This window comes from Salarias fasciatus, chromosome 8 (assembly GCF_902148845.1).
Source record: "Salarias fasciatus chromosome 8, fSalaFa1.1, whole genome shotgun sequence".
Taxonomy (NCBI): Eukaryota; Metazoa; Chordata; class Actinopteri; order Blenniiformes; family Blenniidae; genus Salarias; species Salarias fasciatus.
In genome coordinates this window covers 7,549,378-7,756,093 of record NC_043752.1, presented here as the reverse complement: position 1 = coordinate 7,756,093, position 206,716 = coordinate 7,549,378, and the positions used below count along the sequence as shown (strand labels likewise).

General features: G+C 42.5%; 4 protein-coding genes across 6 annotated transcripts; 3 read left to right on the top strand and 1 right to left on the bottom strand.

The window, feature by feature from the left end:
- Positions 1 to 18,995: 18,995 nt before the first annotated feature.
- On the bottom strand, positions 18,996 to 20,015 carry LOC115393738 (somatostatin receptor type 5). Its single transcript, XM_030098847.1, has one exon. The coding sequence runs from the start codon at positions 20,013 to 20,015 to the stop codon at positions 18,996 to 18,998; it is 1,020 nt and encodes a 339-aa protein (XP_029954707.1).
- A 9,601-nt stretch (positions 20,016 to 29,616) lies between these two features.
- On the top strand, positions 29,617 to 167,141 carry LOC115392876 (zinc transporter ZIP11). Of its 3 annotated transcripts, none has more exons than XM_030097534.1 (10): positions 29,617 to 29,656; positions 30,689 to 30,806; positions 30,976 to 31,014; positions 51,991 to 52,149; positions 95,427 to 95,547; positions 125,186 to 125,353; positions 131,315 to 131,384; positions 165,808 to 165,906; positions 165,979 to 166,137; positions 166,229 to 167,140. In XM_030097534.1, the coding sequence occupies exons 2-10, from the start codon at positions 30,699 to 30,701 to the stop codon at positions 166,305 to 166,307; spliced, it is 1,002 nt and encodes a 333-aa protein (XP_029953394.1). In that variant the 5' UTR covers positions 29,617 to 29,656; positions 30,689 to 30,698; the 3' UTR covers positions 166,308 to 167,140. The 3 variants fall into 3 exon arrangements, with proteins under 3 accessions (XP_029953394.1, XP_029953392.1, XP_029953393.1); XM_030097532.1 differs by having other exon boundaries at positions 95,427 to 95,568; XM_030097533.1 differs by lacking the exon at positions 29,617 to 29,656 and adding an exon at positions 29,821 to 29,889 and having other exon boundaries at positions 95,427 to 95,568; positions 166,229 to 167,141.
- Positions 167,142 to 173,403: 6,262 nt separating this feature from the next.
- LOC115393737 (zinc transporter ZIP11-like) lies at positions 173,404 to 174,733 on the top strand. Its single transcript, XM_030098846.1, has 4 exons — positions 173,404 to 173,489; positions 173,999 to 174,097; positions 174,173 to 174,331; positions 174,423 to 174,733. Exons 1-4 carry the CDS (start codon positions 173,404 to 173,406, stop codon positions 174,499 to 174,501), a joined length of 423 nt encoding a protein of 140 aa, XP_029954706.1. The 3' UTR covers positions 174,502 to 174,733.
- A 4,635-nt stretch (positions 174,734 to 179,368) lies between these two features.
- Positions 179,369 to 180,639, top strand: LOC115393736 (zinc transporter ZIP11-like). Its single transcript, XM_030098845.1, has 5 exons — positions 179,369 to 179,419; positions 179,538 to 179,596; positions 180,113 to 180,211; positions 180,284 to 180,442; positions 180,534 to 180,639. Exons 1-5 carry the CDS (start codon positions 179,369 to 179,371, stop codon positions 180,610 to 180,612), a joined length of 447 nt encoding a protein of 148 aa, XP_029954705.1. The 3' UTR covers positions 180,613 to 180,639.
- Positions 180,640 to 206,716: the final 26,077 nt, after the last annotated feature.

The following is a 206,716-nucleotide window of genomic DNA, read 5'->3' as shown; positions in this document are numbered from 1 at the left end:
CCACTCCCCTTAGCTCTCTGGATATAAATATATTTATTTATGTTGATTTTAGCAAGGTGGCAATAAGTGGCTTTGGAAAACAGTCAGTCTCTCCAAATTCATCTTTTTCTTTTCCCTCACAGCAATTATTTGGAGTGCTATCCAGGCGTTGCATGTGCAGATGACGGCCGCTGGAGCCCAGCAGTGATGGCACTCGGATCTGGAGGACTGAGCCGATCCTGCAGCCGCTCGTCGGCCTTTATACAAAGAGGAGGTTTTCAGGCCGGTTGCAGATGGCGGGCATCTTCCCCCTGACCTCTCTCAGCCGAGAGCTGCATGAGAAAACGTTCAGCCGCTTCTCTTAACATAGCAACAGAGAAGTGCAGCTATTATTGCTGCCAGCTGTTGAGATATCAAAGATTAATAGGCCTGCTTCTGGCCAAAATATTGGGAGGTTTCGAAGCTCCTCAGAGGAGGAAGCACAATGCAAGGAGTTGAGGTTATTTTTGTGCCTTTGGTTTAAGCAGAGATCCCCGTCAAGTCAGAGGGTTGTTGGTTCAGGTGCGTGTTTGCTGTGCTCCGAGGTCAGTGAGTTACCTCCATGAGTTCATCTTTCTGTGTCAACAAGCAGGAATTCTACACCAGAAAACACCGGCGGGGCTGAAGTAGTTAAAAACAAAAACAAAAAACAATTGGCTTTTTAATTAGAATTTTCTGTGTTTATTCTTCCCAGCATTAACACTAATCTGTTTCCCAGAGTTTGATAATAAGACTAGAGGAGGAAGTGGTTATTTTAAAGGCTCCGTCTTTTCTAGGGTTCTGAGAATGGGTTGGTTCTTCAGCATTCTGAATTTTGCTGTAATGTGCAGCCTTTCGGTCAGGGTCGCTGGGAATCATGGGTGTAGCACCTTAATTTAATTTAACTTTCTCATACAACTCATACAACTTGGCAAATCGTGAATGATTGCCATCAGCCAAAACATTAAGACCAACACTGTTCAGGTTCCCCTTTTGCTCCAGATTCCAGGAATTCTTGTCTAACATTGTTCAAATCATCATCCCGTGTCTTGACCTGCCTTCTTTCCACGGTGAAGGTCCGGGTGCAGATCGCACACATGCACCAGGCAGCTGACGTCAGTGACGATGTGGCTCATCGGGTCATGCCACCGTCTGTCAACAAGGTTCACCAACACTCCGCAAATTCCTGTAACAGTTGTTTAATTTGCTTCAGATCACACTTTTGAAGCAAGTTCAACTTTTTGGTGTGTGTGGGATCATCAATACAGCCTTCATTAAAAAAAAAAAAAAAAAAAAAAAACTTAATCAATTCTGCTTCTCAGTTCCAACACCCACAGACTGTCCTGCTCACAGAAAACACTCGACTGGCTTCAAAACTAAATGTTGCTACTGTGCATGAGCACCACGGCCGGAGTAAATGGTTTTTCTGCACACTTGCGATTAAATGGACAAAAAGAAACAATGGCCTCGTCTGAAAGGAATATTTCCCGCTTCACTTAAAAAAAGCTAAGTTTATTTACACAAACCTGCCTGCAGCAAGGGCTATTATGAACATGCCATGCCTGTAGGTGGCGGTGTAACGAGAAGCATGAATGGTACAAATTACTGCCTGTTCCTTTAGCAACGACGCAGCAAGGGTCCTTTATTTGGATTGATATGAGCGAGTATGGAACAGGATTCATGTCAAAGAGCAGGCACGTATCGACACTGTTCTTACGCTGAATCCCATTTCACCCCTTAACCCTCCCCCTTGGCCCTACCCCTTGTTTTGCACGTTCACGTGGAGGGGTAGGGGTGTCCCAATTTTGTTGTAGGGGTAGAGCCAAGAAGGAGGGCTATTCACCCCTCCAAAAGGAGATTCTCGAGAGGCACACTCCAAATGGAGGGGTATGATCCAGTGGCGGCCGATGGCGAGGGGCGCTTGTTCTGTCAGCCTACACCGCGACTGGCGGGCGGGGTTAGTTCACTTCCGCACTGGCGGGAGCGCTCGTTTCCACACCCACGCATTCCAGGCGCATTCCAAACACAACAGATGGACGATTATTTTCAATAAACTGGTTTCTTCAACGCTGCCCGCCTGGAATGCGCTGGTGGGAAACGAGCGCTCCTGCCAATACGGAAGTGAACTAACCCTGCCCGCAAGTCACGGTGTAGGCGGACAAAACAAGCGCCCCTTGCGACCGGCCACCACTGGATGACAGATTTCCCAGAAAGCCTGTCAAGATCGGCAAGATGGCGGCGTCCGCAACGAAAGAAGTTCATAAATGTATTTTGGCAATTAATAAAGTTTTAAAATGTAAGAAAAACATTCTTCTTTGGCAAACAATTGTCGCATCGGCCTACGTCATCGGCAGCGGCGACGACTGATGACTTACGTGATTCTCGAAGGGGTGTCCCAATTCAGAGGGGTTTACTTTCGGCCCTACCTCTTAGCACTCCGTTTCAAAGGGGTAGGGGTAAGGGGGGGGGGGCTAGAAAGAGAAATGGATTGGGCCTTGAACACACACACACACACACACACACACACACACACACACACACACACGCACACACACGCACACACACAAATCTACACTCGAAATCTCCAGAGTTTTTAGATATAATAATTTTTCGTCTCTTCAAAGTTTGCTTATGTGTAAATATTGAAATATCTCCATTTTTGCTCCGTGTAAACAGGACCTCAGTCTCATGGCTTTTACATTTGGGATATCGGCTTCAGCAATGCTGACATGGTCTTTCGCATTGATAATGTCGCTTTGCATTCATTTTGTCAGCTTCTGCACTCGTGTCGTGACTTTTGCATTCGTGATATTTCTTTTCCGTTATTTTCGTCGCTCTTATATTGAGCATTTTTCATGTAATATTGCTGTGGGTGTTCGACTATTATGTGATCTTGATTATTCTGGGCTTTCGGTGCTGGAAAAAACACGCCAAAGTCAAGGTTAAGCCCAGTTTGAGGTCCACTGGTGATGATCGTTTCCCATCCTTTCTTGCTGTCGTCCTTGAATATGCAGATCAGAGAATCCACCTGTCCTCCACCACACAGCGACAAACAAAGCCCACTGAACGCTCACTCAGTCTCAGTTCTGCTCTGTCAAATCCCATCCAACGGATCCAAGATGGACTCTGACAAAGCGACGCCAGCTGCTGCTGTTTCTGCTGCCGCTGTGTTGTTTTGGCTGTTTCTACATGTTGTCAGTGGAACGAGCGAAGCAGCTGGAGAAACGTGTCACACTGGGCTCTGCCTCAAACAGGCCGGCAGTTCCTGGTGTATTTCCATCCCTGCTAAGCACACAAACGCATTTCCAATTCGCCGCCGCCGCAAACCGACGACCCTTGACTCCGTGCTTATTCCGAGATAAAATTAGCATTCCCCGTCTGCGGCTCGTGGCCTCGCCTCCCGGTGCCACAGCACTTGACATCACACACGCTTAATGCGGCGCCACCGGTGCCGAGGCGCCGCGCCCCCGTCGGATCATCCGCCATGGATGCAAACGATAACATAGCAGGTCACGGAGGTTGACGAGCTTCAAATGTTCTCCTGGCTGAGGAAGGTTTTTCAGTTTTCTGCTGTCTCAGGGACACAGATTTTCAAGGGTGTTGCTGCTGCGAATTCTTTCTGGACTGTTTTTTCTTTTCCATAAATATTTAAATGACAGTAACCTTTCAGTTCAGGCTGGATTGGTGTTACAGGAGGTCAGGACAGGCCGAGCTCATCGACCCTAAGGACTCTGACCTTATGTTTTGTCTTTTTTTTTGGGGGGGGGGGGCTTTCCAGTTGTTGTAGTTTGAGTCTGTTTGATGTAAATAAGCATTTTCTGTTGGTTGCTTTGCATGTCTTGGTAATATATTAGGTCTGTTTCGCGTTTCTTTTGAGCCGAGGTGTTTGTCTTGTTGCCAAGCATCTGCATGTTGTATATTCTCATCTCTCTCTAATTGTGTTCTATTTATATTTTCCTGTCTAAAAGTATAGTTGGAATACATTTCTCTGTTCTTATTTTGCTGTGATTATTTGCTTTTCTGACTTTCTTGTAGCGACTTTGTGTCTTTTACGAGACCTCTTGCATTTTTGCCTCTTGCAGTAGTTTGTTTGGAAACTCTTGTAGAGTCTTCTGGATCTCTTTGGAGATGACTCACGTCTCTTTACAGTGCGTAGGCAGATGCATTGAATTTGATTTGTGTCAATTTGTCCACATTTGGATTAGCTTGGAGCTTGTCTTGTGTCTTCCTGGTCACTTCAACACTTCAGTATTTATTAATTATTTTCTATGTAGTTATTTGAACTTTTTTTTAATGTATTATTCCAATATTTAGTGTTTTCATGTCATTAAGTTTTTTTAGTCCTTTCACACTTTTTTTTTAGAATCTCTGGTTTATTTTTTAATGATTTCATTATTCATTTATTGCTGTTTTTCAACACTTGCAGTCTGGGGTCAGTTAGATAGATTTTCTTCTTTATTTTTGTTTTAGTGTAGAAAAACAATGAATCACCAAAGGAAAAAATGAAGGTGAAACTATATTACTTTTCAGACCTGAATTAAACAATAACAGAAATGAAAGGACAGTTTGAAATAACAGGACCAGCTCAGATCAATCATAGTTTAATCATAATTTCAATCACATTGCTGATGCAGAACATACATGACATATTCAGAGTACATTTCCACAACACCATCGCCCCTCAGGCACAGCGGCAACAACACGAATCAACACGTCTTTTAATAAAACATCCAAGCGAATATGTGAGGAAAATACAACAAATAGTCACAGCATGATTTCTGCATTTGATTCATATGTGCAGACACAAACTGAATAATAAGTCCCTCTTCTGTCATGTAAATAAATAAATGAATGGAACAACACGGGAGGAGCATTGACCATGTTTCTCACACACATTTCTTCAGATAAATTGAAAGGTTTTTTTTTTTTTTCCTCATAAAGAAACAGAAATATTGTGACGTGTTTGATTTTTCTCCAATTCTGCAGTGTTCTGCACACAATCATCAGGAGCTGGTACATTTCAATCTACATTTAACTCCCGTGATTGGATTTTTATTCCTCGTGGTGTAGGCGTGCATAAATAGCAAGATTGAAGATTAGAAAGGGTTCATACAGTTTGCAGATGATTTCGTGGAGCATCTGGTACATTATATAAGCATCGTTGAGATAATTGTAATGATGGGAGAAGATAAATATGGGGGAATTAACTTCAGGCCACGTTTAGACACATTTGTGTGTGACTTTCTATTTAGGAGGTAAGTTAGCGAAAATTGCATGAATCCATGTTGCAGGACTGATTATGAGGACTTACGTGGCATAAAGAGAAATTCCCTCATCTTAAAGCACAGTGCGGTATTTGCTACAGTAATGAAGTATTTTTGGATTTTTGAGGGAGGTTCGTAGTTTAGCTAATCAGTCCACAAATACTTTGAAGAAATTTACTGGAAGATTAGTTTGTCCTAAATGGATTCAATTCAGGAAGAAAGAATCCAGGTAATGTTTATCGGCGCCGCACTGAGGTTGCATTTTCTCATCAGCTCTCCAATGGTGAGGAAATGATCATTGAACATCTCAACTGGATTTCCTGGTGACATTGTTGTGTTGTTAATGTTGCCTGTAGCCCATCTGCCTTAATAATATCTAAAAAGAAAAAAGAAAAAAAAAAATGCTTAAAATACTGTAAGAAAAAAAAGCAGTCGTTGGCATTCAACCAAGAGCTACTACTATTTGGCAGGAGACTCTGCTTGATAAGCACTCAGGGGGCTAAATGGAGTTCAAGCTCCAGAAGGGGGGGAGCTCGATCATCCTCCCTGACGTTGTGCTCCAAGAGTATCTCTACTATATGTTGTGTTCAGAGCAGCAACGGGGTGAGAAAGCTCTTCGCGCTCTCTAAATTCACTCTGCATGCTGCAGAAGCTCTGGAAGCAGTTTCATCAACTACAAGTGCAATCAAGCAGAAAGCTCCAGTGATGTTCCCAACGCCGCCGTCTCCGTCCTGATGACAGCGGCGGAGGCGTGGTTGGAGAAGGAGGTGGGCACTTTTGCATATTTATAGATCTCCATGTAATGAATGACAAGTGAAAGGTTAATCCACTTACAGCTTTTACAGGCGTTTTTTCCCCCTTCATTTAAAATATGTCATTTTAACGGCGTCACAATTTCTGCTCCAATATGTTAAAAGTTAAGTGAGTCTGTCGTCACCGTTTTGTAAAGTTCAAAAGTTGATCAAGGTTTTTGTGTCACAATTAAATGCCCGAGGTCAAGATTCAAACTTATGGTCAGTACCAGCTCCTTCATGAGCTTTCAGCACCTCTTATGTTAATGTTAAACCGTGCGGTCACATATGAATGTTATCACGACCGGATTTTATGTTTTACCAGATTGATTTTCCATCAGTTTGCAAATCAGGAGCGAGCACGCAGCTTAATTTTATGTCTTTAGCTACAGGCAATGAAAATATTATGACACAAGTCATTGGAACACACGAGCCTAATTTTAATGTGGATTTTTGTCATTTTATGGTCGTTAAACAGCCTGACTTCACGCTTCGCAAAATCCTTCCATCCATCCCATAAAACTGCAAAATCCCAGGAAGATATGGACGAGTATGTCTGGTGGACTGGAGCGGAGCCCGGCTGACGGTACCAGGAAAACCCCGCACAGAAAGGATCGATATCTCAAGCAATAATGTAATAACAGCTAATAATGTAAAAATGAGCCAACAATGTATTAAAATAGTTAAAGAGTCTGGTTGAAGTTGGAGGGCAGAGTTCAGAACATCACAGTCTTCCTACGCACTGCATCCTTGATGCAGATTGTGCTTCACGTGCACAAAGGAGGAATTCCTGCCCTGCTTGGGCTCATTTATACTCGTTAATAGCCGTTGGAGTTTTCTTATATAATCAGAATAATCCAAACTACAATGGATTATATGAAGCCCATCATTAGAGTAAAAAAGGTTGGGTATATTCTCAGCCCCACCACACCTCCCCATCATGGCTTTATCAATTTAGTTCTTCGGGAATGACAGTCAACATGTGGTGAATCCTCCCTTGTATTCACTTCAGCGCCCCCAAAATCCTTTTGGATCAAGTAAAAGAAGATTCAATTTTCCCCTAAGCCGCCCCTCGTGATTCATGTGAGTTGGTAACAACACAAACCTATTTCAGCAACATTTTGCATGAAAACGACAGAAAAATCCATTAAGACTTATAAATATGGAAAATGAGAAAAAAAAAACGGAGCAGCAATGTTCTAATGACAAACATGAAAGCACAGAGCGCGAAATTAGTTTGTTTGTTTGAATGCTTCGGTTTATCCATCAACTTTTAGACGTTAAATACTGCAAGAACCTGAGGATTTGTAAATATTAATATTTCCAGATTTAGCACTGTCATTATCAAGTCGGGTTTTAAGTGTGTGTGAAGGCGGTGAAGTGTAAAAAACATCCATCAAAAACAAGCCCAGTTCCGAGCTAATCTTCCATGTCAGGCATGAAAATCCAGGTATTACATGAAAAAAGCTGTTTTTTTGGTGTGTGTGTGTGTGTGTGCGTGTGTGTGAAAATAATCTGATAGAAGAGCAGACAGAGTGCTGCAGCTCACGTAATATCCACTTAGCCGAGCTCAGAAGTGAGTCATCAGCATTAATAAGGCTCTTCAGTCCGCTCTCATTTGCAAGCCTTGAACCGCAAGGTGTCGAAACATGCATGCTAAATTCAGTAACGTTGGAGAAAACGCAAAAAAATGGTTTTTCAAGAAAAATGAAAAACCAAAAAAACGCGCATGAAACCCCTAAACTCTGTCACAGAAAAAGGCAGCCATGTTTATCCAAACGTCTGTGGACATGGCTGACCTCAAAATGCTGAGAAATCATTGACGATGTGTTGACTGATCAATACCTGACCACGAGGGACGGGAGTTTTGAATTTTGTCCCATGTTGCAATGAAACCAACAGCTGCCAAAGAAGCAGCCAGAAGTATCAGGAGCCTGTCGGTCTATTATATTCCTACGGTTTTAACAGGTCACAGATGTCTCCCATGCCCTCTCAAGCGCCCGGTAAATATTTAGGTTTTGAGGCCAGTTCGCGGCTGATGTAATTCTCATCATCTGCCCAAGTTGGTGAACGTGTCAATAAACCGTCAGGTTCAGAACGAATGTAGGTTGTTCCGTGCTCAAAGTTCACGTCTGTCGCCTTCCCTGCTCGTACGCTTTCAATTTACAACCACTGAGGCTGATCCAGAAGCAAATACGACCCAAAAGCAGTTCAAATCTCTGGGTTACGTTTAGGTTTCAGTCAAAAACTGTGAGACGGTTTGGAGATGATGAATTGACAGAGGGAGGAAAAACAGATGGTGGTCGATGACGGAAGATGGATTAAATCACTAATGAAGATGAATAGATGAAGAGGCACATGATGGGGGGAAAATGAAGTGTGGGGAGGGGACGGGGGTGGAAGGTGAATGGATGAAGTGGGACATGAATAAAGGAGGGATGATGATGATGAATTCATTAAACCAGAGGCGTTTCCAGGAGGGACGTCTGCATTTTGCTTTCATCTCCTCAGGCAGGCTGATATGTAAAACAGACCTTGATATGCTTCCACAGCGTACGTCTGTCTCCATCAGAGCAATCGTCTGATCCGATGAAGCCGGCGTCACGGCCCATGTTTACTTTCTTGCGTTGTTGTGAGATTCCGTCTCTGGTTTCAGACTCCTTGACTTCCCCTCCTCGTGTCTGATTGATGTCCCCTGCTCTGATGTCTTTCACCTCTCCCTGAGGTTTGAGGTATTGTACCTGAACGCCCGAGACAAGAAACTCACTGAGGATTTGGTAAAGACCCAAAATACAATTTCAAAGTGCTCACACTGTTTCCAATTAGACCCAGGAGACGCCGGTGGAATTACCAACACCGTCTCTCATGCAGTTACAGTTGGTTTTAGCAGTGACTCCATTATGTTATTTGGCACAGAGTGTTGAAACAAGACTCAAAATATGTGTGTTAGTTTGGCGGTATGAAGTTTTTCCATAGACTTTTTCCACGGAGCTGTTTGCACAAGTTCTCTGTACTTCGTGTCTACTGAACGGTAAAGCTTTGTTTATTTGCAGTTATTTATTGAAGCTTCTGTACTGCGTCTTTCCACTGCAGCTGTGCGCTTTATGGTCTCTGACTGTCATACTGAGGATTCTCCAGATCGATTGTTGGAAGACAATTACAAGAACGTAGTTCCTCGTAAAGCTGAGAGGCCAAAAAGTACTTTGTGATGTGTGACTGTTTGATTTTTTTTAAAATTATAATTCATCTTTAAACCGTCTAAGAAATGTCTATCTTTGTTTATGTTTTCAATATGCTCAGGCATTTCGTGTGTGTGTGTGTGTGTGTTTTGACAGAGAAATTAATCTTCCCCCATGAGGGGAAACAATAAAAGACTTCAGAACGGCTTGGGTACAAAAACATTACTGACTTAAATTGTGTGTATCTTGCTGATGTTTTGCGTCACTTCGTGGAACATTGTGGCCGTTATTCATATCTTCATGTTCTCAGGGTTTTTCTTTTCTTTTTTTTTTAACCATCTCTTTTTGATCTCTTAGCACCTCATTTTGTGCAATTTGAGGAAAAAGAAATGCAGACCAGAGGAAGTAATCCTGTATTCTGTATTGAAGCTTCATGTTTTGAGTGAGTAAACAGCAAACCTGCAATTTTCCACATCGTATGTGGCGGATGAGGTTATCAGAAAAACAACGATTAGAGCTTTTATTCATTGTTTTACATTTTGTGGTGGTTTCATATATTAACTCTCAGTAAATCTCAAAACAGAAGCGTCCAGCTACTGTGGGAAAAGATCGAAATGCGTCAAAATTGTGTACTTTAAAATGTATTCTTTTTCAGATAAATTAGAAAGTCAGGATTTAGCTCAAGATTACTGCCCATCTAGAGCCTCAGCATCTGGGTCCATGGCACACAGATGTCAGTGTATTGCCTCTACACAGTACAACACAGAAAATATTTCACAGTAAAGTCTGCAAATGAAAGTCACGGGGAGCCAGTTCAAGAAACGCCTCAACATAACGGCAGCAGCGCTGCTGCTGAAGGCAGAACAGCAAATACTTTCCCATCAGTCAATCACACAGAGTACGTCATGTGATCTTGAACGGATGACTGATATGATGTTCGGGGAGACGAACACAGCAGATCAATAATTATTAATGCACGTCTTTTAGGCGCGATGCTCTGTGGATCTCATTAGTAGATCCGTCTCAAATGTCATGTTTTATCATACAATATCAGATTTTGTACATGCAAACATACATTACTAGATCAGGCCCAGAGCTTCCACAGTATTTCCTCGCAGGACTAGTAGATGATTTGTCAGTATATGAATGTTTAACGAAACTGTCAGTAGCATGCTGTATCTGGAAAAAAAATCTCTAATTTCTAATATAAATACAACTATAAGGCCACAGTTGTGACATTGAACCTCTTCTGTCTGTCAGTCAGCGGTAGCCCTGACATTTTCTCAGCTCTGCTTTACAGTGATCGATTGATGGGAGGAATCAGCAGAACCTGAGCGACAGAGGATAAGTCCCGGGAAACAACCTGGTTTTCTCACCTCTGCACTTCACGGATCCTGGCCAGGTGTTTCATTATTGGGAGGGTTTTTCACGAAATCCTCTAATAAATCAGACTTTGTGTCTATTTCTACTCATGTGGACTGTCTCTCTGTGCTTTTTGTGTCATTTCTGAAGATTTTCTCTGGCTATCATTCTTTTTGTGTCCCATACGTCATTGTTGTACACGTTTCTGTGCCTTTGAGATGTAATCTCAAGTCACATCCATGTTATTCCATGTATTATTTGGATATCTTTACAGACATTTTGTTTTTATCTCATTACAAATGACTTCATTTTGCACCCTTCTTATTTGTATCATCTTTATTTTTCGTTAAATGCTACATTTGATATTTCATCGATCATTTCAGTGTTTTTATATTTGACACAGAATTCCCACTATTTGAATTCATTGCTGTCTTGTTGAGTCTAATATATTTGACGGACGTTTTGTTGATTGGATCAGAAATCATTGTGTGATCATGTGGAGTTTGATTTTCAGCCTGGCAGCAGGCGTTGAATGAGCTTTCAGGAACGCCCGCTGGTCGGCTAAAGAAACTATTCAAAACTTTATTTATCGCACAGCCCCGCTTTAATTACCGGAAAATACTTCATGGCTTGAATGTTCTCGAAGGTTATTGTGCTTCAGAATCCTCCACCACCACTGAAAAACTTTTCTAATTAATCAAATAAAATTAAGCAGCTGTTTGATCCTGATCTACATAAATAATGTTGTATCACAACTTAGAAATAGAAATATTCTCTTTTATGTTCAATTATCTACATTAATTTAAGTGCATCCTTGGCTCGGGTGTGTTTTCAAGCATAAATACGGAGCAAAATTGATCAAGGAGGAGGATGGAAGAGTAAAACACGCTGTGAGCCAGTTGAGATGATATGTTCTGTCATCTGTGCTAAGCATGCATAAACTTTGCGGGTATTCAAGATTATAGGAGGCCATCTATTTAATTTCCTTCTACAACATCCCACTGGATGCAAAGCGTTGGGTCCCCGGTGTGTGTTATTAGGAGAGAGATGCGCTGGTGCTGTCTCCATCAGAATAGAGTACATGATGCTGAGTGCCCAGACGTGAGACAGCCATCCCCTGCATCACTTTTATTTCCAGAAACATGCTCTGATAGAAACGATGCCCGGGCAATTATCACAAATTAGACCCTGTCAGCCTCGGCTCACAGTCGGATGGGACAGTGTCAGAGGGAGCGGGAGCTGTTACACTGTGAGCGCTGTGGAGGATTTTCAGATCACCCACTCTGGTATCTTAAATTTACCTCATTCTATCGTTACGTCTTCGATCTGTTTAAACGTTTCCATCTATACATATATACATCTATACATACAAAAAAGTCCAGATCCAGGTCCAGATGAAGACCGAGTGTTTCTCTTTTGTTGCCACTGTTCGCACAGAACATGGAGTCTTGCGCGATTCCAATGAAGAAGACGTATCTGGGAAATGCAGAGCAGAGGAAGCGTACGGACGATCTCCCACATGTCTCGCTATATTTATCATATCGTCTGGACACACTCATACCTTATCACTGTGAGAGTCGGGCCGTCATCGATTCCCCTGCACCTAAAAACAGCTCATTGATAAACCTCGTGTGCTCTTTGCATGATCCCAGGACAGTTTCCGATGGGAGCTTGGCTGCTGTTGTGTCCCTTCTGACATATGAACATACATGCATTTATCAGTTTGGGATGAAGGGGAAAAATCTTTCTTCCCAGATTATTCCAAAAAAAAAAGAAGAAAAAGAAAAAAAAAAGAAAAAAACTGCAACATCTCCAAAGACAATGGGAAGACACACTGAGCCCGTCTCGTCTTTATGAAGTCCAGGGTTTCACAGACACCACAAAAGGAATAAAATTAAATAGAAACATGGATTTACCTTCCTCGGAGCACTGATTTATTCTTTGTGATGAATATTTCTATGCAACCAGCAGCAGCTTTTGTCTGGATTCACTTCTGCATTCATTAAGCGGTTGCTGCGCCTCGTTCTGCACTACTCATTTCGCAACTTGGTCGAGAATGGAGTTTTTTTTTTTTTTTAAAAAGGAAAACCACGGTCCACGTTCATGTCACAGACTTTATTGGATTTTGTCAGAGTAATCCATGTATAGGATTTTCAAAAAAATTATTCCTCTCAGGTTTTGCATCATTGGCTTCCCGAAAAGAACAGAAAATTTCAAAGATACAATAAAGAATAAAGCAACATGAAACAAGAAGGAAGGATTGCTTTGAGATGGTGATCAGTCTCTTAAGTGGCTCCTTACTCATTAAAGGCCATTGTTAGTCGATGGAAAATTTAAATCGAGGCACAGAAATAGCTGTGAACATGAGTATGTTAGATTTTCTATTCATTAACAACTCAAAAGACTAAATGGAGCAAATGCGCATTCATGTTGATCCATCCATTATAGTAATCAAATGCATTGGAGTTTTACAAGTTTTATAAAGAAAAGACAAGAAAATGATCGATCAGATTGAGGTACGACATGGAAAATGTATTAAAATTAAGTCTGTTGAGAGTTATTCTTAAATATTTAATGCAATATTTAATTTTGTCTGCAATTCCTGGACATCATCATCCCACCACAAGGTCTTTTTCAAAATGGATATTTGATGAAACAAAACAAAACATGGATATTTCCATCCCTCACATGAAGTCGTTGCCATATTTGTGTCAGATTTGACCATTTTTTTATGAGGAAAGAAAAGAAAAACAGCATGAAACGATGCGAAAAAGCCTTTTTTGTTTTTCAACTACTGTAGCCTCAGCTAAATGAGTTTTGATCCATTATATCAATTAGTCCGCAGATCATAATATAATGTCAGATGATTCATGTTGTACATGTTCCCTAAAAATTCTAAAAACACTGAAATTAGACAATGCATTTAAAAAAATAAAGCATCTTGTGCGCTGTGGTGGGGAAACAGCAGAGCAAAGCTTCAGCGATGGCAATGTGTCGATGTCCAGGCTGAAATAATAACTCTGTTTCCTGGTGCTTTGAGCAAAGAAAGCCTCATGCGGGGAGGACCCTTTTCCCGGGGCACAGAGGAGCAAAAACATCAGGGAACCGCTTCATGTCGGCAGATGAGGTTTTTTTTTTTTTTCCATTTGTTGTGCTGTAAAAACATTTCAATGTAGCTTCATTTAGTTTCTGTCAAACCAATCCTAATTCCTGAGTCAGGAATGTTTGAATTTAAATGGGTAAAGAAGGATTTGGTGTTTTTATGATGGTTCCTATCACCTGGAGGGAAAAAGTTCCCACAATTATTCCTGTTACCTCAGTTGCTTCTGTGGTTCTTGTCACCTGGGAAAGTTTCCTGTAATACTTTCCAGCCTATCTAATAAAGTATAAACACTATAAAGAAAGTTTTTGTACATTTTATATGAAGTTAACCACGGTTTCAGTTTTTTTTTTATTAAGGACTGTATAGTTTTACAAAAAGAAACAAACATACAAAACAGTGATAGATCAGTTTTGCTTTAGCCACAAATGGCACAGAGCTAAAATTGCTTTTGCTTTTCTTGAAAATGTTGAAATTCTTCAGGTGGTTTCGACTATTGCTTGAAAACAAACTTTGGTAACACTTTACTTGAAGCCCCTCTTTATAACACATTATAAGTAGTTATAAACACTAATACATGATCACAATGCTTTATAACTCACTATACAGCAGTATACAGCATAGGATTAAGGTTAGGGTTAGGGTTAGGGTTAGGGTTAGGGTTAGGGTTTGGTCCTGGCATTGTGATCATCTATGAATGTTTATAACTACAGCTACACATGTTATAATGGCATTATAATGCTTTATGAATGTACTTATAATGTGTTATGCAGGGGGGCTTCAAGTAAAGTGTTACCCAAACTTTTTATTTCTTGCACATAAATCAATTTGAAATTGAGGAATTGACCACAAATCTGATTTAAAAAACAACTATTAAGCAACTTTTTCATTAAAGCTGACAGCATATGCAGTTTTGAAATCAACTTTTAATAAATATTGAATACTTTTCATCTGTCATGCTCTTGGTATGCATGAATTTAGGGTTTAAGCAACTGCACAACATCATGTCTACACACTCAGTCACCCCTTATTGCATGATGAACTGGTGAATAATCCACCAGCTCATTTCAGCATAATCAGGACCTCATTCAAGATTCTTCTGTTGTGATTCACAGTGAGAGAAAATCTCAAAACACAGTGTTTTTCCACCATTTCAGCACATTCAAAAATAGAGCATGACTGAGCTATGGTCATCTCCATCTGGAGATGTTTGGGTAATTTAGAAATTCCAAGTGGAAGAACATCAGATTGGATGATATTTCAACTTTCCAAACTTTCCAAGGACACTGTTAAGTGCAAACAAATTCAATTTTGACCTGTTAGCTGTTCATCCCTGTGTTAAATCTGCATTCCTGGTTTGAGTGTCATGCTTTTGGCCGGTTGTCTCTGCTGTTGTGTAAGCACGACGGATCGTGGAAGGAAGGACGTAAAAACTTGAACCCATCTTTGAGAAATGAAGTGAAGAACCGATAAGAATGTCGGAAGAAGAGAAAGACATTGAGGCATTTTGAAGGGATAAAGAGACGCCTTGATCCCATGTGGGATATGCAAATTGAATCACCGACCTTTATTGATCTGTTCCTCTAATCATGTAACACACACACACACGGAGACACACACACACGCACACACATTCTCTCAGGGGTCCCATCAATATTCTTTATTGAGAAACCTCTTTGGTGGTTTGCATCTGGTGTTAATTAAAAGTAGAAGGTGAAGGCTGGATCAGTCAGAGTGGAGGCAGCCAATGAAAATAACTGCTGTCTGTCTGGCGCTTTAATTGGGCACCATGCACACGCACGCACGCACCGACACACACACACACACACACACACACACACACACACACACACACACACACACACACACACACATTTCAGGCCAATTAATTAGCGTGACCTTTGATTGTGGGATAGCATTGCATTGTAAAGCTTGCATGTAGCATTCAGAGCGTTCAGCTGGGAAGCGGTGGATTCGCACAAACAGGTCACTACTTCACACTTCCAGCGTTTGAAGCTACACTCATAAACGGAAGAATCAAAGATGCCATGAATGTACAAAATAGAGCTTTGATCATAAACAAGTCAGACCCTGATTCGGTGGACCAGTGGCGCTCCGGACTGACCCCCAAATCCATCAGAGGGAATGAAGAAAACAAGGCGTGGTCACTGAAAACGCTGTTAGGAAAACCAGTTAGATTTTTTTAAGTATGAAGATGCTTCAAGCTCTTACTTATCTCTTAAAAACTAACCATGCAAAGTTATTACCAATTGCAAAATGCAACACCTTTCAGCTTAAACTAGTACAATGTGGTCATTAGGATGAGACAGCAGGATTCTTAAAGCTTTTTAAAGACATCTAATGAGAATTTCTGTCTAATTAATGATTAATTTTACTTAAAATATTTCAAATGTGATGTTTTGTGGGCCAGTTTTACACCTAATAGCATATCTATTTCCATTTATGCACGTCTATCTGTTTTCTTAAAAGAATGACTATAAAGTTGCCAATATAAAAAAGCGGGCTTTGAAATTCTCTTGATGTTTCTGTTCAATTGCTTATTTTCTAATTTTATTTCCTCCTTGGAGTTTGATGAGGAGAACGACAGTACACTGATGTTTTCTCAACGTGAGTCTGAATCCCAGCAGCTGGCTTCCAAGATCAGATGGAAACCAGCCCAGCAGCACCTCCCGAAATCTCTGTTTAGCATTTTATGCCTTTTTTGTTTAATCATTTTGGAATATTATGAAGACTAACTGCTGTTTCACAGGTGCATGAAAACTCATGGGAACAGTTTATTTTCTTCCTGGAGTTTCTGCACAGATTAAATACACCAGATGCAGCACATTTGTTAGTAAGATTTAGAGCTGCTGACAGATTTTTTTTTCATAGTTTAGGCACTTCCAGTGATAATTTTTACAGATCCATAAAATGTGGCATTTTCATCAGCGAAGCTTGTTGAGTTTTCTGTAAATCCAGCTTGTCTACACAACCCAGACCCCTCCAGAAGAGGCGATCTACATGAAATCTGCATTATTCATGACCACTTAGTCTGATTGGCTGGATGAGTGCCAATGAGGATATTACCTAATATAAAATAAAAAAATAATTCACACCCAGTGTTTATGTAATGGCAGAACTCTAAATCTAATGACAGGGTGAATAACAGTGACTAAGCTTTCAAGAATAGTTGATGTGAAAATTATCATTTTTGAGTTTTCGTTTCAGTAAAGTTGCACATTTAAACAGCAACATAAGGGCAGCTCAACAAGTTATATCAACATTATGATGTGGTTAATATTTAAATTGATATATTTGAGATGAAGATATGTAAGAGTGAATTGCAGAAGACATACAGCAAAGACTATCAGACAATATTTATTCCAAAACAAGCAAATGCATGAAAATTTCATTGTATTAATAATAAAAACCCTTAATGATAAAGTAGAGTGCAACAGGACCAGACTTTATTCATGTTTGAAATGTTTTCACTGGTAACTGAAAAACTGCAAAAAAAAAAAAAAAAAACATGACAAAGATGCAGAAAATACACATTAATACTGCTGAATTACAAAGTTCACAATGAGAAACTTAAAAAGGAAAGCAAATTTGACACCATAGCAGAAGTCGGTATCTACATTAGCATGAAAAATGTGGTGTTGCACTTTGTAAGTCATAGATAAAAACAAATAGGACAGAGAAAAAAAATACATACCAACATAATCTCACTCCTGTGCTTATTTGAGAAAGTGTCACTTTATGCAGATGATGTGAGACTTACTGTCATGTGAAGGAGGAGGACGTGTCAGTTCAGAGGTGGAACTTTCCCATCTGATAACTCCCAAAAATCCCAGCAGCATGGAAACACCTTCAGAAACTTAGATTGTCACAGACAGGTTTTATTTAAACATATTTACATCAGCCTTTATTGAACATTGATGTTATTTGCTTTTTTCCCAATTTTTGAAAAAGGCCCAAATTTACATTTTTCCATAAAAAAAAAAAAAAAAAATCATATATTTGCTATAAAAAATGCAACACAATAGGCTAACAGTGTCTGGTAACTAAACAGAATGACCCTTTTTCATCCCCTGATGATTTAGAGTGTTACTGATTGTATGTATCACAATATCATACATACGGATGTATAAATCTTACAAGGTTGTTTTAAACTGAACATAAGTTGAATTAGTTGATATATTAATAAATGTAGTATAGCAGAAATGTAAATTAGCATTCAGCAACAAAGTTGAAGTGACTGCAATCTGTTATTTTTCAACTCTTAGGATCAAGTTATATCATAGAAGTTTTGTTCACCAGGGGAGAAGAAGCTTTGTATCAAAGCTCCATTAATTTATGAGGGTGAGGAGCCTGTTTTGAACCAAATCCCCGGAATCTGCACTTTCATGTGGAGCCGGTGGATTCTGTGATTGTTTCAGGAAAGCCTGTCTAATCAGGCAGGGTGTCATCAGAATACAAAGTCTTCAATATAAAGTTGCTCTGGGGAACTGAAATACGCTGAAAAATGCGAGTGCATGCGCAAGGCCACCCAAGCACAAACACGCTCCTCTGAAATTTCTAGCCGTGGAAATGCTGCTCACAAAGTGTGTGTTGAGGGCATGAGACCTGTGTTATTGTGTTTTCTCCCCACCCATCTGCACTTCATCCCTCTAGTGTGGGTTTATCAGCTTTGCTGAAAAGCAGTCTAACAGGAGACGTCACCTCCGAGGCCGGAGTTCTAAGAAGCAGAAATTATACAACAGATCTGAGTCACAGGGCAGAAAGTGCGCCACCGTCGAGCATTGGTATTCCAGTACATGATAATCATGCAAATTAGACAGAATCATGCAGTTTGATGAGCATGCTTCCTTCTCTTTGGCTTTTCTTTTTTTCTGTGAGAGAAACTTTTCAGAGAAAGATATGCTTCAACACAGTCAACCATTTCATCTCCACGGGGAGGACAGGGCAAACCTTTGAGGCAGGCAGAGAGACTCACAGTCAATACCCAAACATGGATGTGTCAGTTCAACCGGAGAGTGCTGCAGAGCCCAGTCTCTACTGGCACTTGATCAAACGTCTGCTTTCCAGACAACAGTGAACAGAAGTCAGACGATACAATGAGAAACTTCAAAAGCATACTGTCATCTGTGGAGGAAAATATCGAACATTCCATACATCCCAAGTCCTCATTTATCACAGCTCTACAAAGGAGTGAATAAAGCTATAAAAGCATAATGCAGTGCCGTGACAAGAGTTGCCTTTGTGAAATAGTGACCTCCTGTAAAATTGTGACCTTGTTTTTCTAAGGTAGAACTGTGACATCCCGCACGGCTCTGTCATTAAGGTCGTACCATTCAGTGTTGCACTGCAAGCTGGGAGACGTCTTGGCGACGGGGCAGAGCAGGGTTCGGAAGTGCCTCCTGAAGGTGTCTGAGAGGCAGGCGTACAGGATGGGGTTGGCGCAGCTCCATGAGTACGACAGCAGCACCACAAACTCAAAAGCCCTGGTGAAGGTCAGGACCAGGCCGTTCTGGTACAGGGAGCAGAAGTTGAAGGTGTAAAATGGCAGCCAGCATATTCCAAACACAACCACGACTGCCACCACCATTTTGGTGACCTGCCGCTCCAATCGGTGGTTCTCTTGGTTCTGGGCCGAGGCCCGGAGACGCTGGGAGCGTAGGGTGAGGAGCAGCGCCACGTAGGAGGCCATCATGACCATGAACGGCAGAGCGAATCCCATGACGAAGGTGTAAGAGAGGACGCCAAGCCACCAGTCATCTGAAATGAGATCTGGGATGCACAAGCCGTGGTCGGCTGAGAAGTGAAGCGCCATGGGGAGAATGGTGAGGAGGGAGAACAGCCACAGGAAGGCCGACACGATCTTGGCGCAGCGTGGCGTTCTCCAACGGGCAAACCGGAGTGGCTCCACCAGCGCAATGACGCGATCTATGCTCATCACCGTCAGGCAAAACACACTGGTGAACTGGTTGATGCCGTCCAACACCATGACGACTTTGCACGCCATGTCGCCAAACATCCATTGGTTCTGGAAGTTCTGGCTCGCTATGAACGGGAGGCCGACCATGAAGAGGCCGTCAGCCAGTGCCAAGTTGAAAATGTACACCGTGGTGGAGGACGACATTTTGTCCAGTTTCAAAATAGCAATAATGACGAGGGAGTTCCCCGCGAGCCCCACGATGCAGACCACCAGGTAGAGGATGGCCATGGTGATGCTGAAACCATCCATACTGTCCTCAAAGTAAAAATGTTCATCCAGGTAGGTGTGATTATAGTCTGTCTCGATCAAAAATGAGCCATCCATTTTGCCTCCACTGATGGATTCACACAAGATGTCAGGAATACACTGGCAGCCCAGGGAGGAAAAAAGGTTGGTTAAATTCCTTCAGCGAGCAGTGACCTCTTGACTCCCCTATTTTTGTGGTCAAAAAAAGTCAAAGGAAGACAAGTAAACAAGTCAAGTCAAGTCAAGAACCTGAAAATCAAACAGGGCTTTCCGGTTCGAGAACTTCAGCAGCCCGTCAAGCATCCAGTCGATCCATTTTATCTTCTGACAGCAAGAGCTGTAAAAGTTTATTCCTCAGTTGTGATGGTGCCGGTGTAGCCTCTCAGAAAGCCATGTGTGCGCTCATAAACACACACAAACGCATGCACACACACAGACACCCATGCCAGTGTACAGCAAGAGTCAGACAGCCGTTCGGGAGCTTGCCTGACCACTCTTTCTCCCTGGGAGCCCTTTTATATCGCTTCCCCCTTCAGTGTGTGAGGAGTGTGTCTACTGCTGTGTGTTTGTGTGTGTGTGTGTGTGTGTCTGTGTGTGTGTGAATGGACCACACACCCCTTCCACCCATCCCATCCCATTCCTCCCTCCTCGAGTTCATCAGTCTCCAAAGATTGTGATAAACTCCAGCTTGGTTCACGCCCCCTCCCGAGCAGAGCACTCCCACCCCCATCGGTTCCTTGGCTGCAATGGTGTTTCCAAGGTAAACCCTGGCCCCATCTGCTACAATACTTTTGTTTTTATAACTTTTTCTCTCTCCAGTCTATCTTCTCTGCCCTTCATTTCTGTTTACCTCACCCCCACCAGCACCACCACTTCTTCCATCATCCATTTTGCTGTCGCCGGTCTTCCCTCTGTGTGCTGCTCACCGTGCTCCTTTTCACAGTTCAGCGGGGTGTCACACAACCAAACGTAAACACACACACACACACACACACACACACACTGCTAATAACACAATTTCATCGGTCAGACAGGGCCACCCACCTTCACTACCCGAGACAGGAAAGAGAAGCCCAACTGTCTGTTTTCTCAGCACTTTTGTTTTGTGACATTTGACATAGGATGCCCACCCCTGTAACTCCTTCCATCCCCTCGCGGCTCTTGTTTTTCTTTCATACATAGATGGAGTAGAGAAAAGTGGAGGGAGGGGGAGATGGTGTGGATGAGCGATGACCTCCGTCCTGGTGCGGCTCCGACACGCATAGTTGAAATACTCTGGGAACATCCCCCAGAAGAAGAAGAAGAAAAACGGACTCCAGCAGAATGTCAGCGAGACCTTGTTGAATCCCGACTTTATAACAATCTGTTTTTGTTTCTTCTGAAAGACGCTTTTCACCTTCTTCAATCAACAATATTCCTCAGAGACTCCTTGAGGCATGCCTTCCCTCCAGCTTCTTAGCTGGTTTCATTGAGCTTCCAGGCAAAAAAAAAAAAAAAAAAGAAAGAAAAAGTCTTTGTAGTCTACACTCCTCATTAGGTTGTAGCCTAACGTTTCTCCGGGGAGTTTCCACTTCATGTGACGGAGCCCGCCTCGACACCCCAAACCCCAAACCAGCATTACTATCGCTTGAAACACTTTGCTTCCAGGTATTAAATCTCAAGTTGTTTGACAGCTTTATATTTCACAGTCAGTATTTCACTGCAGTGTTGAGACAGACAGACACGAGAGCGTCCGCATCCACGTGCTGCCGAGAGCAAGAGAAGAGCCCGTTAGGGAATCCAACGGATGTCAACTCACATAATAGCAAACCCAAGGCTAGGGATTGTAGCAAAATTTCCAAGAATTTCACTATTTTTCCCGATTTTTATGTAACACATCATGGTTTTTCGATGATTCTGTCTAATTGTTTGAAGAAAAAACTTATCCTCGTCCCTTGCTGTAGTGATCAAATAAGTTCAAGATGATCATGATAACACACAGCCTGAAAATCCCACTTTTCCTGTGTACTAACAAGTAAATTCCTACTGAGACAAGTCCTGTTATCCTCATACTGAAACAATTATTGAATCCCCCCTCCATACGACAGCAGCTTTTCATTGCCCCTTTGAGCGTCCAGCCGAACAGCTATAAAACTCTCTTCAACCAGGTTGGACAAAAATAACCGAAACCTGAAGACCCTGACAGGTACGGCGGGCCGTCTTAACTTTTTATAGCCACACAGATATCCATAATTCAATTCCTCAGAGTCAAGAAAAGAACTTTAGAAATATCCAAAACACCATTCCAACTCAATTTCTAGGAAAAATCTTGCCGTTGTGAATAGCCACAGCCATATGAACTCATAATGCGGGTGTTTGACCCTTCCTGGAGCTCACTACAAGGGTCAAAAGGTGATTTCAAGCTGCTGGAGTAAATCCAACAAGACAATATTCAGGTAGGACGGTGTGAAATGTGACTAAACCTACAATACTAACCGGTGATAACATCACTAACATGCTGACCCTTCGATTTTTCTCACCTTGGATAGATGGAGTCGCTGTTGCAAACAGAAAATGGTCAGCTATATGTCCTCATACCATAAAATTCTTTGTGATTTTTCTAGGCAATTCTTTCCCCTATGAGTAATTTTTTTTTTAATGTAAAATTGAAGCAGCAGAAAAATGTTGCATAGTGACAGCAGCTGCTGGTGTGTCTCAAAAAGACCCCCAACAAAACATTGATGCTATCTGCAGCTCTAATGCAATCATATGATTCCAGTAAGAAAAAGTGAATCACATAACACTTCTGGGGCTTTGACCAAACTGTTTCATAAGACGGCATTTCTCGGTCATAAATGTCACATAAGGAACGACACGCGGCACCAAATAGTTTCAGCTCACTTGGAATCAGGAGTGAGGCCCACATGATAAAGCTGCACATGGTGTTTTTTATCTTCTTGGGGCTATTTTCGTCTTCCTTTTGTTTCCCAGCAACACCGGCAATAAACCCGGTCACTTGTGAGTAATATAAAGTTCTGTGATTGCAACACAGAAATGTGAAAAATGTAAAGGAATGTTTGTCTCGCTTGCACTCATCTGTGTTTGATTGGAGCTGGCATTATGTAATCCGACTACATCAGGGGTTACATTTTTGTCCGAAGTGCTATTGTCAGTGCTGTCAGTGGTTTTCATGTCATTCACACCATGTAAAGCTGCCCACATGATGACGCCTTGATGGGCCTTTCCAGTAGATGTGTTCTGAAGTCATATTAGCATAAAGCGGCAGGGATTGGACATATTAGAAATAAACACCCGTTTGAAGTTGCTTACTCTGAATTATGAAGGAACTGGGATTTCTTTCTGAGCAGCCACTTGGCGCAGATGGTCAATCTGGTAAGAACAGAAATCCATTTAAGACCTGCCAGAAAGATTTAAAAAAACCAACAGTTTCTCCACGCATGCTACATTTTGAGGATGTAGAAGGATTCTACCATTTAGGAGACTTATGGAGTTGCATGAGAGAATTCAGACAGTGAGAGATGTGTGGGGGAATAAAACAAATTTCAGCTCATCCACCTGAAGGAGGATTGTGGATTTTACAGACTGCTTTTGCTGTCAATCCACCAGACCTTCCTTTAAAGCAACCAAACACCTTCAATCAAAAATATCTATTTGTCTTGTAAAGAATTGTATAGTGGTGCAGTGTTTAGTGCTCTTTCCTCACAGCAAAAATATTCCCAGTTCAAGTTCCTGTGTCTGAATGAAGTTAACATGTTCTCTGGGCCTGTACACGGGTATTTCATCCCACAGTCCTCATGACTGCGAACCTCCCTGGTTCATCACCTTTCCGTGCAATTTGCCATCAGACCCTCTCATGTAGGATTTTTTTTCCCGCCATCCGGTGAATCACAGACTTTTCTAACTCGGACGCGGCGATAGGCTTGATTGCATTACGTGAACTTCCACTGAATCAGAGCACTCAAGTACGTCAATGTGCAAAAAGAACAATGTCACCCTGGACGTCATCTGACGTTCACCACCGGTGTGATCAGGAGAGATGCAAATGAAGTCAACCAAGCAGAAAGGGTTCTGTTCTTATCACAGTCATGTAGATGGATAAAAGCTGAGCTTAGAGAAAGATGAAGAATGCAGCATTTAATCTGCAAACCGCCATAACTCACGCCCTGCAGTCGCATTATGCAGCACAGTGAGATGACAGTCGTGACCTTTTTGGTAGTGATATAATGGTTGTCTGCAAAATGTCTTCACTGCATAACAATAACACTTTTATTTTTAGTGGAGAAGAAATACGGCTCATGGAATTTACTGAGCTTGGGCGGCCCCCCCCCCCCTCAAAAAACATTTTCCACTGTTAATCACATTCACTAATTCATAGACACCCAAGAACTGGGGATGGCTGGGAGCAACTTGAGGTTCAGTGTTTTTTTTTTTTTACTTCAGGAAACTTCAACATGTGGGCAGTGTGGACAGTTGGGGAATCAAACCTGCAACTTTTCAAAGCTGATTATTGATCTTTCATTGAGTTCTTTAGTTGGTACAGAAGACGGCTGAATGGGTGGATTTATGGATCGGTCTGCTGATCAAAAATAAACTAAAAATAAACTGCTGAAACTGAGGTATTTGGCAAAAAAGCCCCAATCATGCTGAAAAGAGGAACAGGTGTGATCAATCACATCCACACTCACAGCGCTCATGTCAGCTATACAAGGTGCCTGCTCACTATCGGGAGCAACCTTGATTCAGTGTTTTGCCAAAGAACGCGTCGACACATGGTTAGGTTGGAGCTGGGGATCTTACCGCCAATTTCCAGACTGAGAGACAACCTGCTCTACCGGCCGAGCCAAAGACGGACCATCTGTATAATGTTCTTTCACAAAATTGAGAAAAGTCCCCACACGCTCAAAAAAGTTGATCGGCCAATTCCAATGCACCGATGGATGTTATTAAATCTTTTAACTCTTCGCCATGTTTCAACACATCATTCGTTACCTTTAGGTTGTTAATTTGACCTTATATTTAACACAACAGTATCTCACAGCTCATAATGCTGTATTCTATGATGTTAAAATAGTACCTGTCTGCACTGTAGTCTATTATTGTTGAAGATGACACAAACAACACCTCAAAAAAGTAATCTGTGCAATCAATCCCACTGAGGATAAATCCATTCTATGAGGTGACATTTTTTCTTTCCTTTGTTTTTTTAAACTTTACACTTTGACTGCTTCGTTAGATTCAGGCCCTGTTTACACAACAACATATTCAAGTGAAAATTAAAAACTTTCACTTGATTCGGGTTTTTGTTTAGGTGACTGTGGTCCGCAGAGCCACTGAAAATGCAACTTTTTGGTGGAACTTTTCAAAAATGCCCCGTTTGTGCAATTTCCATGTGAAGTGATATCGTTTTTGAAACATGGCTGAGTAGACATGAAACTCTTCTGAAGCAAAAACCTGAAAAGGTTGCATGTTCATTTGACAAGCAGTTGCATAGACTAAGGTCAGAGTAGCTTGGAGCTGTGTTCTGGAACTAATTATGAAATGTACTGAAAAGGTCGAAGGATTTTGGGAAAAATTCTGATCTGCATTGATTTTTACACAAACTTTCACACAGTTGAACCAGCCTTACGGGTATCAGCAGATTTTAAAGATACTTTTTTCTTTCTTTTTAATTGAATATTTAGTTATGTTGCATTCTTGAGATTTTTCTCTCAAGTCGCAGCAGTTCCTGTAAAGTTGTGACCGGGAGTTATAAGTGTGAAACTTTTTGTTTCAATCAAAGTGAAAGGAAGTCTTACCAGAAACACGAGTGGTCATATTTCTGTGGAAACACAACTCTTTGCTTTAATCCCCCCCACATGGATTTTTACTGAAAAAAAGCACATCCTCCTCTGAATTCCCGGACCTGACTGGAACGTGGGCATGCAACATGTAAAATATTCAACTGATCACTAAACTATGATGTCACTGTTGGATTGTGTTCATTCAGGAGATTCCAGATTATGAGAAACAGGAAATTCTGCATTGGGAAAAAAGACTCCAAAAAAGGTGCCCGATAAGTCAACAGGTCAAAGGTGAATATCCTCAGGAATTCCCACTAAGAGATGAATGACAAGAGCAATCCTGGAATCTTCCTCTGCTGGGGAGACATGAAAAAAGAAAAAAATCCCCAGGCAGCATCTCCCAATGTGTTTCTTGTCAAAGCGTGGCAAAAAGCCCACACATGGACACACATGTGCACCCAAATGTGTTGGAATCATCCAGATCCAAGACTGGAGTGAACACACGTTGCAAAAAACAAAGAAATATGTCTATTACAACAAAAGGTTATGTTTCAAAAGCGACCTCAATAAATCATTACAGTTCAACAGCTGCATTAACAAAAGAGATAAATGCACAAAAGGTTGCACTCAGCAAATTTGTGAAATGAGAGCATAATAAACTGCAAATAGCAACAACACTTAAAGATTCCTTTGACCTTCATGCAAAATAAATGAATAAATGAATAAGGAACAGTTGCTCTTCCTGAAAAATATGTTTTTTGTTTCTCTCAGACTACAGTCTCATCCAGCAGGCCCGAATGGACGCTCAGACTGCCTAATTTTAGGCCACAGTTTGATACCACGGTCCTATAGCTCAGTTCGAGGAGTTTTCTGTTACCACTGTGCCACAACAACAACAACAACAACAACAACAACAACAACAACAACAACAACAACAACAACAACAACAACAACAACAACAACAACAACAACAACAACAACAACAACAACAACAACAACAACAACAACAACAACAACAACAACAACAACAACAACAACAAGAATCAGTCAGGTAACTGTTGCGATCGGCACTATTTCCCTCTTTTTTTCTGTTCTGAGCAGTGATGGAAGTAACATACTTAAAATTAATCAAAATCAAAATTAAAAACTAATTACTTTTCCCAGCGTTACAATGGGGCTCGGTTCGTTTTTCCTCCTCCGGACTCCAGCTGAGCCGACGGAGCTCAAATATGTGTATTGGTGCAGAGGTACAGTGATAGAAAGCCCGGATCATTCAAAGGTAGCTTTTAAATTTAAGTACATACATGTATTGGTGTAGTTTGTTTTGAAATGTGGATATGTCCTGAAGAACTTTACTCTCAACATGCTAACATCAACATTTTGAGGCTGTTTGGCCTCATTCTAGTAGAACCTCAGCAGACTGATCGTCCCTGCGGGACTTGTTGCTTTTGATTAAAAACAAATGTGAGTTTTATGGAAAGATGTGAATAAGGATGAATTTTATATTTTTATATTTGAACTGTAATGAGGAAGAGAATGCATCAAAGATGCTTTAATTCATTAAAGAAACACAATTAATTGTAAGATAGGTTTAAATGTGCACACTTTAGTGCAGACTTTTTTATATTTAGAGATGCCTGCCCCTTGGTTCACAGCTCACTGGACATTTAACACTGAACATAAAAAACAGAGCTAAACATACTCAAACTATCATTTTATCCCCAACAGAACTGCAGCTGTGAGGACTGGAAGTCCTACAGGTCCAGATTTGTAGGCTACAAGGTAACATCTGCATTTTTAAAAGTGCCCTAAAACATTGTCCTGCCGTTCTGAAGTGCTAATGAAGACAAGACATGACATCTGTCCTCCTTGTCCTCCTCCCAGCTTGTCTCTGTGGACATGGCAGACAGACACACTGCTGAGCCTCTTCTGGGACATCGTGGAGCAGAGCTTCGTTTTCCGACACCGCAGAGAACTGAGGCTTCTCTCTGCCTCTCTAGAGGACACTGGACCACCAACAAGAGCTGGACCAGGGTCTGACCAGGGCCTCCACTGGGGCCCCCAACAAGAACCAGGGTCTCCTGATTATTTCTGTTGATCTCTGCTCCTGGACAAATAAAATAATGGAAAACACTCCTGAGACTGATGGTTCTCTGTGTCTAACACACCTTGGATGTTCACTAATGTTTGTTCTTGTGTCGATGGTACAGTTAGTATTTTGATATATATTTCTTTAATGGGTCCAGAGCATCTTTACCAGGACAGAGACGTGTCAGTATGTGTAGATTTGGTACATTAGCTTGATCAGCCTAAAGTTATTTGAGGGCGTCTGATGGAGATTCTGTGGATTAACAGACTGTCTCCTGTGATGTCGGTTGCTTTTCTTTTTGACATGTTGATTTGTGATTAGGTCTTTCCTCAGATTTTATTACTGAGAGAAGGAAACAGAATGACTGGCCGTACGCAGGTTGTACAGGAGGTAAACGCAGCACAGCAGAATCAAACCTTCCATGAAACACCAGAGAGCAGAAGAGGAAGAGGTCACGTCACAGTTTTGCTCCAATAATTAAAGCTAATAATAACGATAATAAATGTTTCCAGCCTCCCAACAACAAAGGTAAAACAATAAGGCTTCATGTTGTTCTTCCTCTGCTGATTCACCAGGTTTTTGTGGCAAAGTTGACAAAGAGTCATCAAACTGATCATTGTGGTGTTTCTGTTGTGAGCTGCCTGTGTTTTTGTAATTTTTCCATTTACTCCTTGAGTTATTTCGTGTTAAAATGTTCGATTTGAGTGGAAGTGGATGGTGAGGCTTGAAGTCAAGATTCTTCCAGTTATAGATATTATATGTTCTGGTAACAGCATGTGTTCTAATGTAACTCCAGCTATCCTCTCCAGTGATCCGAGGTTTATTCTTTTATTCTGGAAATGCTTTAACCTTAGACTTAGAGGCTTAGACTTCCTTTTATTGTCATTTCACATTACACAACAGTGCACTGAGGAATGAAATTTCGTCGCATTTGGCTTCCTCAGTTTCAACAATAAATAGATAAAGATAAAGAATGCTTTTAGTATCAAAAAATAAATAGTATCAAAAATAGATATGAAGACAGGGCTATGCATATGATATCAATTAACACTGTCAGTTAAGAAGATCTGTCTAATTAATATATATACATATATATATATATATATATATATGAAGCTAGATGTGCGCGCGCACACACGCACACTCACACACGCACACACACAGCTCCAAAGTCACTTTTTGCCAGTAGTTGTCCCCCCAACTTTTCAAAACAAACTGACGCCCTTGGGTTGGTGTGTTGTCTCATATTATCACACAGCAGCAATTGAATGAGTTAGATTAACATAGTGTTTCCTGTATTTAATTTATTCTGTCAAGTGTCCATTTATTTCATTAATCATATTTTCAGTTTCAAAATAAATAATTCAAGTTCCATTAAGATGGTATCCGAATTCTTTGAAATTTTTAAACCTCCTTTTTTTTTTAAATAATCCAATAGCTACTTTAACAAATAGTTAGCTACTTTTAAAATAATTTAACTCAGTTATTAACTTAGTTATGCTTTTGAAGAAGTTACTAATAACTATAGCAAATACATTCGATCAACTTTGTTTTTGAAGCAAAACATCTCAAATTGTTCCACACAGTAACCTTTCATCTGCCTCATCTTATTAGTTATACATCATATCTTGTTCATTCATCCATCCAATCTCAAAAATAAGAGGAATAGAAGTGTCGCGTTCTCGAGCACACACACGCGCGCACGCACACACACACGCGCGCGCAGGCTTCACCCCCCTAATCTGAATTCGGACCGTCCAATCAGTTTTAAGAAGGGGCGGGGCTTAATGTGTCATCAACACATGACCAGGAAGCCGGAAGTAAATACAGAGAAGTCGTGGTGGGAAGAAGTGAGTAGACCTCGAAATAACGTTTGAAAACTCGCCTTTGCGCCCCGTCTGATTGAAATGCAGCCGCGCCGAATGAATGTGTGTGTTTTGAAGATGTCACGGGTGGACTCTGAGGGAAACATTACATTGATGCTCACAGTAAAAGGCGAGAAAGAGCTTAAAGTTAGCTGGCTGTGCATGTAATCTGGCTGCAGGAGCAGGGGCGAAAGGCACCGTTTCTGTGGTTTATTAAGGTAAAAACAGTTTTGACTGTCGCTGCATGGAAATGATCATGCTCTGCTGTTTTTTTTTTTGTGCGATGTGGTATGTTGAGGCGTTTTTGCACGTTTAAAGTATTTTACCCTCAAATGAATGGTTGACATGGCTTATACATTAATTTGATTGATTGTGTCTGTCCCAATTTCTTTGCAAATCCAGACATGGAGGAACGGACTCTCTTTTTTATGGTGTACTTTCTGTGTGTGTGTATGTTTTATGTGAAAAGTGCTATACAAATGAAGTGTGATTGGTTGATTTGGTAAACATTATTTGACAATTGTTGCTTTGCCTGTGTAACACATGGAGTCAGCTTAATTGTTCATGGAGTCCTGGTGTTTTAGTGACCCTTGCTCACATTTCAGTGAAGACATCCGGGATATAAAGATTCACTGCAAACAGAGAGTCAGGACTTGTTTGCTCTGCTTTGGCCCTGAAATAAACACAGCGGGTGTGTGCTAGGCTTGTAATGTGAGGGCTTGGAGGCCAGCCTGTTGATTGAAGAGGAGTGGGCCTGAGTGCATTTACCCCTGCTTTTCAAACTTGTTTATATTTGCTCTCTCATTGTCTTGTGTCGTCTTCGGGTGGAAAAATCAATGTTGACATTCTTTTGAAATCATATATAGCAAGTTGCACATGTTTATTGTACATTTTGAAGCCCTGGTTAAAAGAAGTAGAATAATGTGTCATGAATCTGTGTGGGTTTCCACTGATTTTCATTTATGCACCAATAATGCAAATGGTAACCGTGCCACCATGTGTATGTCTGGCGTGCAGCTCTGCCACCATGCTGGAAGGCTACAGCCCCGTCACCCAGGCGCTGCTCGGGACTCTCTTCACCTGGGGCCTGACGGCCGCCGGAGCCGCCCTGGTGTTCGTCTTCTCCAGCCGACAGGTGCACCTCTCATTACCCTCCACTAAATTAGTTCAGTCCAAGTTGGAGCCCGTCCATCCACCCCTCTTTAACACTCATTTGCTGGACGTTGCTACATGTGGCGATGAGGACAGGTCATGTTTAGCTTCAGCGTCTTTCATGATGTCTCCTTCTCTCTGCTCTTTTTCAGAAACGCATCCTGGATGGCAGTTTGGGCTTTGCTGCTGGGGTGAGCGAAACATCTTTGACTCCAGATGTTTACACATAATCTGCAGGGACGAACATGCTGCAGTGTGAGGATTCTCATTTGCTGTATTGCTGAGCTAAAAATTGAGAACACACCAAATTATTCCTGTTTGATTTTGGCAATTTTGTCCTTTTTGTTTACTGCAGACGAATGTTTAACAGGTGTAGGAAACCGCTGACTAATCTCGGGCTCCGTTTGCTCTACAAAGTTTTCAAGCGGAGATGGAAGTCTTTAGTTGTGTTTTGGATTTCTTTTTATCCGACCATGACGCTCTGAGCCACTTTCAGACATCGTTTTCAAAACGGCAAAACCCTTCTGATACAAAAATGTAAAACCGTCGCTTTTTCCAAGTCAAACATTGTCTCGTAAACTAGGGCCCTGTTTTATGAATGCGAGTAATATTAATTAGTCACTATCAGTGACTGCCTGCACCATCTGCCAAAACAGAAGTGAAATATCACCGTGACAAAGTTGTTTATTGACGATAAGATTGCTAATGAGCTTCTTAATAAAGGATTTCGTCCGACAAGGGAGAGATAGTTCTGGACTTTATCAATGCATGAATCCACAAAAGAGAAGTCCTCCGCATACAGGACAGTTTAGTTTTGTCTTTTTGTTTTTAATTTTCTCATAAAATATATGTTTGTCAGCATTGTAACGTGATAGGATAGGATGTAGAAAACCAGCCAACACAATCAGTCCCAGTTCGACTTTTTTAATGACTGATTGTTTTTGTTAAACTGTGGATTTAATTGGGGTCCCTCCAGGTGATTTGGAGCTGGATGGTAATTTCTCAGGATCAGATCAGTGGTTTGATAAGGCTAATGCGAAGCGATGGGGGCACGCTTGCTTAAGGGGTGGGGGTGGTGGTGGTGGGTTGGGGGGGGGGGGGGGGGGGGGGGGCTTGAAAATCAACGTTATCACATCTCTCACCTCCATTTTCTCAAAATGTGCCCATTCTACATCCCCGTCCGAGTTCCGGAGAGGAGTTTCTGTCAAATATTTGCATGACTTGTATCGAATTCAGTGTGTAGATTAGAAATTAGAGAACTAAGTAGATCGAATAAAGCAATCTTTACACCGATCATGCAGAAACGGGAGCGCTGATATTTTTGCTGTCAATATTGCATAAAACTCATTCTTTAGCCACACGACTAAAATAAACCCACCTGAGGACGTTGAGTGGCTCTCGATTGTTTCTCAAAGCTTCACCAGAATAGCTTTATGACTGCAGCCGTCCATAGAAAAGCGGCAGATATCGTGGGAGGTAATTGTACACGGCATTAAGTAATGGGAGCTATTAAGTCGTGGATAATGGTCAGCGGGAGCAGGAATGTCTTTTTGTCCTACTTGAAACAGATTTTCATGCTGATTCGTCCCTGCGATTTGCTTTTTGTAGCAACTCATAAAGTGGTTACCAATGGACCTGACAAACCATCTGCCTCAGTCACTCAGGGATTTTTAAAAAGAACCGTGAAGAGTTTTTACATTAGTATGCTCGTCCTTGCTCAAAACCTCCAGGCTGGAGAGGTAATGGTGTCATTATGCTCTTTTAATGGTGAGAATCTGAGTACAGGGGTCAAAATATCATACTTTTTTCTTATTTTAAGGAAAATGCTATAATTCTAATTTTAAAACCTTCTTTAAAGCTAAAGAGAATCCCATTGCTTATGTTTTTAATCGACACCAGCCAACTTACTGAATCCCTTTTTTTGTAGGATTAGTGGTTAAAACTTTTATATGATTGTGTTGTGCAATGCCAATAAAGATTATATCTTATCTTATATCTGGGAAACTTCCAACATCAGATGTCCAACAGTATTCTGATTTGAGCAACTCAAACCCGCTGTTGGAACACGTTCAGTTCACAATCTTCCACTGCACATGCGCTGAAACCCAAGTTGCCTCTGATGGATTGAGAGCCTTGTTGAGCCGGTGAATGAACTGATGAAGGAAACTGACAATGGGAAGCTCTGATAACCAGTGAAAGAACTCTATAAAACATTCACCATTTATATTTCATAGAAGTGAGACAGGACACTTCAAGAAAACAGAATTTATACATAAACGCAAAAGCATGACAAAGTTTCACATGAAAACTTGTTTTTGTTTCAGAAAAGTTTGGCATTAGCATGGCAGTATTTTGAAAGTGAAGTTCATCATCAGCTCCTGTTGTGTATTGGAGAGAATAAGATGCTCTCAGATCCCCATCATAGAAATTTGTCAAGTTTAAATGTTTTCTGTGGGTTTGTGTTTTCCTGCAGAGATGGTTCAGTTTGTAGGACTACGGCTCTACAGATCCTTGTCTGGGCTTCATCCTTGGCTCCTGAATGTATTATCTGAGGTGTTAAAAAGCCTTAATTCTCATCCACAGCCAAACAAAAGGCTTGGTGTTTTCACATCTTAGCCGCCCTGTTTTCTTCTAACAACTTAACACCTTTAACAAGGACTGGAAGACACTGTACATAATAGATGTTTGCTTTTTGTATTTGAGACTGAATTAGAGCCTGCGTTCGCAACTCGGAGGGAAACATTTGAACAACAAAGCCTTGCTTTCATAACCCGCCTCTGGCCCCGGATCTGTGTGTTGATGCACATTATGGCTCTGATTAGAGATGTTGACTTTCTGCGGCCTTGATGAGCTTTTTCAACCTGAGGGTTCCTGTTCCTGCGTGATTATCCCCAACTACAGGAACCATTTCCTTTTTTCACAGAGGTGTGAATGTAAAGATGTCGCATCTCGGCTGATTGGAGGCAAATACGTGCACAGAGAATAATACAAACAATGGCGAGGATACGGGCATTCGCATTGGAGAAGTTTTACAATTTAGCTTTTATTTGATTGCAGGGAGGCCGTATGATGGCTTCCTTTTGGATGAACTCATATGATTTTGACATCCACAGAGCAGACAAAGCCTCGTGTTCTCCTTCACTCTGAACGCCGTTGCATTTCAAAAAGACACCAGATGAATTCATCGCTCCAATGCTGACAAAGGTGCAAATCTCTCTTGTTGACTCATGAGAGAAAACGGTGTCTCCTGTCCCACACATGCAGATTTAATAAGGCCGACTGTCACAGCTCTGAACAGAGACATGGCTGCTGAAAGGCTGGTTTTTTTTTTTTTGTTGAACTGTTGCGATTTCGCCGTCTCAGCCTGAAACGCACAATACAGGACCGCCTCACTTTCACGTCCGTGGGTGGGTGTTTGAAGACCTGCACGTGTCTCGTGAATCAGACGCCATCCTGCTCTGTCCCCTCTCCTCATCTCACAGGCCCTCACTCCGGCGCCTGCCAGTACACAGAAACAGATTTCAGTACAGATGGAAAGGCACAAAATATCTTTGTCACTGCAGAGCATCGCGTCACGTTGTGTCAGAGCGCAGCGTGTCTCAGCACTGGTCGGTGAATAATCGGGTTATTGTTCCTCCTTTACCCTGCCGACCAGCACCGCCTCTCCCCGTGTGCAGTTGTCGTAAAGGTGACGCTCATTCACACCTCGACTCACCTTCACCTTCATGTACCAGCATCTTAGAAAACCTGTTTTCCTCCGTTTTCAAATAATTCCCCCTTGAGTTGCCTTTTCAGTGGCTTCGAACACTGTTGTCATGTAAACGGGCTTCCAAAACACAATAAAAGTTTTCCAGGTGGTGCCTAAGTTGAGCACACTACTGCTACTGAATGTAACAGATTTAATTTATTTCCTTCAGGAAGAGTTTTTCAAATTCCATGATGCTAAATTTCTCCCAGAGAGCCACATTGTTCCATTGTTCTATAATTTATGAGTACTGGAGCTACTGATTTCACGTAAAGACCAAATGCCTGTAAATGAAGCAGAATCAAAATGCATGCTGCAGTTTCCAATATGGGTGATGGTTAATTGACTTTCCTCCTTGAAGCACCATTTTTACAATTTATCTGGTGCTGCACAGTCGAATGACGGGGCCTGCCCGTTTCCTGTGTTCTGTTTTCTTAGAAAGTCCTATCCCTTTTGAATAGTTGCACATTTCTTCAGGCTGATACTGCGTCTACAGTACACACACAGGGCGGTGTGTAACCACTACGCAGTCCCTTCACCCCTGGAAGTTCTGCCTCGAGGTTGTGTATCACCGCCGCAGCTCGCGGAGGCTGTGTGGAGGTGGTTCACAGCGACGCATTGCCTCGGCGGTCCGTCTGCGTGTGGAGTTTAAATTAGGCTTTGGGGACACATGCGTTCATGGGATGAGCAAAGGAGCTGCGTGAGCGTGGGTGTGATGACTTTCCCATGGAAATATGGATTAAGAGTGCGGAACGTGCCGCCCCACAGCAATATACTCCATCCCCCAGCATGATAACTATTGCACCCGCAGAGGGTTTCTCAAAGACGAACATGAGCATTTTGTTTGTGTAGAGATTGCAGTGACCTTTCATTAGTATTAACCTAAATCCCACTGAGCAGCTTCGGTGTGTGTGTGTGCGCAAGATTTACCAACACAACCATGTTGGCTGACGTGCTGATTGCAGAATGTGACCAGGCATGAAGAGAAGGATCCAAGTTCTTGTGGCTGATTGTGGTTCTTCCATGAGGATCCTCTTCATTGAAATGAATTGTTTAGTTTTTTTGATTTAGTCTTTGAATCCACTAAGAAGAACCAAACGACACTATAAACGGTTATTGAATTTTTTTTTTTTTTTTCAAATAATCTGCTCTAAATTCATATTCTGTGAATATAAACAGGCTTTCCAGTAGTGAAGCGTTTTTCCTAAAACGTTAAAACTTAATAGTTATTTTGCTATTTCAAGTTGTGATGCTGTATTAACAGAATGTGGAGAAGGGTCTCTATGACTCCCCTGATAATCTAATTGTACATCAAAAACCATTTGTTTCTCTGCTTTTGGCTGTGATTTGCAGCATCCATGAGTTACATATGCATTCTAACTCACTGAAAATGCTGAGTTTTTTTTTTTTTTTTTTTTTTTTTGTGATAATGTGATGCTGTCTCTTCTGTGAATTGAAAACTGCACATAACCTCTGGAGAAAACGCATCTCAGTGGCAATTAAACTCAATTCTGCATCACGTAAAGTAGCTGAGACATTTAGAGGTCATAACAATGTGTTAATAGCAACTATATCTGGAATAAACCCTTTCTCTGAGAAGTGATTTAAAACAATTAATGGTTTTCTTGTCGGTATCGAGAATAGTCAAAGATGTGGTCTGGGCATGTATGAGGGCACGATCACTGTGAATTAATCCTATGGTGGCTAATTACTTCTGCTCATGTGACTCACAATGCTGGAAATAAGTTGGCCTGTCTGCTCATGAAACATGAATGTTTTGGTTAGATGCACAGAAGTACTCGAAGCACTACAGGATGGATCTTAGCTTGTCAGAAATAACTCTAATACTGAGCAGAAACCCCAAGCCGTTGGGTCAAATCCATTATTTTTTCGTGCAGCACGTAGTTTCTGTGAGCATGCAGTGTAAAGTGAAAATGGAAACGGCTGGGAAAGCGAGAACTTAATGGGATGAGAAATGGAACTGGCATTGTACCTGACCTAAAAAACAGCAAACCAACCTGCGTTACGGGTGATTAACAAACAACGAAGAAGCAGAATTGAGAGCGTCTGTTGGTGATCGACCTGTCTGACTTGATTGGCCAGTTGTTACTTCACTTCGACAGTTGACTTCTACTACAAAGCTGAGAAAGAAATAGAGATGAGAAATGTTTCTCATCCATTTTAATCTCAACGTACGCATTTTAAAGCAGCCGACAACATGCTCGATTCAGCTGGTAGCTTTGAAACTAAAAACACAAGACTGCTCAAGTCATTCATGTGTTGTAAGATGAGTGGTGTAAGACTTGTTATACAATAATAGTTCTATTTCTATATTCTTCACAGAATGTCTTTTACTTTGTATTACAAAAAGTGACATTGAAACCACTCGTCCTCTACCTTTGTGTTCCCCCTAGTGACAAAAACATATCAATCTAACTCCTAAAAAAAAAACCCCAGAGAGCTTTGTCGGCCAGGAGCTAGGCAATAACTGCACAATGCAGCTTGGTTTCCTCATAAAAGAGATACACTACGCTTTAGTCTGGTCTGTAGATGTATTTGGGGGGGAAAAAAAAGGTGATAGAACTTTTCTTTTGCCTCCAACCATGAGTACTAGCAGTGCGTGTTGTTTTCTACCAGCCCACCCATTTGGATGCCTCTGGGATTTTCTTTTATAGCTTTAATCCACATGCCAAAACGGAGGGGATAGTATTTGTCGCGCCAGTAAACAGTATTTCATGCAAGCGCAGCGTGCTAGCCTTCTCGGAGAGTATCACATTTCACAGAAATCAGCTTCTGAAAGGCTCCACGGGGATGTTGCACGCTCGGCACAATGGAGGTCTCGACATTCGGCCACGTGCAGGTTCCCTGTGCTACTGTGCTTCTGCAAGATTTATGTTGTATGTGTATGAGCACTGACATCCCGAGCAGCACACGTTACCTATCGGGCATGCTCGACGAAAGCGCCACGTGTTTCTGTTTGTTTGGAAAGAGCGGAATTCAAGGAAGCCGTTGCATTCAGTTTTAAGATCATAAATACACAGACTTGAATGGATGTCTCTCATTTACTCTCTAGTACATGTTGAAATTGTTCAAGTCGTCCTTGTGCTGTCTCATCGGAATACATGCACTGAAATGTTCAAATTCACTATCGTCAGTGTTATGATGCTTTCTGTGGTGGCGAGGCAGTGATCGAATGTGATTTTAAGGAAAAGAAAGCAAGAAGCAATGAGAAAAGGTGCCCTCATGTGTATGATTGGCAATAAGTAAACCCCTATTTAACATCTAAACAGACGTCAAGATTATTTGTTAATATGCAGATTTGTGTGGAGTTAGAGGATGTCCAGAAAAAAGACTTTTGACATTGAGTCCAAGAAATTTAGACGAGATGGAGAAAAAAATAGAACATTTTCTTTGTCCAGCTTTGCTTGGCCAAAATATTTTAAAGGTCTAATACACGATTTTCTCGAAAAGACGAAGCCCCACGTCTGTTACTCACTTTTTGAACAACGCGCATGCGCCAGACCATCCGCCCGGCTCTCCTGCTTCTCCCAGGAAACGCGGAAGTGTACGAGCGCGATCTCCTCTTCTCCGGCGTGCACGGCTCTGTTTACAGTTTCTGCGATCCGCCTCGCTCATAAATAAAGCTTTTTTTCCGAAACAGTTACAGTTTCATTATGTCAGACTCGCCATCGGTAAGTACTGGCTCAGAAGCTCACCGGCTGCATAAACACTCTGAATGCGCATGCGCAAAAGGGAGAAGCTGATTTGGCGCAAGCACGTAGAACCGCCTTACGAAAGCAGCTCGTCAGAATGATTGACAAACAGACCCACCAATTATTTAGGTGATCCACCCGGAAATCAAAATCGTGTATCATACCTTTAAGCATTTTTAGATTGAAATACTAATCATAAACCTGAGGAAACAGTCCTCTGGACCACATCGTTTTCTGCATTTTCTTCCATTTCCTTGTAACTGATGTCGTTTTCAAAACATTGCCTTGTAAATGCAAAACTTTTCTGATACAAAAATGCAAATACGACCCAAAAACTGTCGGCAGATACGTTACTCAGTTGGCCCCAGTATCAGTTAGCAGTTCATTGAGTTTTTATTTGATTAATTATGGAAGAAAAGTTAGTTTTCTGAATTGTTTTTGTTTAGACAAACAGCTCAGCATCAGTTCACCAAGCAGGAACTAAAGCGCATTATTCTCGCATGATTCAGCTGTGTGTTTGTGTGTCCTCGCACAGCTGAGTTCAAATCAAACTAATTAAATCAGCAGATTTTCCGTCACTGTAAGAGCCAGCAGAACAAGACTGAGGAAAAGAATGTAAACATCGCGGATGTCATCACAATAGCGTATTTTCAGTCAGTTTTCATGGACGTTAGTTTATCCTTGACTGATAGAAAGCTGGAGGCGCTTCGCCTCTTATAGCAGACTTAAAAAGCCCCGTGGTCCTGCAGCTGCTGGAAAATGGGCTGAATGTCACTGATCAAATTAGCATTCAGAGATTGAAATGCTTTGCGTTCATTTATATTCCCTCCAGCAAGAACTGTGAGAGCCGCAATATAGTTACCAGGGACTGCTGTCTTGACTGCTCCGTTAAACGTCTTTTCCTTTTCCCATGACCTTTACGCAGTGATCTTGGCACACCTTTACAGCCTCTGGATTGAATTTGATCTCTGGAGGTTATCACCATTGAACCCAAGTACAAAGGGAAAAAAAACAGCTAACAAGCTGAAGGTGGGCTTCAGGGCTACACTGTCACATCAGGTTAACATTTAGAGCGTCGCTTTTACTTCTGCAGAGTAAGGAAGACACATATTAGATGTTGTAGCCACTCTGGAAGCACGACGGTAGGGATGCTCTTTCTGTTAGATGGTTAAGATGCACATGTCAGTAATATCTTTGACATGTCTTGTCTGTGCTGTTTGGGAAGGTCGTGTTGTCAAACCCACAGTTATATTGAACATCTGCCAGATACTGACCAGTTTACAGAAGAAGACGATTCTACACCCATAAAATCTTAATGGTTCCTTTCATCATAGTCATAAAGGGTTTTAATAAACTTTGCATGAACTGATAAGACATTTATTTTTCATGTCCAGTTATTGTTGCCGTGTTGTTTGATGTTACTGTTTTGCTTTCATAACCTGTTCATGCACGAGGAGGCCACAGAACAACACGATGTCCTTTGTAGAAGCTATTATGTGGTAACACCATTGAGAGCTGTGCGTCCATACTGGATGCGGCCTGTGGAGAGTCACCTCAAATATAATTGAGCTGCGAGTGCCTCTGTTCATCCTTTATAGATTGAGATCATATGAAAACTCATTAGTGAGCATCACAATGAAAACATCAAACAAGAATGGTCTGAACTCGATGATCCAGGAACATTGTGACTGTAGTGATCGTAGCTACAAAAAAAAAACCCAACATATTTATCAAAACATCCAGCAGCCACAACATTACATGCACATGGCTCATGGGATCATTTCGTGAACTGCCTCTTCTTGGTGTTATCAATCCTAATTCAGCAAATTTACCAGCAAATACAATTGCAATGGTATGCAATGTTTTACAATTTCTTGTAAAACAACCACACCTGCATGGCTGCAGGGAGCGTGATAATGTACATATTCAAGCTCATTTTAGCTGTCCTGCTGTGCATGTATGAAATGTGTCTCAGCATATGATCCAGATGACTGTAGTACAAGTAGAAGTACTGGCAAATTAAAAAAATTAAAAAAATGCGTGCAGCATCGTTATTGTCAGTCTATTTGCATATGCAGAAAAACTATCAACTCCATCAGCCGTACTGTGTGTTTTGTATAAGAATGCTGCGTTTAGAAAACGGCATTATCGTCTTCGTCTCGTAAATAAACAGCCAAAATGCAATGGAAGATTGTAGTTTTTCAAGAGTAATACTCAAAAAGGCTGTGGAGTTTAAACCAGTTGGTATCAAGGCGACCACAGTATGGGAAATCTCTGATTCTATCAGCAGCACCGCAAACTGATGATATACAGCAAAGTGGACTCATCAATAATGAAAAATAATTAATACATACATTTTTACAATCTTCTGTTTTACTGTTTTAGTCCAATGAGAATTTTCACATGATAACTCTTCAGTGTTTCTGCTGTGTCCAGGTAAACGCACATCGTTTTCAAAGCAAATGAGAAGCTTTACTAAAATGGAAACTCAGGAACAATGCCTTTTCACTTGAAATGAGCAAACAGCGACTCCATTTGTGTTTTTCGGCTTTCCTGGATTGGCGCCTTCAGTGCTCATCTGCTTCAGGATTTGTGTGTTTAAGTATAATTTTAAGTCTCTTTTCCTGGAAACCTTGGCTGTTTGTTGTTGGCTTTTGTGAGCTTCTTTGTCTTGCTGCAGAAAGTCAATGTCAAGCTTTCTCTGGACTCAGGCATTGCAGTTGGGAGAGTGAATGCCTGCATGTTTTCCACTTCAGCTATAAACGGCCAGCAGGCGTTAGTCAACCTGAACTCAAAGCCACAAAGGTAATTGCCACCTCCACGGAGCTCCAGTGTCAAACAGTGAGAAATGTTGTCGGTTTCTCTCACACTGTACGTCATGTTTGTCCCAATAGCTGCTCGTGGTCTCTCTGTTGCTGCTTTTATTTAATTTTGAGGTTCTTTTGGGAGCGATGATGCATGGCTGTTTCTGCCTCACTGAGTTGATTGGTAATGTGAAAAATGTTATTTGAAGTATAAAAAGTCTCCCTGAGCTCAGGTCACTCTGACTGCGTTGCTTTTTAGTGACTACTCTCCCTTTTAATTCCCATTCATTATTTTTAGGTACGCTGTGCTCCTGTTGGCATCCAGTAATTACATTTTTTTTTCACTATCATTGTTCTATGTTGAGAAAATTATTCGTAGTGAACCATATATTTACTCACACCTCAAGAGAACATTTTTTTTTTTTTTTTCCCCTGACATTAAGACCATCAAAAGCGAGTTCAGTCAGTCACAGTGCAGTTTATTAGCAGGTTAAAAAAAACTGAACGAAAGCGTTCAGTTTTCTCTTGGTAACGTCTAAATGGACCCTGAATCCCTGTGCCTGCAAATGTATGGAAATTGAATTTTCCTGACATGCCAATAGATACTGATTGGATGCACATGAGTGTACATTAGCATACACAGAGCCGTACCGTTTCACCTAAATCTGAAAATACAATAAAAATAAGAGCCTGTGATCATTGCTCCTGTCAAATCGATGAAAAATGCGTGCCTTATAAGGGGAATATTATTCCCACTTGCAATCAGGATAATGAGATGTTTTGCACAGTTTTTCATTCAGTGAGTTATTTATGAATACAAATGCAAATGAGCTGCATAAACAGGTGACAAATGCAGCTTAATGGCAGCCGTCACATTGCTTATGTTGAAGTATTTTGCGAGCGATAAAACGGGATTTCTAGAGAAGATGGACTCAATGCGGCGATCAGTCAAAACATTTAAACCACTGACCGCTTGCAGGGGCTTCTGTCAAAGGGAGATAATGATTAGGCAGCAAAAGGACACCGAAAAAATGCAAGAAGTGTGAAGATTCGAGGGGTTGCGGGGGAGTGATGTTGGGATGTCTGCTGTTTGTCTGGGTCAGAGCACATTCAAAACAATCGGGGATGGCGGTAGAAGTCTGCATGTTTGCCAGAGGGTCATGACTCCAAGTCCATATTCTCCTGGGCGTGTGTGTGATTTCGTTACAAAAACAATCAGCGGCACCAACCTGGCCAGCTTCGTTTCCCGATGTCCGTGGTTCCTTTCAGCCAGATAACAGCAGCACTCTTCAGTTAAAGCACGAGGGACATGTGGAGAGCTGAATGTCCCGTCTTGGCCTTCTGTGGATTTCAGTATAATTGAGGCAACGTAACGTGCTTCAAACGTCTCAGTACTCGTTTTAACACAATACCTTCAGATATGACACTGAAGGGTTAGAGCGGTTTCGTTTATGTGTGGCACAGATGTTAGTTATATTTTTTTAAGACTAATAGAGAGAATTCAATGACAAGCAGACAAAAGATATCAGCTAAATAAGCAAGTCAGTGGTGGAACAACTTACCAATAGCATTGCTGTTGGAGTCGGACATGCACTGAATATGTTAGAATATCTTTAGCAGGATTTTGTAACTTTCTGTTGTTTTTACTTGACACTGATGAGCTCCTTTCTACATCAGGATGCAGGCTGATTTTACAGAAAACTCCCTTCTATTTTTTCTCATATTTCACATGTCTGAGCACAGCCACATCCAAGTACATCCTGTGATCCCTCCTTGTATCCCTGCGTGGCATCAAAGTAATAACAACTGAGAGAGACAGGAGGAAGGGTGGAGGAAGGTCGCATGTCTTGCAGATGCTCCTGTGAGAAGTGAACTGAATGGATGCTCAGCTTGAGAGATCTGTACGAAGAGCATTTATGTCTGTCTGCAGACCCGTCAAAAGCCTGCTTACCATTATATAAAGCTTTACATAAGCTCATGTACGTATGGAGTCCCTGTCTGAATGAGGAAGAAACTTTTTGTCTGGATCAATGCAGAGCTGATTGTGTGTTGAAGGCACTGGACTGGAACTGATTGTATGGACGTGGACGTTCGCCGATGGCCTTGAAACAATGCCTCGCTTCTGCCAGACGATGGAGAGACGATAATTGATTTTCATATATACCTGCATGGTTTTTGTCATACATCATTTAAAACATGAAGAGAAAACAATAATCAAAGGTATTCTACAATTTCTTAAAAAGGTCACATCTAATTGGGCTATGGTGGTGATATTCCAAACCATTTCTCTTTTATTAATCTTATGACTTTGATCTTATCAGTAGATCACTATAGATAAAAACCAACTCTCTGCTGATTGGGGTCATTATGTGTATTATATTTATTAGAACAAAGTTGAGAACTCGTAGTTTCTGAGATCATGAAGAAAGAATGTTAAAGACCCCCCCCCCCCCCCCAGGTGGAAGGTACAAATGATAATACATCGGAGTATCCCAGGTAATATGGAATCTCTAAGCTGTCCAGCTCTGTGGATAGAAAGGTAAAGTCATGGATCCATACAAAGATGAGCGATCTAAACCACAAAGCTTAAACCAGCCGTCAATCACAAAGAATGTTGCTCATTTTTTGACTGTAGTACGTTCATTTTGAAGGCATGATCTCCAAGTGATGCGCTTGGGGATTAAATACAGGCGAAGGAGTCCTATAATGAACGGCTAAGAAGTGAGAACAACCCTTTTCCAAAGACAGGAAGCTCTCAGATGATTGTGTGGAACAAAGAATATTACTCAATGAGTTGGAAGGCTACCGTGGTGAATTGGTTGACCTTTGGTTCCGGTGGAAGTGCTGCTGAGTGGATTTCTGATGTTCCTTGTCTCTCGAAGGCAGTTCCAACTTCATTCTTCTCAATCAGTGTTCTCATCTATTATCACATAAGTGTCTTCCAGATTGCTGTGAAATTCAGTCCTGCTATTTTGGTTACCCGATTTATGAGTCATCTTTAAGTACCATTTTCTAGTGACATTTCACATTCAGTTTGCCTCCCTGCCTTAGAAAAGTATTGAAAAAGTTGCTGGTTGCATGTCAATTTTCCGTGTAATTGCTCTGAATCAAATAGCCGCATGTACTCATATTGATTCTGTGGAAGCGAACATGTAATCAGCAGAATTGATCCTCACTTTTAAAAACGTTGGGTAAACTGTTTATTTCCAAGTGCTGTGAAATTTACCCACGCTATTTATTTTTCAGACACCCAATTCACACTGCAGCTTCCACCTCCAAGTACACATGCTAAAGTAGGCTGACTAAACTAAGTGCCATTTATATTCCATGACTGGTTATTACAAATAAACGATGGCTGTTGGACCCCTGCGGAGAAATAAGAGACTGAAGCCTATTGATATTAATGTCTACATTAAATGCTGATGGAGTAGCAATACGGGAAAGCTGAAATGAGACATCATGACAAATGGAGGGTGAGATAGAGACGTGGGAACTCAAGGATGAGGATCGATTAGGGTTGAAAGGGGAAGATGAAGTGGATGGGGCCGAGCGTTATGAGCTCGTGGATGGACAGGTACAGGATGGATGTCAGTAACGACATCAAGGAGTAGGATGAATCGATTGAATATGGGTTCTCGCGGGAGACAACACGGACCATTAGGACCGAAAGATAATGCTGGAAACGCAAGGCGCGGTGAGCGGAGAATCGAAGCGGAACACCCTTAAGGGTGAAATTATTTTAATCTGTTTCTTAAAAGCTGCTGGGATACAGACGGTAAAATTGCATGGGTAGCGGTGTTGAAATGCCTCACGTGCCAAGTGCTTTAAGTGCCGGTTCCTTTCATGAAGTCCTCTGTGCAGCGGTGGTGGTCAAGTTGTTTTATACCCAGCTTTGTCGCATCAATCACGCCATCTCTATTCGCCGCAGGCTATGATTAGATGAGACACTAAGCACTGCTAGTGGGGGGGGGGGAAAAATAAATGCAGCTGTTCAGAAATTGGAAGAACTCAAGCATTGAAGAGGCAGCAAATTGCCGGTAGCTCTGGTTTTATTTCTGCTTTTCCACAGCAGAGGGACAGAACACATCAGCACCGTCCTCAAGCTCTCCTTTCATCTCCACTCGTGGGAAAGCCACTATTTAATTCATCAGACTGCCTCTTTTGATTTATTCTATGTCAGGGCGTCTATATTTGATGAAGATTAATTTGAACCAAGTCAGTAGTCTGTGCATCGTGATGCTAAAAAATTAATTTAGCGTTTAGGAGGATTTTAGTGATTGTTTTAAAGTTTTGAAAAGATCTGACGTCTATTGGGTTTTTGGTGTCGACAAAAAATCCAAAATGAACGTTTCCTTTTGGAGAGGCCTCCTGACATTTTATAGTTTGAGTAACGAATTCGTATCAATGGACAATTAATGAACAGGCTTTGCAGTAATGACAGCAGCCTTTGTTTGGACGTGATGCCAGTAAATAAAGGGAAGAAACATGAAGTTACTCCTCAAAAGACATTTTTATCATAATCATAGAAGTTTCAACATTCACAATCAAGCCTTTTTTTTCTTTTGTGATCAAACCTAAATTAAATATATGTGAGAGCAGTGTCAGTTCTGACAGTTTGAAATGGACGCATTATATAGGTTGCTTGAATTGATTGGAACAATGCACGTTGGAAAAAGCTATCGGCGCAATGAAAGCTGCATATGGCTCATGGGAAGATTGCGATTGATGTTTGCTCCTCATGTAGAAGTACCGACTCAGCGGGGTGACCGCTGATTGCAGAGCTAATTATTCTGCTCCAGTATGATTGCTGTAAGTGTTGTAAGGCCAACGCACTGAGATCCCAGCATTGATTCGCTCTGAGCTTTGCTTTGATTCTACCCTGTGAAGTCTGGATTCCCATTTATCCTATAATTATTTGAATAACAGGAGAAAAAAAAACACTATGGCCAGATGTGAGGCTGTAGATTAAATCCTGGGTAGGGATTTGGAAATGCTTTGAGTGTTAAACCTTTTCAAGCACAGTTTTAACATTTACAAAAAGTCTCTCCTGAATCCATCTGTAATATTTTCCACTTTTACTCTGAATCTCCTGATCTCATAAGCATCAATCATAAACCGGAGCGAGAACATTTATCCTGATCTCTGTGGGCAACCATTGTGGATCAGAAATATGAAATCTCTTATTCATGACCGGAACAAAGCAGCACCGTTTCCGTAGATTCCCTAACTGTGCAATAACTTTTAGAGTTATTGCAGCAGCGAATCCGATCAAGCATACTCGATTGAAATCGCTAAACTATTCGGGATACGTACATACTTATGTGTAGTTCTCCTATTCTTCAGTGTCAGGTTCGGTCGCCATTTTTACTTACACATGTGCAGAAGAACAATTTTTTGTGGTGTACATGTGTAATAGCAGTAAAGTTGTATTTTCCACAGAGTCGATGGGGGGGTTTCAAAATGTTCCACCTCGGGAGCCGTTTTGAGCGGCTCTGAACACCGTTGCTGGGAAACAGACCCCCAAAAGCACGTGGAAAGTTTTCATTTTCACTTGAATATGTTTTTTTTTTTTGTGTAAAATGGGCCTCAATGTGGTGCGATTAGGACAGTGAGATCTACCTCCTTTTTTCAGTTGAACGTTAAACTAAAAGACGCCATCTGCCTTCATCAGAGAAGATTATGCAGTTCAACCGTTAGGTGTTAGTGGGGCAATAAAGCATCTGGCGTTTCTTGCAAAGACAGAGCAGCTTCTGCTCAGCCTTATTGCATAACAAAATGTATTTATTTAAAAAAAAAAAAAACTGTACAAGAACTGCACACACATCAGTATGCTGTACATCATTCCTGTTAATAGCATAGAGAACATATTTTGCTTCATGTAATTGTTTTTGAGTAGTTTTACAGCCACAATCAGATAATACGCTGTTTTTTTTCTTCTTTTTTTTTTTGGTGATGGGAAAAGAAATAACATGGCAAACTCTCAACTAATGCTAATTTTTTTAATGAGTTGTTTTGCGAATGATTTGAGTATTTTCTTTTTCCATGTCTCGGTAAAAGGAAATCTGTTTTTTTTGAGAGCACCAATCATTTATATGAAAGCACAAATGATCATCTCCAGTCATCTTAATTATCGCCATCATCTGTATGGTGCTTGATTTTATCTTCATTCGCCTCTTCCGGTAATCAGAAGTACTTGAGTGCGGAGTGAAATTACTCAACAGCTTAAAATCTTTCAGTTTGTTATCCAATTAGTGTCTGCATCACATTTGTAGTTGAAATATGAGGAGTTGTTCTTTTCCGTTCTGAGTGTTTATCACTATTTATATACCTGTATGGTTAAAAAAAAACAAAAACAAAAAAAACAAAACTGAAATTTGCATAATTTTGGTTCCATTCAGAGATATCCAACAGCAGATCTGTGCAGTTTTCAACTCTAGTGTTTTGTAAGACAAATCAAGCTTGTATTCTTTTGAATCAAGCTTTCTGCTTCTACCCATATCAATCTGTTCCCTCAGCAAGAACACGCCGACCACGTCGCATTCGTATTATTTGAATGTTTTTACCTGGAAGCGACAAAGGTAAATGTAACCATTTATTCAGTGATATTCAGTTTGGGATCACTGGGTTCATGGAAAACAATGTGGCATGATTTTGGAACACAGAAAATACCATTTGTCCGTTCAGACTGTGAGAGCCTCTGAGCTTTGACAATCCAACACCGATCCGTCTGGAATAAACAGTTTTTTTTTATTCAGAGGAAAACCAAATGAACTGTAATCAACTTCGCCATTGCAACACAAAGCAGACAGCCCGACTCTAGCGATTTCTCTGCTGAAGGCTGAAACGAAATAAACTTTCGTTACCTTTGAACCGTGGCGCTGCCGGTTCAAATTTCACAACTCGCTCAGCTGATAATATGTCAGAAAGCTGGGATTGTGTTGCGCCCCTCTCAGAGCAAACAGACCAATGGGCACGTGGCGACTCTCCGGTTGCCGAAAACAGCGGCTACCGATGCTCAGGCGGCGTGTGAGCGTGCTCCCAGGTTTGAACCTGCTCCGGTCTGTTTGCTCGACCGCAACTGATGCAACCAGCCTCTGTTTTAGGCGGACTCGTGCTTTCAGGGTGAATCACCTCAGGATTTTGAGTACGTTGGACACACACACACACACGGGCGCATACAGAAACACACAGTTCCAGTATCCAAACACTGACGTTCTCATATAAACAAGCGGACCTTCAAAATGTGAAAGTTCTGAAAGACAAAACTTTGTTGAATAGAAAACCAAACAGTTTTATTATGTAAGAGCAGAAAAGATGCTGACGCCAAGCCAGTTTTGGGATTTTGTTTCTCTGTAGAAGGTTGGTATATATTCCACTGTGTTCATCTGAGGCCCCGTTTCAAATTTTTTAAGTCGGAAACGGAAAACTTTCAATGTGTTTTTGTTGTCTGTTTCCACGACAACCCTGCTCTTATTTACTGAAAAAAAAACCTCTTAGAAAGCAGCTGCCAAGGAAGAACTTGGTGTTTCTCACCAAAAATATCCATTTTGATCCCAACCGTTCACCTCCCTTCGTTGACTTTACTCTGCTGACCCGGAAGTGAATCTTTAGAAAATGCCTGAACTCTTTAACAGGCGCTGCAAGTGTGGCTATGAGTTATTTAATATTTCTCTTTCCAGCCAATGTAATTACAGCCGTTTCGTTTTCTCTGGGAAGTTCTGTGCATCACTGAGCTCCTGCTGCTGGCTGTGGATTACACAGACATTATTATTGATTTACCTCTTGGCAAGAACACAGCACAACACAAATGAGCTTCCCCAAAATGTTACACATAATTTAAAAAAAAAAAAAGAAGTAATCTATTCCTTAAGTTTTTTTGTGTTGTTCAGATAACTTTAGTTCAGTAGAGCTTCAGGTTGAAGACATCATTGCTTTGTATTTCTGGTTTGATTGGTCTCGTCTTTAACCGGGCCACTAATGCCAACACATGGGTTCATATAAGCCCCACAAAAGAGTGGAATAGTTTTGAAACTCCTGGGAGAGATCGACGCGCACACACTGGCAGCACGCAAACTCTGAAGTCTGATCAACCGTGAGAGCAGCCTGTCAAGCTGCCAAGTGCACTCAGTGATTTTTGCTAATTAACACGCAGACGGCTCTCCGACTTGACTGAACACAAGAACACAATGTTCTGCAGATTGCAGAGGTGCCACCTTGATTGAGAGACAATGGAGAATAAATATGAAGGGGGGGACAGCACGGAAAATCCATATTCTTTTTCTGCGATGATGTGCTGCAGTGGGATTGAAAGTAAAGTGAAACTGCACGACTGTCACTTCTGTTATCATCAGCCAGTGCTCTCGTTGAGCTCTGCATTGTGCTTTGAAGAATGTTGCCTGATTTTTTATTTTTTTTTGGCATAAATTCAGTGTGTGATGAGTGTTCTAACAGAAAAACCTCGCTGATGAGTTCTTAATGAACGACTGGATGCTTCCAATGTCATTATCCATAAAACATTCAAACGTCATTAAAAAAGAGTGAGAGAAATTACAAAGTTATTAAATTCCACCAGTTATCAGAAAATAACTATATGTTATACAAAATGAAATTAATTTTTTATGCTTTTTTACTGCAGAATGCAGAAGATGCTGCAGAAGATAACTGTTTCATTCAATGTCGAAATGTGATGAATTGTTCTTCCTATTGTTCTTCCTGTTGCCTGCAACTTAAATTATTTTTCTCACACTATTAGACTCTTCCACTTATGCAATAGAGTTTTATCAGTTAAAATGTTATGATTAACAGTGTCAAAAGCTTTCTTAACCCGAAGTAATATATCAGCAGAAAAGCTTCTATATGCTTTCATTTGCATTAACTATTGGTCTGCTTTCTTTCTTGCTTTCTTGTAGATTGTCAGTATTGGTTTGAGAGCAAACTGTTTTCAGCTAAAAATGTCTAATCTTTTGCTAAAAACTCTATGAAGCATCTCAGTGAATTGTGGAAGTAAAGTTAGTTTGGGAAGTGGCATGTATAAGTAGTTTACACAGCGGTATGACTTCTGTTGTCTTTGATTAGTCTGAAGAAATTAATAGTGTGTTACCTGTTTTGAGACGCCTTCATTCACCCGGTTGAAGTGTCCTGTCTCTGCCAACAGTTGGGTTTCTGTCAATCCCAATTTGAAGTGTTGTTTGAGCCGTGGAGCAGTTTGATCAACGCCAACCAAGCTCGTTTGACCCAATGCTGTCAGCGTCTGATTGACTTTTGGAACAGTAGATCAGAGGAAATTTCTCCATTGTTGTAGACTTGTATTGCAATAAAAATAGATTTTCTTTTCAAAGACACACTTTTATTATTAAACCGTGAGCCAGGTTCACTTCTCAGGTGTGTCTCTGTCTTTGATCGACGCTCCACTCTGGGCTTCATTAGAATGAATAAAGTTTGTGTTCTTTGGAATCCAGAGTTCTGCTTCAAGCCGTCTCTCTCTGTGGTTCAGCGACCTGGGGATTACTTTCTGAAAGCAAAAGCACTCACTGAACTGTAAGTTTCGTAGTTGAATGCCGGCCATATGCCCTATTTAGATGACCTTCAGGCCTTTTTGTTTGCTAACCTTCGCTTTTGTGTTGCACCATTTTGTCCAACTTCGTTCACATCTGCTCAACGTTTTCAAATCAAAATGGAAAAAAAAATTCGAATGAATGCAACCTGCACTCAAACTGTTGGGTTCTGTTTGGAAATCTCAGATAAAGTTATGTTGTCAACAGAAAACAAACCAGGAGCAAATAGAAAGAAGTGATCACCCATTGATCGCCCTCGGACTGTGATTGTTCCTCGTCCTTGACAAGCTCGCACAAACCAGACTGGAACGATGTTCATTTCCACTCTGAGCCAAGACGGACGAGCTGCAATCAACTTGAACATTTCTAAACAAAGCAGACTGGAACTGACGCAAGCTTTACATCACGTTTTAATGCTGGGAGCCGCTGACATAACAGTGTCTCTGTGTTTAGAAGATGTGCACAGCTGTGTTTTTTCTATTCAAGTGTTCATTTTGCTGTTGGATGTAACATTGTTTTTCTGTTGTTTTTCATAATGTATCAAGGAGGGTGACTGTTTTCATTGAACCACTCTATCATATACGATCAAACACAAAGCAATAAAGATTATTTGATTTGGTTATTTTACTGTTGAGTGGCTGTGGTGATTGTTTGTCATTTTTACATTTACCGAGCTGCTGCTGTTTATTTATTTTTTTAAAGCAGAAAGAGCAATCCCAAGCCCAAAGAAGAAACCGAAGAGAACATAAAAGAGCAACCTTTTATTGATCGACCACAGAGGCGGCTGATCCTCGCTGTGCCCGCTCGTGTTTCCACAGACACAAACCCCCTCTGTCTGTTTGGACTTTGATAAATGGAACAACCAGACTCTGCTTTATAAGGAAATGTTCTTTCAGGGTGAATCGCCTCGAAGTGATTCAGATTATATCCTGTCACAAAAACAGGGGAAAATAATAGATCTTTCTGTGGTCGGTGACGTTGTTCATTGGTGTTTAGTAACCAAAGTTAAGAGTAATGCTTTTTGGTTTCTGGACAAATAAAAACTGTATAATTAAAGTTTAATCATATTTTGCAGAGTTGGTGAAAATTGCTTCTCGTAGTCAAGAGATTGTACTTTGAAAATCAGCACGAAAGCTCTCATAATAACAATTATTGTACCAGTCGTCATACTGGGAAGGTTAAATATCGCCAGAAGAAATCGAGAAAACACCACTGTCAAAAAGATGTAGACAAGTTAAAAAGACAAATACTGTCACGTGCTTGCTGTCAGTTCCCTGTAGGTTCTTAGTATTCACAGATTGATAGATTTTCTCACACACTTTAACCTTTACAATTCCTTCATGCCTCTCAGGTGATGCTGGCTGCTTCCTATTGGTCGCTGTTGGCGCCGGCGATCGACATGGCGGAGGATTCGGGGAAGTACGGCTCGTTCGCCTTCGTGCCCGTGGCAGTAGGATTCACGTTCGGGGCGGCCTTCGTTTACTTCGCTGACCTCGCCATGCCCCTGTTGGTAAGAACTCACTGTACTGCCAAGCTTTTGTGTTTTACACACATTTTAATTGTTGGTGAACCGTAAGAGAAATTCAAGGTTTCCGCACTCAAGAACTGCGGTAAAAGCACAGGATGAAACTTTCAGTATTTCAACATTTGTTGCCTTTCGCATTCAATTAACTCAGAGTGAAAAAGGAAAAAAGAAAGCATAATTTAATAGAAGGAAATGAATACTTGCGTGTCTTTGGAGTTATTGTTGCACTTCCTTTCAGAGGTGGTCCTTTCCTTGACTCCTTGACTGTGCCGATCTCATGAATGTCTGAGATGATTGCACAATCGCTGCTTTTCAATCAGTTGTTCTCAGTATGTCATTGTTGCTGCTCTTCCCTTTTTGTGTTTTTGATTGGTCGAGGGCACGTTTGTGTTTGGATGTAGTAAATCTTGAGTGGTGAAAGCCTCCTCCACACACACGCGCGCGCACACACACACACACACACACACACGAGCCGGTCAAGAGCTAATGCAGAAAATGAGTGTGAAGACGTCTGTCTCATGTGAGAAGGGAAGTTGATCTGTCGTCTATCTGTGGCAGCCTCATTAACAAGAAAAACCCAATACAGTTGACTTAATAGTACACAGGGTTAGGTCATGGGAATCATTTCAGTCCTGAAAAGAAAAGCTGCTGCTTAAGTGTGAATTCATAATTGGATAGATGCAGCTGACCTCCAGCCTCTCTGTTAATCTGTTATTTGTGTTTTTTTTTTTCCCTTCTGCACTCGAATGAGGTCTCCTTCAGTGAATTTTCTATCTTTTAAATCCAAGAAATGATTTTTAAATACAGCTTTACAAGTTTATTTGTGAATCAGACAATAGTCTTTTGGACGACAACGGCTTTAAGTGAAAATGGAAAACTTATATTCAACTTTTCTAAGCTGGCTCCCAAGGTGCAGCTCTTCAAAAAACACTGCAACTGTGTTTTAGTGAAAGTGGGGTGCTGACTACTTTTCTTGGGGGGGAAAAAATGGAAAAAACGATGCATTTACACTTGAAATGTCATGTAATTGGGGCTCAGTGAAGATTCACACTGATGGAAAACTATTTTCAGCTTCTTCTGCCTTTGCAGCGATCACTTCAATAACTGTGATGAGATCAGAAAGATGCTCGTGGATTATTTGCTTTTGCAGCTGCCGGCACCTTTACTTTCCATTACTGTGATTCTGCGTCTCCCTTAAAAACCTTTTCGCTAACACAGATTGATAACGAGGCATTAGGAGGTAATTGTTGACATTTGCGAGGCGACGTTTTCACTGTCAGAGTATCGGAGTCTTGAGCAGACGGTGCCTGATTGTTAAAAGTAGACTAGATAATATCAGGATTTAGTTTGAAATTCCTGTCTTGCCGAGACTGGGAGGACAGTGCTCAAAGTCCTGGATGCGTTTGAATCCTCTCGGATTTTAACAGTGGTCTTACAAGCTGATTTCAGCTGAAGAAGAGCTCTACTGCACTGATGGAAATCAGAGTGTATGGGTCATTTCACCAAAACTCCTGTAATTCACAAGAATTTGAAGTTCTGTTTTATTTAACAACTGGGCATTAAAGCGTAGGTAATGATTGGGTTCATTTTCAGAGAAGTAGCGAGCTCTTTTAATCATTTCAACACAGTTAAGTGTAACTCCATTGGGTGTTGTGTTTCGATTCCTGACTTCTGGAGGCTGTCATCTAAGAAGGTGCAAAGCTTCAGATAAATATCAATATTCTAAGAGATGTCCAGATGAATTACAAACAGCTCATTTGTTGATCAAGGATTTATCAACCCGGTTTGAACCCCCCCTGCCTCCTCCCAGAATTCTCTTTCCTTTAAGTGCACGCTCCAGCAATGTCTGAGTTTAATCAACATGTCTGCGCCGTGGTCTGGCTCGCATGTAACAAGGGCAGGGATCAGAGGCGACGTCGCCCAGAGACAAAGAGGCGACGTCGCCACTACGATCAGAGCAGCACAGAGCAGCTGTTGCCTTAAGCTCCCACAGTCACACCAGGACAGCAGCGGCGACACGAATTGCATATGAAGGAGCGGATGACATTGCCGCCCATGCACACTCATGCACGATGACACCCACTCATATACACGTAATGATGGCGCACACCTAGCACACCGACAAGCGAGGATGGCGAAGAGATTTAAGAGATTTCAGAGCTCCGTGGTGCTGCTCTAATGATATACTTTTCATTTGCAAAAAGGCCAGAGGGGAAGGACGTTTTCTTCTTTTTTTAATATATCAGGAATAAATTCCAAATGGCAACAGGATCATTGGTTAGCTTGGTCACGATGACTCAGATCTTTGGTTTCTAGTGAAATGGGGTGTTCAGAATCAACCATAGTGAATATTGCTACATGTTAATTATTGATGGGATTTTATACCACATATCTTGAGTTTCTCTAATTTCAAGGATAAAAAAATCTGTTCAGTCGGCTATAACACCATGGCAGATCCCTCACAAATGCTCAACAATGAACACGGGAGCATTGAAAGGTCACAGAAGTCATTGTTAATCTATATGTCAGGGAATGTGCAGTTAACTGCTTACAAAAACTCTCAGATGAACTTTAATTTATGACGAACATTTTTGGTAAAAATAGTGAAATGGACAATGTTTGCCTGATTACTTTTCCACAATGCCTCAACAAGGTAAACAGCATTTGTCATTTTGACCTATGTTTGTTTTATCTTGCTCAAATCATAACAACATCTGGAAAATCTTCAATTTCGCTACATCAGGTGCATGTACTCATGGGCTCTGGATCATTTTTAGTGTTTCAAGGTCAGCGTGAACTCACGTTTTTCCAGACTGGAATTTTCAAATAATGACTCTACGTCAAGAATTGCGTGGTAATTAGTGGCCACTGAGGTCTTTGTTTCTACCACTGTCAATATTTATCTTGTCCTAGTAAAGCTTTCAGGGAATGTCTTCGAAGGTGTAATGAATCACAGATGAATTGTAAACTGTGTGAATTAAAGTCTTCAGGTAAAAGCAGTCAAAGATGAATTGATTATTGTTGGAATTGATGGTCGAAGACTATCTATATTAATTTTGCATAAGATTTTCAAACTATACTCTCAGTGGTAGGTAATAGCTTATCAAGACTGGACACAGGCCAACAATGACAGATGAATTATCGAAATTTATCATGTGTAGAAAACTGGCAACGACCTAAAATGTAATGGTAAACAGGAATTTTAGAGTGTCATCTTCAGATTGGTTTCTTTTTTACAACTCAGGCCCTGTTTACTTGACAGCGGAACCAAAGAATGTTAGCTTTTCAGTTCCAAAACTGATCTCCTCCCTCAATGTAAACAGGGTAGTAGATCATGAGTGAGGCACTGAATCAGCGCTTTACAGGAGAGAGCACATCGAAATTGATTTGAGTTTATACTCTGCTTGGTAAGGTAATTTCAGCATGGATGCACGTTGTCGATTACTCTCAGCATGAGGCTCAATATTTTATGTCTCAGGGTTAAGATTGCACATTCATAGTCGTCAGTTATCCTTTCCGATGAGATGGTGGAACTTTTTCCTGTCAAAGCACGTTGCCGTTGAATTTCTTAAACCCTGTTTTCCATTTTAAGCTCACTCGGCTGGTGAGCTGTGACGGACTAAATTCGAAGGGATAAACAAACCGATAAAAAGTCTCTTGTGTCAGACCAGAGGGAAAAGAGGCACGATCCTGCGTGGAAACAGGAATTAGACGCTAATTCGCAGCCGCACCTCGAGTCGTCTCATCCCAACAGGCGCTCGTTAAGATCCAACACTATCATTTACTGCCTCGCACCTCAGCGGGGGCTAATTAGGCCCCTGACCTTCCTGTCCTCAAAGCAACCGTGCAGTACCTGCACCCTGTTCAGCACACGAGGCAGAGGGGAGGAGATCTCTATCGGCGGCAGAGCGCAAACAAGCCCTACTCGAAGCACTTAGGCGTGCCAGCCAATTGTTTTGAAAATGGGTTTCATTTCTGGAGGCTTATAGGCTTTGCCGTGGGCTGGCAGAGTTCACTGCTGGAAACTAGTTTATTTATGCGGTGGAGTGTCTTTTATGTTATAACTAAGTAATATATTTTATATGTGAAGCTTGATTTTTAAGAAGCTCCAAAAATGGCGAAAAACAGATTTTGACGCTATCAAGTCCAAGATTGTCGCAGGCAAATTTAGTGTCAGGATCCCAGAAAATAACTACAAATGACATGCCATCATAGGAGTGATTCGATGTGAACCCCAGAGATTATTTGAAAAAAAGAAAGCAACCTGCAAAGAGATGCAATTGAAATGAGACAGTCATCGGGATGGATGAGTGAACATCACACAGTAATGGATGTTAGCCGGCTGAGTGCATCGGTAAGCAATCCCAGACGATGAGCCCAAGGCTGCCGGTGCTCTTTTCATTTCATACTCTGTTTGTTCTGTGTATCAGGATACTCAGACATCAAGTCGTATTTACACCACTCACAATAAGAGACTTCTTTTGAGCATCAAAGCCGAACAACCAACAGCAAGGTGAAGAGTTTTTATTGATCCGACGGTGTTAATTGTGAAGGTACCTCTCATGGATGGTCATTCAGTGACCTTTCCTTACTAAGGCTCTTTGTTGATGGTACTCCTGTGCGTTGTAGACCTTGAGGGTACGCTTTTGATTTTTTTTAATCAGTTGCTCAAGTAAAGGATAACTTCATGAGGAAACGTTGGCCCAACTCTCAAGCGTTCTTGGTTTTGAGACGGGCCTTGAGTTGACATACCCGATGTCTGGGTCTTGACTCGATCTCGACCCGTAAGGTGTTGATCTTCTCTTGCTCTTGGGATTCTCTGGTCTTGGTCTAGACTAATGTTGTAGGTTTGATCCCCTTTCTGTCCCAGTGTCTTTGAGCAAGGCACTGAACCCCATCTCGTTTCCAGTGGACTCTTTTGTGGTAACTGAGTGAATGTGACTAATTAAAAGATGAAGGACTTGAAGCATGCTGCAGATCTCTTTAAAGCCGATGAAAGCCTCCCAACAATATATAGCTCATCTCTCACTTTTCCTGCTATTGGACTGAAGAGTAGTGGCATGGTATTGTTCAACCTACACAGCGTGTGACTTTGTGAAACATATTGCGAGATTACTTGAGAACATTTTGTCTTTCTTTCACTTTTCACCCACTGCTGGCAGCTATTTGTGCTCTAATCAGTCTCAAGCAGCAGCCACCAGCTGACTTTCGCTCCTTGTCCTCTGTGACTCCTGCTTGCTTGCCACATCACATCACTGATGTCTCTTCATCCTTTCGGTCGTGCCTTTTATTCCCTAGACTTCTGGGTCCTCCACGGCTGCCCTGACTTCTTTCCAATTCACCGTCTCGTTAAGTTTATGATGCCTGTAGTTTGTTTATTAGTAGTTTTAATTCCATCTATTCAGGTAAGTAGGTTTTTACAAGATAGGAGAATCCAGTCGAAACAAGTTAAAGGTATGTTGTGAAAACCTATTTACTTGAAGGGAAGAGAGAGAAAATACTTCTCCGTCTCAATACTCCTTTTTTTTGCTCTTTTGGCCCCGGGTGCCATGACGACTGCGGTGGAGACGCTGGGATTGTGATAATAGGTGTGTGGAGGTAGGCGGGCGGGGGGTGTAGAGTGTCATCTTCAATACATACATCCAAACGCGCGGACACCGTGGGGGGCCATCATTGTTTGGACAGCTGCTGGTGCCACTTTTACTGGCTCCTCAGCAAACACTGCTGCTGAATGGGAAGCGCAATGGAGGGAGATGGAGAGAGATCGGAGTGGAGGGGGGGATGACAGAAGGGTGGAGAAGGATGGCAGCGATAAGGGTGGACACAGGAGTAAGAGTGGGGGTGGGGGGGGGGGGGGGGGAACGAGCTGAGAGCCTGTTCCAGTAAGACATTTTATCACCAACTATTTGCATTGTTTGGCTCCTACAATGTGTTAGAGAAGTTTTCCATCAAGGACCGAAGCTAAATTCAAATTGGGGTTCAAATAAACCTTGAAAGGGAAAATTAATGAATCAATGCAATTTACTCATGCAAATTGCCTGCACTTTTGAGTAATTACGTTGATTATTGGACCATGTGAGTTGGAGTTCCTATTAGAATAATTAGCCTTTAGCATATGTGTTGTCATGGTTTTTTTTTCCATTATTGCTTGAAAATAAGCCTGCATGCATTGATCATTCTTGCTTTTCCCATGCATTTTATAGGTTCGCAAATAACGGTGATTAAACAACAATTACCGACCTGAGTGCTTCCCATCAATAGGCTCAAATCCAACCAGGCAGTCTGTTGATGTTGAACCTTTGAGGCCACAGGTGTAAATCACAGCGTCTGAGCACCCAAATCCCATGGGGGAAAAAAAAAAAAAAATTGGAAATCATTTTGAGAAGTATATAATTTCCAACTTTATAATCATATGAATTAACAGCACTTGTGCTCTATTTTCAGACAAAATGGTCCATTTGATAATGGTAAAACTACCCCCACCATAATCGTTTGTTCCATTTTCCTGAATGTACATTGGTAGTTTTTTTTTTTATTTCACTGTGCTTTTTAATAGAACAACACCCAAGGAAAGACTTAATTCCTGATGTTTCAAGAAGTATATTTAATGTTAATCTGACACAAATTAAAAAACGGTGTTGGCATAAACTAACCTGGAACAGGATTTGCGTCAAACTTGTTTGTCTAATTTACGCAAAATTATTGCTATGATGGATTTTTGCTTATTTTTCACAGGAAAAATCAACCTTTCTCAGGAAGCCTACTTTGCGATCTTTCAAAACTTCCACAGATAAAATCCCTTGAGAATTTCCTTTCCATTTATTGTCCGCTCCAACAATTGTATGGAAATGCACTGTTAATTGTAGCATACAATCAGTAGAGCAGCAGTGGGCATAATTTATCAGAATAGCAGGACCTTGTTCTTGCTCTTAAGAATGTAAATGGAGCTCCTGTCTCTTTATCTGTGCAAATATGAAAGAATTCAAGATGGTATTCTTTCGTTCTTTGTGTGCATTTGCCCTTCAGTATGAAGCCATTTGCTTGGATGACATACCTGTTGAGACAAACGGTGAAGTCGGTCTCATTGACAATACTTTTACTTGTGTACTTTCCTTGACATCGAAGAAACTCACAAATGCTCTCTGTCTGCAGTTATTGTCTCTGACTCATTTACAGTATGAATTGAATTGCTTGTATTGGTTTCTTGGAATTTCATCTACTGTCTCAGGAGAAAATGGCCTGGGAGTCATGGCATTCTGGCGGCAAACATTGTTATTGTCCAGCTAGAGAAGAACTCTTTACTCCAGCTGTGTCGTGCTCATGCAGTGTCTCCGATTACCATTGTTGTGTAAATGGACAAAATGCAGTGAAAAAGTTTAGTTTCCAAGCAGCCCTTGAGCCATTATCTTTACAGGGTGCTATGAATAAGTAGTGTACAGATTTATGCCAACAGTTTTGGTTATCGGTGCAGATAAAGCACCAACGGTCTCAGTCTTCATGATTCATTGGAACGCTGGTCGTCTGAGTTGTGCTTTTCTCTTGTTCCTCGGCCGAAGCCACAGAGAGTTCAGACTGTACGGGTGCAAGCTGTTGCAAGATTAAGTGGTTTTTACAAAGCAAGAGTACACCACATTGGGAGGATAAAGTGGACTTTAGGGGCTGGCAGAGTGAGCCAGCAGAGCTCAGAGAAGAAGGGGAAGATGGACAAAGTTCCATTTTCGCTTAATTCTCAAACCTTTCATAATGAATGAGGGGAAAAAAATAGTGTTTGCATGTATTTTCAGACAATTTCACACGACTGCATACTTAAATATAAACACTTTCTCTTCTCATTGTTTCCCCCCCTTCTTATTCTCCATCACCATAACAACATACAGCCATCAGGAGGCCAAGGAGGTCTTGGCAGCGTGGGATGGGAGCATTGCATCATGGTATACAGTATATCACCAGTTCTGGGTTGCCTGCACAGTACACAGTGAGCATTTAGACAAGTAGACAAAGGTAACAATGACAAAAGCAGGACAAACACGTGACCTCTTCTCTGTTTACTGTGTCTGGGGGTATAGCTGTCTCACTGGCATTTTTTGCTCGTGGTAACCTGCAGTGAACGAGGATGGCTCATGAAATCGGACACAGAATCGAACACGCAGCTGCAGCAATGCAGTGAAGAGAAGCTGAGAAGGACTCGTCTCTGGTTTGGTCGGGGAACAACTCAGACAGAGATGCCTGAGCTTCTTTGCTCTCTGTACTGCCACTGCGACCCCACACAGACGAAGTGGTAAAGAAGATGGATGGATGGATGGAGATTTAAAATACATGAGAGAGCTGAATTAAAACATACAGTTCCGAACTGAGCTGCACAATATAGATATGCAGTGTGCGAGACATTTTCCATTAAAGCACTTAACTATATGTTCATGCCTTCATGCTTTCAGATTCTTCGGGTCCCCTTTTTCCTTTTCTTCCCATCACGTGTATCTGCAGTTTCTTAGCAGCAGCGTTTCAGACGCGGGGCCATTTGTTGACTTCGCCGTTTCTGTGCTTGTCGTGCCGGCTTCGCCGCAGACCCTCCAACTGTGGAATAATGTCTCACTAATGAGGCGGCATTCATTGTGTTTTCAACATGATGCTGCGTCTTGAAATTGACGCATTGATGCAGTTTATGTGGTTCTTTCTTCTCTGCGCAATTTGATGTAGTTTCTGTGAGTAACAGAAGGACAAGCCTTCTTTAGAATAACTGAATCGTTTTGAGAGCCGCAGCACACCTGTGACTCACCAAAGCCAAGGATGATGTGAGGTTGAACTGTTTAAATGTTGAGCTCATTTGAAGAAGCAATCTTAAGCCCACTCTGGAACCCGCCACTGCTATTGTTGTTGACAGCTATTGACTGCAATCGTGTTGCGTGTCCCCCAAACACTCTAAAAGTTTTCCTTTTCCCTGTTTTTAGGCGGCTTATTTGGAAAGTTGGATGTTATCTTTAAGAAACTGTTTCATTCAAGAGAGTGAAAACACTTTTTTTTGTCTCCAAAGTGCGACAAAAGTTTTCTGCTTTCGCTTGAAAATGTCATATTGACGTACAGATTTTCCTCACTTGTCTCTGTCTCTGCTGCCGTCGCGGCAGTCATTACACTTTCTCCACACACCAGGAGCCCAGACGCCAAAATTTATCAAGTGGGCGAGCATGTACGGCGGGAGGGCTTCATCTGATTGGCATGACGGCACACCGCATTTGTGATACGTTATGGCAATTATGTACAACTTGAAAAATATACTGCTGGACTGGTTTTGAAACAAAAAGCTTGGAATGAGGCCCAGAAGTGACGGTCGCCTCATCTTGCATTCTGGCATGGATTCTGTTAAAGTTGAACCCTCAGAACAAGAGCCGCTCTTCTGGAGTTTGGGAAATAACCGTGGTTACACTTGACTACTTAACATGCTGAAACTAGAAACTTGTTTTACCCGCTATGCACTGCATGGGTGTGGGCGGGAGTTGGAGAGCAGCCATCTATGGGCTCAAGGGTTTGACTCCAAAAGGTAATTTTACTTTACTCAAGCATTAAAGTTTTAGCCAAACTTTATTATTTTATTGTTATTTAACTCAGAGACTAAAGCAGTGTTCTAATAGAAGTCCTGATATTATCCTTGTCCTTCTTTGCAACTTGCCCTGGAACTTTGGCTGAATCCCATTTCGCCCCTTGGCCCTTCCCCTCGTTTTGCGCGTTCACGTGGAGGGGTAGGAGTGTCCCAATTGTCATTATGACGTAGGGGCCAGTCACCCCTCCAAAAGGAGATTCTCGAGAGGCACACTCCAAACTGAGGGGTATGATCCAGTAGCGGCCGATGGCGAGGGGCGCTTGTTCTTTCAGCTTAGACCATGACTGGCAGGCGGGGTTAATTCACTTCCGCATTGGCGGGAGCGATCGTTTCTACACCCGCGCATTCCATGCGCATTCCAAACACAACAGATCGACGATTATTTTCAATAAACTGGTTTCTTCAACACTGCCCGCCTGGAATGCGTGGGTGGGAAACGAGCGCCCCCGCCAATGCGGAAGTGAACTAACCCCGCCCGCCACTGACGGTCCAGGCGACCAAAACAAGTGCCCCTCGCCACCGCCGCCACTGGATGACAGATTTCTCAGAAAGCCTTCCAAGATCGGCAAGATGGCGGCATCCGCAACGAAAGAAGTTCATAAATGGCAGTATTTTGTCAATTAACAAAGTTTTAAAATTAGGGATGTGCGAGTACCGATACCAGGTATCGGTATCGGGCCGATACTGGCCTTATTTCAAGGTATCGGGTACTCGTGAAGGCTACCGATGCCAGCCGCCGATACTCACGGCAAGAAAACCCCACGCGTAGTAAGCCCTCCTCACCAGCAGTTGGCGGTAGTGCAACCGAATGGGATGCAAGCTGCCGACAAACATGAAAGAGGAAGAAGCTCCTCTCTGGAGTCGCTGACAGGCGCAGGGCTACACTGCAGCGGGCTGACTTCTCCATGAGTCTCATCCAGAGCAGAGACAACAGGATGAATCCAGAACGGCTGCTCGTCTCACCAGAACCGCCGGTGTGGAAATTCTGTTATATAAGTGAAAACGAGCCGAGCTTTGCAGAATGCTAACTCTGCAATGCTAAAATTGCTAAAGGAGGTGCGCGATGTTGTTCATTTACCACTAGTAATTTGTTGAAACACCTCAGGGCGAAGCTTGTGGACGAGAGTCTGACGCTGTTGTGCTGGAAAAAAAGAAAACTCCGGCAGCAACTCGACGGCAAACTCTCCAGAAAACCGAGAAACTGAAGAGCAGAGATCCGAGAGCAGCACAAATAACACGAGCAACTCTTTAAACTCAGGGGTTTTTCTATCTTTGACTTTAGTTCATAAAAAAATCATTCAAATTAGTACATTTAAAAACCTTACTTTATGTAAAGTGTAAAACTCAGAGAAATTGTTTTGTCTTGCACTTAATTTCATTTAAATAAGTGCAAACTCAGTTGCTTGTTTTATTTTTCAGACTATTATTTTGGACTTAAACGTAGTGGCTGGGCTGCCTTTTTATTGGAAATAAAATTCATTTTCAAAAATAATCTCATTGCATTATTTTAAATTTTATGTGTATAAAGTATCGGTATGCAAGTATCGGTATCGGTGAGTACTGAAGATGAAGTACTCGTACTTGGTATCGGTCTGAAAAAAAGTGGTATCGCACATCCCTATTTAAAATATAAGAAAAACATTCTTCTTCGCCAAATAATTGTCGCATCTGCCTACGTCATTGGCAGCGGTGACTACTTATGACGTACGTGATTGTCGTGGGGTGTCTCAATTCGGAGGGGTTTACTTTCTCCCCTGCCCCTTAGCACTCCGTTTCATAGGGGTAGGGCTAAGGGGGAGGAAAGAGAAATGGGATTGGGCCTTAGTCTCTCTTCAAACTGGCTTATACCCCTTTAACCCCTTTTTACCGAGTCGGCCTCGGTCTGCGGATCGCAACATACCAAAGTTGTCTAAGAAGCGTTTCCTCATCCAAACAGCAGCATCCAGCTTGAATCCAAGGCGAGCAAGGAAATTACTGGGAAAGAACTGAGATGCATTTGTGGATGTAGGACCTTTCGTTTTCTGGATAAAGTTGCAAAGTGAGCAAGGCTCACTTTAGAATGGCCTTTTAATTATGGAGTTAAAACAAAAAAAAATCTTGGGTTGAAGTTGCAGAGTTGGCAGAGGAATTTCGTTCATTACGCAGCGACGGCGTTCTGCTCTCCTGCAATTCGTTCGGGTCTCATTCACAGCTCGCATCGTCACAGTCAGTGGGTGGATTGATCTCATTAAAAAGGTGTTTTCGGGTGAAATTCCATGCGGATTGTTATGTGCGACTGCTTAGAAAACTTAAACAGAATAAAAGGCCAGGTGAATGGTCATACTATGTAATCTTTTATCCGATCTGGCATTCCTTTTTTTCCTACGCCTGTAACTTCTCGTCAGATTTCAAAATGACTACAGTCATCCCACAATTTTCCGAATCCTGATGCATATCACAGATTGATATTGGACTGTTCATGTATAACGTGTACCAGCAGGTTTGCCAAAAATTAAATGTTTCAGTTTTTAATAAACCTTTTTTTAACACTCTTGCACAGCTTCAGACTGTGGCATATCGATTTTGCATCATTTCTCTACATGTTTCGTAAAGCCACATATCAATTTCACCATCCACAACCAGAGGTGGTTTAGGCGATGTGGGCAACCGCCGTCAATGAAGGGGTGCCTTGTGCACCGTGCACTCTCACACACCTTGGCCACACTTAATGGAAAAACCTCAGCTCAGGGTTATTGCTAATGCAATTCCATCAGCTGGATAGTAAGTTTCACTGTATGGGCTCCTACGGGATTATTAGGTATTTTCAATAGAAGCTTATGAGCGATCAGCTGTTCTCTCGTTGACACAAGCCGACCAGCCCTCAGAAAGTGAACAACATGAAAAGTAAAGTCGAGTCACCGCCATGTCTGATTAAAAAAGGCACATTGGATAGAGCAGAGAAAAACTCTCCAACACGCCTGGAAGGAGGAATCCAAAGTGATGGGGACAAAAAACAAAAAGTTAAATAAAACAAAAAGTTTCCTCTCTGGGAGTCATTCAATTACTCCCATCCTTTTCCCCAAACCTGCCCTCCCAGGTCTCCCTCCATTGCCATCCGTCTGATTTACTCATGCATAACTGCGGGAACTGGAGCGCTTATCACCCAGTTGGGTTGACAGTGCTCCAAAATCCTCGTCCCTGAGCAGGCGGGGGTGACGGCTCTCGTGTCAGACCTACTCGACTGTCTTCACCCGCTCAGACGGCGCTGTCCGCAGGCCTCTGCGGCCACGGCCGCCATCCTCTCAGAGTAAGTGGACTCGTAGCACAGCCCCCTGTGGCCACTGTTCGGTTTGGAGTGACCGCGGTTCATACTGTGTTCACAACAAGTGCGGTTTGTTACAGATTTGCTGCTGTGTTAGTGTATCTCTCATAGCTGTGAACCAACTGCAGATAATCTTTTTATACATGGTTATCCTCATAACAAATCCTTGCCGAATCCCTTTGGAGCTGTTCGCACACATACATTTGTCAAAGGAGTATCATCTTGTGAAGTTGACAGCCGTCTGGGATGCCAGAACAGAGCCCAGCAGTCGTGGCCTATTTACTCCTCCGTGTTGCTTCCCTCCCACGTCCGCTGTCAGACAGGTCCTCCCTGTCTCCGAAGTCGCCGACACAATGCCGCGTCTTCATTAAATCTCCGCTCAAAAGAGCCGAGCTGACTTTATTACACTGTTTTGCATACATAATGAGGTACAATGGAGATCAGCTCACTGCTTGCTCACATCGCGCTACGGTGGAAATGCATAATGAGGGAAACATCGGCGACTGGCTGATTTCAATTCAGCTCCGCTTTGTGTTGTCAGATTTTTGTTTAACTCCTCCAGCCGATTCACTGAGCCTTGATTATCACTTACTGTCTCTGACAAACAAAAGCAGCAATTACGTTAAACCAATTCTTGTTTCCTTACACTTTACTTTTTTCTCCTCCTCAGCTCTCATTTGCATTTTTGCCGTTTTGCAGTGTTATCGCCTCTCATTGAGGACACATTCTTCTCCGGTATTGAGATACTGCACCGCACTTGCCATTTACAGTAAAATGGTCCATAGCATGAGAGCTGTCAGCTGCATTCACTTTCAGGGGGATTCAGATTCTTGCTCAAAGATACTTTAGCATATGGAAGGGAAGAGACGGGCAATCTTGTGATTAGCTGATGACCCACTCTTTCAAATGAGTCAGTAATTATAGTTGTGGCGCTTCATATATCCATGCATCTTTATTAAGCATTTCATCAAGAAGAGCAAGACGCCGTTATGTTTTTAGTCATCCAACATGTAGCACAACAAACCACTCCGAATCATTTCTCAGAAGTGTTTCATTTAAGGAAGGACGGCGCAGTGCATTGATAACGAGTTTCGTGCTGGCTCAGTAACTGTGGCGATTATTTGAGGAATCTAGCATGACTCCATCGGCTGATTTGAGCAACATGCTCGTGATGAGTAGCTGTATTTTTTGGGACACACTCGGATGTCATCGAGCTTGGTTCATATTGAGAAGAGAATTCCACCTCCATGGGCGTTTTGTAGACAAGCGCTTCGCAATCAGTAGGCTGATACAAAATGTAACATTTATAATACGAAAATACTAATTTAAAAACATTTACTGTTATTACATCTCATTTGATGCAGACATTTTGTCATTGCACCTGGAAAACCTTTCGTCTTCCAACAATACTGGTACAGCAATTCACTGCCTCCTCTTCTAATGAGGAGGGAGGTTCGCAAGCGATTCAAGTAGTCATAACTCACTGAGCTCACAGTACATTTTCTGATGGTTTGTATTATGACAAATGGCTGTGGGAGCAAATCCCTGCTCAGATCCTTGAGCGCTCAAGAGATTCACACGCAGGGATGTGAAGGAACCGAATGCACGACGCAATCGGCCATGCTGATTTCAAACAAGGCGCTGAGAAGGCCTTTAACAAAATGTTGAAAATGAAAGGGGTCCTAAAGAAATACTTTATGGCCTTGTGTCGGCCACAGAAAAAGAGACTTTTATATCAGGAATGTTAGAATTTGACGGTACTTTCTTTTGAACTTTTTTGTGGCACCTCTTTAGTATTGTGTTATTCGACCTCCAGAATTTGTCTTCCTCTATACTGGTGGTGTGTTGTAAAAACTCTTTTTACAAGGACGACCCTGGACAAATCCTCAGGAGACAGAAAAATAAAACTTTGATGCCTTTTTTATGTTGCTGTTTCTTGTGATCAATGGAGAAAGGCATGATAACAACAGAGCACCATACATATTGTCTCAAATAATTCTCACTGCCCTTCACATCTGCCTGTTCAGATATTACTCCTGGCCATCCATCCATCCATCTGGTTTGGTAGATAGTCTGTTCATTGTCTAAAAATTTAAGGATATCTGTCATAATTTCAGAGGAATGTTTCATCTTTATTAAGACCCAGTACTTTTTTTTCATTATAATTTCAAAACACCTCACCTACGACTGTGAGAAATCCATTATTCATAACTTCAGAGTACAGTCACAAAGCAGCTGTACCGCCCTCAAAATTTTCTACCAGCCCACACGTGTGAGACTCACGACTTTTTCCACAGTGCGTTATCTAAAATAAAACTCTTGTCCACACACTCTGAACAAGTGCTCCTCTTTGTGTAGCACGCGGCGTGAGGCGCTCTCATTGTAGTGGAGGAAAGGTTTGTTCGGAGAAACGTTTTATCCGTTTACAGAAAAATTCAGCATCAGCTCGCTGTGCAAGATGAAGCAGCCGCGGAAAACGGAGATAATTTGAAACGGCGTCCGGCTAACCAAATGCGAGTTGACTTGATTGTTTCTTCACTCATGATTCAAATTGTCAGTGTTTAGCAGATTACCGTCTCTTTGCTTTTACCTCACTGTCGGCTTCCGCCGCTTCGGGCTCCGATTTAGAGGCCTTTCCTGGGCGTGGATAAATGACAGCGCCAGTGGCTGAATTAGAATTTTCCAAATAAGATGAATGTCTCATTTTGAGTGAAATAGGGCGCTGTATTAGTTAACAGACCAAAGGAAGACGAGGGTTTTCTTTATTAAAAAAAAAAAAAAAAAATCTCACTGTCGCTATAAAACGAGGCAAAAAGTACTTGCTGTGCGCAGACTGGAGTCGTACAGGTATAATAATCATAATGGGCCATAATTGTCCTTTCTCGTGATCATTCTGGTTGACTGAGATATGTGGAAATTTCACACTGTGCTCTTTATTGAGGCCATTTTCAGTCAAAAGAAAATGAGCTTGGAGTTAAAACACTTTACAGCCTCAAATTGGAAATTAAGTTGTGCTTTTCTTTCAGGCTGTTAAGTTCAAGGCGGAAACCATGAAGCCCACTGACTTCAGACTGGAGCGGAAATGAGAAAAGGTTAACGAATGTACACATTTTTGGACGATTCCTAAAGATCTCACCACACTCATACATTTCACCTGTCGACTTGGGAAACCAGTTTTCATCAGTTGCAGCACAATTTGTTCTGCTTGCGTCGTTTTTTTTTTAAAAGGCTGCAGAAACGTGAAACGGTACCGTAGCGTGCTCTGATCCCTCCGTCTTGCTCCTGATACCTGGAAAAAAAACTGAAAACTGCCAAAAGCTGAAAATTATGACCAGAAAGCCAATTTGCTCTGGCCGTCTTGACATTTTTTGCTGCCAGTAAATGAGAAAGTGCAGCAGCGAAGACACAATTAACATTTACTCCAAGAGAGAAGGGCCGCCTGACTTTTCTTAATTCTCTGTAGTGCATGGCCCGGGGTTTCAAACTGATTTCAAATGTAAATGCTTGTCATGTGCTTATGACACGTTGTTTGACATTGACGGTTCGGTCGGGGCGTCGTGGAGCGAGCTGGGCCGCCGTGCCTGCAGCGGCTGCGGAGCTCAGCCCCGCTTTTCCAGCAGGTTGTCGATTGACATTTGGAGTCATGCGCTGCAGTAGATAAGGGGGCTCTGTGCCTGCTGAATGGTCGATACGACCGACCTGCTATTAAACCAAATTGAGCTTTGATATCACGGCGTATGCTGTTTGATGAACCCCGCATCGCCTTGTGCTATTATGCATGGCTAAGAGGGAAGGGGGGGGGACCCAGTGGGGATGGAACTTCTAATCTCAGCAGCAGTAAAGCTTTAGTGATGTGGTGAGCTGCTCGGGCCCCTCTCGGCACCTGCTCGGCTCTCCGTGCGATAACACTGCACATTATGCATATTGCAGGATGTAAATAAGGGCACACAGTGGACTTTCTTGGCTTTGGTTTGGCTGATGTCTTCACAGCAGAGTCATCCTGAAACAGAATCAGAAGGAGCTCTACTGAATAATACACAGCCCTGGTTTCTTGTTTGTTTGGACCCCCCACCCCCCTCCGAGATGCATAGAGCATTCGACCATTTTTGTGGGACATTTGTGACTGTCCTCAAAAAAGAAAATTCCCCGAAGTCAGCAAAACATCCTCTATTTGAAAAGGGAGATTGCTTTTTTGCTGCTTCAAAGCCGACCTCATTCCTTCCATCCCATCGTTCCAGAATCTCATGGTGTCTATAAAAATGGCTGTTTACTACGGCCGTGGTGCACATGAGCAGCGGCACCATCTTGAAAAGAAGTTGCGTTTTCCTGGTGAAGACCAGGTCATGACTGAATAACGGCAGTTTTGAGAATTATGACTTTGCTCTCAGTGCAATCAGCTGGTTTTACTCCAGAAGCTCCTTCTGCAGCTTCGTTACATGACTGACATGACTCCTCGTTTTCATTACGACTAATCTAAAGCAGAAAGTCTGCCCGGGAGAACTCAATTTGCACCAATTTAACATCTCATTGTGTTCGCTGCCACGAGTGACACCATCATCCCAATCACTTCAGCGTAATTAGGTCTTTCTAAGTTGAGCTGTTTTTTTTTTTTCATCAGGTGAAGAAATGTGACTTAGGAAAAACCAAAATGCGATTAAAACATTGTTCTTCTTTCTCCCCAACATGCACTTTCTCCTTCACTTCTTTTCAGACTTGCGTTAGCGGTAACCCTGAGCTGAGGCTTTTTCATGAAGTGCGACCAAGGTGTGGGTTCATGTCAGCATGGGTGTCATGTTCAGATGCACCCATGTGCGTCATGGTTTCAGGAGGTGAGAAACGAGGCAGAACTCCTTTGGCGGTAATTTCATTTTATTTGCTGGTTTAATCCAACACGTTTCACATAAGCGCTGCTGTTGCGTGAACGGTGCCTCGCAGCAGGGCACCTGTGTGAAGTGGACTTTCACATGCACCTTTTTCCTGAAGAAAACTTCAGATATCCATCTGTCCATTCAACCGCTTTAAAACTACTTCCACTTCCCTGTCAGGTCTATCACAGAGAGAAACAAATCAGCTGATTTTGTACAACATTTAATGATTTTTTTAATGCTCTAACTTCACAGTGATTTGAATTTATTGGTTATTGGGGTATTGATATTGATCCAGTTGGGTTAGATGTTTTACACTGATCAGGTCCCACACTTCTATGTTGAGTGTTGTAAATGGAATGCAGTACTTGAATAGAAAACAGTGAAGGATAATTAAATTGTGTTTGATATGTGACCTTTTATTCGGTGCAGATTAACATCCTTGCCTTTTTTTTTTTTTTTTTTTTTTTTTTTGAACACCTAAAGTCGATCCAAACATGTTCGAAGGACACCGTTTCTGTTCTCACGGAAAGTAAAATAGCTTGTTTCCGGAAAACCTTTACCCACATTTGTGTTTTTTCCATTAGTCAAATGAATTCATTCAGACAGTTTCTAACCAAGAAGAATGGCGCCGGCCGCAACCCCCCCCCCCTCCCGAGTGCACCTGTCACCACTCTGTCCGCAATTAATCATCCCGCGTTCAAGGCTTTCGGGGCGCAAACAGCGTCCGAACACCTTGAAAGCGCTTCCCCTGCCCCGCGCTTGTTTATTACAGCAATATTTATTTATATTCCACCTTTTGTGCGCCGTTCATTTATTCAGTTTTTGATTGGCTGCGCAGGCTTTCATCTTCCTGGTGTTGCTTTCAGCAGGGCGCTGTCTGGCTGTTACTCTTTGACTCGCTCCTCCACCTGCCTTTTTTCTTTTTTTTTTTTTTTTGGAAGTGAAGCCCGTGTAAATGCATCTGTGAGCATCATAGCTCCCCCCCCACCTCCAAACGGTGACCATTTAATGAGTATGCGTGGCCTCGCTCCGCTCCGTCTACTTCGTTTGTAATGTCCTCTCTGTTATCGAGATTTATGTGGCCCCTGAATAAATGATGTCTCCCTTATCTGAGGCGTCTGTACTGGACACTTGAGCCGCTCCCCGTGTGCGTATGTTTAATGAATGAATCTGGCGAAACACTGATACGTTATCTCGTCAGCGTCGGGCGTAAAAAAAAAAAAAAGGGACACACAGGGACGGTAAATGTTCCTCGTGGGGATTTTACAGCGCCGGCGAAATACTGTAAGTTTGAAGAATACTTCGTCCAGAAAGGAGCTGAATGTTGACTCAACTCATAGGTCTGAGGAAAGGATGCGTTTTCAACCAAAATGGACAAATGAAGCAGCTTTTTAGCTCTTTCTAAGCTGAGATTTTGAAAGTCCATTGGTGTTTGATTTACTTTTTAATACCATTCTGATCTTCTTAATGGCTCCTGGTCTGTTCATCTTTTTAATATAACATTGAAACCCATTTTACGTTCAGCTTCAAATAGTTTGAAGTGAACTTAATGACTTGTTCCAGAGAGTTTGTGGTGATTTGAAGCTTTGTGCCGCGGTGTATATACTGTCAATACAAACCAAGAGAAGATGACGCACTGTGTTTACAATCGGATGGTCAGAGACACGGCAAAGCAGAAATGAGGAAATCTGTTAATCCTATTTGTATCGTAGTTCTTTTGACAGATTTTTTTTAAAAGATTTAGTATTTTTTAAATCTTATGAGTAACCATAAATATTTCAAATATTTCAAAACTAACCTCTCTGGCCTCACAACCTTAAGCTACGGCAGCAACTGAGAGTGTCATTACTATCAGGAAAGAAGAAGAAACGGCGGTATGAAGCCAGATGGAGTCAACACAGCTGGACAAAAGAAGGTTGGATTGGCTGGTCGGATGAGTCGAAGGAAATAACACCGCTGTTTGGATCCGTCATGCTTTACACAAGCTTTTCAACACGCTGCAAATGGGAGTGGCTCGGGACTCAATTTATTTGGGTCTGTTGTCAGCAGTGGTGGCCTGGAGGTGAGAGAAGTGGACCAAATGTGTCAATGTTGATCAAATCTGACACTTTAGTATTTCTCACTCTCTTAGAGTCATCGATTTACCTCCTCCACACACAGCTCAAACTCAAAAATAATAAATAATTTAAAAAAAAAAAGAGTCTGTGTCTGTATACTCAGACTTCAGATGAAACCACTTTTTTTATTTTATTATTTGTTATTGCGACACTCATGGATAAACCACAATTTGTGACAATGTTCGTATTGACAGCTTGTTTCCGGGTCCCTCTAATTAGTCACACACAATGTTGATTATGATGATTATGGTTGTGAGATAAGATAAAGAAATACCTATTTTGGGAGCTTTAAAGTCTCAATAATGCATCAGATTTATTGAGCACTTTTTTTTTTTCAACATTATGCCAGTTAAACAGATTTGTAATCTGTGCTTGGAGAGGATTAAATTGGTTAGTTTTAATGACCTGCTGCAAATACCGAGGGTATCACATAAGCAGTCACACACAAGATACTGCCTGATCGAAATAGAAGCTGGGGCATTGTACAGTCACGCATTGACTACCTGCCTAGTCATGGTGAGCTAATCTATTTATTACGCATGTGCTGGTGTCCTGCTGTTATTCCCCGCTGCTGTATCCACATCGATCGGGCAGACCCGGGACACCTTTTCCACTTCCCAGCTGACATTTCTATTCTTGTCGTATTCTCGCATCGCATCTTCCACTAAACAGCCAATTTGGCAACCCTGGCTTGGAAAGCCTGACAGATTAATGGTAATTAAATTATACATTTTGGCTCGTTCCTGACTGCAGTATTGTTTTCCTCCATCTAACTCGAAGTGTTTCATCATTAGCTGAGAGGGTTGAGACTCAACATTTCTGATCTTAGTTTTCTTTTACTTGCAAGCCGACAGAAAGAAACAGCACAAATCTACAATCCAGCAACAGAAAGGTTTCCATCAGGATACAATTCAGCAAGCTTGTCAAGGTTGTGGAAAATCCCTGTTGCCCAACCACACATCCATAATTACAGTAAACAAGAGATTCACACGAAGATTACAGACACGGAGGTATAGTGTTGAGTAGTTTTTTGCTTAAGGGCAGCAGAAATGCACATATTTTCCTTCTTAAGAAGAATCAGGGCCTTTAATTACTTGCAAAATCTGCAGGAGCTTGGCAGAATTTGTGCAGCGCATTACATGTGACAGGTTATATTAATGAAGAGACGCTTCCAGGGGGCAGATTTGTGTTGCGAGAGTGTCGGATTTTGACAAGATACAACTATTTTTGAAATGTGCTGCATGCTGTTCCGTGCTCCTTTTGATCTGCGTGTGTGTTCTGGATCATGTTCAGAGGTTTGAAAAAGCCTGTAGGGAGGCCTGCCTGAGGGTGTGTGGTGCCACTGATGGGTGAAATGGTGAGAAAGGAGCAGGAACTGTGTTCAAATCCGATCACATCTAACCTCATGAATTTCTGAAGAAAGATATATATTCATGTGAACCTGTTGAGCAGACACTACTTTCTAAAAACAATGGGAAATACTTTCCAGTCTTCCATCAAAGGTGTTTCGATTTGCAAATATCTCACTATGAATCAGAACTACTACCTGCTGTATGGCTTTTCTTGCTTGACTGAAGAAATGGCTGATGGTAGATGACAGCACCGCCGTTTAGCAGCCAATCAGTACAAACTTCATACTGACAAAGGCAGCCAAATTGAAATTGTGAGCTATTCTCATGAAATGTTCAGTAATTTAGTTGATTCTGTCTCGCAAAACAGTGCAGATCTCTCTGTTCTGATTCTGCAAAATCAGGTTCATGGCAGCAGTTTTCATCATATGAATTGACTAAAAGTACGTTTTTTTTTGTTTTTTTTTGAGTTGTTTACAGCTTCAAAATGTGTTGAATCATAACCAGTGAATATTTATGGGGACTGTCTCTCCCGATTTCGGTTGATGCACGGCTCTAATAGCAGCGTTTAGCTTTCCATCAACAGGCAGCAGTGCTGCTAATGGAGGCACACAATACTACGTGCACCTCGGGGGGGGGTTCATCTCCCCCGGGGCCTTTTGCTCGTACCTCCGTGTCTCCGTTTGTGTGTCCAGGTGTGCATTTGGGTACGTGACCATCTGTTACTGGGCTCCAGATTTAGCAACAGAAACGGCGCAGGGCCTTTCATACCCTTTGCATTCGGCGCGCACGTAATTAGCGCCTGATTACGTAATCAGTAACTGGAACTGCTTGTGCCGCAGGCTCGATTGTGGAGCCCCGGAACCAAAGTTGTGGTCCGAGTTGCCAGCCTGCTGCTGGAGCTGATTTATTTGAACAGGATGAGGGAGCGTCATGGTGGCTTTCACAGCTTGAAAGAAAACATCACCTCTCTGCACTGATTGTATTCACATCATGTCGGAAACCCACAGAAACAGGAGAGTGAGCAACACAATTTATGTGAAAGGAGGTGGGCAACAGGTGAGCTACACACACACACACACACACACACACTATATGAGGAAACCTGAAGCAGAGAGAGGGCGTTAAAGTATTGTGATCATGATAGATCAGCCGGTTAAGATGATCAGCAAGTCAAGTTTCACCGTCTTTCTGTCTTAGCAGTTGCGAAATAAGTTTCAAAGCTGAGTCAAAGGGGAAAGAAAAATAGGTTTTAAACTTTAATGCTGAAATTTTTAACAAAGACATAGTTCTGATTTGCCATTGTTTAAGGTTTACCTGCTTTTGCTGCCACGTTCAAAATGTTCGTACACTCATTAACGTGTGTGTGTGTGTGGGAGGAAGGGCATATGCAGCATGGGGGACTGTGCCCAGGTACATCTTCATGCTCACCAACGCGCCTGATGTGTGAAATAATGTCCAGGTCACCAATCAGGATGAACGGCTGCGTCACCCATGATGCTCGGCGATACATTAGTAATGGCCTCTTCGCCTCACACCAAGACCACCCCTCAGTGTGCTGGCGTCATTTCACGTTGTCTCATTCCTCCCTGTGTGTGTGTGTGTGTGTGTGTGTGTGTGTGTGTGTGTCTGACACACATGCAGAAAAAGGACAATGTCGTGAGGAAACGGCGCCATAATACATTTGATTTTGCTACTTATCTTTCCTTAATTTTATTGGCCTGATTGACAAAAATCTGACGCTTATCTCGACAATCAACAGAGGATCAGTTTTCATTCTTATTTGCAACTTGATAATCATCTCTTATCTTACGAGCGTGCTAATTTAATCTGGATATCTCCCAATCAGCTCCAGCATGTGATAAAAACCTGTCTGGACCGCATATTCCAAACGACATGGAATCAAAATGAATTCAACCATATTAAATGTGTTAATAATGCATATGGGGATAAAATAAGCTCAAGCTCAGCAGTTTGCGGCCCAATTGATTGTGTGTGGAAAGACAACAGGACGCGCCCACCTGTAGGTTCACGAGGTGCTTTCTCATTCCATTATTCATATATATGGTAACAATTTCCGAACTTGAATAATGCATTGTGGGGGTTTTTTCCCGTCATTTCAAGAAGGGAATTATAGTCAATCCATGTGTGTGCATATTGGTAAGACAATTATCAATGCACACACGTGCTCGGTGCGTCAGTTCCCTTGTTGCGAAGCAGAGATCAATGTGAAATTCATCAAATTCTAAGTGAGAAGTATGTCCAGGAAATGGTACATAATCTCTGTGTACGATATGTTATTGACCTTACAGAGAGGCAATAATTGAGTCATGTCTGAATGATTTATAACAAAAATCCATTATTAAGTGGCTTTCTCATATTTATTGGAGGGGTAAAAGGTTTTTTTTTTGGTCAATCCAGTCTCCAATGGGGATCTCATTAAGTCTCCTCTGCCAGTGTCCCTTCTCCTCCTATTAACTTAACATATGAAATCATTTAACACAACTCTTAACATCAAACATTCATCGGTGGGCAGCATTACGTATGACGATGACTACAGTGTATGGTTCCCTTGTGGAACCTTGTTCACAGTAAATTAATGATGAAAATGGGGAAAAAAAACTCTGCATTTGATTTCATTTCTACAAGGAACATTGTCTGAATGTGTTTTGACAGACAAACTCTTTCAATCGGTCCTCTTTTGATGACAATTGCTGAGTTTTGGGAAAGCCTGTTCACTTTGCTTTTCAGCATACGAGCTTCCAGAAGTGAGTCAATGAAAAAGAAAAACAACAAACAGCACCTTCGTAGTTTTCCCCTTGTTTGTTTTCTTTGTGCATGAATGGGATTTAGCTCCAAAGAGTTTGAACTTGTGATGTTGCTGCTTCTTTACAGCCTGGGAAGGAAAAGATTGCAAACAGTCGCTCGGAAAGGGTTCAATGAAAACTCAGTACCTCGGTTCACCTGCTGGTTTTTGCATGTTGTAAATAACCTTGTAACACAGGAAACCCGGGTTGTGTGAGGTTGATTTGTTCTCAATAAGTGTTGGTGGTAATGCCTGGTGGCTACTTCAAATGTGGCTGTGTGTGTGTGTGTGCACTGAAGCGACAGCGTTTCCCCAGCGGTCGGCGTCTGGCCGGCCTCGCAGGTAGCCGGGGTCCGGCGGGGGCCCCATGATTCATGCAGCCGCCAGCGGTTCTCCACCTCATTTATTCACCACGTGGACACAGAGCTCCTGCTCCGTGCTGAATACGCACATGACAAAAAGGCACGCCAGCCAGCCAGCCAGCCAGCCAGCGCGCGCGTGTGTGCGTGCAGGTTTTGGCGTGTTTTTCCGACTGGAGCGCTGGCCGCCGTCCGGATTACCCATGAATAATCATTCCTGTTGGAAATGTCACCTTCCAAACTCGGTGGCCTCGAGCAGATCGCCGCGGAGGGAATATGGTGACTTTACGCCGTGCGTGTGGCGCGAGCGAGTGGAAACTGTAATAAGGAGACGCCGAAAAAAAAAAAAAAAAAAAATCCAGTCTGCAAACGGAAAACAGCAGAGACACACAAATGAGGCCGGTTTCTGAAGTATATGAGTGTGAGCGTGCCGAAGCAAAGGTGATAGTATTACCACAGCTCTTGTTACCGGCTCCGCGATAAGGGCCGCGCGTCGCCATGGAAACGTCATCTAAAATCCATATTCCTCCCCTTGTGATAGACTATCAGCGCTGAGAGCGTCCCTGTAATTCATTCATCCCATAAAAAAGTCATCAGTTATCCGGTCCCTTCCAAGAGTTGGAAGTGGGAAATGCTGTAAAACCCGAGGGGCGCTCCGAGCGGCGCTGCCACCAGGTTTTAACTCTAACATCCAAAAATATCAGAACCGAAATATGTAGAGGACGTACTGTTAGACCTAAAGGACCAGGGAGGCAGGTTTTAGGAGATTAGCGATTAAATTTGTGGAGCATTCTCAGACTTTTTCATAGAAGAGTTTTCTTCGTTTACACAACATTTCAAGTGAAGCAGTTTTTCCGGAAGATTAAGAATGTGGACCAAGAGAGCAAGTACAATTTGTAACTGTGTGGGCAAATAAAAAAAAAAAAAAAAAAACATCTGTGTGTTGAGATGAGAATCCGACAACATGCGGTTCTTGAAGAGAGCAGCTGTTGTGACACCTGGATATGTATAATGGCCTGGCACGCCACCGCTGACTCCAATTCCGCGTCAAATTGCACCGTTTTCTTAAAACCAATATTAGTGCTCCCTCCTGCAGGTGGAAGGATTGTTGACTTCTTTATTTCCTCTTTAAGAAATGCATTTTTTTGTGTATGAAATGCCAATTTCTCTTTGAAATGCATGATAGTATGAAGGCAGTGACTTTTACACCACATGTATCTGTTTTCATGCATACGTCGATCAGAATTAAGTGCCTTTTTTCTGATGTTTTTAGACTTTTTATTTTTTTTTTTTTAACTTGATGTCCATGCATTTTTGTAGCACGCCTTTGATTCCTGTATTTCCTAAGCTTCCATGTAGGATTAGATCCAGGAGAGACCGTTTCTCGTCTTGTACCCAAATGACTCACAGCCCTGTGGGTAAGGCAACCGCTGACAGCCTTCATCCCTGCTGTTGGCTCACTCTACGTTGAAGTTAAAAAAATTTTTTCAGGGTAGGAAGTTGGACAGTGGGCCATGCTGAAGGGAGACTTCTGACATTGTGACATGTTACGTGGATGAAGGCTGGCCGATGACGAGAGGAGGACTATTTGGGGTCCGTGGCATCGCTCCCTGGACTTGTTGCTGTTCTTTATTCTGAAGAAGATGACGTTATATATCGACTGCTCGTTTGAGATTGGTGGTCTTTGTTGGATTGTCGGTCTGCTGGATCGTCTCTTTAGCAGTTATATGGACTCCTGAACATAACCAGAAAGACTTATTTAAAGGTATTTGCTGGTGTAACTTGTGCTTTCGCTCGGTTTGCACTGCACTTGATTACAGCCAGTAAATTTGAAGGTAATCCCACTTTGTTTAGACAGGATGGAATCAACAAATTACAAATCAAAAGTGAATTTCAGGTTCAAGGATGAAGTCAAAAATGGTTCGCTTATCAACTATACAGCTTAAACCATTCCTGTTTAAATCAAAAGCAATTTGGATTAGTTATAATGGAAGCGGTCCAGATGATCGTTTTATTTATTTCACTGTCGTAAACCCGGTTAAATTTGCATGACTGCATACACAAAATACGCTCATTTTTACAGGTACACTGATTTATATTCATGTCAAATTCCCCTTCAACTTACTCTTCATATTCATCAGTGTGGCAGCAGCCACATGCCATGTAACACACTTTTTTGGTTACTTGATCGCACTTTTTTAAATTTACTTCTCTATTCCCTGTGCAACCTGGGTCTCATTTAATCATAATTCTTTTTTCATCGTTCCATGCATGATGTATAATTAGACTCATAAAAGACAGTGATTTAAAAGTTCTACTCAGGAAATGGACCAAGCAACTTTTTTTCTGAAAATATTTAGATATTTCGAACTCGTCACCTGTTAAAGCAACCCAACTTCCTCTGTCCATCTGAACGTCTGTGTACTTGCTGTTGTTATTGTTTCGAGTGTATTTTTCTCTGCATGCATGTGTGTGTGGTTTAATTACAAAATCAACTAATGGAGCCAAACCGTGGCCCGGCATCCTGACTACATCGTTTTTAGCGTTTCTGCTCTTTCCATGTAAATAGACGTCGTTTTCTAAAGGTGGATCTAAATGTGAAAATTTTCCCAAACAAAAAAAATGCAAAAAGATGTTTTCACTGGAAATGTTGTTGTGTGAACGGGGCCTAAGATCAGATTGTCATTGTCATCTTGACGAGACAAAGTGGCTGCTGGAGCTGTGATGTGTTGAGCACATAGGACATAAAGCTGTTGGCGTGACAGAAATCTCATTTAGACGCGTCTTTTCAGAGGCACAACATCAGCAGCCACCAACAACAGATGATCCCCAAGCAACCAGCCAACCATATCCGCAGATTTAATTTGGAGCATATATTATTCCTGTGCCTGACAGGAAAGAAATGAATAAGTTTGACTGAAGAAACTTAATTATCTGTCCTTCTGTCAAGTTCCTGCACTTCTCTCACCTTCCACCTCCAGATGATATTTTCCTGTGTCATTATTCATTCGCACGGATTGTGTTTGGGTGGAGGAGAGCTATAAAGGCAGGTAGTTATTTCAAACCCACTTAGGACTACCTAAGCCTTCCTCAAAGAAGCAATCGTTAATATTTCATTGCACAAGCTATTACGGTAATTGCAGGGAACACTGACCCATTTTGGTAATATACAATTCCTTCCATTCGTGTTTCTTTTAAAAGCATAGACTTAATCGAATGTTCCTGTCTGAATATTAAGAAGGAAAATAGAGCAGTACAGACTGTCAATGTGGTGAAAAAACTGAATATATTTCTACAGAAATTATTTCTCAGGAATAAAAAAAGACGTGTGTGTGAGGCAATGTGGCTCCAACTGCTCAGGAGAGACACCAAACAAAATCGTAAAATATTTAGAGGGTATGATGGAACATTTTCACAGATGGATCAAAAACAACGTGTCTTCCAATTGTTCCTCTGTGTACGTTGTTTATTTAGAGCGCTCCAGTTCCCCAGTTTGACAGGTCCCCTGCCTCTGGTCAATGCCGAGCGGTGTTAAATGCTTCATTAGTCTCAAAGTGTCGGCAGACTTGATGCCTGCTCCTCGCGTTCCACCCGGCGCCGTCGCTGTCAATCCTCGGCACTGTTTACGCTGGGAACCGTTTGCTTCCAGACACTGAGAAGATTAAGGCGCGGTGACGTGCGGCCGGGATTGTTTCTCTCGCCCGTAGCGAGCGGTGACTTAGCTCAAGATGCGCTTTTCAAGTATGAATATTGAGCGCCCGCTTGAGTTCGATGGCTTTTCTGACCAGGCATGCAGGATTCCTCCAAAACAATCAGATGCATATCAGATTCTCACAGCACTGCTGTGTTGGTGAGGTTTTATCAGATCTGAGCTGTCCTCAAGCCTTCTCTGCTCTGGGTAATACTTGTCCTTCTGTAAAACTTATCTTTGATTAGACTAAATGGCCAGCAGGGTTGTGGAGTAGCCTAAATTAACCAAGAGACTTGCCAAAGGCTTGTTGTGAGGACACCAATGTGCCAGCAGGTGGGAAACACTCGTCCTGATAAATTATGAATGCTGCTACACGCACAGCTCTCAAGGTGGGAACTGGTCTTTCTAATTCTGCTGCTCTTAGGTTGTCTACTCAAGCGCCATGTGGATGAAGCACATGGTTTTTTTGCAGCAGTTTTTCGATCCGGCAGAGCGTTTCTGAACAGTGTGTGTGGAAATAAGCAGTCCTGTAAATGAAAATGTCTTCCCTGGCATTAATTCTGATGTATCAGAAAAGAAAAAATGAATAACGACAATAGCTTTTTTTGTACATTAAAGGGATCTTTGCAGCTTTCCATTGTGTTTACTGCCTTCCGTTTGCTACTATGGCTCCAATGGGCTCATTACAGATCTTAAATGTTCCTGTCTCATGTGATATGCTATTTTTGCTATTTACTATTTTATTTTTGGTGCGTTTGGTCATGTCAAAATAAGTGGCAAGTAATACAATATAAAACACTCAAAGAATGAAAGGAGACAATTGAGTAGTCTATATTAAGATTGAAGAAAAGGAACTTTCAATGGCCAATCATTAGATTATAGACGTGGTGATTAGAGATTTAAATATCCCCTTGATGCCTGAGATTTTCTTGGTTTAGTGAAAAGGCCAGCTGACAGTTCTGAAGTCACTGTTCCAGCTGTGCCCACTTATTTTCCGTTCCAACAGAAGCTCGTCTATTCTTTCATTGTCTCCACAGCGCACGTGATTTGTTGTTGCTGTTTTTGTAGAATTCTTTTTTCCATTACACTGTGGACACTCTTCAAAAAAGCTTTCAGATGTCACATATCAACACGCAAACAATGAAAGTATGAAATAATCTTTTTTTTGTGCCGCTCTTTTTATTGCCTCTACCCGAGAGACCATCGTTTCAGAAGGCGTCCTTCTCTCAATATTGTGAAATATCAGAAAAAGATACAATAACTCTCAGGTCATATTTTTTTATGTTTTTAATATCTTCAATGTATTTGAATGCTGGGTTGTCAATCTTTTCATACATCAGTCCATCCTTTGGTCGATTTATCAGTTTGTCAATCTTTCCATCAGTCCAGGCATCAAGCTGGAGAATGATCCCTCTGTTATTCTGTTAACGCCACCAAAGGATGGAGAGATTATCAGTTCATCTGTTGGTCCAAGTGTAGGACTAACCTTCAGTTTGTAAGTCCAGGCATTGGTCTGGCTGTTGGTCCATCTGTCATTGGTTTACTCATGGATATGATCACTGTTCCAGGCATTGGTCCTTCCGTTATGTTTTCTTCTCACACCTTCTTGAAACTTATTAGACTCAGTGGACAAAGATCCAAGCTCAATGTAATCTAAAAATTAACTCTTGGTTAATTTGAATTCTGCTCACATGCTCACTCAAAATGAGCCAAATTAACTTGGGTGGCCAAAAGTCCAAGGGAAGGGTTAGGGTTGATTCAGGGTATGCATTTTCTCTGGCTGCTGAAAGTGTGTTTGAGCCTGATTGGTGACAACTATTACAATGTGTTCATGTTCATGCATTCGGATATGTTTACAGTTCATTCATCTCGATAGACAGAAGTCAGTTTCACTTGAGCAGGATATAAATAATAGTAAAGACAAAAGAATGAAATAATGATTGAACTCTAACAGAGCGAAATCAAGAAAGCATTTATCTGGCAAAGATATTTTACATTTGTGCTCTCTCTGAAGCAAATAATCTGTTACTATACCTATAGTACTGTGTACAGATGGTTTATTTGCTTCTGTCTTTTCCAAAATTTTCAGGTTAGAACAAAAAAAAATAATGCAGCTTTCCTGTTTTTTTTTTTTTTTTTTAACTTTAACGCTGTTTTTTTTTTTTCTTTTTGTTTTTTTAAGCCATGCATTAGCAGTTCCTCTGGAGTCGAGTGAAAATAAACCCAGTTGTGTTTCCCCCTAATGAGCTCTCGGGATCTGAAATTGCTCTCTGCTCCCTCTTGAGCTTGTGTTTTTTTGTTTTGTTTTTTTTCCTTGTATGTTGATAAAGTCATTCCCTCTATGGACATACAGGCTTTTTTAATCATAAAAGAAAGAAGCAACCATTGTTCAGGACAAACACAAGAGTTAATACTTGAGATCAGATGCATTATTGTGAATGGATGGAGAGGAAAAAAACGTTCTCAGAACAGGAAACAGTCAGATCTTTCAGTGCTTAATGTGCATTAGAGGCGATTCTTGAGAGTTCAGCCGCAATAGCAGTCATTTGTGTATTTTTTTTTTTTTTTTTTTTTTTTACCTGCCTTCTGAGCAGCATCTCTTATCTGAAGAGGAGAAGTAATTTCAGCTTGCTCGAGGATCTGCACTTCTTAATCAAAGAGCCGAAAAGCAGCATATGTACATCAGGAGTGTCTAACAGGCTGGTGCAAAAATAGAAGCAAATACAAGGAGGTGACATTGCTGCCGTTTTCACAAGTGTAGGGTTCATGTAAACTTCAGGGCTGCGGTATGTTAATAATAAAAAAAAAAAAGGATGATACAAAGCATCACTTTGGGTTATCCTATTTTCGAGACGTGTCTCAAAAGCTTCCCCATGCTTTATGTGAATTGAATAGTAGCAAGAAAAATTACTTTCTTTTTTGCGGCAAGCCCCAAAGAAAATAGCTTTTCCACAATAGGCGAGCACCAGTATATATTTCTCCTGCACTAGTCCGATGATATTAGATTTGATATTGAAGGCTTTTTACATCCTGTCACATTTGGTCTTTCTGTCACTTGGGTCGTCAACACCGCGTTTGTTTCTGAGTGTATTTGGATGGACAGAACGTATTAAATTCATGCATAAACATGCCGTCATTCCATGACTTCATTTCCATGGAGTATGTGTGTTTCAGTGCGTTGAGATCCCGGTGCTGGAATTGCTGCAGAATGTCAAAGGTGTCATATTGGCTCTGGTCGGTCCGGATCTCGTGTGGGAAATACTCGCTGGACAGAGAGCTGCCGTTCTTTTAATGAATGCAAATGTTTTACAGTCATGCATTTAAACACCTTCTTGGTTCCTGCAAGCAACGATGCATATAGAGCATGTTGGGAAGCGGCTTAAAGTATGGCCGGCCATGCTTTATTGACTCCTGTGCCAATTACGTGAGACTCCGAGAGGCTTTTTCCCCCCACGTCTTGAAATTAACATCCCATGACATGCGCCTTCTGATAATCTCAACCTGTTTAAATTGAATGTAACATCCTGCTTATCTTTATAAATATTAAAAAGGACATAACGCATATGTGAGAGCATCATGCACTCTTGCAGACCGTTCCTGTGCATGCATGTTGTTACACCCAGTGTAAGCCAAGGCAGGGAAGCGACAAAGTTAGGTTGTCTCAGAAGAGTATGGACTGGGAGTCATGGCGCTCCGGAAGCCGCCGCTGTCCATCTAGTGCAGAAATCATTCCTTCATCTACATGGAGATGCAGTCGGAGTGTTTTTCAGAAGGTTCCAACGTGGGACACGAAAGCTGCGGTTTCAGTGACTCCAATCACAGTTTCGTAAGTGGACACCCAAAATGCAACAAACTGCTTTGTGTTCATTCGGAGTTGTTATGTAAGTGGGGCCTGAAGCAGGTATGAGAGGCTGCTGCCGGCTGTGTCTCAGAGGACCGCTGCCATTACGCTTTCTCCACTTCAAACTGCCAAACAACCCCAGCCGGCGTGGATCCTCTCAGAGACTGGGAGGAAACGCTGAAGCCCCTGTTAAATGTGAACAGACTGGGGAATTATGAGCTTTCATGTCCTTTTTCCCTCGAAAGGCGAGTTAAATGTTTGAAAAGTAAGCAAGAAAATTAGGAGTTTACCACTTAAAGGCTTTTCACTCCAGACAAGGCAGTTCTCTGAAAGTATTAACTCCACTTCGTTTTCCCTCTGACTTATTTTAATGATTGATAATTGATCCTTTCCTGCTTGTTTCATCTTGCAATATATTCCTTTTTTTCAAATATGTGCAGTTTTAGAGACAGAATTTAAGGAAGGCGAAGACAAATATCTTACTGCACTACCTGAATTCTGTTTCAGAAATTTATTTTAGAGGAATCTCAGAAGAGGAATGCATGTTCTACCTCGGCATGCGGGTTCTTCCTACCTCTTCCAGAAGCTTCCCTCCATCCAGACAGGCTAGGTCGAGGAACTGGAGACTAATTGATCGGTCTGATCTGAGTTGAATTTAAAGACGTCTGTCTTCCAGTCCAAAAATCGGTTGTATGAACTCCTGTCTCACCATTTCCAGGTGCCTTTGAGCAAGGCATTGAACCCCAAAGTGCTCCAAATAATGTTTGAGAACATTTCCGCTGTATAACTTGCTATAGCTATGTGGGTACGTATACATTTTGTGAGCCATGTTTGACTCATCCTATGTACAGTGAACCTTAACTCCACACACCGGCAGCCCTGGGCTGCTGGTGAGTCGGGAGCTCACCGATCCACATGGAATACAAATCAAACCTGTTAGCCGCCACTGCCACATACTGTTTTCCTCAAGGAAACATTTATGTATAGTTCCTATCATGTAAAACCAAATATTTCAGTCTACAACAATCATTACAGTGTAATGTGAAGGATTAGGACACTCGGAGAACATGCCAAGCACGCTCACGTGTGCCTGTGTAATAGATGAGGACAGTAAATCTTGAGCCGAGTTCCTCTTGTCGCATTGGGGATGAAACATAAACAGCTTAAGAGTAAACTACCTCCAGGGAGTGGGGGGAAAAAAAAAAATGTAGGCTCCCGCTGAACGTATACGTGTTTGTCAGTGTTTGGGACACGTGTACAGAAGATGGCGGGGTGTGTTTATGAGGGAAAGACAGAATGTCAAGCGGATCAGATGCTGGACCCCCCAGGACCGGCTGCCGTGCACTGTACTGTACAAACAGACATTGATTAATTATTCCAAGAGGCATTCCACTAATTACACACGTCACTGCGGCTCCCGGTGTGCGTTCGCCTCGGTTAAATTGGTATTCTGCTAAAAGGCTACACTTCCTTTGATATCAGTGTTTTGTGCTCTTTCAAAGCTTCTTTGTATTATTCTTTACTGTAATAAGCAAAAAAGGCTTTAAGTGGCAGATCAAAGACGTACAAGTGCTCGACAAAAAGCCATTTTGAATAGAATAACTCGCCTTTTTATTTCTGCTCTTTATTCCCATGCTGGTTTTCCCTTTTTTTTTTTTTTTTTTCTGTGCTGCTTTATTATCACGATGATTTTTCATTCAAATTCTCATGTTTTGCCATAATTTCTGTGTGTCAGGGAACTCTGGCAGTCGATGTATCCAAGTCATTAAACATGCACAGCTTGCCTGGCTGCGAGGTTTGGCCGAGAGGAGACGGGGACGTTACGGACGTCAGCCGAGGGTGATGTTCTCGGGGCCGCCGCGTCTCCTCGATGACACAGTGAATGTGAGACGGGCAAAGTTCAACGTGAACTCGAAACGCAGCAGATGGACAAAGACAGAAGGTGATCTTACAAAATCACACACAGAGCTCTGATTCAGGTTCTCAATCGGGGAGGAAGAATTTAGAAAAGGAAAAAAAAAAAGCATAACCAGGGATATCAGATCTCAAGAGACCTTTTTTTTAATCAAAGTGTCGAATTGAAGTATGTGTGTATTGACGTGTGGCTTGGATCTGTGGCTTCATGTGAGAACTGAATGATTTGAAGTGCAGATTGATGCCGCTGCGCACCGCTCCCATCATTTTCAGAAATATGAACCCTTCAAGTAGAGATTCATTGATTTGCAATAGTCATGCATGAAGAAAAATAATGGAATACACAGAGGTCCTTGTGGTCGTATTTTACCCTCCAGCCGCGACCATGGATTTATATGTCTTGTGTGTTTGTGTTGTTGACTCTGGAAGACAGATGTGGTATAAATCTTTAAACCTGCTTCTGGTCAGAAACTTCATATCTGAACAGAGACCTCTTCTGTTCATGTAATGTGCTTTTTTTTTTTTCTTCTTTGTTTGGTGCACTTTAAGTCCAGTTCACAGGAGCCCCTGCAGCCCCGATGTGTGACGATTTCTCAGTGTGTGTGTGTGTGTGTGTGTATGTGTATGTGTGTGTGGCTGCTGTTTTCCGTCATGTCCCCGGGTCAATTTGCTTTCACTCTGCAGGATGTCAGTTTGACATCATAATCATCATTATCACCCCTTCCACTCACATGTCAACAGGATCTACACCTTATTACCCGTGTGTGTCTGTGTGTGTGTGCGTGTGTGCGTGTTCGCTGGTAAATACCCAAATCACACTTCCTGGTGCACCAGTCTAATAGCTCATTAATTAAGGGCCGTGCGCCAAACCAGCAGACGGCGTTTCATCAGACAGGATGTCAGCCCATATGCACACACACACACACACACACTCATACACACACACACACACACACACACTCGCGCGCACACTGCTTGCACTGTTGGCTTGATCAATAATGACACTCTAAATTTTGTGAAAATCCATGGTCACGTGAAATGTGAGTGCTGCAGATGGAGGGTGAAGCTGTCGTGTGACCACGATGGAAACTACCCATCATGCCTCCAAGTGAAGTTTAATTAATTGTCAAACTTCAGCCGACGATACTTTGATCCAGTTCGCACGGTGCCGGGTTGACACTCAGCGTGTGATAGCTGTGAGCGAGGCACTGTTCAGGTTCACACTGCGTTTGGAGAACGATGTCCTTTTACGTGGAAATGGCAGAAACGCTCAGAGCGTTGTAGTTTTCATGTTGGGCCTCTAGTTGGTGCTGTTGGTTGTTTTTGTAATGGAAACTACACACACGTGTGCGGTGTTTATGCCGTGTGTTTTGTGTCGTTACCTCAGTTCTTTTAATGTTACCGAAGCAAGACTTTCCACAGCCCGATTGGTCTCCCTGTCTGGGCCGATTTTGATCCACGTGCTTTATGTTTGACACCCCTGAGCTAAAGTGTCCGGAAAACTGCAAAATCAATGAAACCAAGAGCCTGTGATTTATATATTCATTCAGCCGTAAAATTGGTAGGTTGAGTTCTGATCTCTTAATCTGAAACACAGTGAGCTGTGTGTTTGTGTGTGTATAAATTTATACATGTAAAAAGCCATAAAGTCGGTGTTTTGATATTTGAGGCTGTTTCTTGAATACCGTACATTACAAGCATATACTGATTACTTTTGTCAAAGTAATACTTAATAATTCATCAATGATTATAATTTTTCCTAAGTAGTAAAAATGGGTTTGACTCCACTGAAATCAAGTTATATGTAGTTTTTTGTTCTCTCAGTAACTTCAACCTTCAGTGAGGTACAGCTGGAAGCTTTATGAAGCCAGAACGGATTTGCTTAACAAAACAAGCTTCTGAGAACCTCTTCCTGTTGCGAACTCTATTGATTTATTGGCGAGACCAACAGAACGGAGTGTGAAAAAGACAGAAAGCACATCACAGCAACAACAACAGCATCTACAACAACAACCACCCACCGAAATTATTGCCAAAAAAAAGGTCAGCTCTGTCGTTGGGTTCAGCTCCCAGGAGGCAGGCCGCTTCAGTCCATTTAATCTGGAAGATTATGAGATTTGCTGTCGAACTTTCACCATTAAATCTAATGTACAGTGGCAATTCTTTTTATTGAAGTCTAAATAAAGCAAATTCATCGCTTGATTATGACGTTTCACTAAATGAAAATAGACAGACTTCCCTTTCTTTGCTTAGCATTCACTCACACACAAAGAAACACACACACACACACACGCTGGAGTGGGTCATGTCTATCAGCGTTTCAGAAAGTTCCACCTTTAAAGCTGTTTTCAAAAAATTTCCTTTTCTTTACACTTTGTGTACAAGAAAAAAGATCCATTGCCAATGAGCTCATGTGAACACACACTGTAAGTTCTTCTTCTGAGGTGTAGATCCATTGAGATTACGTTTCCAGCATGCAGAGGATGAACGGTCGTATTAAATTAGGAGGATTGCTGCAATATGAACACTTATATTAAAGCTCTCCGCTCATTACTAATGCAGTTCCAGGGCTGATTTCACATTCCTGAACCATTCTCGGATAGCACCGCTCACTTTTTCAGTTCCCACATACATTAAGCGATGGAAATATGCACTTAATTGGCCACGAGAACATTAAAAAGCCTTTTGTGTTCATAGGAGAAAGGTGTCTCAGTGGTTCTGCCAGTCAGACTTCATTGAAATGCTTAGAATTAATTAATCATGCGACATTAACTTAAGTTCCTGCAATTATGCGTCAGAAGACTGATTTGATCTCTGCGGTGTGCAGTGTGTGCTGGAACTCACCTCGGCGCAGTGATCGCTTCGAATAATGTTTTGGAACTATATACAAAGCCACAGAGAGTAAGAAGTCTGATTTAAGTGATGACAGTGGAATGAAATGTAGCATTCCTGAAGCCATATTTGGCTCATTACAGCCCATTCACCTGGACTGATTCACCTTTTATTGGCCGTTTTTTTGGCTCCTATTGTAAATTAAACTGATACTTTTTGAACGTAGTGCACCACCTTAAAGTTTGGATTGCATAAATCCAAGCACATAATATAAGGAGGATATGAATACAGACAACATTATGACTGCAGTTGTTTCAGCTTTTTACTGATACGAGTTGGGCAGTTGTGTTTGATGTCGACTGACTCTTGGATCCATTTTTAAATTGTTGCTCTTGCACAGTTCGGCAGATCGTTAGCCATTGACGCTTCAGCTGTGAAGGCTCTTGCAGAAAGGCCCCCCTGCCCTCAGGAGGCCCCGAACAGTGCTGATGCCCGTGGCGAAATCAAATCCGACTCCCCCGTTTGCTGCCTCCGTGCGCTTTCTCAGCGTTCCGCCGATCTATCAGGAGAGACGCACCGAACCACTGGAGCATCCAGTCGCTGGAGAGAGCCATCTATCCCCTTTCCCGCTATAACTGCCCTGTCTTTGTCTTAATGATATTTTAAGCCGTCTGGAACGGGCTCGCTGCTCAATTTCAGACTTTACTGATTCATCTTTGCTCTCTTGGGGTGACGCTAAATGGAACGATGCAGAACTGGCCACAGATCGCTTTTCAGAATTGAATCTGTCGCAGCCTAATGAAACAAAAATTACCGTTATGTGTGTGTCGGCATCATTCATTTACATAATGCACTAACTGATACCCAAGGTATAATGGGATGTTATGGACAAAGGGCCTGCTGTCTCATTGCATCCTTCCTCTGATTATTTCCAAATGTCACTTGTTCAGCCAGGGTAAAAAAAACAAAACAAACCGTCGTGACTCTGCAGCCGCCAATCACAGGGGATGACAGGGTGACTGGTAATTTGAAGAAAACAAAGCACTCCTGCACATTTATCTAGATGCATATGAATTGATTTGAACAGCTAATGGAAGAGGGGAAGGCATTACATCTCGGCGGTTATAGCACACATGTGATGAAGCGCTGCATCAGTGGGCTGATTACAGCGCACAGGGCTTCGCCGATCACCGTTCCAGTGACCTTCCTGTCTGCTGGAAGGTGAGAATTCAGACCTAGTGGCTTTTTTTTTTTTTTTTTCTTTTCTCCATCCGACCAACCCGTCTCTTCAGAACCTTCACTACCGTTCAAAGTCGGCAAGAAAATAAGTTTTGTAAAATATCTAAAGATGCGGAGCCCTGTTGGAAGCTGTCTGGCACTTCTTAAGCCTTCAGCTTATCACACCATCGTTTCTCAAGGCTTTACTGCTCACAGTTTTTGATCTGCGCCTGCGAAGCGTGGTGGAAATAATTTGTTTTAGATTGTGTGAGAAGCCCTTCGCAGCTATTCATAGTTACCTGATTACATCGAGGGAGGAGTTCAGTCCAGGCTCGCTGACTTCCAGCGTCGCTTAAGTGAACTGGACCAAACTGTGCTTAGAAATGGGAGTAATGAAACAGCCGGAGGGAGACTTCAGATATGTCTTTCTCCAAATATAGTAAAAGTTGTCAAGTGTTGATGGTGGGAGATGGATTATTTTAAGGATGTGCAAAAAAGGGACACGACAGATCCTTTCAGTCTCTATTTCAGCTTTCATATTGATGAATTAAAGCAGCTAATATAGTCTAGTTGAAGGACATAATTTCCTATGTGAACAGTTATGTTTTTGTCTGTTGATGAAATACTTTAAAAACTGATATGAAGTTTTCATTCCGAACAACACGTAAATGAGGAATCATATTTTCTTTTGGGGCTTGTTCAGTCAATCTCGAGTGGTTTGAGGGAGGAAACGCTGTTCAGCGTGAGGTGAGTTTACTTCAAATAAGGCAATTTGTTTTGTTTGTGGATTATCTGATCAACACAGCCAAATACCCTCATCATCCAGTGCATAATGTGTGCAGCACTCATTAATTAGAGTCAAAAACAATGAATAAATTTATGGCAGTGCAATCATATTAATGCAACTTAAAAGTAAAGCCTGTTCCAAGTCCAAAGCGCTTAGTAACTGGAAAAGCGAACCTGATAGCAGAGGCAATTAAAGATGTGGAGTCGTGATTTGCTGTCCTCGGAGGTCTAAAAGCAACAGGGAAAACTCCAGACATTGCACAAGAAACGGTCGGTTGATAAAGTCCTTTGCCTTATCGAAAACCTCACTCTCTCAAAGGGAGCTCAAGTGTTGTTTTGTTTCGGTTTTATTTCTGTAATTATTTCGGATGAAGTATTCAGAATGCCATGCAGGCTGCTCTTCAGTAGACACACCACTGCATCCGCAAAGAAAGTTATAAGGCTGCAAATAAAAGAATAAGCATTAGTCCGAATTCTCCTCCAGGTCTAAAAGAAAGCTCAGTATCCTCCACAAACACGCCCGTTGACCTTCCTTGACATTTGACTTGATTTTGATTAGAATTGACAGTTTGATACATTGGTAATCAGCTTAATGACATGTTGACGTGACCTGCCATGGCATGTTGAATGTTCTGAGGTCTGAGAGGGATCGTCAGGATGTATCTGTTGGGAGAATTAGAGCCCTGGTAACATGGCGACGTTTTCAAGTGAATCTGGAAAACTTTCATAACTTTGAAGGACTGAACGTTTGATTCTCTCCATTTCTGGAGGGTTGCATGCTCACAAACTTTCACCCTCGAAGGGTTTAATAGATGAACTTACGTTTCCAGTTGGGTTAAATGTGTTGAACGCTTCCATTTTTTGAAGGGTTAATTGGTTCTACTTGTTCAATGTCCAAAGGATTAAATGTTTGCATAGCCTCAAGCCAAATTTATACATCATATGCAAATGATATGCGAAGAGTATGCATTGCTGCCAACCTCCTACGTAGAGCCTCTGCGGCGACGCCACGCGTACCTCCAGCAAGCGTCACGCTACACATTCAGCATGGCATAGAACTCAAGGGGAAGTACGCCGAGGGCTGGGATTGGTCCGCTCAGCATGTTAGGAAACTCCACACGTGATCCAGATGATGGCGTCGTACTTGTATTGCATTTGTAGACAGGTGCGTTTGTTCAGTTGAAATTGGTTGAATGTCCTTTGTCAAAGAGTTGAATGGTCATAAACGTGTGTTGAGAAACGGTGAAACAGTCGAATGCGGCAGTAGAATTGCTGTGACTGAAATCCTTCAAGAAGAAAATAATCTATTTTCCTTGAAGTTTGGTTTTATCTCTGCTGGAGAAAGTTTGCTTGAGTTTCTATCTTCAAGTAAACCCCAGTCTGGTCAATATGTTGAAGTGCTGATAGTGCGAGCGTGCACCGGTGTGCCTGACAGGAAGTTTCCGCACCTTTGATGGAAACAGAGACTTTTTTTTTTCTTTCTCCCCATCATTGGCTCCTTCAGCTGTGTGACAACTCCTCTGAGACGTCTCTTCAGCTCAGACAGAGTGAGTCACGTGAACATCAAATAGCTGCAGTGCTTTGATATGGAGTCCTGCTGACGCGCGCCGGGATCGGCAGACCCTTCTTCACTCAAGCAGGAGTGGGCGGATTCCATGAGCCTCGCTCGCGACTGACATGTAAACCCCACTTAAATGTGCAGCTGTCTTAAATATATACATTTTAAAGCCTCGGCATGGTTTTTTTTCCCCCCCAGAGATACTTTTAATAGCCAGCCATGGTGCTACTCTTCAGAGAGGGACAGTAAAATCTAATGTTCACTATTTGCAAATGAGCTGATTAGCAGATCTCCTCAACCAGCAGTCAGGACTTGAGGTTCAAGACATGAATTGTTTCTTGGTTTTTTTCTCTCTGAACTTCTCATTCATACATCAGCTGACAACAAAACACGATCAGGGATCAGATGATAGAAGTTTGCACATTATTGACATTTATGTGTGTTTTCCTGTAGTAGTTCCGTCTGTGCGAAATTACAATATGATTAGTTTAGTATCTTATAGTCATGACTTTGGCCCTTAAGATGTGTTCTTCCAAATATAAGGTTGCTTTTTCACATGCATCCATTTTTTTTTTTTTTTTAACACATTCGTGTCTGAAGTTCCAACCATTCAATTTCAGAAGCAATTGACTTTGTTGTTCAATTTGTCTGTTCTATTTCTGTAGCACCAAATACAACAAAGTCCTTTCAAGGCACTTTTACAGAGAAAAGAAAATTTCTGCAGAACCAGACTCAGTGAAGCGGCATTTTTCAGTGACTCTAAACAACAAAATGCTATGAAAGTTTGTATTTTCACTTGAAAACATTGTATAAACAGGGTCTCTGTCATCGTCTGGCTCTCCCATAATAGAATTGATAGAAATAGCCACAAATTGGTTATTTGCATACACATTTTTTTTTCACTATTTGGTCAATACCTCAAAGGAAATTAAAAAAACTGAGTTGATAAAGTCCAGAATTAACTTTTTCTGTTTCCAAGGTTGCTGTAACTACTTGGAAACACCATATGTCAAGTTGGCAGATTCCCATGTATTTCAAATCATTTCAGCTTGAAATCCAAGCTTAAAAAAAAAAAAAAAATCTTTTTTTTTTTGCATTTTCTTCACACTTCTTTTGAACTGTGTGGCATCCTATCACCCTGCGTTTAGTCACTAGACACGTTCAGACAGTGGCAATGAAAGCACAGTTTTAATCTGGAAATGAAAGACGACAAAAGGAGCGAGGAAACGGTGAAAGGAGCGGAGCCTGACTGGCCAGCAGAGCCGGTCAGCCGCTGCCGTGCTCCAGCGTGTTTCAGTGCCGAAGTGGAACCTGCTGATGAGACTCTCGGGGGTCGGTGCCAGAGGACACCGCGGGTTAATAGCGTCCTCCGGGAGCCGGAGCGCCAGCTCGCTCCGCGACGTGACAGCACACGCTCTCAGCCGAACACGCACTTACTCGCAAGCACCCACGCACATACACACACACTGTACACGCCGATAATTAACACATAAATAAGAGCTCTCGGCCGCGTTTCCACACAGAAAACCACGCAGGAAGAGAATTATCAGGGACTAAAACGCTCACAGCGTCAGTGTTCAGCCTAACAATCACACAGCAAGGCCAAATGTCATGTATCAACTCACTCATTAGTTCCTGAGCAAAAACGGCTTTCTGTGCTGTGACGTCGACACCTGCCAGTGGACAAGGCTCTTAAATCTGACAGTCCGTGATGTGTGGCTCATTTCATAAGTAAAACCTAGAGAGAGAGAAAAAAAAAAAAGTACTTGCGAAATACAGCAGCACTTCAGGCTAATTTACTCCCACTAACATTACGCTTTCATTATCAAATATTAACAAGAAAATATGGGAGTCCATCAAGAACACTTCGGGGCACATCAAAGCTCTCCGAGTGCGCCTTCTGCTTTTAAGACTGCAAGATGAATCCAGGAGGATAAAACCCGCGGAACTACAGGAACAAAAGGGAGGAAGCATGAATGCTAATTTTTGCTTTGTTTTGTTTTGCTTTGTTTTTTAAATCCCATACTTTCACAAATTACTCATCTGATGGCTTGCTGATGAATGTGTGGGCTTTGTTTACATCAATTTAGCATCTTTTTTTTTTTTCCAGAGCCACTAAATGAAGCCTTACATCTGTTTTGACTGATTCGTCATCCATTGTGGAGTGTTTGTTGTCCTCAGATAGTCTGCAATTAAATCATATTTTTTAAAGCATGGTCGTTTAATGGCTCTTTGACGTGAAAAGTCTTTAGTTTTTTTTTTTTTCCTTCCTCTACAGTCAAAAAGTTACAAATTCAATTTTCCCTTTGCTAATTAGTTTGGAGTGAAATAAGTTATGTCTAACAATTGAAAATAGACTAAAGCTGCATTTACACGATGTTTTGAAGTTTTAAACCTGCGTGCCTGAAAAGACAAAAGCAAAAAAAAAAAAAAAAACCTAAAGGCGTAATGAATTTAATTGATCTTGTTCAGATGCTCTGTTTCACATGAGACCAATGAAACTGGTGTGAATGAAACACAGATTGAACTGAAGAGTCTCCAAATCAATCCAGCGCACAGCAGCGACGCGACGCGGGGTAAATGTTACAGCTCCAGATGTCTGCAGTAAAACTAATGACACTCGCGTACTGTGAAGCTTTAAAAGTCTCACTTTCACACGGTTATATAATGCAGACGGTTTAGTTGTTGCATGTGGCGATGAAAGCCCGTTTTCAGAGACATCGGCGCTTATGTAAAGTAATATGCATTTCTCATTGGACTCGATTTAAAATAATTTAAAATCAACCAGTTAAATCAGTTTCTTCACATTTCAGCAGTTGAATCAGGTCAACTGGATTTAGTCTTTGAGGACGTTTTGCCATCTTGTCCAAGTGGCTTCATCCCTTTTTAAGGAAAAAGCCACAAAGTAGCATTTAAGAGCTGTAAAGTTAATTTCGCATCATTTTCCTCCCGAATTCCCGTTTAAGTTGGAGTATATGTCTGCATGGAATAGAAGTGATTAAATCCGTCTTCTTCTGTGGTCCTCAGGGTGTCGGCACTGACCCCCACACTGCTCTGGCTCTGGCCCCGGACTCGAAGCCGACCAAGGAGAAATCGGAGGAGCCGTCGCTGCAGCACCTGGACCCTGACGAGATGAGCATCAGGATAGGTAGAGCCGGACCGCTCTCAGGCAAGCCTCCCTTCATATACCCACAGCAGCTCTTTCATGCTGGTTTTTTTTTTTTTTTTTTTGGGAAGAAAATGCAACCGACACATGTATCCAAGCGTTCACAGCAGTCGCTGTTGCAGTCCCACTTTTCACCACCGTGCTGTGGCGAGTGCAGTTCACGGCATTAATGAGCAAAGCTTACAGGGATCTTCTGTTTTCTTAAAGTCTCTGTCCTACTGGTGACATTCGAGTGCGAGAACTGACCAAAGAACTGCATTAGTGAGTTCATGGAGATTTTACAGAAATTGACTTTTTCCTGGGATGGCATTTGAAAAGAGGCTGGTGTCAAACTACCGATCAAGAAGTAAGTTTAGAGAACAAATTGAAGCTAAAGCAGCTAATTGTGGCAGAGAAAGAACGTCATTTTTAAAAAGCCCAACGCCCCCCTGCATTTTATCAGGTTCCCTTTAACGATGTTGCATTAATGCGGGATGGAAATGCACTCAGTGGACTGTATCGGCGGCGCTGTGAACGCTCTCCTCATGCTTCTTTGATGGCTACTTCTAACTTGTCCTCACACTGCGCCGATCCCTCTTACCAGCTTTCTTTGAATCACACTTGCTCTCTGACTAACTCGGAATGGCGTTCCACTCTGGCCGTCTCTTGGGAAATGATCCGCGGTTTCTGAGCTGCGCCTCCTTCTAAAAGCAGCCGTCTCGAAACGGCGTCCCCAGCAAGTCACGTTCATAATGCAACATTTCGCTCGGCGCCGTCGTCACACTTGGATGGATCGTACACATGACGGAGCAGATTTTCAGCCGCGCTGCTGCATTATGAGAGCACTTTTTTAAATCTCTCTGCAAATCACAGAAGATTTTAGAGTAATGAGTTATTACACCAAAAAAACAAAAACAAAATGCATAACTGATTCCATAAGTGGAGTCGAGTGGAAAATTAGGATGAAAAAAACAAATTGGTGAAATGAGCGAAAAGGATTTTCAAAGAAACTTGATAAACAGACCAAGGAAAGAAAATCGGTCGTCTGTGTGTGTGTGTGTGTGTGTGTGTGTGTGTGTCAGATGCTGCTCTCAGAGTGAGAATCATACATCGAGTGTCTTCAGGGGACTCTGAGCACAGCAGTGGTTTTATGCAGGCTCCTGATCAGTAATCCGATTACTCGCAACGGCAAATAGAGCAAATATTGTTACTGAAGCTGGAGTAACTGACAGCATATTACAGATACGCCACAAAGAGCTTTCCAATAAAAAATATATATTCTAATATTCCAGCCACTAACTCACGAATAGTGATGACCAAGAAGTGACAGAGGAGGGGGAGGAAGAGGCGTCTTTTATCATAATTACACCCAAAGGAGTTTGTTTCTGCGTTTCACTGGTTTTTAGTCAGGAAATGCCAACGGAGGGCTGAGCCTGACTCACCTTTAGGAAATTATCATGAATCACTCTGTGACAGTTTGGTTTGAAGTCACGCAAAAAGAAAGAACAAGATGCACTTCTCTTTTTTACAGCAAACTGGAAGCAGATGTTCAGAAGCTTCTCTTAGTTTTTGCAATCAAACACTCGACCGGCGGTCGGACCGAGCTGAAACGTTCAGGGTTATTTGGGGTGGTTCGAGAACGTCCAACCTCAAATAGACAACAGAGCTTTTCCCATAATTACCGTTCAGATTCATATGAGATTCATTTTTTGTTGTGTATCCGCTCTGCTCTTGTTGACGACCGGACATTTCTTTGGTTAGTACACGATGTACCTCTGATTTCTACACCTCTTCAAGTCTTGATTCTTAAACATCAAAGAAAACGGGATTCAGTGTCTTGCTCAAAGACACTTCGACATGTTCTTCTTCTTTTTTTTTTTTTTAATCACTAGGAATTTTCTTTTTTTAAAGAATGAAGGTAACCATTACATATTTTCAGCACTAGTTGTGACACACTCTTTTCTCACTATTCCCAAAGTGATGGGGAAATGTGTCAACACCATCCGGCTTTACAATGGAGAGCCACAAACCTCTCCATGCGCCGCATCTGTCGCAATTAGCTCAGATCTCAACAGACAATAATTGCTCACCCGCAGTGCCGTTTTGTGCCACCGCCGAAATATCTCCAAGACTCATTAATCTGTCATCTTAGCATGTTCACATGGGAATATTTGGACCGTTCTTACCCGGATGCACACTGCGAATAATATCCACTGCAGTGTTTGGCCGGCGAGTGATGAAATATCACAAGTGCACAAGAATAAGCGTGTACACGGACGAAGAAACAGCCGGAACAAAAAGTGTGGCGATGTGACAGGATGGTATTGCATGAAATGAAACCAGGGTGACGTAAAACACACTTAAAGCACAGAAATAAAAAACAAAACCCAAACTAAATACTTGGTTTTTTACAGCAGTTGTGGGGGAAAAATGCTCACTTCTGCGGGACTTTCCTTTTACAAGGCTGCCGTTGTCCTCTTTATGCGAAACTCTCACTAATGTACCTGGAGTACATGTTTTCTCACTCGATTAATTGAAGTATGAAGGAAAAATGAAATAAATCACCCTTTGGAGGACATTCTCGATCGAGCACAAACTTTCCCACCTCATCTGTCTGCCTTGTCTCTCATTTAGCATCTCCCTCTGAGTCTTACATCACTGCCTAATTAACAAAAGACCGAAGGAGGTGGCGAAATGTTTATGTCTGCAGCAGTGACATATGCTCTCGTCTGGTCTAATTAGCGAACCCACAGTGTGACTTCGGCTTTTGGGGTCCTTTAATGAAGAGCGAAGGATGGTAAATTTGAAAAGTGCAAAAAACATCTTGTTTCCTTCAACATGGCCATCACTCTCAAATATCAAACGTTCTGACTCATCACACCTGAGGAACTAATCTGGAGGCCAGTGAGCATCTTCAGGTTGCCACCATCCGCAGCTGCTGGCCTCCAGAGCCTCCAGATAAATGAAATAAGTCGGGGTGGATCTTATCATTTCCACACAAACATTTCCCTCCTGACATCCAGGGCTGACTGTTCGAAGAAAAAAAAAAAAAAGTACGATAATTCATGCACACTGTTGTTTGATTGCTGCCTCGCATCACCGTTTATTACAATAGTTGGAAAAATCCATTCATTTTCGGGTTAAGTCCTTCGAGACCATGCATGAACATCTTATTCATTTCATCTGACTCATTCCTCATATTTTTTCACTTACTGTCACAGTGATTCCACATTCATGCTGGAGTCTTTCAATAATAATGGCATTTTCTGGTAATTTTCAAACTCCTGGGACGTTGGCAGGTCGCTGATATGCAGGCAGGTTGTCAGGTACCACTGCTGCACGTTCTGTATTAACTCAGAGCCATCAAAAGAGCTCTGATGTTTCGCTTTCAGTTTCTCATCGCGGCTCACAGCCAGAGGTCCTCAATCAGGAAGCAAACTGAACTTAGAAAGTCACGCTTTCAAGTACCTGAAATACTGGCGAGTCTATTTCTGAGCAGAGAGACTGACAGCAGCTCTGTTCTGATGAGCTGAAGTAACACGTCTCCACTCCTAAAATATTATATACCATCATTTCAGTGCTCCCAAATGCACCAATACCTCCCGGCCGCTTCCCATTGTTTACATTCATGCTACATTTTCTGCAGCTCCGCAATCCTCAGATTCGCAGAATGTGGGTTTCCGGTCAGCTTTTGAGGATTATGGATCAATTCCAAATGCATTGCCTCCCTGCGGTTGGCCTGGGGGACATTTCAAGCCAGCAGGCACAGTCAACAGAAAAGAGCTTATATATTATATCAGTGGTATTCCCACGGCCCACTTGGTTACCACGGAGTGCCTCACCACACTGCAGTGGCGATATTGACAATGGAGCAAAGATCCAATGGTCTTATTTGGTAATTCTTGCAAATTAATTATTAAATTATTATGAATTTGTTCTTTTGTCCCTCATAAAACAAGCTGTCATTTGCCATTTTTATTGAGCCTAGGATGTGTGGACTGGAAAAGCAAACACCAAAACCAAAACATAATGAAAGTTTTCTGTTTACACCTGAAAACATTGGGAAAATGGTTCGGAACCATTGGTTGGTAAATCTCCACAGTCTTTATAAAGACGGAATAGAAATCTCACGACAGCGTTGTGCACACGGCTTATGCATATCGGGACGTCAAATCTTGACAGATCTGCTGTGCTCAGTACTAAATGCACAGTCGGTGCTTCAGGGAGGGCTTCTCCAAAAACGGTCGCTACATCTCTCCGATAATTGCAAACTCAAGTCCGGCAGGCATCTTGATGTGCTCACGCAGCAAAAAAAATCAACTCGTGTTTTCAGCAAATACCGACCCGTGTTTTCAAACAGATGAAACGAGTAAATGCATTTTGGTCACAGCTCATCAAGCTCGCCGTTCCCGCAGAAGCTGATAGTCTTCGCCCTCGTGCTGTTATAAGCTTAAACCTGAGTGCCGGAGTCTCTTCAAGAGGGGGGGAAACGTCAAGAGGATAAAATGGCACAGTGCTGAGCTCAGCTCACCGCCGCGTGCTGTAGTCGTAGCAGCGGTTCCGTGTTGCGTCCTCAGCATGTCGCGCTTGTGTTCACAACCCGTGTCGGGCTGTTCTTTAATGGCTTTGGTGGTTTTAACATTAATCTGCAGCCGCAACTTGCATGAAGGCAGAAGAAGGAGAGTAACGAGGACGTCGGCGTCGGCGCCTGCATCAAGCAGATTCTACTATCAGCTGCTTCTGCGTGGAATTTTCCAGAATACTCTTCTTTGCATCATTAGTTTAAAATTCCTGTTGAGCTCCTGCACACTGTTCTCTCTGCCTCTTTCAGCAATCGCTTTGATCTCCAAAGATTCTTTTTCTTGGTGAATTTCTCAACATGATTGGTGGTTGCTCTCTCTTTTCCATTCGAAAGTGCTCAAACGCCGTAACATTTACTTCCTCTTGCCTTCAACTTCATCTTGATAGTAATCTGGTGGGGGTTTTTTTTTTCCCTTGGGTGTCCAACAGCTATCTTTTCAGCCATCACAGAAGATATTTAAGAAAAAAACAATACTCAATCTGGTTCTATAGATGTGTGGTATATGAATGTGGATGGTATATTTTGCCATTTATTGTGCTGTCTTTGTCATGATGATCGATGTTTGGAACCCCAGACTAATTGGTTTCCAGCATCTTCCTTAGACTACTCAATGAATCGGGAGCTCGGAACACAAAGGGAAACATGCCAGCTGATTTTGACTCATGATGCTTTCGCTTTCAAACTGGACAGCATTTCTGCCGTTTGTATTTCAAAATACATCCCATTACATGGCCAAACTCATAACATTTGATCCTTTATTTTTCAATGAGAATCTGCACGACTTGACATTGTCGTCAGTGATGGTCATTATCAAGTGTCACTCTGACATGCAAAGCTATTCAAGTTGGCTCTTTGATTGCACAATTTCACTTTTTGCGAAAAGTCTGTGCCACAAATACAGCTCCAGCGTGCACGAGATCGAAGGACACAAAGAAAACCTGGCAAATGTTGAATGTAGAAGTGAACCGCTCTCCAAGACCCAGGCTTAACAGTGTTCAAACTCGGGATGTGTCTGGCAGCTACTGGTGGTGTTGGCTAAAGGGACAATTGGGACTCGCCGAGTCGTCTATTAAAAGAAAAAAAAAAACGTTCAGAAAAGCATAAAAATATGTTGTGTGTATTGAAAGCCATTTTGAATTTGAAAGTGCATCTATCAACAATGATTATCATCGAGAATCACCCATATTTAAGCATCTTTAAGCAGCTGACATGATCTCAAACTATGACTTTGGTGTCAAACTGAAAAATTTGACTCATAGCAGAATCACTAAACTGACTGGAGCATCAAACACTGTTCTGCTTCTCCGAACACTCTTCACAAAGTGGAGGCTATGTGGAATGATGAGAGTTTCTGATGGCCTTACAGGTGTGCGAGGTAAATTAATGATGCACATGTCTATAAATAGCCACAGCTGTGAGTCATGGGAGGATGCGACACCGTCTTCCAAGCGCGCTAATGTGACACAGTTGATAAAGACTGTATGGATTTGTCACAAATTAGGGTCCGGATTGACGCAAATGGACACAAGGAATACAATCTAAATGGGTCACGTAAGTGGGAATGATTTGGTATGCATTAATCGTACCATTTTTCTGACCATCTGTTCGATTTTTTCATGATATAAACAGACGGTACAGAACAGAAACCTCGCTAATGTGACGGAGTTTCAGTTTCTGCTGGCTTGTCTCAAGATAATATTCCTTCACAAACAAGAATGATTGACAGTGTCCTCACAGTGCTGTCTCTCAAGTGGATTACTGTCATTTTCACTCACCTCTTATTTAAATATTCTTCCATTTCTTGCGGTTCTTCTCTGCAGTTTTTATTCTCTACATAAAAAAAGAGCGAGAGAGATTAGTTCCACTCCTATAACTGTTGGATTTGAAAAGTTGATGCACAGGCCTAATACCTGTGACCATGCAGTGAAACCTTCCTAATCTGATTGGACTTTGTTCAACTGGGGTTTGTGTTTGGTTTGGTTTTGATCTTGGTTCGATTTGAGTGATGGCGGTGACTTCAGTTGGTTGTTCCAGACATGGGTCAATCCCACGATACTCCCTTCTGTTTGTTTTTGTCTTTACGAGCACTGATTTCCTCAACAATCAATATAAATGTCAAAAGATTTCTACAAATTCACTGCCTTTTCACAGGCTGAACTACCAGGTGTCTAAACAGAGAAATGCGTATTGATGGATAAAACTCACGTCTTGCAGTATGTTCACGGGAAGCAGTTCGAACCCGGACAGCATCCCATGCTTCCTGCTAACGAAGCCGCCAGTTTTAGCCGCGGACATCCACTTTCTCCAGCCGTACTCGTGTTGAATCATGTTTAATAGATCACTCTTTGCCTCCTGCTGCTCTCCAGGTATTTGAAGTGGCAAGAAGCCCCTTGTAAGCATGTTCCCGCTCCGACGTCCGTGTCGGCACACGTGCGCATGACTGCGCTCAAAAAAAAAAAAAAAAAAAAAAAAAACTATGCCAGTACCTTCTCATCCTTAATGCATGGCATCGTAAATAATTCAGTTAACATTAGGAGAAATCAAAGAGTTCCTCATGGCGTTCTGATGATTTAGCCCATCTGATTGAATTCAGCGTTCTACTATGAATCTGAAAGTCGGATTAGACCCGAACATCTCACCGCACTCAGGAAGCACCGTTCAAAACACAAAATTGTATACTTGTACATATACGTCTTTTATTTTCGAGCCTCGGAGCAAAGGGATGACCCATTTTTCATCCTGAGGAGGGGGGATGTGTTTGTTGTCTTTGATGAAAGCCTTAATGTATTTCACCAACCACATTATTCGTCTCAACATTTTATACATTTTAAAGTGAAACATTCAGGCCAGAACTTAAGTTAATTGTTGCTATTTTTATTCATCCATGTACAAGTTCCTCGCAGCAATCAGGCTTAATGCACTCGTCGCTGTGAAACGAGTGGAGAAAATTACAGCATAAAACAAGTGAAACCAGCTTCCACAGCGAAATCCCAGTGCTGTGAAATCCAGTGATTTGTAGATGTTCACCTGAGGGAGTGCAGATGCAGCGCTGTGTGGGAAGGTCCGATGCTTGCTTTTGAAAATGTGAACCCAGACCAATCGACAGTGCTCGGTGATTTTTCCTATTCTTTTTTATTTCTTCTTTTCTTTGGTTGATAGAGTTAGTTTATAAGACTTTGAAGGCGATCGAGAATTATCAAAAAATATTGTCAAATTATATCTGTTTTCGAGGGACACTTGGAAAGCATTGTCATTCTCTGGGATTGTGTGTAGAATTTTGAACAAAAAAAAAATTTAATTTCGTTTTGGAATGAGCCATAACAAAGCAAAGTGTGGAAAAACTAAAGCACCGTGAACGCTTTCCGGATACTCTGCAACCTCCATCAGGAATTAGCATCTTGATGTGTGGAAGTTATTCTCCACATTTCCCAGCGTTTCCCCCTGAGGGCAATTTGGTCTAATAAACCTGCAGGTCGGTTCTCAGGAAATGTCTCTCCAGGCAGTTAGACGTGAAAAAATTGGTTACTCAGCATGTTTCATTCCTTCCAGGTTGGTTTTACCTGTGAAAGGGTTTTTTTTTTTTTTTTTTTTTGGGGCGGGGAGAGATGAACTGTTAAGATTCTGGTTCTCAGTTGGGGAAAGCATCATTTCATTTTATGATCTAACACCAACCGCAGAGGAAAATCTGATAATTGGCAAAGATGGCTGCATCTGAATTAACTGAATTTGAAGAAGCGGTTTGTAAATATTGAGGACAGTTATCCACATCGGCTATAGTCTTGTCCAGCTTTGGAATCAGTTCGCTTTATTTTGTCCATGAAACTCGCTCGTACTGCTGCAGTAGTGCAGACTGTGACCGGATCTTCCTTGGTCTTTGTTACTGCAACACATGGGAATTAAATACAGTCGCAGGTTTTACCTTAAGCAAAAAAGTCCATCCGCAATAGATCAAGTTCAGCACAGGCTGTCAAAAAAAGTAAATGGATATTAACTTATCAAAAGAAAATAAAGTATCCAGAATGCTTCATGCTTGGAGAGGTTGTGGCAATCTGGGATTTAAACAAAATAACTTCTGGCCAGAATGATTGCTCCTCAGATATCCTCCGTGTTTCCTTCCCGTGTTTTTTTTCCTTTTTTTTTCCACCCCCCACTTCATTGCTCTTTGATAAAGGACGGTAATGCCGCCTCGTGTTTTGCTGAGCCTCAGAGTAACAGTGGAGGAAGGTTGAGTGAAGGTGGTGAAGGAACCGCCGGTCCCTGTAGAGTGAGACCAAAGGGGTAAACACTCCAAACTCTCGAAGACGGAGCCTTCTGCAGCTTCTCACTTCCTGTTTTATTCATGTCTCATGTCCTCCTCTCACCTTTCGGTTTCCTTTTTCTTTAACTCTTTTCTCTCTCCCACCAAAAAAACTCTGAATCTCCCCTCGACTTTTCCTCTTCCTCCTGTTTCCTTTTTGGTGGTGTGTCAATCCTGAGAAGTTAAAAATGAACAGAAAGTGCAGGAGTTAATTAGACGGAGAAATCTCTCTTGTATCTCCACGTCTTTAGAGCTCCACGTCTCAGCAGGTTCATTGGCAGCCCCTAAATCAGCAAAATGTCAAGTATCAAATCGCCTCTGGGTCCACAACTTACTTTCCTTTCACCCCCACGAGGGGCCAATTGATAGAATCTTTCCTCTTGTTACTTCGCGCTGCTGCTCAAACCCGACGCGAAACTTCCGTTGCTTTCAGCCTGCAATTAGTCTTTTTTGATAGAAACCAGAGGCGTTTTCCAGTAATGGTGCAGACAACCAAGCCAATAAAAAGTCATCAAGAAAACAGAGGGACGCCTTCATGGATCAATTTTTCCTTCAAGAATGATTTCCAATTCCTGTATTTGTTAAGACAGTGATTAATATCAGAATTTAACAGGAAAACAAAAAACCAAACAGCCCATGCATGTACTCAGTTTACATACATATGTATTGACAGTGCATGTGTGTTTATCTTCATAATTATTATTGGATTCTGATCAGCTGAACTGTGATTAATATCGTCCTTATAATGAACCTTTTTTTTATGGCTCCTTTTTATTGGCAGTTCCACCTCACTTGAACTGATTGGCAATTACCGGAGCCGGATAAACAAAAGGCATGCAGTTGACATTTGAGGAACCTTGTACCAGCTATCCTCAAGACAATGCAACACAACATTAAGTGCCGCCATTAAAACACTAATTACAAGATGCCAGAGGGCTTGATTTGGAAAAAAAGAAAAAAAAAAAAAGAATAAAAAGTGAGGTGAATATATACAGGAGCAGTCCACAGACTTTAAAAGTCAATTGATGGTGGGCAGTGCTGCTCAGACCATTAAAGTTATTGGATTGCAGTTTCTGATGAAGCCTGTTCAAGCTTATCTGTATGTTTGAGTTAACTGTCCGGTCTATTAGCAGTCGACCATGCTGGGTTTGAGATGTAAGTACCGATTTGAACCTAACCCTATTTTAGCAACAGATAGATGAGTTCATTATGATCATAACAGCAACAAACCAAACCCTTGTGTATCTGCACAAACTAAACATAAAACTTCAACTTGCATTTAGTCTCTTGGACAGAAACCAGAGGCATATTCCAACAACGGCCAGCTGTTTGGACAACCAGGCCTATAGAAACCTAATCACAATCTAAACAGAAAGATGCCATCTGGAATCAATTTTCCTGGAGGATTGATTCCCAAATTAAAAGGATTACTAAGTACCTCATACATGTACTCAGTCTAGATATGTGACTTTTGTCAATACGTATGTGTTTACGTTTTGTGGTGTCATCATGATCGTCCTCATGATTAAATTATAGACACAGAGAGAGAAACAAGATCAGGTTTTATCCAGCTCCTTATGGGTAATATGTTGGGTAACCTGAATCGTGACCATTAAACTGCAATGTTGCAACATTACAGGTTGCAGATGGTTGATATGACAATGCAGCCACTGAAAACGCCACTTTTTAAAAACGCCACTTTTCCTGTTTCTGTGTAAACTCGGAAAAGCACTACTTTTCTGAAACGCTACCTCTGTGCATGTGCAGCATGGCCATAGAAAATAGTTATTCTGCATATGCTGATTGAAACTATTACACTTGAGTTGCATCAGCGCGTTAACAGCATTAATGTCGGCATCCCGACATGAGCATCCGCTCGAAAACTTCTTCCCATTTGTTTTGTGCAAATCGACGCTTTGGGAAAAGTTGAAAACCCTGTGTGGAATTAACAAGCGTTTGAGTTGTGTTTAAAAAGTTTAAGCATGTGCACATGAAAGGATGAGAACATCGGAAATGAAGGCTTTCTTAATAATACATCACACGGAGATTTAGTGGTTTTTGGATTTTTTTTTTTTAAACCCGTCTTGCTAATCGGAGATATAAAAATCTGAGACAGGCCCCGGGCTGTTGTCTGCTTCACTGCCAGTTAAGTGATTTTGCAGCAGACATTCAGACTTACCAAAGACACGAAATTAATGAGGGCTTAGTCCTTTTTAAATGTCCCGAAAAGCATTCACCAGCATACAAAAAAAGTAAATAAATCTCTGCTCAGAATATGCCTGCGCTTTCCTGGCAATATAGTGAAAAACAAGCCTTTAAAATATAATGTGCATCATACATAAAATATGGTTTTTACACTCTGGAATATGGAGCCAGTATTAATTATCACCCTGAAAGCAAAACAGAAAATGCTCAATAATAATTCACACATCATACTAATTAGTATTTTCAATTTTAAACAGAAAATCGAGGCAGATGGACAGGCGGGTAAGGAGAAATATGTTGTAAATGAACTCTCCTTCTGAGCTGTGGTTTAATTAAAGAATGAAATACTATGCACCTGCATTGCCAGGTTAATTTTTTTCCAACTTTTCTTTTTTCCTGATGGGCAAACAGGAGAGTTCTGATGAATAGAGCTGGTAAAAATTGCCAATATACCTATTCTGAGTAGGTTTGATTATAAACTCATTTAGACGAAAAAAAAAAAATAAAACAACTGCACCATTCTCTTAAAGAAGTCACAGCAGAGACCGATTGTCAACTGGTTATAAACCTGCAGAAGTCGAACTGTTACCTGGGAACAGTCTATATTTCTCACGATGGCTGCAGCGGAGCGTGTTTGTGCACACATCTGATGTAATGAGCAGGAGGCAAAAAAAAAAAAAAAATCATGAAAGTGGAGGTGGAATGTCTGCCGACCGTAAGACCGTATCTTACAATGCCTGTCACGAAAGCCGAGACATTCCAGGTACATCAAAAGGCTTTTGAGCGAAAACCCGCAGCAGCCAGAGCAGCTGGTGTAATTGAGCTAATGATGAAGTGCTGCTTCATCATTAGTCCGTCCTCGGGGCAGCGTGCTCGTTTGCTGCTGTAATCCTGGTGTCATACGCTGGAATTTCATCGATTCGGATCAAACTGGGCCGACCTTTTCTGGCAGCTTGACTTGAATCGTAAATCTAAAACTGTCTTTTCAGGTCGTCCTTTTTGTCTCCTTGTAATCAAAAGGTCAAAGGTCGGTGACCAGTTGATTGATCACTCTAATATTTACAATTCATGCAGCGATTTATGTTCGACACCCACTGAATCCAGTTCAGGCACTGTGCATGCACACACACACACACACACACACACACACACACACACACACACACACACACACACACACACACACACACACACACACACACACACACACACAGAAAAACACACTACAGACAACATCATTAGCTCTTTGTTTGGAAGTAATTAATGTTGTTGAACTTTGTGCATAATTTATATGCAGTTGAAACTTTGTTAGAACTTCACAGGAATACACTAAGTTATTTACGGGTGGCTTTTCTCTCAGACTTATGGAAAACCTAAAAAGTTCACGCTCCACTAACCGTCTATCATAAACGTTGGACATTTAAGTCGATTCATGCATTATGATTTCATAAGTTTGTGTTGTTTTTTTTTTTGCAACTCGTCAGTTTCCAAGACTTGTACAACATCGCTGAAGGCGCCTGGACCCTTCATACCCACATTAGTGGCTACATATAAACGTGCTGATCCTGATGGCAGAGATGTCTCAGAGGAGAAGGTGTGATTCTGGAGCTTTAATTGGATCAGTTGGCTCGATCTGGTTCTGGCTTCCTCTCGCTGGATTTCTGCGTGCATGATTAACTTCTACAAGACAGACTTTCTCTCCTTGCACAGGGGGTGTGGATGGCTTTGTCACTGTGGCATTGCCATTTTTTTTCTCCCTGTGCATGAGTGTCTGCACACTTACATGATATCCACACCGGGGTCAAACAGTTGCCTGGCAACAATGACCAATGAAAATATGAAAAAGTCTGGCTGTTTACTCCACTCTCGGTTTGTCCCTGTGTCATGGTGTTGCTATGGCTCGTTGCCATTTCATCCTTGGCATCTCTTTACCGACTCGGCCTCACACAAATGCCTCTGTCACGCAATTCTGACTTTGGAACACATGCGGCAGGCATGTAACAGATTTTACGGTACAACAAGCTCGTAGGAATAAATGTTATCACACTCGCAAATCACTGCTCTGAATGAGGATGGGGGCAGCGGTCTGGATCGTGTAGAACGACTCCTGGTCTGAAACATTCATGAATTCATGGTAATAATGAATGTGAGGACACAACATCCCCAGGAAGCTGCGTCTCGTACTGCAGGGATGCTTCCAGATGTTCCCACTCCCTGCCCCTGGATGACGCCAGGATGGAGTACTGGAGGGTGACTCCACTTTTTTGTAAAAGTGAATGTGTGTGATCTGTTCTCTGAATGTTTGCAGCCCTAAATGTAATAAGCAGGACAGATTTTATCTATGGGTTCTTTCTTTCTGTCATTTTACTCGTCAGGCACAGTTGATATAAAATAGCTCTGCATGTGGTCCTTGTAGGGAAAAGAGCTTGACACTTTTACCCTAAAGCAGCGCTTTTACCCTTTTGTTATTCTCTCCCCTTTGTGATAGAAAAAAAAAATCACTCTGCCACCTTTCTGCAAGGTGGAAGAAATAAAAATGGTAAAAATTGCAGTTAGGTTATATGATCTCCTAAATCGTCTTTCTGCTTCATTCTTGAGCAGTACTTTCACACCGTTTCGACTCACCGAGAGAAATCACTCCATGTCCATCAGGATTGGTGTAGCATTGGTTTCTCTGAGGTGGTTATACAATGGGGGAAATAAGTATTGAACGCATTAACTGTTTTGTCATTACATTTATTTCCAAAGATGCAATTCATGTGACATTTCTTCCAGACACTGGTATTAACTGAAATAATCCACACATGAAAAGAAATCACAACATTCAAATCCATAAATAGTGATTATGTGGAATTAAGTGCAATAACACAGGAAAAAAAGTATTGAACACACTATCTGAGACTCGTTTAATACTTTGTGGAGAAGCCTTTGTTTGCAATGACTGCTTCCAGACGCTTGTTGTATGTATGAACTAATCGCCCACACTGCTCAGGTGTGATTTTTGCCCATTCCTCCGCACAGATTGTCTTCAAATCCTGAATATTCTTTGGTGCCCTCTGGTGAACCCTTATCTTTAGTTCTTTCCACAAATGTTCGATCGGATTTAAGTCAGGTGATTGACTGGGCCATTCTAACACATTGATTTTCTTTTTTTTAAACCATTCGAGAGTCAACTTTGCCGTGTGCTTCGGATCGTTGTCCTGTTGAAAGGTCCAGCCCCGTCTCATCTTCATCATCCTGGTGGATGGCAGGAGGTTCATCTCAAGAATTTGCCGATAGATGTTTCCATTCATTGCTCCTTCAATTATATGAAGTCTGCCAGTACCACGAGATGAGAAACAACCCCATGCCATGATGTTTCCACCACCAAACTTCACTCTTGGTATAGTGTTATTTGGGTGATGTGCAGTGCCATTTCTCCTCCAAACATGGTGTGTAGTATGACAGCCAAAAGTTCAATTTTGGTCTCATCTGACCAGACAACATTCTCCCAGTATTCCACAGGCTTATCCAGATGCTGTTTAGCAAACTTTAGACGAGCTTCAACATGCCTTTTTTTGAGGAACGGAGTCTTGCGGGCTGAGTGTCCATAGAGGCCATGGCGGTGGAGTGCATTGCCTATCGTTTTCTCTGTAGTAACACTTGTACCTGCTGCCTCCATGTCTTGCTGGAGTGCTTTCCGGGTGGTCCTTGGCTCTTTGAGAACTCTTCTGACCATCTTTCTGACTCCCTGGTCAGAAATCTTGCGAGGAGCTCCTGTGCGCAGCCTGTTGATGATAAGGTGATGCTTCTTCCACTTGCGGATAATGGCCCCAACGGTGCTTACTGGAATACTCAGATTCTTTGAGATAAGTCTGTAACCAGTTCCATTCTGATGCTGAGCAACAATCAGGCTGCGAAGGTCTTGAGAGAGCTCCTTGCTTTTACCCATCATGAGATGTGTCTTGTTTGACTACTTGGTGAAAAAACAACCTGTTTATAGGGCCATCAATTAGCACTAACCCAGCTGATGTTGGTTTGCACTTATAGGAAGTACAAAGACTAATTACTTTCAGGTGTGAGATGGTATGGTGCCTTTCCTTGACAAACTATACAGCTTTCCCATGGTGTGTTCAATACTTTTTTTCCTGTGTTATTGCACTTAATTCCACATAATCACTATTTATGGATTTGAATGTTGTGATTTCTTTTCATGTGTGGATTATTTCAGTTAATACCAGTGTCTGGAAGAAATGTCACATGAATTGCATCTTTGGAAATAAATGTAATGACAAAACAGTTAATGCGCTCAATACTTATTTCCTCCATTGTACATCCTAAAAACGCTGTAGGTAGACGTCAGTTTGACTGCTGAAGGGAATTCAAGCTATTTTTACAGCTCATAACCTGGCAAGGTTTGTTAAAAACCTGAGTGTCAGCGCACTACCGGAGCTCTACTGGGACATTTCTCTTGTTTGGATTAATACAGGAAAAAAACAAAACATTGCATTTCAGGATCCCTCCACACCTGTAGTGTGGACCTGGGTCAGAATTTGGTGCAGATCAGTTGACATATACACGTCTACTGGAAGTAAACAAACTCCAGTGCCAGGATTTTTTTAAATTTGTTCTTCTTTCTTTCTTTTTTGATTAAGTGACGCTTTAGCTTTAAAAAGTTCAACATTTTAATTAGCGATGTGCGATACTACTTTTTTTCCAGACCGATACCAAGTAGGAGTACTTCATCTTCAGTACTCACCTATACCGATACTTGCATACCGATACTTTATATACATAAAATGTAAAATAATGCAATGAGATTATTTTTGAAAATGAATTTTATTTCCAATAAAAAGGCAGCCCAGCCACTACGTTTAAGTCCAAAATAATAGTCTGAAAAATAAAACAAGCAACTCTGAGTTTGCACTTATTTAAATGAAATTAAGTGCAAGATAAAACAATTTCTCTGAGTTTTACACTTTACATAAAGTAAGGTTTTAAATGTACTAATTTTAATGATTTTTTTATGAACTAAAGTCAAAGATAGAAAAACCCCTGAGTTTAAAGAGTTGCTCGTGTTATTTGTGCTGCTCTCGGATCTCTGCTCTTCAGTTTCTCGGTCTTCTGAGTTTGCCGTCGAGTTGCTGCCGGAGTTTTCTTTTTTCCAGCACAACAGCGTCAGACTCTCGTCCACAAGCTTCGCCCTGAGGTGTTTCAACAAATTACTAGTGGTAAATGAACAACATCGCGCACCTCCTTTAGCAATTTTAGCATTGCAGAGTTAGCATTCTGCAAAGCTCGGCTCGTTTTCACTTGTATAAAAGAATTTCCACACCGGCGGAGTTTTGGTGAGACGAGCAGCCGTTCTGGATTCATCCTGTTGTCTCTGCTCTGGATGAGACTCATGGAGAAGTCAGCCCGCTGCAGTGTAGCCCTGCGCCTGTCAGCGCTCCAGAGAGGAGCTTCTTCCTCCTTCATGTTTGTCGGCAGCTTGCATCCCATTTGGTTGCACTACCGCCAACTTCTGGTGAGGAGGGCTTACTACGCGTGGGGTTTTCTTGCCGTGAGTATCGGCGGCTGGTATCGGTAGCCTTCACGAGTACCCGATACCTTGAAATAAGGCCAGTATCGGCCCGATACCGATACCTGGTATCGGTACTCGCACATCCCTAATTTTAATGCTTCCATACATCCACTATTTTTATTATATCCATTTCTTCTAAGACTCCTATTAATACAGAGTGACTGAAGGTAACTTAAAGTGGAATGAAGGTGTACATGATCAAGGAATTATTTAATATAATAGACCAGCCATGTTAAATTAATTTTAATTTGGACAAATCATTTTCATGTGGAATTATGTGTTTAAAAGGTCATTTTCAACTGGAATTAAAGGGAAATTAAAACTCTTATGTAAATTTGGCCATTGCACCATCTAGCCCAGGACAATATGGAGATAACAGGCAACAACTAATGCCAATATTGCATTATTTTTGGAAACTGGCTGACGGGCCACAAAGAGATAGGCCTGTGGCCATGCGCCACTAGGTGCCCATCTCTGCTATAATGAGAGCTTGCAGGTGCAACTAATCCGCTTTAAAGATGTTCCACTTAGGTGTGCTAGTGAGTCTCACCAATGAGTAAGCGTAAACAACTGTTCCCGCCAAAGCTGGCACATCTGAATCGAACATAGCCATTATTAATGCCATTAGCTGCTTCCCAAGTGTAAATATGCACCGTTTAATTATCCCTGCGTGGAAAAGCAAGCCAGCATAATGGCCTCCCTGTGGAGAATCTCCCTCATTTAATGCTGCTGATGATAAACTTTTTTCCTTCAGGGGCTTTTTGAGTGGGATTAGTGCATTCAGATATTGTGTTTTAATTGTGCAAATCTGATTTGCCATGAGTCCATTGAGGTAATTTTGAAATTAAATTAAAAGGGTTTATTTGCTTTGAATGCACTGACTGGAAATTTAATGCAATCACTGGAAGATTTGTGTCAGTTGTGCATCAGTTGTACTTTATCCTAATGGCAGTCTCAGGATTTAGGATAGTAATTAAGTTGAGGAGAATTACACAAGCCCTCATTGGATCAGTGTGTTTACTTTGGATACTGAGATCGGGAAGCTGGGACACAAAAGACATGGAACGGGTTTGACTTGGAGACTATACATGACCCCAAAGTGAACAAATGGCCCTTCAGAAGCAGCATGGACCAGCCTTTGTCCAGCTGCTCATCCCTTTGTTTAAATGTGGGAGCGTTTTGTGTCTGTTCCAGTCCATGCTTATGCCAAGCCCAATGAATTGTTGGATACAGGTTTATTGGCTGTTCTCTTGGTTGTTTTTTTTTTTTTTTTTTTTTTTTTTTTTTTCTCAATTCTCTGAATTTTTCTTCAGCTACTATTTCCTTCCCTGGTATTCTCTCTACATTCCTTCAATTTTGTGACATTTTTTTTCCTACCTCTTCCTGTCATCTGTCTTGATTTGTTGTAGATTCTCCGTCAGTGCGTGTGTTTGAGCTCGTCTGTCCTCGTACCTTCGCGGTCATTTGTGACTGACAAAATCTCCGTCCGCACCGTTCGGCCCTCGCAAAGGTCCATTAGCTCCTGTACTGCGGTTAATGCCAGCAATCAGTGCTTTCCATTGCCTGACTAATCATCATAAATGGAGGTTGTCAAAAAAAATCACAGGGATTCATTTTTACCTTTCATACGTCTCTTGCTGGTCCGCACAGCGAGCGGCGCAGCCTCCCTTCATTCCAGCCATTGCCGGCATCACAAACCCCAAGCTGTGGAGGAAATGTGGGTTCATTCCTGCAGGTTTGAACCTTGCAGGTGTTCAGAGTCAATGAAAATTGACCTTAAACATTGACTTGGGTCCCCTAGAGCTCCTCAGTGGCCGGCAGAGTGCTTTGATTATAGCAGGCAGCTCTCCGGTAGGCAGCGGTGGGTGGTGGAGGTGACTGACTGGAAGCGAAGTCACTCCTGCCGCTGAAGGACAGCAAGTGGGCTTCTGCCGAGGTTAATCAGCTCCGGCATTATACATCAAGAGCTGCGGAATGGGACTCTCAGTCCAGTCTCCAGGAAATTAGAAATAATTGCACCCACTGTTAATGTAAAAAAATCCTTTCATAAAAAGCATGGCAGTGAGTTTCTTTCACCCTGATCTTGTTTTTCCAACTCGGTGAGTCTGTGTTTCGGCGGACTTTGTCGAGGTAGCCGCAGCCTTTTGCGTTATTAATGTGGAGGAACATTCGCAGCTGTGGCGCACTCGTGATGCATCACTCTCTCTGGCACCGCTTGTTGTTTATCACAGTGGCATCGGAGAGGCTGCCCAGGCCAGCGCTGCCAACGGCTCCCCGAGGTGATGAAAGACGCCTGCTGGGGTTCAAATGGAAGCAAAGGGCCGAGGAGGTGTAATTTATTGAGAGGAAACACCTTTTGGTCATACTATGTCTTCATTTGCAGCACAGTATATCAATAACAGCACGACTGTGTCTCATTAGACATGACTGATCCACTGATTTAAACAGATATGAGAATGCTTTAATATCTTTTATGTTGGATTGTCTACTGAACCACATTATTTCACATTAATAAGTTTTTTGTTTCCTATACAACAGATTTCTTTCTGATTAAATGTCTCTAGCACCAAATGGTCTGAAATACAATTTTATTTGTGAGCAGAACTTCTTATTGTTGCTCTCAGTGGGCACCATATTGATGTTTTTAACTGGAAACTGAAACCATTGCTTCAGGGAGTGCGCTCTCATCAACAAACCCTCTCCACAAAATCCTGCTTGTCATTCTGTGCATGTTAATCCAAACTTTCGGCATTAATATGCCGGCGTCACAGCTGCCGCCTATTTCCTGGCAAGGCTTTTTATCACCTGAAGGGATTTGCATCCGCCCGGCCACAAGAGCATTAGTAAGGTCAGGCTGTAGGTCACGGTCTTAATTTCAGTTCATCCCAAAGGTGTAAGATTAATGGGTGAGTTCAGCACTTTGAGCATGTTGGAGTTCTTCCTTATGAAAACGGTTTCGAAAGACAAAAACACAAGAAAACACATTATTATATCTTCGTGCTTAACACATCTGCCTTAAAGAAGTTGAAACCACAATTGGACAATTTCCAATATTTTAATAAGTGATATGTAATGATATATATTGACTTTCATTTAACTTTATTGCTGCACCATTGTTATCACGGTAATATTCAGATCAATGATGAGAAAGAGCAGAGACAAATCGGTATTGTCATGTGGTTTCTGCATTGTTTGATTTCACCATAAACAAACATTTAACAAGGTTTACTAAAGCAGCTATTCATGGCTTTGAAAACTTAGATAAATACTTGCATCTTCAGCTCAAAAAATTGTTGAGTTGTTTATACAAATGGCTCAAACGCCATCTCTCCGTCTACATTGCATCTACATGCAGTTTACTGGCCACCAGAAAAATAAGGAAAGCAAGTGGCAGCCTCTCTCTTCTGCCGTAGACCATATCCTAGAATATACCTTTGACATGTTTCGACTGGATTCTCCCACCTTCATCAAGAATGGCATATGAGTTTAAACTTTTTCAGGAGTTTTCCTAATACAAGATGATATTCATAATATTCAAGTTAGTGACTAAAATGGGAATCGTCCAGTGAAACATGTCAACAGTTTGATGAATAAACCTTGAATGAAGAGAAGAAACATAAAATACAAAGAGACAAACTAAAAGCTTAATTAACCTCATTGAACTATGAACTGAAGTTGACCTTTGAAGCTGAATCGGCGACCTCTCTTTGGAAATTGTTACCTGTGCTCAATCATCAAATCAAATCTTGCGGTAAATTATAATCGTCACAGCACGTCGGGCCCAGTGGCTTCTCAGCTTCGGTGCAGACATTTTCTTGAAAGTGGTTGCAATCAGTCTTTCTCATCAGCTCCGTCGCTGCTGGAGGTTTTCCAATCCGCCCATCATGAACTCTGCCTCACCTGTGTTCGTGTCACTTGATGATTCTTTCACCGACACGAGACCCGACAGTGACCCGGAATTTAACTGTTGACATGTTGATCTCGCACTGAAATCCAAAATTGGCAGGTGTCACAGTCATTGTGTTTGTGTGACGTTAAGGCAAGCGGAAAACAAGAGGTTTCTGATTTACTCTTCAGGTCTGGCAGACTGGAGAACAATGCATGAGTTCAATTCTGCATTCAGTGGACTGAAAAATTTCAGCTTGAAAAGAGAGGAGGGCAAGCGGTTTGGACTTACACTGCAGTGTTCTTTGTTTCCACATGTAGAAAGAACTTGCTGTTCAAGATCCAAAAAAATCAAACCTTTTCTTTACTGAAGCCATTTTCAAAGTCCACACTGTTTCTTTTCCCTGTAATTATTTCTCAGCAAGACATTTTTTTTTTTTTCATATTCACTTTTGAATATTCTAAACTGTCAGAAACCACAAAGGGAATGAAAGCATGTGAAGTTGGAATTTTTTTTTCATGGTGCAATCAAAGGTGACACCCACAAGCTTATTCGATTTTAGAGGAGCCTTTCAAAAGGGCAACAGATTCTCCAGCACCGCTATTTGTTGTCGTTTCAGGCTCGCTGTCACCCTCCTGACGCGTGTTTACGAGGTCTTTTGAAACAAACCTTAATGCTGAGAAGGGTTTTGACAGTGTGTGAAATGCAAATAACAAGAGCAAGCAATGATTTGCAATCATCATGAATCTTTGCTTCATCCACAGCTGGCATAAACATGTCAGATGTTCAACACAGGACATTTTACCATTTCTTTGAAATATATTAGCTCCTTTTGAACAGGGTGATCACAATCCACCTCAATTATTTGAAGTGGGGAATGAAAAATAACACCAGTTTATATGACAACTGTGCACGAAAATGGCAAAGTTTCTTTGCATTTTAGGTGTCTGTTTACACGACAACGGTGTGTGGAGTCTCTAAAAGTTACATTTTTTTGACGGTGCTCCAACTTCAGCTCCATGTCTCTGCTGTTGCATTATGCACACTGTGGTCTTAGTGCATTGTTCTTCTCATGCACCAGAAGGATTTTTTGTTGTGTGCGCCTTGCTGTTCCGTACATTTATGTACATTTACGAAACCATCATATGGATCACATGTGGAGATACGTTTTATTTCTTACAGATATTGAGTAGATAACGATGCATTTACAGTGTCCTGCTGTATTCATAAGCACTGGAGCAAAGCTAAACAACGATTTAAGATCAGCAGGACAAGGCAATGAGGTCTTGAAGTCAGAAAATCAAAAGTAAACTTATTAAAAAAGCCAAAGTTGCACAATATTCCGAGGTAAATGTGTGTCAAAAAAAAATGTGCATGTGCTTCCCAAGGTCACGATACTGGGTGCGAGAGTTCTACTGGATGATAATCACCTCAATGAAGTGTGTCCATCCACCTGTCAATCAACCCCACAGGCTTCTTGTGCAAGTTCAGAAACTGAAATCGTGTGTCGTGTGTGTGTGTGTGTGTGTGTGTGTGTGTGTGTATATATATATATATATATATATATATATATATGTGTATATATATATATATATATATATATATATATATATATATATATATATAATGTCTGGCGTTGTGGAAGGCAGAAGGCAGCCTGAGCCACGAGTTTGTAAATTGTGTTGTGATGTTCTCCGATAGTCTGTCTATATAAATTAAAGTTGACGGCAGCAGTCAACACTGTCGACTTAATGAAATTTAAAATCATTAGTTTTAGCCTCATCCCATCAAGCTGTAACCCGTGAAAAAGGAGTTCAGGCAGCTGCTCGCTTCTGATTTCCCCAGTGAAAACCTTAATGGGAAAGAACAAAACAGGTTAATTTAGTGGTAAACCAATCCTGAACACTAAAGAGACAGCTAACACCAAGCTGATCAAAAATGTTCTTTCTTCTGGAATTCAAACCAGTGGGGATTCAGGCATTTCTTTGCTGCCATTCAACATTTCAACCTGGAAAAATCCATACGAAACTTGTCAAAAGATAAATTTCTGAAGCCTACCTGTCCAAATAGAAGAAAGAGAAAATGCTTCTCGATAAAATAAAGATATAATGAACTTAGCTGAGTTAGAGGTTCTTTTATATTTAATTGAATTTGTCAGTGTTCACCAAAACTCTTCATTTGTGCCCCAAATATGTCAATGTAGGGCCTGAGATGAGCCAACACCAACAGTTTAAATCCATTTCGACTGACAGCTTCTGGACATATGATGGCTCAGCTTGAGCCAGGGAGGGAGGCGTTCAGAAGTATCTGACAGCAACCTACGATGAAATGAGTCTTCGATGTGCTTCGAAGTGAACTAATTTACATGCTGTGCTGTATGCACACAGTGCCGCACAGCAATAAATTATACTGATTGTTTAGGCAGGCCCTGGCTGTGCAAATAACTGCTTTTCATTGTTGTGTGCACATTGAATGCACCATCACAGAAACAGGAGCATTCAGAGCTGTCTAAACATTGATTCTTTCGTTGTTCAATACATGTGAAATTTTAATTGCAAAACAAATTTAAGCCACGGAGAATCAGAAAAAAAAAATGTCAATTTTGAAATAGTTGCTTCTCAAACGGACTTCAAAGTGCCAAGCTTATCTTCAAGAAAGGAAGCAGGTCGACAGACGAGCCCTAAAGAAAATGTCAGGAACAAAGTCATTAAAAGGCCTTTAGTTTGAACTGACAAGCTGAACAAACAAGGAGTGGGAAGGTTTCCCGATAGAAGCGTGTTCAGCCATTGGCAAAAGGTCAAGTATTGTATGTGCTGTGCGAACCTCTTCAAGTAGAATTTTAGTGCCTAAACAGACATAATTCCCCACTGCTTATGACAGAAAAACAGAGGACAGAAAAGCCCTTTTATCCCTCCACTGATGTTAGCTCAAAAACCAACACGAAATTATAGCCTCATGGCTGAACGGCGCAATGATCAAGGTAGCCAGTGGAATTTTTTTTTTTTTTTTTCTCCAGCTTTTGAAAATACGCATGGTTGCCCACATGACAACAAAAAAAGGCCCAAATGACCAGGACTGCCAACTCTTGGACGAGCATGTCACAGTAACATTCATCCCCCAGTCAGATCTGACACCAGCATGAAGCAGCATACTTGTAGACACCACTGTGCAAAGTTCTACTCTGGATCATAATGTACCAAAGCCAAGAAATTACGCTTTTGCCTTTTACAGAGTCAGTGTAGTTCAGATGGAATAAAACAAAAATTTCATCTTCTCGTAGGTTTCCATCTTCAAGAAGAAAATGTACGGTTTGGGTGCTGTACCTTGACTCTTACTCACCCATTAGTTTCAAGAATCAGATAAGTCTTGGAAAAACAGGGTGCATGATTAAGCATATACACTTAGTTGCCCTTACAAAGTCAAGCTGGACATAAAAAGAGTGTTTTGAGATGTCAGAGTCCTCTTCAGAACTCAAGGTAAAACTGTTCATTTTGAGAGAGTAACCTCCTTAAAGTTTTACCCAAACCTGAGATTCTTGCTCCAATACTGTGTAAGTCTTTGTCGAAGACAGACCAAAGTAAACCATGCTCACCTGCATAATACAGGAAACAGGAAACCGAGCTGTATCATGAAATAGATTCCTTAAATCACTGGAAAGTGTTGCATTGCAGTACATGAGTAACGCGCTTTGTCGACAAAGAACTCAAGAAACAAAACATTAGGATTAGACTTTGTCTCGCTGACAGGTTTAATATCCAGATCCCTTGGGAGTCATCTAACTGTCTCGTAAAGCTTTCTGAAGTCGATACTTGACAGGCTGTCTTGTCAGCTTTGCTTTATGTACCTCCACACTCTCTCTTTAGTGTGACTGGCTTTCAGTGCTGAACTGTCATGTTTTGTTTTCTGAAAACAAACAGTTAAAACAGCTTCAGTGCTGTCTTCAGGAATCACGTTGGCCGTACAGTTGCAGTGGTGATTACGTATGCATGCCCGCACTCAAACGTCCCACTCAGAATAGTCAAACATTAAACAATACATGGTGCTCATTAATCTCTATTTCTGGGTTTCTCATCATTTCAATACGCTTTGGTTTAAAATTCCAGTCCAGTTTGACAAAGGTCAACCTTTGAAACGTTATATGAATAATTCATGTCATGTGGAAAGTTGAAGATTTGAAGAGAAGAATAACTATATGACCACAATCTAACTCCACATTTTCAGAAATGTTTGAATAATTTGCTGCCAAAGTGGTAATTTAGTGTGTTAACTATGGTTTGTTCTCTGATTGGTTGACTCATTATGGATGAAACGATCCCTTCAAACGTAGGCCACTGTGTGTATTAAATGTTCTTAAAAAAACTCAAGGTTTTGATCAGTTTAGGTGTACCCAAAACAACCTGATATGAAAGTAATCACTTCCCCACAAGGAGAAACTGTGAATATTGCACCTTCTGTAGATGTAGATCAATTTATTCATCCATCCATCGTCCATCTTATGCCGTCTTTACCCTGTTCAAGTAAACAGGCCATGAGAACTGATCCTGGGAAACACCTGGGAAACAGGATTACCTGGAGAAAACTCTCGCTCACACAAGATCTAAACATCTTGCTTAGAAGTCATCTGGATGACCAGTTCAATCATCCTGTCTCTCTCAGAATACAAACTTTCCAGCTCCTTTTCAGTCAAATGCTTTTATACGCAGCGTCTTTATAGAACGAGTCATGTGGTCAGATGGAACACGAGTGGAGAGGAATATTAAACTGGCTACTTAAAGTGCAGTGCATGTAGTCATCCATCCGAAGTATGGCTGTCCACTAAGTGCTTGTGAGTCCTTGTGCCTTGTTCATAACCTTGACTCGATGTCTCGACCTGGAGGGCCACCAAATTGCATGTATAGATGTCTCCATGCATCAGGACAGCACCCGTGGTCAAGTTGTGTGTGAAAGTATTTATTGCAACAAGAATGGAATGATGACAGTTGAAGGGTTCAACCAAAGTGTTTTTGCAGACGACCTTTAAGATATAGGTCCGGTGATTGTGAAAACACAGAAAGGCCTTCCACTCAATATCGCTGACTATCACTGAGTAATTCAAGCATGACTTTCATACCCAAATGGATTGGGTATCAGCAGCCGGCATGAACATTAAGTCTGACAGTAAAGCATGCGGCAGTTACCAAGGCGGAACAGCGCACGTCCGCAACCAAAGACAGAACAATACACTGCAAAGCGAGGCGGAAAATCCTAACTAGACGGCCACATTTCTTGTCAGGGAAGCGGAAGAATTTAGAGTTTAGACGACAACACGATCCAGTTCAGCTATTTTAGGATCGTCGCTGCAGGTTCACATGCTGCAGTGCAGCTACATGTCGCATTCTGAACTGCCTGAACTACAAGGACACTGATGAATTGTGGGAAAGCATTGTAGGTAACATGGGAAAATAATAAAGAAGTCATTTCACAAGAGCTTGTGTGGTTATAATGGCCAAGTATTCAGCCTAGTTTGCGCTCTGTGGCAAGCCGTTTCAGCATTTATTCCTTGTCCTTGATGTCCAACTTAAAGGCCATATACTTGTAAGTTCTTTGTCCTCTTTAGTAAGACAAGTCAGTGAAGTAGTAGAACATCTAAGGTACACTAGTAAAATGAATGTTTTACGAGTTCTGGTTACAGTGCCGTCCACGACGCTTTGCACACCTTCGACTGTCCTTCCTTAGACTGTAGTATATATATATCAACCTTCAGCTTCCATGATGTGCCTCTGAAAATTTCAGCAGCATCACGTTGCATCTCCTTTCTTCTTATTCCCTGCGTGGACTGTCACTTACATAAAAACCTGCGCTATTCCACACGTGCACGTAACTTCTTGACCAAGCCGGCAGGGATTGTCAGTCGGCTGCAGAGTTCTTTTTCACATCAGATCCTAGCTCACGAGTGCCAAGCCATTAAATGTGTCCTTGTGGCGAGCGGCCTCTCCTTTTGTGAATAGGAGCTGCAATTCACATTCATGTAACGACATGAAGAGAATTCTCAGCAGCACATCGTCAGTGGGGGACGATTCCTGATCCAGCCTTACATGCTGAAAATGATAACCAACTACTTTGAAAGTATGTAGCGCATGAAAGGCAAGACATTTATGTCGTCAGATACTTATGTCCTGCTACCTTGAAACACAAATGAAAAGGAGGAATATATACAAAGAAAATCCTTTTGTGAGTCACTGTTAAACTAAATGGAGTGGGGGAAAAAAAAAGGCCTTTCAGTGTTAAATGTGAATAAATAGCAATAACAGACTGAACAAATTGAAGGCCAATCACATATACAAGCATCTACATGAATATTAATGGGATGGTTAATTCTGAGCAATTCTGTCTGGGTTATCTTGTAATATTTGCCTCTTGTTGGGTTGCATCATTGACAGTATTGCCAAATAACCTCGGGTGATTTTGTGCTTTTATTTCTGTTGGGCATGATAAATTGAAAATGAATTCTGTTCTCAGGTTTAGAGAGTCGAGTTTGTGAAAAAGAAAAAAAAAAAGGCATTAACAGAATGACGAGCACATATTTATCTACCTGCTTTGCTTTAATAAAGCTTTTACGAGCTGACAAAACGACAGTAAAAGACAGGTCCTTTCAGAAAAGATCAATAGTCATCCAACAATCTCGATCCCACATCGGATTGGCATCTAAAGAGGCTGATTTTAAATTTACTGACGATCATTCGGTTCCACTTTACTTCAAACTGTGCATGATGGGAGTTGGATAAGGACAAAAGTATTCCTTAAATATCTTGAAACTCTTTATCATTGGTTCACAGAGTTTCTGAAAATGCCAGAAGCTCTGCAGAAATGTTTTTCCGTCATGATTTATTGGACGCTTTTTATATACCCACAAGATGGGGTCAGTAGTTTGAGCTGTAATGAGCTATTTCTTCATCCGTACCTAAATTGGTATATTCAAGGAGAACACAACTATCTAGCTGCTATTTTGATAATTTGTTTCCCACTTTCTGGCACCCTCACAGAATGTGTGATGTGGTTTCTACCTCCATCGATCTGCTTATTTTTGACGATAAATAACTGATGTATGAACATAGTCTGACAAATGTAAGAAGGACTTTTTGCTTCAGGCCTCTAGGTGCAGTTTAAATTGTACCTGCAGCGCGTACAGCGTGAGAATACCGAAACGACTGAAAGACTCGTCACGCTGGTCTCTTTTCAATCAGGCAGATTATTTGCATGAGTTCATATTGGAAAGATATTGAGAAGATATTTTCACCTGGGAATGTCCTGAAACGGGGGACTACGAAACCTGTTATCAGTGCAGTACCAGGCGCAAAGATAATGGTCAGTTTATTGGAGAAAAGGAGTGATTCACCAGAGAAGAGCTTAGCTCAGTATTCTCCCATCGATAAGTCATCGTCTCACTGCGTTGAGATGGTATTATATGGTTTTGTTAGTCTGTTTTACGGCAGGATAATGTAAGAGTCATGGCCTAATGTCTTTTCTCATGCTCAGCTTTTCAGACAGTGCTGATTGTAGCAGATCCCCTCTGGCGTTAAATTCTGCTATTTGGCACAAAAATGCTTGAAAGTAGGCCACAGCTCACACTCGAGGTGTTAGTTATTACATAATTAAGTTAACAGTGCAGACTGGATCAAACCTCTCACCACATTTCATGAGGATTTTCTGTCTGAGTGATGTAAACCATTCCCAGTTCATCCTCAGCTTTCCGTCACCTTTTAGTAGAGGATTGATTTGAAAACTCTACTCGTGAGTTGCGTACCTCCCAGTCCATTTTCCTACTGAGATTCAGTAGCTTCATAGCTGAGAGTCACCATAACAGCGACCCAGCTTCATTCTCTGTAAGAATGTCCTTGTATGCAGAAATTTCATTATCTACAGCATACTGTAATTATTTTATTAGCCTCAGGCCTCAAAGGCAGCTGTCACTGTCACTGAAAACATAAGCTTTTGTATTATTTAGACTAACATAACCGCTGATTAATATTGCGAAGTGCATAATTATCCTGATCACCGCAGTTCATGAAGTCTTTTTAAGATTGCACCACTCCACTCATTTGATTTCTCATCATCAGCTTGCTCCCATTCTTGTTGAATCCCGTCAAGGCCCCAATCAAAGCAATCTGTTGGTATTACCGATCTACAGAGATGTTCACTCATGATTACACTCTCGAATTATAACACTCAGACCCTATGTCTAAAGAAATTATCTTAGTCCCACTGTACAAAAAGAAGCAGCAGCAGAATATTTGCAATTTGCAATCATAATTCCTCCGACCACTCCAAGAAGCGAGGAGAGTTGCCTTGCTGGTGGCTGCGCTGTCATACTGTATTCCTCCCTAATCATGAGGTCTGACAAAACCTCACTTTCCTGATTGCTGAAACTCTCAGTGTCGGTTATTTTCACAGGGAAAGGAATATTTGCAGTGAGCGTTGCAGTGAGCAGCTCAGACCCAAATCAGCCCTGCGACTGAAGGAAGTGTGTAGAATGAACAAATAGGATATGTTCTGTTTTCAACCAATCAAATGTGTTCAGTGAAAAGAATCATGAGTTTTTTTGTTTTTTTTTAAATCTCTTCCAGACGGTCCAGGAACAAACTAATGCTAGATTTTAGACAAAAACTATTGCAATTTTTACTTCAAATACTACATTCAGATGTGTTGATCATGATGACAAAAGGTTTTTCCAGAGAAGGTTTCTTCATGAAAACGTTTGGAAGACGAGTTTAAATCCTTCCTCTCACTCGGCTGCCCTTTTATGACCTAATTTTATATTTAAGGATTCACCAGATCTCGTTAGTTGCAGCCGTACAACGTTGGCGGGCTTCCAGGCGTTCTCCCACCATCTGACAAGCGCTTCTGTTTTGAACCTGGATTCAACAATGACTCATGGAAAAGCCTCGAAGGGTTTTCTTGACCTTTATGTTGGGACAATCCGTTCTGAGCAAGGTCTCACCTGGAAGGCTTCCTCGCACAACCACAACCTGATCATTTGATGAATGTTTGACCATTTCTAGCTTATGAGTGTGAATGTTTCACAGTCTCTGCGTCATTTTCATTTCGACGTTGTTCTTCTCCGGCACACAGATAAAATCGAGAATGGAGACGTCCACCAGAGACGGAGAGGACCGCATTCAGGCCTCTCGGAAGGACAGGAGCCTGGGAGCAAACAGCAGGAAGGAGCTGGCCAGTCGGGGAGCAGCTGGAGGCGAATTCTCCTCCTCATTCTCGCCATCACCATCCATAACATTCCAGGTGAGAGCAAAACACAGGAAGCACAAGGTGTGTCAAAGTGATGCTTTTCATAAGAGAACTCTCAAATCTGTTGTCGAAGACAGTGGATGAACTTTTGCTAGTGCAGTATTTTGCTGGGTAGTTTCTGCAATCAACTTCCTTGGTTCAGAAAGAAATGACCAAAGAAATGACCATGATGCCACTGAACCTCATTTGAAACATGATCTAATGTAGCCGAAGTGTTCGTAACAACTTGACAGACAGGCGTTAGCTTGGGAGAAAACATCAGGTCAGAGGACCACAAACATGTGCCTTTCAGCATTTCACTACAGTAAACCCATATGGATAAGTCGCCATGGAAACGCGTGGACCTTTGTCTTCTACTCGAAGCGAGAAGACAGATTCATCCCCGGTGACGAGCTGAAGAGGAACAACCGCAAGGGAGTGGGTGACAAGATCAGGGTCATTGACTGTCAGTGAGAGAGAGGGCAGAATCATGCATCATGTCCTACTGTTCGATAAAAATCCAGCACTGTGTCCTACTGTACGGCCGGTGTGGCACACATGCAGCGTGACTACAGCAGCAGTTTAACTGGTGCCACAGAGACTCAGCAGTACAGCTTCCTGACTTCATTTTCACCCTTCAAATCAATCGTTTGAATATTTATGATGGAAAAGTCCCGTCAATCCGGCTGGTTTCCCCTGGAATAAGCCTTGCATTATTGAACACTACAGAGGTCAAACAGATACCGTTCTGTCAGTCCTAACGAGCTCATTAGACGAACCGCCCGTCAGTCAGACTTCAAGCTCAACACCAAATCTGGTCTTCTGGTTTTGTTTTTGTCTCTTTCTCATCCAAGACCATGAAGATAATACAAATTGCACGGTAGAGGGATATAGATAAGAGAAACGGCAAATTTTTCAAATTCTGGCAGCCGATTGTCAAAAAAAATAATGCTTTATTTGATTTAATCTCGTCAGAAATTAACAGCTTATTCGTTTTTTTGGTTTACTGAAATATTTTGATTTGACTTTTCATAAAGAATGAATAAACGTCCCTGGACCAACAGTTGGTTGTATTTGTGAGTGTGTGTGCAATAAAATGCTGCATTTTGAGAAGTAAAAGCTCTGAAGTGGCTCTCCAGTGATTCAGTAGTGCCAGAAGTGGTCCAAGCCACTTCATCTGAGTTTGAGACGGCCACTTTGTTTTGTTTTCGAAGTAAATTTGGGAAATTCCTCTGGAGTTTATGAATAACAAAGGGGGTAAAAAAGCCAACGCATGTTCACACATATAAATTACAAAATACTTCTCCTGTGCAAACCGTGAAGTGAAATGGACGGCTAGCATTGAGCCGTCTTCTGCCTCATCCAGCCTGAAGCTTGGGATGACCTCTGACAGTGTCCTGCGGTATCATTCATCAAGACATACGCTTGTTCTACCGCAGACCGGACTTGTTTTTCCAGTCGTCTGATTGGTTTGAGATCTGGGGAATTCAGAGGCCGAGTCAACACCTTGAAGTTTTTATCACGCTAATCAAACTGCTGCTTTTTATAGTGTGGCAGTTTATTATCACTGTGAAAGAGGCCCCCGAGGAATAAGTAGCTGTGATGAGTCGGAGGAAGTGAACCACATTGAGTTTCCTTTTTATCCTTTGTTCAAACAATTTAAAGTTATTTCCCTTCTTTGCTTCCAAAGATCTGAAAGTCTCTGTTGTTTAAAGCATCACTCATATGTAGATTGCAAATTTTCCATGCAAAAACATTATTGACTGCTTGTCTTCTTTCCAAGCCGACCATTGATCCATCGGGTTTCCATCTTTGGAAAAGTTTCAATGTCAACTAACCATCTGACAAGACCTGTCCATAATTTGAGAAATGCGTTCATTCTCAGACTCCTGATTCGAGCCTGTAACCATTTCAACAAACTCCAGTTCAAAAGGAGACTCACGCTGGTGGCCAGTTTGCAGATTGAGGGTGTGCTTACTTACCTTAGTGTTTGCACAAACCTTGATGGAGTTGCTGCATTAGTGTGGTGTGTTTGTGGAAGTGTGAATGCTGCCGTAGACAGCGTGTTCTACATCTAACAACAAGGCTGAATTGGTATAGGTGTTGGTATGTTTGCAGGTGAACTCTGTTTCAAATCGTCAAATAGGTGTCTGACAAGAGGACTAAATCCTTTAGAAGTGTGGTATCCCCACAGTTTCATGTGAAGGCCATCGGTGAGTTCTTAGCTCGTAAAATTACTACCCCAGTGACGCAACATGCATCGTGCTGCATTAAGCTCAGCACACAGTGTTGTTGGAATTCATTTACAGAAGAAACTTCTCTCATATCCAGCTTCCGTCCTGGTTTATCTTTCAATCCTTTGTTGAAAATGCCACCAAACCAAGTCTTTTTTCACATTAAAATTGGAAATGGAGAAACACATTTACATTATCTTCTTTATTATCCACTAGGAAAACCATCTGTTAATGATATTTTACCTTTTCTATATTAGAATATGTGCTCTGTTATGCTTGTTGGTTAAAATGCATTTTATTCTGTTGGATTTTGGAATGTTGCAGCCCTGTAAAAGCAATAAGATCAACCTGTTTGACTCAGAAGTGTTTCTGCAGCATGTATTCATATCATGCAACAGCTGGAAACTCCTCGGGGCCTTCCCCGGTAATCACCCCATGTGGTGCTGCAGCCTGCTGAATGAGATGTTTTGTACATAAAAAGGTAGGCGCCTCTGTCAGACTGACATTACGTTATAATCTGGCAAGCGCCGTGAGCACCTCTGTCCCGGATGTGACGGCTGCCGTTATTAACCAACACCGAACCCCTGAGGCACGAGTTTGCCCTCGAGCAACCCAGACAGCAGCTGCGTAATGAGCTGCAGTGATCTTCAAGGAGGATCTGAACGCACCCTGACACTCCAGAGACGGGGATGGAGATTGATGGCGATCCCTTCTCTTCAACATTAGCGTTGATCCCTGTTACTGTGACGGATGGAGCAAGGTCACTGACAGTTGCTGCTCGCATGTGGTGTGAGAGACGCATGTGAGACGACCAGAGATATCACATTTCTGGATGGAGAGAGAGCTGCAGCACTCTGGAGCAACGTTTTCGCTCTTTTTGACTCACTGTCAGAAGATCCAGGTTCAGTCATGGGCTTTGGCCTTTCTGTGTGGAGTAAGAAAATCAGGGACCGTATGCAGCCCAATTTTATTCTTCAGTGTCCCAAACTGGTGATAATAACCTTTAAATTTAAACTTTAAAGTTTTGTTCTTTGTTGTGCTGCAGATTGTGCATGATAAAAGTGTTTATATTTTCGCTAAACCAAACAATTGCAACTGAAAATAACTACAATCTCAACATAAAGCCAATTTTCTCACATCTCCTGGTGGAAAATACAGTGAAATATCAAAAAAAAAACTTTCCGATAGCTGTTGCACGTTTTTACAAATCCACCCTGATTGCATGGCTTTGAGACTTGAAGGAAATCTGAATTCTTTGAACGAGACCTTGTCAGCAAATTCAACCTGCAGTAGAAACAGCAACACAAACGCTGCGCCACCAAATGAGCAGGATTTCAAATCGTGAGGTTGCAGGAAGTCCTCGAGCCGATTCCAGCTGAAAGCAGGCGATGGTAGGACCCTGGAGAGGTTGCTAATCCATTGAGTACCCGGTGGAAACCGACACAAGCACTGAAAGAACCTGCAAACTTTATACCGACGAGCCAGTGAAGTATGAATATCTTTAATTGACCTGAAGTTGGCTGTCGGGATCGTAACCCATGACAGACACAGTATCTGCTTTAAAACGGGAGAAAAAAACAGTGTGAGAACAAGCTGGCAGGTGGGCTGGTGCTTAGCGCTCCCCTGCTAACCCTGGACTCTGTTTTGGAAGAAATCCTGTCTCATTTGACTCTGATAACACTCGTGGGTGTCTGGATCACATATCCAGCTGTGTGCAGGTGAGCAGCTGTTGTTCAGAAACCCGTGTCCGGTAGCCAAAAGTGCAGACAGGGGAAACTGATTTTATTACCGAGGTGTGACCTTTTACAGAGTCGCACCGCTGAAATCAATCTCAGCCATTACTGCATGAGGAAAGCGTGTGATACAATCCCGGTCGCATTTATTTGAGCAAAACAAAACAAACATTTCTTTGGTCCTGCATCTTCAGGATGTGGGAGCCGGTCGGTTTTCAAAACTCGCTCCTGACGTTGCACTTGCTTCACTCTATGTTTTATTCAAACTCAAGATTTTTCGGTTCACACATTCTCGACTGACACTTCCAGAAGATTGAGCCAGAAGGCAAAGCGCACCCGCAGGTTTCCAGTAATGGTGCCTGTCCGGGATGGGGCTGGTGAGACGTTGATTGGAACCGGCGTGCTTTGTCATCAGAGATAATGACAGGTGTTCGATTGCGGCGGCGCGGTCCCCAGGGCTCTTTACATCAGCATCTCCCTTCACTCTTCAGTTACCTTTGTGCTGTTTTTCCTTCCTTTATACACTCTTTGCTGTGTTTGAAATACCTCTTTTTTTTTCCTTTTTTACACCATTGCTATCTTTGTCACCTTTTCATGACAAACTGATGTAGGCTATTAATAAAGTTGTGTGTAAGAAGAATCAAACAAAGATGAGAAGCATTTGAAATAAATCGTGTTTTCAAAATCAGCAGATGCCATTTTAGTTTTTACTATACAAGTATTTTATTGGTAATTGAAAGGCTCAAACATAGTTCGCATGCCTCGCCACAAGCAGACGCTGTTGGTTGTTTTTGTAATGAAACCCAACGAAGATTCAAATGGCAGCTTAGGTAAGGAAAAGTGTTTTGAATTTAATCAGTGCAGTTACATGCAGTTTTCGATGGCAGTGAGTAAACAGCTCTGCAAATGACTTGTGGGCATAATTTCCTCCTGGATGCTCGCGCTCATCTGTTTTTCCAACGGGAGCCGTGACCAGAAAAAGCTCAGAAAATCGGAATTTGCATGTTTCGGCTTTGTATTAGCCAAGCCGATAATGGCATGGCAGGTCGTGACTGCACGTCAGGAGAGAGGCTGCCTTTCTGTAGATGGGTGCGAAATGCAAAAACAGCCTGTCGATGTGACTCTGCTCGCACAAACACATGCACATGCAACCACACACACGTTTCAGATACTCATGGATACGTCGCACTCTGTGACCTTTTCAGCTTCGGTTTGAATGGTGTGTAGTTTAAGTGTGCGCGACAGGCATAACAAATGAGACATCAGAGTAAAGGGAAGCTGCACAGGAAGCTCTCAGCTATTCAAACCCTGAGGTTGGGGGTAGTTTTGAAATCATGGATTCAAATGGAGGAGGAGAGAATCATGAGCAGATAATCATCACAGTTGAAGGTTAAGGTCCAGTTTCTTCTCTTAGCCCTCAGGAATAGATGAGTAGTAAACACACAGTGCATGTGTCAGACCTGAAACTTGATTTGCTCACAAGATTGAGCACTACTGCTTACTTACTGAAGTCCTGAGCTAATCTGGCAATTTTGGGGTGCTTCCACTAGGATCACTCCATATCCTTCGACTTGTTGAGCATGGGTGACCCTGCCAGGAGTTCTAGACCTGACATAACCAGCATAGCTCTAGGGATTATGAAGATGTGTAAACCCTCCCACCATGGTAAGCTGGTGATCCCTTGAGGACAGGATCACTAAAATCCTACACCATAAATGTAATGATTCAAATGTGTCCCTTTATTGTGGAATTTTATCGTTTTCCCTGTACTTTCATGGTTTTCCTTCCACTTCCTGCCACAATCCAGTTTCTGTGGTTATCGTGTGAATCTATATTTTCTGACGATGTGGGTCCTGTTGTGGACTGACAGTCTGTTATCCCTGCTGATGTGGATGGAGCAGGTCTGAAAGATGGACAGACGAATCCTTTCTTTCACCTCATGTTTTATTTGCTAAGGGTTTTTAAAGATGTCTTTTTGAGTATTTGTTTTTATGTTGTTTTACCTACAGAGGGCTTGGCTGTTGGAGTTGGCTTTGGAGCTATAGGAAAGACTTCATCTGCTACTTTTGAGAGTGCCAGGTAAGATATTATGAAAGCAAGTACATACTCATCCGAAGGAATCGATTTGTCTTGTGGGTGATACAAGTTGGTTTGGTTGCCATGAGTAGTTTTATAACAGGCGTTTATTCAATGAAAAGGAAATAGTCGCTATAAAACTTGATTAATTCAATGTGAAAAAAATAAAAAGGGATTTTACTTCCCTGTGGTTCAGATTACTCTAAGAATGCATTGAGGTTTTCATCCCGCGGCTGTTATCCATCCTGTCCTGTGTGCTGCTGACAGCTAGTGGTTGCACCGTAGAACTGTCAGTCCAGCCCAGCCTGCCTCTCCAACCTTCCCTGGAGCCCATGTGCCTGTCACACAGACACTTCACTGCGAAGCTTTTGAGTACACTTCACTTTAGCCGTGACCTCTACCTTTTCAGTTTGCAGTCTCATGTGTGATTAATGATTACCTGTAAAGTTGAGAAACAAAACTTTCAGTTTCATCACTCGATCTTGTGATTCAGTTAAACTGTGGAGCGACATTATTCCAAGACTTGAGTATGTTTGCCCTTCTTACTGAGAGGATTTACTGGAAATAAACAAGAGATCATTCTACATAAAGTGACAGTCCCATATCTTTCAGATAAAGCTTAGAAATTTGGCACTCAACTCAATTAATATCTCAATACGTCATCAATTAAACATGCCCAATCCCTTGTCACCTTTCCTGCAGATTTATCTTTTTTGTGGTTGTCCTCTTTGCAAACGGTAACAGTTTTTATTCTAATAGCAAGTTGTATGTCACACATTGTGTGCGTGTGTGTGCGTGCGTGCGTGCGTGCGTGTGTGTGAGTGTATGAGTTCAAGTTAAGCATGAGAGAATGGCAGTTGTTTGTTGCATTCTACTGAGACCCAGTGGTCACATTGTGGTACTGCAGAAACAGTATTCTTGAATTACCAAGACTTAATTTTTTTTTTTTTGCTTTCTAAGTTAAAGCTGTGAGGAACAGTGGTTCTGTTTTGATGCCTAGTTAACTTCATAAAACCAAAGAAGAAGAACAAAATCAAGCCAAAAGCCATTAATAGATGCAAAATTAAGTGTTTATTTTTTCTTTCAGCTAGACAAGGATGCCACAATTAAGTGACCACACACTAATCAACAAACCACCCCAAAATGAAATAAGATCTGATATGAGGATGGCAAAGAACAAAAGATGGGAAGAAACCCTGTCTTACACTGTGGTACATTTGAATAGACTGCTTCCCTGACTTACAAACTAATATTTAAGGAAGTAGAAGGGGACTATTGGCCCCACCAGGGAAAAAAGGAACAAACAAGAAATCAATGCAAAATACTGAAGATGTGGCCAATGACAGCCTCAACTGAGGGACTGAGTCTCGTGGTCAACCTGCTGAAGAGAAGCGTCATGTAAAGCAGCATACAACAGAGAGTGTTGACTGTGACTGTAAAAAATAAGCCTGGAAAAATATGTTTCTACGATAACATCTGAGCTGGGTATCAGGACAAAGACACTCTATAAGCAAAATGGTCTGGGAGGACCAATGATTTTTCTCAGTTATATTAAGCGAACCATTGGTAACACCATCTATTGCTAGGTCCTGATATAAAAATCGCCGTTTTGGCGCACAAGTGTTGGAATGTTTTCTTGTAAATTGGAAAAATAAGTATTTGCCCAAGTAATCCGTGGTTCAGAAAAGAGTGCCTCAACTACTTTGTCTTCATGAACGTGTACGACACACTCGTGTTGAATGTCAAGGACTTTTGGATTGTCAGACGAACTTTTACTCTCGAGAAACAACACTTCACAATTCCATTGGCTTTGTGGCGGGCAGATCTTGAAGCAAGCATGGTGTTCTGGAATGATATGAAGAACAGTGAGTACATACTCCTTGTATTTGTTAAGAAGGACATTGACGTCTTGCTGGTAGAGTCTCGCTGCTTGAATGGCTCTGGATCCAGCTGCCCCCTGTAGTCGAGCCTCGTGGATCAACATCTGGGTGTGGAAAGCAGCTCCGTTCATCCACTGCTTTAGAGACCGAGAGTTTATGTGTCCGTCCACCAGCATGGAATTCTTTGCAAGTAAAGACAAATACACAGTTTCACAGTATTAATACTTATGTGCAAAGACTGAAAGGTTGGGATCAACTTTCAAATCCAGATTAAAGAACCCGACTGGTCTCACCTTGAGCCGTGTGAGCTGGATACTGAGATCAGCCTCTATTTGCCGGGTTGACTCTAACTGAAGCTTCTGGTTCCCCAAGTTGATCTGCAGACGTCTTAGATACTCCTCCATCAGGTCTCGGACCTTCACAGACGACAACAAGAGGATGTGTGAATTCACTACAGAACCAAGAAGCAGTACTAACTTGTGACCCTCCGTACTCACAACATCATGTCCTTTCCGGTTCACTGTGAATGGATCGTTTTCAAAACGTTGCTGTGTAAATGTGAAACTTTTCTTTCACAAAAATGTGTTTCACTCGACACATCGTCATGTAAACAGGGACCATAATTTTATTTACTGAATTTGAGAATCACACTTGGAATTGATTTTGCTGTGTTGTAATTTAACTTAATTAATTAAACGTCCTGTATCTGATTTTTTACACATCAAACAGTATTTTGTGATTGATTGAGAGCTGTGAATGAGCAGCTGCTCACTGAGTAGAATTTCAACCTTGACTAGAGATGATGAGGATTTGCAGATTATCCATGATTTTCTTCATTGGCCTTCATTGAGACTGTCATCCACAAGAAAATTACCACATTGGTCATTTTTACATACCTCTTGTGTCTCCATTTTCCACCCTGTGGTGACCGACAAAGAAATGCGGACTGACATAATGGTGTGGAGTTTATTTCAGAGTCCAGTAGTCCAAAACCGAGACACAAGAGGCTCCAGAGTGACGGTGTATAAAGCACCTTGGCTTCTGAAGAGAAAGCCTACATTTGTCGATGGAAAAGCATTGTGTAAACTACAATGCAGTATTATGCAACATAGAACATTTGCTTGCCCCATGATGGACATTGTATTCAAACAGTTGCTGTTTATAACTGCTATTTGCTCAGTTTGCTGTCGTGTCGTCGTGTCCATTTCAGGGACTGAAAGTGAACAATGACCAAGACTAAGTCTTGTTCATGGTGACATGAGCTCGGGGCAAAAAAGAAATCCTGCATGAATATTATTTATTACTGTAAAAGGCCTGTGAAATTGAAAGTACTCACCTCTCTGGCTTTCTCCTGTGCAAACACCCTCTCTATCATCTCAGCTGTCCCCATGGTCTTTTTCTTCATGGCCTTTCCAACTATCTCCAAGATCATGGAAATGACGAGAGCGCCCAGTCCCACGGCATTGGGCACCACAGTAAAGCCACTCAAGGATTGACCAACTCTTTCCACAGCACTTCCAAAATCTGTCAGTTCGTCACCATACAAGACCTGGTCTCTGTAAGCATTCAGCTGTGCAGTCGAGTTGAGTCCAGAGAATCTCTGCAGGGAACTGAGAGGAGATGTCAGTTTGTTAAATAGACATTTTGATCATAATTACTTTCAAATGAACGTTATGTACAGTAGCTTTGACAAATCTTCTTCCAAATATTGGTCAAAAATGTCAAATTGTTTAGATTTGACAACAAGTGATGTTTTTTTGTTTTCTGTTTTTTGTTTGTCAAGTTGCCAACCTGTCAATTCCAAAACCCTGCCAGTGGTCTGAAGACAGCAGTGCATCGGCATATCTGGTGTAGTTGACTGGTTGCACCTCTGACGATGATTGTTGTCCCATGTTGATCTCTTGCTGTTGTCATGGAAAAAGCCAAAAACAAAAGAATCATCTGAGCGCTACAATTCTTCTGTGCTGATCATATCGGACCAAAGACCTTCGTATAACTTGTTGCATTGAAACAACATAAATTCCCCATTAAGATTAAGAGCCAACAATGCAGCATGTAACCCTTTATATAAATTCTCCTGTGCCACATTTCAGCAGAATAGTATTGGAAGTTGTTTTGTGGGCAGATGACGTCTGACAACATCAAGCAAAGAAACCGCGTAGTCTTATGAAGCCAAAAAATTATTTACTTTTGTTTTTTAGGTTCAATGTCCTACTGTGTGCTTTTACTTTGACTGAACTTTCTTCATGGCTTTCTCTGTGTTTTAGCTCTGTTTGTGTCCATTGAAAACATCACATCAAAATGATACAGCTGTTTTTTTTTTAAAAGAGGACCAAATGAAGCGTGAATTGAGTAGGTTGTTGTGAACAGTTCTTGTCAGATAAAAAAGTACGATCCATGGAACAGCTTCCTGCTGCAGGGTGACGACCAAGAACACAACACGAGGACACGTTCAGTGGTCAAACGTTTAATGTGAGGGCTGAAGCATGAATCAAACAGAACACAAATAAGTCATTAAAAAATCATGAACCAAAGATTTGAAAACCACATAAAATAATCTATTCTCTTACTGACAGAACAGTGAGTGGGGTTGCCTTCGGCCCAGTTTAGTTTATTTGAGCAGTCCACAAACATCATTTACACTCAAAAAGAGAGGGGGAAAAAAATGGAAAATTGACATTGTTAGCTCAAAAGGAGTAGGCCCAAGCTAATGAGCTTTATGCCTACCCCCAGGCCCTGCTGTATACATTATCCTTTCATAATAATTAAAAAAAAAAAAAAAAAAAAAAAACTATTACAATAATAACGAAAGGCACAACAAGTACTGTTAAACAAGTGCTTATCCAAACACAGATACAGCTGTAAACACATATATACACCAATGACAAGGACATCTATTAACACCATGTATACCTAAATACATTTATGTATATATTCACACCTACATGCATACACACCACAAACATGCATTCAACATACCCATTCATTTTGTAATCCTGCAACATCCCTGAAGATGTGCCATTTTCCCCCATTATTTTGTTCTATAGGACAAGTCTCATCATTCTTATTAATATTATAATTAGTAACAGAAGTAGTAGTAATAGCAGTCCAGTTGTCATCTCTCTTCCACAGATCACACCCTCCCAGTGGAGCACAAGCCCAAATTGTTATGAAAAAGAAGAGAAAAAAGGAAAAAAAAAAAAAAAGAAAACGAAACTTAAAAACCCTCGGGGAAAAAAAACTTTGAGCACGCACAATCGCCCGACGTTTCAACCTTATAAGGTTTTCCTCTGGCACAATGCACGCTACAAAGAAATAAAATACCGCATTTTTAATTGATCAGCTCCGATTGGCTTCTCTCACAAGGACCCTGTCCTCTCGGTGGAGCACGGAGCAGAATGAAGGACCAATGAGGATCTCCCATCAGCACGAGTACGAATAATGACAGACAATGCTCGGGCTGTACTCGGATTCGGAAAAAATGCATTATCCGTAACGAGTACTTGGCTCATCCCTATCCTCTATCCAACAGGTCCATGCCTCGCCTGCCCTACTCTCTTTGATTAGTAGTGCAACAATAGCAATGACAAAAAAACAAGACATAAGATATCATGAGTAATCTAAATTCTGAACACCTTCCAATGATGAGTCTTATTTATCTACACAACAAAACACACACAGACTACACAGTACTTTTTGGTAAATCAGTTACTCCAAGAGTTAAATCTCTTCCTGAACCATTTACTGAACTAAAACCATTCGTTTATACTTTGATTTGAATTTGTACAGAGTTTAGCATAGCTTAATTTGTGTTTCCAGTCCATTCCAAAGCCGAACCTCTCTGACAGACACACACACGCTTTTTTCTAGTTGTTCGTGCCCCCTGTACTTTGAAGTTCATAGATCTTTTGAAATTATACTTTCCTTCTCTAATTATAAATAAATGTTGAATTTGTCCCGGTAGCAAGGATTAACTGGCTTTATAAAGCAGATGCGCAGTATAAAAATCAACTAGATCATGAAGTTTTAATAGTTTAGAATTTAAAAATAATTTGTTCAAAGGTTCATAATACCCAGCCTCACTGATTATTCTGACTGCTCTTTTTTGGAGTTTTAAAAGGGAAAGTAAAGAAATGTTGTAGTTGTTACCCCAAATTTCAATACCATAAATCACATGGGATATAACAAGTGAACAGTACATCAAATGGAGTGTTTTGTACTCCAGGACATATTTAGTTTTGTTAATTACAGTGATATGTTTTGATATTTTGTTTTGAATGTGTCTAATGTGTGGTTTCCAATTTAATTTGTCAATAATGAGACCCAAAAATTTGTTTTCAGACACCATTTTTATTGGTGCACCATCAATATTAAAGGTGATGTAGGCAGGATTTTGCTAGTCAATGCTAATTTTTCTGTGTTTTCTTTGGATTAAATGTTAGAGTATCCATTGATAATCCTTTAGGAGTGTAGCATAACTGCACTACCACGAGGGCGCAGCGTTTCCATCTGTCTCTGTTCTGAGCTGAAAAGGAATCTCGACAGCTCCAGGTATCTTTGACCAATCAGAAGAGCCCCTGAGGCTCTAACCGTGATTGGTCGAGGGGCGTTCGTCGCACATTCTTGTGGGAGGGGCTGAACTTGCATAAGGGCGTGATGTCAGAGAAAACAGGACAGGATTGGCTGTGCTGGGTTTCAAATTGCCATCTTAGATGGGTCAAATCGCCATCTTGCTTAGGTAACCCTAAGCAAGATGGCAGAGATGCTGCCAGCACCTTTAAGTGACCGCTCATGATTTTTAACATAACCAAACAACATAACTTTAGTTTTACTTAAATTGAGCGATAGTTTATTAATATCCAACCAGAGTTTTATTTTGATCAGTTCGTTGTTTGCTATATCAATAAGTTTATAAATTGTCATTAGAATAAAACATATTGGTATCGTAAGCAAATAATATCATTCTCAACACCTTAGACACATTGAAAACATAATTTCTATAGAGAATAAATAATTTTGGGCCCAAAATGGAACCCTGAGGTACCCCGCAACCTATGTTCTTATATTCAGACTCCTACTCCCCCATCTTAACAAACTGCTGTCTCTCTGTTAAATAACTGTGCACCCATTTCCATGCTACTCCTCGAATACTTTCCAATTTATTAAGTAGAATTGAGTAGTTAATTGTATCAAAAGCCTTCTTCAAATCGATAAATATACCAACTGTAAATTTCTGCTTGTCTGAATTAGTTATTTCTTCCACTGCTTCAGGAATTGCCATTTTGGTGGATCTCTTTTCTCGAAAGCCATATTGACTATCATTCAATATACTGCACTTGTCAATAAAGTTTTATAATCTTTTATTAAATATTTTTTCTAATATTTTTGAAAATTGGGGGAGCAGAGAAACTGGTCGGTAATTTGTGAAGATGTGCTGGGCTCCGGTTTTGTATAATGGTATCACTATAGCAGTTTTCATTCTATTGGGAAAACTTCGTGTTTGTAAGGACAAATTACATATATATGTTACAGGTTTTACAATGGTATCTATTACTTTTTTAATTATCACCATATCAATATCATGAAAATCTGCCGAATATTTACTTTTACATGTATTAACAATATTTATATTTTCAGCCTCACTCACATCAGAGAGAAACATTGTCTTTGGATTTCGTTTTATAAGTGAATCATCTAAATTATTGTTTCCCTGATTAGGAATACTCTCTGCTAATTCCGGTTCAGTAATGACAAAGAAATCGTTAAATTTATTAGCTACATCTTGCATGTTTGAGTCTTCTGCATTGTTCGTGATGGAGAACTCTGGATACCTATTAGCTTCATGGTGTCCCTTCAAAAACCTATTTAATACATCCCAAATCCTTTTCATACTGCTTTTATTCTCATTTAGTTTGTCTGTATAATATTTTTTCTTACTTACTCTTAAAATATGTCAGTTTATTCTTGTATGATTTGTAGCAAGTTTCCGCATCTTTTGTCCTTAGTTTAATACATTTTTTTAAAAAGAGTAATTTTCTTTTTATACGCATTTTGTAAGCCTCAAGTTAACCAGGGACATTTTGCAGATTTATCCTTTCCATAGTATTGACGCACAGGGCAATGTTTATTGTATAATGAACAAAACTTGTCTCAAAAAAAAGCACAGCAAGCATTATTCACATCATCTGCTAAGTACACGCAGTTCCAATCTTCATCGAATAGGTCCAGTTTAAAATTGGTAATAGCTTCTTCAGTTCTGACCTGTTAATAAACAGGCTTTTGAGGAGTGTCAGTATTTATTTTGGAATTATTATCAACGGTTACAAAAGCTGGCAAATGGTGAGTTAAGTCACATATCATTAAACCACTGGCTTTAACATATTCAGTCATATTAGTAAATATATTGTTTATAAGTGTGGCACTATTTGCTGTTATACGACTGGGTCGAGTTACAACAGGACAAGAACTCATACTATACATTCGATTCACAAATTCATCTGTTATCACGTTTCTTCGGATTCATTAAATCAATATTAAAGTCACCACAAAAGGGTAAAGTTTTATTTGGAAGTGAGAACATTTTCTCCATCATTAATTGTGCAATTTGATAAGCAACTTGGGAGATAATACCACAACACCAATGAGACCAAATGTGATTTTTTTTTCAACAGCAGCCTGCTTATCTGACTCTTTTCATATGACTGAGTTTAGCTCCTGACATAAAAATCACCCTTTTGGCGCACAAGTGTTGGAATGTTTGCTTCTAAGGTTGAAAAATATGTATTTGCCCAAGTAATCCGTGGATCAGAAAAAAGTGCCTCAATTAAGTCATCTTTATTGGGTTTGTAGACACAGTTTCCAAATTCATGAGTTTTTGGAGTTGGAGAGAAACTTTCTTGAAACACCGTTTTACAATATGGTTTCAATGTCATGCAGGTGATTTCAACACAAATAATTTCGTGTCGAGTGAGTTGAAGAACATTGCGTACATACGCCTTGTATTTCTTAAGAAGGACATTGGTCTGTTGCTGGTAGAGTCTCGCTGCTTGAATGGCTCTGAATCCATCTGCCCCCTGTAGTCGATCCTCATGGATCAACATCTGGGTGTGGAAAGCAGCTCCGTTCACCCACTGCTTTAGAGACCGAGTGTTCATGTGTCCGTCCACCAGCATGGAATTCTTTGCAAGACAAATGCACAGTTTGACAGTATTAGTACAAATGTACAAAGGCTGAAAGGTTGGGATCATCTTTCAAATACAGTTTAAAGAACCCCACTACCTTGAGCCGTGTGAGCTGGACACTGAGATCAGTCTGTATTTGCCGGGCTGAATCGAACTGAAGCTGTGGGTTCCTCAAGTTGACCTGCAGACATTTTAGATACTCCTCCATCAGGTCTCGGACCTTCACAGATGACAAAAAGAGAATTGAAAATTACAGAATGTAATTCACCAAGTTGGTTAGAAATCCTGAACATAAATCATGTAGCGAAGACGTACAGTATGTGACCATAGTAGAACAATCCTGAAGTCTGTAGATGTGAAACTGAATTGAAAATTGGTGGCTTCAAGTGAATATTTAAAACTTTCACTGCACTTTCGGTGTCCGTTTACGGAGCCACTGAAAGTGCAACATCCTGAAAACCCTTCAACTCCATGAAAATGGATAAAAACACAACCTTTTAAAACCACTGCCACTGTAAATGCACCCCTCAGCTGTATTAAATAGTTCTTCAAATTCAGTAGTAGATTGACAATAACAATGGCGTCCTCCAGAGTGTCACGACATCCCGTCCATATTCTCCTGGGACTTTTTTTGTCAGGTAACCCATAGAAATTCAAACTGTTAATGTTTATGAGGAATTATTCTGTGTGTGTGTGGATTCACTACAGGAACAACCAACAGTTCCTACTAGTGGCCTGAAATGTTAACTACATTGTTCGCGTCTCTGCCATTTCTGTCAGTGGATTTCTTAGAAACGCCGCATCTTGAAAACATAGTTGTGTAAATGTGAATAAGAGTTGTGAAACATCAAACTATATTTTGTGATTGATTGAGAGCTGTGGAGGAGCAGCTGCTCACTTAGTAGTATTGAAGAGATGATGAGGAATCGTAGTGTATTTATGATTTTAATCAAGTTTCGTTCTCAAATGGAACATTTGCTTGCTGCATGATCAACAGAGTACTCAACATTTACTCTAAGTTATTGTTTGTTCCTGAAATGTGCTTAGTTTGCTATTCACAGGTGGTTTCTTAATTTTTAGGGGCTGAACTTTGAACTGGGTCCCAGCTTTGTTCATGCTGACATGAGATTTGGGCAATGAAGAAATCCCACATGAATGATTAACCACAAATTAATCTATCAGCTCATTCTGTTTATTTAGGGAAGGTTTTAACCTTTCCACCTTAACTGCTGGTCAATTATAACACTATGTTGTGTGACAAGCTCAAAATATGGGTTTATTACTGCAAAGACTTGAAAGTTCTCACCTCTCTGGCTTTCTCCTGGGCAAACACCCTCTCTATCATCTCAGTTGTTCCCATGGTCCGTTTATTCATGGCCTTTCCAACTATCTCCAAGATCAGAGAAATGACGAGGGCCCCCAGTCCCACGGCATTCGGCACCGGTGTAAAGCCGCCCAATGCTTTACCCAGTCTTTCCACAGGACTTCCAATATCTCTCAATTCCACTTTATACAAGACCTCTCTGTAAGCAATCAGCTCTGCATTCGAGTTGAGTCCAGAGAATCTCTGCAGGGAACTGAGAGGAGATGTCAGTTTGTTAGATATTTTCATCATAATTACTTTCATATGAACATTAATTATGCAGCTTTGACATGTCTTCCTGCAAATTGTGGTCAAAATGTGTCAAAATAATTCACAAAATATTTTGTTAAACCTGATACCGACACATGTTTTTTCGTTTTTTTTTTTTTTATGCCAACTTGCCAACCTGTCAATTCCAAAACCCTCCCAGTTGTCTGAAGACAGAAGTGTGTTGACATATCTGGTGTAGTCGACTGGCGGCGGTTGATATGATGACTGTTGCCCCATGTTGATCTCTTCTTCTTCTTGTCGTCGTAGAGGAAACTAAAACCAAAGAATCGTCTCTTTAAACAAATTCTTATGTGCTGCTGATCAAAAAAGACCGAAGACCTTCGTTCAACTTGTTGCACATTTCGTCCCTCTATTCCTCATATACTTATGGGGAGGGCCCTGAGTTCTAGTAAAATGATTTATTATTTAAAAGTGCTTGAGTTGTGTTTTTTTAAACTTATCAGCTGAAACAAATAGAAAAAACAATAGAATTTAATGACCAGCCATCACTCTCTCAAGTTTTATCACAACCAACTGTATTAAGCCTTTTCCCACAAATTATAACAAACAATGAACAATAAACAATGAAAAGATTCTGCTCTCTCCCACAGTCAACCAATCACCAATAACGTCCGTCAAATGCAAATGAAAAACTCAGTAGGTCCACACTCACACGCACACACAGACCTCAAATAAAAGTTGCGATGCAGGCCTGAAGCGATGCTTGTGATCGGTGTGTCCTAAAACTGGGTGGCCGCTTCACTCTGAAGAGCAATGAAAATTAAAGCCGCGCACGGCGATTCAGGCAGTTCAGGCAGCCCACAGTGGACTGGTGTGGCAGTAAAAGAAGGCATTTTTGAGGGCTTGTTATGGGGAGACTGAGCAATGTATCAAAAAAAGCTGGCTGATTATTGAAAGTCAATGTGTCTAGATGCAGCATGCTCAGTTTGGCCTCATTTGGTCCAAACACCTAGGAGTTCAGTTCATTTGAATAATTGGAAGCCAAACAACATTTCCACATAGACAATGAATGGGTTTTAGAGAAGCCTCTGGAGTCAAAACCATGGAAGCTACAGGAAAGAGCTGATTGACTTTTCTGATCAGGAGGCCACAAAGGAATTTTCTGTCAAATATGAAAAAGATTGGTAAAAGTATTTTTTTTTAAATTGCATTGTAACCTTTGCACACTCCCATAGGTGGCGCTGTAGCATCTATCACAGTCACTCATACATCAATATAATCAGCATCATGTTGTGTGTAATTGATCAAAATTTCAAGACAGTCGGACAAAGTGTGTGCTTGTAAGAAATTTGTATGTATTTTTCGGGGGGGTCTTTGCGCCCCTGCTGGCCAACGGTTATAAATGCATCAAAATAGTAATATAATTGTTTTGCTTGTCTTCAGGCATAGAATTTTACTGCATAGTTTGGTTACTGTGGAAGAATGTTAATGTTTTATGTCTGTGGTAGGGGGCGCTATAGAGTTGAGTTGTATTAAACTTTATAATGCATTACATGCGGACCGTTATGGCACATAACTGACTGTAATCTGAGTGTTCCCGGACAATGCCTGAGCTCGTGAGGGGCTGTCGAAATAAAAGGAAATGAAGGCGTTTTTCAACGGCGTGCTGTGAGGAGACCGAGCGACGTATCAAAAAAAGCTGGCCGATTATTGAAAGTAAATGTGTCTAGATGCAGTGTGCTGAGTTTGGGCTCATTTGGAAGAAAGGAAGTAAGAGTTCAGTTCATTTGAAAAATGAAAAGCGAAATGGCGGTGAATTTTGTATCCAAGATGGCAGCCTTCCTGTTGGTCCCACAGATTTTAGCCAAGAGAGTTTTCTGTTTGTCCCCTCGTGCTCTGTCACTGGTGTGAATCTCGTGTTCCTACGTCAAAATATGCCGACTCTGTGGGCCATAGGGGTCTGATTGTAGGTGGCGCTGTTGAGCCAGTGTTGATCTGTCACTGTGGAGGTATAAATTTTATCGAATTTTTCGCCTGGCCGGTCGCGTAGATACCGAAAAACCCCACATTCAGCTATGTTCAGGGGGCCAAAAATGCATTCTCGTGGGATAAAGAATAATAATAATACAGAAGAAACTGAGCAAGAACAATACCCTTCGCCGTTACACGACGTGTTACGGTGATGACTAGTAAAAGTTGGTACCTTTTGTGCAAAGAACTGTCTGATGGACACCAGCCTTTGGTCTTGAATGCTGCAGGATGCAGGCCTCTCCAGACTGCAGGCCTCAGCACTGCGTAGCAGCAGCAGCAGCCCAGTGACAGTCAGGAGCAGACAGGGACAACTCCTCAGCTTCCTCGGGGAAAACACCACTCTGCAGCCTGATTGTACTCACTGTTTTAGTGACAAACTTGGCTGAAAGTCTGTTCCCTGATCAGCAAAAAACACCATGTGCGTCAGTGGCCGCTTTAATAGATCCACTTCGCTCTATTCACCCCTTGTCTTTTTTTCTATCTGTTCCTTGCTGCTCCTTAACCCAACTGGTTCCTGCTACCCTCAAATGACCAATCAGCTTTCAGTATTCGCCTCAAACACACACAGTACTTCCTGTTTATCCAGTGACCCTTTAAAATAAAATACACATTCAAATACAAAGGTCTGCCCTTGTTCCTTGCTGATTTTTTTTTTTTTAATTGAACATCAATAAATACATATAATTGTAATGATAACTTCAATTAAAAGTATATTAACTCACTAAAACTATCAAATGGGACTCAAAACAGATAATCAGCTTAACTGAACATTAACCTTAACCATCTCCAAAGATGGTTAATTTCGTCTGACTGAGACGATCCAGTTACATTTGTTTTTTTTATTAATGGAAAGTTTGAACAGGGTGGATTAAAGTTCACACTGCACCAATGAAGAGATCTGCTGACAGATCCAGGAGATTACAGGAAAATTTAAGCATCAAGAGGTGAGAACTTTGAAAGTCGAAGCAGGACTTCATGAAATCTGTTTTAACAACTGCGGTTACATGTATTTTTTTTTTATTTTTTTTTTACTCTTAATGTAAAACTTCTCAGTGATCTGGAACCAGATGCAGATTTTTTTTTCCTCTCCTGCCTACTTTTTTAAGATTGAAGTCACGATAGCTGTGTTCATGAACCAATCCATGAGGAACAGATGAATGTTGTTTTTACTTTGCAGTGAGGCCTTTCATTGATAAGTTTCAGGTTTCTGTTGTGTGTTGTGTTGTTTCCTCCTTCCTTCAACAATTAATAGAAAATATCTGCATGTTGTATTCAGAAAGAGTCACCTGGATGATATTGGATAGTAGCTGCTGATCTGAGCTGCATCAGGATGAATTTTGGAAATTAATTTTGGATATATGCTCTGATTGGATTTATTTAACATTGGTTTGAGCTCTCAGTGGGTCACTGTTTTGTCTTATGAAGCCAAAAAATTATTTACTTTTGTTGTTTGGGTTCAATGTCCTACTGCGTGATTTTATTTTGACAGAACTTTCTTCATGGCTTTCTTGGTGTTTTAGCTCTATTTGTGTGCATTGAAAACATCACATCAAAATGATACCACTGTCTTTTAAAAGAGGACCAGATGAAGCATGAATTGAGTGGGTTGTTGTGAACAGTTCTTGTCAGGTAAAAAAACTACGATCCATGGAACAGCTTCCTGCTGCAGGGTGACGACAATGAACACAGCACGAGGACACTGTTCAGTGGTCAAACGTTTAATGTGAGAGCTGAAGCATGAATCAAACAATCAGAACACAATAAAGTCATTAAAAACTCACGAACCAAGGATTTGAAACCCACATGAAGTAATCAATTCTCTCTTACTGACACAGCAGTGAGTGGGGTTGCCTTCTGTCCATCTGTAGTGTGTTCATTAATTGTGCAATTTGATATGCAACTTGGGAGACAACAATGCCACAACACCAATGAGACCAAATGTGATCGCATTGGTCTGACGTCCAGTGGTGTCATTGCTTTACTGAGGCTGCTTCTAACTTTAACTTCTACTTTTTTTTTTCCTTTTCCACAGCAGCCTGCTTTTCTGACTCTTTTCACACGACTGAGTTCAGCTCCTGATGTAAAAATCACCTTTTCGGCGCACAAGTGTTGGAATGTCTGCTTGTAAGTTTGAAAAATATGTATTTGCCCAAGTAATCCGCGGATCAGAAAAAAGGGCCTCAACCAAGTCATCTCTATTGGTGTTGTAGGCACAGCCGCTAAATTCATGAATTTTTTCAGTTTGAGAGAAACTTTCATGAAACACCGCTTTACAGTATGGACTGGGGCAGTCATTACTATACACAGAACAATAAATGTGGTGTCGAGTGACTTGAAGAACAGTGGGGACATACTCCTTGTATTTCTGAAGAAGGGCATTGGTCTGTTGCTGGTAGAGTCTCGCTGCTTGAATGGCTCTGGATCCATCTGCCCTCTGCAGTCGAGCCTCATGGATCAACATCTGGGTGTGGAAAGCAGCTCCGTTCATCCACTGCTTTAGAGACCGAGTGTTCATGTGTCCGTCCACCAGCATGGAATTCTTTACAAGTAAAGACAAATACACAGTTTGACAGTATTAATACATATGTGCAAAGAATGAAAGGTTGGGATCATCTTTCAAATACAGATTAAAGAACCTGACTGGTTTGCACCTTGAGCCGTGTGAGCTGGACACTGAGATCAGTCTGTATTTGCCGGGTATAATCTAACTGAAGCTGTTTGTTCCTCAAGTTGATCTGCAGACATTTTAGATACTCCTCCATCAGGTCTCGGACCTTCACAGACGACAATAAGAAAATTGAAAATTACAGAATGTAATTCACCAAGTTGGTTAGAAATGCTGAACATAAATCATGTAGCTCAGACATGTGTGACCATAGTAGAACAATCCTGAAGTCTCTGGATGTAAAACTGAGTTATGTATCTACAAATCTATTGGCATTCGATGTCTGAAACAAAGTGGAGAAGTGGTGTCTTCAAGTTGTTGGGGACGCACTGATGGACAGACCCAGCTAAGGCATGACCCGGAGTCATGTTGTCTGCGAATACTGTCCCCCGTCATGAAGGAGACATGACCCCCACTGTGGTGGAGACGCAGCAGACTTTGAAGCTCTCTAGAACAAAGAGAGAAACTTCTTCCTCTCAGCAGGAGGCCACAGCCATCTTGTTCTCCAGAACCTGAGATGGCTGCCCATGTCCTCCACCATGTGCTCAGAACAAAGAAACCCTCATGTAATGGCCGCTTATCTGTCCTCACAGAACAAAGAAGCCAGATAAGGGTGCAATACCACTGCCAACCTCACGAGGGCGCTCGGGAGGCTCCTCCCCAGAGCAGAGGAGGGAGGACTCGGATCGCCTTCTGATTGGCTGAGCGACCGCCACTCAAAAGTTGAGATCCCGCCCTCCATCTTCAGAGTTCTAAAAGAATTTTATCCAGGAAGGACGCACAGCCGTCTCTCCAACGGATTATACCCGGTACCTAACGGACCCGCTGGCCGGGACTTTTGGGACCAGTTTCTCTTCACCGGTGAACCCCCTTTTCCCAGCGGAGCAGAACGGCAGGGACTCCCCTGGAGCAGAACGGCAGGGACTCCCCCGGAGCAGACCGAAGACACCAGCTGGACCACGGCTCAGAGCTCCTCCGTTCTCCTCCCCCTGCAAAACCCAACTGAGGACCCGGACAGAGGAACCGGGACCTCTTCCTCCACGTGGATCTCTCCAAGAGCCTGAGGTTCTGTTGGACGCAACAGAACCCGATCGAGATCAGAGCGACGGCTTTGATCTCCCCACCGAACACCTCATCAGCCACAGGACCCACAGCGGCGGAGAGCCGCTCGTTAAAGCCCCATCACACAAGGTTTGAGACCTGGGCAGGCTTTAGGCAGCTTAGATAGTGGTGATGATTCAATGCTTGTGTGTTTTTATTGTGAACCAGGACTGAAGCCGTTCATGATATATGCATTGCTGTTTCCGTTGTTTCCTTCCTTCACCTTGCTCCGTCTCACTCTCTCCTCGTGCGCCCCTGTGCGCACGTTCACGAGCACGCGCTTCCTCCCCACAACCCGCAAGATGCTGGCTAGCCCTGCATCTGTGCGTGTGAGGTAGGAAGACAGGCTCATCTTCCTCCGCCTTTCCTCTTTACTAACCCGAGAGTAGGGAATTGAACAGCGCGGTAGACCTCGAGTCGAGAGCACGCACGCGCGCCGCTCGCCGCTCGCTCGCTCTCTGTCTCACTCTCTCACTCCGCCCCTCCCCGCTACCCCTCCCGTGGTAGCCGGACAGGGACCGTCGCTCCGCCCTCACTCAGTTCGCGGAGCCCAGACCCGGGACCCAGAGAGACTCCCCCGCTCTCTCATCCTCTCTCCCCCTCTCTCTCGTCTACGCAAGCGTGGATCGCGGGGTCCACAGATGCGCTGCCCGTCGGGCGTTCCCTCATTCTCTCTCTCTCTCTCTCTCTACCTCGCATGCGGACACCCACGTGCTGACTCCTCAGCGACCCACACACTCACGAACACCCGAACGTGACCCGAGTCACGCCTACTTCGTGAGTGACTCAGGATCGACCCCTGTCGCTTCGGGTGGCCGCTCCGCCACACACACACACACACCCACGCTCACGCCCACAATCACACACACCTCCTCTTCCTCCAGGAAGAAGGACCACACAGCCGACCCCATCGGGCCACGCTCCGAACGGGTTAACGCCCCTTCCTGTGCGTCTCCGGACGCTCACACACACACACACACACACACACACACACACACACACACACACACACACACACGACTTGCAAGTTTGAATGTTTTGTTTTGTTGATCATGTGTTAATTAGTAATAGACATTGTTAATAAACGCTCATTAACTGAACTGAACGATTCATGCTTCTTTTTGGATGTCTTGTGACAAATGCCCATGGTTGGACAGTCTATGCTCGATCTCACACCTTCTCTGATAATTTAACGGTTGTTTATCCAAAGATTAACCTCCAGTTTAAATTATTTTTCCATCTTTGAGACTGAAAATTGGTAATGAATGTTCCTCTGACGAGGTGGTGCCCCGGAATTATCAATTAAATAACCCACAGGTTTATTTAATGCATAATTCACAACTTCATTCAGCTCATTTTCTGTAATTTACCCATTTCCAGTAATTGGTAATGTGTGGCATTATTGATTAATTAATAACACCTTGTTAATCAATAAGTTAATGGTTCAATCACTCTGTGGTCTACTCCATTCCCAAATAGCTGATTATTTAACATTATTAACGAATAAATAACCATTTATTCTGATTAATAATAATTGATGTTGGGTTAAATTACTTGGTGCTTCACTTTAAACAGTTTATTATGCCATAATTGATTGTTATTGGTGATCCACTGTTAATGACCTGCAATTATTAATTGGTAAATCAAAATTTACCCAAATTAATAAGTAACTAAATTACCTAAAGTAATCCATTACTCTCAGTAATCCATACTTTAGTAATTTATTCCCAATTACCAATCGTAAACCCCAACATATTGGTGCGGCCCGTGTGAGGCTGTTTTAAACCAGACTTTGTCACAAAACTCCAAAACCTGAATTGTTCCTTTGTTGTTTTTCGTTGCTGTTAACTTTATTCTGGCAGAATTTGGTTTTTCAGAGAACGTGTTACAGCATTGCCGAACAAAGTCAGTTGTGGTTGTGAAGTGGTATAGAGAGTGGTTTTTCTTGTTAAATTTGCATCGCATGCATTTTTAACTCTTCTTGGAAAGCAACAGTCAAGTTATTGCTCACCAGGTTTTATTAGACTCGTCTTACTAACCTGATTAGGCTGCAATTGAGCAATTAACATAACCTCATAGGTTTGTAAGTCACAGGTACGGCTCACCTGTGCACTTTAACACGTGTTCACAAGCAAGCTCATCTGATATTGAGTGTAAGCCTCTATTATCATGGATAATCAGAGCATTCAGACATCAGGAGCAGCAGAGGCACTACAGATGCCTCCAGAGCCAGCCCTGCATGGCACAGCAGCGGCGGTGCTCTCATGCCTCTCCGTGCCAGAGAGAAGACGCTTCAATGACTTCAGCATTGAAGAGTGCGACGCTGAGATCCGGAGACTAGGTGAGAAGCTCACCCAGCCGGACGGCATCCAGCCGAGCGTCATTACAAGCACTTTAAACGAACTTACGCTACTCTGCCAGCGTAAAGCCGAGCTCCAAGCTCAGAAAGCCCAAGTGCATCTGTTTCAGCTGCAACATCAAAACGATCAGCTGACCTGTGACGTCACGGACCCACAGGACCTCGCCCGGCCGGGCCAGAACCACCTTGTGGAGCTCCCAGAGTCACACATCACTCCTCCACCACCAGAGGAGAAATATACCGCAGGTTTTTCAGAAACATCAGCCGAGGTCATCGACCTCCCATCCGCTGACAGGACCGGGGACCCGGTCCAGCCACAGCTCAGCGCTCCTCGGGAGGGAGGAGCAGACCTGCGATGTGATCCTCAACCTGTCCAGTCAGATGGACAGCCCGACCCCAACCGGGGTCATCTTGAAGCAACCCGATCAGGGAGGCTCGACATCGTCTGCCAGCCGAGTGTCATAGCATGGATGCAGACCGCATATTACCATGAGGTAAGTGATTCTGCTCCACATCACCATCATGCTTCCTCCCCCGCTTCTTACACTGAGGTCTCTCAGCTTCCACCTCCAGCCGGTCCCCTTCCATCTGGGTCCCGCCACTTCGGCGTGCATCTTGGCGTTCCCGCCACTCCTTCACTGCAGGCCCCCCGCAGTGCCAGCAGCTTTGGACCCCCAGCTACTGTGGAGTCCATCCACCCCAGTAGCCTCCACTTCCACCGGCCTAGAGACCGTCTGTTGTATCCACACCGAGATCGGTCAGAGTTAGACCCAGCAGACTCTGACAGCTTCAACTCTCCCAGGGGGCGTGGTCCGAGCACCCGCCAGTCAGGATCCCTGGTGAGAGACATTGAACGCCTTGACCCCAGCAGCTCAGAGGTTAGTATAGAGGACTACCTCCGAGAGGTCGAGCGGTTCCTCCTGGACTCTCCCTCCCCTTCCACTCATGAAAAGCTGAAGCTTTTCTGGAAGAAAAAGTCCAGAAGCATCCATGTGTGCATGGAATCACTTCCACCCTCCATCAGAGACCGACACCCTGACTTCCATCAGGCGCTCAGTGAAGTGTATCATGACCCCACCTCCGCGATGCCTGGTCACCGCGTGATCTCCCATGAGAAGTCTGAACCTCCAGGGGAGGATTACAGACGCCTGAGAGATAGCCGCACAGAACCAGAGCTGGAGGATGATCATGCACCCTGGTCCATGTTTGTTAATAACCCACACGGCCGTGTGAGGTTCAATGTCGCTCTGTTTTCCAGGACCGCCGGACGCACCATGACAGAACTCCGCAGACGTGCGCAGTTGGTGTGGGAGCAGCGTCAAAACCATACAGGCACGACGCCTGTAGGTGGCACCAGAGTCCATGGAATCCAGGTGACAGGCAGCACAAACCAGCGATCTGAAGGTCATGAGTTCCCTCCCTCTAAAGCGGTTGGCATAGGAGGGTCTAATACACGCCCACTGCCTCGACAGCAGGGTGAACAACCAGGTCACATAGGTATGAAACCGGGTCTACAGAACCCTCAACACAAAGGGGGGTCAGACCCAAACCACATATGGAGAGGTGAGTCTGAAAAGAACCAAGGGCTCCCCCGAGGGGACGACCTGAGAACAGAGCTACAACGAGTGGAAACCTGCACTCAGGCAGCCATACAGGGCCTGGACCTGACCTCCCGGAAGGGGGTGCAGGACCACCAGCCCCTCCTCGCCTGACTAGGCCGAGACTCCCTCCCCGCCGCTCACAGGGCTCCCCCTGTGGGTTGGGGAAGGGAGTTCGGTAAGTCAAAGAGGGGGGCCGAGACCACCAATCTCCAGCCCTCAGACTTACCGTTCCTGACTTTCCTGAGCTGTTTTGAGCGCAAAGATCATCTCAAGCGCATTTACACCACCGCAGTGGTAGAGGTGTGTGTCATCACTCTTGCCCTGCTTCATTCTGGGTCTGAAACAACTTCCATGTGTTCAGTGACTTTCGCAGTGGCCTGGAGAACCCTGCTCTCTCTTGGTAAACCATCTCATGCGGCAGCCTGCAGTGTTAGCATCACCAGCTACACTCAGGATTCTTCACCCACAACACCATCGGTCTGGGTGAACATCACGTTCCAAGAGACATCATTGGTGCATCCCACCAACGTCACCACACTGAACACAGAACCACGAGTCATCGGCCACGACCTCCTCGACCGACCAGCGCCGCTGATCGATCACCATCTTGGGCACCCGCGAGCCCAAATCAGCGATCCGATTCCATCTGGTCCAGAAATGGACCAGGCCGCTTCCAACAGCAGAGTCGCTGTCACTGAGTCCCGAGGTCCGGCACCGATGCTCATGCCGCTCCCAGAATCCAGCTTGCAGAGACCGCTGACTACACCTCCTTTCGGTCACCAGCAACCACATGCTGAGATCCAAAACCGCTTTCAGGATCACCCGTCTCTCTTATGCTCACTAAAACGTGTGAGCTCTCCTTTGTACAGCCTCCACGCCGTGGTAGGAGTACATTTAAGTGGAACCTCGGTTCCCGAGACACTCTTGGACCTCTGGTCCAAGAAATCCGCCATCGACGTGGACCTGCTGAAACTCTCGTGCCCGCACGATGCGCCTCCCAAGCAGGTGCAACCCAGTCAGCACCGACTCTCAGCAGGCTCCACCCAGACCTCCATTAAGGCCATCGGCGTATGCGTTCTGTCCGTGCGCGCCGGACAGAAAGAAGCCATGCACTGTATGAGCATAAATTATGGTCTACGTCCCCCTGGTCTCACCAGGGTGGACCTCCTTCTCAGGCTTGGGAACCAACTGCATGCTGTGAACCAAGATCTGTGGTCGCCACCGAGCACTGACCCGCAGCAGCTGACGGCGGAGCCAGAAGAGCTGGCATCTGGCCAAACCAGCCCGCAGGCGCGTCATGTGGCCCGCGACACAGAAGTCACAGCCCCGGCACGACCAGCAGGGGTCCCCATTCACCTGACACTCCTTCAGGGGCAGAAAATGCCTGATCCACAGGCCCTTCTCCAATCATTGCCCCGCTTTAGTCACCTTCATCTAATGATCTGTGGCACACCTCTTCTTGAGCTGAACCGTCGTTCAGCCTACCTGCTAGTCCAGAATCCAACACAGATTGTGATTCAAGTGACTGCACGGCAACCACCGAGGGTGCCAACCGACAGTTCATTCCACCATTTTGAGCCACTAGTCCCAGCCATCGGCGACCAATCCCCGTCCTTAAACAGGGACGGCGTGCTCAGTGACGCTTCTTTTACAGTACCGACCAGGGTGATCACAGTTAGCCGCCATAACGCCGTCGAGCAGGAGGCAGTTTGTGATGCAACCCCGGGTACGACAGGTGACATGATCGTGTACACCCTGGCATTCCAGCCAGGAGACACAAGTACACCCGGTGAACCGGTTGAGCATGCGCTCGGAAAGCCTTGCTCCGGTTCCCAGCCAGCGATCGAGCGACGGCTTGCAGAAGTGGATGTTCTCGCAGCTCGGAACTGGAGAAACGCACTCAGAGGTGTTTTCCGCGATCTTCAAGCGACCCTCGCCCGGGACTCGCATAACGGTGGGGTCACTGACCTCCTCCCGGTGCCTGTTCCCACTGACACTGGTCCGCCACCGTCCTTTGCACGGCAGTTCAGAGTTCGGTCGGCTGCCTACGAGTCAGCGCAGAGGATCCTTGACCGATCGCCGGAGGAGAACCTCAACAAAGAGTGCAGCTCAACCCACAACTCACCAATCTGGCCAGCGCTAAAACCCAAGGGTAAATGGCGGCTCACCATGGCGGTGGACCCCGCTGACCAGTACAGACTCGGCTTTTCCTTTGGCAACCGCCAGCACACCTGGAACCGGTGCCCATTCGGCTACTTGAACCCACCATCGGAGTTCACCATCTTTCCCCACAAAGCCCTGAGTGCCGCCGCTGCCGGCAGCAGCCTCATCTATGTGGGTGACATCCTCATGAGGAGCCGCTCCTCTGAGGACCATTCAGCCGAAACCGAATGTGTCTTGAGCCAGCTCCTGGCTCGCTCTCCGAACAGCCATATTGCCTCAGGAATGATGGCACTTCAAGGCTATGACACCGAGGTCGCGTACGCTCACAACCAGAAAATGGCCGCAGGCCGAAGCCTGGTTGAGCGTCAGCATTGTGACTGTACAGAACAGTCTAACATCAAACCTCTCCTTGTCATGACTCAGACCCTCTCTTCCCCTCATCATCACCATGATGAGGACGTCTGTCAGGGTCTTCCCCGAGTCTATGTCAACGGCTGCTCATTCCACCATGACAGCCAGCTTAGGGCCGGTGTGGGTATTGTTTGGATTGGTCAAAACGGTGACCTGCCAAGTCATTTCCAGCTGAGCCTTAAGACCAGTCAGTACGCTGAAACGCCAGCGGTGCTCACAGCACTGTAGCAGGCAGCGAAACTGTCCACCAAACAACTGGTGTTTTGTTCCACCGTGAACTATGCCCACCATAGTTCCACCTCGCACCTCCCCACCGGGACGGCGAACGGCATGAGAAATGCCTGGAACAAAGACGTCAAACAGTCAAAACTGTTTTCAACATGCAACCAGCTTGTGACCGACAAAGGAATGGTAGTGGACCCTGAGAGGGTCAAAGGTCATTCCCATGTCACAGGTCCGGACAAAGCTGGAGATGATGAGGCAGAACACCTAGCCAAGCTGGGAATTCCAGCATGAGCGGCTCCCTGCTCCGCAGTCGTGTGTGGTCCACGCCGTCACCCACCGTCAGGCCAGGGAGACACCAGGGGGCGCCAACGCGCAGACCCTCCACCTGAGACGGAACCCGGGTATCGACGACCTAATCACGACGCAGGAGCAGTACCCCGTGCTCGGAATCCTCCGACAGCGTGTGGAGAACACATCTACGGATGGAGTCCCACGCGTCCCGCCGGACGGGCCAACTCAACTACAGACCTTCACCCGTGATCTGTCACACCTGACACGGGAGGGGGGCCCGTTAGTTCACACCAACGGCCAGGGACCCGCCCGGGGGGCGGTCCCAACCGACCACCGAGGTGCCATGTTAGCTCACGCGCATGACTCCCCGGTGGGCGGCCGCCATGGCTCCCGCGCAACCCTCCGAACTCCCCAGCAGGTGGCATACCGGCCCACAATGGCCCACAACACCGAGCTTTACGCCCAAAGCCGCCTCATCCGATGTCAATTTCAACCCTCGCGACCACTGAACCGAGCTCCACTCCTAAGGAGGGGGGTTATCTTCCGGTGGTCTCATCCGCAAGTTGACTGGATCGGGCCCGGCCCCAGATCCTCCAGAGGTAAAAACTACCTCCTCACCGTCACTTGCTCCTCCACCAAGCGGGTTGAAGGCCTTCCAGCGCCCAGTGACGCAACCATCACAACCGCGGCCCTGTTCCTGAACCACCGGTTCAGATGCTGGGGCCTCCCTCCGTCTGGGAACACAGACAGAGGCACACATTCCGTGTCACAGGTCATGACACCCCGATACGACATCTGGGGGGTGGAAGTAAGCTTCCACCTGTCATACCACACTCAGTCATCTCGTCAGGTTGAAAGAACCAACCCAACCATTACCAGCAGACCCAGAGAGCATGCTGGTAGAAGTGGTAAAGACCAGGACGTGAAACTCCCCCTGGTGCTGATGACCAACCGGTCTACACCGCACCACTCCACCGGAGTCACTCCCCTCAAACTGATGACTGACACAGAAATGACATCTCCCTTGCACATCCTGCACCACCCTGAAGGTGTCAGTGTGGCCACCGCCCACATTGCACATCAAAACGCAGCCAACCTGCGTAAACACACCCGAACCACCTTCTCATGGGCCCAAGGAGACTTGGAGGCCAGCGTTCCAGGGGCGAAGGCCGACTTGGATCGCGCGGCACCCCGCAGAGAGCACCAGGTGGCCAGCCAAGTGTTTTACGTCAGACAGGCCCAGCAAGCAGGAACCTCCAGAATGTTCCACCTCGGGTGGTCAGGACCATTTGAGACCATGGGGAAACTGTCGCCAGCGGCTGACTGGATCAGAATCCTGAAGCCCAGACAGCCCCAGGATACAAATGGGTCCACACAAACCAGATCAAACTCGTCAAACCATTCACTCCTCAGGTACCGGAGGTCAGCTCCCCGCCTGGCGAGGGGGGAGGACCTCTAACCCGGGTAGAGTAATGAGGTCACTAGCAGGGTCCAGTAGACTGCCATGTTCAACTAACATCATGCATGCCCGAGTCCTGCCCACGTCATCCACCTGACCTAGTGACTAATGATGAGGTTCGAGTAACCGTTCAGGGTCCATAGTCGCTGTAAACTTACACTTTGCTTCAATAACACCCTGCATGCCTGAAAGACTGTGAAGTACCGTTAAGAACAACCTGCGTGAGTAGTCAGAAATCAGAAGCTTCCCCCGTCAGCAGCCTCAGTATAGGTGAAACACCACCATACTTCGCATACTAACCCCGAGTGAGCAGATTTCCAGAACTAACACCGCCACGGTTATACAACGTTCACAGGTGCCTCTGACAGAGTCTTGGCAGTGCCATTCCATCCTCTGTTAGCCAACAGAGCCAAGAGTTGGGTTTTACACAAAACCTAATTAGCATAAAGCAGAAAGTGTAATGTCTAAGTCCGTACTGAATGTTGGATTTGGGAGGGTGACACACACATACACTTCCAAACACACCACCAACACTCACTCACCATCACGGCCGTGGTTCCCGCACCGCGTATACCATCCAAATTTACAGACCAGACTGTAGCCCTGATTCTGATACCACCGTGCGTCGTAAGGCAATGCGCATACCAACCACGGGTTATTCCTACTCCCCCCGGGGGGCGGAAATAACCTACTAACCTTGGTCTAACAACCAGCTTCCTTTCTTGCTCTTTTCTTTGCTCTACACCTTCACTCCTCCATTTTGAACATGTGATCCAATTGTCTGAAATGAAGCGAGTATGTGTATGTAGCCAGTTAGAACAAGAACCGAGAGCCCTGCCCAGGTTCCCCTCTGCCTTACCGCCCAGGTGCTCACCTCTCAACCTTGAACTGTTTGAACTCTGGACTGTTTATGGACATTATGCTTCACAGGATCTGTGGATTATTCGTCCCGTACGTTGCTCCAAAGACTGTGAACTGAATCCCACTCTTCGGACCAAAGGGGGGATGTTGGGGACGCACTGATGGACAGACCCAGCTAAGGCATGACCCGGAGTCATGTTGTCTGCGAATACTGTCCCCCGTCATGAAGGAGACATGACCCCCACTGTGGTGGAGACGCAGCAGACTTTGAAGCTCTCTAGAACAAAGAGAGAAACTTCTTCCTCTCAGCAGGAGGCCACAGCCATCTTGTTCCCCAGAACCTGAGATGGCTGCCCATGTCCTCCACCATGTGCTCAGAACAAAGAAACCCTCATGTAATGGCCGCTTATCTGTCCTCACAGAACAAAGAAGCCAGATAAGGGTGCAATACCACTGCCAACCTCACGAGGGCGCTCGGGAGGCTCCTCCCCAGAGCAGAGGAGGGAGGACTCGGATCGCCTTCTGATTGGCTGAGCGACCGCCACTCAAAAGTTGAGATCCCGCCCTCCATCTTCAGAGTTCTAAAAGAATTTTATCCAGGAAGGACGCACAGCCGTCTCTCCAACGGATTATACCCGGTACCTAACGGACCCGCTGGCCGGGACTTTTGGGACCAGTTTCTCTTCACCGGTGAACCCCCTTTTCCCAGCGGAGCAGAACGGCAGGGACTCCCCTGGAGCAGAACGGCAGGGACTCCCCCGGAGCAGACCGAAGACACCAGCTGGACCACGGCTCAGAGCTCCTCCGTTCTCCTCCCCCTGCAAAACCCAACTGAGGACCCGGACAGAGGAACCGGGACCTCTTCCTCCACGTGGATCTCTCCAAGAGCCTGAGGTTCTGTTGGACGCAACAGAACCCGATCGAGATCAGAGCGACGGCTTTGATCTCCCCACCGAACACCTCATCAGCCACAGGACCCACAGCGGCGGAGAGCCGCTCGTTAAAGCCCCATCACACAAGGTTTGAGACCTGGGCAGGCTTTAGGCAGCTTAGATAGTGGTGATGATTCAATGCTTGTGTGTTTTTATTGTGAACCAGGACTGAAGCCGTTCATGATATATGCATTGCTGTTTCCGTTGTTTCCTTCCTTCACCTTGCTCCGTCTCACTCTCTCCTCGTGCGCCCCTGTGCGCACGTTCACGAGCACGCGCTTCCTCCCCACAACCCGCAAGATGCTGGCTAGCCCTGCATCTGTGCGTGTGAGGTAGGAAGACAGGCTCATCTTCCTCCGCCTTTCCTCTTTACTAACCCGAGAGTAGGGAATTGAACAGCGCGGTAGACCTCGAGTCGAGAGCACGCACGCGCGCCGCTCGCCGCTCGCTCGCTCTCTGTCTCACTCTCTCACTCCGCCCCTCCCCGCTACCCCTCCCGTGGTAGCCGGACAGGGACCGTCGCTCCGCCCTCACTCAGTTCGCGGAGCCCAGACCCGGGACCCAGAGAGACTCCCCCGCTCTCTCATCCTCTCTCCCCCTCTCTCTCGTCTACGCAAGCGTGGATCGCGGGGTCCACAGATGCGCTGCCCGTCGGGCGTTCCCTCATTCTCTCTCTCTCTCTCTCTCTACCTCGCATGCGGACACCCACGTGCTGACTCCTCAGCGACCCACACACTCACGAACACCCGAACGTGACCCGAGTCACGCCTACTTCGTGAGTGACTCAGGATCGACCCCTGTCGCTTCGGGTGGCCGCTCCGCCACACACACACACACACCCACGCTCACGCCCACAATCACACACACCTCCTCTTCCTCCAGGAAGAAGGACCACACAGCCGACCCCATCGGGCCACGCTCCGAACGGGTTAACGCCCCTTCCTGTGCGTCTCCGGACGCTCACACACACACACACACACACACACACACACACACACACACACACACACACACACACGACTTGCAAGTTTGAATGTTTTGTTTTGTTGATCATGTGTTAATTAGTAATAGACATTGTTAATAAACGCTCATTAACTGAACTGAACGATTCATGCTTCTTTTTGGATGTCTTGTGACAAATGCCCATGGTTGGACAGTCTATGCTCGATCTCACACCTTCTCTGATAATTTAACGGTTGTTTATCCAAAGATTAACCTCCAGTTTAAATTATTTTTCCATCTTTGAGACTGAAAATTGGTAATGAATGTTCCTCTGACGAGGTGGTGCCCCGGAATTATCAATTAAATAACCCACAGGTTTATTTAATGCATAATTCACAACTTCATTCAGCTCATTTTCTGTAATTTACCCATTTCCAGTAATTGGTAATGTGTGGCATTATTGATTAATTAATAACACCTTGTTAATCAATAAGTTAATGGTTCAATCACTCTGTGGTCTACTCCATTCCCAAATAGCTGATTATTTAACATTATTAACGAATAAATAACCATTTATTCTGATTAATAATAATTGATGTTGGGTTAAATTACTTGGTGCTTCACTTTAAACAGTTTATTATGCCATAATTGATTGTTATTGGTGATCCACTGTTAATGACCTGCAATTATTAATTGGTAAATCAAAATTTACCCAAATTAATAAGTAACTAAATTACCTAAAGTAATCCATTACTCTCAGTAATCCATACTTTAGTAATTTATTCCCAATTACCAATCGTAAACCCCAACAAGTGAATATTTAAAACTTTTACTCCATTTTGGTGTCTTCGGAGCCACTGAAAGTGCAACTTTTTGAAAACCCTCCAACTCCATGAAAATGGATGAAAACACAACTTTTTAAAACCACTGCCACTGTAAATGCACCCCTCAGCGGTATTAAATAGTTCTTCTAATTCAGGAGTAGATTGACAATAACAATAGCAGCCTCCAGAGTGTCACGACATCCCGTCCATATTCTCCTGGGACTTAGTTTTGTCAGGTAACCCATACAAAATCAATTTGTTAATGTTTATGGTGTATTATTCTCTGTGCATTTGTGTGTGGATTCACTACAGGAACAACCAACAGTTCCTACTAGTGGCCTGAAATGTTAACTACATTGTTAGGGTCTCTGCCATTTCTGTGTCAGTGGATTTCTTGGAAATGGCACATCTTCAAAACATTTTTGTGTAAATGTGAATAAGAGTTGTCAAACATCAAACTATATTTTATGACTGATTGAGAGCTGTGGAGGAGCAGCTGCTCACTCAGTAGTATTTCAAACTTGACTCGAGATGATGAGGAATTGTAGTGTATTTATGATTTTAATCAGGTTTCATTCTCAATTCGAACATTTGCTTGCTGCATGATCAACAAAGTACAACATTTACTCGAAGTTATTGTTTGTTCCCGAAATGTGCTTATTTTGCTATTCACTGGTGGTTATTTAACTTTTAGGGGCTGAACTTTGAACTGGGTCTCAGCTTTGTTCATGCTGACATGATATTGGGGCAATGAAGAAATCCCACATTAATAATTAACCACAAATTAATCAATCAGCTCATTCTGTTTATTTAGGGAAAGTTTTAACCTTTCCAACTGAACTGCTGGTCAATTATAACACTATGTTGTGTAACAAGCTCAAAATATGGGTTTATGACTGCGAAGACTTGAAAGTTCTCACCTCTCTGGCTTTCTCCTGAGCAAACACCCTCTCTATCATCTCAGCTGTTCCCAGGGTCGGTTTATTCATGGACTTTCCAACTATCTCCAAGATAATGGAAATGGCGAGAGCCCCCAGTCCCACGGCATACGGCACCGGTGTATAGCCGCTCAATTCTTGACCCAGTTTTTCCACAGCACTTCCAATATCTGTCAATTCCACTTTAAACAAGACCTGGTCTCTGTAAGCATTTAGCTCTGCAGTCGAGTTGAGTCCAGAGAATCTCTGCAGGGAACTGAGAGGAGATGTCAGTTTGTGAGATATTTATCATAGTGACTTTCATATGAACATTAATTATGCAGCTTTGACATGTCTTTGTGCAAATTGTGGTCAAAATGTGTCAAAATAATTAACTAAATATTTTGTTAAACCTGACATTGTAAAATGTTTTTTTCTGAATTTTTTTTATGCCAACTTGCCAACCTGTCAATTCCAAAACCCTCCCAGTTGTCTGGAGACAACAGTGTGTTGACATATCCGGTGTAGTCGACTGGCGGCCTTTGAGATGACGAGTCTTGCCCCATGTTGATCTCTTCTTTTTCTTCTTGTCGTCGTAGAAGAAACTGGAACCAAAGAACCGTATCTTTAAACAAATTCTTTGTGCTGCTGATCAAATAAGACCAAAGACCTTCTTTTAACTTGTTGCACAGAAAGAACTTAAATTCCCTGTACAGATTAAGAACCAGCAATGTATCATGTAACACAAGCTACTGGTGTCGCTCTGTTATCCGTTATCTCTGATCTGTTATCAGAAGTATCTTGGAACTCCTTTTTGACAAACAACCTGTCAATGTCAAGGTAGCTGGATTGAGTCAAGAAACTGTTTTCACACAAAACCACAAGAATAAATCTTCAACATGAATGACTTGGTTATTGAGCAAGAACTGGAAAAGGTTAAATTAACTCTTGGTGACTCCCAGTGTAAAGATCTTCACTTGTTCTTGGCTGATTTTTTTTTTAATTGAACATCAATAAATACATATAATTGTAATGACAACATCAATTAAAAGTATATTAACTGATCAAAACTATCAAATGAGACTGAAAACAGATAACTGCTTACCTCAACCGCCTCGAAAGATGAGTAGTTCTGGTTAATTTCTTCTGTCTGAGACAACCCAGTAAATTTTGTTTATTTATTAGTGGAAAGTTTGAACAGTGTGGATTAAAGTTCACATTGCACCAATGAAGAGATCTGTTGACATAGCCAAGAGATTAGAAGAAAGGCATCAAAAGGTGAGAGCTTTGAAAGTCCAAACAGGACTTTCTCAAATCTGTTGTAACTACTGTGCTTACTGTGCATGTATTTTTTTTTTTCACTCTTAATGTAAAAGTTCTCTCAGTGGTCTTTAACCAGATGCAGACTTTTCTTTCCTCTGCTGCCGACTTGCTGTACAATGAAGTCTTGATCGTTTTGTTCATGAACCAATCTACGAAGAACAGATGAATGTTCTTTCTACTTTCCAATGAGGCCTTTTCATATTGAGATTCCCCCTTCCCTCAAAAATTACAGGATGTTTTCTGTATGTTTTATTGAAAGAAAATATGTCCAGGTGGGGGGCAGGACGGGGGATTTGGGGGCATATTGGCGATGGATAGGATGGAACTGAGCACAGAGCCCTGCGGAACACCGGAGGAGAGGGGAGATGGCTGAGATATAAACAATTGTGTGGTGTGACCAGAGAAGCATGACCTTAACCAGTCCGCGGGGGAGTTGGATACTCTAGTACAGGGGTCGGCAACCCGCGGCTCCAGAGCCGCATGCGGCTCTTTAGCGCCCCCCCAAGTGGCTCCCTGCAGCCTCTTCAAAAATGTATGAAAATGGAAAAATATGGGGGGATATATTTTTTGTTTTAATATGGTTTCTGTGGGAGGACAAACATTCTTAGCGTTTCACAATGCTGTAAAGGCGTGCATAATAAATTTTAAATTTCAACATTTCAACAACACTGCAGCGCGGCGCCGTGCCAGGCAGGTAGCTGCTGTAAACAAACCGGCGGGTCTGTCATGGGCCATGGATCCCAAAGGTAAAAAGAGAAAGATAGCGGATCAGAACAGAGGATTCAAGGAAGAATGGACTGAATCATTTGCTTTCATTGCCAATGCGGAAGGATTGCCTGCATGTTTGCTTTGTAACGAGAAGTTATCAAATAACAAAATTAGTCCTTTGGAAAGACATTTTCAGGGAAGGCATGCTACATTTGCAGCCGACCACCCAGTTCGCCGAGAGAAAACGTGCTTCTGAAGAAATTAGAGGAGCGCAAAGATCGATTTAAGAAGTGGATTGCATCTCCAAACTCCACTGCTGCTGGAAGCTTTGTTGCAACCCGAGAGATAATAACGGAGGAAAACCGCCTCTCTACGCAAAGACGGTGAGAGAAACGGCAGGTGCAAACACCGCCCCGCCTCAGAGGAGAGCTGCAGTCCTGAGTGAAGACTGAAGTTTCATCTCACATGTCCGATGTTGAGAAGCTGTCCAGTGATATCCGAAAACAGAAGTCACATTAAACGGGTGAGAACACAATCCTGTCAAAGGCACGTATTTGTTGTCAAAGTTAATTTTATAAAGAGATTTCCGATTGTTGTCAGTATTTTGAATAACACGCAGGCATGTTATTGTGTTTAATTGCTCAGGTCCGAGGATTGCTGCGCTGGTGTTGTGCTGTCTGTTGCTGAGAGAGGAGGAGGAAAAGAGAAGAGGATGCTGCTGCGCTGCACCCTTCACTGAGTTACTTATTTGCAGAAAACTAAAGAGAAGAGGATAACACGCAGAAATCAAATGCCTTATCTTAACTTTATGCTTTACATTTTCAGAAAGCTTTTCTACCGTCTTTTACTTTTTCAAGCAAGCTGCCTTTTAATTGCAGGCTGTTTTATTACTCGTTTGCAATTGTGGCCTTTTCATTTGTGTCTGTTGCTGCCATCAGTGGGAAAATAGAAAAAGGATTGTTCTGCATTTTATTCATTTGCACTGACTTCGGCTACCTAACTTTGCATTTGCAGAATGCACAGAAATGCACTGAAATCAAAATAAAAAAGCTTGATTTCATTTTATATAACCTATTTACCTTTTCAAAAGGCTGCTGTTCTATTTGTAAAGTTGCAGATTGTGTTTTAACTGCAGGTGTTTTATTGCACTGTTACCCAGATAATGGAAAAAGAGAAGAGGATTGTATTATTGAAGTTTGAAGAGGATTGCACTTTATTTCCATGGGAAGGTGTGACTTTACAGGAGGCCTATCAATAGGATAGGAGGATGGATAAAAATCCAGATTTGGCTACAGTCAAGAGGTTGCCGTTGATTTCACGAGGGCTGTGTCTGTGCTGTGATGAAGGACAACAAAATGAAACAGTTTGGAGAGATTGTTGCTGGACATGACATGAGGCAGTTCACTTCAGTTGCTCAAAGATATAGAAAAGTGCAGATTAGAAAGGGGACGAGGTTCAATGAAGCTGTTGAGGTCAGAGCTGAGATATTCAAATTCTGAGTCCCAGCAACAGATTTGAGAGATGGATGACGGCAGTTATCAGAAGTGAGAAGGAGGATCAGTTTTGATTTGGATTTCCGAGTGAGATCTGACATGTCCGCAACAGAGGAGAGGTGGAAATATATGAATGGTTGGATGAGAGGGAGCAGAAAAATACAGGGAGGAAAACTGCATGTGCTGACATCTCATGGCTGCATCTCCACACTGCAATGAGAGGCAGAAGTTCCATGATGACAAACTTTTTTTCTTATTGGTTGGTCTTGAACGGTCTCAAGGAACCACGTCAAACCCAAACTAAATGATTGATGCAACGCATTGAAGTGTCATTCGGCAATTTGGGCACAGTGTCTGGTTGTACATAAAGACAATAACTTCTGCTCAGCTTTGTGGCGATAACTCTCAGATTTAAGCCTTCAAGTAAAGATTAGACATCTGTCAAGAACAACAAAACACACAGCATGTACTGTGCATTTGTACTGTGTCTTCAAATTCAGCTTTGCTATTGGACAACTCCTTCAAGGAGAATTCAGCTGGACATTAGATGTGTTCAATCTTTGGAGTTATGAGGATCAATTGAGGTGTTTGGTTCCATCAATCAAATATGCAACATTCAGGGCATTATTGGTGCATTTGGGTGATCAGTTGTGTGATGTCGTCAGCAGTCGTATCGTATAGCTCGGTGCAGTCTGTAGAGCAGTAGTGACAGTAGTTCCCAAATGGAATGTCCCCGATCTGTTGTAACAAACATGAGAGCTGCTCCAGGTCCCGTATGATCCAGAACTGGTTAAAGCAGCACAGAAGTATCGTTTTCCCTGACCAGTGGCATACCTTTGTGTTCTTCATACAGCGTAACCATTTGTACAGACTGTTTATGTCTGGAAGTTTTGTTTTTTTTCTTTTCCTGGAAGTCACAATTCAAGTTGTGTTTAACAGTAAAAAAAAAAAAAAGCACTTTGGAATGCTGAAGGTAAAGAAAGTCTTCAGCACAGAATCTCACGTTCCATTCTGAATGAATTGAATAAACACTGCTGACTTCTTCAGCAATTCAATGAAACTCCTTTCTCAGTTTGCTTGACATGGATTTGACCGATTCACAGTTTGAAAAATAATCTCTTCATTATTTTATTTTGTGAAGATGAGTGTTCAAAATGTTTTTGATCTTTGTTTTCCGTTTTTCCTCACGAGAAAGTCAAAGTTTTCACTTCTGTCATGGAATATCTTGAGAGATTCAGAGGAATGTGCTTTTATTAGATGTTTAAATATTTCTTTAAACAAAATACATGCATTTTCTCATAGTCCTGGTGCCCCGGTGTCCTTGTTTTATTTCTTTGTGGTTCTCTTCAAATGACCTCTAAATGTAAAAACAAGAACTCTGAGACTGGAGAAAAGTGTGTGTCAATATTTTTAGCATCAAGTGTTCATTCACTGATTATCACTGATGTTATTTGTGTTTCGACAGAAATTTGGCCATCGGCATTGGAATCCAGAATTTCCCAGAAGGCTTGGCGGTTAGCCTGCCGCTCCGGGGTTCAGGAGTGTCGACATGGACAGCTTTCTGGTAGAAGACGTCCCGCCTGTTGTTTGCAGAGGTTGAAGGGTTGTGCCATGACCGCCAGTGTTTCCCCCTCAGGTACGGGCAGCTGAGCGGCATGGTTGAACCTGCTGCCGGGCTGCTGGGCGCCCTCGCTGTCGTGTTGGCAGAACCTCTGCTGCCCTACGCTTTGGCGTTCGCTGCCGGGGCGATGGTCTACGTGGTGGTGGACGACATTATTCCAGAAGCTCAAGTCAGGTGAGAGAGAAGCGAGTGGATGGTTTCAAGTGAAAATGCATCAGAGGTTTCCTTCACGTCTTCCTCCTGCTCTGTTGCTCCTTCTCTCCAGTGGAAACGGGAAGCTGGCCTCCTGGACCTCCATCCTGGGCTTCGTGGTGATGATGTCTCTGGACGTAGGGCTCGGCTGACTCCACCGTGACGTTCGTCCAACCCTCGGTGGCCATGATCACATCACAATGATGCTGACCTCCGTTTTTTATAAAAGGACCAAATGAAGTTTTTCACTTCAGTCAGAATCGTTGCCACTTGAAGCTGACGGCCGGAAATGTAGAAGTGTTTTTTAAAACAAGTTGAAAATGCAGTCGTCCTTGAACATCTCTCTTTATTACAATTAATATGTGCAGTGGAAGAGCAGTGGACACTTTTCTTTAATTTAAAATCATATCTTGAAGGAATAATTCAAATGTCAACACTGGTGAATGTTTCTTCTTGAAGTCTTTGTCAAAAACATCATTCAAAAGGTGAATGAGTGTGTTTCAGTTTGCTTTTTTCCAGTTTTCTCAAGGTGGTGATGCTTAAAGTTTAATGCTCTGATTGATGTTTACTGGTTCTCCAAATGAATAACTTGATGTTGCCTTTTGAAAACAGTGAAGCACAATGTGATTCATGCAGTACAAAACATGAAAACTTGACTTTTTGAAGCTACAGATTTTGGAATTCATATAATTTTAACAGTGCTCTCATTAGTTGTTTGTGAACTGTTTGTTTTCTATAACAAACTAAGAAGAAGACGTTTCTGCATTCAAGTTTCCTGTTGATGTTAAAATCTGTCAAATTAACAGAAGAACATTTGAGGAATTTATATAATTCAACAATCTATTTTCACCTGAAGACAAGACAGCGTATGAAAAATTGGCAATTCAAAGGAAATAAACATTACTCCTGCATCAAAAAAGCCAATTCAGCCCAGCCAATGTTTTTTTGAAATTTCACCTGTTCTCTCCATTTCAGTCAGATCGAAGCTTCAGTATCCATCCTTGCCTTCTATTGGTCCTTCAAACAGATTAAAGTCTCAAAAAGCCTCTTCTTCACTTCCTGCTACCATGTCGACTTGTCATTGGACTCCAGCTTCCTCATCAAAAGAGAATTTTTAAAATCTTTAAACATCCTTCCCTTGTACTGACCCTTTCAACAGATCATCTATTCGTAGTAAGTCCCAGAAAGTGTCTTTTTTTTGACTGTTTGTAATTTGAAGCCAGCCTCCTGGTCTTTTCCATTGCTACTTCTCATGGAATGCACTGCATCAGGAGCAGTGGGCCACATAGACACTTGAATCCTGACCTCATATCAGCTTGTCCAAGACTTCAGATCCTTGTCCTTAATAATCAATGAGCAAAGGAAGGCAAAACCATCTTGTTATGAATTGACTGGGTGCTTTGTGACTGCTTTAAATAGAGCAGACAGTTCTTCTTGGATAAAAAAACTGCGATCCATGAAACAGCTTCCTGCTGCAGGGTGATTACCATGAACACAGCACAAGGACACGTTCAGTGGTCAAACGTTTAATGTGAGAGCTGAAGCATGAATCAAACAATCAGAACACAAAAAAGTCATGAAAACCCATGAGCCAAAGATTTGAAAACCACATGAAATAATCAATTGTTTCAAACCGACAGCAGTGAGTGGGGTTGCCTTCTTTCCATCTGTAGTGTTCATTCATTGTGCAATTTGGTTTGCAGCTCGAGAGATAACAGCAATACCACTGAACACCTGTTGGGGCAGTGTTGTGCAGTTTACTGCTGGTCAGGGCGACTCAGCACTGGTCCTTGTGGCCTGCAGTTCTGCACGTTTTGTGTTTCTCCCAGTTGCAGCTCATGGCCTGTGGATCATGTGTGAACTTGGAAAAACACACAGTTGTCAGATTTCTTAGAAGAAAGACTATCAAAAAGTGGGCCTGGTAAAGGCACATCTGCCATTTTCTGGTCTGAGCATCTGGACGAAGAGACTATTAAAAAGAAGAAAGAAATAATTGGTTGAATCGTTGATCTTTTATGTTATATTGGCCTCAACATCCATAAAAACACCAATGAGACCAAACGTGGTCACATTGGTCTGACCTCCAGTGGTGTCACTACTGAACTGAGGCTTCTTTTAACTTTAACTTCTGCACCTTTTTCCACAGCAGCCTGTTTTTCTGATTCTATCCATGAGGTCGAGTTTAGATTCTGACATAAAAATCACTCTTTTGGCTCACAAGTGTTGGAATGTTCGCTTCTACGGTTGAAAAATAAGTATCTGCCCAAGTAATCCGTGGATCAGAAAAAAGTTGTTCAACTATTTCATCTTTCTCTGTGTTGTGGGCGCAGCCAGAAAATTCATGAACTTTTGGATTTGGATTGAAACTTTCAGGAAACGACACTTTACAATATGGATCTAATGTCGTGGTGCACATTCCTAAACACAAATGAACACGCAGACTGAATTCAAGAACATTGCGTACATACTCCTTGTATTTCTTAATAAGGACATTGATGTCTTGCTGGTAGATCCTCGCTGCTTGAATGGCTCTGGATCCATCTGCCCCCTGCAGTCGATCCTCATGGATCAACATCTGGGTGTGGAAAGCAGCTCCGTTCACCCACTGCTTTAGAGACCGAGTGTTCATGTGTCCGTCCACCAGCATGGAATTCTTTGCAAGTAAAGATAAAAACACAGTTTGACAGCATTAATACATATGTGCAAAGACTGAAAAGTTGGAATCATCTTTCCATCCATCCATCCATTTTCTACCGCTTATCCGGGGCCGGGTCGCGGGGGCAGCAGTCTCAGCAGGGATGCCCAGACTTCCCTGTCCCCAGACACTTCCTCCAGCTCCTCTGGGAGGATCCCGAGGCGTTCCCAGGCCAGCCGAGAGACATAGTCTCTCCAGTGTGTCCTTGGTCTTCCCCGGGGTCTCCTCCCAGTGGGACATGCCCGGAACACCTCCCTAGGGAGGCGTCCAGGAGGCATCCTAAACAGATGTCCGAGCCACCTCAGCTGGTTCCTCTCGATGTGGAGGAGTAGCGGCTCTACTCCGAGCTCCTCCCTGGTGACTGAGCTCCTCACCCTATCTCGAAGGGAGCGCCCAGCCACCCTACGGAGGAAGCTCATTTCGGCCGCTTGTATCCGGGATCTTGTCCTTTCAGTCATGACCCAAAGCTCATGACCATAGGTGAGGGTGGGAACGTAGATTGACCAGTAAATCGAGAGCTTCACCTTTCGGCTCAGCTCCTTCTTCACCACGACGGACCGATACAACGACCGCATCACTGCAGCCGCTGCACCGATCCGCCTGTCAATCTCACGCTCCATCCGTCCCCCACTCGTGAACAAGACCCCAAGATACTTGAACTCCTCCACTTGGGCTAGGGTCTCTCCACCAACCTGGAGGGGGCAAGCCACCTTCCTCCGGTCGAGGACCATGGCCTCGGATTTGGAGGTGCTAATCCTCATCCCTGCCGCTTCACACTCGGCTGCGAACCGCCCCAGTGCATGCTGTAGGTCCGGGTTCGATGAAGCCAACAGGACAACATCATCTGCAAAAAGCAGAGATGAAATCCTGTGGTTCCCGAACCGGAACCCCTCCGGCCCCTGGCTGCACCTAGAAATTCTGTCCATGAAGATTATGAACAGAACCGGTGACAAAGGGCAGCCCTGCCGGAGTCCAACATGCACCGGGAACAGGTCCGACTTACTGCCGGCAATGCGGACCAGACTCCTACTCCGGTCATCTTTCAAATCCAGATTAAAGACCCCGACTGGTTTGCACCTTGAGCCGTGTGAGCTGGACACTGAGATCAGACTGTATTTGCTGGGTTGACTCTAACTGAAGCTGCTGGTTCCTCAAGTTGATCTGCAGACGTCTTAGATACTCCTCCATCAGGTCTCGGACCTTCACAGACAACAATAAGAGAATTGAAAATTACAGAATGTAATTCAACAAGTTGGTTTGAAATCCTGAACATGAATCATGTAGCTAAGACATATGTGACCATAGTAAAACAATCCTGAAGTCTCTGGATGTGAAACAGAGTTTTATATGAATATTTAAAACTTTTACTGCAGTGTTGGTGTCTTCGGAGCCACTGAAAGTGCAACTTTTTGAAAACCCTCCAACTCCATGAAAATGGATGAAAACACAACCTTTTAAAACCACTGCCACTGTAAATGCACCCCTCAGCGGTATTAAATAGTTCTTCAAATTCAGGAGTAGATTGACAATAACAATGGCGTCCTTCAGAGTGTCACGACATCCCGCCCATATTCTCCTGGGACTTAGTTTTATCAAGTGATCCATAGAAATTCAAATTGGTAAGGTTTATGGTGTATTATTCTCTGTGCGTGTGTGTGGATTCACTACAGGAAGAACCAACAGTTTCAACGAGAGGCCTGGAATATTAACTACATTGTTAGGGTCTCTGCCATTTCTGTGTCAGTGGATTTCTTGAAAACGCCACATATTCAAAACATAGTTGTGTAAATGTGAATAAGAGTTGTGAAACATCAAACTATATTTTGTGATTGATTGAGAGCTGTGGATAAGCAGCTGCTCACTCAGTCGTATTTCAACCTTGACGAGAGATGATGAGGAATTGTAGTGTATTTATGATTTTAATCAGGTTTCATTCTCAAATCAAACATTTGCTTGCTGCATGATCAGCAGAGTACAACATTTACTCTAAGTTACTGTTTGTTTCTGAAATTTGCTTATTTCGGTATTCACTGGTGGTTACTTAAAGGTGTTGCAGGCAGGATTTTGCTAGTCAATGCTAATTTTTCTGTGTTTTCTTTAGATTAAATGTTAGAGTACCCATGGATAATCCTTTACGAGTGTAGCATAATTGCACTACCACGAGGGCGCAGCGTTTCCATCTGTCTCTGTTCTGAGCTGAAAAGGAATCTCGACAGCTCCAGGTATCTTTGACCAATCAGAAGAGCCCCTGAGGCTCTAACTGTGATTGGTCGAGGGGCGTTCGTCACACGTTCTTGTGGGAGGGGCTTAACTTGCATAAGGTCGTGATGTCAGAGAAAACAGGACAGGATTGGCTGTGCTGGGTTTCAAATCCTGCCGACAGCACCTTCAAGTTTTAGGGGCTGAACTTTGAACTGGGTCTCAGCTTTGTTCATGCTGACATGAGATTGGGGCAATGAAGAAATCCCACATGAATGGTTAACCACAAATTAATCAATCAGCTTGTTCTGTTTATTCAAGTAAAGTTTTAACCTTTCCAACTTAACTGCTGGTCAATTATAATGCTATGTTGTGTGACAAGCTCAAAATATGGGTTTATTACTGCGAAGACTTGAAAGTTCTCACCTCTCTGGCTTTCTCCTGGGCAAACACCCTCTCTATCATCTCAGCTGTTCCCAGGGTCTTTTTATTCATGGACTTTCCAACTATCTCCAAGATCAGGGAAATGACGAGGGCCCCCACTCCCACAGCATGAGGCACCGCTGCAAAGCCACTCAATGCTCGACCCAGTCTTTCCACAGGACTTCCAATATCTGTCGGTGTCACTTCATACAAAACCTGGTCTCTGTAAGCAGTCAGCTCTGCAGTCGAGTTGAGTCCAGAGAATCTCTGCAGGGAACTGAGAGGAGATGTCAGTTTGTTAGATATTTTCATCATAATTACTTTCATATGAACATTAATTATGCAGCTTTGACATGTCTTTGTGCAAATTGTGGTCAAAATGTGTCAAAATAATTAACTAAATATTTTGTTAAACCGAAAGTCGACAGATTTTTTTTCTGGATTTGTTTTTGCTAACTTGCCAACCTGTCAATCGCAAAACCCTCCCAGTGGTCTGGAGACAGCAGTGCATTGACATATCTGGGGTAGTTGAGTGGCGGCCTTTGATATGATGAGTCTTGCCCCATGTTGATCTCTCCTTTTTCTTCTTGTCGTCGTAGAGGAAACTAGAACCAAAGAATTGTCTCTTTAAACAAATTCTTATGTGCTGCTGATCAAATAAGATAGAAGACCTTCATTCAACTTGTTGCACAGAAAAAACATAAATTCCCTGTACAGATTAAGAACCAGCAATGTATCATGTAACACAAGCTCCCAGTGTCGCTCCATTCCATTTCATGTTATCTCTGATCTGTTATCAGAAGTATCTTGGAACTCCTTTTTGACAAACTACCTGTCAATGTCAAGGTAGCTGGATTGTATTGAGAAAGTATTTTCACACAAAATCACGAGAATAAATCTTCAACATGAATGACTTGGTTATTGAGCAAGAACTGGAAAAGGTTAAATTAACTCTTGGTGACTCCCAGTGTAAAGATCTTCACTTGTTCTTGGCTGATTTTTTTTTAATTGAACATCAATAAATACATATAATTGTAATGATAACATCAATTAAAAGTATATTAACTGATCAAAACTATCAAATGAGACTGAAAACAGATAACTGCTTACCTCAACCGCCTCCAAAGATGAGTAGTTCTGGTTAATTTCTTCTGTCTGAGACGATCCAGTAAATTGTGTGTATTTATTAGTGGAAAGTTTGAACAGTGTGGGTTAAAGTTCACATTGCACCAATGAAGAGATCTGTTGACATAGCCAAAAGATTAGAGGAAAGGCATCAAAAGGTGAGAACTTTGAAAGTCCAAACAGGACTTTCCGAAATCTGTTGTAACTACTCTGTTTACTCTGCATGTTTTTTTTTTCACTCTTAATTTAAAAGTTCTCTCAGTGATCTGTCACCAGATGCAGACTTTTCTTTCCTCTCCTGCCGACTTGCTGTACAATGAAGTCATGATCGCTGTGTTCAGATAAAAGAACAGATAAATGTTCTTTTTACTTTCCAATGAGGCCTTTTGAATTTTCCCCCCTCCTTTAGAAATTACAGGATATTTTCTGCATGTTTTATTGAAAGAAAATATGGCCGGGGGGTGGGGTTAGGGGCACATTGACGATGGATAGGAAGCATAGCAGCATGACCATAACCAGTCTGCGGGGGGGTTGGATACTCTAGTAGATGTTAGTCTGTGGAGGAAGATGAACGAGGAAGAGTAGACTAGAGCTGCACTCACATCGAGGAGGAGGATGGATAAAAATCCAGATTCAGCTACAATCAAGAGGTTGCCGTTGATTTCACGAGGGCTGTGTCTGTGCTGTGATGAAGGACACCAGAATGAAACTGTTTGGAGAGATTGTTGCTGGACATGACATGAGGCAGTTCACTTGAGTTGCTCAAAGACATAGAAAAGTGCAGATTAGAAAGGGGACGAGGTTAAATGAAGCTGTTGAGGTCAGAGCTGAGATATTCAAAATCTGAGTTCCAGCAACAGATTCTGGAGATGGATGACGGCATTTATCAGAGGTGAGAAGGAGGAGCAGTTTTGATTTGGATTTCCGAGTAAGATCTGACATGTCCGCCACAGAGGAGAGGTGTTGACTGCTGACTTCTTCAGCAAATCAATGAAATTCCTTTCTCAGTTTGCTTGACATGGATTTGACCGATTCACAGTTTGAAAAATAATCTCTTCATTATTTTATTTTGTGAAGATGAGTGTTCAAAATGTTTTTGATCTTTGTTTTCCGTTTTTCCTCACAAGAAAGTCGAAGTTTTCACTTCTGTCATGCAATATCTTGAGAGATTCAGAGGAATGTGCTTTTATTAGATGTTTATATATTTCTTTAAACAAAATACATGCATTTTCTCATAGTCCTGGTGCCCCGGTGTCCTTGTTTTATTTCTTTGTGGTTCTCTTCAAATGACCTCTAAATGTAAAAACAAGAACTCTGAGACTGGAGAAAAGTGTGTGTCAATATTTTTAGCATCAAGTGTTCATTCACTGATTATCACTGATGTTATTTGTGTTTCGACAGAAATTTGGCCATCGGCATTGGAATCCAGAACTTCCCAGAAGGCTTGGCGGTTAGCCTGCCGCTCCGGGGTTCGGGAGTATCGACATGGACAGCTTTCTGGTAGGAGAAGACGTCCCGCCTGTTGTTTAAAGAGGTCGAGGGGTTGTGCCATGACCGCCAGTGTTTCCCCCTCAGGTACGGGCAGCTGAGCGGCATGGTTGAACCTGCTGCCGGGCTGCTGGGCGCCCTCGCTGTCGTGTTGACAGAACCTCTGCTGCCCTACGCTTTGGCGTTCGCTGCCGGGGCGATGGTCTACGTGGTGGTGGACGACATTATTCCAGAAGCTCAAGTCAGGTGAGAGAGAAGCGAGTGGATGGTTTCAAGTGAAAATGCATCAGAGGTTTCCTTCACGTCTTCCTCCTGCTCTGTTGCTCCTTCTCTCCAGTGGAAACGGGAAGCTGGCCTCCTGGACCTCCATCCTGGGCTTCGTGGTGATGATGTCTCTGGACGTAGGGCTCGGCTGACTCCACCGTGACATTCGTCCAACCCTCGGTGGCCGTGATCACATCACAATGATGCTGACCTCCGTTTTTTATAAAAGGACCAAATGAAGTTTTTCACTTCAGTCAGAATCGTTGCCACTTGAAGCTGACGGCCGGAAATGTAGAAGTGTTTTTTAAAACAAGTTGAAAATGCAGTCGTCCTTGAACATCTCTCTTTATTACAATTAATATGTGCAGTGGAAGAGCAGTGGACACTTTTCTTTATTTTAAAATCATATCTTGAAGGAATAATTCAAATGTCAACACTGGTGAATGTTTCTTCTTGAAGTCTTTGTCAAAAACATCATTCAAAAGGTGAATGAGTGTGTTTCAGTTTGCTTTTTTCCAGTTTTCTCAAGGTGGTGATACTTAAAGTTTAATGCTCTGATTGATGTTTACTGGTTCTCCAAATGAATGACTTGATGTTGCCTTTTGAAAACAGTGAAGCACAATGTGATTCATGCAGTACAAAACATGAAAACTTGACTTTTTGAAGCTACAGATTTTGGAATTCATATAATTTTAACACTATTCCCAATAATTGTTTGTGAACTGTTTGTTTTCTATAACAAACTAAGAAGAAGACGTTTCTGCATTCAAGTTTCCTGTTGATGTTAAAATCTGTTAAATTAACAGAAGAACATTTGAGGAATTTATATAATTCAACAACCTATTTTCACCTGAAGACAAGACAGTGTATGAAAAATTGGCAATTCAAAGGAAATAAACATTACTCCTGTATCAATAAAGCCAATTCAGCCCAGCCAATGTTTTTTTGAAATTTCACCTGTTCTCTCCATTTCAGTCAAATCGAAGCTTCAGTATCCATCCTTGCCTTCTATTGGTCCTTCAAACAGATTAAAGTCTCAAAAAGCCTCTTCTTCACTTCCTGCTACCATGTGTACTTGTCATTGGACTCCAGCTTCCTCATCAAAAGAGATTTTTTAAAATCTGTAAACATCCTTCCCTTTTACTGGCCCTTTCAACAGATCACCTGTTCGTAGTAAGTCCCAGGAAGTGTCTTTTTTTGACTATTTGTAATTTCACGCCAGCCTCCTGGTCTATTCCATTGCTACTTCTCATAGAATGCACTGCATCAGGAGCAGTGGGATACATAAACAATTGAATCCAAACCTGATATCTGCTTGTCCAAGACTCCAGATCACTTTCTTTAATAATCATTGAGGAAAATTAGGCAAAACCACCTCGTTATAAATTGACTGGGTGCTTTGTGACTGCTTTAAACAGAGCAGACAGTTCTTCTTGGATAAAAAAAAACTACGATCCATGGAACACCTTCCTGCTGCAGGGTGATTACCATGAACACAGCACAAGGACACGTTCAGTGGTCAAACGTTTAATGTGAGGGCTGAAGCATGAATCAAACAATCAGAACACATAAAAGTCATGAAAACCCATGAGCCAAAGATTTGAAAACCACATGAAATAATCAATTATTTCAAACCGATACAGCAGTGAGTGGGGTTGCCTTCTTTCCATCTGTAGTGTTCATTCATTGTGCAATTGGTATACAGCTCGAGAGATAACAGCAATACCACTGAACACCTGTTGGGGCAGTGTTGTGCAGTTTACTGCTGGTCAGGGCGACTCAGCACTGGTCCTTGAGGCCTGCAGTTCTGCACGTTTTGTGTTTCTCCCTGTTCCAGGTCATGACCTGTGGATCATGTGTGAACTTGGAAAAACACAGTTGTCAGATTTCTTAGAAGAAAGACAATCAAAAGGTGAGCCTAGTAAAGGCACATCTGCCATTATCTGGTCTGAGCATCTGGACAAAGAGACTATAAAAAAGAAATAATTGGTTGAATCGTTGATCTTTTGTGTTACATTGGCCTCAACATCCATAAAAACACCAATGAGACCAAACGTGGTCACATTGGTCTGACCTCCAGTGGTGTTACTACTGAACTGACGCTTCTTTTAACTTTAACTTCTGCACCTTTTTCCACAGCAGCCTGTTTTTCTGATTCTATCCATGAGGTCGAGTTTAGATTCTGACATAAAAATCACTCTTTTGGCTCACAAGTGTTGGAATGTTCGCTTCTACGGTTGAAAAATAAGTATCTGCCCAAGTAATCCGTGGATCAGAAAAAAGTTGTTCAACTATTTCATCTTTCTCTGTGTTGTGGGCGCATCCAGCAAATTCATGAACTTTTGGAATTGGATTGAAACTTTCAGGAAACGACACTTTACAATATGGATCTACTGTCGTGGTGCACATTTCAAAACACAAATAAGGGTGTAGACTGAATTCAAGAACATTGCGTACATACTCCTTGTATTTCTTAACAAGGACATTGATGTCTTGCTGGTAGATCCTCGCTGCTTGAATGGCTCTGGATCCATCTGCCCCCTGCAGTCGATCCTCGTGGATCAATATCTGGGTGTGGAAAGCAGCTCCGTTCACCCACTGCTTTAGAGACCGAGTGTTCATGTGTCCGTCCACCAGCATGGAATTCTTTGCAAGTAAAGATAAAAACACAGTTTGACAGTATTAATACATATGTGCAAAGACTGAAAGGTTGGAATCATCTTTCAAATACAGATTAAAGAACCTGACTGGTTTGCACCTTGAGCCGTGTGAGCTGGACACTGAGATCAGACTGTATTTGCTGGGTTGACAGTAACTGAAGCTGCTGGTTCCTCAAGTTGATCTGCAGACGTCTTAGATACTCCTCCATCAGGTCTCGGACCTTCACATGCGACAATAAGAAAATTGAAAATTACAGAATGTAATTCACCAAGTTGATTTGAAATCCTGAACATGAATCATGTAGCTAAGACAGACAGTTTGTGACCATCGTAGAACAATCCTGAAGTCTCTGGATGTGAAACAGAGTTTTATATGAATATTTAAAACTTTTACTGCACTTTTGGTGTCTTCGGAGCCACTGAAAGTGCAGTGAGGAATTGTAGTGTATTTATGATTTTAATCAGGTTTCATTCTCAAATCAAACATTTGCTTGCTGCTTGATCAACAGAGTAAACATTTACTCTAAGTTACTGTTTGTTCCTGAAATTTGCTTTTTTTGGTATTCACTGGTGGTTACTTAAAGGTGTTGCGGGCAGGATTTTGCTAGTCAATGCTAATTTTCCTGTGTTTTCTTTGGATTAAATGTTAGAGTACCCATGGATAATCCTTTAGGAGTGTAGCATAATTGCACTACCACGAGGGCACAGCGTTTCCATCTGTCTCTGTTCTGAGCTGAAAAGGAATCTCGACAGCTCCAGGTATCTTTGACCAATCAGAAGAGCCCCTGAGGCTCTAACTGTGATTGGTCGAGGGGCATTCGTCATACGTTCTTGTGGGAGGGGCTTAACTTGCATAAGGGCGTGATGTCAGAGAAAACAGGACAGGATTGGCTGTGCTGGGTTTCAAATCCTGCCGACAGCACCTTCAAGTTTTAGGGGCTGAACTTTGAACTGGGTCTCAGCTTTGTTCATGCTGACATGAGATTGGGGCAATGAAGAAATCCCACATGAATGATTAACCACAAATTAATCAATCAGCTTATTCTGTTTATTCAAGTAAAGTTTTAACCTTTCCAACTGAACTGCTGGTCAATTATCATACTATGTTGTGTGACAAGCTCAAAATATGGGTTTATTACTGCGAAGACTTGAAAGTTCTCACCTCTCTGGCTTTCTCCTGGGCAAACACCCTCTCTATCATCTCAGCTGTTCCCAGGGTCTTTTTATTCATGGACTTTCCAACTATCTCCAAGATCAGGGAAATGACGAGAGCCCCCAGTCCCACGGCTTGGGGCACCGCTGCAAAGCCACTCAATGATCGACCCAGTCTTTCCACAGGACTTCCAATATCTGTCGGTGTCACTTCATACAAAACCTGGTCTCTGTAAGCAATCAGCTCTGCAGTCGAATTGAGTCCAGAGAATCTCTGCAGGGAACTGAGAGGAGATGTCAGTTTGTTAGATATTTTCATCATAATTACTTTCATATGAACATTAATTATGCAGCTTTGACATGTCTTTGTGCAAATTGTGGTCAAAAACCGAAAATCGACAGATTTTTTTTCTGGATTTGTTTTTGCCAACTTTCCAACCTGTCAATCGCAAAACCCTCCCAGTGGTCTGGAGACAGCAGTGCATTGACATATCTGGGGTAGTTGAGTGGCGGCCTTTGATATGAAAACTCGTGCCCCATGTTGATCTCTTCTTCTTCTTCTTGTAGTCGTAGAGGAAACTAGAACCAAAGAACCATCTCTTTAAACAAATTCTTATGTGCTGCTGATCAAATAAGATAAAAGACCTTCATTCAACTTGTTGCACAGAAAAAACATAAATTCCCTGTAAAGATTAAGAACCAGCAATGTATCATGTAGCACAAGCTACTGGTGTCGCTCCGTTCCATTTCATGTTATCTCTGTTCTGTCATCAGAAGTATATTGGAACTTCTTTTTGACAAAGTACCTGTCAATGTCAGGGTAGCTGGATTGTACTGAGAAAGTATTTTCACACAAAATCACGAGAATAAATCTTCAACATGAATGACTTGGTTATTGAGCAAGAATTGAAAAAGGTTAAATTAACTCTTGGTGACTCCCATTGTGAAGGTCTGCACTTGTTCTTGGCTGATTTTTTTTTTAATTGAACATCAATAAATACATATAATTGTAATGATAACATCAATTAAAAGTATATTAACTCACCAAAACTATCAAATGAGGCTGAAAACAGATAACTGCTTACCTCAAGCACCTCCAAAGATGAGTAGTTCTGGTTAATTTCTTCTGTCTGAGACGATCCAGTAAATTTTGTTTATTTATTAGTGGAAAGTTTGAACAGTGTGGATTAAAGTTCACATTGCACCAATGAAGAGATCTGTTGACATAGCCAAGAGATTAGAGGAAAGGCATCAAAAGGTGAGAACTGTGAAAGTCCAAACAGGACTTTCCGAAATCTGTTGTCACTACTCTGTTTACTCTGCATGGTTTTTTTTTCACTCTTAATGTAAAAGTTCTCTCAGTGATCTGTCACCAGATGCAGACTTTTCTTTCCTCTGCTGCCGACTTGCTGTACAATGAAGTCATGATCGCTGTGTTCAGATAAAAGAACAGATAAATGTTCTTTTTACTTTCGAATGAGGCCTTTTGAATTTTCCCCCTTCCTTCAAAAATTGCAGGATATTTTCTGCATCTTTTATTGAAAGAAAATATGGATTGGACATGGATTTGACTGATTCACAGTTTGAAAAATAATCTCTTCATTATTTTATTTTGTGAAGATGAGTGTTCAAAATGTTTTTGATCTTTGTTTTCCGTTTGTCCTCACGAGAAAGTCAAAGTTTTCACTTCTGTCATGGAATATCTTGAGAGATTCAGAGGAATGTGCTTTTATTAGATCTTTAAATATTTCTTTAAACAAAATACATGCATTTTCTCGTAGTCCTGGTGCCCCGGTGTCCTTTATTTTCTTTGTGGTTCTCTTCAAATGACCTCTAAATGTAAAAACAAGAACTTTGAAACTGGAGAAAAGTGTGTGTACATATTTGCACACATTTTTAGCATCACGTGTTCATTCACTTATTATCACTGATGTTATTTGTGTTTCGACAGAAATTTGGCCATCGGCATTGGAATCCAGAACTTCCCAGAAGGCTTGGCGGTTAGCCTGCCGCTCCGGGGTTCGGGAGTGTCGACATGGACAGCTTTCTGGTAGAAGACGTGCCGCCTGTTGTTTGCAGAGGTTGAAGGGTTGTGCCATGACCGCCAGTGTTTCCCCCTCAGGTACGGGCAGCTGAGCGGCATGGTTGAACCTGCTGCCGGGCTGCTGGGCGCCCTCGCTGTCGTGTTGGCAGAACCTCTGCTGCCCTACGCTTTGGCGTTCGCTGCCGGGGCGATGGTCTACGTGGTGGTGGACGACATTATTCCAGAAGCTCAAGTCAGGTGAGAGAGAAGCGAGTGGATGGTTTCAAGTGAAAATGCATCAGAGGTTTCCTTCACGTCTTCCTCCTGCTCTGTTGCTCCTTCTCTCCAGTGGAAACGGGAAGCTGGCCTCCTGGACCTCCATCCTGGGCTTCGTGGTGATGATGTCTCTGGACGTAGGGCTCGGCTGACTCCACCGTGACGCTCGTCCAACCCTCGGTGGCCATGATCACATCACAATGATGCTGACCTCCGTTTTTTATAAAAGGACCAAATGAAGTTTTTCACTTCAGTCAGAATCGTTGCCACTTGAAGCTGACGGCCGGAAATGTAGAAGTGTTTTTTAAAACAAGTTGAAAATGCAGTCGTCCTTGAACATCTCTCTTTATTACAATTAATATGTGCAGTGGAAGAACAGTGGACACTTTTCTTTAATTTAAAATCATATCTTGAAGGAATAATTCAAATGTCAACACTGGTGAATGTTTCTTCTTGAAGTCTTTGTCAAAAACATCATTCAAAAGGTGAATGAGTGTGTTTCAGCTTGCTTTTTTCCAGTTTTCTCAAGGTGGTGATGCTTAAAGTTTAATGCTCTGATTGATGTTTACTGGTTCTCCAAATGAATGACTTGATGTTGCCTTTTGAAAACCAGTGAAGCACAATGTGATTCATGCAGTACAAAACATGAAAACTTGACTTTTTGAAGCTACAGATTTCGGAATTCGTATAATTTTAACAGTGCTCTCATTAATTGTTTGTGAACTGTTTGTTTTCTATAACAAACTAAGAAGAAGACGTTTCTGCATTCAAGTTTCCTGTTGATGTTAAAATCTGTTAAATTAACAGAAGAACATTTGAGGTATTTATATAATTCAACAATCTATTTTCACCTGAAGACAAGACAGCGTATGAAAAATTGGCAATTCAAAGGAAATAAACATTACTCCTGCATCAAAAAACCCAATTCAGCCCAGCCAATATTTTTTTGAAATTTCACCTGTTCTCTCCATTTCAGTCAAATCGAAGCTTCAGTATCCATCCTTGCCTTCTATTGGTCCTTCAAACAGATTAAAGTCTCAAAAAGCCTCTTCTTCACTTCCTGCTACCATGTCTAATTGTCATTGGACTCCAGCTTCCTCATCAAAAGAGAATTTTTAAAATCTGTAAACATCCTTCCCTTTTACTGGCCCTTTGAACAGATCAGCCGTTCATAGTAAGTCCCAGGGAGTGTCTTTTTCTGACTATTTGTAATTTCACGCCAGCCTCCTGGTCTTTTCCATTGTTACTTCTCATAGAATGCACTGCATCAGGAGCAGTGGGATACATAAACAATTGAATCCAAACCTGATGTCTGCTTGTCCAAGACTCCAGATCACTTTCTTTAATAATCATTGAGGAAAATAAGGCAAAACCATCTTGTTATAAATTGACTGGGTGCTTTGTGACTGCTTTAAATAGAGCAGACAGTTCTTCTTGGATAAAAAAACTACGATCCATGAAACAGCTTCCTGCTGCAGGGTGATTACCATGAACACAGCACGAGGACACGTTCAGTGGTCAAACGTTTAATGTGAGGGCTGAAGCATGAATCAAACAATCAGAACACATAAAAGTCATGAAAACCCATGAGCCAAAAATTTGAAAACCACATGAAATAATCAATTCTTTCAACCGATTGTGCAATTTGCAGATCAAGAGATAACAGCAATACCACTTAACACAAGTTGGGGCAGTGTTGTGCAGTTTACTGCTGGTCAGGGCGACTCAGCACTGGTCCTTGAGGCCTGCAGTTCTGCACGTTTTGTGTTTCTCCCTGTTCCAGGTCATGACCTGTGGATCATGTGTGAACTTGGAAAAACACACAGTTGTCAGATTTCTTAGAAGAAAGACGATCAAAAGGTGAGCCTCGTAAAGGCACATCTGCCATTATCTGGTCTGAGCATCTGGACAAAGAGACTATAAAAAAGAAATAATTGGTTGAATCGTTGATCTTTTGTGTTACATTGGCCTCAACATCCATAAAAACACCAATGAGACCAAATGTGGTGACATTGGTCTGACCTCCAGTGGTGTCACTACTGATCTGAGGCTTCTTTTAACTTTATCTTCTGCACCTTTTTCCACAGCAGCCTGTTTTTCTGATTCTATCCATGAGGTCGAGTTTAGATTCTGACATAAAAATCACTCTTTTGGCTCACAAGTGTTGGAATGTTCACTTCTACGGTTGAAAAATAAGTATCTGCCCAAGTAATCCGTGGATCAGAAAAAAGGTGTTCAACAATTTCATCTTTCTCTGTGTTGTGGGCGCATCCAGCAAATTCGTGAACTTTTGGATTTGGATTGAAACTTTCAGGAAACGACACTTTACAATATGGATCTACTGTCGTGGTGCACATTTCAAAACACAAATAAGGGTGTAGACTGAATTCAAGAACATTGCGTACATATTCCTTGTATTTCTTAACAAGGACATTGATGTCTTGCTGGTAGATCCTCGCTGCTTGAATGGCTCTGGATCCATCTGCCCCCTGCAGTCGATCCTCGTGGATCAATATCTGGGTGTGGAAAGCAGCTCCGTTCACCCACTGCTTTAGAGACCGAGTGTTCATGTGTCCGTCAACCAGCATGGAATTCTTTGCAAGTAAAGATAAAAACACAGTTTGACAGTATTAATACATATTTGCAAAGACTGAAAGGTTGGGATCATCTTTCAAATACAGATTAAAGAACCTGACTGGTTTGCACCTTGAGCCGTGTGAGCTGGACACTGAGATCAGACTGTATTTGCTGGGTTGACTCTAACTGAAGCTGCTGGTTCCTCAAGTTGATCTGCAGACGTCTTAGATACTCCTCCATCAGGTCTCGGACCTTCACATGCGACAATAAGAAAATTGAAAATTACAGAATGTAATTGACCAAGTTGATTTGAAATCCTGAACATGAATCATGTAGCGAAGACAAACAGTATGTGACCATAGTAGAACAATCCTGAAGTATCTGGATGTGAAACAGAGTTTTATATGAATATTTAAAACTTTTACTGCACTTTTGGTGTCTTCGGAGCCACTGAAAGTGCAGTGAGGAATTGTAGTGTATTTATGATTTTAATCAGGTTTCATTCTCAAATCAAACATTTGCTTGCTGCTTGATCAACAGAGTAAACATTTACTCTAAGTTACTGTTTGTTCCTGAAATTTGCTTTTTTTGGTATTCACTGGTGGTTACTTAAAGGTGTTGCAGGCAGGATTTTGCTAGTCAATGCTAATTTTTCTGTGTTTTCTTTGGATTAAATGTTAGAGTACCCATGGATAATCCTTTAGGAGTGTAGCATAATTGCACTACCACGAGGGCGCAGCGTTTCCATCTGTCTCTGTTCTGAGCTGAAAAGGAATCTCGACAGCTCCAGGTATCTTTGACCAATCAGAAGAGCCCCTGAGGCTCTAACTGTGATTGGTCGAGGGGCATTCGTCATACGTTCTTGTGGGAGGGGCTTAACTTGCATAAGGGCGTGATGTCAGAGAAAACAGGACAGGATTGGCTGTGCTGGGTTTCAAATCCTGCCGACAGCACCTTAAAGTTTTAGGGGCTGAACTTTGAACTGGGTCTCAGCTTTGTTCATGCTGACATGAGATTGGGGCAATGAAGAAATCCCTCATGAATGGTTAACCACAAATTAATCAATCAGCTTGTTCTGTTTATTCAAGTAAAGTTTTAACCTTTCCAACTTAACTGCTGGTCAATTATAATGCTATGTTGTGTGACAAGCTCAAAATATGGGTTTATTACTGCGAAGACTTGAAAGTTCTCACCTCTCTGGCTTTCTCCTGGGCAAACACCCTCTCTATCATCTCAGCTGTTCCCAGGGTCTTTTTATTCATGGACTTTCCAACTATCTCCAAGATCAGGGAAATGACGAGAGCCCCCAGTCCCACGGCTTGAGGCACCGCTGCAAAGCCACTCAATGCTCGACCCAGTCTTTCCACAGGACTTCCAATATCTGTCGGTGTCACTTCATACAAAACCTGGTCTCTGTAAACAATCAGCTCTGCAGTCGAGTTAAGTCCAGAGAATCTCTGCAGGGAACTGAGAGGAGATGTCAGTTTGTTAGATATTTTCATCATAATTACTTTCATATGAACATTAATTATGCAGCTTTGACATGTCTTTGTGCAAATTGTGGTCAAAATGTGTCAAAATAATCTAAAAAATATTTTGTTGAACCGAAAATCGACAGATTTTTTTTCTGGATTTGTTTTTGCCAACTTTCCAACCTGTCAATCGCAAAACCCTCCCAGTGGTCTGGAGACAGCAGTGCATTGACATATCTGGGGTAGTTGAGTGGCGGCCTTTGATATGAAAACTCGTGCCCCATGTTGATCTCTTCTTCTTCTTCTTGTAGTCGTAGAGGAAACTAGAACCAAAGAACCATCTCTTTAAACAAATTCTTATGTGCTGCTGATCAAATAAGATAAAAGACCTTCATTCAACTTGTTGCACAGAAAAAACATAAATTCCCTGTAAAGATTAAGAACCAGCAATGTATCATGTAGCACAAGCTCCCGGTGTCGCTCCGTTCCATTTCATGTTATCTCTGATCTGTTATCAGAAGTATCTTGGAACTCCTTTTTGACAAACAACCTGTCAATGTCAAGGTGTCTGCACTTGTTCTTGGCTGATTTTTTTTTAATTGAACATCAATAAATACTATAATTTTAAAGGTAACATCAATTAAAAGTATATTAACTCACCAAAACTATCAAATGAGGCTGAAAACAGATAACTGCTTACCTCAACCACCTCCAAAGATGAGTAGTTCTGGTTAATTTCTTCTGTCTGAGGCGATCCAGTAAATTTTGTTTATTTATTAGTGGAAAGTTTGAACAGTGTGGATTAAAGTTCACATTGCACCAATGAAGAGATCTGTTGACATAGCCAAGAGATTAGAGGAAAGGCATCAAAAGGGGAGAACTTTGAAAGTCCAAACAGGACTTTCCGAAATCTGTTGTAACTACTCTGTTTACTGTGCATGTTTTTTTTTTCACTCTTAATGTAAAAGTTCTCTCAGTGATCTGTCACCAGATGCAGACTTTTCTTTCCTCTGCTGCCGACTTGCTGTACAATGAAGTCATGATCGTTGTGTTCAGATAAAAGAACAGATAAATGTTCTTTTTACTTTCGAATGAGGCCTTTTGAATTTTCCCCCTTCCTTCAAAAATTACAGGATATTTTCTGCATGTTTTATTGAAAGAAAATATGGATTGGACATGGATTTGACCGATTCACAGTTTGAAAAATAATCTCTTCATTATTTTATTTTGTGAAGATGAGTGTTCAAAATGTTTTTGATCTTTGTTTTCAGTTTTTCCTCACGAGAAAGTCAAAGTTTTCACTTCTGTCATGGAATATCTTGAGAGATTCAGAGGAATGTGCTTCTATTAGATTTTTAAATATTTCTTTAAACAAAATACATGCATTTTCTCGTAAACCTGGTGCACCGGTGTCCTTTTTTATTTTTGTGGTTCTCTTCAAATGACCTCTAAATGAAAAAACAAGAACTTTGAAACTGGAGAAAAGTGTGTGTAAATATTTGCACACACTTTTAGCATCACGTGTTCATTCACTTATTATCACTGATGTTATTTGTGTTTCGACAGAAATTTGGCCATTGGCATTGGAATCCAGAACTTCCCAGAAGGCTTGGCGGTTAGCCTGCCGCTCCGCAGTTCAGGAGTGTCAACATGGACAGCTTTCTGGTAGAAGACGTCCCGCCTGTTGTTTACAGAGGTCGAGGGGTTGTGCCATGACCGCCAGTGTTTCCCCCTCAGGTACGGGCAGCTGAGCGGCATGGTTGAACCTGCTGCCGGGCTGCTGGGCGCCCTCGCTGTCGTGTTGGCAGAACCTCTGCTGCCCTACGCTTTGGCGTTCGCTGCCGGGGCGATGGTCTACGTGGTGGTGGACGACATTATTCCAGAAGCTCAAGTCAGGTGAGAGAGAAGCGAGTGGATGGTTTCAAGTGAAAATACATCAGAGGTTTCCTTCACGTCTTCCTCCTGCTCTGTTGCTCCTTCTCTCCAGTGGAAACGGGAAGCTGGCCTCCTGGACCTCCATCCTGGGCTTCGTGGTGATGATGTCTCTGGACGTAGGGCTCGGCTGACTCCACCGTGACGCTCGTCCAACCCTCGGTGGCCATGATCACATCACAGTGATGCTGACCTTCCCTTTTACTGGCCCTTTCAACAGATCACCTGTTCGTAGTGAGTCCCAAGAAGTGTCTTTTTTTTTTTACTACTTGTAATTTGACACCAGCCTCCTGGTCTTTTCCATTGCTACTTCTTATGAAATGCACTGCATCAGGAGCAGTGGGCCACATTGACACTTGAATCCCGACCTGATATCAGCTTGTCCAAGGGCATGTTCACACCGAGTTGAGCAGAGCCAGGACCCCTTTTGGAAAGTGTGAATTTGTAAATCAGCCTCCTCATAAATAACTGAATCGTGTTCTCACCGGCATCGAACCGAAAGGGTGTCAAACCAGTCCGACGCAAGTCAGATGCTGGAAGGAAACGCGATACTTGTTCCAAAATAAGTGATTTCAAAATAGAATCTGTCATGTTTTTGCCTTAATATTTTATTTTTCTTCTTCTTCTGGTCGAATACAGAACAAACAACGTGATGTAGTCATTATACGCATTAGAAGAATGAACGGTTTTGTACCTCGTCACTGCAGGAAAGTCAAACGACTCCAAAATTGCACAAAACAGCTCTCTGACCGGAGCGGCTTTGTGTTGCCAGATTGGGCAGTTTTCCGCCAAATCAAGCTTCTTTTTTTGAACACGTCTGACGGGTTGATGAAATGATTATGTGTTTATGAAGTGTTTTTTTAATTAAACAAATACGGTTTTAACGTACATTTTGAACCGAGATGGCGGTTTGGGCTGCTTTCTATTGAGTTAAACGGGTTTATGGTGGGAGATCGACATATCTGGCAACCTCCTCCAGTGCACTGCAGAAGCACCGCAGACGGTGCTGCGGTGATTCTGCTCTGTTGACGGAACGCAGCCAGAAGAACGGTTGTTCTGTTGTCCATGATTTTTCTGCAGGCCGTGCAAATCGCCGACTTTCAGAACGAAGCACAGGCTCTCCGCCATGCTTGATGTGTGCGCTCAGAATAACAGTTCGTGTCGTGCGTTACGGAATCAAATCAAATCAAATCAAATTTGATATAGCACTTGTCATATTTATAAAACTAACACAAAGTGCTGAACATTAAAAACATATAAAAGCCAGAAGAATTAAAAACATTATGAACCACACGCGCAAGCATGCACACACGCACGCACACACACGCACGCACATACGCACGCACGCACGCACGCACGCACGCACACACACACACACACACACACACACACACACACACACACACACACACACACACACACACACACACACACACCCATTATATTGCACAGAAGACAGGAGACATGGCATGGCACTGAGCATCTTGGGAAAACACCACCAGTGGGGCCGGTCACACCAGGAGAAATCGAGGGTCATTCATACTGGGGCTCCAGCACCCGACTTCCGACCCCGCCAGACCAAGGAAACCCGCACACCAAAGTGTGGAGACCCCCAGGCCTGCCGGGACCAGAGGACCCGGGCACAGTAACCCCAACACCAGACCGTGACCAACTCCCGGTGTGAAGGACCCCCCAGAGGAAACACTGAAATTAAACAGCTAAAACGTGATAAAATATGATACGAAATTAAAATAAAGTACTAAGAATTATAAAGTAAAAATAAGTAAAACAAGTTAAAAGTACATAATAAAATAGAATAAAATTACATAAATAAAGATGGAATAAGAGGACTATAAAAGGTCAGTTAAAAGCCTGATTTAAAAGGTGTGTTTTCAACCTCCCTTTAAAAATATCAACAGTCTCGGTCCTGAGGTTCTCTGGCAGGCTGTTCCACAGGTGGGGGCCATAGTGGCTAAAAGCCGCCTCGCCATGAGTCTTGCTTCTCGCTTTAGGAACACACAATAAGGCACTGCCAGAGGACCTCAGGGCCCGCGAGGGTCGATAGGGTAAAAACAGGTCAGTTAAAGCAGAACTTTGCAACTTTTTTACCTCAATAAATGTGTTTCACAATCCCCGTGGGGGTAAACAAAGACTTGTCACGTTGATTCGCCTGTCCCTCCACTCCCCCCGGGGTCTGTGTCCTGAAAACATCGCTTGCAATTTCAGAGGAGCGGACCCAACGACATCTCGCGAGAACAAACCTGCTTTACGGCACTCATACGGGATTACAAGTATAAAAGCTGTTGGAGTGCGATATCTGTCATTGTGTTACAATAGATGATCTTTGCATGATGTGTTGATTGGTTCTAATTTCCGTTTGGTAACTGAAAAATAAAGAGGAGTGGCGCCTCCTCTCGTAGAAACGAGCGCGAGTGAGTTCGCTGCACTGAGCAGAAGTGTGTTTGTTTTTTTGTTGTGTTTGTCTGAGTGTGCGAGGCAGGCATGTCTACGACAGAGGGAGCAACCAGAGGAAGTTCCCGGGCAGCGCGAAGAACTGCCGCTGCAGAGGATTTCACAAAAGCGCGTAAAACAAACATGAAACCCTCGCTACCGTTAGCAACGCTTGGGTGCTCACGGATGGCAGAACCAAAAAGACAGAAAAAAAACTTTGTCTAACGAGCGGAAAAAAAGGAAACGGGAGTGGGACGCCCTCTGCACGCGGGGCCGGGGGTGGGGGTGGGGGTGATGTGGAGGACGTTTACGACAGTGAGCTTTCACAGGAGACCAGTAGGGGGAGCGCTAAAGCAAATCTTCCATAGTTCTGCTTTAAATAAGAAGGCGCAAGGCCGTTAAGACATTTAAAAACTAATAAGAGAACTTCAAAATCGATCCTGAAGCGGACAGGGAGCCAATGCAGCGTCTGTAAAACCAGTGTAATGTGGGCCCACCCCCTGGTCCTCGTCAGCACGCGTGCGGCTGAGTTTTGTAATAGTTGTAGGTTAAAAATGTTCTTTTTGGGAAGACCAGAGAGCAAGGCATTACAGTAATATAATCTACAGGAGATCAAAGCATGCATTAGCACCTCTGTTCTGGCCTGAGAGAGAAACGGGTGGACTCTGGCTATATTCTAAAGGTGATAAAATCCAATCTTAGTTATGTTTTTAATGTGTGGAATAAAATTAAGCTCAGAGTCAAGAATCACGCCCAGGTTCTTAACTGATTGTGCTGGTTTAAAATCCCGTAATTTAGGTAAAATTTTCTCTCTCTGACCTTCGGGACCGATAACTAAAACCTCAGAATTGTCCTGGTTGAGCTGCAGGAAATTCACTGCCATCCATGACTTGATGTCTGAAATACAGTTAAGAAGGGTTTCTATTGGCCCTGAGTCACCAGGAGACACGGCGATGTACAGCTGAGTATCGTCAGCGTAGCTATGAAAACTGATGCCGTGTCTCCTGATGACGTCCCCAAGTGGAAGCATATGGAGATTGAAAAGTATGGGACCTAAAATTGAACCTTGGGGAACCCCACACCTAATTTCATGGATTCTTGAGGAACAAGTATCCATACTTACATAAAAACATCGATCTGTGAGATAAGAACTGAACCAGTTAAGAGCAGTACCAGAGAGGCCCACCAGGTGGCTCAATCTGTTTATTAAAATGTGGTGGTCTACTGTGCCGAAGGCAGCACTCAGGTCCAGTAGAACCAACACTGTGAGCTTTTTTATTATCTAAGTTCCACCTGATGTCATTTAAAATCTTCGAAAGGGCCGTCTCGGTACTGTGGTTCACTCTAAAACCAGACTGATGCCTTTCTAAAATGTTATCTATCATTAAAAAGTCATTGACTTGGTTAAAAACCAGTCCTTCGAAAACTTTGCTTAAAAATGGTAAGTTGGATACTGGTCTGTAGTTATTAAGAACATTGAGGTCTAAATTGCTCTTCTTCAGAAGGGGCTTCACCACCGCCGTTTTAAAGGCAGTGGGGAAGACACACGTCTGAAGAGAGCAATTCATGATATTTAAAATCTGTTCCTCAAGGAATCCATAAAGTGATTTAGAAAGTGGTGTGGGGATGGGATCTAAAAGGCAGGTTGTTGATTTTACTTGAGAGAAAACTCGACCAAGAGTCCTCGCATCAACCAGGTCAAAACTGTCCAGTGCGTCCTCAGGCATGGACAACGGTTCAGCTGTGTTCACTGATAAAACCTGTTGGGGTAAAACACTAGACCTGATGTCCATGGTTTTAGCTCTGAAGGGGTCTGCAAAGTCTTCACAGAGAGCGTCTGTTGGCTCCTTAAAAGCTTTATTAAAATTAGTGCCAGTTAAAATGTTGAAGGTGGAGAAAAGGAACCGGGGGTTGTCTTTATTCTCTGAAATAAGTTGAGAGAAGTGGGAAGTTCGGGCCTGTTTAACTGCATTATTGTAAATTTTGAGTTGTTGACGTAAAATCTGGTGATGTACAGTCAACTTGGATTTCCTCCACCTTCTTTCAGCACTCCTGCAGTTTCTTTTCAGTTTATTGATTATATCATTCTTCCTCCACGGGGGTTTAGAATGGCCCTTGATAGTTTTAGTTAAAAGTGGAGCTACTGAGTCCAGGCTGGACTTCAGTTTACTGTTGAAATCATCAACGATAAAATCACAAGATGCAGGTAAAATCGCTGCAGGAGTGCTCTGTAAAATCTCTGTAAAATCTGCAGCCACTTCAGAAGTAAGGTAGCGTCTCCTCACTGTTCTCACCGGGTCTTCCTGCTGGTTGAAACTGGTGATGTTAAAAAACACACAGAAGTGGTCAGACACAGCCAGGTCAACAACAGAGGACCGTGGGTTATAACCAGGTCCAGGGTGTGTCCTCTGTTGTGAGTTGGCTGTGTGTTGGCTGTGTGTTTAAAATCTAAACAGTTTAAAAGGTTTAAGGAAGCCTCACACGGACAAAAGTGTGACAAACGAGGAAAGCTGGCTGTACCCGGGGAGCGACCGTGTTCTCACTGCATGTAGATCGAGCCGGTGCCGACCTCGGACCTCCTCCTCGAAGGGGCCCCGGCTGGGCCCAAAAGTAAGTCGCTCCAACGTGAAAAACGTGTTCACACTGTCGCTACCGGCTCCACCACATCATTTATGTCCAAAGGCGTAATTTACATAGGGTTGGTGGGTTATGAAAACCCACTTGTGGTGAAATCTTGTCCCACCACCACACTGCCGACGATTTTTGTGTTTGTTTTTTGTTTGTTTAAATCGGAGGCAGAGTGAACGCAGCAGCTGCCTTCTCTCCGGCCAGAGGCGCCGCTACACATAGGGTCCTGAGCTAGCTGAAGGGGGCCCCGAGGGACGGCTGACATCAGTGAATTTCAATGACAAATTAAGGGCGCCACACTAGACGCTGCAATGGGGCCCTTTCCGAGTACTCACCGGTTTGGCGGATATCAGCGTCTGGAACGTGCCTAATGTTCTACTACCCGGCTTGCATCAAAGCAGGGCCGGTTGCAGGCATAGGCGAACGAGGCGGCCGTCTAGGGCGCAGTGTGGGGGGCGCCGTGGCTGTACAGGGGGCGCACCGACGCTCCATGTTCCGAGTTAGCACTTCTCTGTGCCGTTCCGCCACTCCGTGCGCGCACCGCACCGCTCGGCATCGCTCGGACTCGCCAACCCCCCCACACCCGCAACTCTCGGCAACGCATGAAAACCCATGTGGAATAAATCCCAGCTACGCCACTGTTTATGTCGAGCCAAATGCTTTGGTGTGACCACAGCCCAAGACTCCAGATCCTTGTCCTCAATAATCAATGAGCAAAGGAAGGCAAAACCATCTTGTCATGAATTGACTGGGTGCTTTGTGACTGCTTTAAACAGAGCAGACAGTTCTTCTTGGATAAAAAAAACTTTGATCCATGAAACAGCTTCCTGCTGCAGGGTGATTACCATGAACACAGCACAAGGACACGTTCAGTGGTCAAACGTTTAATGTGAGGGCTGAAGCATGAATCAAACAGTCAGAACACAAAAAAGTCATGAAAACTCACGAGCCAAAGATTTGAAAACCACATGAAATAATCAATTCTTTCAAACTGATTGTGCAATTTGGTATGCAGCTCAAGAGATAACAGCAATACCACCGAATACCAGTTGGGGCAGTGTTGTGCAGTTTACTGCTGGTCAGGGCGACTCAGCACTGGTCCTTGTGGCCTGCAGTTCTGCACGTTTTGGGTTTCTCCCAGTTGCAGCTCATGGCCTGTGGATCATGTGTGAACTTGGAAAAACACACAGTTGTCAGATTCCTTAGAAGAAACACTATCAAAAAGTGAGCCTGGAAAAAGCATATCTGCCATTATCTGGCCTGAGCATCTGGACGAAGAGACTATTAAAAAGAAAAAAGAAATAAGTGGTTGAAACGTTTTTTTTTTTGTGTTACATTGGCCTCAACATCCATAAAAACACCAATGAGACCAAACGTGGTGACATTGGTCTGACCTCCAGTGGTGTCACTACTGAACTGAGGCTTCTTTTAACTTTATCTTCTGCACCTTTCTCCACAGCAGCCTGTTTTTCTGATTCTATCCATAAGGCTGAGCTTACTAAATGATATAAAAATAGCTCTTTTGGTGCAGAAGTGTTGGAATGTTTGATTGTAAGGTTGAAAAATATGTATTCGCCCAAGTAATCCGTGGATCAGAAAAAAGTTGTTCAACTATTTCATCTTTCTCTGTGTTGTGGGCGCAGCCAGAAAATTGATGAATTTTTGGACTTGGATTGAAACTTTCAGGAAATGACACTTCACAATATGGATCTGCTGGCCCGGTGCACACTTCAAAACACACAGAACGGTATAGATTGAATTGAAGAACAGTGCGTACATACTGCTTGTATTTCTTAATAAGGTCATTCATCTCTTGCTGGTAGAGTCTCGCTGCTTGAATGGCTCTGGATCCAGCTGCCCCCTGTAGTCGATCCTCGTGAATCAATACCTGGGTGTGGAAAGCAGCTCCGTTCACCCACTGCTTTAGAGACCGAGTGTTCATGTGTCCGTCCACCAGCATGAAATTCTTTAGTAAAGACAAATACACAGTTTGACAGTATTAATACATATGCCCAAAGACTGAAAGCTTGGGATCATCTTTCAAATACAGATTAAAGAACCTGACTGGTTTGCACCTTGAGCCGTGTGAGCTGGACCCTGAGATCAGACTGTATTTGCCGGGTTGACTCTAACTGAAGCTGTGGGTTCCTCACGTTGAACTGCAGCTGTCTTAGATACTCCTCCATCAGGTCTCGGACCTTCACAGACGACAATAAGAGAATTGAAAATTACAGAATGTAATTCACCAAGTTGGTGAGAAATCCTGAACATGAATCATGTAGCTCAGACATATGTGACCATAGTAGAACAATCCTGAAGTCTCTGGGTGGAAAACTGTGTTTTATATGAATATTTAAAACTTTTACTGTATTTTCGGTGTCTGTTTACGGAGCCACTGAAAGTGCAACTTTTTGAAAACCCTCCAACTCCATGAAAATGAATGAAAACACAACTTTTTAAAACCACCGACACTGTAAATGCACCCCTCAGCGATATTAAATAGTTCTTCTAATTCAGAAGTAGATTGACAATAACAATAGCAGCCTCCAGAGTGTCACGGCATCCCGTCCATATTCTCCTGGGACTTAATTTTGTCAAGTAAACCATAAAAATTCAAATTGTTAATGTTTATGGTGTATTACTCTCTGTGTATTTGTGTATGGATGCACTACAGAAACAACCAAATAGAGGCCTGTAATATCAAGTACATTGTTAGCGTCTCTGCCATTTCTGTGTGTAACCCAGTAGTTATTTTGATTTATTTGTCTTGTTTTTTTATTTCTATATTGTTCTATTTGATTTATATCTGGTGCATTTGATTCTTGTGAGCTACCAGTATGCACGCATGTGATTGGTTAGAGGAGCGCATGTCCCGCCCCTTCGCGGAAGTGCTGGAGTGAAGGCAGGAGCTCACATGTGCGCTGCGGTGCCGAAAGCTATTAACATCTTTGGAAAAAGAAATAAGTTAAACTGCTGGTTTTCCCTCGGGTGGCTGGAGGAAGACCTCTACCTGAGTGAATGGATGATTCTTGGACCTGTGCATTAGGAGTTGTTTTGTTTCAATTGAGCGTGAGTCTTGGTGAGTGCATGGAGCTGAGCTAAAGCAGCTAACTCTATTAGCCACACAATTGACACAAGGCACTTAACAAAGCATCTAATTTTACTCTTAGTTTCATTATATTTTTGAGTGTTGAAGTTATAATCAATTGTAGATGCATTATACACTGATGATCTGATAAGGAAAAGATATAGGAAGAATTTAAGTTTTGTTTTCACTTTGGATATATTCTTTATGTGAAATATTGTGTTTAGTTCAGTTTTTTTATAGGGATGTGCGATACCACTTTTTTTCAGACTGATACCGAGTACGAGTACTTCATCTTCAGTACTCACCGATACCGATACTCGCATACCGATACTTTACGAGGGTGGACCCAAAAGTTCCCGGACTGTAGTTATAACTTTTTATTTTTTAATCTTCGCAATTATTTGAAACCGTCACCTTCAAAATACTCTCCTTTGGCTTGAATACAACGCTGCACCCGAGATTTTCACTGTTCAGAAGAGTCGCCATGACCGTGCGTAACTGTGCCGGAAAGATAGAACTTCGATTTTCCCTCCCCCGCCTGTATGCCTGTCTTACCTTTCCGCTGCCGCTCCAGTTTCATCTTTGACAACAAAAAGCAGTCGCCCGGGGCCAGATCAGGTGAATATGGCAGTGGGGAGGCTGGCTGGTCACGGTTTTAGTCCAAAAATATGCTTTACGCACATTTGGTGCTATTTCTGTGCGTAACGGGGCGTCCTGTGGTCTGCTGTCTGTTACGATGCGGCCATTTCCGGGTGCCTTCATCTCACTGCTTCTAATAACCGCCTGAGGATCATCTGTCTGGATCTCTACAATACTCCCATCAGTTCTGCAATGTCATCAAAAGCCCTGCGTGGATCTATCATGATGTCTTCTTCAGTTTTTGTGACGTTTTCCTCTGTTCTGGAAGTGGATTGTTGTCCTCTGCGTGCCTGGTCTTCGTGATGTAATCTGATTACTCTTAAAGGGCCCAAACCACTCAGACACCATAAGAATCCTTCTTAAAGAATGTCTGCAACATGGTGAGTGTTTCTGCCGCTGTTTTCCCAATAAAAAACAAAATGTTTTGACAGAGTGCATATCCGTGGATATCCGCCATCTTGAAAAATCGAAGAGCGGGGTGTCACTCTGTCAACACAAACAGTGACTGTCAGCTGACCGCATCACGGGGGAAGACCAAACCTGGCACAGTTATGCATGAGGCTATCCTGTAGCGACATCTAGCGGCCAAAGTCGGAAATTCATTGTATTTTTTTATTAATAGAATCAGTCCGGAAACTTTTGGGTCCCCCCTCGTATATACATAAAATTTAAAATAATGCAATGACAGATTATTTTTGAAAATTAATTTTATTTCTAATAAAAAGGCAGCCCAGCCAATTTCTCTGAATTTTAAGTTTTTCTTACAAATGAACTGACTTACAAGACGTAAACAAACAACTCTAAGTTATACACTTTTTTAAATGAATTTATTTTAACGGTTTTTAAATGAAATTAAGTGCAAGAAAAACAGTTTTCCACTTTACATAAACTACGGTTTTTAAATGTACTAATTTTAATGATTTTTTTTATGAACTAAAGTCAAAGATAGAAGTTTAAAGAGTTGCTCGTGCTATTTGTGCTGCTCTCGGATCTCTGCTCTTCAGTTTCTCGGTCTTCTGCAGAGTTTGCCGTCGAGTTGCTGCCGGAGTTTTCTTTTTTTCCAGCACAACAGCGTCAGACTCTCGCCCACAAGCTTCACCTTGAGGTGTTTCAACAAATTACTAGTGGTAAATGAACAACATCGCGCACCTCCTTTAGCAATTTTAGCATTGCAGAGTTAGCATTCTGCAAAGCTCGGCTCGTTTTCACTTATATAAAAGAATTTCCACACCGGCGAAGTTTTGGTGAGACGAGCAGCCGTTCTGGATTCATTCCTGTTGTCTCTAATCTGGATGAGACTCATGGAGAAGTCAGCCCGCTGCAGTGTAGCCCTGCGCCTGTCAGCGCCGACTCCCGGAGAGGAGCTTCTTCCTCTTTCATGTTTGTCGGCAGCTTGCATCCCATTTGGTTGCACTACCGCCAACTGCTGGTGAGGAGGGCTTACTACGTGTGGGGTTTTCTTGCCGTGAGTATCGGCGGCTGGCATCGGTAGCCTTCACGAGTACCCGATACTTTGAAATAAGGCCAGTATCGGCCCGATACCGATACCTGGTATCGGTACTCGCACATCACAGTCTTTCTTGGCTATATGTGGAGAAAAGGTTACAGAAGAATCTTGTTAATTTTCTCCAGAATGTACGGATAAAAATGAAACCAAGGCCTCTCTTTGATAAAATTACATATGTTCATCAACGCCATAACCATCTGACCAGGCGCCATATGGCAAAACTTATATGGCTCCCGAAGACTCAAACAGGGGCAATGCTGAGAACAGTGATTTATAGGGCAGCTACTTTGTGGAACAATCTTCCTTTGTCCGTAAGAAATGAGAACAACATAAAAAGGTTTAAAAACACGGTGGCTAAAATTTTTAAAACGTGATTTAATTGTTGGCGCACTTTTAATGTTGTTTGATGCTTTAATTGTTTTATTGTTCTTTTCACTCTATTTTAATTATGTATATGCATTCACTTACCTATTTATTAGTACTCTACTGACTAATGCTTTTAGGTATTGCTTTTTATGATTGTTTACTCTATGTACTCCATTCACTATCTGTGACTCTGTTTATTCTGTACTATTATAATTTATGACTGTTTAATAGGTATGGACCCCAGGAAGATTAGATGTCACCCTGGTGGCAACTAATGGGGATCCATTCACAAATAAACAAATAAAATAAACATCCCTAGTTTTTTATGATTGGTATTGAATGTGAAAGTGTGTTTGTGCTGTTATTCAGTTCATAATTTATGCATTGAAGAGTTACAAAAGTGTTTAAATACTAATTCATGAAGTTAATATGGATTTGTTGGTTAAAAATGGGATTAAAAACTGTTCTATTAAGAGAAGAAACTACAGTAAAAGGTGAAGATGGATAAATAATTCATTGGATCACCGTTATGTTGCAAGAATGTGTGACAGATTTTCATTTTATTTCATAATAGCCATAAAGAATTGTTTGATTTCATTTAGTAATAGCCTTGTTTCTATACAGGCTAGGTTTTTTGAAACCTTCAGAAACCTTTGGATGTTTGAGAATTGGATTCTCCTTGACGAAGGAGATGGCGAGCCCCAGCGAGTGACCAGAACCCTCCTTAATCCAAGAAGCAGATCAAGAATTCCTGAGGGTGGGAATCCTTCATCACCCAGCGAGCAGAGGATGTGTGGTAGGATCGCCCAACCACATCTGACTATTCCGACTGAACTTAAGAGCTCTTAGACTTGACTTTTGACTGAAACTGAACTGAACAGATAAACCAGGATCTAAAGGAACACTGAACTGAACATTTGGCAGGAAATTTCCATCCCCTTTTGAGAACATTTTATTTTTTGAGGAACTGATTTTGATATGGCGATACAGTGATTGTTTTTGTTGATGAGATGGTTATGTTTTTGTTAAAGAATTGAGCCATGCACTGAATCTATGTTTTCTACTTCATATAAAGTTCATTGTTATTCAAGTTCAGTCATTTTGTGGCTCCATTTATTCATAGTGAATATTCACTTCTCTTTTAAACCCTCCTCTGAACCTAGTTTCTGGTCCTTGTAATCAGTTAACCCAGGTGGGTTACATGTGTCAGTGGATTTCTAGGAAATGGCACATCTTCAAAACATAGTTGTGTGAATGTGAATAAGAGTTGTGAAACACCAAACTATATTTTGTGATTGATTGAGAGCTGTGGATTAGCAGCTGTTCACTCAGTCGTATTTCAACCTTGACTGGAGATGATGAGGAATTGTAGTGTATTTATGATTTTAATCAGGTTTCATTCTCAAATTGAACATTTGCTTGCTGCATGATCAACAGAGTACTCAACATTTACTCGAAGTTATTGTTTGTTCCTGAAATTCATGAGATTTGGGCAAAGAAGAAATCCCACATGAATGATTAAATACAAATTAATTAATCAGCTGATTCTGTTTATTTAGGGAAAGTTTTAACTTTTCCAACTTAACTGCTGGTCAATTATCATACTATGTTGTGTGACAAGCTCAAAATATGCGTTTATTACTGCGAAGACTTGAAAGTTCTCACCTCTCTGGCTTTCTCCTGGGCAAACACCCTCTCTATCATCTCAGTTGTTCCCAAGGTCTGTTTATGCATGCCCTTTCCAACTATCTCCAAGATAATGGAAAGGACGAGAGCCCCCAGTCCTACAGCATGAGGCACCGCTGCAAAGCCACTCAATGCTTGACCCAGACTTGCTACAGGATTTCCAATATCTGTCGGTGTCACTTTATACAAGACCTGGTCTCTGTAAGCAATCAGCTCTGCATTCGAGTTGAGTCCAGAGAATCTCTGCAGGGAACTGAGAGGAGATGTCAGTTTGTTAGATATTTGCATCATAATTACTTTCATTGGAACATTAATTATGCAGCAACAGATGTTTTTTCTAGATTTTTTTTTTTTTTCTTTTGCCAACTTTCCAACCTGTCAATTCCAAAACCCTCCCAGTGGTCTGGAGACAGCAGTGCATTGACATATCTGGGGTAGTTGAGTGGCGGCCTTTGATATGAAAGCTCGTGCCCCATGTTGATCTCCTCTTCCTCTTCTTGTCGTCATAGAGGAAACTAGAACCAAAGAATCGTCTCTTTAAACAAATTATTTTGTGCTACTGAACAAATAAGACAAAAGACCTTCATTCAACTTGTTGCACATGTAGCCCCTCTATTCCTCATATACTTATGGGGGAGGGCCCCTGAGTTCGATTAAACTGATTAATTTTTTTAATGTGCTTGAGTTGTATTTTTTTTAAACTTACCAGCTGAATCAAATAGAAAAAAGAATTTAATGACCAGCCGTCACTCTCTCAAGTTTTATCACAACCAACTTTGTATTAAGCCTTTTCCCACAAATTATATCAAACAATGAACAATGAATAGATTGTGCCCTCTCCCACAGTCAACCAATTACCAATAACGTCCGTCAAATGCAAAAGAAAAACTCAGTGGGCCCACACTCACACGCACACACAGACCTCAAATAAAAGTTCCGATGCAGGCCTGAAGCGATGCTCGTGATTGGTGTGTCCTAAAACTGGATGGCCGCTTCACTCTGAAGAGCAATGAAAATAAAAGTTGGTACCTTTTGTGCAAAGAACTGTCTGATGGACACCAGCCTTTGGTCTTGAGTGCAGGATGCAGGTCTGAGCCGGATGCAGGCCTCTACAGACTGCAGGCCTCAGCACTGCGCAGGCCCAGGCTCCTTCACCCCCCAGCCGGCTGGCAGCAGCAACCCAGTGACAGTCAGGAGCAGACAGGGACAACTCCTCAGCTTCCTCGTGGAAAACACCACTCTGCAGCCTGATTGTACTCACTGTTTTAGTGACAAACTTGGCTGAAACTCCATTCTTTGATCAGCAACAAACGCCACAAACATTAATCCAAAGATAATCCCGCACATGCGCACATTTCACCTCTTCTCACCCGGCCTTTTTCTCTATCTGTTCCTTGCTGCTCCTTAACCAAACTGGTTCCTACTACCCTCAAACAACCCAGTCTCACGGCAATTCGTGCTATGAGTCACGTAAATTAATCTATTGCATCGTGTCCGGGAGCACGACTTGCACAGTTTTTTCGTGTCCCACGTCACTCTTTTTAAACTAATAAATTTCAATGAGAGTCGCCTGGCCACGCCCCCCTCGCGATTAAACGAGGCATAAACTGTTGTTTCTTTTATCCAGACACTCAAATAATAGCCAGTTTTACTGTTTTATTGCCCTGTCCACGCTGAAGGGAACTTTAAAGATATGTGCACCCACATAGCTGAACAGGAACATGCTGGAAACATCGCGATAGTGTCCATTCAAATATAAAAGGGGAGAAAAAAAATTATCCACTCTCTGTATGGTGGAAATACATATTGGCGATCTACGTGGTTACATTCTCAGTTCAAATGTTAAATGTTAAATGGGCTGGTTAATTCTAATCCATATTCTGTATTTCCAACAGTTTCCTGTACTTAAGTATAATGCTGCGTTCACACCGGACGCGTCGCAAGCGTCGTGAGCGGCGCTTTTCTATGCAAAGTCTATGGTGGACGAGCGTCGTGGAGCGGCGGGCGGCGGGGCGGCGCATCAGGAGCGTCATGAGCTTCGCTTTTCGAGCGTTTCGAGCGTCGATGCCCACGACCCACGTCCCCGGCGTCGTGAGCGTCGCTTTTTGAGAGTTGGGAAAACTGAACTTTCGATGCGCTGCCGCTGAGCGTCAACCAATCAGAGACGATCCCTCCGCTGCTACGTCACTACAAGTGATCCGAGGACCGATGCGGGCCGGCCAGTGTTGCTAACTTGACGACTTTCTCGCTAAATCTGGCGACTTTCCAAAGGCTCTTGGCGACGATTTTTTTGTCAAAAGCAACTAGCGACAAATCTAGCGACCTTCTCTGGTGCTCTGGAGACGTGACAGGACGTCTCGTTGCTGTCGTCAATGAGCAGCGGATGCTGCGTGAGCCCCTCCCCCGTCCCAAAGCTCTCACAGCGGTCAGTTTCACGCAGCGCTCCCTGCTGCAGTCAGAGCAGAGAGGAGCAGAGCAGCCAATAGCGACTTTTCCGACGACGACGCGGTCTAGCTTTATTTAAAAAAATAAAGCCAAGCCGCTCTCCTGATGCGATCCGCCATAGCTGGAAACAGAAATCAGCCTTCCGCGCACCAATAAACTGACGTCAAGAGCGTCGCGAGCGTCAAGAGCTTTGTGACCACCTGGTGTCAAGCGTCGTGCTTGAAGCGTCACAAGCATCAGCTTCGAGGCGTCCCAAGCATCGACGACGCCCGCGACGCGTCCGGTGTGAACGCACCATAAGAAGTGAATGTTAATTTGTTAATGTTGGAGAACCTAAACACAATCTTTAGCCCAGAACCCTAAACAGGCATTTGTCTAACGTTCCTTTATTTTAATAATCAATCTTGTGTCCACATATTTAGCAAATAAATAGGATTGTTAGGGATGGAAGGTTCCCCTTTTTAAAAAGTACGAGTACTGACCGTTAGAGAGAGAGAGAGAGAGAGAGAGAGAGAGAGAGAGAGAGAGAGAGAGAGAGAGAGAGAGAGCTGCCCTAGCAACCGTTGCTAGCGACGACAATAGTGGCAGCCTCATTTGCATATTGCTTAGCTCTGACTGTGATGTCATCAGACAGCTTCCAGCTGCAGCTTGGTCTGGTTCTCCTGTCACAACTACCAGAAGCCCCCAGTGGAGCAGCTGCTAGAGCACAGACAGAGCCGTTTTCGAGTCAAAAGTTCACGTTCACTGAAGACCCATTCAGAGTGAACAGCGACAGCACCGACTGACGAATTAGTTAGCAGATTTGAGTTTTGTTCAGCACATTTGAGTTTTGTTCAGCACATTTGCGGAAATGACTGACTATCAGCATCCCAGGGGGAGAGGAGGATTCCCCAGGAACCCCCGCCGTCGTAATCAATGTCCTCCTGAGTTTTTAGAAATGCGCGCTCATATTGATGAGCTCATTCGGACGGTTACAGACCGCGAAATGAAGATTCTGGATTTAAAAAATGAGCTGAGGGAGAAAACAGGAAAATGTGAGGATTTTCTTGAAGATCAGAAGGAGCTGATGAAAAGAACTGGCCAACTGGAGGAGGACCAGGGAAAGATAAACCAGGAGAGGCAACACAGTGAAGACAAATCAGTGAAAGAGGAGCTTCACAAGATGTCTGAACTGCTGCAGGCAGAGAGACAGAAGGCGACCAGGGCCGAGACAGATAACCTCACACTCCAGAAGCACATTGGAGGCTTCAAAAGAGAAGTGGATGAACTGAAGGGGAAGCTGAGAGACTCAGACTTGATGCTGTCTCAATATAAGATGGAAAATAGGAGGATGTGTGCAATGCTGAAGAAATCATCCGAGCTGCTGGCTGACCGAGGAAAACAGGAACTGCAAAAAGAACAAAAATGGAAAATGAAGCATGAAGTTCTTGAGAAGAAGCTGGAGCAGGAGGTGGAGGAGAGGAAGAGGGTGGAGAATGAGATGTCATTGGCTGAGAAGTCCCTCCGTGCTGAGATGGAGTCCCTCCAGTCTGACACAGAGACGCTCCGGTCTGACATGGAGACCCTCCAGTTTGAGAAAGACAGCCTCCAGGCTGAAAACAAGAGCCTCCAGGAAGAGATGGAGACCCTCCAGTTTGAGAAAGACAGCCTCCGGGCTGAAAACAAGAGTCTCCAGGAAGAGATGGAGTCCCTGCGGGCTGAGAAAGACAGCCTCCGGGCTGAAATGGAGAAACTCCGCACTGAGAAGGAGAGCCTCCGGGCTGAGAAAGATAGCTTCCAATCTGAGAAGATCAGATTACAGGAGGCCAACAGGGTTTTAGAGGAGACAATTCAGGCCAAGAAAGAGAAAAAAAGAGGCTTCTGGAGGCGTCGAGGCAAGAAGAGACACAATGGAGAGAAAAAGGTGGAGAAAAAGAAAGTTGTCTCTGAAGAGACAAAAGATTTCGATGACAGCTGGACAACTGAGGGCACGATCACAGCTTCACAGACCGAAGCAGTCAAAGATTTGGAGGCGCTGGCAACAAAACAGGACACCAAGAGGGACCACAAGACTGACGGGCACAAGGGTTTCTGGAGAAGGCTGTTTCAGAGGAGGAAGAAGAGTGACCTTGGTCAGTAAGAGGAGGGAAGCTGCTGCTGGGGGGCCGGCGCTTCTACCATCCAAGACAGACACAAGAAGTTCACAACAGTAACATCGATGGGGCCGTTACACTGTTAAAATCCGAGGGCGCATCAGGGATCTGCACACAGAACTGAAGAGGAACTTCACACCGGCTGTATTTCCACTGGATACATTTTACTGACGGCTGGATTCAACCTACAGCCACAACAGATTTATTCCAGTGGGGGCTAAAGCTTGTAGCTGCTGCTGCGTCATGCAATGCTTCTGCTCCGCATCTGCTAGCATTTTCACAATGCTTTACTTTCACATGCAGGCATTGTGAAAATGATAGCAACGGCAATTTGCATTTGACATCTGCACACAGCTCCTCTGCAGCTCCAGGTGCTGTGGTTTCCCCACAAAAAAAGAGTCAATTTGAGCATTAAATAGAAAAAAAAAATCAATAAATAAAATAAATATTAAAACGCAAGTGTTTATCTTGTCAAAATGTGTGATCATTTGGATTTCAGCAAGAAAAATTCTCTCCAAAATGCATTGGAGCAGATGGGAGTCGCAGTCGAGTGTGCTTCTCATAAATTGCACCTAAACTGAATAAATTAATAGCTCACAGTATAAGCCGTTTCCACCTGTAACATAATTGCAACAGACTGCATCTAATCTGACACACTGACCCAAGCAACAATGTTCTACCTCTGTTTTGCAGCTGCAGCGTGTTACACTGTACTTTCTTAAAAAAATATTCAAATGTGCAGTATGAGCTTTAACCCTTTAAGCTCGGGGCCATTTTCGCCTAAAAGTTCAACTAAAGACGTACCCAAAGTAAACTGAATGCTGTTCTTGAACTGTTTGGAGTACATGCATGGTTGGGGTCTCATTTGAAAGCTGACAACCTGTATTTTCACCCAGTGCAGTCAGAATTACTCTAGGTGCTACTGCCACAGATTTATTTATGTTGCAGCACACTGAATTAGGATGAATTTCATTCTCGCCTGAATTTTTTCCCTCTTAAAACACCTGGAAATAAGTCTGGAAGCACTGTGCGAGCTTGAAAACACAATTTTGCTAACGCCTGGGGTCTTACATAGTTCAGGTCAAAATGTCAGAGCAGTAATACAAGAAATGAGTGTTTCACACATGTATTTGTACTGCTATGCCCCGGCGGGGTCAATTTTGGACATCCTCTGTATACCCCCTGGATGCCCTCTGTACAATGGTATATGTTGGTTTTTGGCCCGTTTTTATATTATTTTCACTCCAAAAACTCATAAAGTACTCAAAAAATCACTTCAGATAGGCTTCAGTGTGGGATAAGGCCCTCAGATTGAGAGGAGCAGGGACAGACAGCAGGTGCATCCCTCAGCAGTTGTCTGAGAAGTCCCAAAACCCCGCCAGCGGGCCAGCCAGCCATTCAGCAAGCTCATTGGCTACCAGCCCTGTCAGTCAAACGTTTCTACCGATGTGATTGGCTCAGAATACGTTGATTACGAGTGATGACGACCGATGACGTGGGTCCATCAGTTTCGGCAGCGGTTGGCTGGTTAGCCATCGGAGGGAGGGATGAGTCACTTGATTGGTTGAAATTTGACGAATAAGCAACAAAACCGATCAGTCGCCATATTGGATATCCTCAGAGCGAGGGAGAGACGTCTGGATGTTTTTATCTGATAAAAAAATGGATTATTATCGGACGCGCACGCGGAGAGACGCGCCGCGTGCGCGCGCCGTGGCGCGTCTAATTCTGGATTATTTGCTTATTTCAAGACATGTTTTGGACAAAAGGCTATACTTTCTAGCTTTGCCTGGATGCATACGCTTGTACTGTGGCAGTTTTTGCTGGATTATCTGGATTATGGATCGTCTGTGATCAGTTATGAGCCTCCAAAGGTGAGTTGCGCTGTTTACTTAATTTGCTGTATGTTGGACAAATGTGTTTATATTACCCGCTGTGGTAATCACATCTGAAAGTGGTTTATACCAGCGGATTCGTGAGAATATCAGCTTTCTAACGGTACATAGTACGTCTGTGGAATATGCAAAATAATTAATAAATGATCGGGATCTGAGCTTAAAGGGTTAAGAAACTCTTCACAAAGTGATAAAAGCATATTGTGTCCCTTTAAAGGTTTTCCTCGGGCACAATGCACGCGACAAAGAAATAAAATACCAAATTTTTAATTTGCCAGCACCGATTGGCTTCTTTCACGAGGATCCTGTCGTCTCGGTGGAGCACGGAGCAGAATGAAAGACCAATGAGGATCTCCCGTCAGCACGAGTACGAAAAATGACGGACAATGCTCGGGCTGTACACGGATTCGGCAAAAATGCATCATCCGTAAAGAGTACTCGATTATTTTGTTGTTTTTTATGACTCAAAACCCTGGTGGAAGCTAATCAGCCACCTTCCACAACGTTCCAACCACATGAGGAGGTCGCTCAGTGGCCTTTGCAGCATCATTTTGTAAAGACTCATTGATCAGTAGAAACAAGCTTGGAAACGGAAACTCGCAGCTCATAAAGTCCTGCCTATTGGCCCCCATCTTTATTGCTGTTGAAATGCCCTAATGGTGGACTTTAACGGGTTGCTAATGCTAACTGGCAACCGTTTGGAGAAAGTCTGGAGATGCCTTTGAAGAGTGCTCATTATCTGCAGCCAGGATGATTAAATTGAATTTAGGCGACTACTGATACATCAGAGGTGTCTTTCAGATCAAGCAAACTACAAGGAGAATTGTTGCTGTTTATATCAAAGTAGAGTGAATGTTCATTGCTTGTTGCTTTTTGCTGGAATCACCTCCTCCCGGTACCGGGGTTCAAGGGTTTGAGTCTGTACACCTGCCAAGGCGAGAGTTTGAATTCTGCAGGGTCCTGGAGAGTGAATCGTTGGGTTTTTACCAGCTGATGTCTTCTGCTATGGAAAACAATCAGACATTAAAGGCAAACTAAAGGAATTCATTTCAGTTTTATTTCTATAGCTCTGAATACAAAACAGCCTTGTCACAGCACTGAGAAAAACTTGACTGAAGAGAGAGAGAGAACTACAGCGTACACACTGCATGACAGAAGCAGAACGACAGCGACATGAAACAGTGATGAGTGAAACATGGTGAGTGAGAGACGCCAGTGTCGCCTCCCAGCAGTATTCACCGATTTAGACCAAATAAAACAACCGATGTTTGCTCTGCGTTCACAAGCAGAAAGTTACGCTTCATTCAGGCTTGAATGTCTTTCATACAAGCTTCTGATTAGTGGAATAAGCACCAAAAAGGATGAATAAATGGTCGATCGGTAAACGGAAGACTGTAATCCACATCCAGTGGAAAGTATCCAGTCATACTCAATGGAA

Coding starts and splice junctions, on each gene's coding strand:
- LOC115393737 (XM_030098846.1), top strand. CDS start 173,404: ATGAAGCTGTTGAGGTCAGAGCTGAGATATTCAAAATCTGAGTTCCAG. Junction 173,490..173,998: donor GATGACGGCATTTATCAGAG/GTGAGAAGGAGG, acceptor GTGTTTCGACAG/AAATTTGGCCATCGGCATTG. Junction 174,332..174,422: donor ATTCCAGAAGCTCAAGTCAG/GTGAGAGAGAAG, acceptor CCTTCTCTCCAG/TGGAAACGGGAAGCTGGCCT.
- LOC115393736 (XM_030098845.1), top strand. CDS start 179,369: ATGAAGAGATCTGTTGACATAGCCAAGAGATTAGAGGAAAGGCATCAA. Junction 179,597..180,112: donor AATGAAGTCATGATCGCTGT/GTTCAGATAAAA, acceptor GTGTTTCGACAG/AAATTTGGCCATCGGCATTG. Junction 180,212..180,283: donor TCGACATGGACAGCTTTCTG/GTAGAAGACGTG, acceptor TTTCCCCCTCAG/GTACGGGCAGCTGAGCGGCA.
- LOC115393738 (XM_030098847.1), bottom strand. CDS start 20,015: ATGGATGGCTCATTTTTGATCGAGACAGACTATAATCACACCTACCTG.
- LOC115392876 (XM_030097533.1), top strand. CDS start 30,699: ATGCTGGAAGGCTACAGCCCCGTCACCCAGGCGCTGCTCGGGACTCTC. Junction 30,807..30,975: donor TCGTCTTCTCCAGCCGACAG/GTGCACCTCTCA, acceptor GCTCTTTTTCAG/AAACGCATCCTGGATGGCAG. Junction 52,150..95,426: donor ACCTCGCCATGCCCCTGTTG/GTAAGAACTCAC, acceptor TGTGGTCCTCAG/GGTGTCGGCACTGACCCCCA.